The 288,358-nt window shown below is 44.0% G+C and overlaps 4 protein-coding genes across 9 annotated transcripts in view; all 4 read left to right on the plus strand.

Moving 5' to 3' along the window:
- The first annotated feature begins 2,778 nt into the window (after positions 1-2,778).
- On the plus strand, positions 2,779-101,042 carry XPO6 (exportin 6). Of its 2 annotated transcripts, XM_089659983.1 has the most exons (25): positions 2,779-3,010; positions 3,692-3,868; positions 14,788-14,878; positions 22,007-22,119; positions 28,163-28,360; positions 28,562-28,721; positions 31,635-31,712; positions 44,246-44,744; positions 56,180-56,306; positions 59,471-59,580; positions 60,585-60,693; positions 61,746-61,838; positions 63,149-63,218; positions 65,659-65,818; positions 65,905-65,997; positions 69,462-69,606; positions 71,127-71,273; positions 72,390-72,576; positions 75,791-75,946; positions 79,127-79,241; positions 83,853-84,024; positions 86,956-87,117; positions 89,880-89,978; positions 92,429-92,659; positions 100,432-101,042. In XM_089659983.1, the coding sequence occupies exons 2-25, from the start codon at positions 3,866-3,868 to the stop codon at positions 100,531-100,533; spliced, it is 3,420 nt and encodes a 1,139-aa protein (XP_089516109.1). In that variant the 5' UTR covers positions 2,779-3,010; positions 3,692-3,865; the 3' UTR covers positions 100,534-101,042. The 2 variants fall into 2 exon arrangements, with proteins under 2 accessions (XP_089516109.1, XP_089516110.1); XM_089659984.1 differs by lacking the exon at positions 31,635-31,712 and having other exon boundaries at positions 2,779-3,868.
- A 17,141-nt stretch (positions 101,043-118,183) lies between these two features.
- On the plus strand, positions 118,184-148,123 carry LOC149438322 (nucleoside diphosphate kinase A-like). The gene is made up of 5 exons (XM_089659992.1): positions 118,184-118,338; positions 136,005-136,135; positions 137,845-137,946; positions 142,685-142,797; positions 147,785-148,123. The coding sequence occupies exons 1-5, from the start codon at positions 118,263-118,265 to the stop codon at positions 147,903-147,905; spliced, it is 543 nt and encodes a 180-aa protein (XP_089516118.1). The 5' UTR covers positions 118,184-118,262; the 3' UTR covers positions 147,906-148,123.
- Positions 148,124-163,007: 14,884 nt separating this feature from the next.
- DECR2 (2,4-dienoyl-CoA reductase 2) lies at positions 163,008-204,576 on the plus strand. Of its 3 annotated transcripts, none has more exons than XM_089659987.1 (10): positions 163,008-163,127; positions 166,915-167,032; positions 168,522-168,590; positions 168,739-168,790; positions 173,330-173,465; positions 176,291-176,415; positions 181,700-181,793; positions 184,649-184,753; positions 189,137-189,348; positions 202,628-204,576. In XM_089659987.1, exons 2-9 carry the CDS (start codon positions 166,935-166,937, stop codon positions 189,346-189,348), a joined length of 891 nt encoding a protein of 296 aa, XP_089516113.1. In that variant the 5' UTR covers positions 163,008-163,127; positions 166,915-166,934; the 3' UTR covers positions 202,628-204,576. The 3 variants fall into 3 exon arrangements, with proteins under 3 accessions (XP_089516113.1, XP_089516111.1, XP_089516112.1); XM_089659985.1 differs by having other exon boundaries at positions 189,137-189,325; XM_089659986.1 differs by having other exon boundaries at positions 163,043-163,127; positions 166,918-167,032; positions 189,137-189,325.
- Positions 204,577-247,536: 42,960 nt separating this feature from the next.
- The window catches only part of LOC149438324 (uncharacterized), a 145,089-nt gene continuing 104,267 nt past the window's right edge, over positions 247,537-288,358 (plus strand). For 2 of the 3 annotated variants that reach the window (XM_089659990.1, XM_089659989.1), the window contains exon 1: positions 247,537-254,676. In XM_089659990.1, coding sequence (XP_089516116.1) covers positions 247,927-254,676 — 6,750 coding nt within the window. In that variant the 5' untranslated portion in view covers positions 247,537-247,926. The remainder of the gene's footprint in view (positions 254,677-288,358) is intronic. The other variant, XM_089659988.1, reaches the window with a different exon arrangement.

The raw sequence follows: 288,358 nt of genomic DNA on the forward strand, positions 1-288,358 counted from the left end.
ACCAGTGGGGGGGATATGATGGTAATTCTGTGGGAGAATGATGGAGGTCCTGGTGGGGGGGATATGATGTTAATTCTGCGGGAGAATGATGAAAGTACCAGTGAGGGGATATGATGGTAATTCTGTGGGAGAATGATGGAAGTCCTGGTGGGGGGGATATGATGGTAATTCTGTGGGAGAATGATGGAAGTACCGGTGGGGGGGATATGATGGTAATTCTGTGGGAGAATGATGGAAGTACCAGTGGGGGGGATATGATGTTAATTCTGCTGGAGAATGATGGAAGTACCAGTGGGGGTGATATGATGGTAATTCTATGAGAGAATGATGAAAGTACCGGTGGGGGGATATAATGGTAATTCTGTGGGAGAATGATGGAAGTCCTGGTGGGGGGGATATGATGTTAATTCTGCGGGAGAATGATGGAAGTACCAGTGGAGGGGATATGATGGTAATTCTGCGAGAGAATGATGGAAGTACCGTGGGGGGGATATGATGGTAATTCTGCGAGAGAATGATGGAAGTACCGGTGGGGGGATATGATGGTAATTCTGTGGGAGAATGATGGAAGTACCGGTGGGGGGGATATGATGGTAATTCTGCGAGAGAATGATGGAAGTACCGGTGGGGGGATATGATGGTAATTCTGCGAGAGAATGATGGAAGTACCGGTGGGGGGGATATGATGGTAATTCTGCGAGAGAATGATGGAAGTACCGGTGGGGGGATATGATGGTAATTCTGTGGGAGAATGATAGAAGCACCAGTTTGCTTTGAATATTAAAATTAATTGAAATAAGGTTTTTGGTGCTCAGATACAGCGTTGTTCCACATTAGGAACTTGTTTAGGTTTATGGGGCTGCAAAAAGCACTTTCACCTACCCGACCTACACTATGGCAGTAGTCTGTCCCCTGGCGCCCCCATGTCCAATGCAGGACTATGGGCCATGATGTCAGACCCTGCATTCACTATATCTGATCTCCCCGGACCCCGCATTCACTATATCTGGTCTCCCAGGACCCTGCATTCACTATATCTGGTCTCCCAGGACCCTGCATTCACTATATCCGGTCTCCCAGGACCCTGCATTCACTATATCTGGTCTCCTCGTACCCTGCATTCACTATATCCGGTCTCCCAGGACCCTGCCTTCACTATATCCAGACACCCAGGACCCTGCCTTCACTATATCCGGTCTCCCCGGACCCTGCATTCACTATATCCGGTCTCCCCGGACCCTGCATTCACTATATCCGGTCTCCCCGGACCCTGCATTCACTATATCTGGTCTCCCCGGACCCTGCATTCACTATATCTGATCTCCCCGGACCCTGCATTCACTATATCCGGTCTCCCCGGACCCTGCATTCACTATATCCGGTCTCCCTGGAGCCTGCATTCACTATATCTGGTCTCCCTGGACCCTGCATTCACTATATCTGGTCTCCCCGGACCCTGCATTCACTATATCTGGTCTCCCTGGACCCTGCATTCACTATATCTGGTCTCCCCGGACCCTGCATTCACTATATCTGGTCTCCCTGGACCCTGCATTCACTATATCTGGTCTCCCACAGTACACAGAACATGGAAATGCAATTATTTTACTTAATATAAACTGTAAATACCTTTTCTCATCAGCAGTTAGAGCAGTCTTGTGACTTCTATCAGTGTCCAGCTAAGCACTGGTTACAGCTTGGAGGAGGACTTTTCATTTTGCTATAGGAGGATGCAGGACTTTCCAACCTCTGTCTGGACAGTGCTGATTGGCCCTGTGCTGATCACATGCATCCCCCCAAGGGGAAAAAACCCTTTCTAGCAATACACACCAAACTGAGCATGTGCAGAGTGACTTCACATATATTTTATCAGGAGATAAGAGGGGGGCACTGGAAGAAGGGGAGGATCAGAGAAGACAGGATCAAACAGCCTTTTTACACAATGCAGAGGATTAACCCCTTTGGTTCCACAGTGAGTATAACAAGCATGCCATGCTTTACTGCATATACACACTGATTTTACTGTTGTGGATTGTTTCACTCAGTGCCTTATCTGCATGAAATTAGCCTCAGAACCTGTGTATTTAATATGTTTTCAGGTTTAAAGGGATGAAGTGGCAACCCTAGCCGGAGCATAGGGGAGGAGAGGCTGCGGGGGCCTGTGTCACCTCATGTCTCCTACCTCCGCTCTATCCCATCCCCGTAGTCTGCGTCAGAATTTACCACTACCTGGAGTGTCAGATGCTTGTACCCCCGCTGCATACCGTGGTTCGGTCCTCTGACCCCAGGTCACTATAGGACACAGCAGTGATGTAGGGGTCAGAGGATGGAACCGCAGCATGTGACAGGGTGAATAGACATCGGATGCTCCCAGAAATGTTGAATGCTGGCGCCTCAGGTGGAATCTGCAGTGCAGGAGGTAGGAGCTCTACTTTCACAGGAAACTTACTTTTTTTTTTCCCACTCTGACAGGGTTGTTTTAGATCATTTTTATTAAACAGGAATGAGGCACACGCCAGGGATGAGATTTACACCCCTGACACATGCTGTGTGCTTCTCCTTCCAGGAATGAGAATCATTCCAGCAGCAGCACTCAATGACTGAACGCTGTCAGGTGTTCCAGCAAGAGATTCCTCTACCAACATGGCAGCCACAGAGCGCCGCCGGCGGTCACCTGACACAGCAGTGATGGCCGCTTTCCTTCTCCCATTGGCTCCCCAGAAGCGACTTTTCCCCAACCAGCATGGCGGCGACACTCTTCCTCTACGCCGATTGGAGGGCCGGGACCTTCGCCGTTATTTGATTGGCTCCGTGCCCGGGCCGGCCAAGATGACTTCCGGTGGAGCGGGGGAGTACGGCGCTGTCATTTAACGAGGAAGAGGCGACTGAACGAAACGAGCACTCCTCCCCCTTCACTGTGTTCCTTCACACACGGGACCGGAACCGGATGGAAAGAGACCCCCCGGGAGGAGTGGTGCAGGCTGACCTCTGACCTCCATCTCCAGCAAGGGTGTGGCCCCCACCTCCTGTGCCTGGCAGGGGCCTCCAAGGGGCACATGTGCCAATTATCTGCTTGTGGCCTCCCACTGAGCCCCATTCTGATTCCTCCCCCCCATACAAGCTCTGCCCATTCACTGCTGTTCTCTGTAGTGACTATATCCCCCCATATAGATGGATTGACACTGAATCCTACTCCTCCTCTGTGGATGTGGCCCCCCATTCACTCCTATACCCATATTATACCTATAGATCTGACATCCCCCACCCTTACTGCATGCTGCCCCTCCATCCTTCACCCATCAACGCCCCATTTGGGGTAATGCGAGGCCCCGAGAGCTGTAGGGGCCAATAATCTGCCCCTTTTTGTACATTAACCCCCCAATTGCATTTTATTCCTAATCCCATCTATATCTTCATCCCTCTGTATCATCCCCCATCCCATTTTATATATAGATACATTGTATCTACAGATCAGACATTAATAATCCACCTCACCTGCCAATCTCCCCACCAGCACATCGTTCCCCCCTATAGATCAGACATTAGCCATCGATCCTGCATGCCAATCTACCCTCCGGCCCTTTGTACCCCTCTGTAGACCAATGCCCTGTCTGGACTGACACAGGTTGGCCCCCCTCGGGAGGGGGTGGTGTTCACACCAACGTTTTATCAGATTTTGTCTTTGATTCAGATGGGCTAAGTCATCGGACCGCCATTCTCCGCTGCCAGTGCGATTCGTGCCATTTTATCTATTGCTGGTCCAGGAAAGGGGGTGGGGGGGTCACAGCTGGCAGACGGTCTGAAATGAACAGCGGAAGTGACAGCGGCATCAAGTGACCCGGGAGGCGAGACGAGTAGCAAAGCCATGGTAAGTTGGTGGTTTAATGATGATGCGTTTTGGGGGATCTGTATGATTGGATGGGGAGTGATCTGGACCAGAACTGTGGTAGCTGCTTATTACCCCTGGTTCACATCTGTGCGGGTGGTGCCGCTGCGGATTCGCATGAAAATCCGTGCAGCCGCACCACCCTCACAGAATTGCGGACCCGCGGGGGGGGGGGGGGGGGGGTGCCATTAGTTCTAATGGCATGCCGCTTGCAATGGGAAACGCAACCGTACTGGGAACTGAGGTTCCCGTGTGGGCTGCGTTTTCGGAAGAAGTGCAGGGACTTCTCTGTGTGTCACAGGGCACTGGAGTCCTTGCAAATGAATGGGTTGTTATGCCCGCACAAAACGTGGCCCGCACGGTCGCGCATATATATATATAATTATTATACAGTATTTATATAGCGCCAAAAGGTTCGCTCAGCGCTGTACATTGTAGTGGGGGACAGTACATGAGACAATACAGTAACAAAACAATACATGAGGGGTTCGAGGGCCCTGCACTTTCGAGCTTACAATCTAGGAGATGTATGTGAACCGAGGCTAAGAGAACATTGCTAGGACCGGATGAATTTTCCTGGTTGACATTAGTTCTAATGGCACGCCGCCCTCACTGGGAAACGCAACCGTACTGGGAACCGAGGTTCCCGTGCGGGCTGCATTTTGCAAAGTAGTGCAGGGACTTCTTTCCTTGCATGGGAGTCCATTCAAATGAATGGGCTCTCATGCCCGATCAAAACGTGGCCCGCATGACCGCATAGGTGTGAACCTAGGTTTAGGCTCTATGCACACAGGACGTTTTAATAATGCCACTAACGTTAGCTGTGTAAAGTCACGTTGAAAACCTGAGTTTTTCAGCTTTTTTTTTTTTTAGAGGGTTTTTTTGACCAAAACAATTTTTTTTTTTTGTTAAAAAAAGTTCAAAAACTCTGGTTTGCCACGTTTTAGGGCGTTTTTGAGTGTTAGAGCGGTTTTACAGCTAAAAAAACTCTAGAAACCCACTAGTTCTGGGTTTTTTCCCAGCCAAAAAACGCCTCTGCGAAAAAACATTGACTACAGTCTATATGTGCATGGACACACTGGTTGACGTGTTGAGGAGTTTACTGGCTGTAGAAAAAAAAAAGCCAAAAACTGCAGCGTTCAGTGTACATGAGGGCTTAATAACCAGCTGGATTATCTCATTTAAAGGGTTAGTTCACCTGTACAGAAAATTATTTAAAGGTGAATTATTTAACACTGTACAGCCTCCCCACCCCCCTGGTTCCCGCTGTAGTTTCCTCTGGCAATGCCAAGCTGGCAGCACCCTAGCAGCCGGTCCGGGGTTTTGAAATCCCCACTCTTCCTCCTATTCTCTGTGCAGCACTTCCAGGATAGAGCAGATCAATTCTGATTGGTCAGCACTGTCGCAGTGAGCAGAGCGCGGATTTCAAATCCCGTTGACTGCTGAACCAGCTGCTGGGGTGCTGATCACTCTACAATCCAAGAGGTAAGTAGAGCGGAGATCGGGAGGGTATCCAGTGTTCAAATTTACATTTTTTTTTTCTGTAAAGGTGATCTAATCCAGACCCTGTTGCTCACTAATAATGAAGGTAAAAGCACAGAGAATCAAATATTTTGCATGCTCACTTGCATCAATAATTGTTATTGGCTTGCAATGTGCTTGGAACTTGCTAGAAAATTTGACCACCCCACTACTCCCTCCCTCCTTGCACGTCATAACCCCTTTCTGTTTTGGGAGTATCTAATTGCTGTCAGTGCTGGCCCAGCTCCTCCACCCCTCACCTTCCTATATAACTTTTTTATGTAGCTGCTGGGGGAGGAGTGAAGAGGAACACTACAGAGCTTTGGGGTCCAACCTGCAGCCCTAGGGCCACATGCTGCCCTTCAGTACTTCGTATGAAGCACTTTGCAGACCCCAGGAGTCAGTAGTGGAAGAATTCATTTGTAAAGGCGCCATCATGACAATGATCTAGCTATTTTAAAGGGTTGGTTCACCTTTTTACAGAATAAATAAAAAAGTGAAATAACACTGTACTCCGCCCCCACCCCCTAGTCTTTGCTATACTTACCTTTGGTGATGCTGAGCTGCCAGTGCCCACCCAGCCAGTCCAGTGGTTTGGGGATTTCAAATCCCCACTCATCTCCCTTTTCTCTATGCGGCAATCTTGGGATGGACCACAGTGATTCTGATTGGTCTGCGCCTGCACATTGAGTGGGTTTGGACAGAGAAGAGGGAGAAGAGCCTGGATTTTTAAATCCCCAGTACAGCAGGGACCAGTGGGATGGGGAGGGTGTATGGTGTTAGTGCACCTTAACAGAAAATGTGAAAAGGTAAACCAACACCACACCCTCCCCATCTCCCCGGTCCCGGCTGTACTAGGGATTTGAAATCCCAGTTCTTTTCTCTCTTCTCTGTCCAGGATGGATCAAAGCGATTCACTGTGCAGGCGTAGACCAATCAGAATAGTTCTGGTCCATCCCAAGGGCGCTGCACAAAGAAAAGGAGAAGAGTGGGAATTTGAAATTCCCGAAACACTGGACTGGCTGGGTAGGCACTGACCGCTCAGCATTACTGGAGGTAAGTACAGTGAAGATTGGGGGGGGGGGGGGCCCAGATAATGTATGGTGTTAGTTGACCTTTTTACTTTTTTTTTTTTTTTTCTGTAAAGGTGAACTAATCTTTTAAAGAGACTAACTGCAGTGAAGTAACACCGTACACCTTCCCCACCCCTTGTCCGCGTTGTACTTCCGGGGATGCTTGCTGACAGCTGGTCTAGTGGTCTGGGGAGGATTGAAGTCCCTAGTCTTTTCCCTTTTCTTTGTGCGGCGCCCATGGGCTGGGTCAGATCGTTTTTGATCAGTCAGCGCTTGCACAGTGAATCACTTTGGTCCATCCTGGAGGTGCTACAGGGAGAAGAGCGAGGATTTCAAATCCCTGCTACAGTAGAGACAGACGGGGGGGGGGGGGGGGTCGTGTCCGTTCAGCTTAACAGAAAAAATGAAAAGGTGAACAAACACTTTACAGGGATGAGCTCGCTGCAATTTGCTCCACGGATGGCCCTCCTGCCCAACATCCCTTTTTTATAAAAAAATTGAAGGAGCTGGGCAGAAACATGTCAGCCTATCCATCCAATCAGATGTAGCTGCTCTTCAGGTAATTTGCCAGCCAGCAGGACTCGGCATACCATAGCCTCAATGGGAGATTTGTCAATCTCCGCTTTACAGTGTAGATGGAGGAATCTGCAGGCTTAATGAAAAAAAGAAATCAAACCGTGTATGGCCAGCTTTATATAGCATGTCCCCAATCGCTATCTCCTGTAGTGCGTCTTTAGTCTCCATCCGCCCCTGTTGCAGGTCTGCAGTCATCTTTTTAGTATGTCTGAAGTTTCTGTCTTCTGTCATATACTCAATATTATGTACAGCCTTTTGGAGCTGTCAGGGGCCACAGTTGAGGCCTCCTACACTGGTGGATGACCACCGCTAGAGTGTGAATTGAATAGGTCTGCTGAGGCTGCTGATGTCACATTCAAGATGGCGGCACCCAGGAGCAGTCTAAAGGCTCTTGGATAACTATACTAGGGAGGCTTTTATAGGTGAACAACATGCAGAAAATACATCACCGCGCATATCATTTTCGGAAGAGTTTGTTAAAATAAATGATCTGGCAACAGGGTCTCCTTAAACTGTATCTGAACTTTTTTTTTTTTCTTTGGATGGAGTTGGGGGTGGGTTAGAAGGGATTCTACTGCTGTCTGCTTTCCAGATGGGGATATTCACCCTCCCTGTTTGTCCTTTTGACCATTGTCAAAAAGTGATGAGAAATCCATAATTTTACAGCGTCACCAATACAGGAATTTGGTAGAACCTGTGCGGTGGGACCTGTTTTGGTGACAACTGTCCAAAAGGGAATTTCCTTGTGTCTCTGGAACTGGTAGTAAAGAGGTTCTCCATGGTGGGCCATGGACAACAATGAAAACCTGACAGCTGTTTGAGTCGTTCCTTACTCCATCAAAAACAGAAACGTTTTGTCTTCGATATAAAACATCTGATTGGTTGTTTTTGAGTAGCATCTCCATTCTTCCACTATATTTAAAGTGTATTTGTAGTCAAATCTCTTGGTTTTGGATAGATTAGGGAAGGGTTAAAACCCTTGGCAGGTCATTCTGTCTGTGTACCATTGGGTAAATTTCCCTATACTTCCTGTCCAAGAGAAGCAAGAAGATGTTAGAGGAAATCTCCCAATTTGAGGGGGAAGTCCCTTCTTGGACAGCCATTGTCAGAACAGGTGTCCCCTTTGGAAGTTTCCCTCTCTTCACGTCTTGTTCTGGAACAACTTTAAAATTTTGTGTCCCAATATGAGCAGCATGTGAGCTCCCCCACTTGTCTTAATGCTTGGGCCTAAGTGACCAGTTGTCATGTAGTGAAGGGGAGAAGGCCATTATTCCAGTGAAAAAGTCTATCGAGACCAACACAGAACCTAAATTGACAGATTCTCTTTAAAGTGGCTCTAAAGGTAGACTTTTTTTTTTTTTTTACATTAATGCATTCTATAAACCTTCTGGATGCAGCTCCCCTCTCAGCACCCCCCCCCCCCCCCTATACTTACCTGTGCCCCATCTCAATCCAGCAATGTGCATGAGAACATGGTCTCTCCCGGGTCTCTTTCCCCTCATTGTCTTGCACAGCGGTGAGAAGTGGTTAAGGATGCTAGACCCCTTTGTTAAAGTGGTTCTTTAGCCTTAAGGCTTTTCACCTTTGATGCATTCTATGCATTGAGGTGTCAAACCCCCTGTGCTGCAGGATCACCCCCAGCACCCCTTATACTTACCTGAGCGTGATCCGATCCAGCAGTGTTCATAGAGAGCAGTGGCTCTCTCCGCTATCTCCCTCCTTCCTTCGCAGATTGATAGCAGAGGGGGCTGTCAATCAAATGTTATGCTGAGCCAGCATGGGGGGGAGGCAGGGCCTAGCCACCTGCTCCTGTAATAATATATGCCGATAGGGCAGCTCGGGAGCAAGCCTGCACAGGTGCCCCCATGGAAAGCAAATTTCTATTGGGGAATCTGTCAAAGAGGAGGAGCCTGGAGTGCTGTCAGGGACCCCAGAAGAGGAGGATTCGGGCTGCTCTGTGCAGTACCATTGCACAGAGCAGGTAAGTATAACATGTTTGTTACTTTAGTGAAAAAACCCCCCAGAAATAAAGGTTTAATGTCGTTTTAAGCTTTCAGAAAGATACATTAAGGCTCTACCTGTAATTAGACTGACCTACTATACTAGACAGGTCTAATATACTAAAGTCTAAAATTGGTATAAGGGCAAGGAGTATTCAATGGTTTGGAGATGTTGAGAAAGGGGAAGACATCCTTAACCACTTCCTGTCCAGCCGTTGTATATAAACGGCTGGACGGTGGCAGTGCAGGGTCGGGTGGCCGTTTATAAACAGCCGCCCCGCCCCATGCTTGTGCTCGCTCAGTGCCGCGATCCGGTGCCCGCTGTGTCCTCCGGACACAGTGGAACACCGATCGTCGTACGGGACCTCTCTGCGAGGTCCCTATCATGTGATCACTGATTGGCCAGTCAGTGATCACATGCAGAGTAGTAAGCAAGATGTCACTTCTGACATCATTGCTTACGTGTGAAATCTGTGAATGCTCACAGAGGTCACATGGTACAAGGCTATTCACAACAGCCTTGTACTATGTGACAAGCTGTGACCAATCACAACTCACACAGTAGTTATCAATGGCTGCAAGAAGAGGAGAAATGATTGCTTTTACACCCATAAATACTGTAAAAGCAATCAGTGTAAAAAAAAAAAAAAAAAATTCTTCATCACCCCCCCACAAGTAGTACAGTGTCACCATGGTGACACTGTACTGCTAGGGTGACAGTATTTAAAAAAAATAAATAAATACAAATGTAAAAAGAAATGTTTAAAAAATTATAATTTTTGGTTATAAACTAATTTGGGAATACATTTTGGCCAAGATTTATGATGAAATATTTATTTGTAAAATGTTATAAGAAAAACACTTTTTTTTCAAAATTTTTGGACTTTTTCATTTACATAGCAAAATAAAAATAGAAATCCCAGTGGTGAATAAATACCACCAAAATAAAGATTTATCTGTCTCAAAAAAAGCTAAAAAATTCATATAGGTACAGTGTTGCATGACCGTGCAATTGTCATTCAAAGTGCTGAAAGCTGAAAATTTGCCTGGACAGGAAGGGGGTGAAAGTGTCTGGACTGGAAGTGGTTAAGAAAATTTACAAATGCACCTCCATTGGAATGGCTTTCCATTCATTTGTCCTCTTCCAATCACAGGTGGAGCCTTATTACAGGTTTATTTTTTTTTTTTTTTATAGGTACTTCTATAGCGCCGTCAATTTACACAGCACTTTACAGACACACATATATTGTACATTCACATCGGTCCCTAACCCTCAAGGAGTGTACAATCTAAGGTCCCTAACTCACATTCATACATACACATACTAGGGACAATTTAGACAGGAGCCAATTAACCTACCAGCACGTCTTTGGAGTGTGGGAGGAAACCGGAGTACCCGGAAGAAAAACCCACACAGGCAAAGGGAGAACATGCAAACTCCAGGCAGGTGGTGCTGTGGTTGAGATTCGAACCAGCGACCCCCTAGTACTGCTGGGCGAAAGTGTCCACCCACTGACTATCACACATTATATGGTAGAACTAGTATCTGTAAACCCTCTATAATGCCATTTATGCGCAATAACTTTTTTTTTTTAATAATTTACTTTATTGATTTTCAAAAGTTTACAACCAACAGAGTTGCATAAAATCGTGGAATAACTTTTACAAGGAAAGGACTAAGGCTCACCGATGAGACATATAGGTACATACAGTGAATTGGCCATCATTTTCAGACAATTGAGTGAGTAAATCGGAAACGTAAAGATCCAAAGGTTCCCAAACTGCTTCAAAGATGGGGATAGAGTTGGCATGCAAAGCAGCGAGGTACTTCATTCATCTAATTTCTGCTATAACCTTCACCAATTTCGATCGTCTAGGGGGCATAGTAGAAAGCCAATGCATGGGCATAGTTCTCCTGGCCGCTGTTAAAACATAGGAGGATAGTTTCCTGACAGATCTGGAGAGGCCTGAAAAAGGAAGGCCCAGCAAAAGGTGGATGGTCTCAAATTAAATAGGAGCCTGTAAAAGTAGCTGCAAAAGGTTAAGGATCTCTCTCCAGAGACGTGCAATGTGTTGGCAAGTCCAGAAAATTTGAAAGAGAGTGCCAGTTTCCTCGCCACATCGCCAGCCGACGGGGGAAACACTCAGATTACCAGCATGGAGAACATCAGGATGAGCAATAACTTTTTGTTGTTCCCCTTTGTCAGGTATACCATTTAAAGGGCCAGATCACACCGAAATCTGCATCCCGTGTGTTTCCCACACACCGCGTTTAAAGTGTACTGCTACTGCAATCTTCAACACGTGTAAATATTAAGTTAATGACACCCCAAACACGTGCCGCAAACGCAGTGCGTTTACCTGCACTAGATCGCATGGTACAGAAGTATCATGTGATGCGGTTGCACTGAGTTTCCAAAAGTAGCGTATGCACTACGTGCGGTGCAGTTTTAGCCCATTCAGAACAAATGAGCTGAAATCACATCACACAGAACTGCATGTGTATAGTACAGGAATGCAGAGCACGTTCCTGAGCGATTCACTGTGTCAGTTGGTCCAAACTGTACTTTTTTTATGCCTTTTATGGGTAATGTGATGCAACATGTTTGTTGGGTTTGTTTTTTTAATCACTGCAATCAATATGGGGACAATCAGCCAATTTGGTGTTTTATTTTCTAACTTGTGTTAGACAAAGTGTTCCAGACGTTGGTTGAGATGGACAAGACTTACAGCAAGTCATTGATTCAAAATTCCAGAAACCATCTGATTCTATTCTTACAGTCCATTTTTTTTTTCCAGTCAATAAATTGTTACAGTATTGTTTTCAGAGATGTCCTATAAAACGGTATTACAAACATTTATGATTTACTACAGTCAAAACAATTGCTCCGACACGTTATCAAGTATAATTAGACAATGGCGGATAAATAAATTTTCCACAAAAGTAACTTAATGGTTTGTGGCAGGGGACTTACTACATTTTACACAGCTTTTTTTCTTTTCCTTTTTTTCCTTTTCCCTCCTTTTTTTTTTTATTTTTTTTTTTTTTTCCGTTTCACTCCTTTTTTCCCTCCTTTTTTTTCTTTTCTTCTTTCTTTCAGTTTCCCTTCTTTTTTCTTTATTTCCTTTTTTCTTTCCGCTTCCCTCCTTTGTTTTTTTTTCTTTCCGTTTCCCTCCTTTGTTTTTTTTTTCTTTCCGTTTCCCTCCTTTGTTTTTTTTTTCTTTCCGTTTCCCTCCTTTGTTTTTTTTTTCTTTCCGTTTCCCTCCTTTTTCTTTTTCTTTCCGTTTCCCTCCTTTTTTTCCTTTCTGTTTCCCTCCTTTTTTTCCTTTCCGTTTCCCTCCTTTTTTTCCTTTCCGTTTCCCTCCTTTTTTTCCTTTCCGTTTCCCTCCTTTTTTTCCTTTCCGTTTCCCTCCTTTTTTTCCTTTCCGTTTCCCTCCTTTTTTTCCTTTCCGTTTCCCTCCTTTTTTTCCTTTCCGTTTCCCTCCTTTTTTTCCTTTCCGTTTCCCTCCTTTTTTTCCTTTCCGTTTCCCTCCTTTTTTTCCTTTCCGTTTCCCTCCTTTTTTTTCCTTTCCGTTTCCCTCCTTTTTTTCCTTTCCGTTTCCCTCCTTTTTTTTTTTTTTTTTTTTTCCCAACATGGTACTCATAGCGTAGTATAAAAAGTGAAGGATTCTAGGGGCAGGGGTCCAGGCCACCATTATTAGAAAAGTAGAAAGAGTGGGGAAAAAGCCGAACTGTTCGCTTACAATATATCCATCATGGTGCTGCTATGAGTCTGGGAGGGATAGGTTCTCTTTATATTTGTTATTTGAATGGTTGAAAGAGTTGTTACATCCTTCACCATAGATGATTCATGCAGGAAATGAGTAAATACTACAACTTGTTGTAAGCACGATTTGATGTCTACATAGACCATTGGGGGAGCATTTTAGGAGGATGTACCTGCCTACTTATTTATTAGAAATAAGTATTGGGACTGATTCACTAAAGGACTTGAGAATGTTTGCAGAATATATAGTGTGAAGAAAATTCAGTTGAGTTATCCAATGTGAAATGCAAATTTACTTATTTCATCACATGATTGGAAAATTGAATAGTTACAACTGCGTGAACATTCTTAAATCCTTTATTAAATCAGCCTTGATGTCTGTATGAGTTGGAACAAAAAGAGATGCACCCCTGTGTGCTGCCAAAAACACCTATGATTCATGTCCTTTTTTTGTATATTGTACATGGTTTCTGTGCCCTTTTCTATGGCTGCATTCACACATGAGCAATTTGTAGCTAAAAGTTCAAAAAATCAATTCTCTATGGTGCCTGTTCACGCGATTAGGTGTGAACAGACACCATAGAGAACAATTGATTTTTTTTTTTTAAGGTTTTTGTGAATGTAGCCTTACTGCATTGAGTTCTTCATTTGAGATTATCACTGCTTGTTGGGTTTATTGACCCTCTGGCGTCCATTGGTAGAAACTTGGTTCTCTTTTGCCCTTTTTATGTGGTGGGAAAAGGGGCTCCAAAGACGACCTGTATGCAAAAGGTCTTAAAATAAAAAATCCAAGGTCCGAATTTGGGTTTGCCATATAAAATGGCACAACTCCATCCACATTTATTTATTTTTAGTGGACCAGGTTTAGATTGGAACCACTGTGGTTTTTATTTATTTATTTATTTTTTTAAAAAAAAGCTTTCTCTTTCTTTGAGGAGGAGGGGAGATTTCTTCCAATTTCCTGTTCTTGTGAGTAAGATGAAAACTCCCAAATTGGGACACAGCAGTACATTTTGGAAAACATTCTAACGGGGGGAAAAAAGTTTTCGCTAGAGTTGGGCTTCAAGCTGGCCACTGATTTTAGGTGGTTTTCCATTTCTTGGCCTGATGGCAGAATCCACCTTTTGTGTTGTGTGGGTTTTTTTGTTTTTTTTTACCGCAAGGTCTCAACATCTACTTGCTACCAATTGGTGATCTACTGGTAGATCCTAATCAGTGTCTTTTTTTTATTCTTGCTTGTAGACCTTTGAGGACAGTTGGATGTGGTCATAAGACCAACCATCTTTTTTTTGGTCACTACCAATGCCCAGAGTTTTCTTGAACCTAAATATTTTGCTTAGTCAAGAATTTATTATTGACGGAATCCTGTCGTGAGAGAAGTACGTGGGCTGCCATTGCCAACATTACATTCAAAATGCTAGTTGCCTATATCTGGATTCAGTACTTTCAGTCAATTACTGAACAAGCATGTTGTGGGTCCTTGATTCAGAAAGCATTGAAGCCAGTAGATCAGCATGACCGCCAGCCATCTGTCATTCTTAGGAGACAATTGATGGTAACTTTCAGGTAAGGGGAGGGGGAGGTTGACAGCTTTGTTTATAGGTACCAGGGGCGGACTGACCATTTGGAAACTCGGGCACTGCCCGAGGGCCCGGGGTCAGTAGGGGGCCCCATGAGATGCCCCTGGTACCTTTTTCATAGGCTTTTTGAGTTTGGGCAAGGACACAGGGGCCCCATGATCCCCTATTGCCCGGGGGCCCCATGAGTTGTCAGTCTGCCCCTGATAGGTACCATTTAGACACTAGGTCTAATAAAAGCGACATACTTCTATTTTTATTGCATATAATAAAAGAAAAATATAGTTTGCTTCCCATTTTTTTTGGCTTTTTTATTTATTTATTTTTTTAATGCATTCTTTTCATAAGCACATTCATGTTCAAATTGTCCATTGTTTTTGTGTGCAGGCGTCAGAAGAGGCCTCACTGAGAGCCCTGGAGAGTCTTATGACCGAGTTCTTTCACACAAGCACCTCCAATGAGCGCAAGAGAGAAATTGGTAAGAGAATTGGTTGGGAGGGCATGTGAGCATCTGCCACGTTATACAATCCAGATGTATTTTGCTGTGTAAATCAATTCAAAAGTATTTTTCTGGGCATGCATTGGGATTGGGTGTACTTACACTTGGTATGGTGTCTGCTGCTCTTGGTGATGGAGTGCTGCTGAGGTGTCGCAAATTTTTTTTGTAATGTGGACATAGCCCAAGGGCAGGGTGTAAATGAAGAGCAGGCCTAGTCAAGTTGGAGGTTTTAGTTTAGCCACATTGCTAATTATCTCTCTGGTGGTTCAAAACATCTTTCCTCTGATCTGATAATCAAATGTCCAGCTGTCATATTCTAGAGCGAATAGGTATTCATTTTGTGCTGAAAGTGTATATTGATCTTTTTTTCTTTTACAAAGGGTTTTATTAACAGGCCTATACATACAGAGCCAACTAACTGAGATACCAGAAAGATGTATACAATACAGTACAGGATACAGAATCCGATCATGACAAAATAAGAGAAACAACAATGAGCAGGTGGAGATCAAAATAAACTAGACCATAGCATGGAAGTAATGTTCTGGTGCTCATAAAAATAGAACTTAAAGACCAGTAACAACCTAAATGCTAGAGGTGGAACCATAGGGCATCAAACCCCAACATTGAAAGAGATTACACGAAGTTACAGTGCCTGCTCGGCCCTGGAGCCAATGCATTGAACTAATGCATTCGAATGAGTAGCAGAAAAGGAGGATCTTCAAGAAGAAATGGGAGGAAACCAGAAATATGAAAAAAAAGAAGAGAGAAAATCGAGAAACCGTAGGGGAGGGAGGTTCATTGACACCATGGTATAAGGTGTCCGCTATCCTGCACTTGTTCAGAACTTGGCTGAATTAGTCAGGCTCTGCAAACATGCAGAGCAAAGCAGCACAATTGACAATCAGCAAGGCACGCTAGAGAGTTGATCTACATTAATATAATAACAAGTGCCATTTGCGCACCTGTCCAAGTTGTCAATCGCATGGCGCGAACGCTAACCTAAGACCAAAAAGAGACTAGAAATTAAAAAGGGGAAAGTGGTCTCGGAGGGTAATGTGTTCAAGGTATCAATGTTGGTAAGGTATGGTCAAAGCGCAAGGGATAAGCGTATGGATATCTAGGGTTGCCAAACTCGCAGGAACCGGTCGCGAGAGTCCGACAGTATAGATTTCTCTTTATAAGTAAAACAGCGCAAAATAGACCTTCATGCAAATTTAGTAAATCACAAAACATAAATGTCCCATATTCATTGGTGCAAATCTCTGTCAAAAAATCTTCAGGAAAGACACCCCAAAACCACTTGTGATGAAAGCTGAGGATTCCAAATACTTTTAGGAAACTTCCACCTATCACCCGTGCACACCAACATCAAATACACTCACCAGATTTTGGTGAATGAAAAGCCTTTAAGGATTTTTGGGAAATCCTAAACCCTCTTTGCATCAGATCAATAATGGCCTGCCCCACCAGGTTTGGATCTTCTTCCAGGTCCTCACCGTAGTATCCTTGTTTACTCCACCGTATCAGAGAAAAAAACTTATATAGTGTAATATTGCCAGATAGATGTTATAACAGAAGACAGAATGCAGGCCACTCACATTTTTCCAACTTGTAAAAGGCGCATTTATTTAAGCCAACACCAGCCTGATATTAAGAACCAGCAACAGCCACAAAATCCAGGATCCTCACATCAATAAAAGCCAGTAAGAGCAGAGGAAAAGCGGGAGACCAATCTAAATCCCTCAAAATGGCCGCTGGAACACACCGCCCGGTGTGCGCTCCACTCACCGGAAGTGACGTCGGATGTGTGGACCGGAATTGCGTCAACGCGTTTCGCCCCTCCCACATGGCGTTCTCAAGACCTGTTTTATTTATAAATATTATTTGTGTTTTCACATTTTCTGCACAGCAGCAATTTAGAAGAGGGATACACATATTTTGTATTTGGCACTTTTTTGTTGGCGCAGGAATATCTTATTTTATGTTACAGTATAGATTTCTCGTTGCCCATTATATTGTTTATGCGATGTTTCACCGCTTCGGAACTGAGGGCTGAGGTTTTCCAGGCTTATGCTATAGTGAGTTTTGTGCAAGTAAAATGGGACATTGCCAGCTTGTGTTCTGGTTTAAAAAGAAGGGCCTCATGGGTTCCTTTTTATATCTGAATTAAGTATAGTTTGTAGGAGTGCATAAACCCGTATCCATAGTCTCGTCGCCGCAGGGCAAGGCCACCAGATGTGGGTCATTGTCCTTGGCTGGGGGCACCCGCAAAAGCAGGTCGATGGATATTGTGGTAGAATTCTGGTCAGTCAAGCTGGCGTGTAATACCAGCGGTATTTGACCGTATAGGCATGTTCTAAAGTGGTGACATTTCTGGAGCATTTTGAGGGCATTTGAATCATTATCTGCCAGTCCACCGATGTCAGGGTCACTGCCAGTTCACATTCCCAATGCTGTTGGGGCGCAGTGGAGGTTTCTTGGAGGAAATAATAGAGGAGTATACTAAAGAGATTATACCTGTTGAGCGTGGACATGACCTACAGATGCTTTCGAAAGCTGAAAGGAGGGTAGGGTCTGAATGAGGTCTTATCAACTTCTGAATGAAGTGGCGAAGCTGGAGGTTGCGGAAATGTTGACACAATGGTCTCTCATGGGATGAGCGGAGCACAACGAAGGAACAATCCTGGTTGGAGCAAGCAAGGAATGGACATATGAGAACTTGTGTTCCGTCCACCAAGAAAATTGGCCTGGTTGGTCCATTCCAGGAGAAAATAATGGGCAGCAAAGAAGAGGTAAATGAGGCGAAATCAAGCCTGCAGAATATTTGATTAAATCCCAGAGACTGAGAGTATGCGATAGAGAAGAGCCCATGCCCGAAGGTTGGGAGGGAACCATGGCAAAGAAGACAGGGGCGTAGGGTGGGAATCTACCATATCAATTGTAGCCCATAAGGGCAAGAGGCAAGTCTCACGATTTTGGCTGCAAGATAATAAGTTTGAAGCTTAGGAACCGAGAGGCCTCCATGGACTCTGCACATGAACAGTATTAAGACGGGGTCGAGAAGAACCCCAAATGAAGCGGAGAATGTTCTGCTGTTGAATTCTGCATATATGAGGGGGTACCGGAACTGGAAGGACTCAGAATGATGTATCTGCCCAAATTGTTAAACTTCTTCAAACCGCATTAATCCTGCCAAACCAGGATAGTGGAAGATGGCTTTAGGAGTGCAACAGATCCAACAGTGCCTTTAAAAAAGGGGGGAAAATTGTCCTGATATAGGCCTACGTAGGTAGGGGACAGCCGATTACCCAAGCATGGCGGCAAGGCAGGCCATTGAAACGGAAAGGACTGGCGGAGAGCATACAAAATCTGTGGTGCAAGAGACACCGAGAGAGCCTTAGATTTTCTCCGGTTAACATGGAGTCTGGAGAGTGAATCCAAAGAGTCTAAGATCTCCACCCCCCCCCCCCTTTTTTTTAATTTAAGTAATATTTATTTTATTTTTTAAACACATTTATATTTAACATTTATGATCACTTTAAAGAGTAACTACCAGTTTTGTTGAGAAAAAAAACTCCCTCTGGGTGTTCAGTGTACAGTACAAGGATTTTAAAATGAAAAACCACTCTCCTAAAAAATTAATTAAATACAATTCCCCACAGCACTACCAACACCTTCACCCCCAAAGATGTACAAAAATCAAAACACAGAAAATGCTGTACAATAGACCCTCAAAAACTATGTGCAGTCCAAAACCCACAAGTCCAATCTTTAAATCGACTTCTTCTTGTGTTTCAAAAAATTCCTCCGTTAGTGTACCTCAAACAGAAAAAAATATTCACATAGTGCATTATCCTTTTATATATATCCAAATAATAGTGACTTTATTCAAGTGAATACCCAATCACATTAAATCAGTGAAAAAGTGAACAAAAATGAAAAAAACTGTGAAGCCAAAAAGTGAAAAGCCACGTGAATGTGAATCACTCTTCAGTGCTTTCATTCAACCAACACTGTGACACTTCTAGATAAGGAATGCATACCCTTACCAATATTCAGAAAAAAAAGGAAGCTTTTTAATATATCTTTCCCAAAGGAAGGTGGGAGACAATCCTCCTATTGATCTTTACTCCATATAGTCTGCCTTCATATTACCACCAAGATCCACCAGCCTTGGAACTCCTTGGCAATTATCCCACTTTCTGACACCACTGAAAGTAGGTAGGTGGTCTTTTTCCTTTGTTCCTTGGGGGCCCCTTCAAGATACCAACGGTCACACCTGGACACAGCTCCTTCTAAGCCTATTATACAGGCTTAATAAACTTTTGGTTCACATATCCTGGAACCTACTAGAATTGCTGCAGTATATCCATCATATACTGCACTGAAGAGTGATTCACATTCACGTGGCTTTTCACTTTTTGGCTTCACAGTTTTTTTTCATTTTTGTTTACTTTTTCACTGATTTAATGTGATTGGGTATTCACTTGAATAAAGTCACTATTATTTGGATATATATAAAAGGATAATGCACTATGTGAATATTTTTTTCTGTTTGAGGTACACTAACGGAGGCATTTTTTGAAACACAAGAAGAAGTTGATTTAAAGATTGGACTTGTGGGTTTTGGACTGCACATAGTTTGAGGGTCTATTGTACAGCATTTTCTGTGTTTTGAGTACAAGGATTTTAACAAACTTTGTAGCAGAGTCCTACCTGCTTCTGTGTCTAAGCTGTATGTTCTTCAATATCTTTGAGCCCGGGTTCACACTGATGCGGTGCGGAATTTGCAGCGGTTTCTGTGCGAATTCCGCACCGCATCAGAATCGCAGCCCGTTCATGCGAACCGCTGCGGGTGTGTTTAACAACCCCCTGAAACTGGTTTTGCAAAACGCGGTGCGATGCGCAGAATCGGATCACATAGGTATGAATACACATGCGATCCGATTCTGGTGCGGACCAAAAAAAGGGTCCTGCACTATTCTGTTACGAATGCGGTGCGATCTGAGCCATACAAAATGTATGCCTCGAATTGCACCGCACAAAAATCGCATGTTATTTGCGCAGGAATGCGGTCCGAATCACATGCGATGTGCCCTACCACATCAGTGTGAACTCGGGCTGAGTGCCAGTTGACACTGCTGCAAATTCTGTGCGGATCAGATGCGTTCAGAAAAACAGATTCGCATGTAATGTCAAAGCATTATTTCCAATGAGGCCTGTTCACATATATGCAGTGCAAATTTGATCCTTTTCAAAAAAGTCCTGTGCCAGTTTAGTGCGGGTGCAAAATTCATCTCCTGCTATGCCCAGTCCCCTCAGAAATCTCATTCAGTTCACACATGTCACAGCAGAAACCGCACTGCGAAAACCACATCTGGCACGCAAGGCTAATTCATGAATGGGAGTTTCTGCATTGGTTCTGATCAGCTGATATACTTGCAGTCTTCTAATAAGGAAAGTCATAGGGCCTTCATCCCTTTTTAGAAGTAAATCTCCCTTTGGGGACGTTCTCACCAAAAATATAACTATTGCAGAAGATGCCTAAATTTTGACTTGTACCTCAGTGTAGACTTGTGGGAAAAATCAGTAAGCCAATCTCACATGTAGGAAATTACATTTCTGGGAAATTCTGTATACCAACTCTGATCAATTATTTTTTGTGTTTTTATATATAAAATGTATTTATAATTATCTTTAGCGTTGATGAAGGGCGATTGTTGACCTCCCCCAAAAATGTGATTTTGCTATATCGCAGGAAAGACTTAATGACCTATTCAAACAGTTGTGGCGCTCTCTTCCTTCCTACACCCTAGTGTGTCTTTTTAAATGTCTTTTTAGTATTCAGGCAATGTCTTTTTGAAACCAAATAAGATCCTGGTTGGTTCATGTGGTTACAGTTTGCTTTTGTTTCCTTTTTTATCAGCAAATAAAATATTTAGGGCATCAACGAGGAAAGAATGGGCTTGGTCAGTTTTTCTAAAAACAGCCAAGCAGATTTTTCCATTTTCTCCTTATTAACCTCCTTGGAGTTATTCCTGAGTGTAGCTCGGGGTAATGATTTAGCACCACAAGCGGTAACCCTGAGCTACATTCGGGAATATCTTGCGGCATTGCTCCGGGATCCCTTCTGCACTTACCTTGTCCTGCGCTCCCGCGATGTCCCTCCTGCAGTGTCCCCGGCAATGTCCTCCGGTGGACACCGGCATCTGTTTTCCGGGTTCCGTTCCCTGCTAGCGTCGGGACGTACGGGGGACGGAACTGGCGGGAAATAAAAAAAGGCCAAAAAGTGACATTCACTAAGTACACTAAAATCACATAGTATAACATTCCTGTATCAAAGCATTTCACATACATTTTGTCCCGAGTGCTTTGTCCTGTGCCCTGCCTGCATTTTTACTGTTCTTTCTGCCTGGAAACTGAGAAAAGTCCATGGCATCCAAAAAGTGTCCCTTTTTAGGTCAAAAGCAGTTTTAGACCGGCTAGAGAACAGCGTTAGTAAATCAGATCCACTTGCAGAATTGAGTGATAATGATTCGTGGGGAAATTCGTCATCAGACACTGAAAACGATTTTATGACTTTGCTCAGTGATGTGCGAACTTGGCGCTATATTTCAAATTTCAGTGTGTTTGGTTTGATTATATTATTGAATTACATTTATTATTTTTTATGATTATTAAATTATAATTTATGATTTCATGTTTCAAATTTTAACATACCCGGGATGTTTACTAGACTCTTGTTTGGAAAGATTTTAGTGAGTTATTCCTAAGAATTACAGGCCTACAATAAAAAAACTACATATTTCCATGCAAAAAAAGTACCGCTTTGAGTACAGAAATACTGACATAATCAGACCGCTAGGGAGGCTACAAGTTGTTGCAGTCAGCCCAAACCCTTTTTGTGTATTTTATACACCTTTTTATTGAGGCCCATGGTGTGTTCTGAAGCTAAAGGACCCTGTGGTAAGGAATCCTTTTGGCCAAGGCTCCAATAGAGGCACAGTAGATCCACATGAAAAATAAACCGAAAAATTAAATGAAGACTTTGTGTTTTAGAAAATGTAAAGTTGTCTTTCTGACATTTTCAAATTCTCTTTACAGAGGCTTTGCTGAATAATTTTGCTCAGCAGCTTGGAGCCTGGAGGTTCTGCTTCTACTTCCTGTCCAGCTCGCACAATGACTATGTGTTGATGTACAGCCTCAGCGTCTTTGAGGTAAGACCTTAGGATAGTAGATTATGGTCAAATTTGTAATAGAAAAATGTGCAATGCAGCAATCACAGTTACATAACAATGTTGAAATGGTCTGCCTTTAGTTTCTCATCGATGTGCAAAAAGTTCCTGTAGATTGATCATCCACTTCTTTTAATAGGATTACACTACTCTAAGACCACTAGTCAGTTCGGGACAGGGTTGTTACCCTTGTGTAGGGGGTATAGCTATTGCCAAAACCTCCCCCCCCCCCCCCCCCCCCCCCCCCCAAATTATCGATCCCCTCTTGGGTCAATCAGCAGAGGCCTGGCTGCTATCTTTGGCAGTGGTATCTGTTTTTTCAGGTAGCAACTTGCATGTCACAGGGATGTAGACAGAGGTGCTCATCGACTACTCCTCCTGTGGCAAGTGTGTCTCTCACCTACAGAACTCTGGTCAAGTGATAAGGCCAATTAGAAATATTAATTAGAGGCTGTCAGAAAGGAATCCATGCCCCCATCACCATCATCATCACCATTATTACCATACCATTTTCACTGGGTTATTTGCAAAAAGCCTATCCGCATATCAAGTGATCCAATGGTTGCCTGTAGGGATCTAGAATACCCGGTCCTATGTCGCCACCTTCTTCAGTGGTGTCACCAGGAGCTGGCTGTTTCTTCCAGGTTCTTGCAGTCGACCCCCAGTGATACACAAATGAGCCACAGCTTATCATCAAGGGGTTGGCTGCAAGAACAGAGAGACCACCAGCCTCCTGATGACTCACCATGAATGGCTATTGTCAAAGCCCCCCCCCCCAATTATCAATCCCGTTAGGTCAATCAGCAGGGGCCTGGCTGCAATCTTTGGCAGTGGTATCTGTTTTTTCAGGTAGCAACTTGCATATCACAGGGATGTAGACAGAGGTGCTCATCAACTACTCCTCCTGTGGCAAGTGTGTCTCTCACCTACAGAACTCTGGTCAAGTGACAAGGCCAATTAGAAATATTAATTAGAGGCTGTCAGGAATCCCCACCCCCATCACCACCATCATCACCACTATTACCATATCATTTTCACTGGGTTATTTGCAAAAAGCCTATCCGCATATCAAGTGATCCAATGGTTGCCTGTAGGGATCTAGCATACCTGGTCCTATGTCGCCACCTTCTTCAGTGGTGTCACCAGGAGCTGGCTGTTTCTTCCAGGTTCTTGTGGTCGACCCCCAGTGATACACAAATGAGCCACAGCTTATCAAGGGGTTGGCTGCAAGAATAGAGACCACCAGCCTCCTGATGACTCGCCATGAATAGCTATTGGCAAAGCCTCCCCCCAATTATCAAACCCCTGTAGGGTCAATCAGCAGGGGCCTGGCTGCACTCTTTGGCAGTGGTATCTGTTTTTTCAGGTAGCAACTTGCATGTCACAGGGATGTAGACATAGAGGTGCTCATCAACTACTCCTCCTGTGGCTAGTGTGTCCCTAGATCGTTTCATTTGTTGAATAGAAAGTGTAACTCTATCATGCTTTAGCAGGGCTTCTCCGTATCGGGCTTGTCATGTGCGGGGATTTTTTCTGTTTCTATAACTTTGAGCCAGCAGCTCAGTTCAACAGCAAGTTCCACTCTGAGGCCTCCTAACAGGTTCATGTCAGGTGAAGTGTGTAACTTGACCGGCACAGACATCTGTTATCGGTCCCGTGCAGAAGTGAGCGGTGCTTGGCTCCCCGTCCCAGTGCGAACATGTACTAATCCAAAGTGGAAGCAATTCAGAACACAAGAACTACATGATCCAGACCTATACTTGGTGCATTAAATATTCCCTCAAGATTGTTGGTTTCTGCTTTTTAAGGACAACGTTGACTTGTAGGGTCAATAGATGTAGACTTTCTTCCATGCAGCCTTTTTTAGCCTAACTGGCAAAATATTTAATATCTGTGGGGCTCCAGCAGACACGGTCTGTCTGCTGAGACCTGTCAATGTGAGAAGAATAGATATCTGAATATAGTTGAATCGTACATTTTGACTGGTTCTAACATCCCTAACTTTGGATAACTCGATGTGCATTTAAAGTGTTACTAAACCCACAACCGTAAAATCAGTCTGTATATGCAGTAAAGTATGCTTGTTATACTTGCTGTGGAACCTAAGGGGTTAATCCTCTGCATTGTGTAAAAATTATGTTTTCTCTCCTGACTTCTCTGATCTTCACCTTCTTCCAGTGTCTCCTAAGTATCTCCTCATAGAACAGAGGCTTGGGGGGCAAGCTGCACTTTCTCAGTTTGGTGTGTATTGCTATAGGTTTTTTGTTTTTTTTTCCGGGGGGGTCTTGGGAGAGTGCATGTGATCAGCACAGGGCCATGAATGGCCGTTAGGTGAGGGTGGGGTAGGCTTCACTGAATATTTATTAAAATAATTGCATTTCCATGTTATGTGTACTGTGGGAGACTGGATATAGCAAATGCAGGGTCCTGGGTAACACTTGTCAGTTGTTGTTTTTTTTTTTTTTTTTTTTTTTCTTTTGTATTTGAGTCAACTCGCTTCCCTGTTTGTCCTAGGACATCCGTAGATTTTTCTATAGGAAAATATACATATAAAATAAAATATGTCTAGAAGTCCAGTATAAGGTGTGTGTGTGTGTGTGTGTGATTGGCAAGGAAAAGCCTTCTCGTCTTGGGGGTTGTAAAAGTCATCCTTCTCCAGGACTATAAATATATGACTGGTATGATCATTATCAATGTCTGATTTGCAGTACTATTAAAAGAACAAACATGGCTGATGACATTTATTGCATTAGGTATAGATTCAGAAAAAATCTGTATTCTGTAAACAAAAAATACATTTGATAACCTCCGTATGTATAATGCTAAAGTGATATTAAAGGCAATTTTTTAAACTAAAAAATAACACCACATGCTTACCTGCTCTATGCAGTAGTTTTGCACAGAGCAGCCCTGATCCTCCTCTTGTTGGCTCCCCTGCCTGCCTCCTGGCCCCTCCCATCTGCCAAATGCTATGGGGGCACCCAGGTTGGCTCACTCTCAAGCTGCTGCTCTGCGTGTCTATTTACACACACAGCTGCAGCTTGACCCCACCCCTCTCTCTTTACTGGATCACTGGCTGTGATTATCAGTGGGAGCCAATGACTCCCACCGCTGTCTCAGCCAGTGAAGAGGGAGAGTCCCCGGAGAGCTGAGGCACTTGTGCACATCACTGGTAAGTATTGGGGGGGCTGCTGAACACAGTCTTCAGGACCACTTTAAGACCAGAAACACATGAAGTTGGAACAGAGAATCTCATATAGTAAATTCGCATGTTATAATATTTGATATGTGCATATATTTTGGTGTATCAAATCATGTGTGCGCAACTTCCAATTATACTGGAAAATTGTCAATAAACTATATTAAAGACCAAAGTTAAAAATAAATCATTTTTATATATACACAAAACCTATCCATTGCGTCCTAGTGAGTGGTTATCTGAAAAGTATCAAAAGATTGAACTCTGGACCAGACAGTAATATGGGGCAGCACAGTGGCTAAATGGTTAGCACTTACGCCTGGCAGTACTTTGGTTGTTGGTTCGAATCCCAGCAGTCTGCCTGCGTGGGTTTCCTCCGGGTACTCCGGTTTCCTCCCACACTCCAAAGACATGCTGGTAGGTTAATTGGATCCTGTCTAAATTGTCCCTAGTATGTGTATGTATGAATATGAGTTAGGGACCTTAGATTGTACACCCCTTGAGGGTTAGGGACTGATGTGAATGTACAATATATATGTGTAAACGCTGCGTAAAATTGATGGCGCAATAGAGATATCTGAAATAAATAATAAAATATCAGCACAGGTAATCTACTGTATATGATAACAATGTTGCATGGGGTTAAGATGTTTGCTTACTTATGTGGTTGAGAATGTAGCAATGTGTACAAAATGTAACAGGAATGCGGTGCAGTTTCTGTGCGATTCACATGCGGGTTATAGTGTGAACGGGGATGAAGAAGTATTGGACTATCAGTATTAAGTAAGACCGTGCTTCTTATAAGTTGCACATTCAAAGACCTTTCACCAGCACCTTGCTATCCTGCTGGAAGGTCATCCAATCTGGGTTCAGTCAAACAATGCCTTGGTCGTGGCATACATCCACTATTAGGGAGGAACCAGAAGTCTCACCACAGCAAAAGTGGTAGATCGGATCCTGTCCTGGAAAGAACTTCACGTTCCTGCCTTGTCTGCCTTGTATATCTTAGATGTAGTCAATTGTAGACAGTTGAAGATTACCTCAGCTTGGCAGTGTCTGGACTGGGGGGATTGATCCTTGCACCCAAAGGTGTTCAAGGGCCTGTGTCAAAGATGGGGAGCACCAGATGTGGACCTCCTGGCCTTCAGGTTTAATACCAAACTGGGCAGGTCTGTCTGCAGGTACTGGGATCTTCTAGCAGAAGCAGTGGATGTTCTGGGGGCTCTGTGGTATCAGTACACCCTGATCTATGCCTTTCTTCACCTAAAACCTCTTCCCTATCTGCTTTGCAGGTTCAAGATGGAGGTCATTTTGGTGATCATTCTTTCCCTGGACTGGCCCAGGTTGATATAATACGTCTTTTAAGACTTCTGGCAGATGCTCCTGGGGCCTCTGCCAGGTCATTTTGATCTTCTGTCTCAAGGATACATCTGCCATTCTTCTTTATGGTTGCCTGCTTTAACGACATGGCTGTTGAAGTCCAGGTTTTGAGACTAAGACATCTCTGAATCTTTCATTCCTACGATGTTAAAGACCAAGAAGGCTACTTTCTGGAATGTCTATCATCAGACACGGAAGGCACACTTAACTTGGTGTGAATCTTGGGGCTTATACCCTAGTACTTTTCTCTCTGCAATGAGTCCTTCTTTTTTTTTTTTTTTTTTTTTTTTCCTGCGACTAGGTCTGGACCAGCAATTTCCTCTCTGCACTAAAAAAGATCCTGACCATTAGTGTTGTTTAAAAAAAAAACACAAGACTTTATCTAACATGTCATACTTACCTGCTCTGTGCAATGGTTTTGCACGGAGCAGTCCAGTTGCTCCTCTTCTTGGGTCTCCTGCTGGTGCTCCTGGACCCTCCCTCCTGTTGGGTGATCCCACAGCAAGCAGATTGCTCTAGGGGCCCCTGCGCAGGAGTGCTCCTGAGTTGCAGCTCAGCATGTTCATTCACATACACAGTCGCAACTTGGCTCCACCCCCTCCCTCTCCTAATTGGCTTACTGGCTGTGATTGACGGGTTATACTGTGCTGGCTTACAGCACAACATAACCTGTAGGCAGCAGTATAACCTGAAGGTGAGTGACTGCCATGGTTTGTCAGTGGACTCCAAGAAAAGGATTTTGTGGTGAGCACCAAAATCCTATTTTTTTTTTTTTTTTTTTTTTTATTGCTTCAGATTGATTTTTGCATACCCGTACATACCCGTACAACCAGGCCAAATGCAGTTCAGAAGGTGCTCCGCTGCACCTGTCACATTCTAAATGATCTTGGAAGGATCTCAAATGAATGTCAAACTCATGCCATCAAGAAAAGCCCAAAGCCTGACGCACAATTCCTAGCCCAGTTACCCCATAAAAGCAACAGCTTCCCTTGGTGGTACCCACAGAAACTGCTACCAAATAGAAGTTCATAATCTGCTAATTGGTTCACAAGTGGTAAACAGATACTCTGCTGCAATCTATACCCAGAGGCCCAGTTGTTAACCCATTGAGTGTCACCATATTGCCTCTCTTATAGCAAAGAGATGGTAAAGTACAGCTGTCAATTAGAACTCACGTCAGACAACCCTGACCTCCTTATGACAGTCATGTGGCACTTCTGTCTGCGTAATGAAGGCTTAGCTGTTGACCTTCCATGAAAAGAATACATTTTGCATAGCCGTAAAAGTTCTGTTTTGTCTGCCAAAGCTGCAATTTTTAGGAAAATAAATACATTTGACGTGATTAAAGCAAATTATAAAGATAACATAGTTTATTTGCTTGGCGAATAGAAAGATTTACCTACTTTTTTTTTTTTTTTTTTTTTCTTTTTTTTTGGGGATTAATAGAATTTGATCAACAAGATGTGGCTGGGTGTCCCTTCAGAGGAAAAGATGGAGATCCGTAGCTCCTTACCCAAACTTCTACTAACCCAACACAAGACTCTCCCAGGATTCATCTGCAACAAGCTGTGCAAGGTCATAGTGGATATGGGCAGACAGGACTGGCCAATGTTCTACCATGACTTCTTTACCAACATCTTACAGGTGAGAAGAAAAACAATGCAAGGATCTTTTTATTAAGTCACCTATCTAGTTAAAGCAAACTCTCTGAGAAGGCTAACATCTGAAAATTTTAGATGCCTGGTTATAATGCTGGTTCAGTGGCTTCAGTCATTTAGGGCATTAATCCTGAAAAACTGTTCAGATGCTCTTCATGTAATGACATTTCTCTCTCCCCTTCTCTAGCTAATCCAGACCCCCAGCACCACACCGCTGGGGCTCATAATGTTAAAGACGGCATCTGAGGAGTTGGCGTGTCCTAGGGAGGACCTTAGTGTGGCCAGGAAAGAGGAACTTCGCAAGCTGCTGCTAGATCAAGTGCCAACAGTGCTGGGTCTGCTAACAGGTAAGCCTCACTGAATTTTGCTCGGATTCCTGATGATGGCGACAGCTTTACATTCTGTTCATTCACAACTTATTATACAAGATTTATAGTGCCAACAGTTTGCTTAGCGCTTTACAATGGAACGGGAGACAATACAGCAACAATACAGTTCAATACAAGAGGGTTAGGAGGGCCCTGATCCTCTGAGCTTACAATCTACACTCCTAAGGTCCCTATCTTGCTTGCACACGTACATACACACACGTGATGGGGCCAATTAAGACCGTCTACCAGCATGTCTTTGGGGTGTGGGAGAAAACCCAATCAAGCAGCGGCAGAACCTGCAAACCCCGTGCATATAGCATCCTGGACCGTATTCAAACTGAAGACTGCAGTGCTGCAAAACAGAAGTGTACACTACTAAGCTACTGTCCCTTTTTTTTTTTTTTTTTTTTTTTTTTTTTATAAACTTCAATTTTAGTTTTTCTTTCAAGTATAACTGAAAGTAAAACTATGTTGAATATAGTGGAGAGAGCTTAGCACACCTGTCAGGGGTCTATTTCTGTCAGTGTCCCTCTGTGTATTTGTCCTGTAGACAGTTATCAGTGTAGGTGAAAGAAAATCCCAAATTTTAGTGGTCACCAAAAGAGGAATAGAAGAGAAGTCTTCCAATAGGAACAATAGGTCTGGTGACTACCAGGGATTTCCCTGCTTTGGAGGGATTTCCTCTCCCTTTCTGTTGCAGTTTTAGGACAGAAAGTGAATAGAAACATCAGCAATGGGACAAAGATGACCAAAAAAAACTGACACGGGTTATATTTCTCCTTCCTTTTTTTTTTTTTTTTGTCCAAAATGGAAATAAAAATGTTAATTTTTCATGTTTGGTGTGCAGTCCTGGGAGTCCCTGGCCCCAGGGTACTAAGTATGCAAACTTTCACTTTTTGCTCTCGAGATTGGAGCTGTGGCATGCTGCTTTGCATCTGTGTCCGTGGAGTGTTAGCATATTCATCTGTGATATATGTTTCTCATAATGCAAGGCTTTGAGGGATGCATGGAGTTGGAAAGTGCTGGCATGCCCATCTGCAGTGCTCACTTAGGACATGGAATTATAACATGTAGTATTGAATGTATATAGGAAATATTGCAGCGCTGTTATATGAATAAGTAAAGTATAATGAGACAGGCAATACTACAATATAAATACAATATTATTAAGGTACAAAAGGTAGTATTCCACCACAGGTAAGTGGTTCGAAAGGTGAGTCAGTGAGAATAAATCCAAATTGTAGACTTGTAGGTCATATCAGATCTTAATTCTAGGAGTTCAGTTCCTTAAAATCAGGAATGACCGGTGATGTGATGAAAAGATAATAAATAAGTGAATTGCGCACTCACCAGAAGTGCGCTATCAAAACGCATTTGAGATCATAATAGTCTCATCAGGTCAGCCAGAACAATCTCTTCCAGGTATGGTCCGGTTCCTGCGCCTGTGACTTTAAGGACCCCTCAAATGGTATCACTGTCTCAGGACACTTCTAAACTGGCCTCTGTGGATGGTGAAACTCGCAGAGAGCCCAAGAATAATGCCACATAGCGTGATACTGCATTCAGTAGGGTATTTATTCCAACAAAGGTGCAAAACATACAAGGAAAGAACAAACCAAAATACTGACCATGTGTATAAAGATGGCCGCCAACGGCGGCAGGACGTCAGGATGCTGTAGCCCCTTACACTGACGCGTTTCGTGCGAAGCACTTAGTCATAGGGTGCAGGCTGTTGAATGTTTCCTATGCAAGCTTCTCTGTATAGGTCAGTGAGACCTAGCACATCGCATCAAGGGACGCATGAATAAGGAAGGCGATATGACGTCTTTCTGCAGTGCATATCCCTATGTATAGGATAGAGAGATCTCACAAAAAAGTGTTGGGCTATACCTTAGGAAGAAGGGAGATCTGTCGTGTCCTATTGGAGTAAATGTCTCTCTATAAGACTGAGAGCCATTGCACTTGGCATTGAGAGATGCCCGGAGGAGGGAGCTCCGGCATGACTCCTGTTCCTGCATAGGACACAAACCGTGAACTCTGGTTCACACTGTTGCGGTGTGGAATTCACAGCATTTTCTGTGCAAATTCTGCACTGCATCAGAATTGCACCCCGTTCGTGCGAACCACTGCGGGTGTGTATGTTAACACCCCGAAAGTGGTCTGCTAAACGTGGTGCGATGTGCAGAATCAGGTCACATGGGTGTGAATACCCATGCAGAATCAGATCACATAGGTGTGAATACCCATGCAGAATCGGATCACATAGGTGTGAATACCCATGCAGAATCGGATCACATAGGTGTGAATACCCATGTGATCTGATTCTAGTGCGGACCAAAAAAAGGGTCCTGCGCCTTTTTTGGTGCGGGTGCAGTGCAATTAGAGCCATACAAAATGTATGGCTCCAATCGCACCGCACACAAATCGCATGTTATTTGCACAGGAATGCGGTCTGTTCCACATAAGATATACCGCACCGCATATATGTGAACCCAGGCTCAATGGCATTAGGGGATGCCTAGAGTGGAAGGTGATTTTGACATGTTCCTCTGGCGTGCACAATTAGAAAACAGACGGTCATAGCGCATAGCATTGGGGAATGTATTCAAGAAACTAAGGATAAAATCTGGAGCATAGAGGTGCCTGCAAATTCCTAGGTTTAGGTCAGTTGAGCCAATCTTAGAGACAACAGGTTTATCCTAGGAATCCTGCGCTTATGCTGTGGGTCTTATGACCTCAGTCCTACAGAGTCATTGTATGAAAACCTTACCAATGGGCAGTCTTGAGCGAGAACAGTCTGCATTGTTATTGACAGATTTTATTTTTTATTTTTGTTCTGTAATTTTGTAGATTTTAATTGTAGAATTCTTGCCTGGTTTTCACTCCCAGGTGTGCTGGAGAGTATCTGGGATAAGCACAGTGTTACTGCAGCCACGCCTCCCCCTTCTCCCACTGCTTCGGATGCTGGTAAATATGCGTACCAATTTTTCAGTCCTCCTACTTGATCTTCTTTTAGTTTGTTTTACAATGTCTTTCTAAGTATTCTGCACATTCCAGGGCAGTGTCAGCAGTTGAAGCAGTATGTAAAGTGATAGCTCTTTATCTATAAAACACCAATTTATGCAGCTCTTTATTTGTACGTTGACATCAGTCCCTGTCCTGAAGGAGCTTACGATCTAAGGTCCCTATTTCACATACATACGATATATGCGCGTGTGCACACACACACTAGGTTCCGTTTTAATCAGCAGCCAATGAACCTTTCATTGTGTCTTTGGAGGGTGGGAGGAAACTGGAGTAACTGGAGGAAACCCGCACAGGAAGAACATGCAGGTAGTGTCCTAGTTGAGTTATAGAACGAATACCGTATTTTTTGCTCTCTTAAGACGCACCTAAATCTTAGAGGAGGGAAACAAGAAAAATTTGACCGGTACCTGCTCCCACTTCAGCGGAGTTGTCCGATGACCCCTTCCCCCCCCCCCCGTAGTCTTGTGGGATACGTGACAGGTCCCAGAAGACTACGGGGCCATTCACAAAGTGCAGCGCTTCTTGCGCGTGGGCAGTGAAGCCGCAAGCTGTCACAGCCGGGTGCCCACACTGAAGATGCCGGCGCAAAGGAGAGAGGATGGCCAGTGAAAGCAGGACACCAGTGGACTGAGGAGCAGGTTCTTCTGCACAGTAGAGCCGAGTTGCTCTACTGTGCAGAGCCCGGTTTTCTAACGCGGCAGCGGGAATACCAGGCTGGCCGCTCCATAAGACTTTTTTTTTTTTTTTTTTTTTTTTTTTTTGTGGGTGGGGGTAAAAAGTGCATCTTATGGAGCGAACATGTGGTATGCTACTTCCAAGTTACATTTACGGCAGCATCCAAAAGATACAGTTGTGTTCAAAATAATAGCCGTCAGACATCACTATCCGGATCAGTCACTGTTTTTGGTAGAAATGATATTTCCACATGGAAAATTATTTCCTAGCAGGTGTAGTAGAGGAATAGAAATCCAACAGACCCAACAGTCATGACATGCATGCTGCTGATTCTGTGTCATTGAATCACTAATTGACAGGGGCATGTTCAAAATAATAGCAGTGTGGCGTTCTATTAGTGAGGTCATTCATTCTTTGAAAAACAGGTGGCAATTATTGCCCTTATTAAAGGAAGAAAGGCAGCAAATGTACATGCTGGTTACAGTGCATTTCTCTCTGAAATTCTGAGGAAAATGGGTCGTTCCAGACATTGTTCAGAAGAACAGCGTACCTTGATTAAAAAGTTGATTGGAGAGGGGAAAACATATAAAGAAGTGCAGAAAATGATAGGCTGCTCAGCTAAAATGATCGCAAATGCTTTAAAATGGCAATCAAAACCTGAAAGACGTGGAAGAAAGAGAAAAACTACCATTCGAATGGATAGAAGAATAGCCAAAATGGCGCGGACTCAGCCAACAATCAGCTCCAGGAAGATGAAAGAAGGTGTAAAGTTCCCTGTGAGTACTGTTACAATTAGAAGACGCCTATGTGAAGCCAAGCTATCTGCAAGAAGCCCCCGCAAAGTCCCACTGTTGAAAAAAAGACGTGCTGAAGAGGTTACAATTTGCCAAAGAGCACATTGACTGGCCTAAAGAGAAATGGTGCAACATTTTGTGGACTGATGGAAGTAAGATTGTTCTTTTTGGGTCTAGTGGCCGGAGACAGTTTGTCAGACGACCCCCAAACACTGAATTCAAGCCACAGTACACTGTGAAGACAGTGAAGCATGGTGGTGCAAGCATCATGATATGGGGATGTTTCTCATACTATGGTGTTGGGCCTATTTATCGCATACCAGGGATCATGGATCAGTTTGAATACATCAGAATACTTGAAGAGGTCATGCTGCCTTATGCTGAAGAGGAAATGCCCTTGAAATGGGTGTTCCAACAAGACAACGACCCCAAACACACCAGTAAACGTGCAACATCTTGGTTCCAGACCAACAAGATTGACGTTATGGAGTGGCCAGCCCAGTCCCCGGATCTTAATCCAATAGAAAACTTGTGGGGTGACATCAAAAATGCAGTTTCTGAGGCAAAACCAAGAAATAGAGAAGAACTGCGGAATGTAGTCCAATCATCCTGGGCTGGAATACCTGATCACAGGGGCCAGAAGTTGGGTGACTCCATGCAACACAGATGTACAGCAGTTCTCAGAAACAGTGCGACTACAACCAAATATTCATTAAGTGATTCAAAGGAAAGCAAAATCTTCAAACATTTTTCAGTTTATATAGTGAATGTTTGAGTTTGTAAAGAAGAATACAAACACTGCGATTTTTTGAACAGTCTAATATTCACTTTTCTTAAATTTTTTTAGAGGAACAACACAAATTTGATCTATTTTTCTTCATGTTTTGATTTGGAATAGAATGTGTCGTGTTCCCAATGCATTTGTGTGTATGGAAATAAAAGCTATTAGAAGGATTTTGAGCTTTATTCACTTTTTTCAACACACTGCTATTATTTTGAACACAACTGTAGGTATTGACCTTTTGAGTGACTGACTGCCCTCTCTCCCCCCCCCCCCCCCCCCAACCTCCTCCCTTTCTTCCCATTGGGAGTTGCTTGGTTTTTATTTTCCCATAATTTTGATAGTGAAAGATTTAGAGCCCTTGTCAGGTTTTTATTGCGGTCTGTGTCCCCTCTTGTTAGATTCACCTTTCATTTGTGCTGGAGACCCCGGTCCGCAGATCTCTTCTGTTAACTGCGCCTTCAGTTTGTTGTAATTTCTTGTCACAGCCTATTGTGTCTCCAGGACAGGAAATAAAGAGAAATCTCCCCAACGAGTATAGACAGCAAGAGAGAAACTGGCAGGGTTTTAACCTGTTCCTACTCTAACCAAAAGCAAGAAAGCAAAGCTCAGTGTAGTTGTCACCGGTGTGGCAGTAGTCACTATTTAAACCTCCGAACCTGGAGCAATACAGTGTAAGAAAAGTTTTGTCCCCATTACCCCCTTGTATTTATACAGCACAGTAGGAGTTGGTGTCTTGCTTTACAAACATTTTAAGAGGTAAAACAAATTGTATGTAGATCTTTCAGCTTCACATTTAGCAGTTGGGTGTAGTTGGATAAAATTCATGTCTTGTTTGCTTGTGTGATATGTCATTCATTCTTCACGCTCCTTTCGATTTGGTTTTTAGTTTTTCTACGCTTTCCTCCATTCTGTCTTCCGGCGTGTGACATTTCCCCTTGAGATCTTCTAATGTCTGTGTGTGTTGCCTATTTCCTTCCTGTGTACAAAAGTGTCTGTAGTTCCTTGTGTAATATAGACCTGATCTTTACAGCATCAGAGGGGTACTTCCACAGCGCAAAAAGACTTGGGGCATTCAGACTTGGCATGGCAGTTTCTGATATATATATATATATATATATATATATATATATATATATATATATATATATGCACATGTGTAAGAAAACTGTAACATGCTCATTTTAATGAGTTTGTGAATAGAAAGGACTGTGCATTGCCACTTCCACTTGTGGATTTTGTAAGAGGCTCCTTATCAGAAGTGATTCCTGCAATATTTTGTATTCACACACAGTTTTGATAGCAGTGGAGCATATTAGAATTTAAGTTTTCCTAAACCCGCTATATCTGGTGTCCCACGGTACACAGAACATGGAAATGGTAATTATTTTAGTTGTATAAACTGCTAATGAACTTTTCTTATCAGCGGTATGTAGCAGTCTTGTGACTTCTATCCGTTTCTGGCTAAGCACTGGTTAAAACATGTAGGAGGAGTTTTCATCCTCCTCTGACTGTCCTATGAGGCTGCATGACCCCTGATCCTCTGCTTAGTGCTGTTTGGCCTTGTGCCGGTCACATGCACCCTTCCCAAAAAAAATAAAAAAATCTATAGCAATAAACACCAAACTGAGCATGTGCAGAATGCCTCCTAGGGCTTTGTACTATCAGATGGATTGGAGACTAGAAGAAGGGGAGGATCAGAGAGGACAGGATCAAACAGCCTTTTTACACAATGTGGAGGATCAACCCTTGGGTTCCAAAGTGAGTATAACAAGCATGCTTTACTGCATATACAGACTGATTTTACTGTTGTGGATTTAGTAACACTTTAAGACCTCATCCATACAGACGTACTAATCCATACACCCTTGTGAAGAAGCCATCTTCAGCTGTGTAGGATGCACAGGTGTTCTTGAAGACCCATGTAGGCAGCCTGTTCAAATCAATAATAGGCAGCCAGATACATGGACCTGCACGGATCTCCATGTGCATCCCGGAGTGTGCATTCAGGACAGATGCGTTCTGATCCGCGCATTGGACCCACATGGATGCATATTTCAGTATGTGTGTGGAGGTCCATGAATCTCGCCACCTGTTGTTGATTCAAAGAAGCTGCCTACACAGGTCTGCATGTAAAACCTGTGCATCCTACATGGGTGAAGAAGGCCTCTGTATGAATCGGTATGCCCATGTGAATGAGGTCTAAGCAATATACACTGGTCAAGAAAATTAAAGAAACCCTTTTTATTCAGAGTATAGCATCAAGTCAGTTAAACTCCTGGGATATTATGTGGTCAGTTAAGTAGCAGAGGGGGTTGTTAATCAGTTTCAGCTGCTTTGGTGTTAATGACATTAACAGGTGCAATAGATGGGCAACAGGGAGACGACCCCCAAAATAGGAACTGTTTTACAGGTAGAGGCCACTGACCTTTTTTCCCTACTCAAGGAAACCCCTAGCATGAGGCGATACCTGGACCCTACAGAGGTTGCACAGGCAGTCCAACTCCTCCAGGATGGCACATCAATACATGCCATTGCCAGAAGGTTTGTTGTCTCCCAGCACAGTTTCAAGAGCATGGAGGAGATACCAGGAGACAGGCAGTTACTCTAGGAGAGCTGGGCAGGGCCGTAGAAGGTCCGTAACCCATCAGCAGGACCAGTGTCTGCTCCTTTGTGCAAGGAGGAACAGGATGAGCACTGCCAGAGCCCTACAAAATGACCTCCAGCAGGCCACTGGTGTGAATGTCTCTGACCAAACAATCAGAAACAGACTTCATGAGGGTGGCCTGAGGGCCCGATATCCTCTAGTGGGCCCTGTGCTCCCTGCCTGGCACCATAGAGCTCGATTTGCATTTGCCATTGAACACCAGAATTGGCAGGTCCACCACTGGCGCCCTGTGCTTTTCACAGATGAGAGCAGGTTCCCCCTGAGCACATGTGGCAGACGTGAAAGGGTCTGGAGAAGCCGTGGAGAACGTTATGCTGCCTGTGACATCGTTCAGCATGACCGTTTTGGTGGTGGGTCAGTGATGGTCTGGGGAGACATATCCATGGAGAGATGCACAGACCTCTACAGGCTAGACAATGGCACCCTGACTGCCATAAGGTATCGGGATGAAATCCTTGGACCCAATGTCAGACCCTACACTGGTGCAGTGGGTCCTGGGTTCCTCCTGGTGCACAACAATGCTCGGCCTCATGTGGTGAGAGTATGCAGGCAGTTCCTGGAGGATGAAGGAATTGATACCATTAAATGGCTCTCACACTCGCCTGACCTAAATCCGATAGAACACCTCTGGGATATCATGTTTCAGTTCATGCGAATCCACCAAGTTGCACCTCAGACTGTCCAGGAGCTGTGATACCCTGGTTCAGATCTGGGAGGAAATAACCCCAGGACACCATCCATCGTCTCATTAGGAGCATACCCCAATGTTGTCAGGCATGCATACAAGCACGTGGGGGCCATACAAACTACTGAGGACCATTCTGAGTTACTGCAATGAAATTTCAGCAAAATGGACTAGCCTGCTGCATCATTTTTTCACTTTGATTTTCAGGGTGTCTTTGAATTTAGTCCTCTGTAGGTCGATCATTTTCATTTCCATCAAACGATGGGGCATCCTTGTGTTCCTAAAACATTACCCAGTCCATATCAGTATAGATATCTAGCATGATATTTTTCCTCATTGAGATCTGATGTGTTTTCAAAGTGTTCATTTTTAAATGGCATGATTCCAATTTAACCTGACATGGTGCAAAAGCTACAGGCTTTTCCAAGTGCATCAAACGCAAAGCATGCAAAGTCTTCGGCTGAGTTTTTACCTGTGTGCTGCTGAAAGGCATGCATTGTGTGTTGTGGTTCCGTTCATTCCTAATAGCACTCTAACAGGCATTGCTAATGCACATGTGTTTTTTAGTGTACTGTAGTGCACAAGGGTGCTCTGCCTTTCAAAAAAAAAAAAAAAATGTTAAGTTGCCTTTTTAGTGTGGTTTTTAGCGTGCAAGGGAGTCCATTTAAAAGAATTGGCCGCCCTAACACAACACACATTAAGGCAACATGCTTTTGTTAATGCAAGGCAAAGGTGTGAACCTAGCCTTTTAGTTGAATAAAATACCAAAGATAAAGAAGAGGAAACGTGTAAAAATGTCATGTGAAAAGTGACTTTAGGCTAATGTTGGGAAAAAAAAAAAAGCCTCAAGATGTGTTCATGGTAAATGAACTATACCATTTCTATAATGTGCATTTTATAGGCCGTAGCATATGTTCCTAATGAAGGGTGTGCTTTCTAGAAACCGCAAATAAAACTAGGAAGCAAACGCATAAGTGAAAGCAATGGTAGGAAACCTTCCCTGTGCTATGGTAGCTTTTTTATTTTTTTTTATTTAATATTTTATTAAGTTTCAAATTTCAACATTTTTCATATAACAAAAATAAATTGTAATATTACTTTTCAATACAAAAAATTACATTCCCCTCTTTAAACCCTCCCCCATGACACCCACCCCCCTTTCTTTTCCCTTAGCTCCCCATTCCTCAACCTTCTTGGGTGTCCCCAGGATTCCCTTCATCCTCTTCCTAGCTTACATTCTACTTTTAATTATACGGATCCTCTTTTCCTCTGTTTCTCTAATTTCAGCATATTTATTTGATCTCTTAAACTCCATCCCATTTTTTTTTTCCCACGTTTCTCGGAATCTCTCCATTTTATCTTCCTCCTTATGGTAAAGTTCCTCCATTCTATACATATAATCCACCCTTCCTATCCAATCCTTTTTTTTTTATTTTTGATATCTCTTGTTCCCTCCAAAATTTGGGTATCAGTCAGTTTGCTGCATTTTTTAATAACACCAAATTTTTATATTTTTCCACTGTAAGGAATGGGATTTGTATAATGGGATTTCCACTATGGAATAGGCATACCCCTGGTTCTTTCGGAATTCTAACCCCAATTATCTCCTGAATTTGGGGAATTAATGCACAACTGAACTGTCTGCTTATGTTGATTAAATACATTCCAGATGCATAAAAGTAAAAAGTGTACAAAAATCTTGATTTTTGATTATTTATTTTTTTTTGTTTTCTTTAGAAAACAGCCACAACCCAAGGCCGGCCATACATGGGTTGAAATTCGTCCGATTTTTCGTCTGAAAATCGGACCTAAGAATAATCGGCCGATGTTTCGCTCTGTTTAGAGGGTCAATGGCACTTCCCCTTTTCGGTGATCGGGCATATTGGAAATTCGTGAAAAACGACCGATTTTCGACTCAATGATGGTCAAATCGTACGATCGTTTTTCCAAAAAGAATATGCGCATGAGCCATGACCTGAAAGGAACAGAAGTTTCGCCTGTTTCATAGGGTGAACTTTATGACTTGGTCGGCCAATTTTCAAAATCATTGATGGCACCATCGGATTACCGAGTGAACGACGTTTTCGATTTTCGGACAAAAATCGTTCGGAATTTGAACCATTTATGGCCTGCATAAATAGAATGCATGTCCCCCTTCCAGCGTGGTACAGATAAGAAACCTTGCTCTCTGTGTGGAAGCCGTAGTCTCTTTGCTGAGGTGCAACACCTCCCACCCTTCCCCGCTGACTCAGACCTATATGCCTGCAATCAGTATCGTTCGTGTTCCCTGTTGATTTGGAGAGCTCTAGCTCTGACTCAGCATGTCAGAAGTGAGACCTCTGCTCGATACAACATTACATGACCGTTTATAATGCACTCTGTATGCATTGGTAATGCATAGATCTGCTTGGGTACTGTACCGACTCTTATACACCTACAGAAAGTGCATAAAAATATCAAAAAGACACAAATGTCTTTTAAGTGCATATTAGTCCTTGACCTTTGAGCCATTGTTTTAAAGGGAACTTGGAGTACCCTCAACTTTTCTTAAGCCAGGCCATGTATCTTGTCTTTTTAAAGCTGCACCAAGTCTTCACTTAACCCCCGGTATTCCTGAGTGTAGCTCGGGGTAAATTTTCAGTACCAAAAGCGGTAACCCCGAGCTACACTCGGGAATACACTGCAGCGTTGCTCCGGGATTCCCTCCAGCACTTACCTTGTCCTGCGATGTCCCTCCCTGCAGCGTCCCCGGCCATCTCCTCCGGCCGATACCGGCAGCCGTCTTCCGGGTTCCATTCCCTGCGAGCGTTGGGACGTATGGGGGGGACGGAACTGGCGGGAAATTAAAAAATTTTAAAAGTGACTCACTAAATACACTACAATCACATAGTATAACATTACTGCATCAAACCATTTCACATACATTTTGTCCCGAGTGCTTTGTCCGGCGCCCTGCCTGCATTTTTACTGTTCTTTCTGCCTGGAAACTGAGAAACGTCCATGGCGTCCAAAAAGCGTCCCTTTAGGTTAAAAGCGGTTTTAGACCGGCTAGAGAACAGCGATAGTAAATCAGAACCACTTGCAGAATTGAGTGATAATGATTTGTGGGGAAATTAATCATCACACTGAAAACTATTTTGCGACTTTGCTCCGTGATGTGCGAACTTGGCGCTATATTTCAAAATGCAGTGTTTTTGGTTTGATTATATTATTGAGTTAAATTTATTATTTTATTATTTTTTATGATTATTATATTATTTATGATTTCGTGTTTCAAATTTTATCCTCCCCGGAATGTTTACTAGACTCTCGTTCGGACAGATTTCAGTGAGTTATTCCTAAGAATTACAGGCCTACAACAAAAAGACACATTTCCATGCAAAAAAAAAAGTACCGCTTTTGAGCACAGAAATATTGACATAATCAGACCGCTAGGGAGGTTAATGAAAACCCTGCAAAGTCTTGAGTCCTTCTGCGTGTGAAAGTCTAGGAGAGCTCCGGCTGGGTTAGATGGGTCAGCGGCAGCTGTGGGGCAATGTTCGCTGTGCACTAATGACTCGTGTCTTGCTGGAAGCGTCCTTGGGATGGCGGGTGATAATGAAACACGGGCTACATGCGGCTTTATAGGACTGGCGTCAAGGTCAAGGATAGTCAGTGACAAGGCTCAGAATGCTTGGAGCTATGTAATCCTCATCATGCTAATGAGGGAGATTGGAAGGTGCACATTTTTTAAACAGCGGTTTTACATTTTAAAGTGAGAGCCACAGAAACACTTTTTTTTTTTTTTTTTTTTTTCCCATTTTCTGTTGTGAGTAATGAGACAGGGTTTGACTTTTGTGTCTCTGCAGTTTGTGACCCCAGGGGGTATCTCCCTTCTTGCACAGTCTTTGCCAACTCCCTGATCCTTCTGGGAATTGGATCTTCATACATCAGGCGCATCAGATTCTTGGCCCCCTCCAACCTACATTGTGCCCCTAGCTATCATGGTAATGTGACATTATCGGCTGCTTCCTATCTAATGCCTGATTTCCCTTTCAGAACAAGCAAATTCCAGAGGAGAGGTTGCAAAGTGCATTGGCCCGTTGTCACGTCTCTGTGCATATTTCATGTTTTGGGGCGCAGCTAAAGTGTTGCATTTCTCCCCTCTGATATTAAAGGAGAACTCGCTTGTCAGCAGTAGAGGGAAGCACTTTATGCCTCTCTACTGCAGGAGCAACACTGAACAGCCACTACGTGGTTATCCTCCTCTTCGATTCCAGAGTGTGTCAGGCCAGATCGGAAACAGCAGTGGCATGTACACCAGAAGCCAGATGGAGATTCTGACCGACAAATTTCTCCTGCATGCAGTAGGGGCCTGTGTCAACAGGCTTTTGTTCATGGGGTGCATTCCCAGGTGGGTTTTGCATCCCCAAAAGGAGGTCTACTGCAGGTCAGAGGCATCTGTCATTTATAGTGTTACTAAACCCACAACAGTAAAATCAGTCTGTAGATGCAGTAAAGCATGTTTGTTATACTCCCTGCGGATCCTAAGGGGTTAATCCTCTGCATTGTGTAAAAAGGCTGTTTGATCCTTTCTTCTCTGCCCCTCCTCTTGTTATGTCCACCTGATACAGACTGAACCCGTGGTCACATGCACATGCTCAGTTTGGTGTGTATTGCTAGAGGCGTTTTTTTTTTCTTTGGAGGGTACATGTGATCAGCACTGTCCAGACAGAGGTCAGGGGTTTTGCATCCTCATAGTACCGTCAGAGGAGGATGAAAACGCCTCCTACATGTTTTAACCAGTGCTTGGCCAGAAACTGATAGAAGTCACAAGACTGCTACATAGTGCCAATAATAAAAGTTCATTAGCAGTTTATATTTACTAAAATAATTACCATTTCCATGTTCTGTGTACTGTGGGAGACCAGATCTAGCAAATGCGGGGTTTAGGAACACTTAAAATTCTAATCTGATCCTCTGCTATCAAAACTGTGTGTGAATATTGAGCAGAAAGAAAACTACTCCTACAAGCTTTAACCAGTGCTCTGCTGAAGTCACAAGACGGCTCTAACTGCTGATGAGAAAAGGTATTTAGCAGTTTATATTTACTATAAACTGATATAGTGAATGCAGGGTCCTGGGAGACTGGATATAGTGAATGCAGGGTCCGGGGAGACCGGATATAGTGAATGCGGGGTCCGGGGAGACCGGATATAGTGAATGCGGGGTCCGGGGAGACCGGATATAGTGAATGCGGGGTCCGGGGAGACCGGATATAGTGAATGCGGGGTCCGGGGAGACCGGATATAGTGAATGCGGGGTCCGGGGAGACCGGATATAGTGAATGCGGGGTCCGGGGAGACCGGATATAGTGAATGCGGGGTCCGGGGAGACCGGATATAGTGAATGCGGGGTCCGGGGAGACCGGATATAGTGAATGCGGGGTCCGGGGAGACCGGATATAGTGAATGCGGGGTCCGGGGAGACCGGATATAGTGAATGCGGGGTCCGGGGAGACCAGATATAGTGAATGCGGGGTCCGGGGAGACCGCATATAGTGAATGCGGGGTCCGGGGAGACCGCATATAGTGAATGCGGGGTCCGGGGAGACCGGATATAGGGAATGCGGGGTCCGGGGAGACCGGATATAGGGAATGCGGGGTCCGGGGAGACCGGATATAGGGAATGCGGGGTCCGGGGAGAGCGGATACAGGGAATGCGGGGTTCGGGGAGAGCGGATACAGGGAATGCGGGGACCGGGGAGAGCGGATATAGGGAATGCGGGGACCGGGGAGAGCGTTTTTACGGAATGCGGGGTCCGGGGTTTAGTATCACTTCAATTGTGAATGATCTTAGAAGCTTTTCAAATTACCACCGACACTAGCCCAAAGCTTGTCAACCCAGCAGAGGGAGGAGGCATTTGAGGACGAGTTGCTGGTTATTCTGTCCATGTCTTTTCACAGTTTATTGCTATATGGTGGAACAAGAATATCACATTTCTTGAAGGGGTCTATTTTGGAAAGTACAGAACCAAGGATTTTATAGTGATTTATTTTATTTATTTTTTAGCATACGCAGTTGCATAATAAAATAGGTTGAAATAGTAAAGTGTAAGTCCGTAATATGAGGAGTGTATTATGGCTCCCCAGGCCTTTGATGTGTCATCAAAGTGCTGTAGCGTGGATAGTAGCGGCCATACGTGGTAAGCCGTACATGTCTCGATCATTTTGATTGGCTGATTGTTATGCTTAGGTGAGCATAAGGCGAGGTAGCCCTATCAGAACGAGTGATGTTGAGTGAAACTTGCTGTCAGAAGTTCCTATCATGGAAAGAAAAAAATATTCTTTCCAATAAATCAAAAGTAGGGGGGCATGGCCTCTGGTTGTTGCATAACAAAGATCACTGGAACGAGGGGGGATGGGGGAGGGTGCTGTAGGTAGGTAGGTGGGCGGTAAAGTAAAGCCCCAAAATGTAAAGAGTAGCTAAACCCATGACAAGAATGTGATCTCTTACAGCTTACTAGTTTTTAGATTAGGTTTCACTTTTCAGGCTGCTTCCCCTTGTGTTGTCGGATTCAAGGGGTTAAACTCTAGCTTCCAAAATGCTCATGCTTGTCCATACCAGGGGAAATGTGAAATCAAGTTGAAATCGCTAGCTGCTGACAGAGGAGACTCTGCGAAAGGAAATGGTGATTCAGAATTGTTATGTTGGAGTCTCCTTGTTTCAGGAATAGTTGATACTCCCTATGGAAGCAATTTTGACTTGGAAAAAGGGGCAAGGGAAATTTCCAAGGTTCAGTGTGTTGCACGGTTAATAATGCTTTGTTGTGGTTCTCCGTTTCCTCCTTCTTATTCTGGATCCTTCATGATATTTTTTTTTCTCTTGCAGACGACCTCCTCAGTAACCTTGTGCACACCCCTGCCTTGGCTAAGCAACTGAGCCAACCCCCACCGAGCCTGGAGGCAGAGAGTGAGCGCATCTGTGCCCTGGCCCTGGAGTGCCTCTCTCACCTCTTCAGCTGGATCCCTCTTTCCGCCAGCATCACCCCCTCACTCCTCACCACCATCTTTCACTTTGCTCGCCTGGGTTGTGATGCCCGCTCACGAAAGACTCCTATAGTTACCACCACCTCTTCTGCCACTCTAAATGGCCGGAGCAGCAGCCCTCCTCATCCCTTGACACTGCCCAGCTCACAGACTGACCGTGACCGGCTCGGGGTGTTGGCGATGTCTTGTATTAATGAACTCATGTGCAAGAACTGTGTTCCCCTGGAGTTTCAGGAATACCTGTTACGTGTGTGCCAGCAGACCTTCTATCTCCTGCAGAGGATTACACGGGAGACAAATGCTCACAGCGTGCGCAGCCGCCTGGAGGAGCTGGATGAAAGGTAAGAGGCGGGTTTAAAGATGTACACTTGAGGACGCCCAGGAAGAACACAAAATCCACTAATTAAACATTTAACTGGGGCAACTTTATGTATTTGGAGGAAAAGTAAAGCTCCCCAGTTTACAGTCTGGAAGTAGAAACTGGAGCCGCCTCTAGTGCAACCATGGTATACTGAAGAATTATATAAATATATATATATAAATTATAAAAACGAACCATGCTGTATTTACAAGACTTATAATTAGTTACAGTGAGCCCGGGTTCACACTAGGGCGGTATATCGCATGTGATTCGCACAGGAACCGCACCGCATTCCTGCGCAAATCACATGTGATTTGTGTGCCGTGCGAAGGGAGCCATACATTTTGTATGGCTCTAAACGTCCCGCACCCGCACCAGGACAATTTTTTTTGATCCGCACTAGAATCAGATTGCATGGGTATTCATAATACAATTTCCATGTTGGATTTTGCATAGCGTTGGTATCATTGTATTAAATTCTGCTTTAATGCTCTTTAATCAAAACACATCATATAGAGTTCAGTGGTAACGCACCTAAAACACATGTAAAACGCAATATACCTAAAATTCACCGGGCAGATGTAAACCGGTCTCCTCGCCCCCAGTGATCAGACTGCAGTATTCTAACTTTGTAGCAAGTATCGAGATAAAGAAACTGCAGCAGGGACTGATTCTGTGTCAGACATGTGCGAGTTCAGCCAAGAACTGTAACAGGCACCAGGATTCATATGATTGTCATCTCTGAGCTGGCATCTCAGTCCAGGAGGTAGATGATAACCTGGATGAGGCCTGAACAATTATGACTCCATCCTTCTAGAGAGAAGATCAGATGATGGCATTGTCAGGGGGAGTACAGTGATCTCTGTGAGCCTGGGTTCACATATATCATGTGAGGTATATCGCATGTGATTCGCACAGGAACCGCACTGCATTCCTGTGCAAATCACATGCGATTTGTGTGCGGTGCGATTGGAGCCATACATTTTGTATGGCTCTAATCGCACCGCACCAAAAAAGGCAAAGGACCCCTTTTTTGGTCAGCACTAGAATCGGATCGCATGGGTATTCACACCTATGCGATCTGGTTCTGCACATCGCACTGCGTTTTGCGGTCCGCTTTCAGGGTGTTGTTAACATACAGACCCGCAGCGGTTCGCATGAACGGGGTGTAATTCTGATGTGGTGCGGAAATCGCCCAGAAAACGCTGCAAATTCCGCACTGCATCAGTGTGAACCAGGGCTCAAGGATATCCTCATAATCCATACACATCCACTGCACAATAACCCTGTATTCTATTTTTCATGGAATTGTTACATACTTTGTTTTTCTGCCTCCTTGTAACATCCTCCATGAGCTTCTGAGCCTCTCCTTTTCCCCCTAACTTCGTTTATTTGGAACGAGCAATGCATGTTAGTTGCGGTCATGTGCACTGCTCTATGCACACTACACATGCCATAGTCCATCTCCAGAGTGAGCAAGAGCGGGGGGCTGCGTTCCTACATACAGTGAGACCATGGAGAATGAATGTACCCTCCCTCTAACAGGAAGTGTGGATAACAGCAGCAAAAAAACAGGGAATTTTGAGGGGGATGAGCGCAATAGTGTACTTTTTTGAGTTAAATATATATAGTTGAATAGATTTCTTTTTTTTTTTTTTTTTTTTTTTGTGTTCTAAACCAGAATTTACTGTCACTTTAAAGGCGAAGTAGCTTCTGGTGCAAAAAGAGATGCCATGACCCCTATCCTGACTCAAGATCCACTACATACCAAAGAATTTGTCTTTTCCATCCCAGTGGTGACCAGATAGTTAAGGGACAGGACCATGGTAATCCCCTGTGTTTGATATGAGGGCCTGATAACTACCTAAGGGCTGCACGTGATATTTGGTGAGTGTAGGGCTACATTAATCTGTAGGAGATTGCAGGCTTGGAATAGGAGATCATCAGAGACTGCAGAATGCTTCAAGAGGTGGACAGACTGCAGATATGCTACAGAAGGTCACAGACCACGGATGACCAATCGTGCTATAGGAACTGTTAGAAACTGAGGACATTCTTCAGGGGACATGTTACAAACCACTTCTAAAGATTTCTGCTCCATACAAAAGCTGTTTTTTGATATTTAACACCAAAAAAAAAAAATAAAGGATAATGTCAAAGAAAAAAAAATGTAAGATGTGCGAAAGAACAAAAGACATGCTGGTAGGTTAATTGGATCCTGTCTAAATTGGCCCTAGTATGTGTATGTATGAATGTGAGTTAGACCTTAGACTGTACGCCCAGGGGCAGACTGACCATTCGAGCACTCGGGCACTGCCTGAGGGCCCGGGGTCAGTAGGGGGCCCCATGAAATGCCCCTGGTACCTTTTTTTTTTTTTTTTTTTTTTTTTTGAGTGTGGGTGAGGACACGGGCCCCATGATTCCCTATTGTCCGGGGACCCCATGAGTTGTCAGTCTGTCCCTGTGTACGCCCCTTGAGTGTTAGGGACTGATGTGAATGTACTGTGTGTGTGTATATATGTGTGTGTGTGTGTGTGTGTGTGTAAAGCACTGCCTAAATTTGATGGTGCTCTATAAGTACCTGTAATAAATAATTAACTAAACTATTAAATATTTGTATCCAGTCTAAATATTTCTTTCATTGCCTTGGGTAAGCACGTAGATATGGTAAACACATACTATTGCTTGCAAAGGATGTCAAAAAAGCAAAGAGAAGCGAGCGCTCAGACTAACATAAAGCAGCTGGCATAAAGGATGAACCCCTATTTCCTCAAAACTATGAAAAACGTATAATGCAGCGCTGGATACTATTATAAAAATAAAAATTCTACTTAATAAAGTGACATTTCTCAAAGTGAAGGCGCTCAATTTGCGCTACAAGTGAATAATATTGCTAAAGTGTCCCGCAAAATGTCAGTGAGTAAGTGGGCTTTGCAAATATATAAATATAAAGTGACATAAGTGAATAGTCCAATATATATTAAATTGTTGAGACAAAACGGATGAATATTAAAACGTCCCAAAATTCTCCGTGATGAACCGGTGAAAGTGACTTCGTGCTTGAAACCTGCTATATGAATGCATTTACCAGAAGCGCATGTTAAATGTGCATAAAGAAATATCCAGCTCCTCCACAGGTATGGATAACTTCCATCAGGAAAATCATGTTATGGAGACAGGGAAAACACCACTGGTCTGACCGCTTTCAGGGATGACTCCGGCACCACCACTGGCCTTTCATTGCATTACAGGGATGGCGCAGGAAAAACCATGGACAGAACCAGCAGGAATATTGCAATCCACAGCTCCATGACGACTCCAATGCTCCCCACTATTCCGTCTGACTTCCTACGGCTGCCTGCAAAGGCCTTGAGTTCCATATAGCATGTGCCCAAAGGACACAGCTTGGCACCAGGGACTTGGGACCTTCTTGTTGATTCAGCAAGTAAAAAAAAAAAAATAGTTTTGACAGTTGTAAAGTTAGGATATGTGACTATTTAGACATGGGACATCCCTGTTCAACTCAGCGCTTGACAACTTTAACCCTTTTTATGACTGCCTAACATGTTGCAGCCAAGTGTGGGCTTTAATGCCCCCGCACGTCACTGGGTAGCCAATGTTTATGTGCTCCCAGCCAAAAATCGAGCTGTCAAACACCGCTCTCGATCTGAATGAAAGATTGATACCCAGCAGAACTGTCTTCTGATCATGTGACCACTGTGACAGTAGTCATGATTGCCGACCTTCTCATCCCTGGCACGTTCATAACTGTTTAAAGGGACACTGCAGCAGGTGGGAATGGGTTAATGAACTACTGTATCTATTACTTATGTAATTTCAGACAAACTGTTTCATAAAATTGGAGCTCCCAGTCTTTGATATGGATAAGTAGGAAAAAAAAAATTTACGTGTTTGGACCCACTCTCCCCCAAGCTTCACCATGTTTAAAATGACCAAGTTGGGGACAGCATCGTGTGTGTGTGTGTGTGTGTGTGTGTGTGTGTGTGTGTGTGTCAGTCACCGCTCTCTGCTCTAACCCCCCCCCCCCCAGCACTTACTGGAGCGTTGGGCTTTGAAGGGGAGGGGGGGGTGGAGTTGCTGGCTCAGGCTCTCAGCAGCTTGCTAAGGAAGGTACCAGTCCAAGCTCCTGGGTGGATCCCAACCATATGGACTTGACCTTTCCCCAGCCTGGACTGGCTCTGTGACATCCGAAACAGAAACTGGTTACAGGAGTGCAGAACTAACTGCACTCCTGTGATCAACAGGAGAAGTACAGTCAAGTGAGCTTTGGCTGTTCTCCTTTTAAAGCGGAACTATACTCCTCCTAGTTCCAGCTCTGCGGTGTTCCTCTGTTCCCTGCCCAGCCGCTGACCTCTTTGAGCGGCCTGCTTCTAGGTCTCGATCGCTGGCCGCTGTCATGCGTGGGCGTTCAGTCACATTCAGCATTGCCAAATTTGTACAGTGAGCTGCGCATGTGTGGCTCGCTGTACGGGGCGAACGGGCAGGTAAGCAACTTTAATGCAGAAGAGACAAAACCAAGTCTCTTCTGCAGTAAAATTCCTGCTTGTTTGCCCATTTTTCATTATTTTTAGCTATAGTTCCACTTTAAGTGTCTTGATTCAGGGTGTGTTCTTCTGCCCCCTCTGCTGCTGTATTTCTGTTTTTTTTCATGCAAGAGCCCTGAAAACCAGCCCTGGGTAAGCACCAGTTTCTGCAGAGAAAGGAGAGATGGGCACTTCTTCCCCTGAATGGACAAAGTTACAGCCTAATAGAATGCTGGGTAGGTTCAGACACAATATTTTGGCCGTCTGTTTACCGAGTTCAACTAATCTGCATATCAGCAGTGCTCCCAGCTACAAAAAAAGGGCACAAGTAGGTAAATGGGTTATATTTTGGAATCCAAAGAACCCTTTTATTAGAAACTATAGAAACCATTTCTGGGACCAATGTATGTTTCATTTAGCAAGCCTGTGTCGTGTTTAAGGTTACGTTTCAGACCTTACAGATATTGTAGACACTGGGGATCTGGCAGCCTCGTATTGCAGTCACATTGTTTTTCTCTAGCCCCCAGACCTAAAGTAATTGCCTCCTTCAGGCATTCTTTTTGACACTTTTCACATCAAAGAATTTGGTGGTGGTTCTTTCTCATTGACAGAGTGACAAACAGATTTATCTCAAAATACATGACCAACAAGATGACTTTTTCCTTAAAGCAGTATTAAACCCTAAAAGCAAACCTTTATTATATTGCAGCTTACCAGTCCTTAGATGTGGTGGCTGCATTCGTTTTTTTTGTGTTTTTTTTTCGGTTTTTTTTAGGGTTTTTCCCTTCATTTTCACCTGGTGATCCAGGCAGTGACACTGTTTTTTTTTTTTTTTTTTTGAAGTAGTAGTTCTTTCCCAGATGCTTCAGTTTACAGGGAAGAGACAACCATTTATCAGCTTTTCTTTGTATAAAACCTTTATCCCATAAGGAAAAACACTGTTTGCTGTAACTGATTTACAAAGTGTGAGCTGGTATTTGGTCTCCATTTTTTTTCATGTATCTAAATCTACTAGTACATCCTAGCACTTAACTCTCCCCAGACTGACAGTGCTGGTATCCAAATGTGCCCCCCTGTGCTCCTTCATCCAGAGTGGAGGTGCTGTAATAATGGAGGTGTGTTCCTGTCCAAATCATCAGGCGGAAACAGGGGGAGGGAAGCCTAAAAGAAAACTAATGCAGCCATCGCATCTAATGTTTGGTAAGCTGCAGTATATTACATTTTTTGGGTTTAATAACGCTTTCAAGTTTTATATGGAGAGAGTTCATGGATAAGGGGGACCGAGTGGCTTCTGTATGGAGGAGGGTAGTTTGTCCAGTGGACTAAATATAATTGCATATTAAGGAACAAGGCGCAGACCCCTAAGAGATCTATAAGGACCCTCTAGTAAAGTAATGTGGGGCTACCATTGCTGACCCCTCCCTCTGAAAAATACTAGTTGCCTGGTTGCTCCTAAATAAGTATACAGGTGAGTTCTAACTTATACAGTATCTGACTTTTGTGTTTTGCGTGCTTGTTCACTGTACCACCAAGGACATACGGGTGCTCAAGACAACACATTTTAGGAAACCTCCCAAGCAATAAAAAGAAACCGTTTTTATTTATTTTTTTTTTTTGTTTTAGAACCTTTTAAAGCTGAACTCCAGGAATTTAGCCACTTCGTAAAATCTGTAGGCATATATGAGTTAATTTCAATGAGGTGCATACCACCCTGTGCACTTAACTCTTATATTGACATCTGACAGTTTTCTGGAGCTCCAGGAATACAGCTATTGCTACACTTCTGAAGTTCAGACAGGAAAGACGCTTCTTTCTCATACAGCATAAAATTTGCCGACCCCATCCCCCTCTGTACATTCACAGAAAGCTTTGTATTTTGTCAGAGTTGACATAAAACAAAGCGCCATGTGCAGGCAGGAGGAGGGGAAAGAGCGGGCACAGTACCTGCATGCGACTCTGCAGCAGCAATAGCTGAGACTAGAAGGTCCAGCATTGGAACCTCAGAACTAAAGCGATTGCTATTTTCCGGGGCTTAGTAAAAATACAAAATGTAAATTAAAGTTATAAGTCCACAAGGTTGCATGCACCCCCAGTGGACTTAAAGCGGAGCTTCACCCTAAAGTTCAGCTTTATTCCCCATGAGAAATTGGCACCTTTTTGGAGAGCGTATATCCGCTCCCACTTTGGCTGAAATCACCTAGGCTATCGGAAGTGACTCCCTCCCTTCGTAGTCTTCTGGGACATGTGAAAGGTCCCAGAAAACTGAGACTGTGTGTGTGTATTTTGAGACCTATATGTGTGTTTGTGTGTAGGTAGATTTTGAGACCTAAACAGGCTAAATCCCATTCTATGATGTAGGCATACAATGAAGTACCCATGTGTACAGAAAGTTCTAAGAATGAGGACCATATAATCCTCAATCATCTAAATACAAACTGACAGAACCAAAAGGGGGGGGGGGGGATCCTGGGGAAATCCTTCACTAGTAGTGAAGGATAAAGGAATGGAGGGGGGACGGTTTGGGCATGGAGGCATGTCCATGGTCAGGTAAACAGAGGACCCCATGATAGGGGGATATTACTCTGTAATACTTCTAGAATGGGAATCTACATTTTTTTTTTTTTTTAATTCGTGTTCGGTGCTTGCATTTTGTTTTTTTCTTTTTTTTTGGGGGGGGGGGGGGGGGGGAGTTTATAATTACCACTGGCAAACAGCAGGTGGAGCTCTGTGCTATAATAAGTGAGCTGTGAAGGTCTATTTTTCTGCTGGGAAATAGAACTACATAGCAGACACCCCCCTCTCCTTCTCTCCTAGTACAGACTGGTATATTGATTAGTCCAGGCAGACTGCACAGCATGCTATGACTATGAAGTGCCATGGAAGCATCCAATTACAGATTTATTTATTTTTTCCCATCCATTTTTATTTGAGATGTGTTGTTAGAGAAGAAAAGTGTTCTTCGGTTTTTCCAGCTTAGTGGTTACAGAACAAGCCCTTCTCTTGCATTGAAATTACTCACTCTGATTTCACGGTACACTTTTTACCTTTCCTTTTTTTCCCTGCAACTTTGACAATGGGAAATATAAGCAGCTGAGGGGATGGCAGTAAAATGAACATGTTGCCTTGCTATGCATGACCAAAGCACTGGTTCACTTTAAAAATTTGAGTATATAATCCTGTAAATATTGAAAGGAAAAAATACATTTTAAAACTGAACCGAACCGGGGGATAGGGATAGATACCTTGCATTGGTGTGTGCCCCGGTTTTTTTCTTGGGTACAAAAAAAACCGAGGCACACACCAATGCAAGGTATCTATCCCTATCCCCTGGTTCGGTTTAGTTTTAAAAAATTTTTCCTTTCAATATTTATTGCGGGGTGTGCGAGACCTTGTGGCTTTGGGGGGCTGGAGGGGATTGTTGTATCACCATTGTAAGATTTGGTCGCCGGCCTCTAGTAGGTTGCAGCTTCCACACATCCACACCCCCTTGTAGTATAACCTGAACCTCCCTGAATTGCGCACACTCCCTGATTTTAGATTATGGATCAGTAGGGGGATTTTATGTCTTCCAGGTGTTCACCAGTGCGGGTGTCAGATCATTTCAGGACCTCAAAAAAGGGAATATGAACTCCCCAATTTTATGTTTTTTTGGCTCCAGCTCCGCAATGCTCTGTGTGCCCAGTTTGGTGACTCTGTTTTACAATCCAACTCTTAATTGTCTTCTGGATGTGATTTTGGGCAAGGAATCTAAGAAACTTACGTCCACATTCTATAATGCTCTACTTTTACCTTCTACATCATTATTGGCATACCACCTTAAAACCCACTGAGGGGTGGAAGTGGGGGAGCTGGATGATGAAATGTGGGAGGAGGTGTTGTCCTTGACTAAGGTGGTCTCCCCAAAGTTTTCAGACCGCCTCACTCAGCTATATATTCTACATAGAACTTATTTAACACCAATTCGATTGTCTAAATACAGGCCACAATATAGCCCACTTTGCCCTAAATGTGGGTGTGATAATTGTGCACACAGATGACAACCATATTTTGTATCAGACCCTGCAAATACCATTCTCTCTCCCTCCAGTCCCCCTCCCCTTGTGTGTGTGTGTGTGTGTGTGTGTGTGTGTGTGTGTGTGTCACAAGTGCATAAGGCACAGCTGGATAACTTCATGGTTGTAACCCCAATTAGCCTGGTTCCACCATGTCTGATACACCCTTTCACCTGGCCGGGTCGTAAAACTATAACTCAGTCTTTCACTTGACATGAAACCTTATCTCAGAGTGTTTGTAAAACGTACATCCCACTTAAATCACTTTTTCATACAAATTCATAAATCCCGACAGGAACAAGGCCCATTAAAACAAAGCATATATTCAGATAGGTCATTTTAATACGAGTCGCCTGACACCTTACACTCCTATGTGGCACCTACACGAGAGTAGAAAGCAATATGTGTTTATCTGGAACGGTAAGATATGTCATATAATTCTACCAGTGGATAGGATGCTACATGTACCGATGGAAGGTTATTGACCATGGTATAAACTCGTGAGGGATTTGAGTCACAGCCTGGGTCTCCGCCTAACACCCCTCCCCAAATGAGGCAATTGACCCTTGGCTTCAGTAGACACCCCCTGCTGGGGAACTAGAAAACAGGCTGTCCGGCCTGGAGATGAAGATGAAGAGATTCCCCCTTTTAACATAAGGAACCATCTTTGGGAGAAAATGTACCCTTTTGTTCAGAACACTTGAGCTCTGCTTAAGCCAATGACTTCTACAAGTATCCTACCTTCTTAAACTTCTTTCTTTTATCTCTGTTGTGTTATTGCTCTATATATATATATATATATATATATATATATATATATATATATATATATATATATAGGCTACATCTTTTCTGTAAATATTTGTATTGCACCATTTTGACCTTTTTTAGTAATAAATCCTATTTTCTGAAAAGTGTTGAACTGTTTCTAAAGCTCTTTAATGCAAACTAAGAATCCCTGTCTCTGAAGAGTGCTACGGTGTGTTTTAAACCCTCTGCATACATCTGTCTGTGGTGCCAGTCTGTATACAGACGCTTATTCAAACATCATAGTGTTACTGCTAAGATTTGTGAGTTTCCGCCTTCTCTGTAAAAAGGTGGTGGTGGCAGTGTGAAGGGTTAATTGCCTAATTAACCTGACCCAGTAACAATCGTTCTCAGGCGGCTGGCACATAGATTGTGGTCCCGCGAGCTAGAAAATCTTTGTGCAGGGCGCAGCTGAGAGTGGCATTGTTACGCAAGTGACAGCGCGGTCTGAGATCGGCTGGTCCTTCGGTCACAAGTTGGTGAGAAGGGCTGGGGTCTGACGCCACACCCGTCACAGTGGGGACCCTGACAGTACTTTCTTTCATTTACTATGGTCCTGTCCCCTCATTCGGGGTTATTGGTCTCAAGAGGTCCGGTTCCTTCATGACAAAATGGGCTCTCCCCTTACCCTTTTGCCCTAAGCAGTGCCTACTCAGTCTTCTTCCTAGTTCAGAAACCAACAAATTTCAGACTTTTTCTGCAAGAGACTCTTTTAGTGGCTAAATTATTGCTTGCTCGTATGTGGTTGCAGGCGTGGTCGCCTACGTTTTTGCAGTGGGTAGCTGCGGGAAATAGTACTTCACCATATAAGAAGGTCATCTATATACATAGAGGATGTCCTGCTAAATATCATAAAGTTTGGGAGAAATGGCTTGACTCTACGTTTACTTGTGACGTGGAGGAGGAATGATTTTCTGTAAAACTATTATGTTGGCTGTTATTATGCTGGTCTTCCTTTCCTTGCCTACGGCAAAGGCTTTACTATCTGTATACTGTAATATTCGCTTGTCGAATCGACCTGTGTTTGTTTTTATTGAATTTGTGATGTGACTGCATGTCTGTTGCTCTCAATAAAAAGTTTGCTTGATTAAAAAAAAAAAAAAAAAAAAAACTGAACAGAACCCCTAGGTTCCCCTTCGACCTTGTTTACACAGAGCGTTCTGTTCCATACTTCCATGCGAGGCTGTCTTTACCTGCATGAGGATTCACAGGTGATCATGCATCCCATTGATGTCATTTGTGATGGTGACTGCGTGGACAATATGTCATCCGTGTAAATGTGGGTGTGTGTCCCCGAACACAGACAGGGTGATTTTGTGGACACACACCCACACAGATGTCGTATTGGGGCACAGCAGGTAAACGCAGCTCTACACGGGCATATGGTGTAGTGTACTCCTGTGTGAATGAGACATATAAAGCCCATCTCCTAGCTTAAGGCCAGCCATACGTGGGTTGAAAAATGGCTGATTTTTCATCCAAAAATCGGACCTAAGAATAATCAGCCGATTTTTCACTCTGTTAGTGGGTCAATGGCACCGGCCAATTTTCGTGGTTCCTCCCCTTTTTGGTGATCGGGCATGTTGGAAAATTTGTGAAAAACGACTGATTTTCAAATCGTACGATCGTTTTTCCAAAAAGAATATGCGCATGAGCCGTGACCTGAAAGGAACAGAAGTTTTGCCTGTTATATGGGGTGAACTTTGACTTGGTCGGCCGATTTTCTAAATCAATGATGGCACCATCGGATTACCGAGCAAACGTTTCCGATTTTCGGATGAAAAATGATTCGGAATTTGAACCATGTATGGGCCTGCATTAGGACTTCTGTCTTACCCTACCAAAAGTAGAATGAATATTTCAAAAAATTACAATTCCAAGCAGATGTGAGTGTGCAGCTATTTGCTAATTTTTAAAAGAAAGACCTCCTAGTCTAGTTGACGATTTGTTGTTCAATGTATAATATCTACAACTTTGGGTTCTGACCAATGTCTCCTGTATCTGATTTACAGTTACGTTGAAAAGTTTACAGATTTCTTACGGCTTTTTGTCAGTGTCCACCTGCGAAGGATAGAATCGAATTCTCAGTTTCCGGTGGTGGAGTTCCTGGCACTACTGTTCAAATACACCTTTCACCAGGTATTCTCATCTTACCCTTTCTTCAGCCTTCATTTGTTAAAGGGAATGTACACTTTTTTTTTTATTTTTGTGTTTTTTTTTATTTTTCTGTATCCTAGTCAGAGAAATATGATATAATGCACATAAATAATTTGTATTTTAATATACAGTAAAAGTAGGGCCAGCGCTCTTTTGGCCCTATTTCTGGGGATCACAAGAGTGCACTTTGTTCTGCACTTCTCCGGCTCGTATTCAGCCGACAGTAGGCTAAATCCCCCTCCACAGCCGGGCACTCCAGTGAGTGCTGAAGGGACAGAACAGAGAGCAAGTAATTGGCAGTCACTTGTTCTCTAAAGACCAAGAACTGAGTGATCTGTGGTCTTTGATCGCTCAGTTCTTGGTATAGAGGCAGCGGGGTATAGATGCAGAACATTGGTTCGATGCTGCATCCACCTAGGTGAGAAATGTTTTCACACTTCACACTTTTTTTTCCATGCTTGCTTTCATTCCTCTGTTTACAGATCTCAATAGCTTAAGCAGCCCTTTTTTTTTTTTTTTTTTTTTTATATAGATATGTATTCTATATACATCAGTGGTTCATGTAGTGAACTTGGTGTAGAGTTATTCACCTTGAGGTCATCAGAGGACAAGGGGGCACTCTTTACATCTGGAGAAAAAGAAATTTAATCTCCAAACACGGAAAGGTTTCTTCACAGTGAGAGCTGTGAAAATGTGGAATAGACTCCCTCAAGAGTTCTGACCAGCTCAGTGGATTGCTTTAAAAAAAGTCCTGGATTCTTTCTTAGATACACAGAATATAACTGGATACTAACATTTATAGGGAAAGTTGATCCAGGGAATATCAGATTTTGCCTCTCAGTGGATCAGGAAGGAATTTTTTTACCCTGCAGGAGCAAATTGGATCATGCTTTGGTGGGTTTTTTTTTTGCCTTTCTCTGGATCAACGGTGGGTGTAGGATTATAACTTTTTTTTTTTTTTTTTTTAAATGGTTGAACTGGATGGACTTTTGTCTTTTTTTCAGCCAGACTAACTATATATTACATTTTTCATTTGGTTTACAGAGTAGAAAGAGTAGACCCTTGGAAAAGGCATACAAACTAGCATCTAAACAAATTCTGTTCCTCCTACAGATCAGAAATTTTCAAAGATATCACAAGTTATGATGTACATAGCCTAACATGTAAGCCAAAGAGTACATAAATATAGGCTTGACTATGGACCTAAGCAGTTCTGATCAGCAGTTAGTTTAAGGTCTTGTTTACACTTGCTTCAAAATGTAGCATTTGATATGCTTTTTAAAGCACTCTGAATGCCAATCAAAGCACATGTCCCTAAATTAAATGGTAAGATGAGTGAGGTGCAGAGAGAAAGGACTGAGTGGCAGACGATTTGCAGAGCTGGGTGACAGGGCGGGAGAAACTAGCAGATATCACACCTGGTGAGTAGCGTGGGAGTAATATAGAGGGAGGTGAGCGGGGACCAGAGCAAAAGAAGGATCCGCAAACTAGAGGATTAGCAGAGCTGGGGGTTACTACGGAGTGGGGGATTAGTAGAGCTGGGGGTTACTACGGAGTGGGGGATTAGCAGAGCTGGGGGTTACTACGGAGTGGGGGATTAGCAGAGCTGGGGGTTACTACAGAGTGGGGGGATTAGCAGACTGGGGGTTACTACGGAGTGGGGGATTAGCAGAGCTGGGGGTTACTACGGAGTGGGGGATTAGCAGAGCTGGGGGTTACTACGGAGTGGGGGATTAGCAGAGCTGGGGGTTACTACGGAGTGGGGGATTAGCAGAGCTGGGGGTTACTACGGAGCGGGGGATTAGCAGAGCTGGGGGTTACTACGGAGCGGGGGATTAGCAGAGCTGGGGGTTACTACGGAGCGGGGGATTAGCAGAGCTGGGGGTTACTACGGAGCGGGGGATTAGCAGAGCTGGGGGTTACTACGGAGCGGGGGATTAGCAGAGCTGGGGGTTACTACGGAGCGGGGGATTAGCAGAGTTGGGGGTTACTACGGAGTGGGGGATTAGCAGAGCTGGGGGTTACTACGGAGTGGGGGATTAGCAGAGCTGGGGGTTACTACGGAGTGGGGGATTAGCAGAGCTGGGGGTTACTACGGAGTGGGGGATTAGCAGAGCTGGGGGTTACTACGGAGTGGGGGATTAGCAGAGCTAAGGGTTACTACGGAGTGGGGGATCAGCAGAGCTGGGGGTTACTACAGAGTGGGGGATCTAATGAACAAGGGTACTCAGAAGCTGGGGGTTTGCTGAGTGGGGGTACTACTGAGCCAAGGTTCTACTAGGCCCTTTAAAATAAATAGAAAATCAACAAACAGGGAATTTGCAAGCTTCTTTAAAACTTTAAAAAGCATCACCGAAGCATCAAAAACACCTTTTAAAAAGCATGTTGAAGTGGTAGGCTCTGTAATGTGTTGTAAAGTCAAAGCAAGTATAAAAACCTAACAGATAAAAGATTATTCAGGTAAACAAGTCTAGAGAAGAGGCAGAACAGCAGGCCAACAAGGGCAATAATAGCTAGGGTGACTTGATTTTGTATGACAACCCCTATGTTGATATGTTAGTTTTTTCCCTTTTTTTTTTTTTTTTTCCTAAAATGGCATTAACTGTGTTACACTATTGTAAAAAGGTGGGAGGACCAGGAGATTGCCAGCGCTGAGCAATGAGTGTCCGTGCGATAAACAATCACACCAGTAGTAATTACGCTGATGGTGGTACTATATGCTCAGGGAGAATACACAGGAGGGCAATCTTCAAGCAGGCATTTACATACACATGAGTGAAGGAGTTGGGAGAATTGTCCCACCCAGCCATATCTGATGGCTCTGTGTGAAGTTGTTTATTTTTTGTCAGAGGCAGGAAATTACTGTTCTGCTTTCTCTCTAAGTAGGGTTAAGCTGGAATTTTTTATTTTTAAAGTGCTTTTATTTCTGAATATGTCTCCATCTTTTTTGGGAGTGTTTACCTGCTTCCTTTTTGAAGCAAGTCATTTTGGGCTGTAAAAGATTACCAAAATGTCACATTTGGTCCTCCCACCTGAAAAGGCCCCACATGCTCTTTGCTTTGTGAAGAGTTATATATCCCTTTTTTTTAAGCCAGAGGTGGTCAGAACATAAGCTGCAATCTATTGGTTCTGCTTTGTCTCTACAGCCCACCCATGAAGGTTACCTCTCGTGTCTCGATATCTGGGCTCTCTTTCTGGACTATTTGACCAACAAAATCCGAAATCGGTTAGAAGACAGAGAGGCCATCATAAACAGGTGAGTGGGAAGTTCTGTCCTGTATACATCAACACATAGCCAAAAAAAGGCACACCTGAGTTTTCATATACAGGATAGACATGCATTTTTCTGCATTTGCAGAATATGTTCCAAGTAAACTAATGCAGCCGTATGTAATGGCTGGTATACTGCAATATATTAAATTTTTGTTCTTGGGTTTAGGTATACTTAAAAAAAAAAAAAAAAAAAAAAAAAAAAAAGTGCACTTTCAGACCAAGTGTTTTCATTGTTTTTTGTTGCCCTGACCTAAACTGACTCGCCTTTTAAGGCTCCCTCCCCACTACACCCAGAGAGGCATACATGCCTACAGCTGATGGCCATGGCCTCTGATGATTGCTTACATCCATTGTTACAAGACTCGCTCTCCTGGCCGTTCCTGCACTGTACATCCCCATAGACTTCTCTAGAGCTGTGTTCCAAGGCCAGAGATGGTCATAGAACTCTATAGACTGTAATGCACAGGCAAGGCCAGAATGTAATCAATCACTAGAGGTTTCAGCTGTCAGATTGAGTTAAGTATGCCTTTTTGTTGGGTGTGAATGTGGAATTATTTGGTTCGGGGCAAAGGCACAGAAAGGGTAGGTGCATCCTGGTGTACATTTTAAATTGTCACGCTGTGATTTCTGGTAAAAGCTCATTGCAGTGTTTTTCCCAACTTTATTGAAATTTTACAAAAACACTTCAATTCTGTGCATAACAGCATTTTGCAATGTGGTGCAGTTTGTTGTATGCTGCTGTTGTGCATTACAAACTGCATTTTAGTGCAACTTACTTGTATAGAATGCTCAAGGAAGATAAAGAACAATTGTGCTTTCAGTGTCCTTGTGATGAGCCTGCATTTAACTGATCAATGCAGTTCATTGCACCTGGTGCGAACAAGCCCTGAATTGCTCACTATACCCTCCTTTTTTTTTTTTTTTTTTTTTTTCTTGTGAGTTACTGTTTTAATCTTTGTTCTTTGCTAAGTTCTATTATGATTACAGGTACGAAGACGCTCTGGTGCTGCTACTCACGGAGGTCCTGAACCGAATCCAGTTCCGCTACAACCAAACACAGCTGGAGGAGCTAGATGATGAGACCCTGGATGATGATGTAAGAAAATGTTCTGGGATTGGACAGATAGTGAAGAGTCAGGCTGATCCTTTTATGTACAATGTCCTTCAGGTTTTACCAACAAATATGTAGTATGAAGACTACCTGATTGCATAGAAATTTAAAGAATTATTTAGTCATGCCCTTGCACTATATAGGTGCTGTTGGAACTAGAGGAGATAAAATTGTACAGTAGGTCCAAATATGCAAGCTGTTCGTAATGCATGTGCTGAGTTTTAATCTGAACTTTACTGTATTCATAAAGATCTACCAAGGACTATATAGTGCCAAGACCCGCCTTATTGAATGTAATGTTTAGGTGGGTCGGTATAATACATCATTTTGGTAAAGCTAAAGGGGTCTGTACATTTTAGGTGTGTGTGGTGGGCATTAGATTTACCAATGATATCTCCATAAAGACCTACCTACATTATACAAACTGTATCCAGTCAGGCAGGCCCTTGCACTACATAGTTGCTGGTAGATCTAAAGGGTAGATTGTAACATATGTGAGTTTTTTGCTGTTTTTTGGGGGGTTTTTTTTCCTGGTTTCTATTTTTTTTTTTTATTGGGACATCCCTTGCAGCCCGTGCTTTGACCCCTGTCGGATGAATTTTAGAGTAGAACTATTTTTATTTTTTATTTTGGAGGGTTCTAACCCCTGTCACTTTATTTTTTGTCATCTTTGTCCCTTTGGGGAGACATCCCTTCACTTCTTGTCCCATTGCCAAAATGGGAAGTGAGAGGAAATCCCAGCAAATTAAGGACAGGTCACTAGAACTATTGTCCCCGTTGGAAGATTTCGCCTCCTATTACTTTTCTGGGGACAACCCAAAGTTTGGGATTTTCTTCTACCTTCACTTTCAATGATAATGGTAAACAGGACAAATGGAGAGTGAATCTCCCTAACAAAGGGCGCAGACAGCAATAAAAACGGACAGTTGTTCTAATCTTTCTCCACGCTATCTATCTTTAGTTGTACTTTAGGTGATAAGTAGGAAACAGGTCTGTATGAGAGCTCCTTTATACTGACATTCCCTTTCTGTTTACAGCAGCAAACAGAGTGGCAAAGGTATCTGCGGCACAGCCTGGAAGTTGTAGCCAAAATCATGGAGCTGCTCCCTACACATGCCTTCACCACACTGGTAAGGGAATTTATAATGAAATTGGGGTACTGTGTTCCTTTAACCACTTCAAGTCCGGACACTTTTACCCCCTTCCTGTCCAGGCCAGCTTTCAGCGCTATCACACTTTGAATGACAATTGCGCGGTCATGCAACGCTGTACCCATATGAATTTTGTGGCATTTTTTGAGACTGATAAAACTTTATTTTGGTGGTATTTATTCACCACTGGGATTTTAATTTTTTTGCTATATAAATGAAAGTCCAAAAATTTTGAAAAAAGTGTTTTTCTTATAAAATTTTGCAAAGAAATAATCTTCATAAATCTTGGCCAAAATTTATTTGGTTATCTTTTTAGTGAAAAAAAAAAATAACCCAAATTTAGTTTATAACCAAAAATTATAATTTTTCAAAATTGTTTGGTTTTTTTTTTTTTGTCACCCTAGCAGTACAGTGTCACCATAGTGACACTGTACTACTTGTGGGGGGTGATGAAGATTTATTTATTTTTATTTTTTTTACACGGATTGCTTTTACACCCATAAAGGCTGTAAAAGCAATAATTTCTCCTTCTCTGTGACTGCATTCTTGCAGCCATTGAGAAATACTGAGAGCTGTGATTGGTCACAGCTTGTCACATGGTACAAGGCTGTTGTGACTAGCCTTGTACCATGTGATCTATGTGATTATTCACAGATTTCACACGTAGTAAGCAATGTCAGAAGAGACATCTTGCTTACTACTATTCATGTGATCACTGATTGGCCAATCAGTGATCACATGATCGGGACTTCACACAGGTGTCCCGTACAACGATCGGTGTTCCGCTGTGTCCAGTGGAGCGCTCCCAGGGAGCGTGCACAGCCTATAAATGCGGATGCCATTTATGAACGGCAACCCGCTCCTGCAGTGCTCCTGTCTTGCCGTTTTTATGTACATGGGCCGGACGGGAAGTGGTTAAATGTGGCTTCACAAACTTTTATACAGTGATCTGTGCTCTAAAGCTTTGTATATTATTGTTCTGGTTAAAGGTACCAATTAGATGAGCATGACAGTAGGGCACCCAGCCTCTTTGCTTAGTGCTTTGATTTCCATCTAAACACTAATGGCACCCAGCTCTGTTACCTGTGTGTGGTACAGTGATCTCTGTGATGGTTAATTAAACACCTAGAGATGTTACACATCACTTAAAGATACATGTCCTCCTTGCTTGATTCAGACCTCTACATCTGTTCTTTTACTTGCTAAAATAGTATGTATTCCTCCTTCCATCACGCTGGCATTTAAATATATTACTCCTTTTTTTTTTTTTTTTTGGTGTTTTTCTGTAGTTTGCTGCTCTTCAGGAGAACCTTGATGTTTATCTTGGTCTTCAGCAATGTATAGTGACCACTGGACAAGGTAAGTTCTAATGACACATACCACATTATATTTAAAACCAAAGTTCGCTGGTAATTCTACAAAAGTCAACTATGAATATTACATTTAATAAAAAGAATGAGTATTTTATGATAGAGACATAACTGCAATAATCATTTAAAAAAAAAATTACATTTGTTTTTAAATGAAGCCAGTATAAGTACTTGAATTTGCCACAGTATCCTGTAATCCCAAACACACAGCACCGTTAAAGGATAAGTTCACCTTTGGGAACATGTAACATGTTTCACCTGTATCTAGGGTGGAACATGTAACATGTTTCCAATGCTGCAGCTGCTGTCCACAAGCCGATATACTGACAGGTCTGCAGGAGACTTGCATGGCACCCATGATCTGCTGATTGCTGGTGCAACGCTTTACAGGCTTCTGCAGCCAGAAATGATAAATTCATGTGTTTTTTTTTTTTTTGTTTTTTTATCTGCAAAAAAATGTGCGTGTTTTTTTTTTTTTTTTCTTTCTATTATTTTTGTTCAAAAAGTGAACTTATCATTTAAGACAGGGAGAGGGGGAACCTGCAGTGTTGTCAGTCAGTTTATTGCTAGCACAGTTCTGTCAGAGGAGAGAGAAACTAGAAGATGGAACTTTTTAGTGTGCTACTGCTCCTTCGTTGACTTATCAACAGGCTGGAGCAAGGAGGAGACAGGGCTGTAGTTATTAAATCTAAACCGACTATGCAGTGTGGCTGAAGTGTGTGAACCACAAGACACAGAAAATTTGGCCAGTGAAATGGTTTACTTCTATTTATTTTAACTTTTGCAGTTAGTTGTTGACCAGAGGTCCAGTTTTAAAGAGATATGACATTTTTACACGGGAAAGGAGCATGGCTTTACAACAGCATGGGGGTGACCTGAGTAAAAAGTCTCTTGATTCATTTGTGCTGGAGAGCCTAGAGTTACTAAAGCTGACGGTACTGCTGGATAGCAGTGTTCATGTGAATGTGTCTTGGGGCCCTTTATTTATGTCTTTGCCTCTTAGTATTAGCAGTATTGGGAGTCTGGGAGTAAGATGCAGCTCTTTAACCCCTTGCCTACCGGGCATTTTCACCCCCTTCCTGCCCAGGCCAATTTTCTGCTTTCAGCGCTGTCTCACTTTGACAATTGTGCGGTCATGCAACACTGTACCCAAACAAAATTTGTTTATCATTTTTTGGAGACAGATAGAGCTTTCTTTTGGTTGTATTTAATCACCTCTGGGTTTTTGTTTTTTTTTTGCTAAACAAACCAAAAACAACTGAAAATTTGGGGGGAAAAAAAGTTTTTTTTTGTTAGTTTCTGTTATAAAATTTTGTAAATGAGTAATTTTTCTCCTTCACTGATGTGCGCTAATGAGGCTGCAGTGATGGGCACTGATGAGGAGACACTGATGGGTGGCACTGGCGGGCATTGACAGACATCACTGATGGGCACTGAAAGGCAGTACTCACGGCACTGTTAGGTGGCACTGACTGGCAGCACTGACTGGCACTGATAGTTGGCAGTGAAAGGCAGCTCAGATGGGCACGGATATGTGGCATTGATGTGTACTGGTAGGCACTGATGTGGCATTGATGGGCACTGACAGGTGGCATTGATGGGCACTGACAGGTGGCACTGATGGGGCTACACTGATCATCAGGGCACTGATGATCAGTGCCCTGATGATCAGTGTAGATGACCCCTCTGAGGAATGCCGATTATGGGCTCTCCTCTCCCCACGAGCTGTCAGCGTGACAGCTCGTGAGTAGAGAGATGCCAATAACCGTAATTTCCTTATTTACATGCGATCAGATTTGATTGGACACGGCTGATCACATGACCGAGCTGAAGTCATCGGCTCTTTCCGCTGATTGGTGATTCGCTGTGTCCCAGGGACACAGCACACCACTGCGCGCTCCCAGGGGGGCGAACATGCAGTTAGTGGGAGGACGTCATATGACGTCCTTCCAGAATGAGAGGACCACCGGGCTCTTGTCATTTCTTTTATATGGTGTGCAGGAGGCGGTTAAGAAGGCTGTTGATTTCTTACTAACAAGTTTAAAGGAGAAGTATGGGTTAAAAAATAAACAACATACTCTCCTCTATGCTGCAGCATCAGTGTGGTGCTGCAGCTGTCCCATGTTGGCTGCAAGACCAAGAAATTGGCAATCACATGACTGTTGATAGCTCAGCTTTTGGCCAGCTCAGAGCCGAGAGCAGTGACTGTCAGTCACTGCTCTGCTCCTTTAGCACACACTGGAGTGCTGGACAGAAGAAGGGGTGGGCGCAGCTGTCTCTGGCTGTCATTTTTAGTTATTTTGTTTTTTTGTGTTTTAATATGTCATACCCAGTTTTGCATGTTTTCACAAATGTATGCTCTGACTTTGTTTATAGGAACAGTGACCTTTTTAGGGTGCTCAAACTGTTGTATTTTCCCCCCCTCACAGATCAGCGTCTTAATGTGACTGCAGAGAATGACTGCCGGAGGTTACACTGCTCATTGCGGGACCTCAGCTCACTCCTGCAGGCAGTGGGGAGACTTGCAGAGTATTTTATCGGGGATGTGTTTGAGGCTCGCTTCAATGATGCTCTCACTGTTGTGGAAAGGTAATGTGCAGCCTTCATGGCTTCTGTACCTTTTTAGACAATGGAAGTTGATGCTGATATTTAACTCCCCAATTCTTTTCTTATAGGTTGGTCAAGGTTACTTTATATGGTTCCCAGATTAAACTGTACAACATGGAGACTGCAGTGCCATCCGTGCTAAAGCCAGACCTTGTAGATGTGTATGTACCACTGTGCTCTATGTCATTGTTTTCGTGTATGGTCTTGTTGGGGCCTTTTTATATCCAAAAATAAAAAAGGGTGGGTGCCGACTGAGAGCCAGTATTGATTCTGTAGCACGCACAGGTGACTTGAAGCCCAATCCAGTCCAAACTGTTCTAAACCATGTCTGTAGACATAGTGGCTGCATGATTTGTCCTTCTCCAGGATTTTTATTTTTGTCTGATGATCCTGCAAAAAAAACACACTTCTGTTCTACGCTCCCTCACTGTACTGTACCTATGAAGGAGAAGAGTTGTTCAGCCTGGGCTGCTTTCCATGTTTTGGCTACAAACCCCTTCGCCTGGTGGGGGGATGTAGTTCAGACGATAGAGCTGGGAAAGCTGATAACGTTGTTTTGAAGTTTCAATTCAGTGTGCCGGAAAGTACAAGGATATTGGATTTTTATCAGGATATGCAGGATTTTTTCTGTGCCTGAAAGAGAAATAATGCCACCACTACATCTAAGGACTGGTATGGTCTAAAATATTTTTTTGTTCTTGGGTTTAGATATGCTTTAAGCCAGTGTTTCTCAACCTTTTTTCAGTCAAGCAACCCTTTAATGTTATGAACAGTCTTGAGGCACCCCTTCTAAAATGGGGTGCCTCAAGACTGTCCATAATTTTAAAAGGGTGCCCCATTCTAAAATGTGAAAAGCTATTATATTAGTTTTATATAACTCGGCAACATCCACACATGTAGGACACCCAACATTAGAGGCGATTTATTCTTCCAAAGCAAATACACTTTTTGCACAATGGTACTGACTAGTATTCCAATGTTTCTCTTCTCCCTCAGTTTTAATCCATCACTGCGCTAATGTGACAAGAGTGCTGATGGAGAAGGGCAGGGGAGGGTCATACTAGGATGCTGTGCAGGAAGCTGACATCTTCCTTATCAACTGATGGTGTCTTTGGTTGTCAGGACGCTGGCAGCTAGAAGGTCATAATGGTGCACAATGAATACCTGTGGCTTTTTGTAACTAAACGGCAGGCTTGATCCACCTGTTGGCTTGTATACAAGTTTTAGGCAATTTTTAGACATTTTTGCCAAGGCACCCCTGAAGAAACCTCAAAGCACCCCAGGGTGCCTGGGCACACTGGTTGAGAAAGGCTGCTTTAAGCTATAGAAGGGGTTGGAAATCTGTTAAGTTTATTTGTCTTCTATTTTGGAGATCTTCCCTTACTGTGCGGTCACCAGGAAATTCGGTATGCTGAACCTCTTCCAACAGAAATCAATAAATAATAAAAGGGCAAGGATTACAGGAGTGGGGACATTTTTAAAAAAAAAAAACTACTTGTCCAAGGGACTAAATCGGGGAGGGAGCTAGAGAGTGCTGGAGAGAGGGAGGGAGCTGGAGAGAGGGAGGGAGCTGGAGAGAGGGAGGGAGCTGGAGAGAGGGAGGGAGCTGGAGAGAGGGAGGGAGCTGGAGAGAGGGAGGGAGCTGGAGAGAGGGAGGGAGCTGGAGAGAGGGAGGGAGCTGGAGAGAGGGAGGGAGCTGGAGAGAGGGAGGGAGCTGGAGAGGGGGAGGGAGCTGGAGAGGGGGAGGGAGCTGGAGAGGGGGAGGGAGCTGGAGAGAGGGAGGGAACTAGTTAGAGAGGGAGCTAGCTAGAGAGAGAGAGATGGAGTTTTTTGCCAGGATGGAAAATAAGAAGGGTTGATATTTTTTATAAGGCAGAAGTGCTTTTAGGAAAATCTGGAGCTTTTAAAAAGGAAAGGGGTTTTATGGCGACTTAAACTGCTAGAAAATGTCTTAGAACCCCCAAACATTATATCATTGTTTTTTAAAGCGGAGGCCCTAGAGAAGAAATTGGAGGGTTTTGCAATTGTTTGTCACACGGCATCTGTGCAGCGGTTTTTCAAAAGCAATTTCAATGCAAATAAACCACAATCCTAAACCCAATTTTTGGTACATTATAAAAGATGTTACACTGGGTAAAAAGATACCAAACATGTCATGCTTTAAAACTGCACACACGCCCATGCAACAGCAACAATGTAAATTTTACTATCCATAGGCGACACTTCAAAAGCCTTTACAGGTCACCACTTTAGATTTACAAAGGAGGTCTGGTGCTAGAATTACTGGCCATGATCGAACGTTCTCGGTGATGCTTCACGTGTGGGACGATTGCTGCTTGCACACCGACAGCAATCGTCCCACACGTGATGCATCAGCGAGAATGTTCGATCATAGCCAGTAATTCTAGCACCAGACCTCCTTTGTAAATCTAAAGTGTGTGCAGGACCAGTGCTTGTGTTTGCCTTTGCGCGCGGGGATGGGAGTGCTTAAAATTAATTTTTTTCATTCTTTATTATTTTAACAATGTCGCTTTTTAATTTTTTTCTTTTTTGATCACTTTTATTGCTGTCACAAGGAATGCAAACATTCCTTGTGACAGGTGCTTTTTTATCGAGAGATTTGGGGTCAACAAGACCCCAGATCCCTTCTCTGCCATTTTTAAAAGGATTTGATCACACTAAGATGGGTATAATCAAATGCTTTCCATTTTTAAAAATGGCTCCATTTACATCCGGGGAAACCAGAAGTGACGTATGCTCATCGCTTCCTGTTTCTTATATCATAGAGGCGGACAGAGTAGTTCCGGTCTTTGCCTTTTATGATCAGCCGACTGAAGCACCAGATGGCAGATCAGGTGTCCTGGTGCTATGGGACATCCCGCGGAATGGGGGGGGAGGGAATGTCCCTTCCCACTGTTTGTAAAAGCGATCCAGTTGCTAGTTAGCCACTCAAATTGCTTTTGCAAGAGAGCCAACCGTCTGCTCTAAATCCCGCTGCTTGCCTGCAGGGCTAAATTTAAAGAAACAACCTCTTGCCCAGTGCCCACAACTGCATGTCCCAGGTGTCGGGCTATAGGAATTGCACATCCCTGGATTAGAAGCTCTTAATTCCAGGGTGTCAAACTGGCAGCCCTCCAGCTGTTGCCAAACTAGAAGTCCCATGAGGCATTGCAAAGCTGACAGATACAAGCATGACTCCCAAAAGCAGAGGCATGATGGGACTTGTAGTTTTGCAGCAGCTGGAGGGCCGCCAGTTTGATGCCCTTGCTCTAATAAGTCTGTGTTGTCTGTGTACACATAGAGGACGACACTCGTGTCTGTCTGGTCAGGAGGATAAGGAGTGATTGGAAACTGGAGTTGCTTGCTCGAGATTGGCAACTCTAAAAGAACTGATATGAGGATGATATGCCCAGTCCTGCATCTAAAAATGAACTGGCCATGACAGCTTCCCTTTTTTTTTTTTTTTTTTTTTTTTTTTTTTTTTCTTCTGTCTATAACAGGTTTCTGTTAAATAGTTGTACATCTAATGTACTCCTTGGTGTTTCCAATGAAGTCTGTGGATTATGTAGTCTCCAATCCACAGATTACTTGTGGTAAATGATTATTTTTATTTCTTTTTCTGCAGACACGCCCAGTCATTAGCTGCGTTACAAGCTTATTCGCACTGGCTTGCTCGTTTCTACGGCGAGGTCCAGCGTCAAAACCCGGAACAATTTATCTCTATCATCTCCACAGCAATGGAAGCCCTGCCCCCTCTAATCAGCACAAAGGTGAACGGACATGCACACCGGGGTCACCCCTTTCAGAATGCTGAAGTTCTTTAATTGAAGGCGCATAATATTATTATACAGAATTTATATATTATTATACAGAATTTATATAGCGCCAACATTTTACGCAGCGCTTTACAACATAAGGGCAGACAGTACAATTGCAGTACAGATTAATACAGGAGGGATCAAAGGGCCCTGCTCATTAGAGCTTACAATGTAAGAGGGATATGTATGTTATTACCTTTCCTTCCCCTTTTTGAGGATTTTTCACTTTGTCTTTCCTACTTTTGCAAATGTTACTGCTTGTCACTGGTGATATGCAGTCCTAGGGAGCCCCTGTATGTACATATCCAAATGGCCACTGAAATCACAATACCATGATTGTAACTGGTGGCCATGCACAAGTGTACCTTCCAGCAGTTTCAGGAAGAAAGACGTTTATGCAGGAAATTTTCATAACCTTGTGAAAAGAACGCTTTCATTATAGGCTGCCTTTGCTGACTAAATTCTGAAAATGCTAGTTACCTGGTTTTCTCCATTAATACTTTGATACATTAAGTCACTGGCTTGGAAAAAATATGCAGGAAATGAAGTAAAAACGCCGTGTATGCAAATGGTTTATGATCGGTGATTCAAAGTCCAAAGATCAGCCTGATTGCCAGGCAGTTAGCCTTTTCATTACAGAGGTCAGCAAAGGCAGTCTTTCAGTACAGGGTTCAAAACTGTGAAAGGTAAATTGTACATGACTCCTCAATAATGGTTTTATTATATTATAGAAGTGTGATCTTTTTAAAGTGTAGTTCCACCTGAAATAAAAAAAAAAAAAAAAAATGTCAGCAGCTACAAAAACTGTAGCTGCTGACTTTTAAAATACAGCCACTTACCTGTCCCTCGGTCCAGCACTGTCTTCTCCACTGCTGGTTTCACTGGCTGTCTTCTCTCCCTGGCGCCGGCATCTTCAGTGTGGGCACCCGGCTGTGACAGCTTGCTGCTTCACATCCGGGTGCCCACTGCGCAATGGGCGAGAAGCGCTGTGCTTTGTGAATGGCCCCGTAGTCTTCTGGGACCTGTCATGTGTCCTAGAAGACTACGGGGAGGGGGATTAAGGACGACTTCCGCTTCTGATCCGCCTAGGTGATCGCAACGGAAGTGGGAGCGGGTAGCTGTCAAATTCAGGTACCCACTCCCCAAAAGGTGCCAATCCTTAATGGGGAGCGGGGGACAAAGGCTTAAAGCAGAACTTCCCCTTTTTGGGTGGAGCTCCGCTTTAATGTGTACTCCAGCCTGGAGTGACTATACGCTGTTGGCATACCAGAGCTAGGAGGGTGGGGCATGGATAGGTACACTCATTCAGGTGCAGCTGTCATTCAGCAGCACAGAATATCCATACTGAAAATGGTGCTTCTTGCTAGACAGGAGGGGTGGCAGCTGATTTTGTATTGTGGATGCGCCCCATTATATTACTTTCCTTAAATTTATGTTCAGGTAATACTTGACTGACCTGTCTCTTCTCTCAGGTACAAGAGAAGTTGCTGCTGTCCGCATGTCATCTTCTGGTCTCCGTGGCCACCACCGTGCGGCCTGTGTTCCTCATCAACATTCCCGCCGTCCAAAAAGTGTTCAGCCGTGTGACAGATAATGCTGCCCAGAGACTGCCGGAGGAGGTGCGCTGTCCTCTCTGTGTAGAATTCCAGCTTGTATTGCAGCACTGGCTTTGTAACTGTCATTTCTTTTTCTTGTATGGGGACAATCAATGCGGGGACCCCAAGGGCCTTTAATTTAGGAGCTCCAGTGCGAATTGGTTTTCCAGCTTAACTTATTACATTGATCTGTGTGTTTTTTTTTTTTTTTTTTTATATATAGAAGGGGCGGTGTCGTTGTTGTTGTTGTTATTGTTGTTATTATTATACAGGATTTATTATTATTATACAGGATTTATATATTATTATTATTATACAGGATTTATATTATTATTATTATACAGGATTTATTATTATTATACAGGATTTATATTATTATTATTATACAGGATTTAAATTATTATTATTATACAGGATTTATATATTATACAGGATTTATATATTATACAGGATTTATTATTATTATTATTATTATTATTATTATACAGGATTTATATATTATACAGGATTTATTATTATTATTATTATTATTATTATTATACAGGATTTATATATTATACAGGATTTATTATTATACAGGATTTATAGATTATTATTATACAGGATTTATATATTATTATTATAATACAGGATTTATATAGCGCCAACAGTTTGCTCAGCGCTTTACAATATAACGGGAGACAATACAGCAACAATACAGTTCAATACAAGAGGGATAGGAGGGCCCTGATCCTTGGAGCTGTTGTTGCTGTTTATATCCATTGAAATTTTTGTACACATCCTATGTCAGTGGCAAGGTATTTTTGGAACAGGAATTAATGGCACCTACAGACAGCAGAAGGCTTTTCTTTCTTCAGTAGTGTGAAAAAGCTAGAACATTTGAAGCATCTGTCTTTGCCTTGCTGTCCCAAGGTCATCCTTGCCTTTCATTACTTGTCCAGGAGTCACAGGGTAGTGAATGAGGAAAAGGCTCCCCAATGGGGTGGGGAACAGCAATAACAACCTGCCAAAATTTCACAGTCTTGTTTAATACTGGGGAAAAAAAATTTTGGGATCAGTTTGGATGTAAGTGACCCAGAGTGAATAACTGTTCTTTTTTTTTTTTTTTTTTTTTTTTTTGTACCTTTTTCTCATGCACAGGCCCAGGTGCTGCTCTGTCGTGCGCTGTCTAATGTCCTCCTCCTCCCTTGGCCAAACGTCCCCGAGCCTGAACAACAGTGGGGAGAGCGCTCGAATCACCATGCCACCCTACTGAGCGCTCTGACCAGGGACTACCGCGAGCTGAAGGGTTCTGCCCCCCCTCAGAGGAAGGGCCAGCTGGAAACCAGTGAGTAGCACAACTCAAACCAGAGTTCTAGTCAGTTTTTGTATTTTATTAAAAGCCAGCAGCTTCAAAAACTAGCTGCTGATTTTTTAATCAACACACTCACCTGTCTCGGGGTCCAGCGGTGTGCTCACCTGCGCCATCCCTTCTCTCCCCAGAGCCGGCATCACAACTGTGGGCACCAGGCTGTGACAGCTTGCAGCTTCACAGCTGGGTGACTACTCTCGCATGGACGAATCACGCTGCACATTCTGACTGGTCCGGCACCTGTGAAGGTTCCCAGGAGACTGTGGGAGGAAGGAGGGGGGCCGAACTTCTGGCTCACTTGTCCACGTGAATTGAGCCGGAAGTGGGAGCAGGTACCTGTGAAAATTGGGTATCCGTTCCCCCCCCCCAAAAGGTGCAAAATGTGACAGTGGGGGGGGGGGGGGGCAAACAAGCAAAACTTCAAACTTTGGAGCGGAACTTCGCTTTAAGAAAGAACTGCCTTTGTTGCTATAAGCATAGTTGTCCAATATAGTACTAGAGAATCGGTAAATATGATTGCTTTGTATGTACAGGAAGTCTAATTAAATTACCTTCCATCTAACAATGGTAGACATACTTTACCCATTTATGCAGACCATAGACTGTTCGTTTATCGGTCGATTTTTCGTCTGAAAAACAAAACATTGTTCGTTCTGTAAACCGATGTTGCCACCAATGATTGTGAAAATTGTCCGTTTTTCAAGAATTTTCTAGCATGACTGATAAACGAAATGAGGAGGAACCACGAAAATCGGCCGATTTCATTGCCCCACTAACAGTGTGAAAATCGACCCATAAACGAACCATCTATGGCCTGCATTAGAGGGAGTTTATTTCTAAAGCATCAAAGCCTGGCATCCCCTACGTTGCATTTCAGTGAATTTCTTCTTTTTAAAGCTTGACTTGTTGACCAGAAATGCTAGTCCTTTATACATGACACACAGCAGGCCTAATAAATGCTGTTCATGGGTAAGTGTTCGGATTCAGCAAAGCCACTGTGATGCTTTCAAGTAAACCTGTACTATGAAAATAGGTAGGATCCCACTGCTATGCTGTGTGTTTTTTTTGTTTTTTTTTTTTGTTTTTTTTTTAATAATACTCATTGCCTGGCTATTGATTCAAAAGCATCAGCACTTTAATTCACCAATCAAAAACAAGTATGCTTATCAAGGGTTTTGACTACTTTAGCTGCTTACTTCTCTGGACAGCCTTTGTATTTTTCTTAGTATTGATACCCTATAGACAGGCTTTGGTTAGATCATCTGCGTACTGGCATTGCCCAGAAGAACTTTCTCCTACCTGTCTCTGTGCCTGTATGTTGTGTTCCAGTAATGTAATATTATTGTCATGTGTGCTCACACACTACTACTCATTTCTCATTAAAGTTGAACTTCACTCTGAGGCGACATGGACCATTTTTAATCCTTACGCTGCTAGCATTCGTAAATAGGAAAGCATATCATCTTTACTTCCGGTTTTTTTTAAACTTTTTTTTTTTTTTTTTTTTTTACATTTTTTTTTTTTTTAGTTACTACCTGGTTTCCATGCCTAGGCAAATGATATCATACATTTCAGGAGTCTTTAGGAGGGAAGAGAGGGTTCTCAACTCAGCCAGTGCCTGAGCGAAGGGCAGAAAGATTCCAGGAAGTAAATGTTCCATGAATCAAGATGACAACTGTCAGAAATGCCAGGGCCCTTACTCAAGATGGCAAGTGTCAGAAATGCCAGGGCCCTTACTCAAGATGGCAAGTGTCAGAAATGCCAGGGCCCTTACTCAAGATGGCAAGTGTCAGAAATGCCAGGGCCCTTACTCAAGATGGCAAGTGTCAGAAATGCCAGGGCCCTTACTCAAGATGGCAACTGTCAGAAATGCCAGGCCCTTACTCAAGATGACAACTGTCAGAAATACCAGGGCCCTTACTCAAGATGGCAAGTGTCAGAAATGCCAGGGCCCTTACTCAAGATGACAACTGTCAGAAATACCAGGGCCCTTACTCAAGATGGCAAGTGTCAGAAATGCCAGGGCCCTTACTCAAGATGACAAACTGTCAGAAATGCCAGGGCCCTTACTCAAGATGACAACTGTCAGAAATGCCAGGGCCCTTACTCAAGATGACAACTGTCAGAAATGCCAGGGCCCTTACTCAAGATGACAACTGTCAGAAATGCTAGGGGGTGTTTTTCAAAGTTGTTTGTTTGTCAGCAAAATAAAGCATGGAGACATGGCTGGATGAGGGAGTTTGCTTTGCATAATAACAATGAATTAAATAGCATTTCCACTTTAAGGCTGATTCCCCTATTCAGAAAACATTGATATGTAGAAGAAAGTAATGTAAAATAACTTAATATTTATAAATAACATTGATTACCATTTTGCTTCTTTGTGCCTGTATTTGGCTATAAAAATCTGTTGCTCAGATGAAGTTTTAAATTTTCCTTATTGGTATGTAGTCTGTCTACAAATGTATTTAATATTTATTTATTACAGGTACTAAGGCTGTCAATTTTCTCAGCACTGTACATATCTATTGTACATTCATATCAGTCTCTGCCCTCAAGGTCCCTAACTCCCAATCATACATACTAGGGCCAAGTTAGACAGGAGCTGATTAACCTACCAGCATGCCTTTTGGAGGGTGGGAGGAAACCCACGCAGGTAGTGTTGTGGTTGGGAGTTGAACCGACTCTAGTGCTGCTAGACAGAAGTACTAGCCACTGCGCTTTATTGAAGAGTTCTTGGAGGAACACAACATCATAGGCCTCATTCACACAGGAGAAAAAATAAAAAAGAAACAAATTTACAACTGTTTTCTAGTTACAAATCTGAACACAGCTGTATTTTTTTCAAAGGGGTCATTCACAGAGGTGCATAAATATGTGAAGGATTCGTGGCCTTCCTAATGTAAATGTTCCCTTTCTTCTTCCTTTATTCAATAAAATGAGGGTAAGCACCTCTCTCAGGTCATTATTACTGTCTGCGTTTTCCTGACCCAGTGATAACTGCTCCACTTGTTTCTTGTCTTGGTGTCACAGGGACAAAGTGAGAGATTCTCTCCAGTGGGCGTCAGACAGCAATAAACATTTGACTGATTTGTGTAATCATCCCAAGTCTATAATAAATATCTGGCTAGACTGTTTATACAAGTGTTTTGTTCCCTGGTCTTACACGTGTATGTCTTTCTCCTCCTAGCTAAGCGTGTCATCTGTCAGACATTGGGTGTGCTGAGGGATATTGTGGAGAATATCTCCAGTGAGGGCACCAAGTCCCGGCAGATCTGTTACCAGTCCATGCAGGAGGCAGCCCAGCTGTCACTCGCCCTCTTCCCAGCGTACATCCACCAGTCTGGTATGTATCAATCTCTACTTCCATATAACAAATGTCCACTTTTTTTGTACCCGAGTGTTACTGAACCATGGAACCACAGCTTGTAATGTTGGCTTGCTGGTGGAATCTGGTACTGCTGAACCTCTAGCCTGTTCCATACAGTGAGTGTGTTGGCAGACCGGAACAGACTGCAATCCTCTTGAGCAGCTAAATGAGGATCTCCATTTGTGTCTGTATTAGGGGAAGAGGCCAAATGCAGACTAAGGGTTACTGTAAAACTGGAAGTCGTATTTAAATATAAAGTTTCTTTCTGTAAAGAATTTTTGGAGGTAGAAATGTGAGACTGGCAGTTGCAGACTTGTTTTTGCAGCCGTGCTCCTGAGCTGTCCTTATTCTTCACTAAATCCTTGTTCTGGGTCAGTCACCCTGTGTCGGGACAAGGTCCTCTGGCACCCAAGATGAAGATGCTGAAGTGAACCAATACTCCCAGCCTAATCGGCAACATTGGACTGTCAGTTTCAAAGCCCAGTCTTGAAGCGAGTAGGAGAGGCACCCACTCCTGCTGCACCTCCTACCATCACATCTTCTGCTTTGGCATGGTTCTGATCATAAGTGACTTAGTAAAGGCTTTCCAGTGAGAAAGCTACAGGGTGTTGACAGTAAGCCAGCAGAAATTATATTTATAGGCCACTTTTTAAACCAGGTATGGACTGTAAAACAAATAGGTGTGTATATATAGGGCGTTCTAGGCAGATGCACCCTCTGATAATGTGGAAGTCCAAAAATTGTCCAGGGTGTGGCAGAGGATCAGTATACAAGCAGCACTCCATATGAGAGAAGCAAGCTCTGGCAGAAATAAAAGTGCAAAGAAGGCGCTTCTAAGTGCAGTAGTTAAAAAGGCTTTAATATTTCAATGGTTAAAAACACTGGAAACAACGTCCAGCAGGAGGATATCCTATCGCACTCCTGTATGGTGCTTTACCACCTATCAGAGGTGTGGAGCAATGCAGGAAGGACCCCTGGGCTGTGGGAGCCAGCATGGAACGCAAGCTCCCAGATGTTACGTCAAAGAGGGCGGTGATGCTTTTTGAAGCATGTGCAGTAGCTCCTTTTTCATGAGCATCTGATGATGGTCATGAAGAAGGAGCTACTGTATATATGTAAAGCGCTGCGTAAATTAACTGCGCTATATAACTACCTGTAATAAATAAAAAATACTGCACATACTCGGAAACACGTCACCATCCTCTTTGATGGCACATCCGGGTGCTTGCATTCCACGCTGGCCCCCGCAGCACGGTGGTCCTTCCTGCATTTCAGACACATTGCTCTACACCGCTGGTTGGTGGTAAAGCACCATACAGGATTGCCACAGGGGATCCTCTTGCTGGACATTGTTTCAAATTTATTTGAGGAGCCTTGTTACTTCTTATGTCTTGTAAGTGTTTTTTTTTTTTAATTCTTTATTTTGAAGAAATGGCATAACAAATCGTACAGAAAGATCAATAATAACAAGACAGGACGTGGTATAGCAAAGTCCATCCCCAACACACAGAGACTGAACAGATCCCAAGTAGAGAGTCATTAATACAAACCACATCTAAAGCAGGTGAAGATGAACCACGCCATCCACATCTCCAAAAACACCACTCCTTCCTTACATTTTGTCTGTGTACAAAAAACAATAATTAAACATTTAACCCCAGTAGAGTGACGGAAAGAAAGAGGGAGAAAAATTAATGAAAGCGAGAGGAGGGGGGGAGGGTAGGTTGTAAGTGTTTTTAACCGTTGGAATTTTAAAGTCTTTTTAACTACTGCACTTAGAAGCGCCTTCTTTGCTCTGATATTTAAACCAGACCAGATTAATTTCAGTTCTATAGTGATGTGCAGTTAACCCACAACGATTATTTTAGTGCTCACTGTAAAACACTGACCGCATTAAAGAATGAGACTGGTTGCTGCAGCGCAGTGCTCATTGTTTATTAATACTATAAATCTAAATAAAAATGTACCATCCACGCTCATACTAATAAAAAAAAATTAGAACAAGCAGCTGCAAGAATTTGAAGATCATAAACAATCTATATCATAAATGCAGTGCTAAAAAAAAAATCAAAATAAAGTCCATAAATTTATAGTTTTATAAAAAAAAATTCAAGCAAAAGATCCCAGCACCATCTTTGGTGTCAGAGACAATTGGCACACTACCACCGTAAAAGCCAAACTGCCATGACCACCTATTATAGAGTGGTCAAAAGAGCTTATTTAACCACCTCCCGTCCGGCCGTTGTATATAAACGGCCGGATGGTGGCAGTGCAGGGTCAGGTGGCCGTTTATAAACGTCTTTCCCGTCCCCCTGCTTGTGCGTGCGCCCTGGGAGCGCACAGCACCGCGATCCGGTGCCTGCTGTGTCCTCGGACACAGTGAAACACCGATCGTCGGACGGGACCTCTGTGCGAGTTTCCGATCATGTGATCACTGATTAGCCAATCAGCGATCACGTGCAGAGTAGTAAGCAAGATGTCACTTGTGACATCAGTGCTTACTACGTGTGAAATCTGTGAATGATCACAGAGATCACATGGTACAAGGCTATTCACAACAGAAGATCTTAAACAATCTATATCATAAATGCAGTGCTAAAAAAAATCAAAATAAAGTCCATAAAGTATAGTTTTATAAAAAAAAAAAATTCAAGCAAAAGATCCCAGCACCATCTTTGGTGTCAGAGACAATCAGCACACTACCACCGTAAAAGCCAAACTGCCATGACCACCTAATTATAGAGTGATCAAAAGTATCACACTCCTCGTCTCCCTTTTGCTATCTTGGCTCCACCTGGGCACCTCCTTGGGCTTCCAAAGATGAAAATAACCCAGACCTTGAAGTAACCTGCTATGCCTTGAAGGGAAAGCGATAACCCAAGTGTTCAGCTCTTAGACAGGCATCAATCACTCAGTCAGTAAGGGATATAACTAATATAAACGATAGAGGACTTGGTGATGTTAGTGTGCAGGCTGTCGCAGATCTCCCATCTTCATACTGCTGGATGTCCTATGCAAAGCCCTGCTGTCAAACATCAACTGCACTGCAAGGAGGACAATGAGGTGCTTCTAACACTTGGACGTACATTCTCTATGTAATAATATAGAATTTGGCGTAAATTCACAGATAACACACCACTGTCTCCCTCTTTATAGATGTGACAGAGGAAATGCTGAGCTTCTTCTTGGCCTTGTTTCAAGGACTGCGGGTACAAATGGGAGTCCCGTTCACTGAGCAAATTATACAAACCTTCCTCAACATGTTCACCAGGTAATCACAAGCTCTGTCTATTCAGCACGATGGAAATGAGTCCTAAGTAAGAATAGTGCTCACCAAAAGCTGGTTTTTAGCAGTCCTGTAATCTTTAGTGAAGTCACTTCATGTTGTTTCACATTCAGTGCCAAATTAGAAGCTCACTGCTGATCAGGTCCAGTGGGCATTTTCGGGTCTATTGATCCAGGGTTCCGGTTCAGTAAAGCCCTTGTGACTCAGAAACCCTATTAGATACCCAGTTTGTATTTTTACATGGGAATGTTTTGATGCAGAAGCACCCTTCTATGACCCAGTAATACTCACTTTATCCACTTTAACTCCTTCCTCTGTCGTCAAAATAGCCAGTGTCAACTGGTGTTGGAGCCTAGAAAGAGCGAAGACTGCACCCTTCCATCATGTGACCGTGCCTAGGCATAGGGATTGGCTGCTAGACCTGAGTACTGTCACATGTTCACCCATTCCTGGAAGATCAAGATTTTTCACCAGCTAAGGTAGAGGAAGGGATACGGGAGAGGTGTAGTCTTTACACATACACTTACTTTGTCCTGAATTGACCTCTGTACCCTTTTGAGTCAGGAAACAGAAAAGTTAAAGTGGTTCTATAGGTAATCTTCTTTTTTTTTTTTTTTTTTTTTTTTTTTTCACCTTAACCTCCTTAGCGGTAATCCCGAGTGTAGCTCGGGGTAAAATTTCTATACCAAGAGCGGTAACCCCGAGCTACACTCGGGCTTACCATGCGGCGTTGCTCTGGGGGTCCCTGCAGCACTTACCTTGTCCTTCGCTCCCGCGATGTGTCCCCTGCAGCGTCCCCGGCCATCTCCTCCGGCCGATGCCGGCATTCGGCTTCTGTGTTCTGGTACCTGTGACGTCGGGACGTACGGGCGCCAGAACGGGAAATTTGAAATTTTTAAAAAATGTCATTTTTGCTGTCATTGCTGTTTCAATGCATTTCACATATATTTTGTCCCTACTGCTTTGTCCTGTGCCCTGCCTGCATTTTGAATGTTCTTTCTGCCTGGAAACTTAGAAAAGTCCATGGCGTCCAAAAAGTGTCCCTTTACGTCAAAAGCGGTTTTAGAACAGCGATAGTAAATTAGAAGCACTTGCAGAATTGAGTGATAATGATTCGTGGGGAAATTCGTCATCAGACACTGAAAACGATTTTGCGACTTTGCTCAGCGATGTGCGAATTTGCCTCTGTATTTCAAATTTCAGTGTTTTTGGTTTGATTATATTATTGAAGTAAATTTATTATTATTATATTATTATTTTTTATGATTATTTATTAAATTATAATTTATGATTTTGTGTTTCAAATTTTATCATATCTGGAATGTTTAATAGACTCTTGTTCGTACAGATTTCAGTGAGTTATTCCTAAAAATTACAGCCTACAATAAAAAACTACATATTTCCATGCAAAAAAATGGTACCGCTTTCAGCACAAAAAATCGGAAAGAATCATACCGCCAAGGAGGTTAATGCCTTCCCTGCATTAAAGTTTTGCCACTTGCTGTGCCTTTCCCTTCCCTAAATACTTACCTGAGTCCTGTATTGACCCCGTGCTGTGCCTTTCCCTTCCCTAAATACTTACCTGAGTCCTGCAGTGGCCCAGTGCTGTGCCTTTCCCTCTTCCCTAAATACCTACCCGAGTCCTGTATTGACCCAGTGCTGTGCCTTTCCCTTCCCTAAACACTTACCCGAGTCCTGTATTGACCCAGTGCTGTGCCTTTCCCTTCCCTAAATACATACCTGAGTCCTGCAGTGGCCCAGTGCTGTGCCTTTCCCTCTTCCCTAAATACCTACCCGAGTCCTGTATTGACCCAGTGCTGTGCCTTTCCCTTCCCTAAACACTTACCCGAGTCCTGTATTGACCCAGTGCTGTGCCTTTCCCTTCCCTAAATACATACCTGAGTCCTGTATTGACCCAGTGCTGTACCTTTCCCTCTTCCCTAAATACCTACCCGAGTCCTGTATTGACCCAGTGCTGTGCCTTTCCCTTCCCTAAATACATACCTGAGTCCTGTATTGACCCAGTGCTGTACCTTTCCCTCTTCCCTAAATACCTACCCGAGTCCTGTATTGACCCAGTGCTGTACCTTTCCCTCTTCCCTAAATACCTACCCGAGTCCTGTATTGACCCAGTGCTGTGCCTTTTCCTTCCCTAAATACTTACCCGAGTCCTGTATTGACCCAGTGCTGTGCCTTTCCCTCTTCCCTAAATACCTACCCGAGTCCTGTATTGACTCTGCTCTCACAAGTTTGGCTGAGAACAGCGGGAGCCATTGGCTCCTGTTGCTGTCAGTGAAACCCTGAGAGTAGGGGGGTGGGGCTGAGCCTCACTGTGTGTGTGCGTGCGTGCGTGTGTGTGTGTGTGCGTGTGTGTGTGTGCGTGTGTGTGTGTGTGTGTGTCAATGGACTCGCACATCATATACGTTATAAATTGAATCCGTGCCACCCTACCAGTCTGTAAACAAACCACGTGTTGATAACGTAAAGCTAAAACAATCTTCAGTAATCCGTATTAAAGTGAGATAACCTAAAATAAAAAACTAATATTCAAAATAATCACATATACAATCAGGCCCGTTCATATCAAAATGCAGGGCTGGGTGAGTACAATAAAATGTGTTCGTGATTAACCCTTGAGCTACCAGTTCAAATCCAATTCTTGGCACCTATTTTTTTTGCCCCAAAAAGTAAAAATGGATAGAAAAGAACATAAAATGTGTGTTTAGGTTGCTGCATGCATGCAGCTGTATTCACATAAAACTCAAAATAAAAAATTCAAAATAACTACTACATATACAATCGTGCCAGTTCATATAATCAAAAATGAATGGGTGACAGTTCATCAAGTGATGTGAAAGTCGGGCTGGGCAAGTACAATAAATGGGTTTGTGATTAACCCCTGTGCTACCAGTTCAAATCTAATATTTGGCACTTTTTTTTTTTTGCCCCCCAAAAGTGAAAATGGATAGAAAAGAATATAAATTATGTGTGTATATAACACCAAGCTAGATATCATTACACCTGTGCTGTATCCTATCACTAAGGTGAGAGCACTGTGAGCAGAGGTGCACGGAAAGTGGCTATTGCAGCACTGGAACATTTTTTTTCAACAAGGATTTCACATCTTCACTAGATGAACTGTCACCCATTCATTTATGATGATATGAACTGGCATGTATATGTAGTAATTATTTTGAATATTTTTTATTTTGAGTTTTATGTGAATACAGCTGCGTGCATGCAACAACCTAAACACCAGCTTTATGTTCTTTTCTATCAATTTTTTGGGCAAAAAAAAAAATAGGTTCCAAGAATTGGATATGAACTGGTAGCTCAGGGGTTAATCACGAACACATTTATTGTACTCGCCCAGCCCTGCTCAGGATTGAGCCCGTGCAACGCTAATGGGGCAGAGACAGAAGAAGAGCCAAGATCACCGGTGGGGGACCCGAAGAGAAGGTTGGGGGCTGCTCTGTGCAAAACCATTGCACAGAGCAGGTGAGCATAACGTTTTTTATTTATTTTTTTACAAAATTGCCTCTTAAAACAGCTTTAAGGCCCCATGTACACGGGACACTTCTGAACGATGGAAACTGACTGCTGGAAAATGTAGGTTTAAAAACGTCTGTTTAGCCACGCTTGCATACCACGTTTAGCCGCATTTATGCGCGTTTGCGTTTTGAAGCGTTTTTTAAAGATAAGCACAGGAGAACCTCCCAAATGCCCAGAATGCACTGAAAAGTGGTAAATTATTAACTATTTCAGACTGTTTCAGAGAAATACAGAGAGTAGAAGCAGAGACAGCAGTACGTGTTGAGATTAGCTTAGGTGTGAGTTGCTCATTAACATTTCTTTTGTTTCCAAGGGTGGGAAAGGTGTCTGGTGGAGGGAGTCATTAAGGCTACCTGGCAGGGGGTCTTCATGAGGAGTTTGAGGTGTGAATGGTCATTAACATATCTTTTGTTTCCAAGGGTGGGAGAGGTCTGAGGTGTGAATTGGTCATTACAATGTGTGACCAGCTTAGTAGGAACATCCTGTGTTCAGTGTTTTTGTCCATTTGAGTACCTTGAAAAGGCTTTGCATGCATTTTTCATGATGAAAAGGCTCTGGACAGCATCAGGAACTGGAAGAGTTTAAAAAAAAAAAAAAAATTTGAATGCAAACGCTTATAAACGCGATGTGCCACATTTAGCTGCGTTTATATTTTGCATTTGAGACGCTGATAAAAATCGACTGATGAATGCGAGTTTTCTGCGTTCAAAAAAAGACTGTAAACTCAACTGCCTGTAAACGACTGTAAACGAAGATGTGTACATGGACACATAGGAAAACATTAGGGAGAGTTCAGGGGCTGCTGAAAAAAACCGTTGAACAGCTCCTAAATGTGAGTTTATCAGCTGCAGTGTACATGAGCCCTAATAGTCAGAATTCCTTATCTACACAATTGTTCTGGGTTAGGGACTGAAGTAATTTGTATACGGAGAGATTTCCATACGTTTTCCAGGACGTGTTCCTTCTTTCCTCTCTTGTATTTCTGTGAAAAGCAGCTGAAAAACATTTACTGACTGAACCTCTCATTATCTCTCCCCCTGGCAGGCAGCAGCTGGCAGAAAGTATCCTGCAGGAGGGCAGCGCGGGGTGCCATGTGGTGGAGAAGTTTCTAAAGATCCTGCAGGTTGTAGTGCAGGAACCCGGCCAGGCCTTTAAGCCGTTCCTGCCCAGTATACTGTCCCTGTGCATGGAGCAGCTGTACCCCATTATCGCTGAGGTATGTGTTTCATGTGTACTTTGCTGAGCATACTTTGATATAAGCCTTTGCGCATTTTACCCGCCAGCTCTCCAAAGTTTGCAGACTAACTTTGCGCAAGACAAGGCATCGGTCAGGTGATCTCATTCAAAAGGGTGGATCGGTGTTTGGGCCAATTAGCTGTCCCTTCCAGGACATCAGTCCTTTTAATCTCCTTAGCGGTATTCCCGAGTGTAGCTCGGGGTAAAATGTCAGTACCAAAAGCGGTAACCCCGAGCTACACTCGGCCTTACCATGCGGCGTTGCTCAGGGGGTCCCTGCAGCACTTACCTTGTCCTTCGCTCCCGCGATGTGTCCCCTGCAGTGTCCCCGGCCATCTCCTCCGGCCGATGTCGGCATCCGGCTTCCGTGTTCCGGTCCCTGTGACGTCGGGACGTACGGCGGCAAATTTGAAATTTTTAAAAAAATTTCATTTTTTTAAAAATGATTATTACATAGTAAAACATTGCTGTTTCAATGCATTTCACATACATTTTGTCCCTACTGCTTTGTCCGGCGCCCTGCCTGCATTTTGACTGTTCTTTCTGTCTAGAAACTTAGAAAAGTCCATGGCGTCCAAAAAGTGTCCCTTTACATCAAAAGCGGTTTTAGACCGGCTAGAGAACAGCGATAGTAAATTAGAACCACTTGCAGAATTGAGTGATAATGATTCGTGGGGAAATTAGTCATCAGACACTGAAAATGACTTTGCTCAGCGATGTGCGAATTTGCCTCTGTATTTCAAATTTCAGTGTTTTTGGTTTGATTATATTATTGAATTAAATTTATTATATTATATTATTTTTTATGATTATTTATTAAATTATAATTGATGATTTCGTGTTTCAAATTTTATCCTACCCGGGATGTTTAATAGACTCTTGTTCGGACAGATTTCAGTGAGTTATTCCTAAAAATTACAGCCTACAATAACAAACTACATATTTCCATGCAAAAAAATGGTACCGCTTTCAGCACAAAAAAATCGAAAATAATCAGACCGCCGAGGAGGTTAAAGTTCCAACTCCAGGAATACTATGACTTCAAATAGTTTGAACCAAGCTGACCCAAAAGAAATATTTCCCTTTTAGTAATCCATTCTGTGAAGTCCATCCACTCGCCTCTCCACCTCAGCCAATCCGAGGAATCCTTGTATTCGTTCGTAAAAATACAAGGCTTCCTGAGAATGGCTGAGCGGCACTCAGCCCAACTCGATTTTGTTCTGGAAACTGGTAGTCCCTGTACCGCTGCCGGAACACAGAGCTGTATACTGTAGGTAGCTGATGCTGTCTACAGTATTTACAGCACTGACAGCCTCTGCATTGATTCATTTTTTTTTTTTTTTTTAGTGATACTATTCCTGGAATTGGGCTTTAAGCCCTATTTTTTATGTTCTCATGACAGAGGCCTTGGAGATTAATCATGGAGAGCATTGAATTAGTGCGGCAGGAGGGTCCATGTTAGAGGAATGGGAATAGTAAGAAATTACACTATAGGTCTACTTCAAAGTGTTCAGACTAACCATTCTGTTAAAGTGGGAGGATCCAGGGGCCCCACATTGTAGGTACTGTTAGTTTGTACAGTTTTATGATGCAAAAGCTTCACTTTAACCACTTCTGCACTGCTCCCGTCTGGCCGTTTTATGTACATAGGTCGGACGGAAGCAGTGCAGGGTCAGGTGGCCGTTTATAAACGTCCTCCCGCATTCCCTGCCTGTGCGCGCTCCCTGGGAGCGCACGGCACCGCGATCCAGTGCCCGCTGTGTCCTCTGGATCGCTGTACGGGATCTCTGTGTGAGATCCCGATCATGTGATCACTGATTGATTGGCCAATCAGTGATCACATGAATAGTAGTAAGCAAGATGTCACCTCTGACATCATTGCTTACTACGTGTGAAATCTGTGAATGATCACAGAGGTCACATGGTACAAAGCTATTCACAACAGCCTTGTACCATGTGACAAGCTGTGACCAATCACAACTCTCACAGTATTTCTCAATGGCTGCAAGAATGCAGCCAGAGAGAAGGAGAAATTATTGCTTTTGCAGCCTTTATGGGTGTAAAAGCAATCGGTGTAAAAAAAATATTCATCACCCCCCACAAGTAGTACAGTGTCAGAGTGACGGTATGTTAAAAAAAAAATTATAACCAAAAATTTTTCAACAATTTTTATATTAACGGATTTGGGTTTGTTTTTTTGTTTTTTTACTAAAAAGATAGCTGGATACATTTTGGCCAAGATTTATGAAGAAAGACTATTTATTTGCAAACTTTTATAAGAATAACACTTTTTTCAAAATGTTTGGACTTTTTCATTTATATAGCAAAAAAAATAAAAAATCCCAGTGGTCAATAAATACCACCAAAATATGCTAGAAAATTCATATGGGTACAGTGTTGCATGACCGTGCAATTGTCATTCAAAGTGTGATTGCGCTGAAAGCTGAAAATTGGCCTGGACAGGAAGGGGGTGAAAGTGTCCAGACTTGAAGTGGTTAAAATGGGCCTGTAATTGAATCCTAGCATCCTCCCCCCAGAGTATCATTTCAACTTCAGCCAGCCAGGTGATCCTTCCTTTCAACTAAGACCAACTGACCAATGTATCTGCCTTTGGTCATATGACCAACATCCTGTAGCAGCGTTTTTTTTTTCCTCCCCCCAAAAGGGAAGTCTTTTTACTGCCCTCCTACTCTCTATTGGTAAGTGATATCCGGATGGGGAAAGGATATTCCACTGTTAGGTCTACATCAAGAAATTTGTATTAATTATAAAGAAAAGGGAATCTGAATTTTAGCCAGGCCACACTCAAATCTGCTCCCCCCCCCCTTAAAACACAACACGGTAAAGTCACGTGTGATTGCTATGTATTCCTGTCTCACACATGGTGCTAATTTCCTGGTTCCTCCTTCAGCGCCCCTCCCCAGATGTGAAGGCTGAACTGTTCGAACTATTATTCCAGCTTTTACACCACAACTGGAGGTATTTCTATCGCTCTTCTGTCCTGGCCAGCGTGCATCGTGATGGCGGTGATGAGCCAATGGAGAATCAGGCTCAGTTTATTGCAGTGATGCAGGTGAGCACAAAGCTAGAATCATTACATTGGACGAATGTTAACTGCTGTGTTCTCAGTAAGGGCTCGTTCACACTTGACATCTTTTCTAACTCGCCTATAGCGTTTGACAGGCGTTTGGGAAGTGTTTTTATTGCTCCTCAAACTCTCCCCAAACGCCCTATGCGCAGTTTTGAGGCGATCCAAAAGAACAAACGAAACCAGCGCTCAAATATTCATGCAAAAGAAATTCTGAATGCCAAACATTGAGGTGCAGCCCTTCAGAGAATTGGAAATCTAGGTACTGGTGAACAAAAACAAACAAGGGCGCACTCTCATCGTGCATTACCGTGGTACACCACGTATTTATTAAAAACTAGAGATATATATTTACAACCCAAAAGGGAATAAAAACTACGCAGGTGGTCCGTAAAGACAGTCAAATGGATAAATTCTCCCTTGATGGGACAGGCTAATGCTTTTCAGGAGACTAACTCCCTTCTTCAGAGCTCTGAAGAAGGGAGTTAGTCTCTCAACGCGTTAGCCTGTCCCATCTAGGGTGAATTTATCATTTGACTGTCTTTACGGACCACCTGCGCAGTTTTGAGGCGGTTGATAGGCATTTGCCAAGCGTTAAAACGACACCACAAACTCCTATAATTAAGTTAAGTGGTATTAACGCTTCGCAACCGCAAACACCTTCCAGGCATTTGCGGAGCGGCACCATAGACTTGAATGGGAGGCTTCAACTCCTCCTTACTCGACACGAGGCGTCAGTTTTGCCACGACGCTAACGCTGCCGTGTGAACCGCACTGTGTGCTGCCATGTGCAGAATTTTAATAGACGTTTGAGAAGCGTTAAAAACGCTTCCCAAACGCTTGTCTGACGCTTGCTGACAAAGCTAGTGTGACCATGTGAATGATGAACCCTCTGTTGAACACAAGCAGCATGGTAATTGGTTGGTTAGCCTTTCCAGATTGTGTACATGTTTCTGCTCAGTCACTCTGGGCATGGGGTTGATATTATTTTTTAATTATGCATGGAGGGGAAGGAGCAGACCTCTGAAGTTTAATACCTGCCCCTTCCCTTTTGGGGCTCTGCTTCTGCTCTTATTTCTGTGACATTTGAAGACTTTGTTTACTGCTCTATAAATATTTTTAGGTAAGACTTTTAAAAGAAAATGATTTCATTTGTTCCCCTATCCAGTTGGAACTGAACCCTGCTATTCCTTCTGGGCTATCCTTAAAGTCCATCGTTGTTGCCCACCACGGGCAAAGCACAGATTCACTCTAACTTGCCTGTCCCCAGTAAAACATACCTGTTTTATTTTGCTCCCCCACTGCTCCATTCATCCACTTGGAAAAATGCAAATTTAAACCTATCACTAGATTCGTAGATGATGATGATTATTATACAGGATTTATATATTATTATTATACAGGATTAATTATTATACAGGATTTATATATTAATTATACAGGATTGATATATTATTATACAGGATTTATATATTATACAGGATTTATATATTATACAGGATTTATATATTTTTATTCAGGATTTATATATTATTATTATTATACAGGCTTTATATATTATTATTATACAGGATTTATATATTATTATTATTATACAGGATTTATATATTATTATTATTATTATTATTATTATACAGGATTTATTTATTATTATTATTATTATTATACAGGATTTATTTATTATTATACAGGCTTTATTTATTATTATTATTATACAGGATTTATTTATTATTATACAGGATTTATATATTATTATTATTCAGGATTTATATAGCGCCAACAGTTTGCTCAGCGCTTTACAATATAACGGGAGACAATACAGCAACAATACAAGAGGGTTAGGAGGGCCTGATCCTTGGAGCTTACAATCTAGGATTAGCCCAGTGCTGTCACATGCTATGGAAGTGTCAGATATTTTCTCTTGGCTCTGAGCACAGAACTGAGGTTTGGGGGAGAGGAATGAAATCTCTGGGCTTTAGGGCCAGTTCACACCATAGAAACGCAGTCTGGATGTATTTCTGCATGCATGTTTTTGATGCGTTCCAGTGCATTTCACCCCCCCCCCCCCCATTCTTTCTTTCTTTCTTTTTTTTTTTCCCCTTAACCCCTTGACAACAAGCGCACGCAAATATGCGACCTCTCGATGTCTGGGCCTTGATGCCGAGCAGGCGCATATTTGCATGCAATTAGAAAATACATATGTGCTGAGAGCGCACGCTGCCAGCACATATGTCCGTGACCCACGGAAAGGTCCCGATCTCCCCTTTCGATCATTTCCGATCATATGATGGCGAATCACGGCAGTCACGTGACCTTAAAACCCCGCCCTGCCTCCCGGCTTCTGAAATTCTTAAAGGGCTGGGAGGCGCCGGCACAAAGAGGTTAATATGTGCATTTTTGTTGTGCATTTCTGTACAGTTCAGTGGAGAAAAAAAATGCAGCGTGTTCTTTTTTTTTTTTTTTTTCTCCCCTGGAAACTGACCGCGTGTGTGAGCTATGCCAATGGAAACCATAGAATATACTATCCATGCCTTTCTTGATGAAGAAAAAAAACGCAGTGCACTGCATGTGGTGTGAACTGGACCTTACACTGTAAAATCAGTAGCTGTGGTCACCACAGACTTGTCTTCCTTCTATTTGAATAAACCTGGCCTGCTGTCACTTGTACTTCTAGATAAATGGAAGGTTAGAGAAGGCTGCAGATCTACAATGTAAAATGTCATGAAGTATCATTTTTGTTGTTTTAGGCATTTGGACAGTCTTTCCTGCAGCCTGACATACATCTATTTAAACAAAATCTCGGCTATCTGGAGACCCTCAACAGCAAACACAAACTGTACCACAAGGTGAGGTGTAGTCGATTCCATGTGATCAGCATTATATCGGTATTGTGTTTTCTGTGGGTTTTTTTTTTTACATGTCATACAATTTGCTGCTGACAACTTTTAAATTGGTAGTTTTTCTTTTCCACAGTTTTCATGAAATAACCCTGTAGTCTTAGTGGCCATTCTCATTTCTAACTTTTTCTTTAGTTAGTTTACAATCGTTGCTTTTTTTTTTTGTTTTTTAAATGAGGAATTTTGTTTTGTTTTAGTTAACATAAGCAGGATCCTCAGATCAAAGAGGAGACTGCAGAAATATTAAATAATAATCAAAGGAAACACTAATTTGTCAATTTTTCTTCCCCTGTATTTGGTTCATGGTGCCATAGAGGCTACTAGAAAAGGGAAACATTAAAATGCAACTAAAGTCTCCTGGGTGTGACCGCTCAGCAAGCACCAAATCCAGTTACTGCGTGATGCACAAGCCTCATAAAGTAAACAAAAGATTTCCTTTACCTTCCCTGACTGAGCCTAGGCCTTCATTTGTGGCTCCCATGCTCCCCCTGACGGACACTGCAGATCACAGTGGGAGGTTTCAGCAACAGAGGCAATGCTGTCAATTCAGAAAGCAGCGGGCAGGACTAGGTATGGTCAGGTGCATACTAAGGCTGACCATACATTATACAATTTTTTTGAGAATTTTGCTTTAGATTTACCAAAAACTATATAATATGAGGTCAAACCTTAACAATTTCAATTGTATCTAATTAGGCAGGCCCTCGCACTACATAGTTGAAGGTAAATCTAAAGGAAATTGGACAGAAAATTGTATAGTGTATGGCCAGCCTAACCAGCTTGTGGATCAGCACAGTGGCTAAGTGGTTAGCCCTTCCGCCTAGCCTCATTAGGGTTGTCCGTTCAAATCCAAACCATGGCACTACCTGCTTGGAGTTTAGATGTTCTCCCTGTGCCTGCGTGGGTTTCTTTTGGGTGCTCCGGTTTCCTCCCACACTCAAGAGACATGCTGGTAGGTTAATTGGCTCCTGTCTAAATTTGGCTCTAGTATGTGTATGTATGAATGTGAGTTAGAGACCACAGATTATAAGGTCTGACTGATGTGAATGCTCAACATTTGTGTAAAGCGCTGCGTATATTGACAGTGTATCTGTAATATATGTGTGTGTGTGTGTGTATGTGTGTGTGTGTGTATATATGTGTGTATATGTGTGTGTGTGTGTGTGTGTGTGTGTATATGTGTGTGTGTGTGTGTATATGTGTGTGTGTGTGTGTGTGTATAAGCTGTGACAGTGTGACGATCTGTCACCCAGGATTCTCAACAAGGCAGGTTGAGGGGCTCCAGGGTAAGTGTTTGATACGGAGGAAAGTGGCTTTTCACTTTCCTCCTTTGTTTGAAATCTCCAGGCTCCAGATCCCAAAACAGACCTTACAAAGAGATCTGGGAGGGATGAATTCTCCAATCCTGGGACCAGGTTTTTGGAATGGCCAGAAGACTGATTGCACAGGTATGTGCAGGCCTTTTCATAGAGTCAAGACCAGGGTTCTGGGCTCCACCCCGGCAGACGGGAGTCAGGAGGGCTCCACCTGGAAGACAGGAGTCAGGAGGGCTCCACCATGGAGAGGTGGAAGCCAAAAGCGGCAAGGAGCTGCTTGGTAGTAGCTGTGTGCTAGTGGCTAGCTGTGTGCGAGAGCCATGTTTTTGAAAGAGTCTGCAGGAGACAGATGTAAGCCTGAAGAGGAAGGCCAGTGGAAGATTGTGTATATCCGAGAGAGCCAGGAGGCTGAATTTTGTTTATGTTGATGATAGATACCCCTGTGTGGGAAACTTCGGATGTTTTGAACTTTCATTTAAATAAAAGTGGGCTAAAAAGGCCTTAAAAAGCAAGCGAGTTGCTGTGTGCGTTACAGAAGCTCTACCATTTGAAGCGAGTTCCCACAAAATATATATATATATGTATATGTACCTGTAATAAAAAAAATTACCATTGACAATACTAATAGCCACGTCTCCTGCAACATTTTTCATCCCACTGTAGTGCAAGCAGGCACAGCCTGCATGAGGGTGACAGCTATGCTCTTCATTCAGGAGCAGCGCAGCATCCTTTCCACACCATCATAGAAAGCTACACAAAGTGGACTTGCCTGCAGGATCAACAGATATTTAAGGGACTTGGAAGATTGTCTTAGATGGCTGACTCTATAAAATTGTCCTTATGAACTAAAAAAAAAAAAAAAAAAAAGAAAATCCCCTTCCCTCAGAAAGTAAGCACTGATGTATTTCTGCAGATTAGTGTAGCCAAAAACTTTGTGGAAGAGTTCCAGGTTGCTTGTGCAAGATGTTGGATTGTTTGGCTTGTGTTAGGATTTATTTTCTGCCAGACTGCACACAGCACCTATTATTATAATAGCAGCTTGTACCCCTTTGTCAACTAACACTCTCTATCTTCTCCTTGTAGAAGCTCTTCCGGGCCATGATGCTGCCACAGTTTGTCAGTGTTCTGCTCCAGGTTCTCATTCACAAGTCCCATGACCTCCTGCAGGAGGAGATTGGCATAGCGGTCTATAACATGGCATCTGTGGATTTCAGCACTTTCTTCTCCGCCTTCTTACCGGAGTTTCTAGCTGGCTGCCAGGGCTTGGACACCAGCCAGAAGAATGTCCTAGCCCGAAACTTCAAGATGGAACGGGTAAGATCCCCACACAGTACTTCTTACACTTGGCACCTAGGTGGATGGGTCAGTGCATCAAAACCCATCATGGACACTGTTAAATAGGTTGTTCACTTGGAGCATGCTTGATAATGGGTAGTAACAGTAAAGTCACAGGAAGGGAAGGAGGTGTCTTTGGTCACATACTGTATAACCTTTCTATCATGCACTACAGTTGCTCCTTCCTTAAACAGGGTTGCATTATTTCTCCCCCCCCCCCCCTCCCCTTTTTTTTTCTTTTCTTTTTGTTCTTTTTCTTTTCTTTTTTTCTTGTTTTTCTTCTTTTTTTTTCTTCTTTTTTTTTTTCTTTTCTTGTTTTTTCTTTTTTTCTTTTGTTTTTTTCTTTTCTTTTTTTTTTTCTTTTCTTGTTTTTTCTTTTTTTCTTTTGTTTTTTTCTTCTTTTTTTTTTCTCCTTTTTTTCTTTTGTTTTTTTTCTTTTGTTTTCTTTTCTTCTTTTTTTGTTTTCTTTTCTTCTTTTTTCTTTTGTTTTTTTCTTTTCTTTTGTTTTCTTTTCTTCTTTTTTTTGTTTTCTTTTCTTCTTTTTTCTTTTGTTTTTTTCTTTTCTTTTGTTTTTCTTTGTTTTTCTTTTTTTTTCTTTTCTTCTTTTGTTTTTTTCTTTTGTTTTTTTTCTTTTGTTTTTTCTTCTTTGTTTTTTTGTTTTTGTTTTCTTTTGTTTTTTCTTCTTTGTTTTTTTTTTCCTCTTCTTTGTTTTTTTCTTTTTTAGTTGTCTATTCTTTTTTTCTTTTGTTTTTTTTCTTTTTTATACAAAAACCTTTGTGCTATTCTTGCCCCTACATTTCCGTCTTTGTCACCTTAGTGAGAACAACATTGCCTGTGCTGCCTGCAGATCCCAAAGTCGTATATCTCAGATTATTTCCGGCAACTCCGAAAGTGCTGGGTGTGCAGGCTATGCTATGTAAACAATATGATTCCCCAGGCTAGAGTGTTGAGTGCACATGTCATCGTGGAGGGCAGCAAATAATACCAGGATGTAGGGGGACCGATGATTACCCGTCCTTTTACTTCCTGGTAAATGCACTACGAAAAGTGTTGTAAAGTGCTAATGTAGAAATCAATATTTACTGTTTGAATGCAGGCTACGGTTTTCATTCTCTGTGTTTTTTTTTTTTTTTTTGTTTTTGTTTTTTCCAATTCCTCATTTAGAGGTTCACAGCAGAACTCTGCATAGCAATAACTTTCACAATGTAAGCAGAAAGGGTATGTAAGGTAATAGTGACAACAATAGACAAAACATCACTTGGTGTTGAAATTTGTGTTCTATAATACAAGGCAAAGTTTAGTCACTATAAAGCATTAGATCTGCGAGGGCAAAGAAGCAAGTTAAAGGTCAAAGTAAGGAGAAGGAAGTAAGTGTGGTTAGAGGAGGAGGGTTGGATACTGTATAAGGGGATAGTAGGGTAGGGGGAAGGGAAAAAAATGTTGGGGGGGGGGGGGATGCAGAGAGGATGTCCACAGGAGTTTTCTCCAGGAAATATTGTAAGTATTCAGTAGATAACTGGAGCTGTTCCAGGTACATTCATCTGGCTTCAGCTTTTGTCTTTCAGGGTGGAATTAAATTGTTCCATCCATTTGTATACTGTTCACCCCAGCAAACCACTTTGTTACTGTGGGAGAGGTCTGTTGTTTCCGCAGACGTGGTATACAAGCCCATGCTCCATTTAAATGGTGGATAAGTAAAGACTTGTAATAACGCTTTTGAGAAAGCGGTGTTAAGGCGGGAATAAACGATTAGAAAATCGACCGATCGGTCATTCGACGACCGAGAGGCGTTCGTTCGTTGGTCAAAATCGTGGCCCACATTAACCAATCTAAAAAAAATCGTTCGTTTGGCAGTATGTAGTGTTGACGTCTTCCGTACAAGTGGAAGTGATGCGGTGTGCGTGTGACCTTGTAGCCACGCCCTTCCGGGCAGAACGAGCGATATACACAACAATGACCAGCAATGAGTATAATATCGTTTATTACATGACCTATATACATAAATAGTGATACATAAAATATAATCTGCACAATTCTGGTTTCATCATCTCATTAGGCCAATCTACTTTTAACATTTGGATTTTTCGTTTGTGTTTACGAAGGTTCCTTGGACATAAACATCCGGGTCATCTTCTGTTTCCGCTCATGCGTGATAGCGCTTGATAGATTTTTTTCCTACGACCGTCATACCACCGCATAGAAAATTGGTAGTTCGTATGCGAAACGACACAATTTTTCACTGTTGTTCAACCGGATTTTTTCGTTCACAATATCGTTAACGGTTAAAACATCCTGCTCACCAACGAAGAGAAAATCGTTCGATCAGTGGTTCTGCAAAATTTTTCGTACAATTTTCTTATCGTGTGTACGGGGCATTAGGTGTAACAGGACCATGGTGGGGTTATCAAAGGAGCATAGGGGTTGATTTACTAAAACTGGCGAATGCAGAATCTGGTGCAGCTGTGCATGGGAGCCAATCAGCGTCTAACTTCAGCTTGTTCAGTTAAGCTTTGACAATAAAACCTGGAAGCTGATTGGTTTCTATGCAGAGCTGCCCCAGAATTTGCACACTCCAGATTAAGTAAATCTCCCCCATAATGTCCACAAGTTGTACTATATGTAGAACTTGTTGCCAGAACAGGCAGATGGAAGGGCAGTCCCAAAACACATGTAATAGTGTACCCCTATGTGTCTTTCAGCATTAGCAAAGGTGTCTTTGTCTTGGGAACAGTTTAACCATTTGCCCTCTTGAGGATTTACCCCCCCCCCCCCCTTCTTGACCAGGACATTTTTTGCATTACGGCGCTGTGTTACTTTAACTGACAATTGTGCGGTCATGCAACGCTGCACTCAAATAAAATTTCTGTCTTTTTTTTTTTTTTTTTATTTTCCACACAAATTGAGGTTTCTTTCGGTGGTATTTGATCGCCTGTGCATTTTTTATTTCTTGCGTTATAAAAAAGACCAATTTTGAGAAAAACACAATATTTTTGACTTTTTGCTATTAAATATGTCCAGTAAAAAAAATTAAAATCAAATGTTGCCATAAATTTAGGCCAAACTGTATTCTGCTACATTTTTGCTAAAGAAAAAAAAATCCCAATACTTGTAAATTAATTGGTTTACATGAAAGTTATAGCGTTTTGAAATGGCGGTGTGTGTATATATATTCTTAGATACACAGAATATAACTGGATACTAACCTTTTATAGGTAAAGTTGATCCAGGGAATATCTGATTGCCTCTCGGGGGATCAGGAAGGAATTTTTTTCCCCTGCAGGAGCAGGATCATGTTTTGTTGGTTTTCTTTGCCTTCATCTGTGGGTATAGGATCATAACTTTTTTTTTTTTTTCTGTGCTTGAACTGAATGGACTTGTCTTTTTTTTCAGCCAGACTAACTATGTAACCACACACACACTGTTTATTTTTTTTTTTTAAATAGTAATGGCACTGACACTGGGGGGAACTGACTTGTCACTGACATCCCCAGCGACACCAGTACAGTGATCAGTGCTAATAAAAAGCACTGACACTGTACTAATGGCACTGAGCAGGAAGGGGTTAACATGAGGGGCGATCAAAGGGTTAACTGCGTGCTGGGTGTGTTTTACTAGGGGGCGGTGTCAGTTTGCTTCACTGTAATCACACTGCTTTGGATAGCTGTGCTGTGCATAGCCATCCAAAGCAGTGTGCCCAAGCTGACAGGGAGGAGAACTGTTAGTAAACAAAACCATTCTCCTCCCCGTCTGAGATCCTGGGTAATCACTGACCGGGACATGGCGATTGACAGCTGCAGCATGGGTAGGGGGCGCGCCCCTACCCACAAATTCAAAATCACGTATATGTTTGTGTCCCATGCCGCCCTGTAGCAGTATTTCTGCTATAGGGCGGTTGGGAAGCGGTTAACGAGGGTGACCTGAGTCCTGTGCAATATGAGCTTTTTTTTTATCATTTCTTTGTACTTACTGATGGAGGTTTTATGAGCAAAGAATAGAATGCTAACATTTTCACTGTCGGAAAAGGGACCCGAATACCACATTTTCTATTTAGATATGGGGCAATTTTACTGGGTGTGTGCCCCCCCACACCAGTATTTAAGATATGGAAAGAGTCTTTCTTAAGGCGCTTGTACTTTTGGCTGGGCTTGTTTTTTATTATTACTTTTGAGCTCTCTACCATTATTGCAAATCCCTTTTGGATTTTCTGCCTCTGTTGCAAATGGCCACCAGGTTATGACCAGGAAAAATGAAAACTCCATGAAAATATAGCCTGCATTTACCAGTAAATATCTATTATTTATTTATTTTTTTTACATTGTAATTTTACAACATTTCTAATTGTGCTTTTATTTTTTACAAATTGAGTGAAGTTCCTCTTTAAGACACGTTTACTGCGGAAGAAATTGTGCAAGGATTATTATTTGTTTTTCTTTTAAGCAATGCAGCACTGTCGCCTGAACTATCTATACAAACATCATCGACTGTTACCATCAGTAAAAACTATGGCCCCACGGTCTGTTGTGGGTCGCATGAACCTCTTTAATAGATTTGGGCTCCTCAATTGCTGTATATTTTGCACAATTCCCCAACGTGGGTAACACAGAAATGGTTTAAACAAAATGATTCTCTTTATTGAAATTTAATATGGAAGGGGAAACAACCTCGAATCCGCTTTCCCATACTACAGCTGCCTAAGGATGATGGAGGATTGGCGGTCCCATATGCCAAAATGTACAATTGCAGCATCTCTCTGGGTGGGGTGTTCGTAATTTGAAGGATCCCATTCAAAATATATTGTTGCCTGAATCGAACCAATATCACTTAATTGCTCATTTGGAAGTGGGGGGGGGGGGGAGTTTGGAGCTGTCCACAATACCCTACACTGATACTCATGGCTAAGGTCTGGGATGAGATGAGGCATAAATATACCTCCTGTGTTCAGAGGTGAGTTGGGGGTACAGGGTTAAGCAGGGAGTGTGGGGTACAGCTGAGAGCAGGGAGTTTGGGGTATAGAAGTGAGCAGGGAGTTTGGGGTATAGAAGTGAGCAGGGAGTTTGGGGTACAGAGGTGAGCAGAGAGCGCAGAGTTTTGGGGTACAGAGATGATCGGAGAGCATAGTTTGGGTACAGAGATGATCGGAGAGCATAGCTTGGGTACAGAGGTGAGGGGGGGGGGTGGGGATGCAGAAGTGAGTAGAGATGAGAATGTTGAGGTGAGCAGAGAGGGAGTTTGGGGGGGTGTGGAGGTGAGCACCCCAAAGTGGAGGTTCATGTCTGTGTTGCTGCATGTAGGTCAGTTCATTCATTTCAATGGGTTTCCCTACCTGCAAAAACACACAGAAGATTCCTAACGTGTTTTTTAACCACTTCCAGTCCGGACACTTTCACCCCCTTCCTGTCCAGGCCAATTTTCAGCTTTCAGCGCTATCATAATTTGAATGACAATTGCACGGTCATGCAACACTGTACCCGTATGAATTTTTTATCATTTTTTTGAGACAGATAAAACTTTATTTTGGTGGTATTTATTCACCACTGGGATTTTTTTTTTTTTTTTTGCTATATAAATGAAAGGCCAAAAATTTTGAAAAAATGTGTTTTTCTTATAAAATTTTGAAAATAATAATTCATCAATCTTGGCCAAAATGTATTAGGTTATCTTTTTAGTAAAATAAAAAATAACCCAAATTAGTTTATAACCAAAAGTCTGTTTTTTTAAAAAAAATTTTATATGGTTTTATTTTTTTTTTTTTTTTACATACTGTCACCCTAGCAGTACAGTGTCACCATGGTGACACTGTACTACTTGTGGGGGGTGATTATTATTATTTTTTTTTTTTTTACACTGATTGCTTTTACACCCATAAAGGCTGTAAAATCAATCATTTCTCCTTCTCTCTGGCTGCATTCTTGCAGCCATTGAGAAATACTGTGAGTTGTGATTGGTCACAGCTTGTCACATGGTACAAGGCTGTTGTGAATAGCCTTGTACCATGTTACCTCTGTGATCATTCACAGATTTCACTAGTAGTAAGCAATGATGTCACAAGTGACATCTTGCTTACTACTCTGCATGTGATCACTGATTGGCCAATCAGTGATCACATGATCAGGACCTCACACAGATCCCGTATGATGATCGGTGTTCCAATGTGTCCGGAGGACACAGCGGGCACCGGATCGCGGTGCTGCGCGCTCCCAGGGAGCGCGCACAAGCAGGGGACGGGGAGGCCGTTTATAAACGGCCACCCGACCCTGCACTGCCACCGTCCGGCCATTTATATACATGGGCTGGACAGGAAGTGGTTAAATTGTGCTGCACCACAAAAAACACATTGCATTTTGCCTATGTGAGGGGGTACCATTAAGAATTAATGACACCCCTGTGCATCTGCTAAGGAGCAGCATGCTTGTCTGTGTGTCGGAAAGGAGTGCAATTTTGATACGCAGTAGTGTGAACCAAGCCTTCAACAGGGGACTGAAAATACTTTTCAAGGTTGCCTTGACTGGAAAAAGGTTGAGAAGCACTTCAGTAGAGTACTGTTCTGATGCCACTTCTAGCTTTGACCTTACTATATTTATGTGTAAATAAGGATACTAATGTCTTATGTGAGGAATGTACGGCCAATGTGTAGGATGTTTACGATGGTTTGGTTTTGTGGATTGTAAACTGTTGAAAACATCAATAAAAAGGTATTTAGGGAAAAAAAAAAAAACTATGGGTCATACCACAATTACAGAAATGGGAATAAACCCTTACACTGCACAAAAGCTAGGGGAAAAACAAGCTCTTGTGCATTCCCTATTTACTGCCATTTATACTGTTTTATATATTGTGTATTTAGCGTTTCACAATCCAATAAAATATATTTAAAGAGACCCTCCACTGTGGGAAAGGTGGGCAGGTACCTAATGGGTTTACAAACTTGCAGCAGTCTTCCTTTCAGTGCTAAATCTCTGACCGGCTGCGGCCGCCTCTGACCGGCTGCGGCCGCCTCTGACCGGCTGCGGCCGCCTCTGACCGGCTGCGGCCGCCTCTGACCGGCTGCGGCCGCCTCTGACCGGCTGCGGCCGCCTCTGACCGGCTGCAGCCGCCTCTGACCTGCTCTGACATTTAGCCTCGGTTCTCACATGTGCGAATTCAGATGCGTTTTAGAAAGCATTGATTCGCATGACATGTAATGTAACATTTGGTTCTGTTGTGCCCACTCACACATATGCAGTGCACCGCATAAGAGTCCTGTGCGTTTTCTTAGCAGTGCATTGCGGGCCAGTTCATTGACTTCAATGGAAGCACTGCTAAATCTCACATCACCAGTTGTGAATACAATTTTGGGCCTTGCCAACTCACATCAGAACCGCATCTAAATCGCACCTGAACCGCTCAGCAACTACTATGGCAATTCTCACCGAAAACCGCACCACACGTGAACCCGGGCTTAAAGCCCCGACACATCTTGCTGAAGACTGCCTGCCCCTTCCTACCTCCTTACATATTCCTGTTGGTGAGAGCCTGCATGTTTGTGGGGAGCTCCAACCCATGCCAGCAAAGGCAGAGCTCTGCCAGTCAGAACAGCCCAGCATTCCACCCCGATGGGAAGGTGCGGGAGTTTGCTAAACACATCTAGAGGTGCCTGCAAGTCATACCTGCAGCAGTTTCCCCACTTCTCCTAGTGGTCGGGTCTCTTTAAGGAAACCAGATTGTAATCCTTGACTTGAACCTTTTTCTTCATTTTGTATCTCTTCACACAGGATCTGCCATCGTTTACTCAGAGCGTCCATCGCTTGGTCAATGACTTGCGATACTACAGACTGTGCAACGACAGCCTGCCCCCGGGAACTGTGAAGCTGTGACAGACACGAGACCCCCTTCCCGCGCCTGTCTGTCTGCAATGATGGTCTTAACTGCTACAGATGTGAACCCGCTACTCCACTCATCCTCTTATGTTTTTAAACCTCAAATGGTTTTTTAGCACTTTCTCTCCGAGAGATTTCAGTGCCTCCTCCCCCTGTTTACTCCATTTAATCCCTTTGTGTAAAGGGGTGTTATTGATCCCTGTGTTCAGGGGGTTCGGGGAAAGTCCCTGTATTTTAACTGTTCTAATGTTCAATTTCACAAACCTTCAATATCATTCCCTGCTATAGAGAATGCGTTGGGCCGGTCGCCCTCGACAGACTGAATTCTGGATTTAAAAAAAAAACAAAACACCCATTTAGGCCACTTATCTGCACAAGTCAGTTGAAGTACACACACTTTATTATATATTGTTTTATATATTTTTTTTTTTTTCGTGTCTTTTTGTTATCATTCCATTGTGAAATTGCAACATTGCTTATGGCAAATAAAAAGAATGCCTTGTTTAGATCTTTAGTGTGTTCATTTTACAGCACGGGTGTCAAACTGGCGGCCCTCCAGCTGTTGCCAAACTACAAGTCCCATGAGGCATTGCACGATTGACCATTACAAGCATGACTCCCAAAGGCAGAGGCATGATGGGATTTGTAGTTTTGCAACAGTTGGAGGGCTGCCAGTTTTGACACCCCTGATTTACAGGATATTGGTGTTCATTGCTGGAGGGCCACCAGTTTTGACACCCCTGATTTACAGGATATTGGTGTTCATTGCTGTTTAATCACTTTCCACTGGACATGTGCATATGTGCCGCCTTTCGGCAAGTGGGCTTTAACACTGAGCAGCTGCATATATGCATCCCTATGTAAACCAATTACTGTGCTGAGAGCGCGCTTTCAGCACAATAACCGGCAGGTACCAGAAAGCTCCAAATGCATACTAGCAATCAGGATCTTTTCTGATCATGTAAATGCCAATCACAGCAGTCACATGATCGGATTGCTCGCCTCCTGCCCTTTAGAACCTCTTAAAGGGCCGGGTGGGGACGGCAGGATGGGGTTAAAGCTGAACCTTCATGACCGCAATATGCCTTTTTAAATTTGCATAAAATTTGTCCCTTGCTATGTGAACACGAAGTAACCTCTCAGGAGGGAACAAGGAATGTGCAACTGTATGTTTTTAGGCTCGATGTCAAACTGACTATTCGATCATAGAGGTATTGTCAGACTAAGGCTACGTTCACTCTAGCTTTGTCAGACAGACGTTTGGGAAGCGGTTTTAATGAAAATTTTGCACATGGCAGCACATAGTGCTGTTCACATTAAAGCGTTGCGGCAAAACTGACGCCTCGTGTCCAGTCAGGAGGAGTTGAAGCCTCCCATTCAAACCTATGCTACCACTCCTCAAATGCCTGGCAGGCGTTTGCGGTGCGGTTGCAAGGTGGTTTCGGAGCGTTAAAACCGCACCACAAACTTCTATAATGAAGATAAATGGTATTAACGCTTGATAAACGCCATCAACTGCCTCAAAACCGCGCATAGGGCATTTGGAGAGTATTTGAGGAGCGTTAAAAACGCTTCCCAAACTCCTATCAAACGCTATAGGGGCGTTTGGCAAGAGTTAGAAATAAAGTCAACTGTGAACGAGCCCAAACTGATGCTGCTAAACTTGGTATGGGCATCTAAGTGTAAACTATGGACAAGCTAGGGTTTGAAAAAACACCAATGGATGCAGTTATGCGTTAAAAAAAAAAAAATGTATTTTGAATGCAATTATTAAGTATGTCTAAAGCCTTTTTTTATTTTGGATAGAGTAGAAATTGCTTAACCAATGTCAGTATTTTTTTTTTTTTTTCTTGCCATCTGTGTCCCATTGGGGAGATTTCCCTTCACTTCCTGCCCCCTATATGCAACAGAAAGTGAGGGAAAATCCTCCAATGTGAGGAAAACTCAACATTTGTCACTGGAATAAGAGCTCATGTACACGGGGCATTTAGAAAACTCTTCTTAACAATGGAAACTGCTGGAAAATGTAGGTTAAAAACGCCAGTTTAGGCGTGTTTACATACTGCGTTTATGTGCATTTAGAAGCGTTTTTTAAAAGATAGCTTCTTCCCAAATGTCCAGAATGCACTAAAAAACCGTAAAAAATTAACTATTTTAGACATTTTTAAGAAATAGAGAGAGCAGAAGCAGAGAGAGCCGTATTTGTTGAGATGACCTGTCTTTTCTGGTTGTATTCACTATGGATCCCATCATGAGCATAATGCGGCACGTTCTACCATTTTTTTCCTTCACACGAAACCTGGAACTGGTGTACCGGGTCCATTTGAATACATGAAAAATGCTTTGCATGCATTTCTGATGATGAAAAAAGGCTCTGGACAGCATCTGGATATGGAATAGTTAAAAACGCTTCTAAACGCGGTTGACTGCGTTTACAAGCGTTTGAAACGCCGGTAAAATCTCCTGAATGCAAGTTTGGTGCGTTAAAAAAAAAAAAAAAATGAACGTAAACTCAACTGCCTGTAAACGACGATGTGTACATGGACACATAGGAAAACAGTAGGGAGAGTTCAGCGTTTTTTTGGCAGCTCCTGAACGTGAGTTTATCAGCTGCAGTGTACATGAGCCCTAAGCATCCCATTGCAAGATTGCCATTATTCTATTCTAGAGACAACTCGCCATTTTTCATTTTCTCTGGCATTCAGTCACAGTGAGAGTGATCATGAGGACAAAATAGAGAGTAAACCTCCCCAGCAGGGAGACAGACAGCAACAAAAGCATGAAAATGGTTATAACCCTTCACCATTCTATCCAGAACTAAACATTTTGGTTTTAGATCTACAATGTGACTTGACTAGCCTCTTGCTATCCTCAGTAAAGCAGGACACAGCCAGAGAGGTAGTGGCAGTACTTGGAGCCAATCAGGTGTCTTGTATTTCCATGTGCTACAAAGCTGAAAAGAGGAGAAAGCAGATGGATGACCTCCTTAATCTGTAGCTTCTCCCACACTGTCCAGTCACAGTAAGGTGAATGCTAGTTTCTTGGCTGTGATGCTGATTCTTTGATTCACGGTCTTGAAAAACATGCAGATCAAGGGATTTTGCCTGGACTGCCTACATATTTTTTTGAGTTAAGGACAATACTGAAGGCAGAGGAGCAGAATGTCAGCCAGGTAACTAGCTATTTCGAGTCGGCTATGGCAGTCCCCATGGTTTTTCCAAGATGGGATTTGCTTGCTTTCCTGTTTCTTGTGCTGTTTTAGGATTTATGTAGCGTTGACCAAATATAATCTGTCCTTTTGCATCTCTATTTTGAGCAAACAGTCTGTGTAAATCTTTTAAGCCGGCCATACATGGCATAAAATTTGCTTGGTTCAGCAGGGACTGGCCAAAATTCGATCCATGTATGGACAGGATGATTTTACAGAAATCGATCCAGCAATTTGGCTTGGGTACAACCAGCCTGTTGGATTTTTTGACATTCGATTACTGCCAGCCAGGGGCGTATGTACAGGGGTCACAACAGGTCCATGGGGCCCGTGTGGTTCTTCTGCACATCTGGATAGGAGGGGCGGCGGGGGCAGCATATGGAGGAATCCATGCCCTCCATTTTCCTCCTGTAGCCTTTCAGCAGAAGTAGGAGGAAAACGGAGGGGAATCTGTTCCTGTTCGTGCCGTCCCACCTCCCCTTCTATCCACCACCTGCTGTGATCAGGCCCCTGTGTACTACCCCCCCTCATCCCCCACTGTGCTGCTGGGTCCCCCCTCTCCCCCATGTGGGTCCCCCTGTGTTTACTATGCTTTAGTTTGTGAATGAATGGGAAGCTCTGTACAGTTCATGCATTCTGTGCTGCTAAGGCTGAAGACATGGAGATTAAGGGCCCTGTCCTCAATCTCTTTTCTGTCTCAAAGGTGAAACATCAGAGATCCGTTTAGATCCCTGTTATTTCACCAAAGCCCTCCAACGGGGCTCCTAAAAAAATTGTAGGAAATTATAAAATTGCTAAAAAAAATTGTAGGAAATTATAAAATTGCTAAAAAAATAAAAATCAATCCATAAAATTAATAAAATAAACATAAACTGACACCAGTGGCGGAACTACCAGGGTCACAAAAGTTGCACTTTGCGACCAAGCTTTGGCATTCCGCCACCATGGAGGGGGACCCCGAAGATGGCAGGAAGGGGGCCCACTGCAGAATATGTGAACGGGTCCCACGACAGGAGTAAAAGGCCAGGCAGTCGGTCATAAAGGTTGCACTTGCGACCAGGCTTTGGCGCTCCACCACCGTGGTGGGGGACCCCCAAGATGGCAGGAAGGGGGCCCACTGCAGAATATGTAAAAAGGTCCCATGACGGGAGTAAAGTGCCTGGCGGTCAGGGGGTGCTATATGGTTTCTTGCATCAGGGCCCTGAAGGGTCTAGTTACACCTCTCCTGCCAGCGGTTATAGCCGCTAGCAGTAACAATTGTTTTTCTGCCTGTTGGGAGAGCACCCTGTTCCCCTCCCCTGCCTGCAAACCACAATAGTGCTGTGGGAGGCATTGCTTTGTCAACACTGACTACGTTGATGGGAAGGAAAGAGAAAATCGAGTAAGCTTTGGGCTGCGTTAGTCACAGCAGTGGTATTTCTAAGGCTCTTTCGATCTGTATCTACACCAGAAGGTGTGGAGAACCTTGTCCCCTGGTGTCTGAGAGAGCAAAAGGAAGGTAAGATGAAGTCCTGCTTGAGATGGAAGCCCCAAGACCACAAAAAAAGACAGCTGAGGTGGAAGAACCACCTTGTCATCGTGGAGTACCAGAAACCGTGCCTTACAAAGAAGGGCCGCCTGTTCCGAAACCCTACAAGCCAATGTAATGGCAACCAAAATCACAACTTTCTGCATCAGAGGCACTCTGTCAAATAGAGAAGAAAAGATCAAATTGAGATCCCCCACAGTCTAAAGGTGGTAGTAGAGGAACAAGATGTGTGACACCCTGAACCAAGGTATGCACCATGAAATGAGAATCAATTGGCTGCTGGAAATAGACTGTACTTTGGGTCAGATGCATATAGACCCCCATTTGGTCATTTGAGACTGGGAAATATTTGACCTCATGAGGTGTGATGGAGTTAACAGCCAGTGCTAGCCAGGTGCAACTGTGCTTGAAGGAAACGTCATGAAAGAACTAGGGAAACTGCTATTGCTGATGTCTCCTTATAAAAAAGTTTGAGCCTAGCAGTCATGCTGATGGGTTGCTTATCTAAAACAAGTTTTGATATAAGCCTGACATTTGCTAAGGCTTAGTTCACATCTGTGTGGGTGGTGCTGCTACGGGACCCGCACAATACCTGCAGCCGCACCACCCACATAGAGGAATACGGGACCCGCAGACAGGTACCATTAATTCTAATGGCACGCCGCCTGCACTGGAAATCGCAACTGTACTAGGAAACTCTGTTCCTGTATGAGCTGCGATTTCCCAAATAATGCAGGGACTTCTTCCCTGCGTGTCCTGGGGCACGGGGTCCATTCAAGTGAATGGATTCTTGAGCCTGTGCAAAGCGTGGGCCGCACATATGCAAACCTGGCCTAAATCTCTGTTGTTGCATGCTTGTACTGGGTGAGCAACTCAAAAGTACAAAGGCCAGCTCAACCCAGGGTGCTTCGTCTAGCTCAAAGTGTTAATTTAATGAGATCTGTGCTGTTGCAAACAGCATCCATATTCAAATGGCGGCACAGTGGTTAGCACTTCCACCTGGCAGGAGTATGGTCCTTGGTTTGAATCCCAACCACAGCACTACCTGTATGCAGTGCATGTTCTTGTGCGGGTTCCCCCCCCCCCCCCCCCCCCCCAAGTACTCCGGTTCCTTCTACACTCCAAACACATGCTGCTCATCAACACATGCTCCTTGAGGGCAGAAACTGATGTTAATGCACAATATATATGTAAAGTGCTGCTTAAATTGTTGAACCTATTTAAAGCTGAGCTCCATCCCTGGTGGAAAAAAAGTCAGCAGCTACAGATACTGACTTTTAAAGAAACAGCCACTCACCTGTCTTAGGATCCAGTGGTGTCCTCACCACAGCCAGGCTAACTGGCTGTTCTGTGTCCCCAGGACTGGGATTTTCCTGTGGGCACCCAACTGTGACAACTTGATGCGCTTTGTGAATGGTCCTGTAGTGTTCTGGGACCTGGCACGTGTCCTAGAAGACTACAGGGAGGGAGAAGGAGGGCAACTTTCGCTTCCAATTGGCTAGGCGATTGCAGCAGAAGTGGGAATGAGTACCTGCCAAAGTCAGGGACCTGCTCCCCAAAGGAACAAATTCCTCATGGGGAGTGTGGCACCAGCATCTTAAGGGTGTGACAGCTTGCGGCTTCACAGCTGGGTGCCCGCTGCGCATTGTGTATGGTCCTACAGTCCTCTGGGACCTGCCACGTGTCCCAGAAGACTTCAGGGGGAGAGTTTCTGATTGCCTAAGCCAGGGGCCTTCAAACTTTCTAAGCAAAGGGCCAGTGGGAATACAAAAATGATCCCAGCATCAGTAAACATAAGCAATGCACCATCATTGGTTTGAATGGAAGGAATAGTTGCCCCATTGTGGCTATCAATGGAAAGAATTGTGCCCATCAATACTGAGGAATAGTATCCCATTGATGGTGCCATTTTGATGGAATTGTGCCCCAAGGGCCTGGTAAAGGCTAGCTAAGGGCCACATCGGGCCCCAGTTTGGAGACCAATGGCCTAGGCTATCGCAGCAGAAGTGAGAATGGGTACTTGTCAAAATTGGGTACCTGTTCCTCCCCCTGCTTCCCAGGGGTGCCAATCCTTAACGGAGCGTGGGAAGAGACCTTAAAGTGGAACCCTTTCTGGGTGGAGCTCCGCTTTAAGAACCTGTAACAAATAAAACATCCAATCGCTGACATAGGCAGTAATGGGATCGAAGAACTCAATGTACAATAAAGGAATGTGTTGAGTGGGAAAAAAAAAATGGTTTCCACTATGTGGAATTGAGCACTCAACATCCTAACAGAAAAAGAAGCACAAAAAAGTGTTTGTAAATGTTGTTAGCAAATAGTAGGTAAAACCCTCACCCTACCAAGCAAACAATTCTTAAATAGTATTTACCTCGACATCTCCACCTGTCCCATGACTCAGGACTAAAGCTAGCCATACACCAGAAGAACTTTCTTCCAACATTTTTCTTTTTGGGAACATTTGTACAATTTTCTAGATCTTAGTGGGGTGAAATCAACATTTGTTTTCAACTGTAATGATGACAAAATTGAAGGAACTTGATGGAATTTTTTTTTCTCAAAATACATTTCAAACAGTGAATGTGGTTATCATTCATAAAGTTACATTCATTCCAAAATCAAATGTTTAAAAGCAAACAATTTTTTGTAAGCGATGAGTGCCTATTCTCTAATAAGATATGAATGGCAGTTTTGGGGACTGTACTGAAAGGCCAGACCTTAAAATAAAATATATGACCTGTATGTTGCCTACTAAAGGTGTTGGCTCCATCTGCACAGTGAGGGAGGACAAGGAGAGGTGTGGAGGGCTGGCCCTTGTCACTCGCATCTCTTTCTGAGATTTGGGGAGGGTGGGGGTCTGCTGTGGGGGTTGATGGGTGTCCTGGGGGTGGAGGAGGGGGTTATTGTTGGGGTGGAGCTGTGCCTTCTGGAGGGGTTTTCTTTGGGGGTGAGGGCCAGTTTTTGGGCGGGCATGTATGGGATGTGCATTTTCATTTTTTACGTCCAATAAATACATCCTGTTCATTAGCCATTGAGGTGCTGTATCCTTTCTTTCTTGTGGGTTTTTTGTATGTTGGGTGAAATATCTGCATTTTTCACAAAGTTTAAAAAAAAAAAAGGTGTGTGGAGTGTTTGTTGTTGCTTAAGAAGTTCAATAAAGTACTCCCTGTGGACCAGAACGTGTCTTGGAATGTCTTCACCATCCAGCTTGACACAGGAATGCAAACAAGACCTGAATGAACCCTGCTCACCAATTGTCTTCATACAGGTAACACAAGTCAGTCTAAAAATACTTTGAATGTTTCTCCATAGATATCTAAAGACCTCCACCAACATGTTCCGTATTGTGAGAAAGCATTGAAATCATGGGTCTTGTAGTTGGATTGGATTTCGGTGTAGTTCTACTATACTGGCTCAGGTCCTCCCTGGAAACGTCCTGATTTTGTGAACATAAACTGAAGATACAGCTGCGTCTATAGAAGGTCGAGAACCTTTTATATGTATTCTCACAGATGGTTGGGCCAATTTTGCCATACCTTGGATTGTTAGTGCAGTTCCTCTATGGAGAACAATTCTGGTTGGTTGGTATGGATTTCTCATTTTTTTCATCATACCTCCAGTCTGTCCCTCTTGTAGACCCAGATCATCTCTCACCTTTTCCTCCGCAGTTGTCCCCTTTTATGTCAGGCATATGGATCTGTAAAGGTAGGCTGCTTCCAAAAGCTTCTATGCTCTTGAATATTTTGGCATCCAAACTGAAAATTGTCTCAGGTATATGGAAATAGTGAAGAAGGAGCCAATACGCTGTGACGTCACGCCGCCGCAGCCTCGTGAAGGTCCAGAGGCCATCTTGCTAAGTGGACAGTTAGTCCTTACTACTTTGCTGTGATTTATCTGGATATCTTTTACTTGAAATAAAGGACAAGCTTTTGATCCACCATTTAGCCAGCAGAGTGGCTAATTGGTTAGCACTTCTGCCTGGCAATACTAGGGTCATTGGTTTGGATCCCAAACTCGGCACCACCTGCCTGGAGTTTTCATGTTCTCCCTGGGCCTGTGTGGGTTTTCTCCGGGTACTCTGGTTTCCTCCCACATTCCACAGACATGCTGGTAGGAAAATTAGCACCTGTCTAAATTGGCCCTAGTATGTGTATGTATGAATGTGAGTTATGGACCTTAGATTGTACGCCCCTTGAGGGTTAGGGACTGATGTGAATGTACAATATACAGGTGAAACTCAAAAAATTAGTCTCTCATATATTAGTTTCACCTTTTAAGTTGCATTACTGAAATAAATGAACTTTTGCACGATATTCTAATTTTTCGAGTTTCACCTGTATATGTAAAGTGCTGCGTAAATTGACGGCGCTATGTAAGTACCTGAAATAAATAAATAAGAGATGGATGAGGATCCATTCCCCTTCTGTCCGTCGGATCGGATGGCATAGCAGTCGAATGGAAATGGACAGGTGGTCCGTTTCCATCCGACCGCCCATAGAGGACAGCAGGCTGTGGCTGCTCTGCAGCAGTTGAAAGGACATGGACCTGTCATCTGCTTGCTCAGCGGAGAGATCCTGCCCCCCCCACTGAGCAAGCGGATCCACTGACATGTCCACCTCGTGTGAAAGGGGCCAAAGGACTGTTAAGCTGCAATATATTTATTTCAGGTACTTATATAGCGCCATCAATTAACGCAGCACTTTACATATATATATTATACATTCACATCAGTCCCTAACCCTCAAGGGGTGTACAATCTAAGGTCCCTAACTCACATTCATACATACACATACTAGGGACAATTTAGACAGGAGACAATAAACCTCCCACCATGTCTTTGGAGTGTGGGAGGAAACCGGATTACCTGGAGGAAACCCACGCAGGCACAGGGAGAACATGCAAATTCCAGGCAGGTGGGGCTGTGGTTGGGATTCGAACCAACGATCCTAGTGCTGCCAGGCAGAAGTGCTAACTATTTAGCCACTGTGCTGCCCATATATTAGATTTTTTTTTCTTGTATTTAACCACCTCCCGCCCGCCATATAGTAATATGACGGGCGCAAGGTGGTTCTCTCGTTCTGGGAGGTCGTCATATGACGTCCTCCCATTCTCACTGCGCATGCTCGGCTCAGGGAGCACGCGGCGATCGGCGGTGCGCTGTGTCCCTTGGACACAGCGCATCACAGATCACGGAAAGAGCCGAAGATGTCGGCTCGGTCATGTGATCAGCTGTGTCCAATCACAGCTGATCACATGTAAACAGGGAAATGCCGGTTATTGGCATTTCTCTCCTCTCGCTGACAGCTCGTGAGGAGCGGAGAGCCGGTAATCGGCTTTCCGCGGAGGGGACATGTACACTGATCATCACGGCACTGATGATCAGTGTAGCCCCAGCAGTGCCACCTATCAGTGCCACATATCAGTTCCTACCAGTGCACATCAATGCCACATATCAGTGCCCATCTTAGCTGCCTTTCAGTGCCACCTATCAATGGCAATCAGTGCAGCCTAACAGTGCCAGTCATTACCACCTATCGCGCCAGTCGGTGCTGCCTATCAGTGCCATGTATCAGTGCTGCCTTTCAGTGCCAATCAGTGATGCCTGTCAATACACATCAGTGCCACCTATCAGTGTAGCCTATCAGTTCCCATCAGTGCACCCTCATTAGCACACATCAGTGAAGGAGAAAAAAAGCACTTATTTACAAAATTTTATAACAAAAACTAAGAAAAAAAATTTTTTTTCAAAATGTTCAGTGGTTTTTGGTTTGTTTAAGAAAAAAATAAAAAACCCTGAGGTGATTACATACCACCAAAAGAAAGCTCTATCTGTCACAAAAAAAATTATAAAAATTTCATATGGGTACAGTGTTGCATGACCGTGCAATTGTCATTCAAAGTGCCACAGCACTGAAAGCTGGAAATTGGCCTGGGCAGGAAGGGGGTATAAGTGCCCTGTAGGCTTGTGGGTAAATACTTTTAAAGTATTTTGATGCTAAAAGTTGCATTGATAGTAATGTTAGCAGAATCATTTCAGAGCCGGCAGGCTGAAGTACGGGAAAGCCCTCCAGCCAGCAGACCCTGATCCGTTGCTGACATAAACAAAGTCATGTGGTCTGGTGACCTGCCTTGCTATGTGGTCTGAATGGTCCAGCTTGCCCAGTGCTGCTTTCCATTTCCACATATCCTCATTAGCAGTCACATGCCTCAGTCTATGAAGCTTCCTGTAGGAAAGAACATGATGCTAATTATGTCAAATTAAAATAAAATGATTAATTTACTGTGTAATGATGGATGCAGACATAGGCTGATGATTGAAACAAGAAAACAATGAACAAAGATTTTTTTTTTTTTCCCGGGGCCCATTCACACTTTTGTTTCCGTAATACACTGCACTGCCGCAACGCAGGAGAAATCACTTTTTTTTCGCTGTAGCATAGGTGCAGTCTGTAGATGTTTCGGGGTTCCATCCATTCACAGCGAATGACACTGCAACAAACTATTGTGTGCTTGGTGCGTCAGGATGCATTGTGGTCATACACGTTACTGCAACACGGTGGAGTGAACGACCTCACAGACCTGCCCCATCATGGATTGGGAGTGTGAATGCAGAAGGACTCAGAACCAGGGGCGGACTGCCCATTTGGAAACTCGGGCACTGCCTGGGGTCAGTAGGGGGCCTCATGAGATGCCCCTGGTACCTTTTTCATAGGCTTTTTTGAGTTTGGGCAAGGACACAGGGGCCCCATGATCCCCTATTGCCCGGGGGCCCCATGAGTTGTCAGTCCGCCCCTGCTCAGAACAGCACATTTCCTGTAGAAAGCCACTGGGCAAACCATAGGCGATCACCTGAAAATTCCAACCAAATATAACCTATTCCATTAGTGGTGAACAGATAAAACATGAGAGTGATTAAAATGAGCAGAGGAGAACAGAAAGAGGAAAGAGTTAATATGAATTAGGGATAACAAGGGGGAATCAATTCCTAAAACTATCATACCAGGAACAGGATCCTTATTTTTTCAAAAAAATTTGACCATGCCCATTGAGATCAGAAAATGACAGTCACATGGCTGAAAATCTAATAGATATATACATTGCTCAAAAAATTAAAGGAACAATTTTTAATCAGAGTATAGCATCAAGTCAATTAAACGTCTGGGATATTATCTGGTCAGTTAAGTAGCAGAGGGGGTTGTTAATCAGTTTCAGCTGATTTGGTGTTAATTAAATTAACAACAGGTGCACTAGATAGGCAACAATAAGACAACCCCCAAAACAGGAGGAGGCCACTGACATTTTTTTCCTTACTCATCTTTCCTGGCTGTTTTTCACCAGTTTTGCATTTGGCTAGGGTCATTGGCACTACTGGTAGCATGAGGCAATACCTGGACCCTACAGAGGTTGCACAGGCAGTCCAAGGATGGCACATCAATACGTGCCATTGCCAGAAGGTTTGCTATGTCTCCCAGCACAGTCTCAAGAGCATGGAGGAGATTCCAGGAGAGAGGCAGTTACTGTAGGAGAGCTGGACAGGGCCATAGAAGGTCCTTAACCCATCAGCAGGACCAGTATCTGCTCCTTTGTGCAAGGAGGAGCAGGATAAGCACTGCCAGAGTCCTACAAAATGACCTCCAGCAGGCCACTGGTGTGAATGTCTCTGACCAATCAGAAACAGACTTCATGAGGGTGGCCTGAGGGCCCGACGTCCTCTAGTGGGCCCTGTGCTCACTGCCCGGCACCATAGAGCTCGATTGACATTTGTAAGTGAACACCAGAATTGGCAGGTCCACCACTGGCGCCCTGTGCTTTTCACAGATGAGAGCAGGTTCACCCTGAGCGTATGTGACAGACGTGAAAGGGTCTGGAAAAGCCGTGGAGAACGTTCTGCTGCCTGTAACATCGTTCAGTATGACTGTTTTGGTGGTGGGTCAGTGATGGTCTGGGGAGGCATATCCATGGAGGGACGCACAGACCTCTACAGGCTAGACAATGGCACTCTGACAGCCATTAGGTATCGGGATGAAATCCTTGGACCCATTGTCAGACCCTACGCTGGTGCAGTGGGTCCTGGGTTCCTCCTGGTGCAGTAGGTCCTGGGTTCCTCCTGGTGCACAACAATGCCCGGCCTCATGTGGTGAGAGTATGCAGGCAGTTTCTGGAGGATGAAGGATTTGATACCATTGAATGGCCCCCACACTCGCCTGACCTAAATCCAATAGAACACCTCTGGGATGTCATGTTTCGGTCCATCCGACGACACCAGGTTGCACCTCAGACTGTCCAGGAGCTCAGTGATACCCTGGTCCAGATCTGGGAGGAAATCCCCCAGGTCACCATCCATTGTCTCATTAGGAGCATGCCCCGATGTTGTCAGGCATGCATACAAGCACGTGGGGGCCATACAAACTACTGAGAACCATTCTGAGTTGCTGCAATGAAATTTCAGCAAAATGGACTAGCCTGCTGCATCATTTTTTCACTTTGATTTTTGGGGTGTCTTTGAATTTAGTCCTCTGTAGGTCGATCATTTTCATTTCCATCAAACGATGGGGCATCCTTACGTTCCTAACACATTACCCATCCATATCAGTATAGAGATCCAGCAGGAGATTCTTCCCCATTGAGATCTGATGGGTTCTGAAAGTGTTCCTCTAATTTTTTTGAGCTGTGTATTTATATAATATGACCCCACAACTCTATTAAATATATGTTATATATCTGCCTTCAGTTCAGCTTAAGGCCTCATGCACACAGGGAGTTTTTGAAGCCACTTTTAGGGACGTCAGGGAAGAAGAAAAACTTTGCAAGGAACAAACAGACAGTCTTAATAAAAAAATATGACCTAATAATTGTGGTAACTTACCTCCCTACAGCCATTCCCTCCAGGAACACAGCGGTACCAATAGCTGCCTTCTGTTCCTGCAATGATTTCAGTGGAATTAGTCCAGGGGTCAGCAACCATTTCCATATTAAGTGCAATGTTTACAAACATTGAACAAGCGGCATGCCAGTAAACAACAGAGCACTGTAGCTGCATTGTTATTCATTTTTGCACTCATAATTGTACTACAAATGGCAAGTTCAACTCATTAAATATCATTATACAGTATTAATTGGTACACACACAAAAAACACAAAACATATTTATATTTAGACCTCAGATCACCCCAATTCCTGCACCATCAGACCTCTAATTAGCTGAAATTTTTGTACCATCAGACCTCAGATCAGTCCCAATTTCTGCATCATCAGACCTCAGATCAACGAAATTCCTGCACCATCAGACCTCAGATCAGCCCCAGTTTCTGCACCTTCAGATGTGAGATCAGTCCCAATTCCTGCACCATCAGACCTCAGAACAGTCCCAATTCCTGCACCATCAGACCTCAGATCAGTCCCAATTCCTGCACCATCAGACCTCAGATCAGTCCCAATTTCTGCAGCATCAGACCTCAGATCAGTCCCAATTTCTGCAGCATCAGACCTCAGATCAGCCCCAATTTCTGCAGCATCAGACCTCAAATCAGTCCCAATTTCTGCAGCATCAGGCCTCAAATCAGTCCCAATTTCTGCAGCATCAGACCTCAGATCAGCCCCAATTTCTGCATATCAGACCTCAGATTAGGCCCAATTTCTGCACCATCATACCTCAGATCAGCCCAAATGCATCCACTTTCAGACCTTAGATCAGCTCCAAACCCTGCATCTTCAGACCTCAGATCAGTCCCAATTCCTGCACCATCAGACCTCAGGTCAGCACCAAACCTTGTACCTTCAGACCTCAGATCAACCTCAATGCATCCACCTTCAGAACTCAGATCAGCTCTGAACCCTGCACCTTCAGATAACAGATCAATCCCAATATCTGCACCATCAGACTTCAGATCAGCCTCAGTTCCTGCACCTTCACCTACCCAGTTCCTACAGCGTGAGACCTCAGATTAGCCCCAATTCCTGCACCCTTATAAGCACATGTATTTTACATACCAGCTGCGGGGTTTAAGCCAGTGGAGGAAGAGTGTACAGTAGGTGTGTTCCACATATCAACACCCTCAGCTAGCGGTTGAAAATCACTTTGATTGATGTCAGGGAGTTGAATGGACCTTGAATCAACCTTTATAATTGACAGCCGAGTGAGCTGTCAATTTATATCATATTTTTGTGAAAGTTTCCCTTCATCAGCCAAGAAGCACATCTACACAACTACTAATACAGTAAAAAAAAACCCTGTGTGAACTTCATTCCCAGACATTTATCCTGCCATAATATGGATGGCATTAGAGTGGAAGGGTGAGATGTGGGGTGTTGATGCATGACAACCAGACATTTCATCTCATCTCCTGATCTGCATCAGGACAACGACTCCTACAATCAGATTGGCTGCTATGGGCAGCTCTCCGGGGAATAATATTCATAGCTCAGTACTGAGATAGAACATTTATTGTGTCTCAGGTTGGATTAATATGGGAAACCACCAACCTGCCTATGTCCTCTGTATCCTCACTGTGCTCCCCTTCACCAGAAACACTCTCACTTCTGCTCTGCACTTCCACAGCTGCTTTCTAGTTGCAATTGTGACACCCAGCAGCATGGTCGCACAAGGCAAGAGCAAGCGGCGTCCAGAGGCGGGTGCGGCCCGCACCGGGTGACACCAACCACACAGGGTGACACCGGACCCACTCCACGAAAAGGTAAGTTGTAAAGCAAGCCGATGATCCCCGCAGGATGGATCCGATCGTGCAGCGGGTCCGGTGTCACCCCGTATAGGTTGCATGCCAACGATCCCCACACAATGGATAAGACCTTCGGATTGGGGAGCACAATGGATCGGACTCCGATCCATTATGGTAAATCCGCAGATCCAATCCATCCTGTGGGAATTGTCAGCTTCCTTTACAACTTACCTTTTTGTGGAGCGGGTCCGGTGTCACCCCGTATAGGTTGCATGCCGACGATCTCCGCAGGATGGATAAGACCTGCAGATTGATAAGACCTGCGGGGATCGTCGGCATACAACCTATACGGGGTGACACCGGATCTGCTCCACGAGAAGGTAAGTTGTAAAGGAAGCCGACAATCCCCGCAGGATGCATCGGATCTGCAGATTGAGCATAATCGACCGGACTCCGATTCATTATGTTCAATCCGCAGATCCGATGCATCCTGCGGGGATTGTCGGAGAGGGTATCACCAAATGTTACCGCACCGGGTGACACCAACCCTAGGGACGCCCCTGGCCAGAGCCACACTAATAAGGGCTCATTCACACAGGAAGCCAGTGGCAGTATAAACAAGTGGTTGAGCTGTGGTTTTACCAACCCCTGACCATCTACATGAAGAAAGACATGCAGCTGCTCAGGGCTGTGACACACTTTGACAGCAAACCTCTGCTTCGTTGTTCATCCTGTTAGGGGTGAAAACAGGCAGTGAGGAGGATACCTGTTCAACGTGCATAAAGGAAAGAATCGTATGCGCGGCCACAGAGAAAGTACAACTGAAACACAGCTGCAAACACCGAAAAGTGTTCCAGCACTCAAGAGGAAATCAAAACCAATAGATAGTGTTGTGCTATAGGTCCAGCATAAAGCGCAAAGTATTCTAAAAAACAAAATATTCTAACGATCAATACTTTCTTAGATTGTAAGCTCCCAGGATCAGGCCCTCCTATCCCTCTTGTATTGAACTGTATTGTTGCTGTATTGTCTCCCGTTATATTGTAAAGCGCTGAGCAAACTGTTGGCGCTATATAAATCCTGTATAATAATATATAAATCCTGTATAATAATATATAAATCCTGTATAATAATATATAAATCCTGTATAATATATAAATCCTGTATAATAATAATATATAAATCCTGTATAATAATAATATATAAATCCTGAATAATAATAATATATAAATCCTGTATAATAATAATAATATATAAATCCTGTATAATAATAATATATAAATCCTGTATAATAATATATAAATCCTGTATAATAATAATAATATATAAATCCTGTATAACAATAATAATATATAAATCCTGTATAATAATAATATATAAATCCTGTATAATAATAATAATTAATTGAGAAAATTGAAATCCCCACCCAAATAAATCAAAAATAAGAAACAAACAATAAATAGGCAATATATAAAATAACTCAAATATATTAATGAATTGATATAGTGCACACCCAACAGGGTCCCATTGCTTCAGTCATGTGACGCAACGCGTCGGATGGAAGCGTGGCGACAGCATTTCCAGTGCCATGACGGCCACCGCCATCTTTGATACTCCATGTCTGATATGCTAGAAGAGGGTTTCTACCCTTGTGATCTATGTGAGTGCGGTTTTTTTATGCTATAATACGTTTTATACAATACAATTTTGAGAAGCCCCCTTCGTCTTTCTTTCTGAGTACATCCCCAAGCCGGAGATTGGTTGGAGAGGAATTCCATCAGCCCTGACATGTGGAGGAAGTTTGGACATGCATCTGAGCATTTTTTTGACCTGTTACTCATAAGTCACAACCAGGAGGTGAGTGTGCATGCTGGGTGATGGTGATCACAGCAGTGTACTAAGGGGAAGATCACTTTGGATTTCCTGTGTTTGGGACAGGGCGCAGGGATGAGGGCGCAGAGATCAGGGCGTAGGGATCAGGACTCAGGGTGCAGGGATCAGGGCGCAGCGGTCAGGGCGTAGGGATCAGGACTCAGGGATCAGGACTCAGGGATCAAGGTGCAGGGATCAGGGTGCAGAGATCAGGACTCGGGGATCCGCTGCAATCTGGGGGGGGGGCATAGACCACCCCAGCACCCCCCTAGATCCGGCCATGTGGGCGTGCCCTCCCAACCGTACTGTCGGACTCATAGGCGTGGCCTCCCGGACCAGTGAAGTTCAGGATTGGTTGGCGGGCTTGTCTTCTACAGAGCCCCGCCCAGAGATTGCGAGCAGTTCAAACGGCCGGAGAGAGGAGTCTGTAGTAGTAGCCGCGATGTACGTCCTCCTCCGCCGTCTCATCCCGGTACGGAGAGCCCTGCCACTGGCCCCGGGGCTGCGATACTGCTCAGGTGAGCGAGAAGGGGCTTCTCGGGTGATGGGAGGCCAAGTGTACTGACCGAGCCGGGGGGGGCCATGTGATCGGAGCGGATCTTGCTACTGCACCGGACTGGTCCGGGGTTAACCTCTTGTGTGCGGCGGAGTCAGGCGCTCCCCCTTCCAGGGACAATGGGGTGAAGGATGCCTATGGACACCCCCCCTAAAATCAGCTCTGCATCCCAAAAATAGAACTTTATGTATATCTATAGAATATGACGTCACGTGTATCATCGTTATTAATATATAACATTTTGGTACTTGTCTGTTAATTCATCGGATTTATATATATATATATATATATATATTTTTTTGTGATTATTGATAAATGTCTCCGGAGCCACTGACTGCAATACAAAGATCCATTAGGACCAGGGGCGGACTGACCATTTGGAAACTCAGGCACTGTCCTAGGGCCCGGGGTCAGTAGGGGGCCCCATGAGATGCCCCTGGTACCTTTTTCATAGACTTTTTTGAGTTTGGGCAAGGACACAGGGGCCCCATGATCCCCTATTGCCCGGGGGCCCATGAGTTGTCAGTCCGCTCCTGATTAGGACCGACAGGCTCTATAAACATGCCCAACGGGTGGGATGGACTCTTACAGCCCCCATAGGCACGCTGACTGTTGGCCCAACAATGACCAAATATGGAAGTGGTAACCAACCTCAGGTCCCCCCCAATCAGGTTGTGGGTTGGTTTTTTTTTTTTTTTTTTTCTTGGGAAGTTCCCTAAAGTTGGACATTCACTTTTTATAGATTTTTGAATGAACATCCATACAAACCTTTTCATCAATGGCTGGAGGAATATCATTCAAAAGTACTTTAAAAAAGTTGACTTTTACCATTCGGTTTGAAAGAGGATTTTCCTGAACGCAAACCACACGCCGGGTATACACTAGAAGTATGAACGAAAATTAGGAAAATTCATACAAAAGTTTGCTTGGCATTCAATTGTTCAAAAGCAGTTCAAGATTATGCTGGTCGTACATGTATAGATGTGGTTTTTTTTTTGTTTTAAGAACATTCTTTTGATTTTGTAATCGAATTTTGATAATTTTCTACCGCAGTGATGGGAAAATTTGAAGGATCAGGAAGTACAACTTCTCAAACAAATTTTCGGAATATGGTTTTCATTCAGAAATTACAGTCTGTTTATAATTTATTATACATTATTTATATAGCACCAAAAAGTTTGCTCAGCGCTGTACATTATAGTGGGAGACCGTACAATACAATACACGAGGGGTTCGAGGGCCCTGCTCCTTGGAGCTTACAATCTAGGAGGGAGGGGATAGTGGTACAGGAAGAAATGGCTGTGGGGGATGGAGTGGTGGGAGGAGTGGAGGAGATCGGCTGTTAGGTGAGGGCGGGGTAGGCTTCCCTGAAGAGATGGGTTTTCAGGGTGCGCCTAAAGGTGAGGAGGGTAGATAAGTCTGATGGATTGGGGTAGTGAGTTCCAGAGGATGGGGGAAGACCTGGAGAAGTCCTGGAGACGGGCATGGGAGGAGGAGACCAGGGAACTGGAGAGAAGGAGATCTTGTGAGGAGCGAAGAGTTATTATGTTAAAAGTAAACCGATATAGAGAATTAATTATATGTTAAAAGCAAAGTGAAATTTTCATACAACCTTGTACACCACGTACAAAGAATAATCGTACGATTATAGAATTTTTTTTTTTTTTTTAAATGTTAAGTTTAAGAACATTTGATTTTCTAATCGTGGAAACAAGTTGATCATTTTCGACCGCAATTTGAAGGGCTAGGAAAAAAGTTCTCGATCGAACAAATTTTCGGACAGTGTATGTGCTTTTTGTTCACAAATTAGTCTGTTTTATAATTGACGTGTTAAAAGTAAAGTGACATTTTTTTTGAATGACATTGTGCACAACATACAAAGAATAATCGTACGATTTATAGAGGGGTCTTTTGTTTTTTGTTTTTTTTGTTTTTTTCTTCATTTAAGGAATATTTGATTTTCTAATCGTGGAAACAAGTTGGTTCGTTTTCAACCACAGTTTGAAGGGGCAGGAAAAAAGTTCTCGATCAAACACGTTTTCAGACAGTGTATGTTGTTTTTGTTCAGAAATTAGTCTGTTTATAATTGATGTGTTAAAAGTAAAGTGAAATTTTTTTGAATGACATTGTGCACAACATACAAAGAATGTTCATATTACAGAAAATCTATACATGTATGGCCGGCATAAGTGTGCTTTCAACATTTGATTTTGGAACAAAAGGACTTTACTGAACAAAAACCACGCTCACTGTTAAGCCAGGCATACACTCGAAGAATTTTCAACAAAAATGAATGGGAAAATTTGTATGGAAATTCTCATGGCATTCATGTGTTCAAAAGTAGTTCAAGATTATACTGGCTGTACACCTATAAATTATATATATTTTTTTTTATGTTCATTTTAAGAACATTCAAATTTTTAAAGATTATACTGGCTGTACACATACGGATTTTTTTTTTTTTTTTTTTTTTAAATCTTAATTTTAAGAAAGTTCAATTTTCTAATCGTGGGATCACACTGTTTGTTTTTGACCACAATTTGAAGGGGCAGGAAAGAAAACTTTTCTCGATCAAACACGTTTTCAGACAGTGTATGTGGTTTTCGTTCAGAATTTACAGTCCGTTTTTTATAATTGATGTGTTTAAAAGTAAAGTGAAATTTTTGAATGACATTGTGCACAACATACAAAGCATGTTCATACGATTACAGAAAATCTATACATGTATGGCCAGCATAAGTGTGCTTTTAACATTTTCGAACAAATGGATTTTCCTGCATGAAAACCGGATATACACACACAAAGAATTTTCAGAAAATATTTTTTAGGAAAATCCATACGGAAATTCTCAGTATATTCAAATGTTCAAAAGTAGTTCAAGATTATGCTGGTCGTAGATTTTTTTTTTTGTTTTTTTTTTTTGTTTTGTTTTTTTGTTTCCCTGAAGATGTTCGATTTTCTAATTGTGGGGTAAAATTGTTCATTTTTTACTGCAATTTTGAAGGAGCAGGAAGGAAAACCTCTCGATCGCACAAATATTTGACTGGTGTATATGGTTTTCATTCAGAAATTAGTCTGTTTGGAATTTTAAAAGCAAAGTGAAATTTTGAAATCTTGTACACAATGTACAATTACAGAAAATCTTTAAGTGTATGGCCAGCAATAAGTTTGATTTTGGAACAAAGGGACTTTCCTGAATGAAAACCTCACACACTGTCAGAAATTATTTCTAAAAAAATTTTTCATCCTGCTCCTTTCGAATTTCCTCATCACCGCGGTCAAAAACGAACATCGATTTGACCCCAGGAATGATTAGAAAATCAAACGAATGTTCTAACAGCAAAAAAGTCACATGACATTCTACTAGTGAGTACCCAGCTGTAGAAAGTTGTTGGAGAAAACATTTCCATCCTGATCCTTTTGAATTTTCTCGTTCCTGCTCCTGAACACAAATGTCGATTTGACGTGATTTAGAAAATCCAACAAATGTTCCTTAAATGAAAATGTTCAGCTAACAGTCTATAGTGTATGGTCGGCTTTGGATTCAATAGCAGATCCCAAACCATTGGCATAGATTTAAAGCTCCTGTACTTGGTGAAGGAAATCCTGAAAACATGATGTGTTGGGGGTACTTGAGAGCCGAGGTTGGGAACCCCTGGAATATGCCCATATAGGGTCAATGATGTCACCAGCATCTCCACCCCTTTGTTACCTGTAAGGTAGGGAACACCACGGGTGCTGCTAATTGGACCAGCAGCCTGCGATCATGTGACGGATTCCTCCGGGTTCACGCTGAGGTTGGCCCGAACCTTCCCTCATCCTTCGTGACTTACCCTGTGATTGGCCCGAACCTTCGCTCATCCTTCATGACTTACCCTGTGATTGGCCCGAACCTTCCCTCATCCTTCATGACTTACCCTGTGATTGGCCCGAACCTTCGCTCCCCTGTGATTGGCCCGAACCTTCGCTCCCCTGGGATTGGCCCGAACCTTCGCTCCCCTGGGATTGGCCCGAACCTTCGCTCCCCTGGGATTGGCCCGAACCTTCGCTCCCCTGGGATTGGCCCGAACCTTCGCTCCCCTGGGATTGGCCCGAACCTTCGCTCCCCTGGGATTGGCCCGAACCTTCGCTCCCCTGGGATTGGCCCGAACCTTCGCTCCCCTGGGATTGGCCCGAACCTTCGCTCCCCTGGGATTGGCCCGAACCTTCGCTCCCCTGGGATTGGCCCGAACCTTCGCTCATCCTTCATGACTTACCCTGTGATTGGCTATCTGTACTTTGTTATCACTTTTTTTTTTTATTTATTTATTAAATATTCTATATTTTGACTATCGCTTTTCCTGAAGTTGTCCTTTAGTTTCCCCGCCCCTGTGAGTGGCAGCCACATACCCAAATACTTACAGCGCAGCTATACTTCTTAACTGTACCTCCCTGCCCCGAATGGCACAATGTTCACAGAAAATGTTACTGTATAAAATGCTAATTGGTAAGGGCTCAGTCACTTGGGAGGTTAAAGCACGTGGATGAGCCATGATCTTATTACCCCACCATTACTCACCGAAAGAAGGGCGTGCATCCCCTAAGGGGTGTACAGCATGTTGCCTTTGGCAGGTTGTACCCATTTAAGCGTATAGGGCTGTGCCGCAGCTCAGTGCAGTGGTGTAGCATTTACATATCACTTGTGAGCACCTATGAAAAGTGTTTCAGCGTTGGTCACTTTTCAAACTGGTGACCAAGGCTTCCTGGTCAGGAAGCAAAAGGAAGTCTCTCCAAAATGAGAGCAGTTCCCCTTGGATAGTACAATCTCCTTCAGATCTACCAATCGCTTTATAGAGTAAGGGTCTGTCTGCAAGATGAGGACCTACCTGATCCAGCCAATCAAAGATTTGGTAAATGTGAAGATGATTGTACAATTGGATGGCAGTGTATATGGTGACCCTTAGGCCTGATTTACACCCTTTTTTTTTTTTTTTTTTTTTTTTTTTTTAATATATATATTTAATAATTATTGTTGGGCAGATTAAAAAAAAAAAGGTTCAAAGACGCACTACATGCTTTTTTCTGTAGTGTCTCCATTGAAGTCTATCGATCCAAAAATGCACAAAAAAAATCCCTGACCCTTTCTGAAAATGCATGGATGTGAACGTGTCCCGTAGGAAACCATGTTAAATGGACTGTTGTGCGTTTCTGCAAAAAACACATGGGTGTGACCCGGGCTTTAGATGGTTGTCACCAAAACTGTCCTCACCGATGGCCCATAACTTCTTGTTCTGGTGACAACTGTAAAATGTTGGGTTTCCCATCACTTTCTGCCTCTGTGACTGTGGTCACCAGGACAAATGCGGAATGAATCCTCAATAGGGACACAGGCAGCAAGAAAAACATGACGGGGCTTGCAGCCCTTCATCTACTTTATTCCAAATGAAGAAAAATGCGTTTTGGACATAAATTTTGGGGGTCGGTGCACAGCAAAACCTGATGTGGGAAAGGCGCATTCTGTATGACTTTCCCACACCAGGGGTGGACGTGCTGCCTTTGCGATCTGCTTGTGGGTGCCAATTAATTGCTGATGACGGCCCCAATGTATATTGCAAACAGCGCATTTGCAGGCACCAAATCGCACAGTACCATGCAGTTTGATGCAGTGCGTTCTGCAAAAGTAGCGCTTGCACTACTTTTTTGCATTTTGCAGCCCATTCAAAGAACGGGCTGCAAAACCAGACTGCATGGGAAACGCACAGGAACGGTGCTCTGGTGTGAAACGGCCATAAGTGCGCATGTCTTAACATGCATTGTGTATGGCCTATCTGATACACTACAGTGGCGCAAAAATTGCATGTATGGCATTTCTGGCAGCACGCTGCAACCCCCGTTGGTGCATTGCAGGGGTTGTATTTTTCTGCGGTAGGTGCGCCGAGTAGGTGTTTGGGGTGGGGATATGTAGAACAAATGTCGCAGCATCTCAGCATTGTGAGTTCACACAGCAGTTGTGTAACTGGGCCTCTAAAGTGCCCATCAGAACACTTTAGGGCCATTATAACGTGCACTTATTTTTTCATTTTATTTAATATATACACCCCTACCAGCCACTTTATTAGGTACACCTTGTTGGTGCCAAGAAAATATCCCCCGCACCATTACACCACCAGATTTAAAACATAATAAATAGTGTTGTGCTAACTTATATAAACATAATAGTCCATAAACAGATCCCTGACGAAGCCACGTGGTTGGTGGTGTAACGCGTGGGGGCGGAGCCTAGTGACGTCATTGCTGTGTTTTTTTTTGTTTTTTTTCTTTTACATGGAGCGGGCGTTTTAAATTCCAAACCAATCTGTTACTGCTTCTATCATGTGAGTGACACTCTGGAACTTTATGTGAAATTAAAACCCTATTACACTATGGGAGACGTCCTCTGTTCTTTCTATGTGTGGAGCTAAGAAGAGTTCATTGAAGGGGTGCCGGGTCCATTTGAATACATGGAAAATGCTTTGCATGCATTTCTGATGATGAAAAAAGGCTCTGGACAGCATCTGGATATTAAACCATTAAAATCGCTTCTAAATGCGTTTACAGGCGTTTGGCATTTGAAACGCTGAAAAAAAATCTACTCCTGAATGCAAGTTTGGTGTATTTAAAAAGACTGTAAACCCAACTGCCTGTAAATGCCTGTAAAGGACGATGTGTACATGGACACATAGGAAAACAGTAGGGAGAGTTCAGGGGCTGCTGAAATAAAACCAGCTGCAGTGTACATGAGCCCTTCTACTATCATTGAAGGGGTGCCTGTCATCAGCTCTCTGCTGCCATCTAGAGCATCTGTTTGGAATTACCATGCTTGGCTGACCTGTATTAACCATTTGCCTACCGGGCACTTATACCCCCTTCCTGTCCAGACCAATTTCAGTTCTATCGCACTTTGACAATTGCGCCGTCATGTCTCCTAGATTGTAAGCTCTAATGAGCCGGGCTCTCTGTTTCCTCTTGTACCAAATTGTATTGTAACTGTCATGTCTACCTTCATTTTGTAAAGCGCTGAGCAAACTGTTGGCGCTATATAAATCCTGTATAATAACACTGTACCCATATGAATTTTTTTCACGCAAATAGAGCTTTCTTTTGGTGGCATTTACTCGCCACTAGGTTTTTTTTTTTTTTTTTTTTTTTTTTTCCCGCTATAAACAAAGAGCAAAAAATTTAAAATTTTCTTGTTTCTATTATAAAATTTTGCAAACAGGTAATTTTTCTGCTTCACTGATGTGCTTTTGATGAGGTTGCACTGATAGGCAGCACTGATGGGCACCGATCAGCAGTGCCATGACGATCGGTGCCGATTTCCTCCCCCCCCCCCCCCCCCCCCCGTCAACTGCCGATCCTCAGCAGTACTTTCCTCACGCTGTAATAGCAGCCGGTAACCGGCAATTACATTTCCCGGTGATCAGTGTGTCATTGAACACGGCTGATCACCTGGTAAAAGGCCACTGTGCTTATCCTTTTACCATACCACGTGATGGGCTGTGTCCGTAGGACGGGCACACAGGAGAGCGCGTTCTGGGAGGACGTCATGACACCCTCCCAGAAATGGATGGCCACAGTGAAGCAGTCATTTGCCTATCTGCGGTCAGCAAGTGATTAATATATGGGTCCATGGAAGGTGAAGCACTGTTTGTTGTGTGGTTTTTTTTTTTTTTTTTTTTTTTTTTTTAAATGGGCTTCATTTATCCGACGCACATCGTATTGGTTTTTCACCATTCAAGCACTTTATATTTATATTTCATATTTTGATTGAACTATCACTTTTGAATCTGTTTATGGACTTTTATGTGAGTTAATGCAACACTATTTATGTACCGTATTTTTCGCTCCATAAGACGCACCTAAGTTTGAGGCCGAAAACAAGAAAAAAAATATTCTGAACCAATGTACTGTGGACGCAGCACAGGGGATGACCAGAGGCTGCGGACGCAGCACAGGGGATGACCAGAGGCTGCGGACGCAGCACAGGGGATGACCAGAGGCTGCGGACGCAGCACAGGGGATGACCAGAGGCTGCGGACGCAGCACAGGGGATGACCAGAGGCTGCGGACGCAGCACAGGGGATGACCAGAGGCTGCGGACGCAGCACAGGGGATGACCAGAGGCTGCGGACCGTGGAGTCGTCCTCCCGTTAGTGTGGGCATCCGGCTAACAGCCGGGTGCGCATGCGCGAGAAGCGCTGTGCTTTGTGATTGGTCCAGCGTCTTTTGGGACCTATCATATGTCCCAGAAGACGCCATACCATTCACAAAGTGCAGCGGTTCTCGCGCATGCGCACTGGGCACCCGGCTGTCGCAGCCAAGAGCCCATACTAATGAAGCCGGCGCGGGAATACTGTGCAGCGTTGGACCTAGGAACAAGTAAGGTCCTGCTGCACAGAAGAGCTGAGCGGCCGGCCCAGTATTCTGACGCGGCGGTGGAAATACCAGACCGGCCACTCCATAAGACGCACTGACCTTTTCACCCCTTTTTTTGTGGGGGGGGGGGGGGGAGTGCATCTTATGTAGTGAAAAATACGGTACGTTTTTAAGTATTGTTGCAGCGGCTCTATTTTATTAGCTCATTCACTAGTTTGATAGCGCACATTGTTTATTTGATTTATTTATACCACCAGACTGATCCTTTTGATACAAGGCAGGATGGATCCATGCTTTCATGTTGTTTACACCATATTCTGACCCTACCATTTGAATGTCGCAGCAATTTGACAGTCTGCCCATTCTCCCCTGACCGCAACAAGGCATTTTTGTCCACACAGCCACTGCTCACTGGATATTTTTTTTTTTCTGACCATTCTCTGTAAACCGTAGAGATGGTTGTATGTGAAAATCCCAGTAGATCAGCTGTTTTTTTAAATGTCTGGCTCCAACAACCATGCCACGTTCAAAGTCATTTGAATCTCCTTTCTTCTCCATTATGATGCTCTGTATGGACTTCAGTAAGTTGTCTTCACCACATCTAGATGCCTAAATGCATTGAGTTGTTGCCATATGATTGTGTTACCAAGCAATTGAACAGGTGGGTGTACCTAATAAAGTGGTGTGTGTTAAATAATATAACTTATGAAAAGAAAACTTCTAAAAGAAAATTAAACTATTCTGTTGTAGCAATAAGAGAAAAGAAATCTGTCAAAGTTTAATCTATATGTTTTAACAGTGTTTGGGTACCGTTTTTTGTTGTTTTTGTTTGGACCTTTTTGGTAGAATTCTACAGCACCTGTTTTGTACAAGTTCAGCTGTAGCATCTCAGAGATCATGCCACTAAAGTCTTTTTGAGGGGAGTACATCACATTCTTACTGATTGTTCATATTTTCTGCCACTGTAAAGAGTCTTTCTCCTGCTATAAAGGTAAACCTGCCAGGAGGACTTGGCTTGTCCTTGTATTTGCTTGTACCTCGTACAGGCAGATCATCTTTTGGATCTCCAGCAAGGAATGACTTGTAGACCATATGTGGGGTGAAGTCATTGGGTGGAAGGGTAGCATTGTGTAGAACGTGTTGCAAGACGCCGTGTTCTCCTCCTTGCAACACTCTAATGCTGTTTTTTTTCTCAACCTTTTTTCAGTCAAGGCACCCTTTAAAATTATGGGAAATCCAGAGGCACTCCATTCTAAAATGTGAAAAACTATTCTAATCGTTTTATATAACACAGCAACATCCACACATGTAGGACACCCAACATTAGAGGTGATTTATTCTTCCAAAGCAAATACACTTTTGCACAATGGCACTGACTAGTATACCAATGTTTCTCTTCTCCCTCAATTTTTCTCCATCACTGAGCTAATATGACCCCAGCACTGATGAAGAGGGGCAGGGGAGGGTCATACTAGGATGCTGTGCAGACAGCTGACATCCTCATCAACTGATGTCATTGGTTGTCAGGATGCCGGCGGCTAGAGGGTCATAATGGTGCACAATGAATACCTGTGGCTTTGTGTAAATTTTATTTATTTCAGGTACTTGTATAGCGCTGTCAATTTACGCAGAGCTTTACATATATATTGTACATTCACATCAGTCCCTAACCCTCGAGGTGTACAATCTAAGGTCCCTAACTTACATTCATACATACACATACTAGGGACAATTTAGACAAGAGACAATTCACCTACCAGCATGTCTTTGGAGTGTGGGAGGAAACTGGAGCACCCGGAGCAAACCCACGCAGGCACATAAGACAAACTTGTTCCACCCGCTGGTTTGTATACAACTTTTGGGCAATTTCTTGACATTTTGCCAAGGCACCCCCTTAAAGAAACCTCAAGGCACCCCAGGGTGCGTGGGCACCCAGTTTGAGAAAGGCTGCTCTAATTATCATAGTTGCAGGTTTGGTACGGAAGGGGTTGACTGGCCCCAAGTGACATGCTATTGGCCATAACCACTCGCCCCACGTGGACAGACACCCCCTCCTGGGTCACCCTGCTCTCCATTGGAGAAGTTTCTGTAGTCTATCCATCATCTGGATGTTCTATCCACACACAGGGAGCCATTCATTAGGAGAGGCCCCAGGCGGTATCTTCATTATCGATAATTACTTGCAGATGGTTGGACTGAGCCTCCCAATCCAATTATGAATGAAACATGCTAATCGCTGGGAAAGTGACACCCTCTGCGTATGCCGACATGGGAGCCGGGGAGGGGGTCCAGCTAGATGTCAGATTGGAGTTTCTGTGACATCAGAATGGTATTTTACTTGAAGGATTCCCGCCAGAGATCTCAGTAATCCCTCTCCTGCTATGAAGTCTCACTCCTGGTGTAGCAGGGGAGGTCTCACCTTCAATGGTATACAGTAAAAAGATGGCAGGCAGGTGGATGGAGCTGGGAAGTCCGACGTAAAAATCTTTCCACCGCTGTCCAAGTGATCTAGCCATCTAACAGCTCTCCCTATCAGAAATTACACTTGCACTGTACATCCAGCAGACTGTACATTATGCAGATGGATTGTACAATCTCCTTTCGATTTGTGGTTTGAAACGCTCTGATTCGCATGACATGTGAACCAAAAGGCTTTTCTTTGAAACTCGACCACACGTGCGGGCCGCTCGCAGTGCAATTTGAAAAGTTCTGTGCGATGACTTTTTTTTTTTTCCCCTAAAACCAATGGACTGTGGACACAGTACGGGGGGTGGCCAGAGACTGTGGACACAGTACGGGGGGTGGCCAGAGACTGTGGACACAGTACGGGGGGTGGCCAGAGACTGTGGACACAGTACGGGGGGTGGCCAGAGACTGTGGACACAGTACGGGGGGTGGCCAGGGACTGTGGACACAGTACGGGGGGTGGCCAGGGACTGTGGACACAGTACGGGGGGTGGCCAGGGACTGTGGACACAGTACGGGGGGTGGCCAGGGACTGTGGACACAGTACGGGGGGTGGCCAGGGACTGTGGACACAGTACGGGGGGTGGCCAGGGACTGCGGACACCCTACTGTAATCTTGAGACACGTGACAGGTCCCAGAAGACTACGGAGCCATTCATGAAGCGCAGCGCTTCTCGCACATGCTCAGTGGGCACCCAGCTGTGAAGCCGCAAGCTGTCACAGCCGGGTGCCCACATTGAAGATGCCGGTGCCAGGGAGAGAAGACGGCCGATGGAAGCTGGACTAACAGGTAGGACCTAGGAGCGGGATCTTCTGCACAGTAGAGCCGAGCGGCCCGGCCCAGTATTCTAACACTGCAGCGGTGACTGGAGTACCGGGCCGGCATAAGACGCACAGACACTTTCCCCCATTTTTTGAGGGGGAAAAAGTGAGTCTTATGGAGTGAAAAATACAGTACTTCATAAAGCCTGACTGGAATACTCCCTGGAGTTTGCTAAATGAGGCCTAGTCATTGCTGCTCGCCTTCACCGTCACAGGAGTTGATAGCCAGGGCCGCGAATGGCGGCACGGGTAGGCGCGCGCACCCCCTACCTGGAGATACAAAATCACGTGTTATATATTACATGTACACAATGATTTTGCACACCCGTGTCGCCCCGTAGCAGTATTTCTGCTATAGGGCGGTGCAGAACTGGTTAAAGAAATGAAAATATAACTTTGTTATACAGGGTAAACCACGAAATGGAAAACTTTCTAATCATGTGATCTCTGCTACTTTTATTGTTCCTTTGAAAATCAACTTGTAGGTCGTGTTATTATTGGCGCCGTCTGTAACTAACTTCCCGGATGCCTGCCTCATTTCTTCCTAGTTCTCAGATCAGCATTTGAGAACCTTGATTGCAGTGAAGGGTTCTTGCTTGTAATTCCTGATGCACATTTAGGTACTTAAAGTGGAACTTCATCCAGAAGGGGATGTTCTGATTTTCTGCCTTTTCCTGCATTTTCAGAAGAAGTGCAGGGGCTTCTTCTCTGCGTGTCCTGGGGTATGGGCTTTCATGCCCACGCGGCCTGCAGAAACGCACATATGTGAACCAGCGCTATGATATTGCCTTTCAAGGGACTTTTTTTTTTTTTTTTCTGCTTTTTTTTTCTTGGTTTACTACCGCTTAAAGGAAGGGGTGAAAATCTGATTTAAAGGCTAGGTCCACCTTTCTGTGTTTCATATGTAGGATGTAACATGAAACAGTCAGTCTGCAGCCCCCCCCCCCCCCCTTCCCACCTTACTAAATCCAGGCATTCTTCTCTCTGAAGCTCCTCAATGGAGCCCAAGTGTAGTGACATTGCAGCACTTGTAGCCCACTGGTACTTCCTTTTGGTCCTGTAGCCGAAGGCCCATACCTCAGTGTGGACCTGGGCTGGCTGGAGGAATGACCTGCAGGGGTCTGTGCATTGTACCCATGATCCTCTGATTGTGGCTGCAGTGCTTTGCAGGATCCAGTGGTGGGGGGTGGGGGAAATGCACATTTTTCACATTAACGTGGTTTCATTATTTTTGCAAAAAGTAGAACTGACCTTTATTGAACTCAGGCAGATTTAAGACAAGTAGTAATTTAGCTCTGTAATCATTTATACTTAATTGTGTTTTTTGTGCTAGCAATGGAAATACTTTGCTTGGTATTGCTATTGCAATTCGTAGGGACATCGCCACTGCTCAGACTTCCACCCCACCTAGCATCCCTCACATGATAACCCCCTCAACATCCCTCTCCTTCGACCTCGCCACTGTCCAGACCTCCACCCCACCCCACCTAACATTCCTCACACTAAAACCCCATCAACACTCCACTCCTTCAACTTTGCTACCACTGAAGAGGTCACTAAGGTCTTCTCTGAAGCTCGGCCTCACCACATGCCCCCTTGACCCTCTCCCCACACAACTCCTACGATCACCCTCCTCCTCCATCCTACGCTCCCTCACTCACATCTTTAATCTCTCCCTCTTTACTGGTGCATTCCCCTCCCTTCTGAAGCATGAGCACATCACCCCCATACTTAGAAAAAACCCTCCCTGGATCCCACCGACCTGAACAACCTTAGACCCATCTCCCTGCTCCCATTCGCATCCAAACTCCTCGAGTGCTTAGTCCAGCAATGGGCTAACTGCGGGCCGTATATGGCCCGGCGGACCTTTTAATCCGGCCCGCGGAGCGTGGCAAACATCGGCTGTCAGAATGTGTGTAGGCGGGGCAGCGTGAGGAACGTGAGGGGAGCTAGGCTCCTCTCACAGTCCGCCCTGAAGACCGTAACGGCGCGGGAACACGGCGAGAGGAAAGCGCGGAGCAAAGGTAAGTGAATTGACACAGGGGGGACTTGGCTTACTACTTGGGGGGGGGGGGGGGGGAATAGTACTGTGGGGGATGAAATACTATATGAGGGATAAATTAATATGGGGAATGAATTACTATAGGGGGGATGAATTACTATGGGGGATGAATTACTATATGGGGGATTAATTACTATGCTTACTATGGGGGAATATTACTATACTTACTATGGATGACACATACACATCATTCATCTACTCTTGGTCCGGCCCCCGGGTCCAATATATGAACCCATTGCGGCCCTCAAGTCAAAAAGTTTGCCCACCCCTGGCTTAGTCTATAATTGCCTGAGTTCTCACCTCACCGACAACAACCTCCTTGACCCCTTACAGTCTGGATTCTGCCCCCTATACTCCACCGAACCTCCCTTCTCAAACTCCCCAACGACTTGCTAACCACCAAAGCTAATGGCCACTATTCAGTGCTCCTACTCCTCGACCTCTCTGCGGCTTTTGACACGGTAGACCACCCCCTCCTCCTCAAAAAAAAAAAAAACTACACTCTCTTGGCCTCAGACTCCGCTCTCTCCTGGCTCTCTTCCTATCTATCACAATGCTCCTTCAGTGTTGCCTATAATGCTGCCACCTCCCCCTCTCTCCCCCTCTGTTTTGGTCCCCCAAGGTTCTGTCCTTGGGCCCCTTCTCTTCTCCATCTACACCTCCTCCCTTGACCAACTGATACACTCTCACAGCTTCAACTACCATCTCTATGCCGATGACACGCAAATTTCTCTCTCTACCCCTCACTTCACCCTGTCCGTCTCCGCCCAAATCTTTAGCCTACTGAATGACATATCGGATTGGATGTCACTCCACTTCCTCAAATTAAACCTTTTCCAAAACCGAGCTCCTAGTTTTTCCCCCAGCCCGCTCCCCCCCCCCCCCCCCCCCCCAACTTCTCAATCATCAACCAACAACGCCACCATCGGTCCCACCCCACAAGCCAGAGTACTAGGTGTCATCATAGACTTCAATCTGTCCTTCCAGCTCCAGGTCAAATCACTGACAAACTCATGTAGACTTCACCTCCGCAACATCTCCAAAATACGTCCGTCCCTAACCCCAGAAACCACAAAACAACTCATTCATTCCCTTATCATATCACGACTTGACTATTGTAACTCCCTCCTCCTTGGCCTACCTCACCACAGGCTATCCCTGCTTCAGTCTATCCTGAACACTGCGGCCAGACTCATCCACCTTACTAACCGCTCCGTATCCGCCACCCCCCTCTGTCATTCCCTCCACTGGCTTCCGATTGCCCAACGGATAAAGTTCAAAATGCTAACACTGACTTATAAAGCTGTTCATGACACTGCCCCTAACTACATCACTGACCTAATATCCAAATACCACCCAAAACGTACTCTCCGTTCCTCACAAGACCTACTCTCTAGTTCCCTGGTCTCCTCCTCCCATGCCAGTCTCCAGGGCTTCCCCCATCCTCTGGAACACCCTACCCCAATCCATCAGACTATCACCCTCTCTTCTCCTTCAGGCGCACCCTGAAAACCCATCTCTTCAGGGAAGCCTACCCCGCCCTGAGCTAATTGCCGATCTCCCCCACTCTTCCTACCACTCCATCCCCCACAGCTATTTCCTCCTGTACCACTATCCCCTCCCTCCTAGATTGTAAGCTCCAAAGAGCAGGGCCCTCTAACCCCTCATGTATTTGTTACTGTACTGTCTCCCATTGTAATGTACAGCGCTGAGCAAACTGTTGGCGCTATATAAATACTGTATAATAAAAATATAATATTGGTCTGCCTTGGTGTTAATCTACCTCCATCGCTAGCTGAGGGACGTAAGGCGATGGGCCTATTCACTTCTATGGGGCTCTGTTTACACAGGCACAGCCACGAGAAGTCAGACAACTAGCGGCGTGGGATGTAAACAATCCCTGGAGCCCACTGATGCCAGATCTCGGTAAATATGCATCTGTGAAGGGAGTTTCGGTTACGTCAGTTGAGGGGGGCAAATGGGGTGCGTTCACTTTAAGTGAATAAATCTGTAAAGTGAACCTCTTGAAAAACCACATGGAAACTGCCACTGCAGATGACTTCTGCAAATGCTGGCTGTCTTCGTGTTGTGATGACCCGCATGAGCCATTTTGCAGAACAAGTATGTAGATCAGGAAAATCAGAATTCCTTATGTGCATGTTCTGGGGAAGTGACTCAGTTTTGAACCCAGAGGGTCACCAGGACAGCCGGGCAACAAGCATTTACAGAATGAGAAGGCAGCAGTGGCCTTATGTGTTTTTCCCAGAAAAACTTTTTTTTTTTTTTTTACGCACCAAACTTGCGTTCAGGAATAATTTTATCAGCGTTTCAAACGCTTGTAAACACTGCTAACCGCATTTATAAGCGTTTTGCATTTAGAAGCATTTTTTAACTGTTCCATGTCCAGATGCTGCCCAGAGCCTTTTTTCATCATAAGAAATGCATGCAAAGTGTTTTCCATGTATTCCAATGTATACAAATGGACCCGGTACACCAGTGCAGTCAGTACCAGGTTTTGCATGAAGGAAAAAATGGTAGAACGTGCCGCATTCTGCTCATGATGGGATCCATAGTGAATACAACCAGAAAAGACAGGTCATCTCCACACATACTGCTCTTTCTCTCAAAATGTCTGTAAATAGTTAATTTTTTACTGTTTTTCAGTGCATTCTGGGCATTTGGGAAGGTCTCATGAGGTTATCTTTAAAAAAAAAAAAAAAAAAATCTTCCAAATGCAGTATGGAAACGTGGCTAAACAGCCGTTTTTAACCTACGTTTTCCAGCAGTTCGTTTCCATCGTTCAGAAGAGTTTTCCAAACGTTCCGTGTACATGAGCCCTTAGGCCTTCTTCACATGAGTGTAGTGTAGCCTACACCTGTACAAGGGCCATATTTGCCCGCACAGGTGGATGCACAAGTGTTCTATGCATCCCAGTGCAGGCAGTCCCATTCATGTCAATTGAGAGACAATGGCTGCAGACGCTGCTGCTTCCAATTTGACATCCATGGGCACCCATGTAAACTTCATGTCTTTAGGACCCGATGAAGGGCCCCTGAAACATGGTTGCTGTTCTATCTGATATTGCTATGTTTTTTGGACTCTTTTTATCTTTTGTTTTTGTGCTCCTGGTGAATTCCATATGCTTTGGGTCACTTGCGTTTTGTTACCCATTGGAAAGGATCCCTTGTTCTATGTGAGCAATCTTGCTGGAGCCAGTATGTGTAAGGAATAAATACCGAAGTCCCAGCACCACTTGGATAAGTCTCTTTAGGTCTCTGCCAGGCAAGTAACTGCCTTAGAGCAAGCATGTAGCCAGTGAAGTTTATAAAGTCTAACATCATGCACCTTGTTCCAGGTCAGCAACTTGCTTAGTAGTGAAGCCTGGATCATGATTGTATCTCTAGATCAGCCTTTCTCAAGCTTTTCAATGCAGAGGAACCCTTGACATAACTTTCTGGTCTCAGGGAACCCCTGCTGAAAATGACTATATCTACAATTCATGATACATTAGTGTGATGGTCAGAAGAAAGAATGCTCCTTACGGTTACCCCCCTTACAGATTGCTAAAATGTTCAATGGTGTCATTGGGAACTTTCCTGAGAGGCAAAAGTTGCTCAAGGAACCCCTAGTAACCTCTGGAGGAACCCTAGGGTCCCACGGAACCCTGGTTGAGAAACCCTGCTCTAGATCTTGACAAATGTAGCTAATGGCAGCCCCATGTTTCTATCTCCGAAACTTCCATTATTCCCAGCGCTGGTAATTGGCCATGGCTTACTCCCCCTTTTTTTTCTTTTTTTTTTTTTCTTTTTTAATAAAATAAGTGGAGAGTCTGTTTAATCCCCTATGCTTTACTATAAACAAATTTTTTTTCTTTTCATTTCCAGTGGCTCCTGATATACGAGAGAGGACTCTGGTTGCAGTGAAGCCAGATGGAGTACAACGGAGACTGGTTGGTGAGATTGTCAAGCGTTTTGAACAGCGTGGATTCAAACTCGTGGGCATGAAAATGTTGCAGGTATAATTTTTATTTATTTATTTTTTTTTGTTGCTGTGCAGTGTGGTCACAAAGCATTTAAAGCGGAGCTCCACCCAAAAGGGAAGTTCCGATTTATCAACTGCTCCCCATTAAGGATGGCATCTTTTGGGGGTCGGGGGGGGGGGGCGTGGACCCGAATTTGACAGGTACCCGCTCCCACTTACGGTCCGATCGCCTAGGTCAGTGGTGGGCAACCTTTTTTTCTTCAACTGAGCCAAATCTCTCCAAAACCACGATTGAAATTTATTTTGAGAGCCACATTTTTAAAACTGAAAATACATAGGATGGTACACTGTTTTTAGTTTCAATAAGTTTTTATAGTAATTCATCCCCCATATAGTAATTCATCCCCCATAGTAATTCATCCCCCCTATAGTAATTCATCCCTCATATAGTAGTAGTAAGTAAGTAGCAAGTAGTAAGCCAAGTCCCCCCCTGTGTCAATTCACTTACCTTTGCTCCGCGCGTTCCTCTCGCCGTGTTCCCCGCGCCGTTCCGGTCTTCAGGGCGGACTGTGAGAGGAGCCTAGCTCCCCTCATGTTCGTCACGCTGCCCCGCCTACACACATCCTGACAGCCAATCACTAACTATCAGGATGTGAGTGGCAGCGAGACTGGCCAATCATTGCTGGGCTAGCTGCAGAGTCCTCGGCCGCCCGAAAGGAGGGAGGGGAGCGGGCGCCCGGCACACAGAAGAGCCGCATTAAAATGCGTAAAGAGCCGCATGTGGCTCGCGAGCCGCGGCTTGCCGACCACTGGCCTAGGTGACCGTAAGTGTAAGGTGTCCTGCCTGTAGTCTTTTGGGACACGTGACAGGTCCCAGAATACTACAGGACCATTCATGAAGCGTAGTGCTACTCGCGCATGCGCAGTGGGTATCCGGCTTTGAAGCCGCAACTGTCACAACCGGGTGCCCACACTGAAGATGCCGGCGCCTGGAACAGAGGACGGCTGTTTAAACAGGCTGCGGGACACACACCGAGGGACAGGTAAGTGGCTGTTTTTTTAAAAGTCAGCAGCTACAGTTTTTGTAGCTACTGACTTTTATTTTTTGACAGGGTGAGTGGAACTCCGCTTTAAGCTCCATACACATGGTCCAAATATCAGGCGGTATCAGTCAGCCCAATAAAAACTGGCAGACATTCGGCCTTTGTGTACAGAAGCCAGTCTGTGCACCCTGCTATTGCATCGCATTACAAATCACAATAACGACTTGTTGTGATGCATGGTTTCACAAAAAGTAGGCCATGCCCTTCTTTTTTTTTTTTTTTTTTTTTTTTTTGTCCCTTTCTAGCTAGCATTCTACCAAATGAATGAGTTGGCCTAACACAGCACACGTTAATGCAGGAAAGAATGTTCATCAGTGCACATGTTACCGCAGAGCAACAGTGTGAGCATAGGCTTTGTAATGTCTATAATGCTGAGAAAAGCAAAGATGAGAGATGTAGTTCTCCCTTTAACACCAATATTTATTATTCTAATTTATCATTTTGTACATTTTTTTTTTTTTTTCCTTTAATTTTTAAACCTGAGCCTGGCAATTGTATCTGCTGACTTACTTGCATGCACACCTTTTATTGCATTGCCTTTTCATCCACCTGAACTGCAGTGCAATAAGCTGCCATAATATTGTTGGAGTTGACCAGGTCTTGTTGAACAACCCTTCAGATGTACGCTTTCTCTGTCTAGGCCTCAGAAGGAATTCTATCAGAACATTACCACGACCTAAGAAGAAAACCTTTCTATCAATCTCTTTTACGGTACATGGGCTCTGGACCTGTAGTAGCCATGGTAAGTATTCCTTTTACTTATAACCTGACTTTTATGGTTTAGGTTCAAGTCTTTTGTTTTCTGTACATATATCAAATCACAGGTGCATGTTGGGAGTTAAAACTTTAATCCGGTGTGTGAACTGCTGGAAGAGAAACAGTTGAAAGACCCAAGTGTTCCATCGAGTCATTTTTAAATTGTTAATGAGGTCTAAGTGAAGTTCTGTATAGTGGAATTAGAACCTCCCTCTTCCTACTGGTGATCCCTCTACTGATAACTAAAGATCGCTATAGGTGGTATAAGGACCTCTTTCCCTCCTCCTGTTGGTGATCCATCTAGTGCTAACTAAAGATCTATATATTGGGACCTTCTTAACCCTGCTAATGTTTTGGATGCGGTCACTTACCGACCACAGCTGTTGTGATCTACCAGTGAGCCTAATTAATGTGAGAATACGTGCACGTAGAAGTAAGACATTGGCACATAAATGCAGTTTGCCAACTTCCTAAAATTCTGTTTTATTGAGGAACTAACAGTAACATTTATAGGTCTCATGATGCAGGCAAAGCATATACATTGATTGGGTGATCCACTACACTGGTGATCCCTTTAGTGATGGCTAAAGATCTATATATGGGGAAATCAGGACCTCCCTAATGGCGATCCCTCGAATGATAAATAAAGGTCTATACAGTGCCTTGAAAAAGTATTCATATCCCTGGAAATTTTCCACATTTTGTCATGTTACAACAAAAACCATTAATCTATTTTATTGGTTTTATGTGATAGACCAACACAAAGTGGCACATAATTGTGAAGTGGAAGGAAAATGATAAATGTTTTTCAAAATTAAGAGTCCACCTGTGTGTAGTTTTTAATCTCCGTATAAATACAGCTGTTCTTTGAAGCCCTCAGAGGTTAGAGAACATTAATGAACAAACAGCATTATGGAGGCCAAGGAACACACCAAGACAGGTCAGGGATACAATTGTGGAGAAGTTGAAAGCAAGGATAGGTTTAAAAAGGGGGGGAAAAAAATCCCAAGCTTTGAACATCTCACAGAGCACTGTTCATTCCATCATCCGAAAATGGAAAGAGTATGGTACAACTGCAAACCTACCAAGACATGGCCGTCCACCTAAACTGACAGGCCGGGCAAGGAGAGCATTAATTAGAGAAGCAGCCAAGAGGCCCATGGTAACTCTGGAAGAGCTGCAGAGATCCACAGCTCAGGTGGGAGAATCTGTCCACAGGACAACTATTACCGTGTTTCCCTGAAAACAAGACACTGTCTTATATTTTTTTTGGCTCCAAAAAAAAACACATTAGGTCTTATTTTCAGCGTAGGTCTTATTTTTTAAATGTCCAGGTGTGGACAGGGGGTGCAGAGGTGAGCTACAGGCAGTTGTGGATGAGGGTTACTATGGAGAGAGCTGGTTGATGACAGTTGTGAGCTGCAGTTATGTGTTGCAGGGGTGTCTTGACAGGTGAGGTTTCAGACAGGGTGCAGATATGAGCCACAGACAGGGTGAAGAGGGGTGCAGAGCTGAGCTGTGGCCAGGGGGTGCAGAGCTGAGCTGTGGCTGGAGGGTGCAAAGGTGGGTTGCAACTCAGCTCACCTCTGCACCCCACCAGTCGCAGCTCACCTATGCACCCTGTCTGCAACTCACCTGACTCAATTTACCTTCTGCAACACCTGACTGCAGCTCACCTTTGCACATCCCCCCCCCCCCCCCTCCACCTCCACTGCCCTCATATGGTTAGCTAGCTTTGCAAAACACAGCTGTCAGCAGCCGGCCCCTCTCTATAGTAACTCCCGTTTCGGGTCCTATCTTCCCACACAGTGCACCAAGCGCACTTACTCACCGCTCCACCTCTTCCCCACTGGCCGGTGATCACCCCTGGGGCATCAGCTTCCATGCATTGGGTTGCAGGAGGAGATGCCCCACCCCTAAACACACTTCATACTGCACCCGCAGATATCTGTTCCTTCCCTGTCCCACAGTGAGGTAGGGAGGTTCTGTGGGAGCGGATGGGGAGTACAGAGGTAGGGAGGTTCTGTGGGAGCGGATGGTGCTGTCACTTCAGCCGCGCTTCTGTGTTTATAAGAGACAGTAGATATGGGTGTGCGCAGGGCCAGTGGCGGAATGGTGTTCCGCCATGTTCCAGCTGAAAAAAAGCCCAGATCACAACTAGGTCCTATTTTCGGGGTAGGTCTTATACTTTAGCAATTCCCAAAAATAGCACTAGGTCTTATTTTTGGGGTAGGTCTTATTTTAGGGGAAACAGGGTAGTCGTGCACTCCACAAATCTGGCCTTTATGGAAGAGTGGTAAGACGAGAGCCATTGTTGAAAGAGCCATAAGTCGTCCCATTTGCAGTTTAGTGAGAAGCCATGTGGGGGATGCAGCAAATGTGGAAGAAGGGGCTCTGGTTAGATGAGAGCAAAATTAAACTTTGGCCTAAAAGCAAAACTCTGTGTGGTGGAAAACGAACACTGCACATCACCCTGAACAAACAATCCCCACTGTGAAACATGGTGGTGGCAGCATCATGTTGTGGGGATTCTGTTCTTCAGCAGGGACAGTGAAGCTGCTTACAGCTGATGGGAAGATGGATGGAGCCAAATACAGGGCCTATGTGGAAGAAACCCTGTTAGTTTGCAAAAGACCTGAGACTGGGGTGGAGGTTCACCTTCCAGCAGGACAACGACCCAGCCAGAGTTACAATGGAATGGTTTAGATCAAAGCATATTCATGTGTTAGAATGGCCCAGTCAAAGTCAAGATCTAAATCCAATTGAGAATCTGTGGCAAGACTTGAAAATTGCTTTTCAGACACTTTCCATCCAATCTGACAGAGCTGGAGCTATTCTGCAAAGAAGAATGGGCAGAAATGTCCCTCTCTAGATGTGCAAAGCTGGTAGAGACATCCCCAAAAAAGACTTGCAGCGAAAGGTCAATCTACAAAGTATTGACTCCGGGGGGCTGAATACAAATGCACGTCACACTTGTAAAAAATTTTTACAAATAAATATCTGAAAACAATTTATCATTTTCCTTCCACTTCACAATTATGTGCCACTTTGTGTTGGTCTGTCACATCAAATCCCAATAAAATACATTGACGTGTTTTGGTTGTAACATGACAAAATGTGGAAAATTTCAAGGGGTATGAATGCTTTTTCAAGGCACTGTATGTGGGGAATCAGGACCTCCTTCCTCCTATTGGTGACACCTCTAGTGATAACTAAAGATGTATTTATGGAGAATTGGTACCTTCTTCCTCCTGCTGGTGAATCCCTTTAACAATAACGAAAGATTGCTATAGGTGGAAATTCGAACCTCCTTCCTTCTACTGGTGTTCCCTTTTAGTGATTAAAGTTCTATATATGCGGAATCGGGGGCCTCCTTCCTCCTGCTAGTGATCCCTCTAATGATAATTTAACCTCCTTAGCGGTTTTCCCGAGTGTAGCTCGGGGTAAAATTTGAGTACCAAGAGCGGTAACCCCGAGCTACACTCGGGCTTACCATGTGGCGTTGCTCAGGGGGTCCCTGCAGCACTTACCTTGTCCTTCGCTCCCGCGATGTGTCCCCTGCAGCGTCCCCAGCCATCTCCTCCGGCCGATGCCGGCTTCCGTGTTCCGGTCCCTGTGACGTCGGGACGTACGGGCGCCAAAACCGGCGTGAAATTTGAAATTTTTAAAAAAATTCATTTTTGCTGTCATTGCTGTTTCAATGCATTTCACATATATTCTGTCCCTACTGCTTTGTCCTGCGCCCTGCCTGCATTTTGACTGTTCTTTCTGCCTGGAAACTTAGAAAAGTCCATGGCGTCCAAAAAGCGTCCCTTTACGTCAAAAGCGGTTTTAGAACAGCGATAGTAAATCAGAACCACTTGCAGAATTGAGTGATAATTATTTGTGGGGAAATTCGTCATCAGACACTGAAAATGATTTTGCGACTTTGCTCAGTGTTGTGCGAATTTTGCCTCTGTATTTCAAATTTCAGTGTTTTTGGTTTGATTTATATTATTGAATTAAATGTATTATATTAGATTATATTATTTTTTATGATTATTTATTAAATTATAATTTGATTTCGTGTTTCAAGTTTTATCATATCCGGAATGTTTACTAGACTCTTGTTCGGACAGATTTCAGTGAGTTATTCCTAAAAATTTACAGCCTACAATAAAAAACCTACATATTTCCATGCAAAAAAGGTACCGCTTTCAGCACAAAAAATCGGAAAGAATCATACCGCCGAGAAGGTTAAGATCTATTTAGAGGAATTGGGACCTTCTTAAATTATCAGAGGGATCACTAGCAGGAGGAAGGAGGTCCCGATTCCTCTAAATCGATCTTGAATTTTCATTAGAGGGATCACTAGCAAGATGATCTATTTAGAGGAATCGGGACATTCTTCATCCTGCTGGTGATCCCTCTAATGATTTTAAGAAGGTCCCGATTCCTCTAAATATTAAATTATCATTAGAGGGATCACCAGCAGGATGAAGATCTAGAGTAATCGGGACCTTCTTCATCCTGCTGGTGATCCCTCTAATGATAGTTCAAGATCCATATACAGGAATAAGGCCTCCTCCTTCCTGCCGGTGACCCCTTTAGTGATAACTAAATATCTATATAGAGGATTCAGGTCCTCTTTCCTTCTGCTTTGACTCTTCACAGAAATTAGGTGGGAATGGGCAACTGAAAACAATAATGGATGTGGTAATCTAGGCCTAATATTTTCACTACAGGTCTGGGAAGGGTGCAATGTTGTGCAGACTTCCCGCTTCATGGTGGGTGAGACAGATGCTTCACTAGCTAAGCCAGGCACTGTGCGTGGAGACTTCAGCATCCATATCAGCAGGTGAGGACCACGTTATCTCTGGAATATGTAGCACTGGTAATACTTGGCTTGTTGATTCTAGAGTGGTTCCCATTGTTGAATTTCTTTTGAATTGCTTTTATTGTGATTTTTTTACAATGGTTTAGTTATAGAGCCTCATACATATCAATGCAACATATATGCACAGTTAAGGAGGTAACCTCCAACAGGGTCCTGAGATTGAAATGGCTGAAGTTCCAAGGCCCCAGTGGGGTTTCTGCAGCCTTGGAAGTGTAGTGGTTGGTGGGGAAGAGTGCTTGGGGTGAGAACCTTTTTGTAAGCTTTAGAAATAGTAAAAGGGAGATCAAAAAAGGAAGAGAGGGGGAGCCACTGTTTAACTTCTAGACCAGGTTAACCCTTTGAGGACCAAGGAACGTATTTGTCCCACGTTTTTAATTGCTTGTATCATCTGATTAAGAACTTAACTTTTTTTTGTTTTTTTTGTTTGAGTCAACGTATTAGTTCTTATCAACAAACAACAAATGGATCTAGCTTTTTGCCAATTATTTCATGAAATGGCTTAGTTACAGCAACTGAAGTGTACGAACTTTAAAAACAAAAAAATTGATTCTTTTGGCGTTCCAAAATCTTACGGTCCTCAAAGGGTTAAGGTAAATATGTGCTGTGCTTGCCAATCCACAGCAAAGAAACAGGTTTGCTTTAATCTTCAGCATACTCATCCTTTTCTTCATTTCAGAAACCAAAGGAAATGGTTGTTTCACCTATAGAGCAGCATCTAAATCACTCCATGCTGAGCCAGGAGGGGAGCCTAAGGCTGGCCATACATTATACAATTTTTTTTTTTTTTTCTTGAATTTTACTTTAGATTTACCAAAAACCATAGAATATGAGTTCAAAGCTAAACAACACTTTCAGTTGTATCCAAGTAGGCAGACCCTTGCACTGTATAGTTGAAGGTAAATCTAAAGGAAATTGGAGAGAAATTGTATAGTGTATGGCCAGCCTAAGGAAGGTTATAGCACATGTGTATGGTGAGGTCTGTATTAAAATGAACCTGTTGCTTTGCCCTGCCGTCTGCCCCATAAATATTATGCCTTCCAGACGCCCAGCATTTGTAGATGTTCTGACAAGTTTTTATTGTGCTTTTTAAATGCCTTTTTATAATGTCTAATTGGATCTTGGATGCATTAAATTCTATTTCTCAAAACTTGGCTAAACTAACTGTATCTAAAGGCAGATAATCGCTCAGAGTGAATGACACCACTGAAAAGTCATGACATTCATGTATATGCATTTTTTTTGGTTTTTTTTTTTTAGAAATATTTTCTCTAAACCCATATAAACTCAGGTTTGTCAGTGCCAGTGTGGATGAGGCCTAATAATTTAGGATCAATTTTATTTTAATCATATCTTTTAGTGGTGGAATTCCACCCAGCCGACAAATGTTTACACAGTGCAGTGGGATACAGGTCAATTCAAAATGAAAGCAGAGCTAGGCAAAGGGTGTTTGAGCTTGGCTGGTGGAAATGTCAGTCATCTGTATGGAGTGGGACAACTACAAAATATAATCTCCATTCTGTTTTCCTCCCGCCCTCTGCCAACTGCCATTCAGTTCCAGGGCTTAACTTAAAGGGATACTAAACCTAAAAAGTTTTTCTTACTTTCATGCATTGCTTGTAAAAAAAAAAAAAAAAAAAAACCTATTTAGTTTCCCTGTGCTTCCCCCTTCCCTATGTGAAGGGGAAGAGAAGGAAGAAGAGATCAGCGTTCAGCACAGCTGCATCTCTTCTAAACCTTTTCCACATAGGGACTCGAACAGCAGCAGGAGCCATTGGCAGGGCTAAGTTTTGCTGTGTGTCTATGGAGTACGGCACCATAGAGAGAGACAGTTCGAGAGTAAGCATGCAGCATGTGTCCCCATAGCAAATGGCTTGCTATGGGGACACAAAAAGAGGAGTCTGGATCACCAGCTGGGGACTTGAAGAGGAGGATTGGGGCTGCTCTGCGCAATACCACAGCGTGAGGAAAGGACTGCCGATAACCGGCAGTTGTCAGAGGAGGGATCGGCACCGATCATCGGGGCACTGATGACCTGTGCCAATCAATGCCACCCACCTGTGCCAATCAGTGCTGCTTATCAGTGCAGCCTCATCAGCGCACATCAGTGAAGCAGAAAAATTACCTGTTTGCAAAATTTTATAATAAAAAAAGAAAAAAAATTATTTTTTTTTTCAAACTTTTTTCGTTTATAGCACAAGAAATAAAACACCCAGCGGCTATTAAATACCACCAAAAAAGCTTTGTGTGAAAAAAATAAAATTTCATATGGATGCAGTGTTGCATGACTGCGCAATTGTCATTCAAAGTACAACAGCGCTGAAAGATGAAGATTGGCCTGGGCAGGAAGGGGAGGTATAGGTGCCCAGTAGGCAAGTGGTTAGTCCTTCTCAGAAAAACACTCTGCTTTACCTGCTTCTGCATTCAGCTGCTGGTAGCCAAAGGAAATGATCTCCTAGGTTCTTCAAGTATGCAGGAGAATGTGACCTTGCTCCTCTTCCTTCCATGTGATCACATTGGTGCACGGTGATTGGCCCCACTACAAGGGTAGTTTCTTTATCCCTGGAGCTCGGCTTTCACCCTTTTACTGCCACTGCCATACATCTGTGATGGGGCATTTTACACATACTCCTGGCAATCCCTGACTGCCAGCTGTCAGATTGACGTGATCTGCAGCTTTGTAGCTATCCGGTCACTTCCACTCCTCCGTGTGTGGCTTGTAGCATTGCGTTCCATTATCTTCATTGGAGGGCAGGTGAGATCGGTGGTCTTCTGGTGAGAGCAATAATTCTAGGCCCATTATTTACAGTTGACTCTAAACTGCTGACCAGTAGGGGCCTTTAAAGCCTCACGTTTTGAAAAATGTAGGGTTCTAAAGTTTGTTGGCGTTTCATAGATGTAGGTAATTTTAAGGCTTGACATGTTTATCTACTTGGCAGAACCTTGCCTCCAATTTTCCTAAATAATTGGGTAATGCATTTCTGCGACCTAAAATTAACTTCAGGTTTGTGGGGTGTGTTTGTGTTTTTTTTGTTTTGTTTTTTTTACGTTTGTGCTAATATGTGCCAAAAGTTGGACCTACACTTTTATTCTGTAGGGCACATATGTCAAACACAAGGCCTGTGGGCTGAATCCAGCCTACCAGGCTTAGTCATGTGGCTGTTCTACCCAATTTGTGGCAGAACTCCATTCCTCCAGCTCTCATCCTCTGCTGCTGCTCCCTGCTGTCAATTGTAAACACAGAAGCCTACTTTGTTTACAAGGGACAGCTTTGCTTTTTAGAGGCTTCTGGATGTAACAGATCCCTCATGGCGGGGACAGCTTTCCAGAATCTGAGAGTGAGAACCGTCTCCCTGCCAGGCAGCGCTTCCTACACAGAGGGGTATAACCTGAGCCAAATACACAGGTAGTAGTGAGAGTTAGGAGAGAGTAGAGATGCAAGGAAGCTTTGGAGGGGGGGGGGGGGGGTTTGGTGTTGCACAGTGCGCATGGCTTACCCCTGAACGCCGCACTCTATACATGGCTTACCCCTGAACACCTCACTCCTATACATGGTGCACCCCTGAACACCGCACTCAATACACGGCGCACTACCCCCCCCCCCCAAACGCTGCACTCTATACATGGTGCACCCTTGAATGCCACACTCTTGAATAACCCCCTCCAAGCGCCACACTCTACATATGGCGCTCACCCCCCCCCCCCTGAACGCCGCACTCTACACATGGCGCGCACCCCCCCCCCCGAACGCCGCACTCTACACATGGCGCGCCCCCCCCCGAACACCGCACTCTACACATAATGCACTCCTGAATAATAAGAGTAGATACATAGTCTTGCAGATACATCTGGCCCTTTTGAGGGGAACCATACTGCTAATGCTTCCGTTGCTGAGGTTGAGTTTGACAACTCTGCTCGAGGGTGTCTGCTTTCAGGAAACGTATCTCTTTACGCAAAATGGATTAAAGCAAAATTATAAGAGACAAAATACAGATGTTGCCTATTCAAAGTAGATTGAATAAATCCCGTGTCACATCAGAAGAGATAATCAATAACAATATACAATCTGGGCTTGTAGAACAGCAGTCCCAGAGACTGGAGGCATCATGGCATAAGAAGACTACTACGGCATTGGAGATAAAATGGAAACCTGTACAGATAGAGGAATCTACTCACCTATGGAGGTGGGAAGAGTGGCCACTTAACAATGAGCTTACCTGGCTTTATGTGGTCCAGAGTATCATTGAGTTACAGCAACACTTAAAAAATGAATGGTGTATATAGAGAAGAAGAGTGGAAAATATATAGGAACTCATTGCCTCCTTGAATTCTTCAAAACAGTGGTATGGGCCAGGACCAGAGTGCTCAGTCATGGAAGAATCTACATTTACATTGCGAAGTCTGAAGAGTATCTGCGATATGAGAAAGCGGTCCATGAGATCTTAGAAGTCTCTGATTTTGTCATTTTTCCCTGGAGACCAGCTGCTCTAGATGGCAGAGGGAGTCTGGGTACTGAGTCCATATTTCACTGGGCTTGTGAGACAATTTGTTCCAGTTTCTGGATATGATGGTACTGGCCGCTGTAAGAAGTGGTAGAGTAAACTTTTTGTTGTATTTGTAGGAGTCAGGCAATGTGGACAATACAACAGAAGTGGGGGTATTAGGAATCCTATCCCCCACTTTACAAATAATTTTTTTAAATGTAAAAAAAAAAAAGTTTGGCAGCGCAAGGGTTAAAGCATGGATTGCCTAGCTTTTTTGAGAAAACCTATACAAGAAATATGCAGCCTGCGATTGATGAAACATTCAGTGCATGTTAGTTGCCTGACCTTCATTTTGAATCGGAGACAGGAATAGAGGACAGTTTCTCCAGGCTGTAGAGCTAGGCCTTAGTGGAGGACATGTTTGCTGTGACGATATTTTTAAAGGAACCTCTTTATATCCCTTTCAGGAACATCATCCACGCCAGCGATTCTGTAGAAGTAGCCGAGCGGGAAATTACCCTGTGGTTTCACAGTTCGGAACTGATGGAGTGGGAGACGTCCGATCACAATGACTTGTATCAAGTTTAATGCTGCTATGTTGTCTCCTAGGTGCACATGGACTTTTGCACTCCTAAGGAGCCTCTAAACCGTTGCTGACTAACCAATGTGCCTCTCAGAAGGCGTGATGCCAAAGGGACATCCTTTCCGTCCATGCCATAGTTTTGTAAAGTTGGCAGCTCACCAGCTATCTTTGTTACTGTTCAATAAATATTCCATTTTTTTTCTTCTGATGTTATACAAAAATAGCTGTGTGTCCGTGTCCTGTTTATAGTGACTCTAAAGTGTATTCTGAATGTGGGTGTTTTATTTTTTTCCATTGCTTTTCTTCCATGGGAATGTTGTGTGATCTTGCCCTTGCTCTGCCTGTGAAGTGTCTGTTTATCAACCCTCTACTTTACAGCACTTCATCACACAGCTAAAGGGTGGGGAGATTCTGAATCGCTGGTTAGAAAGTGAGGATAATGGGTCCTGTCTGAAAGAACTAGAACAAACCCCCTCTGGCTTATCTAGCAAAGCAGAGAGGATGTATCAAATCTGTTATGTCGCTATAATGAAGTGGTGGGCATTTGTTGTCATTTCCTAAACGCTGGCTATTGCACTTTGCTGCTATAATGCCCAGCTGAACTTTCAGTATGAATTGGCTAAATAATCTTCATGTGCACCAAAGCAAAAGGTATACAAAGTCTTACAGTTCATCTTCTGTAGAAAGTAGCCACATATTGATTAGAAAAGCTTGTTTTCTGCCAGCATGCTGCATTGTGGGACCCTTGCTCGCTTTGGAATTAGTAGTGTGATCAGGGGTGGACTGACAACTCATGGGGCCCCTGTGTTCTCACCAACACCTGAAAAAGCCAATGAAAGGTACCAGAGGCATCTAATGGGCCCTCGGATGGTCAGGCTGCCCCTGAGTGTGGTGCTCCTGAAAAGTTGGAGCTAGAGCCCTGCAATCAGAAGGCTACGTGAACTCAGCAGAGTTGGTGTCAACATTAAGCTGGCCATAAACCGAACTGTATTTGGATTGTTCATCATGGAGAATTCCCCCATGGCCATCAGTGGAAAGAGTGCCCCTATATTAGTGATTAGAATGCTATCCTTACAAATTGCTAAAAAGATCATGGGTGTCATAGTGACTCTGCCAAGTGTTGCTTTTACCTAGAACTATTTAGGTACCATCAGGACAATCAATCACAGCTTAAAGTGGAGCTCTACCCAAAAGGGAAGTTCCTCTTTAAGGACTGCTTTCCTGCTCCCCATTAAGGAGTGGCACCTTTGGGGGCAGCGGGTACCAAAATTTGACAGGTACTCGCTCCCACTTCTAGTCCGATTGCCTACGTGTCCTCCCTCTCTACCTGTAGTCTTTTGGGACATGTGACAGGTCCCAGAAGACTACAGGACCATAATGAAGTGAAGCTGCAAGCTATCACAGTCGAGTGCCCACACTGAAGATGCCGGCCTCCTGGAATACAGGACAGCTGGTGAAACAGGTTGCAGGGGACACACCACGGGACCCAAATATCTCCTTAATATACTGAATTATTTCCTGATAATTTTCTTGTATTTTAGGACTTTCTCACCATATGTCATTATTCCTTCTCCCCCCCCACACAACCTCTCCAACATAGAGGTGAAACCTCTACTTGTTTATATGCCACACTTGGTGTGATATACCATCTCGCCAAACGTTTGTAATTCATTTCAACAGTACTCATATTCATTACCCCATGTGTTAATTTAAATATCTTTTGTTGCTCATTCAATTCTGTTCCCAGCTTCTTTTCCCATCTCTCTAAGAACACGGGAGGATCCGCTCCTAGATCAATCAGGATCTTGTATATCCTAGAAGTAGCATGTTTTTGTGCTATATTAACAATTTTTTCAGAAGGATGCAGATCCTCCTGTGTCCTCAGTGGTTGTGAAAGCATTAAAACAAAATGACCTAGTTGATAGTACTGCCACTTATCTAATGTGACAAATCATTTTTTTTCTCTTTAAATCTACAGAAGAGCATACTTTCCCCTTTTCCATTATATCCTTCAAATGTGCATTGTTATCTTTAATCCATTTCCTGGAAATATTATCTTTCCCTGGAGGGCAATAGTCTGTACCCTCTAGCAGAATTAATATTGAATTATATTTCCATCCCTTTTGCTTGTGTATAGTGTCCCACACTCTCAAAACTTTCCTTGTCAAAAAACTAGTATTCACATCTAATATATGAAAATTTTTGGTACTATCACCATCTTTACCAATTTATGTGACCTGTCCAAGAGGCCCCTCCCTTTAGAAGTCTCCCCAACTCTTCCTTTATTTTGTTTTATTAATGGAATATAAATAGGCTGGTAAATACACTTTTTTTTTTTTCTTCATTGAAGAAGTTAACTTTATTCCCAAATAAGCTAATTCCTGTTCCCTCCATGTAAATGGAAAATCCTTTTTGTAGCGTTTGCTTCTCTGTCTTTGAAACATTGATGTTCAATATCTGACTTTTTGAGGGGTTTATTTTCAGGTTTGATAGATCTCCATACTGTTTTGGTAGTCTCATTAAGTTAGGCAACGTTATTCTAGGATTTATGATATAGAATAACATGTCATCTGCATACGCTGCCACTTTTTGTTCTACTTCACCTAACATTATTCCTGTTATGTCCACACACTTTCTTACCATTGCCAGCAAGGGTTCCAGGGATATAACAAAGGAGAGAGTGGGCATCCCTGTCTAGTGCCATTATACATTGTAAAGAACTATTTACCTTTGAACATTGAAAGGGAACTATTTACCTTTACCGCTGCAGAAGGGTCATTATAAAGCCCTTTTATCCACTTTACCATTTTAGGTCCAATTCCTATGGCTTCTTAACGTATCAAACATAAATCCCCAATCAACCCTGTCAAATGCTTTTTCAGCGTCGATTGACAAGATTGTCGGCAGTTTCACTTTCTTTTCTCTTTGTAAGAGGAACATTGTTCTCAAGCCGTTGTCCTTCCCTTCTCTCCCAGGAACGAATCCCACCTGATCATATGTATCCACTCCGGCATCAGCTCCTTCAGTCTACAGTAGATGCCACTAGCTTAGCATATAGTTTTGTGTCTATATTTAATAAAGCTATGGGCCTATAACTGGCACACTGTACTATCCTTCCCTTCTTTTAGGATAATTGTTATGAATGCTTCCAATGATCTTCTCTCATTCCTGACCCCTCTCCTACCACATTCATATATGTACACATTTTGGGGGTTAAGAGATCTTTAAGTTTCTTGTAGTAACCTACAGTATATAGCCTGTGCTGTTACTGCAGCAAATAGGAGTACAGGAAACAGACAATTATAGAAACATTCATCTCTATGGACAGGGAGATGTAAACTGACTTTTCTCCATTTACACACGCCTACCTCTAGGTCCAATCGGGCCCCAAAAATAAAACTGTTCTGTTTAGGTGAAGGGGATTGGAGGCCCATTGAGCACAATCTATGAGCTCTGATCAGCAAGGGGATCAGCTCCCATATACCCTGCTGATTGCAATGGAATCTTCCCCATGTGAATAGAGTGTATCAGTCACCAGAGTTGCACCTGCTCTGAATAGATTCTACAAGGTTGGGTTTGCACCTGAGCATTCTGGTGCATTGTGTTTTAGAACAAAAAAAGAGACACACCATTTCATTTTTTCAAATATTATTTTCACCATTTATTGTTATATCATTTTTCCAGACACTGTTCAACAGTACTAGATGATTAAAAAAAAAAAAAAAAAAAAAAAATATCTGGCCTCCAACCTCCCCTTATAGCCAGTCCAACACACACCTGCAAGAAAGACTTCCGGCCTCCAACCTCCCCTTATAGCTGGTCCAACACACACCTGCGGGAAAAAAAGTCTACCGGCCTCCAACCTCCCCTTATAGCCGGTCCAACACACACCTGCGGGAAGAAAAGTCTACCGGCCTCCAACCTCCCCTTATAGCCGGTCCAACACACACCTGCGGGAAAAAAAGTCTACCGGCCTCCAACCTCCCCTTATAGCCGGTCCAACACACACCTGCGGGAAAAAAGTCTACCGGCCTCCAACCTCCCCTTATAGCCGGTCCAACACACGCCTGTAAAAATGACACGGTGGCAATCCTGTTTGAAGAGAGCTGGTGGCATTGCTCTCTTGGAGACAGGTGCTGTTTAGACTCCTTCAATTGAGTGACAATGTAGAGATTGCCCCAATGATGATGGTTTGACACGGAGATCCTCTGATGAAGATGTGGTATAGCTGGTCAATGAAAACCCGCAATAAAGCTCCTGATCTTCTGTACATTCAGGCTCCTGTTGTTCTTCAGGAGAAGGTATGATTTCCTCAATTTTTATGTCGGACGTCAGGTCAATTGGAGGGTACTGTGAAGAGAAGAAACAGTTATTGGAATATGTACAATGATGGTCTTTGGATTTGAAATAATTATGTACCCAGGTGCTGCAGAACATTGGTGCACTGCCAAGGACCCATGTGTCTCCTAGATTGTAAGCTCCAAGGAGCAGTTCCCTCGAACCCCTCGTGTATCAGATTGTATTGTTATTGTACTGTTGCATGTACTGTCTCCCATTGTAATGTACAGCGCTGAGCAAACTGTTGGCGCTTTATAAATACTGTATAATAATAATAATGTCTGGTTCTTATACTTACATTCTCCATTGTAAATGGGGGGCTGACTTCCCCAGTCTCCAGTTTCACCCAGTCTACGGTTGTAAAAAATGGGTGGGTTCGCAAATTTTCACAAAGCATGGCTCTCATCTTGGCCCATTCGCATAGGAGCTGTAAAAACATACAAAAAATAGGTTAGCAATGGCAAATAGGCAATAACTCTGCAATTCTACAGTTTCTAATATTCATAGAATAGCCATTTTTTTCTGGCTACAGGTGATGTTTACTTACTGTGTTCCCTATGAGATCCTTGAGATCCATGTTGAAATCCTCGGGGAAAGTTGGACGACTGTTGAGAATGGAGCATGCAAGCATGTTTTTGTCTAGGCCCATGTATGGGTACTTTCCAGTTGACATCATATAAACGATAATGCCCAGGGCAAAATAGTCAACAGGATACCCATATGGCATATCCAAATACATCTCTGGTGCCCTGAATTTCGGAGTGCCGACCGACTCATTCAGGCCCATGCAGAAGCTTGCACCCATTGCTGATAGTCCAAAGTCCGCGATTCTGACATGTCCGGCGCTGTCTAGCAGAATGTTGTCCGGTTTGAGATCTCGATGTACAATCCCCCGCTCATGAAGGAACTGTAGGCCGCAAATGATCTCCGCAGTGAGGAATCTTGAGAGATAGAAAAGATTGATGGTAAGCATAATATATGGTAATCTAAGCCATAAAATAACAACACATTGATCCTAACACTACAATGATCAGGTATAGCCATGTATACTTGCTATAACTAAATCATGTTGAAAGAAAAAATCAGTAACGGCAGAATTTAGCACAATACATAGAAGTGTTTATTAGATATTTGAAATCGCTGATAAGTTTGTACCAAATGCACATTGTCACAAATTGTTTTGTATGACAGTAAAGATGTGCAAATATGATTGAATGTGATTGTGCATTCTCTTTTAAAGTGTATAGTCGGCCATACATTAAGCAATTTTGCAGGACAGAAAACTGCTCAATTTCCCCACCGATAGTCAGTGTTGATGAAACCCTCATGCAGAGCTTTTGTATTCTGTCAACAGGAGGTTTCTCTGCAGTCAGAATACAATGATCACTGCCGGTGGCTAGAAGACAAAAAAAACTCAGCAGGCTGATTGTATAGAAGTCCATCAATAGATTGACTTTAGTACAACCAGCCTGCCCATAGATGGATTGAAATTTTGCCGGGACCTGCTGAACCGGCTGAATTTTGATCCATCTATGGCCGGCTTATGTAAGGCCAAAACAGGAAGCAATAAAAAAAAGCTTCCCCTCTCCATCCAAAAATACAAAAGTTTCAGCTTTACAAACTAAATTGATGAAAAATGATGTTCTACAAGGACCTCTTAGATAGAAATCACATTTTTGTTAGGCCCCATATGATTATTGTTTGCAGATATGAATGTAGATAATCAGATGGAAGGTCGAAGGCTTCCATTGGATTATGAATTGGCCAATAACGGTTGGAGTGGACTATAACCGTATGTATCAGGACACACTACGACATCTGTAGACACACTGGGGTTTATTTACTAAAGCTGGAGAGTCCAAAATCAGATTCCCTTCTGCATAGAAACCAATCAGCTTCCAGGTTTCATTGCCAAAGCTTCATTGAACAAGCTGAGGTTAGAAGCTGATTGGTTTCTATGCAGAAGGGAGTCTGATTTTGGACTCTCCAGCTTTAGTAAACAAACCCCACTGTGACTGATCATTCTCAGAGTAAAATGGATTGTCCAACATCAGTCTAATTAGAGGTTTGCCATGAAATGTCCGGTGCCTGGGATGTCTGCTCAGTGTGTGATTGTATATGTATAGGGAGAGCTTTGACAGATCTATTTAAAGTCCAAGCTTGCCGCCGTAATCTTATATCTAGGACAAGCCTACAGGTTGATGTGATCTATGTACAGTACTATGTTCTACCCCCATCCCTATTATCATGGTACCCTATTGTCTTACCTTGTCGTTTCAATGCTTAATGGTGCCCTTTTATTGATGAAGTTCTGCAGGTTTCCACCACTGTGGTATTCCATGGCGAAAACAACGTTGTCCTGTACAGAGAAAAAAAAGATTGAGGTTATAGAAATGATTTGCTGTGTGAATCCCTATGCAGTCTTGGGTAGATTGTGAGAAAGGTTGGTGTCCCTTACAACAGAATTCTGAGAAGATAACCATTTAACAGGACCCCCTCCCACAAAATTGGTTGAAGGTAGAATCACTTACTTTTGTCTGGAAGGTTCCATATACATGGGTACAGAATGGGCTGGTACGAACTTCCTTCAATATTCTTTTCTCGTTGAGGATCTCATTGATGTAGAAGTTGTCCTTGGTCACGAATTTGAGAGCCAGTAGCTGATCAGTGGAGGTATGTGATGCCAAAACCACCTGGAGGGGACAGAGGGAGAGAGAGTTATAGCTGACAATTCTAGAAGTTCATTCACATTGTTTAACACTTCATTTATGGGTGCAGAGTAATGGCTGGAATCACCAATGTGGCACTTTGTCCATCACAGGATCTACAATGGTGAAACTGCTGAAATTCCTGGATCTTTCCTCGTTTCTGGCTGCAGCCTCACTCCTCCTGGTGCACTGAGATACAAGTGAATGAAGAATCCACCAAGAACGGTGAGACCCTCCCATTCCACTACAACTCATTCTTTCATGAAGAAGCTGTTGTCCTAAGTTTCACCACATTGATTCCTTCTATGTTATGTCATCTAGTTAGATGGCCAATTCAGCTTTCAGTTCTCAGCTAAATTCATTGCAGATGCATGAAAGGAAAATCTGTGCAATATATGTTTCATCGTTTCTTATCATTACAAAGCAGCCACAACCTGAACAGAAAGCCCGCACCCTGCCAGCGTGCTTTAGAACGGGACCTTTTATCTCTGTAGGGAAGCAGTGTGCTCTCTGCAGAGGTTCAGCACACCCCTTTCTGGATCAGAGCCCAGAGCTCAGCCTAGTAAGGAACATAAGCTTTGCTGATTGGAGAGCTCTAGCCTGGACTGGTCAGAGGGGCGTGTCTGACCACTGTGGAGAGACCACTGCTTCCCAACAGAGAGCAGAGAGCCCATGGTGCAGCATGTTAGCAGGGGACAGGCTCTTCTACTTTGGCTTTAGTAGCTTTAGAAAAAAGTAACTGTAAAGCCTTTTCTGTTGAACTGAAATGTATTTAGCTGAGTTAAATGGAGAGATGAATTGGGCCTTAAAGTGTATGTCCAGCTCTGCAGCAGTCAGGCTGCACTCACACTTCAGCGTTTTGTAGCTCGAAGCTCCAAAAAAGCTCAAACTTCAAAAATCAGCTGTTCTCTATGGTGCCTGTTCCCCTAATCAGGTGTGTACAGGCACCATACAAAACGCTCAGGTGTGAATGCCGCTTCACTTTGACGGAAATGAACATACTTTTCCTGGAGTAGGAGTGGAGTAGAGGGAGGAGATTTCTGTCTGTGCCCTTGTTGCAGATTTTCCATTACTTCCTATCTGGTGAAACCATCATCAACAGGACAGGAAGTGAGGGGAAATCTCTAACGGGGGCCCAGATAAAATCTGCAGGGGTTCTAATCCTCCCTTGCTCCATCTGAGCATTTTAAATCAGAGAATAGATCTGACTACTTACCTTTCCGAAACTTCCCTCTCCGAGGAAACGATGGAATCTGAAGCTGTCCAATGTCATTGGGGCGATCTCTCTAGTGCTGGTGGGTGTCTCAATCTCAATGTCACTCTTTTGTTTAGTCCCAATGTGAGCGTCACAATCGGGTTGAGTCTCAATGTGAGCGTCACAATCGGGTAGAGTCTCAATGTGAGCGTCACAATCGGGTAGAGTCTCAACGTGAGCGTCACAATCGGGTAGAGTCTCAACGTGAGCGTCACAATCGGGTAGAGTCTCAATGTGAGCGTCACAATCGGGTAGAGTCTCAATGTGAGCGTCACAATCGGGTAGAGTCTCAATGTGAGCATCACAATCGGGTAGAGTCTCAATGTGAACGTCACATGTTGTTGGAATATCAATGTGAACGTCACATTCGGGTAAAGTCTCAATATGAACGTCACATTGTGATGGAATTTCAATGTGAACGTCACATTCGGGTAGAGTCTCAATGTGGACGTCACATGTTGTTGGAATATCAATGTGAACGTCACATTCGGGTAAAGTCTCAATGTGGACGTCACATTGTGATGGAATTTCAATGTGAACGTCACATTCGGTCTTGCTCATTTGAGCAAGCCTGCCTGATGAGCTGGGTCTGCGGTAAATATCACGCACATCTGCAATAAAAAAGAGAAATTGGATTAGTACCTTCATCTACATTTTGATTCTAGAGAGAAAAGTTGAAAACTCTAGTGCCAGGGATAAGAAATAAACCCGACATGACAGGGACACAGGGGCGGCAATTGTTGGCCTTCATATAAAAATGCTGAGTCGAGGAGGGAAGTCTGTCAGTAGGCTGGAGGGTGTGTGGGGGCATGCTGAGGAGAGATGTCTGTTAGCAGGAGGGTGTCAAGTGGTCACAGACAGGATTAATGTGGGGGGGGGTGATAGAAAGTAGCTAGGAATGATGCCTGTCAGCAGACGGTATGGGGAGGCCTGGGGTATGTATGTATGTATGCTGGGTGGGGGGGATAGGCAAGAAATGATATTGGTCATCTGTGGGTTGGGAAATGGTTGGTCAGTGATATACTGGAAGCTGATTGGTTTCCATGCAGAGCTGCACCAGATTTTGCACCCTCCAGTTTTAGTAAATCTGCCCCAATGGGTCAGTTTGACAGCCTGTGTTAAAAATGCCACAGCTGTGAGCAGATTGTTAGGATTTGGGTGCGGTAAAACCACAGCTCAGCCGCCCCCCTGGCCACTCATGTGAAAGAGCCCCTAGAGGTGGAGGGTATAGAAATGGCTGGGCAGAGATATCTGTCGTGTGAAGGGAGAAGTGTGCTCCCTGGTCCTGGAGCCCCAGCGCTGCAGCAGCATACACAAAGGGAGCGCCTGAAGCCGGCATCAGCAGCTGCACAGCATCCTTGCCTACCTGTCACCTGCAGACTCAGCCAGTATAGGGAATGTGAGCCGTCACACATGGGAACAAAGGATAAAATGAGGGGGTTCAGCCACCATGTATCTATCAATATCCACAATACTTACCCATCCAGTCATCAGTCTTGTGGTTTGGGCCAATTCCAGGAAAGCATCCAGCAGCGGCTCTAATGCTGTCACGTAGGAAAGCCCAAACCCTCTTCATCTTTGTCGTCTTCTTGGTTGGGGGATCTGCAAGCTGTTCAATGATCTCCCCTTCCATATGTGCTCTCCCATTGGTCTGTTTGTCATTGGTGTTATTATGATAAACAGATGTCTTGCGGTAAAATCGATCCATTTTGAAGAATAATGAAGCAGGCTCTAAGTGTGTGAGGATGGAATCACAATGAAATCGATCTGAATGAAATCACAAGAATGGAATCGCAACGAATCAACAGCCAGAGAACAATAGGTCTGCACTGGTCACTGAGCACTCTGCTTCTGACAAGAGTCTGCCCAGAGCTGCCTAAGGGCACAGCGTTTCTAAAAATAGCTCACAGGCCACGCCCCTTTTTTTTTCTTTTTTTTTTTTTTTTTTTTTTTTTTTTCCTAGCTTTGTTATACAGATGTAATACACCAGTACAAGCTTTTTTTGTTGTTTTTTTAAATTTAAGTGACAGTTATTTCCATCTGAGTCTGAGATTTAACCCTTACTGTCCCAGGACTTAACCACTTGATGGCCAAGCATTTTCTGGTACTTGTTTACACGTTTTTTTGCTAGAAAATTAGTTATAACACCCAAACGTAATATTTTTTAGCAAAGACCTTAGAGGATATAATGGCCATGATTTTAATTTTTATGTGACATGGTATTTGCTCAGCGTTTTGTCAAACACAGTTGTTGTTATATAATACACTTTAATCAATTTTAAGAAACCAAAACACAATATATACCTTTTTTTTTGGAAAATAACGGATGATTTTTCCTAAAGGGACCCTGTTTTTTTTTTTTATCTTTGTGAATTCTGCCTGTACACTCAGTATACAGATGTAATACACCAGCACAAGCTTTTGTTTGTTTTTTTTAAATTGAAATGACAGTTATTTCCATCTGAGAGTCTGAGATTTAACCTTTACTGTCCCCGGGCTTAACCACTTGACGGCCAAGCATTTTCTGGCACTTGTTTACAAGTTTTTTGCTAGAAAATTTCTTATAACCCCCAAACATTATATGTTTTTAGCAAAGACTCTAGAGAATGAAATGACGATCATTGAAAAAAACACTGCACACATACCATGGGACCTAAAAAGTTGCAAACGCAATTTAAAAAAAAATTTTAATGAATTTTTAAAAACCAAAACACAATATATACCCTTTTTTGGGAGAATAAATGACAATTTCCCAAAATAGGGTATTGTGTGGTTTTTTTAAAACTAAAAGTCTTTGTTCTTTTTTTCATTAAAGTGACAGTTATTTCCATCTGAGTCTGATTTAACCCTTACTGTCCCATGGCTTAACCACTTGACGGCCAAGCATTTTCTGGCACTTGTTTACAAGTTTTTGCTAGAATATTATTTGAAAACCCCCAAACATTTTTTTTAGTAAAGACCCTAGAGAATAAAATGGTGATCATTGCAATTTTTATGTCACATGGTATTTGCACGGTGGTTTTTCAAACACAATTAAAAAAAAAAAAACTTTCATTTATTAATAAAAAAAACCCACAATATATTCTCTATTTTTTTAAAATTTGAAAGATGATGTTACACCGAGTAAATAGACACCTAACATGTTATGCTTTAAAATTGCGCATACTTGTGAAATGTTGACAAACAAAGGAACTTAAAATTCTCCATAGGTGACGCTTTAAAAATTATTACAAGTTATCTGTTTAGTATATACCAGTACCCCCTGTGCACTCCACTGCCCTCCTGTCCACCCCACTGTCCCTTTGTTCACTTCACTACCCCCATGCAGCCCACTGTCCCTCTGTTCACTTCACTACCCCCCATGCACCCCACTGTCCCTCTGTTCACTTCACTACCCCCCATGCAGCCCACTGTCCCTCTGTTCACTTCACTACCCCCATGCAGCCCATTGTCCCTCTGTTCACTTCACTACCCCCCATGCACCCCACTGTCCGCCTAGTCGTCCCCACTGTCCCCATGCACCCAACTACCCCCCTGTACCTGCCCTGTGCATCCTCCTCTTCCCCAGTCCACCCAATACCCTCCTTTCCACCTCACTGCCCCCTGTGCACCGTACTACCCCCCATATATCACGCTCCTTCTCTTTGCAGAAGACTGCCTCCTTTTCACTCCACTACCCCCCATGCACCCCACTGTCCCTCAGTTCACAGTATACAGATGTAATACACCAGCAGATTTTTTTGGTTTTGGTTTTTAAATTCTAATTAGATTTAACCCTTCCCGTCCTATAGCTTAAATAAAGAGCTTTATTCTTCTGGTAACTTTGTGAATTGAGCTTTATCATTTCATTTAAAGCATTCCTGCAGGTCAAAATATTTTCATTTCTGTCCCACTAATCTTTTATTTGACCATCTTTACCCCAATTACTTAACATTTTATAATTTTTTTCTATTTCCAGTATTTCTTTAGGAGTTTTAAACTCCACCTCCTGACATCAGTCTCCGCCCCTCCTGTACTGTGTGCAGTCTAAACCCGAAACAAACCTACAATAATTACCAACATTGCGTGTAATATGACACTATCCGAGCTGCAGACAGAAGAGGCTGCTGATGTCAAAATTTTTTTTTTTTCTCTGTACTTTCTCCCTCTCTTGCTGACAGTTGGTGCAGGTATTGACAGCCTTCCTGATTTTAACTGTCAGCTGGATTGCAGAGGATGATGGGTACTTTAGTTGACAGTGTATATAGATATAAATGTCTAGTGATAGTGTCCATCTCCACATTCCTCTCCCATCACTCCAGACTCAGCACCAGGTGTTGGGGAGAGGTGTACAGGTGTCAAACTGGAGGCCCTCCAGCTGTTGCCAAACTACAAGTCCCATGAGGCATTGCAAGATTGACAGTTACAAGCATGACTCCCAAAGGTAGAGGCATGATGGGACTTGTAGTTTCGCAACAACTGGAGGGCCGCCAGTTTGACACCCCTGCAGGGGCGGACTGACAGTTTGGAAACTCGGGCACTGCCCGAGGGCCCGGGGTCAGTAGGGGGCCCCATGAGATGCCCCTGGTACCTTTTTCATAGGCTTTTTTGAGTTTGGGCAAGGACACAGGGGCCCCTTGATCCCCTATTGCCCGGGGACCCCATGAGTTGTCAGTTTGCCCCTGCAACCCTGTGCTAGAGGGACTGACACTGGATCACAGTGATGAGGACAAGCTGGAGCTCACCTTCCACACACAGCTTCTGGATTAGCCTGCTCTTCAATCCATGGATGCCATGAATGGTCTCACCAGGGAGGCAATGTTACCAATGGAGGAACCCTGGGGAAGATGGGTTTATGTGTTTGGACCATCTACACTGAGTAACCCCTGGTGGGAAAAAGCGCCAGTTGGACTTCTAAACTACTAGGTCCCATATAATGAAGTGAGATCACAGGTGGCAATTGCTGAGATTGGAGGCAAAGCACAATGGAGCGCACTGGTGAACTTTCAGTTTTTGGTGGTGTCTTGCACAGGATTGAAGATAAAATCTGTGAATCACCGGTGAATATATTGGAACATTGGATATTGACCCCTTTGCACCAGCGCCTCACGGCCCTTTAAGAGGTTTCAGAAGCCAGGGGTTTTAGGGTCATGTGACCGCAGTGAATCGCTGTCACGGTGGTCACATGATCAGAAAAGGTCCCGGTCACAAGGGGAGATCGGGACCTTTCCGTGAGTCACAGACATATGCGCTGGGCGTGCATATGTATTTTCAAATAGTACTCAAATATGCGGTCGCTCGGTGTCAAGGCTCAGACACCGAATATTTGTGTGCGCTCGGCGTCTAGGAGTTAAATTGTTTGATATTTTGTTTATTCACCAGTTTTGGGTGGAGTGGCACATGGGATAGATGATAATCACAGCCTGAATGTGGAGTGCGGACGCCATCATTCCATATTTGTATCTGTATACACTGTAAATTGAATATTGCCATATAAATGATACTGGTGGGGTGTATTGTTTCTGGCAGCTAGAGCTCAAAGATCCGTTCTGTCTGCCCCTATTGTCTATCCTCAGAGGGACATACTATACATTCCCAGCTTCTGGTCACAGCACAGAACCTAGGGGACTGATCTGAAACTCCTTCCACCCAGCAGACCTTGGTTGCTAGGGCCGCCGGTGTCCTAACAACCAATGACTTCATGTGCTTGCCCCACCCCCAGTGAGGAGCAGAGAGTGCAACCCAACCTGAGAATGTGGGAGGAGCCCAGCCAAGGAAGTCTCAGCACTGAGAGCTCTGCATTAGTGGTGAACCGAAATTAAAATTCTAGACTGAAACCAAAACTGAAAATTCCGGACGTTTTTGGCCAAAACTGAAACTGATAGTTTTTTTCAAAGTATATTTTTTTTCATATATAATTTTATTATATTTGACTTTTTAATTAATATCATGAATTTTGAAAGAATATGAATTTATTTTCAGCACCTTTTCGGCCAATAGGCTGCTTTCACACTGAGCAGTTTTTGAAGCACTTTTACATTTAAAAAAAAAAAAAAAGCGTAACAAAATGCATCCCTTTAACTTCCCACTAGTCTGTTGTGCTTCCCGTGCAGTGTTAAAAATCCTGCTTGCTGCATTTTTGGTGCACATTTGGTCAGTTTAAAAAAAAAAACCTTCCTGTTAAAATAAATTGAAACCGCATAAAAAATGCACACATGTTGAATTTTGATGTCTTTTTTTGTCACATGACCTATGAAAAACACACCCTAAACGTGGTAAAATCGCGTCAAAATTGCACGTTTTTCTGCGGCCATTATATGAGCCTTTTTTCCTATCTGCAAAAAGCCGATAGCTCCATTTTCCGAAGCCAATATATTGGTGTATCCCTACTCTGCACACACCCAGAATAGGACATCAGGAGACAGGCATTCATCACCACTGACCACCACTACCCCCCTGTCCACTCCACTACCCCTCTGTGTACCCCACTGTCCCCCCAGTTCACTACACTGCTCTCTTGTGCACCCCCCTGTCCCATGTCCACCCTTATACACCCCTGTGCATCCTCCTGCCCCCAGTACAATCTACTGCCCCCTGATAACCATGCTACACCCCTGTGCACCTGACTACCCCCTGTACATTCCACAACCCCTGTGTGTACCCCACTGTCCCCCTGTTCACTACACTGCTCTTGTGCACCCCACTCCCCCCCCCCCCCCAATGATATCCTGCACTCCCTGTGACTCCAAGGCTGCCCAGGATTTATGGTGTTAAATGCTTTCACAGTCCCTTCAGGCTGGAGCTCGGCGCTCGGCTATTCCCCCTGATGGCTCCTTTGTAGGTCTGCACATGCTCAGAAGCCACAGGGGGTTGTGCAGCTTTTCACGGGATACAGAATCTCATGCTAAGGTTCAGTACAAAGTCCGGGCAAGTCTGCAGGAAGAGGAGTGAGTATAGGGGGGTAATGGGGTGCTGCCTGGTGTATGAGATCATGCAGTGACCTCCCTGTATTGTGTATATCTCTGTATAGATCTATAGGGAACGCCTGGACTGTGCACTCCCTCTGTGCCCGGTGTTCCCCCCCTGTGTGCCCGGTGTTCCCCCCTGTGTGTGCCTGGTGTTCCTATCTGTGTGCCTGGTGTTCCTCTCTGTGTGCCCGGTGTTCCTCTCTGTGTGCCCGGTGTTCCCCTCTGTGTGCCCGGTGTTCCCCTCTGTGTGTGCCCGGTGTTCCCCTCTGTGTGCCCGGTGTTCCCCTCTGTGTGCCCGGTGTTCCCCTCTGTGTGTGCCCGGTGTTCCCATCTGTGTGCCCGGTGTTCCCCCCTGTGTGTGCCCGGTGTTCCCCCCTGTGTGTGCCCGGTGTTCCCCCCCTGTGTGCCCGGTGTTCCCCCTCTGTGTGCCCGGTGTTCCTCTCTGTGTGCCTGGTGTTCCTCTCTGTGTGCCCGGTGTTCCCATCTGTGTGCCCGGTGTTCCCATCTGTGTGCCCGGTGTTCCCATCTGTGTGCCTGGTGTTCCCATCTGTGTGCCTGGTGTTCCCCTCTGTGTGCCCGGTGTTCCCCTCTGTGTGTGCCCGGTGTTCCTCTCTGTGTGCCCGGTGTTCCCATCTGTGTGCCCGGTGTTCCCATCTGTGTGCCCGGTGTTCCCATCTGTGTGCCCGGTGTTCCTCTCTGTGTGCCCGGTGTTCCCATCTGTGTGCCCGGTGTTCCCCTCTGTGTGCCCGGTGTTCCCCTCTCATGATTACTCATTACTACTATTGGAATACAAATATCACTGAATGCACAAAACCTGCACATCAGATTGTTAGTGCATAGGTAATAGCATATGGGGATTCATTCATAGATGATAGTACATGGAGAATGGTTCATATACAATACTGCATGGGTAATAGTACATGGATAATACTTCATATACAATAGTGCATGGGTAATAGTACATGGATAATACTTCATATACAACACTGCATGGGTAATAGTACATGGATAATACTTCATATACAACACTGCATGGGTAATAGTACATGGATAATACTTCATATACAACACTGCATGGGTAATAGTACATGGATAATTCTTCATATACAATACTGCATGGGTAATAGTATGTGGATGTTAAAGAATAAGTTCACCTTTTGGACAAAATTAATAAATGCACTGGTAGGTGCATTTGCAGGTAAAAACAATGTGCATTTATTATTTTGGCCAAAGGAGCCTGGAAAGCATTGCACCAGCCATCAGTAGACCGCTGATGCCATGCAAGTCTCCTGCAGACCTGTCAGAATTTCTGCTTGCTGTATGGGATGTACAGTCAAGCAGATCTTCTGACAGGAAGCTGCAATGCACTACGACAGTGCTCCACAACACCGTGATAGTTCATAGGGCAGCACCGTGGCTAAATGGTTAGCCCTTCTGCCTGGCAGTACTCGGGTCATTGGTTCGAATCCCAACCACAGCACCACCTGCCTGGAGTTTGCATGTTCTCCCTGTGCCTGTGTGGGTTTCCTCCGGGTACTCCGGTTTCCTCCTACCCTCCAAAGACATGCTGTTAGGTTAATTGGCTCCTGTCTAAATTGTCCCTAGTATGTGTATGTATGAATGTGAGTTAGGGACCTTAGATTGTACACCCCTTGAGGGTTAGGGACTGATGTGAATGTACAATATATATGTAAAGCGCTGCGTAAACTGACAACACTATACAAGTACCTGAAATAAATAAAATAAATAAATTGAAAGCTACAAACCGATAGCCGCTAAGGCTGCTGTGACTTGTAGGCACTCATTCACTGAAATCTGTGAATGAGTGATGCAGCCGTGTGGGTGAAGCCCCGCATGGCTGCGCTGTTCTCAAATCTGACAGATAATATGGGGAGAAGTTTCCCCATTCTATCTGTCAGAGAGGGGGGGGGGGCGGGTTCTGCTGCGGCTATGGGAACATGTTCCATTCTAAAAACGGGGAACATGTAACATGTTCCAAAGGTGAACTTATCCTTTAACTAGGATGTTTATTACTTAATTCCCAGGCCATTTCTGACATTTGTATCTAATATGTGTACGATTCTGCTTTTTTTTTTTGTTATAAAATTACTTAACATGGTTAATAGTTCACAGGCGATAGTGCACAGATGATAGTTCACAGGCGATAGTGCACAGGCGATAGTGCACAGGCGATAGTTCACAGGCGATAGTGCACAGGCGATAGTTCACAGGCGATAGTGCACAGGCGATAGTGCACAGGCGATAGTGCACAGGCGATAGTGCACAGGCGATAGTGCACAGGCGATAGTGCACAGGCGATAGTGCACAGGCGATAGTTCACAGATGATAGTTCACAGGCGATAGTGCACAGGCGATAGTTCACAGGCGATAGTTCACAGGCGATAGTTCACAGGCGATAGTGCACAGATGATAGTTCACAGGCGATAGTGCACAGGCGATAGTGCTTAAGTATACAGCATAGATGATAATGCAGGTAATAGTATATGGATGACAGTTTATAGCTGATAGTGCATAGGTAATAATATATAGATAATAATTCATAGACAATACTGAATAGACATTAGTACATGGAGGACAGTGCATAGATCTCTATGGTCTGCAGTTTTTGATACCAGTAATGCAGTCGGAGGACTGAACTCAGAAACCTCTATGCATTTGTTTTGGTGTTTTTTTATATACGTTATTCCACACAATCGGTTTTCATATTTTTGTATTGTTATAATATACATACATATTATATAGAACTGTGCACATAAGGTGCTGAGCAGCTTAACCACTTAAATACCAGCTCATAATACCCCTATCAATCCAAGCCATTTTTCAGTGCTGTGATAGTTTGACTGACAATTACTCAGTCATGCAACACTCCACCCAAATAAATGTTATAATTTTTTTCTAGCCATTTAGAGCTTTCTTTTGGTGGTATTTAAAGCTTTGGTTTCGATATGGCCGTTCTTGCATAGTTACATAGGTCCAGCTGGGACTAATATTACTATTTATATACCAACCCTGGCTGATCCCCTGGAAGCTGGAAATCACGGTAGTAGTCGCTGCTACTATAGTGATCTCCACTAGCCCTAACCCAACCCCCGTATGCCGTGCATACTTGCATATTGTGGTCATTTTATTTACTAGTTTGGCCTTCTCAACCATCAAAAGATCTGAAGTCCTTCTCATCATTCAGTCCACTGCCATTTTTTCTTATGCTTCTTCTGGGCCTTGCTTTTTCCCTCTTTACTTATTGGGTGGCCATTAATGATCCTGGCAGTGGACCTGGTGGGTTGCATGACTGGGATCCATGCATGGATAGAAAATTTTGGATGCCATCCTGCTTTTCCCTCCCATCATCTTTACTGCTTGTCCCAGGGTGCTGTTTCTGCTTGAGGAGACGCAACCATCGCCAATGGTGTGCTGGTTGGAGTTGAGCCTTCTCACACTCTTGTATCTCTAAGGTCATATCTCCTGGTAGTGTAGGCAAGGTAGCTGATCCCTGGACCTTTGATGCCCTGCCTGCCCCTGAGGTACAGAACCTCTTCTACCAAAAGACTCTACCTGCTAACATTCCATGTAGGAATGACCGCAATGGTAATCATAGATGTAAATGAAGCCGGTTATACATGAAGTGGCCAAGCAGTAAGCAATTACCATGTTGACTATACATAGCCCACTCTATACAGCACCACTAAGTCTTGTGACCACCATGTGTAACAAATGATTGCATCACCTATCTCCCTCTTTCTTTCAGCAGTCCTTTGAAGAAGTGCAATGGCCGATCTTCCAAGTTTAGACAAAGCTCCAGAAGATGTGGAGAGCGATGACTGCCTGCCCACCTACACCCATCTCTACAACCCAGTTCTCCTCCAGTAAGAATGCTTTATTCCTGATGATCACATGCTAGCTGCACTTTTCTGCTGTACTGCCATGCAAGATGTCTCTTAAAACAGGCCTGGGTTACTACAGCTCTCTCTGGGATGCAGCTGAAAGAAGTCCTGCATTTTCAGCATCAACAAAATACTGAAATAAGTGTTTTGGGTCAGCTGACGTTTTAGGCCTCGTTCATATGGGGCGTACTATAGCTTATGTCCACGCAAGGGTGTGTTTACCCGCACAGGTGCTCCATACATCCCTGAGCAGGCAGTCCTATTGATGTCAACATGTACGGACACAACCACTGATCCCAATTTGACATCCTCTGGTTGAAGGAACTCACATTGTCTGTTTGGGGACACCCACACATATCAAATTGGGAGCAGGGGCTGTGTCCATGTGACTGTTGTGTCCCAATTGATATCAGTGGGGCTATGGGATGGGTAAAGCGAGCGCTCATAACCTATACGTTTGGCTGATCCATATGCCTGGCCGATTATCTGGATAAATAATTGCATACATGCGCATTTTTAATGCGCGGTCGGTGAGTGCGCATTTTATCTATATGGTTCCAGTCACTTATCTAATGCTGAGGAGGTCTTCACAGCACTCTCGCTTGCAACCACTTTACACTGTATAAGGAACTCTATGAACTTTTATTTACTTATTTCTCTCTATTTGTATATCGGTATTACAGCGCTGCACTATATTATTTATTAGATATCAGTGGGGCTGCCTGCACAGGAATGCATGCAACACCAGTGCATCACCAAGGGGTAAACACAGCCCTCACATGTTCACCCGTGTGAACAAAGCTAGGGCTCATGTATACCAGGCCATAGTGGCGTAGGCAAATTTTCTCTAAATACATTCATGTGTATTCCTCATTGGATCCTGGTGTTCTTTGTGTATTTCTTCCAGAAAGTTTACCGCTGTGGCAAATTTTCTCTAAATACATTCCTCGTGTGTATTCCTCATTGGATCCCTGGTGTTCTTTGATTATTTCCTCGTGAAAATTTACCTCTGTGGCATTTCTTGTAATAACGACCAGTCAGTGCTGCTTTCTCTCCTTGTGCAGGCTGACTGGTCTTGTCTCCGCCCCCTCCTGTAGTTTTCTTCGGGTAGTCTGTATTGGGAGGTGCCTTCTGGTTCCTTCCCACAGCTCTGCTCTCTGCACAGGCTACATACAGCAGCAGTGACCAGTCTTTATTACAGGAAACGGTTCACACTGGATTGCTAAACAGATCTGCATGAAACTCACAAGGCACTCCAGGATTCAAGGAAGAATGCACCCCCCCCCCCTTTGTATTTAGACAGTATTTGCTAATCCCTGGGTGGGTTCAGCTTTAATTATTTCCATCTGATGAAAGGTAGTTTCCGTCTCACAGAACTGGACAAGTGTGAGAAAATCTGTCAGGAAATACTTCTGTGGATGAATGCAGCATTGTCACCTGAGTAGTAACTTGGTTCTTCTCTTCAATCTAGGGGCAGAGTGGCCTTTATCACAGGAGGGGGTTCAGGGATCGGTTTCCGAATTGCTGAAATATTCATGAGGTAGAGTTCTCACTCATTGTGATTTTATTCTCTCCTTGTTCTTCTGTCTTCAGCAATCCTTCCCTTCTCTGTCTGTCACCCCCCCCCTTTCTGCCTCCAATGCTTGCTGCTCTTTGTAACATTGATTGTCCTGTTCCTTGATCCCCAGGCATGGCTGCGACATCGTGATTGTTAGCAGAAACCTGCCAAAGCTGAAAGAGGTAACAGGAGCTCTATTTTGTACGGTTGCATATAATAAATCTTATAGGTAACCAATCAGAAATGATCCCCTTACTGATCTAGCAGAAATCTATTTTACATGGTCATACTTAAGAGTATGCCCATGCAAGGGATGTGTTTGCCCACATGGGGATTCCATGCATCTTCATGCAGACAGTCCCATTCGTATCAGTTAGGACACAGTGGCTGCACAGAGACGGCTGCTTTCCCAATTTGACATCCATGTGCATGCATGCAGATCCCCAAATGCACACTGTTTGTGTATGGGGATCCACACCTGCATGGATGTCAGATTGGGAGTAGCGCCAATGCCCCTGTGTCCAGTGCATCCCAAGTGACATGAATGGGATTGTCTGCACAGAACACCCGTGCATTCCTGTGCTGACAAACATGGCCTTCACACGGATGTACGCTTACGTCTAAATCTACCTACAGACTCCCGGGAACAATCTGCCACCCAGAAATCATACCTATGAGCAGCCAGTTACATAAACATGTATGCTCGTCTCAACCAAGGTTCATATTTATATATTTCAGGTAGTTATATAGCGCCATCAATTTACACAGCTCTTTACATATATATTGTACATTCACATCAGTCCCTAACCCTCAAGGAGCGTACAATCTAAGGTCCCTAACTCACATTCATACATACACATACTAGGGACAATTTAGACAGGAGACAATTAACCTACCAGCTTGTCTTTGGAGTGTGGGAGGAAACCAAGGTACCCGGAGGAAACCCACGCAGGCACAAGGAGAACATGCAAACTCCAGGCAGGTGGTGCCGTGGTTGGGGTTCGAACCAACGACCCTAGTACTGCCAGGCAGACATGCTAACCATTTAGCCACTGTGCTGCCGCGATATATATATATATGAAGGGAAGAGAAGTTAAACTGGAGGAAAGTATAGAAAGAAGGCATGGATTTCTTTTTTTCATCAAGAAAAGATCTATGCTCTTCAATTTTTCAATAGTTTGGTTTACAAAAACATGAAAATCAGCAAGTTCCGAGCAAAGTGGCGTACAGAACATGAATTGCAGCCATTAGCCTGTTGCCGGTCTACATAATGCATATGTGCAAGTGGGATTTAACATCCACACATGTGCGTCACTGGGTGGCCTGGTGTTTCTATGCTGAGAGAGCACTACCAGCACTGGGACTGAGCTGTCAAAGACAACTTTCAGTCCCCACTGACTATCAGCAGCATCTGATCATATGACTACTGTGACAGCCAATCACAGTGGTCACTTCATTGCAGAATCCCTCCCTTCTCTTGGATCTACAGTCCATATTAAATGGTTGCTGGGGCTGGGTGAGAAGGGGGTTAAAGGTAAAAAAAAAATAAACTTGTTTTGGATAGAGTGAAGATGGATTAGAATGCCTGTCAGGTTTTTATTGCTGTCTGTGCCCCCATTAGGGAGATTTGCCCTCTCTATTTGTCCTGTTTACCATTATCACTGAGAGTGAATATGAAAGAAAATCCCAAATCTAGGGTTGTCACCAGAACAGGAATAGAGGGGGAATCTTCCAATGGGGACACTAGTTCTAATGACAACCATGTTTTTCTCTCACTTTGGAGGGATTGTCTCTCACTTCCTGTTGTGGCTATGAGACTGGAAGTGAAGGGAAATCTCGCCAATGGGACACAGATGGCCGTTTTGCCATTCACTTTAAATGTCTTACTGCAAGTCAGGCGTGGATTTTTCCAACATAGTCAGAGCAGAATACAGGTTGGTAAAGTGGCTGGAATGTAATAGTTGTATATAAACAATACATATAATAACAACCTGTTTGAACGTAAAGGAACGGCAGCATGTGTTGTCATTGTTTAACTGAAAGTGAATAGCATTAACCCCTTTGCTGCCACCGACATGAGGGTTACTTCAGCAGCAGCATAGGCTTTTCACACAGTCCTGGCTTCTACAGTGTGTTTTATCAACTGTTAGCTTTCTATTGGAAGTGATTTGGGAGGCTGTAAAGCTGCCTGATCACTTTCACACACCTGAAAGTACTGCATTTCTCTGGCTGACATCCCCATCATGTATTTTAGGCTTCGTTGTCCCACAAGTGGACATGGCGGGTGTTGGTAGGTAGAACAGAGGGAGATCAGCAAACCTCCACTTGCTAATCTCCCCTCTGGTGAATGAACCTGGAAGTGAGGAGAAATTAATCACTTCTATGTTAAGAGCTGTTCTCATCCGGCAGCACTGGCCTGGGATAAAGCTGATCAAGCATGATTTGTACATAATCAGCTTCAGTTGGGTCTAGAGGTGACATTTGGAAATTTAATAGATCCCTGATGTCTCCTTAAAGAGGACCTGTCACCAGCACTATGCTATCACATTGGTGATTGATCAGCCCACATGTGATAACAAGAAAGTTAAAGGATAAGTTCACCTTTGGAACATGTCACATGTTCCACCGGTTTTTAGGGTGGAACATGTAACATATTCCCATAGCCACAGCCATGTCCATCGCCCCCCTTCCCCCTCCCCTCCCTCTGACAGATAGTACAGGGAAACTTCTGTACTATCTGTCAGATTTGAAAACAGCGTGGCCGTGCGGAGCTCCGCCCACACGGCCACATCCTTCATTCACAGACTTCCATGAATGAATGAACTGCAACCTTAGTGACTGTGGGCTTGTAGTTTTCAATGAACTCCTAGATTGTAAGCTCAAAAGAGCAGGGCCCTCGATCCCCTCATGTTTTGCATTGTATTGGTATTGTTCTGTCACATGTTCTGTCCCCCTTTGTAATGTACAGCGCTGAGCGAACTATTGGCGCTTTATAAATACTGTATAATAATAATAATAACTACCACGGTGCTTTGGAGCACTGTGGTAGTTCATTGAAGCTTCCTGTCAGAATATCTGCTTGACCATACACCCTGTATGGCAAGCAGATATTCTGACAGGTCTGCAGGAGTCCTGCATGGCATCAGCAAACTACTGATCACGGGTGCAATGCTTTACAGGCTCCTGCAGACAAAAATAATAAATGCACATATTTTATTTACCTGCAAAATGTGCATTTATTATTTTTTTCCAAAAGGTGAACTTATCCTTTAATGCTGAGCTCCAGGTATAGACTGTTTTGCATAGTTACATTGGTTCAGATTGGACAAATGTCCGATCTGAACCAATTGGTCCAATCTGAATCTGATCAATGTAAGTATGCATGTGCCATACCTATGGTATTCCTTTGGGCACCATTCACAGAACACTTTGTGTTTCTCTCAATGATTGCAGAACGTTCTCTGATTGGATGAAGTGGAGATCAAAATGTCACTTCCCCGTATCGCCACATAATCAGATAGGAGAATGGTTTGCATTTACTGAGAAAAATGCAAGGTGTTCTGTAACAGGCGCACATGCAAAGCAAGCAATCTTCTGTTATTATGTAGCATGGCAGCCGATCAGGACCTGGAAGACAGCAGTGATCACTGTCTGTCCAGGGCCAGTCCATCCGCAGGTAGTCACTGCATAAGTGATTACATGCAAATAGAGGTGAATAGCTGCAGGTCCTGTTAGGCTCCCATTGCTTTCTATGGGGCTTCTGCCCACAGGTAATCACAGGGAACTCCACTGAGTGGCAAGTAATCACATTTGGTGAATAGGGTTTAAGCTGAGTTTAAACTTGTTTTTCCATCCAGACATTGTTGCATTGTACACTCCACTCTATTGCCGAGTGTCAGTCACCTCGTAACTGCTTTAGGCTGAACTCTTTTTAAGGCAGGAGATGTACACTCACTTCTTCACTTCAATCTCCTTGATGCTCTATAAGCCCCGGTTCACATCTATGCGGCCGTGCGGGCTGCGTTTTGCATGGGCACGAGAGCCCGTTCATTTGAATGGACTCTTATGCCCCGTCACACGCAGAGAAAGAAGTCCCTGCACTTCTTCCGAAAACGCAGCCCGCATGGGAACCTCGATTCGCAGTACAGTTGCGTTTTCCAGTGCGGGCGGCGTGCCATTAGAACTAATTTCTCCACATTTCTCTGTGCGGGTGGTGCGGCTGCATGGATTTTTGTGCGGATCCGCAGCGGCACCACCCGCACAGATAAGAACCTAGGCTAAGAGAATCCTCTTGCATCAAAGAGCGATCACTAAGAAAGTTATCACTGCCCCAAGAAAATTTGGATTCTGATCTCATTGGTCATACGTCAAGCTGTGAGAAGCTTGTCAAACACTATACAATCTGATTGTACAATCTCCTTTACATTTACCAAAACTTTGGTACTAGAACGGCAAACATAAACTATCCATTCACTTTATAGCAAATCAGGCAGGCCATTGCACTACATAGTTGATAGTAGATCTGAAGGAGATTGTTCAATCAGATTGTATATTGTATGGTCACCTTTACACAGTGCAGGTTGCATTCAGGAAATAGCTGCCCAGTCCACATGTGATGAGCTGTGTGCCTATGGCTGGAGTTTGTGATTTAACAGAATGAACTGTTTGAACACATTGGTTTTACATTTTGCCCCTTTGAATGCATCTTTTTTTTATTTTAGGCAGCTGAGAAATTACAAGCAGCAACAGGCCGGCGCTGTCTTGCTGTGGCTGGTGATGTCCGTCAGCCTCAGAGCCTGGTGGACGCTGTGGATGAAGCCTTGAGAACTTTCTCCAGAATAGATATCCTTGTAAACAGTGAGTATTCCGGGCAGTTGAGTATTCCCAGGTGGTATTTTCCGTGCTCTTTGGTAAAATCAGTCTGTATTATTATTATTTTATTTTTTTTATTGCATAATAAAAAGTTAGAGGTTAGGTGATCCCCTTCATTGGCTACTTTTATTTTTTATTTTTTTTCTGTTCTGCGGTGCACTGGGCACCCTCCAAACTATACCCCAGGTGCAATAAAAAAAGTGAAGCACACAAAAAAGTTCACAGGGCATACACATGGTCTACCTCCAAAGAGAAAGGAGCCTGGCCCTGATCTCTTGGGACACCAGGTTCTCGATGGGGACTGAGATTTCCATGGTCCACTCAGATGTTACAAGGCAGACCCCATTCTTCAGGGGACCTTCTGAGGCAAGGTCCACCCAAGCACTAGGTGAGGCCTCCCTGAAGGGAGATCCCATGGGATGGGGAGAATCTGACCATATGGCACAAGGACCTACACGCTACTAATCAGAAGTGAGTAAAGTGCATGTGTGCTACACAAAATAAAGTATATGGAGTGCCCAAGTTCAAGACCATGCCTGACCTAAAGACATTTTTTTTTCTTTTAGGCTTGATAGAATGCTGAGGGGTTAGAACCCCTGTCATACCTTTTAATGCTGCCTATGTAACTGTTAGGGAGATTTGCTCTCTCTCTCATTTTTCCAATCACCAATGTGACCACGAATGTGAGAGTAAATCAAAAAAACTCTAGTTGCCACCAGAACAGGAGCAGAGAGGAAATCTTCCAATGGGAACATTTTGTCTCGTGACAACAGAATATTCTTCATGCTGGAAAAATATCCTCTCCCTTCCTGTTGAGTCTACAGGAAGTAATTACCCAACTAAGACATATCTAAGAAAACAGCGTGTATAACCCTCCGCTGTTGTATCTAAACAGTTTTTGCTTTAGATTTGACACTACTGCCATTTATTTATTTATTTCAGGTACTTATATAGCGCCGTTAATTTACACAGCACTTTACATATATATTGTACATTCACATCAGTCCCTAACCCTCAAGGGGCGTACAATCTAAGGTCCCTAACTCACATTCATACATACACATACTAGGGACAATTTAGACAGGATCCAATTAACCTACCAGCATGTCTTTTGGAGTGTGGGAGGAAACCGGAGTACCCGGAAGAAACCCACGCAAGCACAGGGAGAACATGCAAACTCCATGCAGGAGGCGCCACGGTCGGGAATCGAACCCATGACTAATTTACTGCAAGGCAGACGTGCTAACCACTAAGCCACTGTGCCGCCCCACATTTAGAGAATGTCTTGTATTTTGTCAATGAATACAAGGCTTTCTGTGGTTTGAAAGTGTGGCTAAGCAAGGCAGTGACATCACATTCTCCACCTCCAATCAGAGAACGCCTTGCATTCATCATAAAAAAAAAAAAAATATAAGGCTTTCTCTGAATGGTGGCAATGCTGAGCTGTTGTCCCCCTGCGGTTACAATGTAGAATTGCAGCAGCTCGGCACTGGACCCAGAAGACTGCTGCTTTCACTGTAGTAGCAGAAAATTCTACAGTGATTTGCACATGGATCAGTCAGGTATGAGATATACATACTTACATTGGTCAAGCTGGACCTATGTAACTCGAGTCAGTTATGGACCTTTGTAACTATGCAGTAAAATTCCTACTTAGACTTGAGATTTCAAATGTAAGTTCACCTTCAGCAATAGTTTCAGAAAATCCCCTTATTCAAATCCATAACCCCTGAATAGTACATATCAGTGCCATTAAAACCACAGGCCCCTCCATCCTTCTCACAACTGCGTGTCCCCTAATGTCTGCTCCAGGCTGCTCATGCATGGAACTGCATAGGGGGCTTTTACAAAACTGTTGCTGAAGGTGAACATACACTTTATTGCTGATCAGTATGCATGTTCCTTACCCGACCGATCCCTGTGCCAGCTTACAGCTGTGAACTTACACTTTAAAGTGGAGTTCCGCTCCTGCTGTCAAAAAATAAAAGTCAGCAGCTACAAAAACTGTAGCTGCTGACTTTTAAAAAAACAGCCACTTACCTGTCCCTCGTTCCCGTGGTGTGTGTCCCGCAGCCCGTTTCACCGGCCGTCCTGTATTCCAGGAGGCCGGCATCTTCATTGTGGGCACCCGGCTGTGATAGCTTGCGGCTTCACAGCCGGGTACCCACTGCGCATGCGCAAGTAGCGCTGCGTTTCATGAATGGTCCTGTAGTCTTCTGGGACCTGTCACGTGTCCCAAAAGACTACAGGGAGGGAGGGAGGACACCTTCCGCTTCCCATTGCCTAGGCGATCGGACCGGAAGTGGGAGCGGGTACCTGTCAAAGTCGGGTACCCGCTCCCCCCGCCCATTAAAGCTGCCAATCCTTAATGGGGCGCAGTCCTTAAAGTGGAACTTACCCTTTTGGGTGGAGCTCCACTTTAAGCTATTTAGAATACCTTTTTTTTGGCTCTTAGGTCCCTGAAATGGGTCTAAAACCCACATATTTTTTTAATATTGTTTCTTTTTTGGTATGAGAATGCAGTTAACAACAATAAAGACGCCACAACATTTGGCTAATATGTGAAACCCACACATATATACACAAAAGTACAGGCAGTAGCAAGGAAATACAACCATTAGATGGAAAAACAAATATTTTCCTGGACACACTTGAGGAGTAATGGCTATTGTAAAGGGTCAGGATATATAGATAATGATCAGAGCCTAGGAGGGATGAGCTTTTAGCCTAAGCTCCTGAACTGAATAGAAGTTTCTTTGCTTTCTGTGATTTTTGGTGTGGTCATGCTCACTCTTGTCTTTGTGTCACAGATGCGGCTGGGAATTTCCTCTGCCCGGCCAGCAACTTGTCCTTCAACGCTTTTAAGACCGTCTTTGATATTGACACAATGGGCACTTTCAACACCAGCAAGATTGTGTTTGAGCGCTACTTCAGAGTAAGTGCAGCATACAGTATAGGACCATGGCTAAAGCCAAGCTACAAGCGTATTTGTGGTGCTCTTTTAATTACTTTGTATACGCATTCACTACCCTTGGTCACTACATAAAGCAGAATTAAACACTGCTATGCATTTTTTCCTGAAATAGGCCCCAGGACGTCTATGCCATTCTGTGTTAGTATGCACTGCAAATTAGTACATTAGGGCAGGTGTACCTGACAGACGATGCCCTCCAACGCTGCGCTGTCAACTCACCAACTGGTCCCGGGCGCTTTGGCTGCTTGAATGGCTACGCCGCTGTGACATCACTCTCACGCGTTTGCACGGGAGTCACTTCATCAAGACACAGAGTAGTGCCATAAATGTACTCTGAGCTGCTCATGCACGGCTCAATGTACATAAATGCTGACAGTCAAGGAGAAGAGGACACTGGGGTCCAGGGGTCTCTTCTGTCATAAAACCCTTCCTGTCAGTGTTTTTTAAAGACCAAGTTCGCCTTTGGGAACATGTTACATGTTCCACCCATTTTTAGGGTGGAACATGTAACACGTTCCCATCGATGCAGTCAGCTATGAGAACGTGTTTCCCCGTCCTCCCTGTGGGACGGTTTCCCCGTACTGGCTGTGGGACGGTTTCCCCGTACTGGCTGTGGGACGGTTTCCCCGTACTGGCTGTGGGACGGTTTCCCCGTCCTGGCTGTGGGACGGTTTCCCCGTCCTGGCTGTGGGACGGTTTCCCCGTCCTGGCTGTGGGACGGTTTCCCCGTCCTGGCTGTGGGACGGTTTCCCCGTCCTGGCTGTGGGACGGTTTCCCCGTCCTGGCTGTGGGACGGTTTCCCCGTCCTGGCTGTGGGACGGTTTCCCCGTCCTGGCTGTGGGACGGTTTCCCCGTCCTGCCTGTGGGGCGGTTTCCCCCGTCCTGCCTGTGGGGCGGTTTCCCCCGTCCTGCCTGTGGGGCGGTTTCCCCCGCCCTCCCTGTGGGACGGTTTCCCCCGCCCTCCCTGTGGCACGGTTTCCCCCGCCCTCCCTGTGGGACGGTTTCCCCCGCCCTCCCTGTGGGACGGTTTCCCCCGCCCTCCCTGTGGGACGGTTTCCCCGTATTGCCTGTCGGATTTGAAAACAGCGTGGCCGTGCGGGGCTCTGCTCCCACGACTGCGTTACTCATTCACAGAGTTCTGTGAATGAGTGCCTACAAGTCACAGCGGCTATCAGCTTGTAGTTTTCAATAAACTACCACGACGCTGTGTTAGTTCATTGAAGCTTCCTGTCAGAATATCTGCTTGCTCATACATCCGGTACAGCAAGCAGATATTCTGACAGGTCTACAGGAGACCTGCATGGCATCAGTGATATACTGCTGGTGCAATGCTTTCCAGGCTCCTGCAGACAAAAATAATAAATGCACATTTTTTTTTACCTGCAAAAAAATGTGCATTTATTATTTTTGTCAAAAAGGTGAACTTATCCTTTAATTCCCTTTAACACCTTAAAGGTGCAAACTATTTTTTTTCAGCTGACACTAAACAGTTTGTTGACTGCACAAGTATCCAATGTTCAATATTTGGTAGAACCAAGTTTTTGCTGCAATTTCAGTTGTGAGTCTTTTGGAGTAAACTGGCCGAAATTTGGCCGATTCAGCAGGATCAGAAACATTTCAATGCATCTATGGATAGGCTGGTTGTATTAAAGTTGATCTGTCGATCGATTTCAGCATAACCCACTTGTCAAATTTTTGGGGTGGGGGGGTTTTGGGTGCGATCACTGATTGCAGCTACAGCCACCAACAGTGATCATTGTATTCTGCCAGTTCAGAAGGCACCCACACTCCTTGCCAGCAGAACATGATGGTGTTGCGGAAGGGATTCCCCCATTGACACTGACTGTGTTGATGGGGGAATCGAGCAATTTTATTTCCTTCTACCCGTGACTGAAGGAAAGAAAAATAATAATGTTTGGCTAACCTAAAGTTGGGTGCACAGGGGTGGAATATCATCCTAAATCCGCCAATTCAACAGAAACTGTGTGTACAGCTGCTGGTCTCATGACTAGCTTCTGTCAAATGGGCATGCTGGAGAAACGGCATCCAATCAGCACTCGAGGCCAACGGCTGCAAGCGCTGATCAGTGTGTTCTGGCGGTGGGCAGTTCCCCTCTCAGATCACAAAGGCACCTCAGGGGAGATCACTGTACTGACATTGCTTGTGTTCGTACGCAATCTGTTTTTTTGTTTATTTCTTTCAATCTGTTGGGTGGAAGAAAAAAAAAACTTCTTGTGTGTACCAGGCTTAAGTGTCTAAATTGCTCTAGTTGTGTCCAGTTGGATGGGATCCATGGGTAGGCAGTCTTATCACAGAATATACTGAGGTCTGGGCTATGAGGAGCGCCCAGTACAAAAGTTCATGGTACAAAAAGTTCAAATCAAATTGTTTATTGAACAAAGGTATCAGATGAAGCCAACATGTTTCAGTAGCTATGAATGGAGTCCCGATGAGATTCAGCTAGGATTATGTAAGGGTTCGTTCCAAACTGTTATAGCTGGAATTATTGCAAGCTGTGCTCAGAATAAAATGGTGAAATTTCTCCTTTATTCCTGAAATCCCAGCATAGGAATTGCAAGTCTGAAATTATATTAGCAAAAATTGCAGATAATGAAATTATAACTTTTTTTCATAAATGTATCTATTTTTTTAAATAAGAAGTAGAAAAATAGCATGATACACAGATATCACAATAAGACATTGTAAGAAACAGTTTAATAGCATATACCATAAATCTCCAAACTGCAACTCTGGGGCAGTATGCTGCATTTTGCTAGCCCTTGGGGCCCTATTCCATCCACTGACCCCAACAGTGGGGCACATTTCCTCCCCCTGGCACAAATGATGGGGCACAATTTCTTTCATTAACACCAATAGGGCACTTTTTCTACCCATGACACCAACAATTGGGGTACTATTACTGCCACTGACATCAATGAAGGGGGTGCTATTCCTTGCACTGACATCAATGAAGGGGGCATTTTCCTTGCACTGACACCAGTGATGGGGCACTATTCCTCCCACTGACTTCAATGAAGGGGGCACTTTTCCTCGCACTGACACCAGTGAGGGAGGCACTATTCCTCCCACTGACACCAATGATGGGGCACTATTCCTCCCACTGACACCAATGATGGGGCACTATTCCTCCCAGTGATACCAATGATGGGGCACTATTCCTCCCACTCATACCAATGATGGGGCACTATTCCTCCCACTCATACCAATGATGGGGCACTATTCCTCCCACCAATACCAATGATGGGGCACTTTTCCTCCCACTGATACCAATGATGGGGCACTATTCCTCCCACTGACACCAGTGAGGGAGGCACTATTCCTCCCACTGACACCAATGACGGGGCACTATTCCTCCCACTGACACCAATGATGGGGCACTATTCCTCCCAGTGATACCAATGATGGGGCACTATTCCTCCCAGTGATACCAATGATCGGGCACTATTCTTCCCACTGATACCAATGACGGGGCACTATTCCTCCCAGTGATACCAATGATGGGGCACTATTCCTCCCAGTGATACCAATGACGGGGCACTATTCCTCCCACTGACACCAATGATGGGGCACTATTCCTCCCAGTGATACCAATGATGGGGCACTATTCCTCCCAGTGATACCAATGATGGGGCACTATTCCTCCCAGTGATACCAATGATCGGGCACTATTCCTCCCAGTGATACCAATGATCGGGCACTATGCCTCCCAATAACACTAAAAATAGGGCTTGGTTTACTCCCACTGGACACCAGGACATTTTCTACTTCCACTGGCCACAGTTCTGCCCCCCTAAAGTCTGAAGGACAGCAAGGACTGGCTCTTTGCTTAGAAGGGTTGAAGACCCTCCAAATGTTTGAAATGAAGTTCAGTATGGTTTCCTTGCACTCTATGTGGTCAGAAATGTAGTGTGTTTGCATAAATCACTATCTGGAAGTTCTGTTTGTACATTTGAGAGGTGGGGATGGTTGAAGGGGGCAGGCACTCCATAGAGAGATCGTTGTCTAGCGTAGCACCAGGTAAAATATAATGAAAGGTACTATGTGTGCAATTAAATCTCTCACAGGAACGCCTATTAAAAAGGAGGGTGGTTGGGAAATAAAGGCGAGAGACGCTGTAGTGGGAAGAGAGTACAGAGAAAAGGTGAGGGATGATGCTGTGGGATCCCCCCATAAGACCATTAAAGTATGCTAGAGGATAACCATGAGAAGAAGATATATTGTTTTATTTTTTTGAATAAAAAGTTGAGGAGGTGACCAATTTTCGCACTGGAGCCATACATTTACGCACTTACATTATCTTCCTATGCAGTGACTGCCTTCACAGTTGTACACCTATTATATGGCCACTAGAGGTCACTGTAATATGCCGTTCTCCTCTCTGGCTTGTGATAAATTATTATTATTATTATTATTATACAGGATTTATATATTATTATTATACAGGATTTATATATTATTATTATACAGGATTTATATATTATTATTATTATTATTATTATACAGGATTTATATATTATTATTATTATTATTATTATACAGGATTTATATATTATTATTATACAGGATTTATATATTATTATTATTATTATTATTATTATACAGGATTTATATATTATTATTATTATTATTATACAGGATTTATATATTATTATTATTGTACAGCATTTATATATTATTATTATTATACAGGATATATATATTATTATTATACAGCATTTATATATTATTATTATACAGGATTTATATATTATTATACAGGATTTATATATTATTATTATACAGCATTTATATATTATTATTATACAGCATTTATATATTATTATTATACAGGATATATATATTATTATTATTATACAGCATTTATATATTATTATTATACAGCATTTATATATTATTATTATACAGGATTTATATATTATTATTATTATACAGCATTTATTTATTATTATTATTATACAGCATTTATATATTATTATTATTATTATTATTATACAGCATTTATATATTATTATTATACAGGATTTATATAGCGCCAACAGTTTGCTCAGCGCTTTACAATATAACGGGAGACAATACAGCAACAATACAGTTCAATACAAGAGGGATAAGAGGGCCTGATCCTGGGAGCTTACAATCTAAGAGATAGTGGTGTCCATACTGGTCCATAGTGGTGTCCATACTTTGACATTTTATTCATCACTTACTTATGTTTTTTCTTTTATAGGACCATGGCGGTGTCATTATAAATATCACAGCAACATTGAGTTACAAGGGACAGGTCCTGCAGGTGCATGCCGGCAGTGCTAAGGCAGCCATAGGTAAGGGTTGTGTGTGTGTAACCTTTAGGTGTATGTTAACCACTTGCCCTCCAGAGGATTTCCCCCCTTCCTGACCAGGCCATTTGTTGCGATACGGCACTGCGTTACTTTGACAATTGTGCGGTCATGCAGCGCTACACCCAAGTGAAATTTACATCCTTTTTTCCCACAAATAGAGTTTTCTTTCAGTGGTATTTGATCGCCTGTGTGGTTTTTTTTTGTTGTTGTTTTTTTGGGGGGTTTTTTTGCGCTAGAAACAAAAAGACAATTTTGGGGGAAAAAAAACAATATTTTTGACTTTTTGCTATTTAATATCCAGTAAAAAAAGAAAAAAATCAAATTTCGTCATAAATTTCAGCCAAAATGTATTCTGCTACATGGCTTTGCTAAAAAAAAAATCCCAATACGTGTAAATTAGTTGACTAACGTGAAAGTTATAGCGTTTACAAATGGTGGTGTATATATACTGGGATTTTTTATTTTTTTCACTAGTAATGGCGGTGATCAGCAACTTATACCGGGACTGCGGCAGGCATTCTGACACTGGGGGGAAACTGACTTTGTGTCACTGACATCCCCAGTGACACCAGTACAGTGATTAGTGCTAATAAAAAGCACTGACACTGTACTAATGGCACTGGGCAGGAAGGGGTTAACATGTGGGACGATCAAAGGGTTAACTGTGTGATGTTTTACTGTGTGCTGTATGTGTGCTTTACACTGTAAGCACACTGCTTTGTATGGCTCTGCTATGTGGGGAATCACCAACCAGGACCCGGTGATTGACAGTCGAGGCCGTGAATGGCGGCACGGGTAGGGCGCGTGCATCCCCTACCCAGAACTGCAAAATCATGTATACGTGATTTTGCGCACCCGTGCCGCCCTGTAGCAGTATTTCTGCTGTAGGGCGGTGTGTAAGCAATTCATCTAAAATCTGTTTTCCGGTGTGTTTGGAATCATGTCTCACTCAATAGTTTTCTTAAGCAAAGCCTATCAATATCTTAACCCCTTGACGCCGAGTGCACACAAATATGCAGCTTCTCGGTATCTGGGCCTTGACGCCGAGGGCCGCATATTTGCATGCCATTAGAAAATACATATGTGCTGAGAGCTCGTGCCCTGTGTGCTCCCAGCATATATGAAAGGTACTGATCTCCCCTTGCAATTGGGACCTTTTCCGATCATGTGACAGCCATGACAGCGAATCACGGCAGTCACATGACCCTAAAACCCCGCTTGCCTCCCGGCTTCTGAAACTCTTAAAGGGCTGGGAGGCGCCGGGGCAAAGGGGTTAAGCAAAACCTAGTCATACCTATCAGGCTGCCCAACAGCAAAGTGAAGGAGCTTGCACAGTAACTGCTGAGCACGCAGCAGTGGGTAAGTGTTGTCACCCTTCAATAGGAAGTGCTGTTGATGGCAGGATCTATAGGCAAAAAACTTTGCAACAGGTTCACAAAAAAGATTTGCTTAACCACTTCCTGTCCGGACACTTTCCCCCCCTTCCTGTCCAGGGCAATTTTCAGCTTTCAGCGCTATCACACTTTGAATGACAATTGCGCGGTCATGCAATACTGTACCCATATGAATTTTTTACCATTTTTTTGAGACGGATAAAGCTTTATTTTGGTGGTATTTATTCACCGCTGGTATTTTTATTTTTTTTACTATGTAAATGAAAAAGTCTAAAAATTTTGAAAAAAAGTGTTTTTTTTAATAAAATTTTGCAAATAAATAATATTTCATCATAAATCTTGGCCAAAATTTAGTCCGTTATTTTTTTAGTAAAAAAAAAAATCCAAATTAGTACTACTGTACTACTTGTGGGGGATGATGCAGGTTTTTTTTTTTTTTTTTACACTGATTGCTTTTATACCCATATAGGATGTAAAAGCAATCATTTCTCTTTCTCTCTGTCTGCATTCTTGCAGTCATTGAGAAGTACTGAGTGAGCTGTGATTGGTCACAGCTTGTCACATGGTACAAGGCTGTTGTGAATAGCCTTGTACCATGTGACCTCTGTGATCATTCACAGATTTCACACGTAGTAAGCAATGATGTCACAAGTGACATCTTGCTTACTACTTTGCATGTGATCACTGATTGGCCAATCAGTGATCACATGATCGGGACCTCGTACAGAGGTCCCGTCCGACGATCGGTGTTTCACTGTGTCCGGAGGACACAGCGGGCACCGGATCACGGTGGTGCGCACTCCCAGGGAGCGCGCACAGCTAGAAAAGGCGGGTGCCGTTTAGGAACGGCAACCCGCCCCTGGACTGCCACCTCCCTACCGTTTATAAACAGCAGGTGGACGGCAAGAGGTTAAGAAACTTGTATAGTGTGAGACATGATTCCAAACATACTAAAAAATAGATTTAAAGCGGAGCTCTGGTCAAAATGTAAAAAAATAAGTCAGCAGCTACAAAAACTGTAGCTGCTGACTTAAAAAAAACAAAACAAAAAAAAACCGATACTCGTCTTTCCCTCAGTCAAGCGGTGTCCTCATTACAGCCCGTTTCACCGGATGTCCTCCCTCCCTGGCACCGGCATCTTCAGTGTGAGCAGTGTGAAGCCACAAGCTGTCGCGGCCGGGTGAGCAAGTAGCGATGCACTTTGTGAATGGCCCCGTAGTGTTCTGGCACCTGTCGCGTGTCCTAGAAGACTACGGGGGGGCAACTTCTGCTTCCGATCGCTTAGGTGATCACAGCAGAAGTCAGAGTGGGTACCTGTCAAATTGCCATCCAAATCCTCCTCCTAGTGGATCACCACAAAGCTTAGGGTGGCCATACATGGCCCAGCTGTTGTAAAGTCCCAGCAGGTTCAGCATTTTCTGACTCTCGGTCTCTCTACCTTAGATGCCATGACAAAGCACTTGGCAGTGGAGTGGGGTCCTAGTAAAGTGCGAGTGAACAGCTTGGCACCCGGCCCTATTGTTGGCACGGAGGGAATGCGCAGATTGGGTAAGTGTACCGTACGGGGTGCTTTCACTGTACATTAAATGTTTCTAAGTGTGTATTTTGTTCCCTTAATATTTTTAGGTGCTGATCTGCTTTATTATAAAACACAAACCTGGGAAATTGGGACTGAGCTGCCTATATACACTGTATGGAGCAGCACGGCAGTCCTTAGATAGGGTGACAGCATTTAATAACACGCATTCTATCCTAGGATGACTGCTCCCTCACTGTACTGTATGGAGGAGCAGCATTGTCACCATAGGCTAGGATTGTAGTAGGAATACAGACACCTCTCCTCATCTCCATTGCATAGGTTGTAGATTTCTTGTAGTTCACACATACCTCCCAACCGTCCCAGATTCTGTAGGACTGTCCCAAATTTTCAAGTCAGTCCCACAGATCAGTGCTGGAGTTCTGGAACAAGTTCTGGCAGCTGGATTCATTCAGTGGGGGTATTCTCAATGGAATGCATGCTCCCACATGCTACACCCAATGACCATGCCTGCGTTCTCTGTCTGGGGGGGGATTTGGTGAGGAGGGTATTTGTTCTGAAAGGGGGAGAGGATTGGTGCATGCAAGAGGAAATTTGGAGTGGGGGGAGGGTTTTTGCTGGGAGGGGAAATAGGAGTGGAGGGCAGATTGGGGGAAGGGATCGTGTTGGGGGATTTAGGAAGTAATGGGATTTTTACTAGAAGGAGATGGGGAATTTGGAGGGGTGGAAGAGGATTTGGGTGGAGAAATTGTGCTTGGAAGATTGATTGGGATGGAGAAGATCTATGCTAGATGGGAGGAGAGGATTTGTGCTGGAAGAGGTGAGTGTGCAGATTGGAGCTGGATTTTTTTTTTTATGGGGGAGAGAGAGTGCGCATTTTAGCTGAAAAGGTCATTTTGGCTGCACCGCATTGCCTGAGGGGGGATTTTTCAGTTTCCTGACCATTACACGGAACGTCACACACTTTTGCACTTTTTTCATTTTGTTCTCCTCATCCTACTGTGTATTATTCCTGTCCCTGTGCATTCTGTGCAATACGTATTACTGACTTCTACACTCTGTGCATTACATACTCCAGACCCCTGCACTATGTGTATTACACAGCCTGGACCCCTGCACTCTGCATTATGTATTCCTAAACCTGACTGCAGCATTACATACTTCTGATCTTTAACCTCTTCACGCCGGCCGCACGCAAATGTACGGCCTCCCGGTGTCTGGGCCTTGATGCCGAGCGGCCGCACATTTGCATGCAATTAACAAAAACATATGTGCTGAGAGCGCACTCCCAGCACACGTGTCCAGTACTCACGGAAGGGTCCCGATCTCCTCTTTCGATCGGGACCTTCCCCAATCATGTGACGGCGAATCACAGCGGTCACATGACCTTAAAACCCCGCCCCACCTCCCGGCTTCTGAAACCCTTAAAGGGCACACCCCTGACCCCTGCACTCTGCCTTGCATACTCCTGCACTATATACCCTATATTGTACATTACATACTTCTCATCTACAGTAAGTGTTAATTATCTCTACAGTTCCTGGTTGCTGTGCAGTTCCTGACTAATTTAATGAAGTTCTTTTGAAGTTCTGCTCAAACAAAGTATCAGCTTTGTCTATTTTCAGTGTAAGCAAAACCAATAATGGAAGCTTTTTTCTTTTTTTTTTTTTTCTTTTAAAGATTGTCCTGAGGTTTATGTGTCTGAGATTCTTGTGGTACAGAAATCAAAGTATATTTTGTAGGTAGAAGGAAGGTTGGGTTTTGTTTAACGATGCCCCTTAAGTTTGGCCACACCCATTTTTTTTTTGTTAGGTGCACAGAGCTCACCACAGTTTAACTCCACCCTCAAGTGTCCCTCGTTCTCAAGTTCCAAAGTTGGGAGGTCTGGTTCACATACTAATCGTTATGAAGGCTGATAACATTGTTTGAGTACAGTACACAGAAAATGTCAACGACAGAAGATTTCTGACAAGATTAAGCATTTTGTAATTGCAGAATAAAAAAAGAAAACTAATGCAGCAGCCTTATTTAGACAGGTAAGCTGCAATATATTACATTTTTGTTCTTGGGTTTGGATACATTTTATATGGAGTCCCCCCCTCCCCTTCCCCGTCACTTTTCTGCCATAACGACCTCAATTCTTCTGGGAAGGCTTCCCAGAAGATTTTGGAGCGTGTCTATGAGAAATTGTGCCCATACAGCCAACAAAGACATTTGTGAGGTCCAGTACTGGTGTTGGATGAGCTGACTCGCAATCAGTGTTCTAATTAATCCCAAAAGTAGAGTTGGGGTCAGGGCTTTGTGCAGGCCACCTACCAAACTCATCAAGCCTTGTATTTTTGGAGCTGGCTTTGTACACGGGGGCACAATCGTACTGGAACAGGAACGGCCTTTCCTCCCACTGTTACCAAAATATTTGGAGCACATAATTGTCTTTTGTACACTGTAGCATTAACATTGCCCTTCACTAGAATCACCTGAACTCAGTCATTTGGTTTTGGAATAGGATTTCCAGCAAGCTCATATTGGTGTGATGGTCAGGTGTTCACGAATGTTCGGCCATATACTGTATTTTTGAATTTACTGATTATCTGGAATTGTGAAATTTGCTGCAGGTCATCTAATAATAGTTTACTTTTATCATGTTAACCCTCATTTCCCACAATTGTGACATGTTTAACTTAACTTGGCATTCCTTATCTTATTAAAAATTATAATTTTTTTCATATATGAAAATAGACCGCATTGATTTATAAGTAATTCTAAAAGCAAAACATTTTTTATTTTAATACCTTCCCACCTGGCCTATTGCAAAATGACGGCCGGGTGTGATTTTCCTTGTTCTGGGTGGACGTCATATGACATCCTCCTGAAATGTGCCTTCCACTGGACACAGCCGATGACAGATCGCAGTGCCAGCCTGCTGCCAGTAACACGTGATTGCTGTGGCCAATCACAGGAGATCATAGTACAATTCTAAACCATGAATGGCTCGATTCATGCTATTCATTGTGTACAATTGTGTTGCTAGCAGTGATTTTTCAAAGTGATCACATGGTACAAACAGGCCCAATCACAGCTCATCTGTACCATGTGATTAGCTGTGGCCAATCATAGCTAATCACCACAATACATACTAAATGAATCCATTTCATTCAGTGACATTTACTGATATAAGCAATCCTGATGCTTTTTTGCATTGGCATTTGCCTGCACAAATGTGTCTGACAGGTTTCCCAAAAACTTTTGGAAAAACTGCCAGACGCACACGTATGGATAAATGCCAGTGCAAAGAAGCATTCGCATTTCCAAGAGTAAGGCTGCGTGCAGCCATTCACTTGTACTGCAGGCTGTACATAGCACTTGCAGCTCCCGGGGAGCCATAAAACACCTGGAGATTTCTTAAACGATAAAAGAGAATAATTACCACCTCCACTTATCAACCAGCCTGCAAACAAACCAAATTAGCCCCTCTAACAGTATGCGTTAAAAATGGGTTTAGTTAGCACACAATTTCAAATACATACGTAAGCTGCAGAGCCTCTTCACGGCACCACGATATTCTGCAGTTCCTAACTACAAATTTTGAGAGCCCCCATAGGCACATGTATTTAATGGATAGACTGAGGGCAGGTGAACCTGAGAGAGCCCACCCCTCCATAAAAGTACTGGAGCGCACTGGACACCCAGCATCAGGGGCAGACTGACCATTCGAGCACTGCCCGAGGGCCCGGGGTCAGTAGGGGGCCCCATGAGATGCCCCTGGTACCTTTCATAGGCTTTTTTGGGTGTGGTTTGAGTGTGGGCGAGGACACAAGGGCTCCATGATCCCCTATTGCCCGAGAGCCCCATGAGTTGTCAGTCCGCCCCTTCCCGGCATATAGCACAATGGCAGCCAAGGTGTCCAGTGGGCCCCCTCACCAGCAATTCAACAGTACAAGAAATGGCCACTGCCCCAGTCTATAACTGACCTTCACAGCAAGGAGCACATGAAAGGGCAACGCATGTCAAACAATAAAAGAGAAAAATTCCCAGCTCAGTTTACCAACCAGCTTGCAAACAGTATGCATTAAAAACAGAGGTTTAGTTGGCACTCATTTACAAAATCGGGGTGCCATGATGAGGCTCAGCAGCTGCATGTATTTGCAAATGTGTGCTAACTAAACCCCTGTTTTTAAAGCCTACTGTTTGACATGCGTCGCCCTTCCGTGTGCTCCTTGCTGTGAAGGCCAGTTATAGACTGGGGCAGTGGCCATTTCTTGTACCTGGAGGTTTCTGCCTATTTTAGTCCATGTCCATGAACTCTTATATTTGGAGCAGTTTCCATTTTTGTGCATTTGGTTCACACATTGATATATTTGACACTTCAAGGTACTTCTTGCATTTTATTGTAGGTGGAGCAGCCGCAGAAGCAGCCGGTGTATGGAATAATATTCCTCTGCAACGACCAGGCAATAAAACGGAGATTGCACATGGAGCCCTCTTTCTGGCCAGCCCTTTGGCATCCTATGTAACTGGGACAACCCTTGTAATGGATGGTGGATCGTGGATGACCTCGCCTAATTACCTACAAGCAACGCTGGGTACCACTCCTTCTCACCTTTAGGTGATGTTACTTGTAGCATGCAGCTAGGGAGGCAAATGGGCAGGACAGGAGTCCCAGTGCCAGCTGATCAGGAGCTCTGTATCACTAACATACAGTATCCATGGATGTATAGAAAGGAAGAATGCATGAGTAAAGCTTGCAGTCAGTGGGGTATTTAGGTTTTGTGCTGCCCTAGACGCCCCCCCCCTTCACGGCAGAGAGAGAGCTTGACACTGACCAACGCCAGACCCCCAAACACCCCCCCCAGTGACCAACAACACCCGTGCCCCATCCCCACCCGAGAGAGCCTTCCACTAACATCCCCACCCCATGTCGACAGAGACACTCACCTACACAACTCTGGACATCCCCAAGAACAGTTGGGCTCTGCATACACCATCAAACACCCCGCAGCCTCTCTCGGATCCCACCTGGTCCCCATGCTGCATATGTCCCTTCTTCCAAGGGGCAGTGCTGCCCCCCCAAAAAAAATGCTGCCCTAGGCAAATGCCTTGTTTGCCTTGTGGTAAATACGCCCTGCTTGCAGTGCTCATTCATTTTCAGTACTGTATGTTGTAGGCAGGTTCCATTGGATAGAACAGTAACGGTGTTCACACAACTGTTTGGCAAGAACTAGGCCATTTAGGCGGACCAGCAAAAGTGCTGACATTGGAATGCAAAGGCTTTTCTTTTGGCAGAATATCAAAGTCTCCATTTCTTGTTTTTTGTATGACATTGGAGAATGCAAGGGATTATCTAATTGGCTGCAATTTAGAACAGGTAAAGTTCTTTGGGCAAGCTTTTTAGCAAACCTGTCAACTGAAACGAAAAAAAAAAAAAGCAGAGGTCACCCTAAAGTGGAGCTAGCATCAGATATCATGTTAAGGGCATTCATGAGAAGTCATTTGTAAGGCTTGTGTTCATACCATAGTTTGTGTGACGAAGCATGAGCATTGGCAAGGCCATTCATTTCACTGGGTTGCCCTATGCACTGAAAATGCACAAGAGAAGTCCCTGACCTTTTTGCAAAACCTTACCTTGCATTTTGCGCGTTGGCAGATATATGGGGGTGCTATTAGAAATGAATGGTCCCAACTCCCATTTGCTAAAAGCCAGCGTGTATTTATGCATGTTGGGAAAGCGTGTTCCCGACATGTACAGAGTGTGAGCGTAGCCTAACGGTAACAATTAAAAAGTATTTTTTACCTCCTGAAAGAGATCACAGTACTCTCAAAAACAATACTGACCTTTCTCTTTCTAAGGAGGGTGCCATCTTTGTCCAGGCATGATCCAGGACCAACACCTACTTCCTGGACTGAGTTGCTTTTTAGAGATGACAGAATCTTGTAAATACCGATTCACAAATATCTGATACATCCACCTACGGTGCAGCTTCTCATCTTGTGACATTCTGTGAAGTTACAATATTGCAGTCTGATTACTGATGGAGAGGGGACTGAGGAAATGCTTCCTCCTGCCTGCAGCAAGCTGATGACATAGGGTCCGTTTAAACCAGAGGCATTGGCACATACTTTTCAATGTATGCCAAAATAAAAACTTGTGAAAACTAAGGTATTTGAATGGGGGCAATTCACACTGGTACGGTGTTGATTTGTGCTGGAGAAAAAAAAAGAGCAAGCACTACTTTTTTTTTTTTTTTTTCTTTTTTTTCAAGGCAACGCTTGGTTAGCTCATGTCAGTGCGTGCAACACTCAAAGTAAACAGCAAGCTGGCACAAATGTTGGCTCGGCTCCTATGCTGTGCTGGAGACCTTTACATCTTCCAGGAAGTGAGGAGAAAAGTACATGTTAAAATGCACTGCAAATGCATTTACCTGTGCTCAATGTGCACATTGCAGTGTACAGTGCCTTGAAAAAGTATTCATACCCCTTGACATTTTCCACATTTTTTCATGTTACAACCAAAAATGTAAATGTATTTTATTGGGATTTTATGTGATAGACCTGTGGTCTACAAACTGCAGCCCTTTGCTTGCCTTTATCTGGCCCTTGAGGCACTTTTCCTCCCACTGATGCAAGACACTATTTCTCCCACTGACACCAACAATGGGATATAATTCCTGCTAATGACATCAGCAATGGGGTACTATTTCCTCCACTGATACCAACAACAGGGCACTATTCCTCCCACTGACACCAACATTGGGACATAATTCCTGCTAATGACATCATCAATGGGGCACTATTCCTCTCACTAACACCAACAATAGGACACTATTCCTCCCACTGACACCAGAAATGGGGCACTATTCCTCCCCCTAATACCAAAGATGCATTGTTTACTCCCACTGACAGAAATGTCCCTCTCTAGATGTGCAAGGCTGGGAGAGACATCCCCAAAAAGACTTGCAGCTGTAATTGCAGAGAAAAGTGGTCCTACAAAGTATTGACTCCGGGGGGCGAAATACAAATGCACGCCACACTTTTCACATATTTATTTCTAAAAAATTTTGAAACCCATTTATCATTTTCCTTCCACTTCACAATTATGTGCCACTTTGTGTTGGTCTATCACAGGGATCTCCAAACTTCCTACACCAGTGTTTCTCAACCTTTTTTCAGTCTTGAGACTCCCTTTAAAATTATGGAGAGTCCCGAGGCACCCCATTCTAAAATGTGAAAAACTATTCTAATAGTTGTATATAATGCAGCAACATCCACTAGTATTCCACTGTTTCTCCTCTCCCTTAGTTTTTCTCCATCACTGAGCTAAATGTGACCCCAGCACTGATGGAAAGGGGGCGGGGGAGGGGCAAATGAGGATGCTGTGCAGGCAGCTGACATCCTCCTTATCAACTGATGTCATTGGTTGTCAGGACACCGGCGGCTAGAAGGTCATAATGGAAACCTGTGACTTTGTGTAACTAAAAGGCAGGCTTGTTCCACCCACTGGCTTGTATACAAGTTTTGGGCAATTTTTAGACATTTTGCCAAGGCACCCCTGAAGAAACCTAAAGGCACCCTGGTTGAGACAGGCTGAGCTAGACAACTGGGTCAGAGCAACTCCATAATTGCAACTCTTATGGGATGTTCCTGGTCTACAGTGGTCAGGACCTACCAAAAGTGGTCCAAGGAAGGAAAAGTGGCAAACCAGCAACAGAGTCATGGGCAGCCAAGGCTCATTGATTAACGTGGGGAGTGAAGGCTGGCCTGTGTAGCCCAATCATATAGAAGAGATTTTTTTAGCTCAAACTGCTGAATTAGCTAATGTCGGCTCTGATAGAAAGGTGTCAGAACACACAGTTTGTTGTGTATGGGGCTGTGTAGCTGCAGACCAGTTAGGTTGTCCACGCTGACCCATGTCTACAGCCAAAAGCACCTACAATGGGCACGTGAGCATAAGATCTGAATCACAGAGCAATGAAAGAAGGTGGCCCAGTCTGATGAATTCAAGAATGGTTTGAGGAACCCAACGACGAGATAGTGGTGTTGTCTTGGCCTCCAGATTCTCCAGATCTCAATACAATCGAGCATCTGTGGTATGTGTTGGAAAAACAAGCCCACCTTGCAACTTATAGGAATTAAAGGATCTGCTACTGACGGCTTAGTGCCAGATGCCACAACATACCTTCAAAAGGTCTAGTGGAGTCCATGCCTTGATGGGTTATGGTGGGTGGTCATCATGTTATGGCTCGGTTACTAGTTTGGCAGCAGTTCAGCTGTTAGATACCAAAAAAACAGATACAATTGATTCTTCTATTATTTGAGCTTTCCCTGCTATATAGTTGTTAATTGGACTGTCCATTAATTGTGCACTCTTCAGTTGTATACAGATACTTCTCAGCAGTTTCCGAAAAGGATTCTGGACACTGCAGAATTTGCTAATGACCGTGCGTTCCGATAATTAACTATGTAGGTTGAGGGCTGCTTTATCATGGTTCCTTCTTCCAACACTATTAACCTTCTATAATACCAGCACTTTTTATTGTAACAAAGCAGAAGTTATACTAATTTATCTGCTGCAAGCCCAAATGAACTTTCGGATTATGTCAATTACATACATTTCAGGCGTATCAAAACAAAAGGTGTGCAAAGCCGTAGACCGGTGTTTCTCAACATTCTGTCAGTCAAGGCACCCTTTAAAAGTATGTACACTCTCAAGGCACACCATTCTAAAATGTAAAAAACAAAACTAATAGTTTTATATAACAAAGCAACATCCACACGTGTAGGACATCCGTGTGGAGGGGATTTATTCTTTCAAAGTTGATGAATATAGGGATAAACACAGTCCGGTGAGAACAGTGCTCCTTGATTCCCAGTGCAAATGGTAGAAATTCACACTAACCAGAACGCGCATGGGTAATACGCATGTGTATATATATATCCTGAAGATCCCCTCTCCTCTCAGGTCTGGTCAGGGAAACAGCTGGGAAAGGTGGAGATCCTACGCCCTCATGTGGTAAGAAAGTGGTCCAGCAGGTCAGAGCAGTATCAATCTGGATAAGCCTCCAAAGGAGCTGACACGGGGATCACCAGGGCTGCAAGGATGGAAGAAGCTCCTCACAGGAGACATAGGGAAGCACTCATAGTGTAGTAGGTAAAACTTTTATTCCAGAAAGCACCGGTGCATAATGAGTATCACATAGCCAAGTATGAACAAACACACTGACCCTTTAAGAAGTAAAGATGGCCGCCGGGCATCCTCGTGGCACCGACGGCTTAGTATCAACGGCGTCCTGGGTTCCACCTGACGCGTTTCGTGCGCACGCACTTCTTCAGAGGTGGAACATAGGACTGCCGTGACCATCTACTCGTGCCTAAATACCGTATTTCGCGCATGCGCACTGGTACGGCGCCATCTTGCTGGAGTCCGGGCGTCCGCAATAACCCAGTGCGCATGCGCGGGTGCCATTTTACCATGGGCCAGAAGTAAACATGGATCACTGAGGAACGGCTCCATGCGAGTGGAGCCCAGGCGTCCGTATTGCGCAAGAGCGCATGCGCGGGTGCCGTTTCCTGTGTGCATATAATACAATTCATCCAGCACTTACAGGGATGAGATCCCTGGTGTTAAACAACGTTAGTGCTAAAAGGTGTTAGAAAATTGATTGATGCTGTGCTGAAAACCCATCAAGGGGCATCACATACAACAAGGTGCACAAGAGAGGGGAATATAAACAATTTGCACAAATAGTGTAAAATGGCCAGATCAAAGGTTGAACAAAAACCTGGTAAGAATGCTGGTATAAAGAAAATGAGACCATTAACTCCCTAAGCCCCAAAGGGTTGAAGCGGAGTTAATGGTTAAAATCCTAGTCAGTTATAGTATTAAGCTGCATACATAGGGATTGTTCCTATGTGTAGGGCTAAAAGAAACATGGTAAAATGGCATCATAATAGATCTCTAAAATAACGCATGGGAGTTAATCTGGGAAAATCAAAACCCATGTGTAACAATTAAAACCGTAAATGCAGAATACAGAAATAAACGCATATACCAAAATAGCATGAAAGTGATAAATGGAGAAAACGTAGTGCAATAGACACTGGCCCAATGAATACAGACAGGCCTAATGGTGGTCAAGGCTAATATAATGTGAACGCATGTGAGAAATAGCAAATTGTTAATAACATTGTTCCAATGCATACAGAGAACCTGGAAGCATAGTTTAAACCAGTCCTCTTAATCGATTGGATTCACAATTGGAGACAAAACATATTTTTGAACCATGCGCGTTCTGGTTAGTGTGAATTTCTACCATTTGCACTGGGAATCAAGGAGCACTGTTCTCACCGGACTGTGTTTATCACTATATTCATCAATTTTTAAGAGCGCTGCATTTCTTTTATTTATCTATTTTGGGACTTTTTATGTGTTTTCCTTTAATGTTCAGCTGCTTCACATTGTAGATGAGTGCTTACTATATTTTATTATCCTTTATTCTTTCAAAGTAAATACACCTTTTCCACACTGGTTCCAATGTTTCACTTCTTCAGTTCCTCTCCCTCACTCAGCTAATGTGACCCCAGTTCTGACAGGGAGGGGCAACAATAATGCTGTGCAGGCACTTGACATCCTCCTTATCGACTAAAGATTATTTCAGGTACTTATATAGTGCCATCAATTTACGCAGCACTTTACATATATATTGTACATTCACATCAGTCCCTAACCCTCAAGGGGCGTACAATCTAAAGTCCCTAACTCACATTCATACATACACATACTAGGGCCAATTTAGACAGGAGCCAATAACCTACCAGCATGTCTTTTGGTGTGTGGGAGGAAACCGGAGTACCCGGAGGAAACTCACGCAGTCACAGGGAGAACATGCAAACTCCAGGCAGGTGGTGCCATGGTTGGGATTCGAACCAACAACTTTAGTACTGCCAGTGCTAACCATTTAGCCACTGTGCTGCTCATGATGTCATTGCTCATGATGTCATTGCCCATGATGTCATTGGTTATTAGGATGCAGGCAGCTAGAAGGTTAAAAACGCAGGTCTGATCTACCTGTTGGCTTGTATACAATTTATGGGCAATATTTAGGCATTCTGCCAAGGCACCCCTGAAGAAACCTCAAGGCATCCTGGTTGAAAAAGGCTGCCTTAGGCTACATTCACACCAGGGATTAGGGCCGGTGTGAATTGTAGAGAATCAGAGATTCCCTCTGCCTGTCTCGGCGGCCAGGTGCGGCCACTGGCCCCATTCACTATAATGACAGGTCGCCTGTCGCCGCAGCTACTCGCGGCTCTCTGAACCACAGCCAATACCTGCAGCCGCTGGCGACCTGTCGTTCTAGTGAACAGAGCCATGGCAGGAATCTGATTTCTGCAGCTACAATTTGCACCAGCCCTAATCGCTGATATTAATGTAGCCGTATACTTGCCATACCCTGAGTGGAAGAGTCTGTCCCCTGCTAGCATGCTGTAGATAAGGACCCTATGCGAAAGCAGCGGTTTCTGTGCAGAGGTCTGACATTCCCTACGCTCAATTGGCAAAGCTCATGCTCTCTGCTGATTGGTGAAGCTCTCTGCTAGCTCTGATTCTGCAGGGGGGGTGTTGGGCATCTGCAAAAAGGACCGATACTTCTACACAGAGAGGAAGGGTCCTCCTCTGCAACAAGCAGTATTTCTTTTTCATGTGGTGATCCTGCCAGTAATACACTTCCGAGGGTGATGAATGACAATGCTCACTCACTGCACCGTATCTATGGAAGAGCAGTGTTGTCACCCTAGGCTGTTTTCCTGATTGGACCAGAAACCTTTACTATCTCCTCAACCACACTACACAGAGGGAAGGGAAAGTGTTTTCACAGAAGATAAGGAAGGTTGATGGAGATTTCAATTCACTGCACGGGAAGTTACAAGGACACTGGAAGTTTGGCAGGATAAACAGTTAATTCTCTGTAGTTGCAGAATGTACTTTGGTTTGAGAAAAGAAAGTGAATGCAGCCTGGATATGGAAGGAAGGGTAAATGGCGATTTATTACAGTTTTGTTAGGTTTAAATATACTTAAAGCGGAGTTCCACCAAAAGTGGAAGCTCTGCTTGTTTGCTTCCTTCTCCCCTCCACTGCCATATTTGGCACATTTTGGGGGGGGGGGAGCGGATACCTGGTTTTGACAGGTACCCTCTCCCACTTCTGGCTCAGCTCGCCGTGGCAAAGTGAGCCGGAAGTTCGGCCCCCCTCCTTCCTACCACAGTCTTCTGGGAACCTTCACAGGTCCCAGAAAACTACCGGACCAATCAGGATGTGAACCGGCAAACTGTCACAGCCTGGTGCCCACAGTTGAGATTCCAGAGCGAAGGGACAGCGCGGGTGAGCACACCGATGGTCCCCGGGACAGGTAAGTGTGTGTTTATGAAAAGTCAGCAGCTGCAGTTTTTGTAGCTGTTGAATATAAACCATATAGAATGCTGCGCTACATTCAAACTAATTTAAGTGAATGTGGAATCCAATATCTCAAATCAAAATAGTGACAATAATAATAAAAATATATACGTGCTTACTGATATCAAAATTATCAAATAAAACACCCAAAATGATGAAAAACACAAACTTAAATCTATACGCATGTGCATGAGAAATACATATACATATAATTACATCACACGTGCAAAATGTGAAGTGAAATGATGACTAAATAATAAACGCAAACTCAAAGTCCAATATTGGAATGTTGAAGGTGAACAAAACTGTAAACAGTGTTTCCAATAATACTATAAAGTGACCACAGGTGAAACAAATCGTGCAGGTATCTGGGTGTAGATAGAGCTTATGAATCCAACCACCTTCTGGATTAGCCTCTCACCTCATCACTTCGACCCTTGCGGATCAAAGAGCAGTAATGGATCCCTCTCACAGATCCTCCAGGCACCAAAGCACTCCAAAAACGCTTTTCAGGATTTAATATTCCCACTCAAGCTCTTCTCCAGGTATAGGTGAAATATCAATCTCTCAGAACAAAACAGAGGAATCCTCCCATAGTGTAGTATATTTATTATACCATAGGAACATAAAATCTTTGGTAAAATTGAACTTACGTAGCAGCCAGTCCACATTAGACCCTCATGCTCTCAGATGAGGATATATCTATGTTTGTTGGGTGTACAGCTGAATACACAGGTGTACCAAGATGGCCGCCACGCCGGAAATACGTCACCGCGTTACGTCACAATGTCACGTGACTTCATCAGGGCCCTGATGAAGTCACGTGACATTGTGACGTAACGCGTCGGCGTAGCGCGGTGACGTATTTCCGGCGTGGCGGCCATCTTGGTACACCTGTGTATTCAGCTGTACACCCAACAAACATAGATATATCCTCATCTGAGAGCATGAGGGTCTAATGTGGACTGGCTGCTACGTAAGTTCAATTTTACCAAAGATTTTATGTTCCTATGGTATAATAAATATACTACACTATGGGAGGATTCCTCTGTTTTGTTCTGAGAGATTGATATTTCACCTATACCTGGAGAAGAGCTTGAGTGGGAATATTAAATCCTGAAAAGCGTTTTTGGAGTGCTTTGGTGCCTGGAGGATCTGTGAGAGGGATCCATTACTGCTCTTTGATCCGCAAGGGTCGAAGTGATGAGGTGAGAGGCTAATCCAGAAGGTGGTTGGATTCATAAGCTCTATCTACACCCAGATACCTGCACGATTTGTTTCACCTGTGGTCACTTTATAGTATTATTGGAAACACTGTTTACAGTTTTGTTCACCTTCAACATTCCAATATTGGACTTTGAGTTTGCGTTTATTATTTAGTCATCATTTCACTTCACATTTTGCACGTGTGATGTAATTATATGTATATGTATTTCTCATGCACATGCGTATAGATTTAAGTTTGTGTTTTTCATCATTTTGGGTGTTTTATTTGATAATTTTGATATCAGTAAGCACGTATATATTTTTATTATTATTGTCACTATTTTGATTTGAGATATTGGATTCCACATTCACTTAAATTAGTTTGAATGTAGCGCAGCATTCTATATGGTTTATATTCACTTGATCACTGGTATATGATTTAATGCTAGCAGCTGTTTGGGGTTCATACATAAATTTATTTTGTTTAATTGTTTAAACACACATTTGGAGCGCAGGAGGGTCACACCACTTTTGTAGCTGTTGACTTTTTATAAACACAAAAACATTTGGAACTCCGCTTTAAGGCCTGTTACACAAAGGAGTGAAAAATGCAGATTTTTACTGATCTGAAATGAGATGCATTGTTGTCTATGGGACATTGCACACAGCTGAGTAAAGATCTGTAAGACAGAGAGTTCAGTACAGAGCAGCAAAACAAAAACAGAACATTTTTCATTTGAGCGCAGTCATTTGCACGCGATTTACTCGTTTTGACCCCTTGCACACAGGTGTCATAATTATAAATGAGAATATTACAATCCTGGCAATGAAGAATTTTACTCATCTATATGCTTACACACCTTTTACTCTCCTATACTCCACAGTACCAGGGGGAGCGAAAAGGAGATTTTTTTTTTAGTACATAACTGATCCACTGGGGTTTATTTACTAAAGCTGGAGAGTCCAAAATCAGACTCCCTTCTGCATAGAAACCAATCAGCTTCTAACCTCAGCTTGTTCAATGAAGCTTTGGCAATGAAACCTAGAAGCTGATTGGTTTCTATGCAGAAGGGAGTCTGATTTTGGACTCTCCAGCTTTAGTAAATAAACCCCACTGTGTCCTGTAGATATATCACCACCAAAGGCCAATAGAGGCAGTAGCACTGCAAGGAGATAAACAGAATATTTCTGTGACCAATTTTCATCCTTCATAGCTGAGAGTCATTTACAGTTTTATTGCACAATTCCAGCCATGCAAATCCCTCTTTTATTTGTGTTTTTAATGCTGTGTTTAAATCCTGAGTGGGATATTAGTATAATGATGATTAACTAGTAATAACCACACAATTTGTGTTTATTCTTTTTATTTCCCCACTGCTCCAAGTTTGTGTGCGATTTATAGTTTAGTGTTTAGTTTTAAATATGAAAAGTCCTTTTATTTGAAGTTTAAAAAATGAGCACAGTCCAATCACACAAGACTTAGACTACCCAAATTACCAAATTATTGAGTTGAGTTTGTTTTTTTCCAGTGAGAATACTGTTAAAGGATAAAGTTCACCTTTTGTAAAAAGAAATAAATGAATGCACATATTTTTGAAGGTAAAAGTATTGCACCCATGATCAGCAGATTGCAGGTGCAATGCAAGGCTCTTGCATACTGTCAGTATAAAAGGTTTGCTCATACCTCGTATGGGCAGACAATTACACAATGACAGGAAACCTCAATGAACTACCTAGAGCGCTCAACAGCACCCTGATAGTTCACTGAGAACTACAAGCCGACAGCCGCAAAGGCTCTCAGTAGTTGTTCTTCCGTTCACAGAGCTCTGAATGAATGAAGTGGGCAGAGCACCGCGCAGGTGCTTTTTTTTTTTTTTTTGATTGTGGCAAACAAGTGTAGGGAGAATATATTTTTACACATGCTGAGCCTAAGCTGAGAGTAAAAATACAAAAACTTGGCCACAATAATAACTTATAGCACTGGTGTCAATGGATGCAATAAACACACACGCACACTCGTCAGTCACCACAGTAATAACCCCTAGCATTGGTGTCAGTGGCCACAATAAAACACCGTAGCATTCGTGTCAGTTGCTACAATAATAACTCCCATCATTGGTTCTAGTGTCTGTAATAACCACCAACATTTGTGCAAGTGACTGCAAAATAATAACCCCCAGATCTGGTGCCAGCATTCCCCCCCCCCCCCCCGCAATGTTGACAGTGACTGTAAAAATAACCCCTGCGTTGAGGCCAGCAAGCGCAATACTGGGCCCCTGCGTTGAGGCCAGCAAGCGCAATACTGGGCCCCTGCGTTGAGGCCAGCAACCGCAATACTGGGCCCCTGCGTTGGGGCCAGCAACCGCAATACTGGGCCCCTGCGTTGAGGCCAGCAAGCGCAATACTGGGCCCCTGCGTTGGGGCCAGCAACCGCAATACTGGGCCCCTGCGTTGGGGCCAGCAACCGCAATACTGGGCCCCTGCGTTGGGGCCAGCAACCGCAATACTGGGCCCCTGCGTTGAGGCCAGCAACCACAATACTGGGCCCCTGCGTTGAGGCCAGCAACCACAATACTGGGCCCCTGCGTTGGGGCCAGCAACCACAATACTGGGCCCCTGCGTTGGGGCCAGCAACCACATAACTGGGCCCCTTGCGTTGGGGCCAGCAACCACAATACTGGGCCCCTGCGTTGGGGCCAGCAACCGCAATACTGGGCCCCTTGCGTTGGGGCCAGCAACCGCAATACTGGGCCCCTTGCGTTGGGGCCAGCAACCGCAATACTGGGCCCCTGCGTTGAGGCCAGCAACCGCAATACTGGGCCCCTGCGTTGGGGCCAGCAACCACAATACTGGGCCCCTGCATTGGGGCCAGTAACCACAATACTGGGCCCCTGCGTTGGGGCCAGCAACCACAATACCGGGCCCCTGCGTTGAGGCCAGCAACCACAATACCGGGCCCCTGCGTTGAGGCCAGCAACCACAATACCGGGCCCCTGCGTTGAGGCCAGCAAGCACAATACACGGAATTGCTGTTGAAGTCTTTAACCACTTCCAGACCGGACACTTTTACCTCCTTCCTGACCAGGGCAATTTTCAGCTTTTAGCGCAATCACACTTTGAATGACAATTGCGCGGTCATGCAACACTGTATCCAAATGAATTTTTGACCATTTTTTTGAGATAGATAAAGCTTTATTTTGGTGGTAGTTATTCACCGCTGGGATTTGTATTTTTTTTGCTATGTAATTGAAATGTCCAAAAATTTTGAAAAAAAAGTGTTTTTTTTATAAAATTTTGCAAATAAATAATATTTCATCATAAATCTTAGCCAAAATTTATTCCGTTATCTTTTTAATAAAAAAAAAAAAATCCAAATTAGTTTATAAGCAAAAATTATAATTTTTAAACATTTTTTTTTACATTTTTATTTTATTTTTTTATATTATTTTTTTTTTTTTTTTTTTTTTTTTTTTTACATACTGTCATGGTGACACTGTACTACTTGTGAGGAGTGATGAAGATTTTTTTTTTTTTTTTACACTGATTGCTTTTACACCCATATAGGATGTAAAAGCAATCATTTCTCTTTCTCTCTGTGCGCATTCTTGCACTCATTGAGAAGAACTGAGTGAGCTGTGATTGGTCACAGCTTGTCACATGGTACAAGGCTTTTGTGAATAGCCTTGTACCATGTGACCTCTGTGATCATTCACAGATTTCACACATAGTAAGCAATGATGTCAGAAGTGACATCTTGCTTACTACTTTGCATGTGATCACTGATTGGCCAATCAGTGATCACATGATCGGGACCTCATACAGAGGTCCCGTCCGACGATCGGTGTTTCACTGTGTCCGGAGGACACAGCGGGCACCGGATCGCGGTGCTGCGCGCTCCCAGGGAGCGCGCACAAGCAGGGTGCGGGGAGGCCGTTTATAGACGGCCACCCGACCCTGCAGTGCTACCGTCCGGCCGTTTATATACAACGGCCGGTCGGGAAGTGGTTAAGATGGAATTATAGGAGCTGACATTGCTGACTTCTTTTTAAAGATGTGCCTTCACGGCTCTTGTGCCGATTTTCTTCACTATAGTGAGTCACTGACTTGCAATAGTCATGCAGCCAGTAAAGTCTGGAAAGGTTTGACCTCCTACCTTGCATGCTTTTTCTCAGTTGGTGGGATTCTTTCAATGGTTTCTATTCTCTTCCTGATATATCTTTGTGGTTCTCTTTCACAGATGTGTGGAGCACTCAGACGAAGACGAGTAAATGAAGCTGCTGCGGGAATTGGATAATTAGTGCCTGATCAACACTAAGTTTCTGGTTTGACACATTCCGGCTCAATCCCTCCACTAGTGCAGAGTGTTTTTAATTGGAGAACATGCAGGCCATGTATCGTATAGTTGTAACATTGGGAGAAAAGGGAAAAAAATTTAGGGGAAACAACGGCAGTGCTTGTCATCGGCCACCTCCTGGGGAGAATTTTGTGCTGCCCCCCCAGTCCTGACATTGGGTGATGGACAATGTGCAAACAGGATTACTTTTCTTCAAAAAGATGGGTATTTAGCAGTTGTGGTATTGTGATATACCCTCATGTGCTGCTAAAGCAGTACAAGGATAATGAATATGAAAATGAACATAAGAGGTGATATGAGTGTTGGTCCACAGTCACCAGTAAGGTGCATGCCTTCTTTATTCAACCTGCTCCATAACCAGAGCTAAAGTCTCATTGATGGCAACACCATTATGTTCCTAAACCTCAGTTTTCATGGGTGAATCAAATTCAGTAGAGCAGGGCAAAGATGATGAAAAAAAGAAGCAGTTTAGAGCAAAAAGGGGGGTATCTGATTGGCTGCTATACCTAACATAAGATGGAACAAAGGCACGGAATACTGCACACACTGCAGAAATACCAAGTATCTCAAAAGTATGACTCCAGACTTTTTTTTTTGCAACATAAATGGATTTACATAATTGAATAGGAAGGTACAAAAGTGGCCTATAAACATTAGATGAATGTTTTTAGATCTGTCCAGGAAATGATTTTGGGCCCATTCACACCACTTTGCTGCAATTATTGAACCTTACGTGAGTTTGTACACAGTGGTGCCAGTTACTGTTATTGGCGCCCCAGCACTCCGCTCTATATTACTAATGTGTAATACATCGCCATGCATTGCAGGGTGCTCCCCAGGAAAGAGCAGATTCAATTGTTGGTCCATTTGGTGCATTAGGCAGCCTAATCAAATAGATGGGCTGTCTTAACGCAACACATCTTAATGGACCAATGGTGTTGTAAGGTCCAACGTGTTAGCAAGCCTTGTCCCGTTTTGGTTTTTCCTCTTGATATGCCAGTGCCGAGACAGCCTGTGCCCTCCTATGCTGCCCTAAACAGAAATGGTTGTGCATCTAGATCAGTGTTTCCTCAACCTTTTTTCAGTCAAGGAACCCTTTAAAATTATGGACAGTCCCGGAGTCACCCTTTAAAATTATGGAGAGTCTTGAGGCACCCCATTCTAAAATGTGAAAAACTATTCTAATCATTTTGTATAACGCAGCAACATCCACACATGGAGGACACCCAACATTAGAGGTGATTTATTCTTCCAAAGCAAATAAACTTCTGCACACTGGTACTGACTAGTATTCCAGTGTCTCTCCTCTTCCTCAGTTTTTCTCCATCACTGAGCTAATGTGACCCCAGCACTGATGGAGAGGGGCAGGGGAGGGGCAAACTAAGATTCTGTGCAGGCAACCTACATCCTCCTTAGCAACTGATGATGTTATTGGTTGTCAGGACTCCTGCGGCTAGAAGGTTGTAATGGTGCTCAATGAAAACCTGAGGCTTTGTGTAACTAAAAGGCGGGCTTGTTCCACCCGCTGGCTTGTATACAAGTTTTGTTCAATCTTTAGACATTTTGCCAAGGCACCCCAGAAGAAACCTCAAGGCACCCCAGGGTGCCAGGGCACCCTGATTGAGAGAGGCTGCTCTAGACATTTCATCATCTTTGTGAACTGCTGTATGTGCTGTCTTGTTTGTAACATTTTTTTTTAAATTTAATAAAGGGGGAAATACAAGTTTGCACCCTTTTGCTGCTGACACTCTGCATTTTAGTGTGAGGGACAGGAATAATAATATGTATAGAATATGGACAATTATTAATAAATAAAATATATTTTCCATTCACGATTATTGTATGTGTGCCATTTCTTGATGACCGGTATGTGTAATCTCTGTAACGAATTTGGCATGGAAATTGAATTTGATTGCTTTTGCCACATTTGGTTGGCAGTACTTTGTTACCTACTAGCATTACAAGTCCCAGGATGAGTGATCTAGAGATAGACTGGTAGCTGCTGTATACACTCCAGACAAGACCAGAAGTTCAGTCACTGCCACATTGTTAGATTTTCCTCTAAATTCAAAAGGTGTACTGTAAGTGAAAAAAAAAATTATAAATGTGGTGAAATGTCTACAATTTATGAATGAGTTGTAGTGTAAACAATGCGGTGTCCCTCACAGAGCAGATAGAAGTATTTACACTCTGCAATAACTGTCCTAAGACCCCATGTACACGGGACACTTCTGAACGATGGAAACTGACTGCTGGAAAATGTAGGTTAAAAAACATCTGTTTAGCTGCATTTGCATACTGAGTTTATGAGCGTTTGCATTTTAGAAGTGTTTTTAAAGATAAGCACAGGAAAACCTCACAAATGCCCAGAATACACTGAAAAGTGGTAAATTATTAACTATTTCAGACTGTTTCAGAGAAATACAGAGAGTAGAAGCATAGACAGCAGTATGTGTTGAGATTAACTTAGGTGTGAGTTGCTCATTAACATTTCTTTTGTTTCCAAGGGTGGGAAAGGTGTCTGGTGGAGGGAGTCATTAAGGTCACCTGGCAGGGGGTCTTCATGAGGAATTTGAGGTGTGAATGGTCATTAACATATCTTTTGTTTCCAAGGGTGGGAGAGGTCTGAGGGGTGAATTGGTCATTAAAATGTGTGACAAGCTTGGTAGGAACATCCTGTGTTCAGTGTTTTGTCCATTTGAGTACCTTGAAAACGCTTTGCATGCATTTTTAACCACTTCCAGACCGGACACTTTTACCCCCTTCCTGACCAGGGCAATTTTCAGCTTTTAGCGCTATCACACTTTGAATGACAATTGCGCGGTCATGCAACACTGTACCCAAATGAATTTTTTACCATTTTTTTTAGATAGATAAAGCTTTATTTTGGTGGTATTTATTCACCACTGGGATTTGTATTTTTTTTGCTATGTAAATGAAATGTCCAAAAATTTTTTAAAAAAGTGTTTTTTTTATAAAATTTTGCAAATAAATAATATTTCATCATAAATCTTAGCCAAAATTTATTCCGTTATCTTTTTAGTAAAAAAAAAAAAATCCAAATTAGTTTATAAGCAAAAATTATAAATTTTAAACATTTTTTTTTACATTTTTATTTTATTTTTTTATATTATTATTTTTTATTTTTTTTACATACTGTCACCCTAGCAGTACAGTGTCACCATGGTGACACTGTACTACTTGTGAGGGGTGATAAAGATTTTTTTTTTTTTTTTTTTTTACACTGATTGCTTTTACACCCATATAGGATGTAAAAGCAATCATTTCTCTTTCTCTGTGTGCATTCCTGCACTCATTGAGAAATACAGAGTGAGCTGTGATTGGTCACAGCTTGTCACATGGTACAAGGCTTTTGTGAATAGCCTTGTACTATGTGACCTCTGTGATCATTCACAGATTTCACACATAGTAAGCAATGATGTCACAAGTGACATCTTGCTTACTATTTTGCATGTGATCACTGATTGGCCAATCAGTGATCACATGATCGGGACCTCGTACAGAGGTCCCGTCCGACGATCGGTGTTTCACTGTGTCCAGAGGACACAGCGGGCACCGGATCGCGGTGCTGCGCGCTCCCAGGGAGCGCGCACAAGCAGGGTGCGGGGAGGCCGTTTATAGACGGCCACCCGACCCTGCAGTGCCACCGTCCGGCCGTTTATATACAACGGCCGGTCGGGAAGTGGTTAATGATAAAAAAAGGCTCTGGACAGCATTGGGAACTGGAAGAGTTAAAAAAAAAATTGCAAACACATAGAAACCCGATTTGCCACGTTTAGTCACGTTTACAAACATTTTGAGTTTGAAACACTGATAAAATCGACTGCTGAACGCAAGTTTTCTGCGCTCAAAACAACGACTGTAAACTCAAATGCCTGTAAATGTCTGTAAACGAAGATGTGTACATGGACACATAGGAAAACATTAGGGAGAGTTCAGGGGCTGCTGAAAAAAACACTGAACAGCTCCTAAATGTGAGTTTATCAGCTGCAGTGTACATGAGCCCATTAATTGTACCCATAGATGAAATCGTAATAAAACAAAGTGAGCGCTTCCTGATATAGCAGCTGGCACATCAAGGTAACCAGATGAAACCCACAAAGTACAGTGTATATAATAAAGTGCAGCGCTAAATAGTAATATGATCACGGTAAGATTTCAATCAAGATAAGTCTGTAGACAAATGACGTAGTAACATCCAAAGTAATTTTATTATGAATCACAGAATTTGCATAAAACCATAAAGTAAACTGACCCTTATCTAAGAGGGCTGCCGGACCACCTCATGGTTCCAGCGGCATGACGTCACAGCGTGTTGAGCCTCCTGAGGCCTTTTGTGCTAAAAGACGTCTTCAGAGGGGGATCAACGTCAACTATCTTCATGGCAGTGTTGATCCCCCTCTGAAGACGTGCTTTAGCACAAAAGGGCTCAACACGGTGTGACGTCACACCGCCAGAGCCACGAGGTGGTCCAGCGGCCATCTTAGATGAGGGTCAGTTTACTTTATGCTTTTATGCAAATATACTGTGATTCATAATAAAATTACTTTGAAAAAATACTACACTATGGGCACCTTTTCTATGGCTTCTTTACTGAGCCATTAAGTTGCAGAGCCAGTGGATAGTTTGCGGATTGACACAGTACCCAGAGGAAGGGAATCCCTGTAAGCAGGTTGCAGACCCGATCTATCCTAAAGGGGACCTCTGGATTTACAGTCTTCACCCATACACCGCTGTGCTGCCCATACCTTGAAGGAGGACCCTTACCCATCATTCCTCACCCAGAGGAGGATATATCAATGCGCATATCCTATGCGCATCTGGTAAGTGCGCAATTTTACCATTTCTTCTGAGCATCACCATCTTGATCTCTGGCTCATTTGGATGGTACTACGTCATTTCTCTACAGACTTACCTTGCTTGAAATCTTACCGTGATCATATTACTGACTATTTAGCGCTGCACTTTATTATATACACTGTACCCATAGATGGAAAGCACAAACACCACCTGTAATTTTGGTTTTTACTTTTTTTTTTATTATATTTTCTTGTATGGTTTTGCTGCGTACATATACAGTGCAAGGAAAAAATATGGTTTTAAACAGTTAAACATTTCTGCCCACTAGTAGGATTATTGACATTAAACTGATATCATTGACATCTATATATATTTTCTTTTGTGGTTCAAGCTCAAAATGAACTCTCTCCTTAGCCTGTGTATATATACACATGAAAATTATATAGAGGAAGTCACAAGATAGCACAGATAAATAACAATGGCAAGTGGAGAAAGAGGAGATAAGACAAACAGCAGCTAGTATTTATCAAACAAGCCAGATATAATATTTCCTGAGCTATGTGAGGTCTGGGACATGGGGACAATAGCAGACAGAGGTCCACACTACAAATTCTAATAGATATTATGCAGTTGTCGGAAAAGAAGGCAAAACGGGTGTACATTACTTCACCTGGGAACATTTACAGGCTGCATTCTGTACTGAATGAAATACATAGACAGCCTGTTCCTCTATAATAGCTACTAGTCTGTCATGTTCCTCCAATTGCTTTAATACCTTGAGTTTCTGCACATGACTTCACCCTTCTTCCTTTTCCTCCGAAGGTACAGGCTGTCCTTTTCAGAACGGGTTCCTCTACAACCCCATTGAACCTTCCTATATTATTACTGTAAAGCATTTGGGCTTTTGATTTTTATTTTTTTTTTGCTTTTGCTGCACCAAGGGTTAAAATGCCCTGTCCTGCAAGTAGCACCCTGAGGAGCTGAGCCTCTGTTCACCACCGAGCACAAGTCTTCAGAGGCCTGACACCCTCTGCCCCGTGTCGCAGTCAATAGCTCTGCTCCATGAAGCTTCCAGGAGTGAAGGGAGACTGCCATAGGCTACAGTCAGGGTCCATATCTGAACCTGGGACCTCTATGGTGTCTGGCTGTAGCTCTTCTCGCTGTGCTACCCGAGATGCTGAACAGCTCTATGCCTGATTCCTTGGACAAGCTTGCCTTGTATCTTGTTTCTGATGAATCTTGAACTCTGCTCTTCCCATGAACTTCCTGATTTAAAGCGGAACGTCACCCAAAAAGGGAAATTTCATTTTTCTTTATCCTCCCCCTCCTCTGCCATATTTAGAATATATTTCTTTTGGTGGGAGAGGTACCCGCTCCCAGTTCTGCTTTGACTACCTATGCGACTAGAACAAAAGTTGCCCCCCCCTCCCTTTTCCAACCGCAAGGTCTCTCCTGCCCGCAACCTTCTGGGACACATCACAGATCCCAGCAAGCTGTGGGACCATTCACAAGGTGCAGCGCAGCCCACGCAGGCAGCAAGGAGTCACAGGCAGCTTCTCACAGTTATGCCAGCACCGGCGGTGAAGAATCGGCCCGGGTGAGGACGGCCCTAAATCCCTGGACAGGCGAGTGCTAATTCAAAGTCAGCAGCTACAGTTTTTGTAGCTCCTGACTTTGAATTTTTGAAAATCTGACTGAAGTTTCTCTGTAAGCCATGTCTCTATACCTCCTTTCTGCCAGATCATTGTGTTCTGTCCTGCCAACATCTTTGCATACATGCTGCTGTCCTGTTCTTTGCTCCCACTGGTGATCAACCCTTGGCTTGTTCATCTACTAGACTTCTGTCTGATCCCATCCTTCTGCTACTTGTTATTGAGCTTTTGTCTTGTTCATGGACTACGCTGCTGCTTGTTCCTTATCTGCTTCATCAGTTACCTAACCCTCACTTGCTCTTTCCCTGCTGGGCAATCCAGGGGGCCGCAACATTAGCATAAAGTGAAACCCATGCCCACCATCAGGAGCTCTGGTGAAGACTGGCTAGTGCTTAGATGCAGGTCATCTGCTTGGGGATCTGCATGTATATTTCCAGCTGATTACTTGTGAACCTGTCTACTGCTACAGCAACTGGCCTCTGAGCCTGATCCCAGACCGTGACAGCTACCGTGCCCATATGTGACAGTGCTGGGTGCCAGAGTGCATCGATTCTGTAATGTGAGAGTAAGGGGAGTGAGTCACATGATCTGCATACCTGGAAGTACCCAAGAGCCGTAAAGATTAGAAAGGGTGACACCTATGGGAACCTGTTGCATCGGTCCAGTTTGACTCTAAAACAGAATTTCAAGTATTGTCGTTTTTTTTTTTGTTTTTTTTTTATGTTATCCCTTCCACCTCTATGTTCCAAAAATGTACCACTATTTCACCTCTGCATGTTCCAGCACTTCTCTTTACATCAGCCTTTCCCAAGCTTTTCACTCCAGAGGAACCCTTGAAATAATTTTCAGGTCTCAGGGAACCCCTGCTAAAAATGTATTATCTGGGGATCAGTGGGAAGAATGGCCTTTAGGTTGGTGATCATTGAAAGAATGGTCATTACATTGGTGTTCAAAGGGAAAAAACGTCCCTTGCATTGATGATCAGTGAGTAGAATGTCAAAATGCCACTCTTACAGCCGACTAAAAAAGATCATTGGTGTCATTCTACCTGCTCTTGAGAAATGGCATTAGTCCTGAAATTGTGCAGCCACCATCAGGTGGGAGGTCAATCCGCCACAGCTCAAGGAATCCCTAACAACCTCCAGAAGAACCCTGGTTGGGAATGTCTGTTCCACATCCTTCTCCACTCCATTGCCACTGGTTGAAATTCACTTCCAGGTTGAATGAGTGCCAGCTTCATTGAACACTTTCCTGTGCGTCTAGGCTGGAATGGAATGCAAGTGTACAATCCAAATGCACATGTTCCTGCGTTAAAAATGGCGGTGTGTATTAGTGGGTGCTGCAGAGACCATCGGCTGGAACCGAACAGAATGTCAGGGAGAATGTCAGCAGCACACCGAGGATCACCAATATGGGTCCAAAAGTTTTAATGAATGATCACATAGTTACAGCAAGGCAACATTTTGGAGTCTCACAGGACCCCTTCATCAGGCATGTGCGAGACTCCGAAATGGTGCCTTGCTGTAACTATGTGATCATTCATTAAAACTTTTGGACCCATATTGGTGACCCTTGGTCTGCTGGTGACATTCTCCCTAGGTGACATGGACACCACCTGGGTAAGGGTTCTTCATCAAGCCAGGGTGGGAATTCTTCATCAAGCCAGTCTGAACTCTCAGTACTGTATCACTTAAGGGATTCACACCTCATTATGTGGCTGCATTGAGGACTGCTGATGCCAGGCGTTCGAAAAAAACTACGATGTCACTGGAGTGTCCAGAAGAGAGGTGGAATTAAGGTGCATAATTAAGGAGTGTTGCGGGACTTAAGGGAGAAGAGTGGGAGCACTGAGGGGCAGGGGCATAGAGGCTGTAAGTGTCCTTTAAGAATCACACAGCAAGCAGGCACTACACACTAATTGTACAAATATATGCTGTCCTGAGAAAACTCAGACTCCATGACAGTCAGAGCGAAGATACACTGATCAGTTGTAGGTTTATAACCACAGACTGGTTACAGCAGCAGTAAAGTCTCCCTAAAAAATAAAAACTGGCCCCCCTGTAGGTGTAAGGGCTCATGTACACTGCAGCTGCTAAACTGACGTTCAGGAGCTGTTCTGCAGTTTTTTCAGCAGCCCCTGAACTCTCCCTAATGTTTTCCTACGTGTCCATGTACACATCGTCGTTTACAGGCAGTTGAGTTTACAGTCGTTTTATTGAACGCGCCAAACTTGCGTTCAGGAGTAGATTTTACCAGCATTTCAAACGCTTGTAAACGTGCTTGACTGCGTTTAGAAGCGTTTGCGTTTAGAAGTGGTTTTTAACTGTTCCATGTCCAGATGCTGTCCAGAGACTTTTTTCATCATCAGAAATGCATACAAAACATTTTCCATGTATTCAAATGGACCCGGTACACCAGCGCAGTCAGTTCCAGGTTTCGCGTGAAGGAAAAAATGGTAGAACGTGCCGCATTATGCTCATGATGGGATTCATAGTGAATACAACCAGAAAAGACAGGTCACTTCAACACATACTGCTCTCTTTATTTCTCACAATAAGTCTGAAATAGTTATTTACTATTTTTCAGTGCAATCTGGGCATTTGGGAAGGTCTCCTGAGGTTATTTTTTAAAAATGCTTCTAAATGCGGTATGCAAACGCGGCTAAACTAACGTTTATAACCTACGTTTTTTAGCAGTCAGTTTCCATCATTCAGAAGAGTTTTCCAAACGCCCCGTGTACATGAGCCCCAAGTCATAATGTACTATTAGTATACACTGTATACAAGCACATTATGACAGACTTGCATGCAAACGGAACCCTCCAGCGCAGCGCTGTCGCAGCTCCCCGGTGCTTCCATCTTCATCTGGTCTTCCTTCCGTGTTTTGTATCTTCACCTGCTTGAATGGCTGGCAGTGGTGACGCATGCATGCACAAGGGAGTCACATTGCCGCAGCACACCTAGCGGACTGTCATTTGTGGTTTGAGCTGCGCATGCGTTCGCTTAGAACACATTACCACTGACAAGCAGGGGGGATATGTATGATAGAAGAGACCTCTAGGGTCTCTTCTGTTATAAAATCCCTGCCTGTCAGCGTTTTTTGACTTCACCACCTCCTTAAGTGGATAACATTGATTATCCAATTACAATGGCATCTAAGGACTTGAGCACGCTGGATAATTGGAAACGCTGTTTCCCCTGACAGGAGAAAATCGGCGTTCCAAACTAACCTAAGCTGCATTTTTTCAAACCAGTTTAGGCAAGTTTAGCAGCATTTGGTGTTTGGGCGTTTGTTATTGGCCAGAATTTTTATTTATTCTTGCCATTGTAATGAATAAATACTAAAGTGCTAAACTCGCTTTGTCCCCGGTCACCTCAACGCCGATTTTGAAAACGTGCGACTTACAGTGAAGTCACACGATTTCAAAATCGGGTGACCTGCTGATTTCAGTTGCGATTTGCAAGACATCTGACACAGATGTCTATGCAAATCGCAACAAAAGTAGTGCATGCACTACTTTAGAAATCGGTGCGGCTACAACAAAGACGGAACCGCACTGATATGACCGATCTAACAGCGGACAATAGCGTGTGACTTGGTATACGATTTGCAAGTCGTAGGGCATGCCAAGTCGCACCCAATGTGACCGGGGTGTAAGTGTTTAGTCGTGGTTTAGATGCGTTTAATCTTTTGCCACCCGGTCAATGGCCGATTGGTGGCCAGCAAAATCACTCAGCGTTCCGGGCGGACGCCATATGGCTATAAGCAAACTGTGTAAAAAGATTAAAAAAAAATACTGAAACCTTCCCCAAAGTAGTACAATGTTACTATGGTAACATTGTACTACTTTGGTCATAGTGAAATATTAAAAAAAAAAATCTTAAAAAAAGAAAAAAAATTAATAAAAAATTAAAAATAATAAAAAAAATATTTAAAAAATTAAAAAAAATGTATTTGTTTTTTTTCATACTGTCACCAGTCAGTGTCCCTGATCACCACCATGCCAGTTATATGATGACGCTGTACTGCACTGGTGACAGTATGTTAAAAAAAAAATAGTAAAAATAATTTTTTTAATTTATTCATTTTCCGAAAAATTATGACAAAAAAATACAACTTCAGAAAACTCGCCATGCCTCTTATGAAGTACGTCGGACTGTCTACTTTGCAAAAAGGGGTCATTTGGGGGATATCTGTACTGTTCTGACATTCTTAGACCTCAACAAATTAGATTTGCTGTCAGTACTTCAGGATTGATCAATATTCAGATCTATACCATAGTTTGTGAACTCTATAACTTTCCTACAAACTAAAAAATACATCCTAATTTGGGTTATTTTCACCAAAGACATGTAGTAGAATACATCTCGGTCTAAATTTATGAAGAACAATTATTTATTTGCAAACTTTTATAACAGAAACAAAGAAAAACGTGGGGGGTTTTTTTCAAAATTTTTGGTCTTTTTTTTGTTAATTTAGCAAAAAATAAAAACCCCAGCGGTGATTAAATACCACCAAAAGAAAGCTCTAGTTGTGTGAAGAAAATGATAAAATTTTAGTTTGGGTACAATGTTGTATGACTGCGCAATTGTCATTCAAAGTGTGAGAGTGCTGAAACCTGAAAACTGGCCTGGGCAGGAAGGGGGTAAAAGTGCCCGGTATTGAATTGGTTAATCACTTATAGCCAAGTTTGGCAGTTTTTATGCCCAAAAGCTCCTCTTCTGACTGTGATTCTTGTGTGTTCAGAAGAAGGAGCTTTGACTGTCTCTAATCTCTGCTGCTCCTAAACGCCACTAAAAGCCTATATGTGAATGGACACATAGGCCTTTTTTGAGGTGCATTCAGGGGCGTATACAAAAAAACACCAAAAGCCCCAAAAACGTCAGTTTAGGAGCAATAGTGTGCATGAGACCTATAAGTCGTGGAATATATTGGGTAACAAGTAAACGTTGTCCCTGAAGTTAATGTGTTGAAAGCAGAAAACATTGGCATCAGTTTGTTGTGTATAGGGCAGGACAGGCTGCCCACGCTGATCCGTGTCCACAGCCAAAAGTGCCTACAATGGGCATGTGAGCATCAGAACTGGACCACAGAGCAATGGAAAAAGGTGACCAGGTCTAATTAATCACATTTTATATTGCATCATGTGGATGGCTGGGTGAGTGTGCATCACTTACCTGGGGAAGAGATGGTACCAGGATGCACTATAGTAAGAAGGCAAGCCAGTGGAGGCAATGTGATGCTTTGGGCAATGTTGTACTGGGAAACCTTGGGTCATGCCCTTCGTGTGGCTATAACTTGAAACGTACCACCTACCTAAATATTGTTGCTGACCAAGCACACCCCTTCATGAAAATGGTATTCCCTGATAGCAGTGGCCTTTTCAGCAGAATAATGCACCCTTCCACACTGCAAAAATGGTTCAAGAATGGTCTGAGGAACACAACAAGGTGCCGAGGTGTTGACTTGGCCTTTATATTTTCAAGATCTCAACCCATCAAGCATCTAGGGCAGTGGTTCTCAACCTTTCTAACGCCGCGACCCCTTAATACAGTTCCTCATGTTGTGGTGACCCCCAACCATAAAATTATTTTCGTTGCTACTTCATAACTGTAATTTTGCAGTAGGAGGAATAGTGCCACGTCATTGGTGTCAGTGGGAGGAATAGTGCCCCGTCATTGGTATCAGTGGGAGGAATAGTGCCCCGTCATTGGTGTCAGTGGGAGGAATAGTGCCCCCTTCATTGGTGTCAGTGGGAGGAATAGTGCCCCGTCATTGGTGTCAGTGGGAGGAATAGTGCCCCGTCATTGGTGTCAGTGGGAGGAATAGTGCCCCGTCAGTGGGAGGAATAGTGCCCCGTCATTGGTGTCAGTGGGAGGAATAGTGCCCCGTCATTGGTATCAGTGGGAGGAATAGTGCCCCGTCATTGGTGTCAGTGGGAGGAATAGTGCCCCGTCATTGGTGTCAGTGGGAGGAATAGTGCCTCGTCATTGGTGTCAGTGGGAGGAATAGTGCCCCATCATTGGTATCAGTGGGAGGAATAGTGCCCCATCATTGGTGTCAGTGTGAGGAATAGTGTCCCATCATTGGTGTCAGTGGGAGGAATAGTGTCCCATCATTGGTATCAGTGGGAGGAATAGTGTCCCATCATTGGTATCAGTGGGAGGAATAGTGCCCCATCATTGGTGTCAGTGGGAGGAATAGTGCCCCATCATTGGTATCAGTGGGGGGGAATAGTGTCCCATCATTGGTATCAGTGGGAGGAATAGTGCCCCATCATTGGTGTCAGTGGGGGGAGGAATAGTGCCCCATCCTTGGTGTCAGTGGGGGGAGGAATTGTGCCCCATCGTTGGTGTCAGTGGGGGGAGGAATCGTGCCCCATCGTTGGTGTCATTTGGGGGAGGAATCGTGCCTCATCGTTGGTGTCAGTGGGGGGAATAGTGTCCCATCGTTGGTGTCAGTGGGAGGAATACTGCCCCATCGTTGGTGTCAGTGGGAGGAATAGTGTCCCATCGTTGGTGTCAGTGGGAGGAATAGTGCCCCATCGTTGGTGTCAGTGGGAGGAATAGTGTCCCATCGTTGGTGTCAGTGGGAGGAATAGTGCCCCATCATTGGTATTAGTGACACCAATGATGGGGCACTATTCCCACTGACACCAATGATACTTACCTTGCAGACCCCTGCTCCAGCCTGGGCTCGCTCGCTCCCTCCCTCTCCCATGGTACCAACACTTACCTGTCAGATGTCTTCCTTCTCCGGCCGCTCTCCTCCTCTTCACTCGCTCGATCTTCGCGGTGCCGCTCGGCTCCTCCTCTCCAAGCTCCACCTCTTTGCCGGTGATTGGCCGCCTGTGTGCCTCTTCTGAGCTACAGTGCCGGCGGCCAATCACAGGAGAGGATTGATCTCGAGGTGTGTCCAAATGACAGGGGCGGCATGTCATCCCGCCCACACCTGGAGACGGCGGTGGCGGCGGCGAGGAGCGGTGTCTCGGTTCCTAAGACCATCGGAAATATGTGTTTTCCGATGCTCTTAGGCGACCCCTGTGGAAGCGTCGTTCGACCCCCAAAGGGGTCGCGACCCCCAGGTTGAGAACCGCTGATCTAGGGGATGTGCTGGAAAAACAAGTCTGATCCATGGAGCCCCGCCTCGCAACAGGGATGAAGCTTTGATCCCGGTAACAGGTAGTCTCTCGTTGTTGGAGCGTGTGTTGCCAGGACACTGCTGTATACCCTCAATTAAGTACTTTGCTCCACCCTAACCAGTCCTCAGGCTAAGCAGCGCCCGCTTCTTGTGCTTCATTTTGAAAAGATAATATAACTGTGTGGAAATTCGGGAGTGGAACTAAAAACTTTCCCTGCCAGCGGTGAAAACGTTGATTTAGCTCTCATTATTGCTGGGTGTGTTATCACTAATCAAACTGCTGCTCCTCAAAGACAGAAATTAATCTGGATAAGAAATGTTTTTTGCTATATAATAAACAAATTCCTAATAGAAGGGTTTCCTTTTTTCCCCCTAGATCACCAGACTTATGTAAGGGTTCATGCACACAGATATTCAATTTGCTGGGTTCAGATGTGCAATGAGTTGCATGGTGTCGCTGGTAAATGGTCAGCAATTTCCAGTACTAATTGCTAGATAACCTGAGTATAGAAAGTGTTTAAAGTGATTGTAAAGGCTCAGAGAATGCATGAAGGTAAAAAACCTGTGTGCAGCACCTCCAGCCCCCTCAATACTTACCTGAGCCCCATCAAGATCCAGCGATGTGAGTGTTGGCCTCAGCTGCCCCGGGTCTCTGCCACCTCATTGGCTCCCACTGCTGTCAATCACAACCAGTCAGCCAATGAGAAGAGAGAGGGGACGGGGCCAAGCCATGGCAAATGGACACACGGAGCAGCGGGTGCCCCCATAGCAAGCTGCTTGTTGTGGGGGCACCTGACAGGAGAACCTGCGGGGGACCCGAGAAGAGGAGGTTCCAGGCTGCTTTGTGCAAAACCACTGCGCACAGCAGGTAAGTATAGATATGCTTGTTATTTTCCAAAAAAAAGTCAGGTTTCAGTTGACTCCTCTGGGCTTTTTTGCACTTGCAGTCAGATGTTTGAGCTTCATTTTTACACCCCCCCCGGCTGCCCCCTTAAAGTGGTTGTAAAGGCTGCAGGTTTTTTAGAATGCATGAAGGTAAAAAAACCTTCTGTGTGCAGCAGCCCCCCAATACTTAACTGAGCCTCATCGCAATCCAGTGATGTGCGCAAAAGCCTCAGCTGTCCTGGGTCTCTGCCTCCATATTGGTTGAGACAGCAAGCAGGAGCCATTGGCTCCCGCTGCTGTCATTCACAGCCAGTCAGCCAATGAGGAGGGGGGGTGGGGCCAAGTTGCACTCCGTGTGAATGAATACATGGAGCAGTGGGTGCCCCACAGCAAGCTGATTGCTGTGGGGTCACTCAACAGGAGGGAGGGGCCAGGAGAGCCTGCGGGGGACCTGAGAAAAAAGGAGGATCCAGGCTGCTCTGTGAAAAACCACTGCACACAGGAGGCAAGTATAGACATGTTTGTTATTTTCCAAAAGAAAATAACCTTTAGAATCACTTTAAGCTGCAAAAGCAGCTAGATGAGTTGTATATATGCTCCAGTAACAATGCTTTACATAGAAAAAAATGTCCCCCCACCACATGTGGCAGACAGTACCACCACCAAACATGACCCATCATCGCCTGTCAAGTGCCTCTGAAAAGTGATCCACCATGAATTGTTTGTCTTTTTAGATGCAAGGGCTTCCAGTAGTGTAAACTTAGAATGCTAAGGCTTGGTTCATGCCCATACAGGCGTGACCAAGCACACGTTACCTGTACGGCAGCCCTTTAATGTCAATGCGATAAACATGGAAAGGAAGTCCCTGACTTTCCCAAAAATGTGCCACACCAACTTCAAGGTGCTACAGCACCATGTGGTTTGACTTGCATGTTTGCAGACACCTGGGGCACCATTAACAATTATTGGCATCACCACATGTCAGCTAAAGGGGAAGCACGTTCCTCTACATGTCGGAAAAAGCGCAGTTTTGCGTGCATTCCTGACATACAAAGGTCTGAGCCTAGCATTAGAAACTCCCACTGATTGTGTACTTTTAGAGGGTAGGCAGGCTGCCTAGGTTCTCTACACAGAGAGTTATGCAGGCCATAGACGGTTCATTTATTGGCCGATTTTTCGTCCGAAAAACGAAACATCGTTCGTTCTGTAAACTGATGTTGCCACCAATGATTGCGAAAATCGGACGTTTTTCATGAATTTTCCAGCATGACCGATAAACGAAATGAGGAGGAACTGCGAAAATCGGCCAATGCCATTGCCCCACTAACAGTGCGAAAATCGTCCGATTATTCTTTTGGATGAAAAACCAGCCGATAAACGAACCGTCTATGGCCTGCATAAGGCTCTGTGACAGACCCAACCGGGACATGGGCTTTTGGAGGGGACTAGGGGCTAGCCTTCTACCCACTGATTATGGCCTATGAAGGAAACCAGGGATTTTGTCTGCTTCTCCTGGTCAGAGCATGGAAAGGAGCTCCATTCAGCCTCTGATCACATGGAGAGATCGGATCAGTATGTGATGATGGGTAATAATGTGATGAAGGCTGAGAGAGAGGCTTGAATTAATTCTCTAAATCAGTGGTTCTCAACCTGTGGGTCGCGACCCCTTTGGGGGTCGAACGACCCTTTCACAGGGGTCGCCTAAGACCATCAGAAAACACATATTTCCGATGTGTAAAGAGCAGCTACTGTGTAGAAAGCAGCTGCTGTGTTGAAAGCAGCTACTCTGTTAAAAGCAGCTACTGTGTTGAAGGCAGCAGTATTGGAGGTAAAACGACACTCATGAATTATAATTACTGGGTAAATAATTTTATGGTTGGGGGTCACCACAACATGAGGAACTGTATTAAAGGGTTGCGGCATTAGGAAGGTTGAGAATCACTGATCTAGAGCAGTGGTGGGCAACCTTTTTTTTCAACTGAGCCAAATCTCGCCAAAACCACGATTGAAATTTATTTTGAGAGACACATTTTTAAAACTGAAAATACATCCCCCATATAGTAATTCATCCCCCATATAGTAATTCATCCCCCATAGTAATTCATCCCCCATATAGTAATTCATCCCCCATAGTAATTCATCCCCCATATAGTAATTCATCCCCCATAGTAATTCATCCCCCATATAGTAATTCATCCCCCATAGTAATTCATCCCCCATATAGTAATTCATCCCCCATATAGTAATTCATCCCCCATAGTAATTCATCCCCCATATAGTAATTCATCCCCCATAGTAATTCATCCCCCATAGTAATTCATCCCCCATATAGTAATTCATCCCCCATAGTAATTCATCCCCCATATAGTAATTAATCCCCCATATAGTAATTCATCCCCCATATAGTAATTCATCCCCCATAGTAATTCATCCCCCATATAGTAATTCATCCCCCCATAGTAATTCATCCCCCATATAGTAATTCATCCCCCATAGTAATTCATCCCCCATATAGTAATTCATCCCCCATAGTAATTCATCCTCCATAGTAATTCATCCCCCATAGTAATTAATCCCCCATATAGTAATTCATCCCCCATAGTAATTCATCCCCCATAGTAATTCATCCCCCCTATAGTAATTCATCCCCCATATAGTAATTCATCCCCCCTATAGTAATTCATCCCCCTTATAGTAATTCATTCCCCATATTGTGTCAATTCACTTACTTTTGCTCCGCGCGTTCCTCTCGCCGTGTTCCCGTGCCGTTCAGGTCTTCAGGGCGGACTGTGAGAGGAGAGGAGTTCGTCACGCTGCCCCGCCTACATCCTGACAGCCAATGTTTGCCACGCTCCGCGGGCCGGATTAAAAGGTCCGCCGGGCCGTAGTTTGCCCATTGCTGGGCTAGCTGCAGAGTCCTGACTTTTAGGGCGGCCGCCCGAGAGGAGGGAGGGGAGCGGGCGCCCGGCACACAGAAGAGCCGCATTAGAGTGTGTAAAGAGCCGCATGTGGCTCGCGAGCCGCGGCTTGCCGACCACTGGTCTAGAGGAATACTTCACAATAAAGACAATAAAGCTTTCTTTCTGGAGTGGATGGAAAGGTGTAATATTATTCTTGTACAGGTTAATGGTCAGAGGAAATATGGTGGCCCTCCTGCAGATTGGGTTGGAGAAGCGCCTCCACTTGGGACAGAAATATTTATCAACAATCTCCCTCAAATCTAAGAAATTAATTCCAGACTGCTGGAACATTGTATGAGTTTTGTCTTCTGATGATTTTTCTAGTGGACAGATTACACAAGTGAAAGGCAAACACCTGAAACACAGCATGTGTAATGTACTTTGTATATCCAGGGGTGTGGGCTTGTTGCTGGGCTGTCTGGGGTGGGCTCCTGCCTGGCCTGGGTACCTGGCTGTATATTAGATTACTATTTGATTAGATCACTGTTAGATGTTAGCTGTTCATTAGATGTACTGATGATATTACTGATTACAGTTTGCATTGTTTAGGATAATGTGATCAAGCTCTTACCCAGGGGCGAACTAACAACTCATGGGGCCCCTGGGCAATAGGGGATCATGGGGCCCCTGTGTCCTTGCTCAAACTTAAAAAAGCCTATGAAAAAGGTACCAGGGGCATCAAATGGGGCCTCCTTTTGACCCCGGGCCCTCGGGCAGTGCCCGAGTTTCCAAATGGTCAGTCCGCCCCTGCTCTTACCTGATTCTGTGTGGTATAAATCCCCCAGTAGAACGAGATGGATGTCCCTTTTATGACATTTGTGTCCAGTTTTTCTGGTTTTACACACTGAACTTTCTAGACCCATGTTGAATCTTTGGGTGGCCAGATGGTATTCATTTACATCAGACTATCTTTGATCCATCAAGGTTCAGAAAAACAGAAAAGGATACAGACTCAGAAGTAATTGAATAAAACAAGTCCGTTTACATCAGGCTGCCCATAGACTAACATGGAGCTTCCAAAAAGCCGACAAGCTGGCCTGACCACCCCGCCTGTGTAAAAGGGGTTTTATAGGGAATAGGCTAAGATTTCAGTCTATCTGTTGTGAATTTGAAAATTAAGTTCTCCACAAAGCCTATAGCTACAGAGGTTAATGAGGACTTGTTTTAATGTGATTCTACGCAGAATTTGTTCAGAATTTGTAAATACTTAAAGGAGAAGTCTGGCCTAAACCTGTCTAAACTTAAACCTGCTCCCACACCTATTCTAAGCCCTATACTAACTACGCTGTAATGGAAAGATGTGCATACTTACCTAATCTAAGGGCGCTTTGGTCCAGTCATGTGAACAGCTCCCAGCGCCGGCTAGTTTTTGTATCGCCTAAAATAGGGGTGGGAGCAGGTTTACATTGACATAGGTTTAGACCAGACTTATACTTTAAAGTGGAGTTCCACACACCCTGTTTAAAAATAAAAGTCAGCAGCTGACTTTTAAAAAACAGCCACTTACCTGTCCCTCGGTCCCACTGTGTGTCCCCCGCAGCCCGTTTCACCGGCCGTCCTGGATTCCAGGAGGCCGGCATCTTCAGTGTGGGAACCCGGCTATGATAGCTTGTGGCTTCACAGCCGGGTACCCACTGCACATGCGCGAGCAGCACTGTACTTCATAAATGGTCCTGTAGTCTTCTGGGACCTGTCATGTGTCCCAAAGACTACAGGAAGGGAGGGAGGACACCCTCCTTTTCCGATTGCCTAGGCGATTGGACCGGAAATGGGAGTGGGTACCTGTCAAATTACCCTCTCCCTCCCATCCCCCAAAGGTGCCAATCCTTAATGGGGAGCAGGGGAGCAGTCCTTAAAGCGGAACTTCCCCTTTTGGGTGGAGCTCCGCTTTAAGTTCCCATAATCTGGGTACAGGTTTAGGAACATGTAACCTTTTCCATAGCCTAGCCACCGTTTTACAGTGAAAATGACTCCTGCGCCTACGATGTGCTAAAAAATAAAATAAACATGTTTATTGAAAATTAGTGACTGCCATTACGTGCTGCTAACATCAATTGTGTTCCCACAATGCAATATAAATGTTAATAGTGTGTGATGTATCGCTGCTGGCAGGAAATGATACAAACCTGTAAATGATGAAAGCATAAAACATCAATCCATCAAATGCTAAACAGCCAAAGTGAATAAACTCATAACAATGTGCTTGATAATAAAATGATATAAATAAATATAAAGTTCATTCAATTCCAGAAAATGCGTGATCCAACACCATGTGATATAGATCTGTGCTTCTCGTGAATTTCATACATTATAGTGCCACCTCAGTGCTCTCAGAAATCTCACCTCCAATTAGTATTGTACTGTGTGTAGATTAAAATATCTCCATTGTTGGTCTCTATCTCCTCCAACCGCTAGGGACTGTCCACTCCTCTCCTTTACTGGATGTTAGGATAGCTTTACCCCCGGTTCACACATATGCGGGTGTGAGGGCCGCGTTTTGCTCGGGCACAAGAGCCCATTCATTTGAATGGACTTCTGTGCCCGTCACACGCAGGGAAAGAAGTCCCTGCACTTCTTTGGAAAACGCAGCCCACACAGGAACCTCGGTTCCCAGTACGGTTGCGTTTCCCAGTGCGGGCGGCGTGCCATTAGAACTAATGTCACCGACCCACGGGTCCTCATTTCTCTGTGCGGGTGGTGAGGCTGCACGGATTTCTGTGAGGATCCGCAGCGGCACCACCCGCACAGATGTGAACCGGGGGTAAAGGATTCCACCATTTAGGATGATAATAGTTACCTCGCCCCGAAGGAAATACACCTCATATAGTGTAGTAAGTAGATAAAACTTCCGAAATTTATTAAAAAATATTGCACTTATATTTGGAATAAAAACAGAGGATCGCGGCATGTACTTCCTTATTCCATCATTCCTAAGGGCTCATGTACACGGGGCGTTTGGAAGACTCTTCTGAACGATGGAAACTGACTGCTGGAAAACGTAGGTTAAAAAACGTCTGTTTAGCCGTGTTTGCATACCGCGTTTATGAGCGTTTGCGTTTTGAAGCGTTTTTTAAAGATAACCTCAGGAGACCTTCCCAAATGCCCAGAATGCACTGAAAAACAGTAAAAAATTAACTTTTTGCAAGAAATAGAGAGAGCAGAAGCAGAGAGAGCAGTATGTGTTGAGATGACCTGTCTTTTCTGGTTGTATTCACTATGGATCCCATCATGAGCATAATGCGGCACGTTCTACCTTTTTTTTCCTTCACGCGAAACCTGGAACTGACTGCGCTGGTGTACCGGGTCCATTTGAATACATGGAAAACGCTTTGCATGCATTTCTGATGATGAAAAAAGGCTCTGGACAGCATTTGTATATGGAACAGTTAAAAAACGTTTGGCATTTGAAACGCCGGTAAAATCTACTCCTGAACGCAAGTGCAAGGTGCGTTCAAAAAAACGACTGTAAACTCAACTGCCTGTAAACAACTGTAAACAACATAGTGTACATGGACACATAGGAGAACAATAGGGAGAAAAACCGCTGAACAGCTCCTGAACATCAGTTTAGCAGCTGCAGTGTACATGAGCCCTTAGTCATCTGCCTCCACTTCCTCCCGACACGTTGCATCATCGTTGTGACTTCATCAGGGGATGATAAGGGGCAGATACCGTATCCTTAAATAGCTTGTAACAGTGGTTTGATTGGTGGCCATTTTGTTGTAGTTCAATAGACGGTGGCCATTTTGCCTATGGTTTTTAGGAAGATATTATATTGCCATTTTAATCCATACATGCCATTGTATGCAATAGATGTACTCGTACAACAGAGATTATGCCCACTGTTATACTTATCAACATATATAATGAATCACATACAGGGGTGGACTGACCATTTGGAAACTCGGGCACTGCCCGAGGGCCCGGGGTCAGTAGGGGGCCCCATGAGATGCCCCTGGTACCTTTTTCATAGGCTTTTTTGAGTTTGGGCAAGGACACAGGGGCCCCATGATCCCCTATTGCCCGGGGGCCCCATGAGTTGTCAGTCCGCCCCTGATCACATATATATATATATATATATATATATATACACATTAAGATCTGCACTAATTGGAACATTACACAAACAAAACCTCAAGTTCTAGATGAATAGTCAATGTAAATAATAACACAATAAAAAAATAGATAAAAATTAATAAAAAATTACAATAAATAAATTAACAATACTGAATCTTGACTGCAATAAATAAAATAAGTAGAATTCATATGTGGTCTCTAATTCTAATCTTGTAACCTATGAAGTCTACAATGAGATCTAGGTATTGAGATAATAAAAATTTTACTAGATATTTTTGGACCGATTTTAATTGATCCTAAAAGTCATTGATAAAGCAATTTAAATCGAATTCCACGTCGAGGCCACTAGGGGTCAGTGTGTTCATCATAAAAATCCACAGATTCTAACAGACTAATGGCCACAGTTTTACTTTATAGATCTAGATGATTTCCTGATGATGACAAAAATGGCCAGTTGTATCCATTGGACTGTGACAAGCTGACAACATGGGAGACAAAACTGAGCAGGTCACCCTAGAACAAGCAGGATCACCAGTAATTATTTTAATGAAAGCTACAGATTACAAATATTGAAAATGATTTTGAAATATTAACATTTTGAAAAATTGAGATTTAATCATTGGGTTTATACATCTCTTACAGCATATACATGCACTGAAATAAAAAAAAAAAAATCGGTCAGGTATAAAGTATAGGCACATGTATGCCAATCCACTATCTTCAATACCCATTGAGGATTCATTCAGACTTGCAGCAAGGACTGCTGTTTCAATTAAAAGTGATCCATAATCTAAGAAAACCCCTCCTCCAGATGAAAGGAAATGCCCATGAAGAATCCAGGGATGTATGATATTTTGGCCTAGGCCAGAATCCAGGAAGCAACCAAAGAAATGTTAAAAATGTTTAAAACAAGTACATATAATATACCTTCCTGTCCATTTACTAATTTAGGAGTGTAAGGATTAAAAATAGATAAAGCTGCAATAAATAAATAAATAAACCCAAGAGCAAACACTTATTATATTGCTGCTTACTAGCTCTGCAGTAGAATCAGTTACAGGGGTGAGACAAAAAATTCAACACACGGGTGCTTACAATTTATTATTATTATTATACAGTATTTATATAGCGCCAAAGGGTATGCTCAGCACTGTACAGTAGCAAGGGGGACAGAACATGAGACAAGACAGTAACAATACAATACACGAGGGGTTCGAGGGCCCTGCTCTTTCAAGCTTACAATCTAGGAGGGAGGGGAAGGTGGTACAGAAGGAAATGGCTGTGGGGGATGGAGTGGTGGGAGGAGTGGAGGAGATCGGCTGTTAGGTGAGGGTGGGGTAGGCTTCCCTGAAAAGATGGGTTTTCAGGGTGCGCCTGAAGGTGAGGAGGGTAGGTGACAGTCTGATGGATTGGGGTAGGGAGTCCCAGAGGATGGGGAAGTCCTGGAGAAATCCTGTAATCGGGCTTGGGAGGAGGAGATCAGGGAGCTAGAGAGTAGGAGGTCCTGTGAGGAGCAAAGGGCACGGGTAGGGTAGTATGTGGGTATCGGGTCAGATAGGTAGTTTGGGGCGGCGTTATGAATGGCTTTGTAGGTCAGAGTTAGCAGTTTGAATTTGATGCGTTGGGCAATCGGGAGCCAGTGAAGGGATTGGCAGAGGGGGGTGGCAGATGTGCAGCGGAGGGTGAGGTGGATGAGTCTGGCCGCTGAGTTCAGGGTAGACTGGAGTGGGGATAGCGTTCGTTTGGGTAGGCCGGTGAGAAGGGAGTTGCAGTAGTCCAGACGTGAGATGATGAGGGAGTGTACGAGTTGTTTAGTAGTGTCTGGGGTGAGGAATGTACGTATCTTGGAGATGTTGCGGAGGTGGAGCCTGCATGATCTTGATAGTAATAGGACATGGGGTAGGAAGGAGAGGTTTGAGTCCAGGGTGACACCCAGGACTTTGGCATGTGGGGTGGGAGTGATGGTGGCGTTGTTAGTAGTGATGGAGAGGAAAAGGGAAAAAAACTGCTGTAACTGTTTATAAAGTATTAGCTGGAGTTTGGCTTCAATTTGTTACTGTATTTAAATCTGCTAGTACATCTTCCCCCCTTCCCAAATTAACAATGCTGCTGTCCAGATTTTTTTTCCTTTTGGGATAAAGGTTTTACATAAATAAATGAAAGCTGGTCATTGTAAGCACCCCTGTCAGTGTTGAAATGCTTGTCTCATCCTGTAACTGAAACATTCTGCTGCAGAGCTAGTTCTTTTGAAAAAAAAAAACAGATTTACTGGCCAGATCACCAGATGAAAATAGAATAAAGAAAGCCTAAAAAAGAAAATTAATACAGCCATCACATCTAAGAAATGGTAAGCAGCAATATAATAGATGTTTGCTTTTGGGTTTAATGCTGCTTTATATATTTTTAATCCTTGCACTCCTACATTAGTAAATGGATAGGAAGGTATGTTATATGTACTTGTTTAAAACATTTTTAACATTTCTTTAGTTGCTTCCTTGGAGGCACTCTAATACATTAGGTGTGCTGCTGGTCAGATAAAAAGAGGGAGAAAAAGCCCCCCCCCAAAAAAAAACTAATGCAGCCACCACATCTAATAATTATTAAGCTGCAATATATTACAGTTTTGGGTTTAATGCCACATTAATGTTGATTGAGAGAGTTTAGTTCTGTTTTAAGAGTAAGCCATTTTATCTGCATGACAGCCAGGGAACTAGCATTTCAGTGATAGCAGGATATTTATTTCAGGTACTTATACAGCGCCATCAATGTACGCAGAGCTTTACATATATATTGTACATTCACATCAGTCCCTAACCCTCAAGGGGTGTACAATCTAAGGTCCCTAACTCACATTCATACATATACATACTAGGGACAATTTACCCCCTGGTTCACATCTGTGCGGGTGGTGCCGTTGAGGATCCGCATGAAAATCCATGCACCCGCACCACCCGCACAGAGAATTGCAGACCCGCGGGCACTTGCCATTAATTCTAATGACACGCCGCCCGCACTGGGAGACGCAACCGTACTGGAAACCGAGGTTCCTGTGCAGGCTGCGTTTTCCAAAGGAATGGGCTCTCGTGCCCGAGCAAAATGTGGCCCGCACAGGTGTGAACCGGGGGTTAGACAGGATCCAATTAACCTCCCAGCATGTCTTTGGAGTGTGGGAGGAAACTGGAGTACCCAGAGAAAACCCATGCAGGCACAGGGAGAACATGCAAACTCCAGGCAGGTGGTGCTGTGGCTGGGATTTGAACCAACAACCCTAGTACTGCCAGGAGGAAATGCTAACCATTTAGCCACTGTGCTGCCCCAATACATCATTTTCTACAGAAATGTGTCCTTTAAAAGTAAAATGGTCTCTGCTTTTTCTTGATATTTTACAATGCAGTGCAGTGCAGGGATGGGTCCTGTACATACATACATACATACATACATGCATACATAGAGATAGATAGATAGATAGATAGATAGATAGATAGATAGATAATGGATAGATAGATAGATAGATAGATAGATAGATAGATAGATAGATAGATAGATGGGGAGATAGATGGGGAGAGAGAGAGAGAGAGAGATACAGTACATACATAGAGATAGATAGATAGATAGATAGATAGATAGATAGATAGATAGATAGATAGATAGATAGATAGATAGACACAGTCCATCTGTTTATGTCATGCATTGTCCGGACCCCTTTCCATTTCTATATGTGTCAGCTACATTTTTGGCAAGTGAAGAGACCACAAACCCCATGTGCCTGAGCTCTTAGGGGGATAGAATGAACGTCTCACTGTTTCCATTATGTTCTAGTCTTCCCTTAGTGAATAGAAGGCTGGCACTGGTGCATCTGGGAATGACGGCTTTTCATGCCTGCTCAACAGACAGAGACTCCACTCCAGGGAGACAAAGGGCCCTCTCATTAAACAACGAAGCCGCTTTTTAAAAACTACACAGGATAGAAATGTATCTGTGCTACTCCTGGCAACCAAATTCCAGCTGCACTTTCTCCAAGTAATGTAGAAAAAGGTAGCTGCATTCTGATTGGTCGCTTCCAGCCTTACTGAATAAAAATGATTAGTCTTGGAGACTAAAAAAGTATAAATAAAGCTTACTGTTCACTCCAGTTATGGCACACTTGGCACACCAGACTCTGGTTAAAAAAATAAATAAATAAAAATGTAATTCAGGTATGTATTCTTAACTCAAAAAGTCCCTTTTTATATGGCTCTCTCTTTTGCTGCTCTAATCTGACTTCCTGTAAGAAGGTGGCTACATTCATTCTCTGTGGTCCCACTGTACGTAGGAACGTACGTAGCCATCTTTTTCTTGCTTGCTCCAATGATAGACTAGGGCAGGGGTCTACAGACTTTCTAAGCAGTGGGCCAGTTTACTGTCCTGCAGCTTTTAGGGGGGCCAGACTGTGGCAAGTGGGACTAAACTATGCCCCATCATTGGTTTTAATGGGACGTATTATGTCCCATTGTTGGTATCAGTGGGAGGAATGGTGCTCCATCATTGGTGTCAGCTGGAGGAATAGTACCCCACTGTTGGTATTGGTGGGAGGAATAGTGACCCATCAATGGTGGTAGTGGGAGGAATGATGACCCATCTTTGGTGTCAGCTGAAGGAATAGTGCCCCATTGTTGGTGTCAGTGGGAGGAATAGTGACCCATCAATGGTGTTAGTGGTAGGAATGGTGGCCCATCATTGGTGTCAGTTGAAAGCATAGTGCCCCATTGTTGGTGTCAGTGGGAGGAATAGTGACCCATCAATGGTGTTAGTGGGAAGAATGGTGGCCCATCATTGGTGTCAGCTGGATAATTAGTGCCCCATTGTTTGTATTGGTGGAAGGAATAAAGCCCCATCAATGGTGTTAGTGGGAGAAATAGTGGCCCATCATTGATGTCATTTGGAGGAATAGTGCCCTGAGGGCCAGATACAGGCAAGCAAAGGGCCACATCTGGCGACCACTGGACTAGGAGACTGGGAACTATGGGATTTGTAGTGTGCATTGCGTAATGCACACCACAACTAATGTGTGGGGAAAAAAAGAGGTTCAGGAGCTAACAGAGGACATTACAAGGAGGCAAAAAACACAACAGGGTACAATTTTGTGAAATATAGATTACAGGGCCATTAAGGAATGGATGTGCATGGATTATTTTTGGAAAATAAAGATATTGTTCTGTGTCACCTCCAGTGATGACAGGTCCTGACTCTAGTCGCTGCTCCCCCACCCGCTGCCACTGCTTCCAGATCCTATGATGCTCCTTTTTGCCACTGGTGATACATTGTCTATGGCGCTCAGCTCCATTTTCAACATCTTACAAAGGAATAAGACAGGACTTGTAAACTGCATGTTGCATTCACCCACCAGGAATCAGGTGAAGATCTTTTTCTGAGGGTGATATAGGGGGGACAAAAAAACCCCTCTAACCTTTTTTTTTTTTTACAGCAACCAATAAAAATGCATATTTGTCTTCCAGGATTGACCACCACAGGTGCTTCCTTTGACCCCCTAGCCTTTACTAGCCAAATATCATCGAATGCTAGATGATATCTTCATATCGTTTGTCTTGCTTCCAGGAACTTAGGGAGGAGATTATGTCTATGCTTGAAGACTGGCTGGTCTCCTTATCTGACATCTGGGGTGCCATACTTTTTCTATATGTAGTGGTAACCCTGCAGGAACTGCTTGGTTGATTGGGTTCTCTGTACTTTTGCCTCAACTCAATGAACAACCTCAGCCCCTCTGACACACCAGGTTAAACAAATAGATATTGCAATACTGTTGGGAGTCCAAATATAAATACTCTGTACACATCTTTGGTTCAATATCAGGAAGTAAACACCATAATGGTTAGAAATGACGAAATTAAGTATATTGGAACAAATTAAAATAAATGGAAATTTTTATCTATTGAATCAAGAAGAGTGTGAGTTAAACACAGTTCTCTAGACATAAAAGTTACCATATTGTAGCAATTTAGATTAAGGACCTATTTCATTGCATTAATCTATACCGGAGAATTCAACAATGGCTCAGATAATGTTAACAATGGTAATCAGTGCTATAATAACTTTCCTACGACCAGTATACTATACTGCCTAGAATGCACTCTAAATGAATGACTATGTTAAAACTTTATGCTTTACTGCAAAGGTACCCCTGTCTGTACACAGCATGTGAAATTCTTGTAGAACAGGTATCTCAGGAGACAGTCTTTTGCCCTAGTTCTGCAGCTGGCTAGTGCTGGGGCTTAGTTGTTACGGTGGTGCACATAAGTGACCAGTAAATTCTGCACGCCATGGTAAAGGGTGCTAGTCCAATGTCCAGTCCCTATATGCTTGTTCTTGGCTCACAGCAAGAAAACTCTGGTCCACAGCATGGGAAAATACAGCTTTTTCCTCCCCCTTCTACCTGGCTGTCTGGTAATTGTAGTTCAGTAGTCCATAGACTCTCACAGTATGACCCCTCAACTGGACTTCAACCCCTACAGTTCAATGTGGCTGGCATCCAAGTCCCTTAAGCTCCAATGAACCTGAATGGACCTGGGTGTAAATGGATGCACATCCGCTTGCATCCAGCTGCCTATAGAGTTTATCTTTCTGATCATAGCCACAAAGGGACTGACTGAACGCCTATGTCAAAGAGCTGTTGTGCCAACCTGTAGGCCAAATCTGCCCCTCAGAACGTCCTGCACAAATCACCCAGATTTCCACACACCATGGAATCCACCCCAAACACCAACTAGTCAACTGGCTCTGTAAAGAGATTCTGTTACCCCTTTCTACTGCCATTTTCACACAAACCATTTGTCAACATATCTGCAATGAGAACTGTCTATACCTCTCTATAGCAAGTAGATTCTTGTTTTCATTCTCCCAAATGTCAATGTCCAGTTAAGAAAATGAGAAAACACAGGTCTGCCTTCAGACACTTTGACGAATGAGGCAATTCATTATCTAGTATTTCCCTTTTCTTACTTTGCATACATTCCCAACAATAAACAGGGATGGAAAGTGCATGAGATAAAAAATGACTTCCATTCTAATTGGTCATGTTCACATACTGTACACAAGCTGCGAGCTGTGTTTGTGTTAATTATATGCTGCATGGGCAAGTACACTTGAGTGATGGTGCATTTTTGGTTTGTTACCATGGTTTGGCACTCAGTCTATACATAATGGGCTTCCTTAGTGCAATGCATCACAACAAACCAAAAATGTGCAATTTAGCATAAAATGTGATAAGGCATAATGTTCCACTCCGGGACAAAGTCACACAGACAGTGGGCTTTCCTGTACTTGCATCTGACTTTTTTTGGGATGTAGACAGGATACCTATATATTCCCCAGGACTCTTCCTAAATCTTGGCACCCAGAGCACGTGCCCCTTCTATTGAGTAACCCAGATCTCCTTTATAATATGGAGATGATCCAGTCTATGCGTGATGTAGTTTTGGAACATGGTATATTTTATCTGCTTTTCAAACCATCTAATATTTATTTAGTCATCATAATGTAACATTGCATTTTTTAGAATATTTCTTTTATGTTTTCTTAAAAAGATTATATTAGTCCTAGATTTGATCCAAATGGTTATCATGGTATACTACCTGCTCCTCAGCATTTTAATCTGTGTGCCCAAAGGTGCCTCCAGTCTATAAGAACCCTCGAAATTCCTCTGGAATTCCCCATTAATTCTGTTCTTTTTATCCATGCCAAAAAAAATAATTAAAAAATACTGGAGCAAAATTGGAACCCCCATTTAACATCTGTTGCAAGTTTAATAGTTTAAAAAAATATAGCGAAAAATCTATGTGGGGGTAGACTGACCCATTAGCAATAGTCACTGGCCTATAGGCCAGATTTGGAGCTTTGCTTGTGTTTACCTTGCCCTTGGGACACTATTCCTCCTACTTACACATGGCACTGTTTCTCCCACTGATACCATATTTTCTCCCATCGATACCAATGATGGAGCACTATTCCTCCCAATGATGCCAACAATAGCACACTATTCCTCCTACTGATACCAATGATGGGGCACTATTCCTCCTACTGATACCAATGATGGGGCACTATTCCTCCTACTGATACCACTGATGGGGCACTATTCCTCCCACTGATACCAATGATGGGGCACTATTCCTCCCACTGATACCAATGATGGGACACTATTCCTCCCACTGATACCAATGATGGGGCACTATTCCTCCCACTGATACCAATGATGGGGCACTATTCCTCGTACTGATACCAATGATGGGGCACTATTCCTCCTACTGATACCAATGATGGGGCACTATTCCTCCTACTGATACCAATGATGGGGCACTATTCCTCCTACTGATACCACTGATGGGGCACTATTTCTCCCAATGACGCCAACAATAGCACACTATTCCTCCTACTGATACCACTGATGGGGCACTATTCTTCCCACTAATACCAATGATGGGGCACTATTCTTCCCACTAATACCAATGATGGGGCACTATTCCTCCCACTGATACCAATGATGGGGCACTATTCTTCCCACTAATACCAATGATGGGGCACTATTCCTCCCACTGATACCAATGATGGGGCACTATTCCTCCCACTGATACCAATGATGGGGCACTATTCTTCCCACTAATACCAATGATGGGGTACTATTCCTCCCACTAATACCAATGATGGGGGACTATTCCTCCCACTAATACCAATGATGGGGCACTATTCCTCCCACTGATACCAATGATGGGGCACTATTCCTCGTACTGATACCAATGATGGGGCACTATTCCTCCCAATGATACCAACAATAGCACACTATTCCTCCCACTGATATCAGTCATGGGGCATTATTCCATTCACTGGTACCAATAACGGGACTACAACTCCCAATGATACTAACAATAGCACACTATTCCTTCCACCCATACCAATGATGAGCATTGTACCTCTCACAGTCACTGATGGGGTACTATTCCTTACACTGATACCAATGATGGGGCAGAACTCCTCCACACTGACACTAATGATCGAGCACTATTCCTCCCACTGATATCAATGCTGGGGCAATATTCCTTCCACTGACACCAATTATGGAGCCATATTCCTTTCACTGACACCAATTATGGGGCCTATTCATTCCACTGACATCAATGTGAGGGCACTGTACCTCCCACTGACACCAATGATGGGGCAATATTCTTTTCACTAATACCAATGATGGGGCTTTATTCCTTCCACTGACACCAATGATAGGGTACTGTACCTCCCACCGACACCAATGTTGAGGCAGTATTCCTTCCACTGACACCAATGATAGGGCACTATTCCTCCCACTGATGCCAATGATAGGAAACTGTACCTCCCACTGACACCAATGATGAGGCACTATTCCTTCCACTGACACCAATGATAGAGCACTATTCCTCCCACTGACACCAATGATAGAGCACTATTCCTCCCACTGATACCAATGACGGGGCACTATTCCTTCCAGTGACACCAATGATTGGGCACTATTCCTCCCACTGATACCAATGATGGGGCACTATTCCTCTCACTAACCACGGGCATTATGTATAATTTGTTTACTTCCACTGACCAAAATGTCTGAGGCATCGCTTATGCCCACTGACACCAGGACATTTTCTACTCTGGCCGGCCACAGTCTGGCTCCCCTGAAGTCTGAAGGACAGTAAATTGGCCCTTTGTTTATAAAGTTTGGGGACCTCTGTAATAAAGCACATCTCCATGTTTAAAAAAACTCTACAACCTCCCCTCTCATGCTTATTTTTGTAAAATTTACCCTTTAAAAACAGCAGTTTTCTGACATGTCCTGCGACATCACATGGCCTTTCCTCTGCTGCTACTGTGTCTGAGGAAGAGAGGCTTTTGCCTTCTGCCTGCATGCCTGAGCTAAGCTCAGATAGATTCCAGGAAGTAAATGCTACATGAATCATCTTCCTTTATTCAAGATGGCTTCAGCTAGAAATGCCAGGGGGTGTTTATCAAAGTGATTTCTCAACAAAATAAAGCATGGAGATATGGATAGATAAGTGCGTTTGCTTTCAATATTAAAAATGAATTAAATAGTGTTTTCAGTTTGTGGTGCTCAGATACAATTAAGTTCCGCTTTAAGTACCGACACTAATGGGTCAGCATTACAGCCAGGCAAATGGCATGTTATAAGTCAGCAATGGCAGCCTCATATACCTCTAATGAAAGGCTAACTTTACGCAACCAGGCAAGCTAGATGTGTCAGTAATGCTCAGTGTTCATATTTCCATGAGAGTGTGAATATGGTCGGCATCAAACTACTTTCTTACAGAAATAATTTGACCAGATTCCCAGGTCTTGAATAATTTATGTTACATGTTTAAATCGATTAATTCAGCTCAGGTTGCTGTAGCGGTAAAAACTGTGAAAGACTAGATAAGATCTTTATTTAGCTGTGAAATGCTTCACGCTGGATGCTGTGGATGCACAGTTGAGAACTCAGTGGCACTATCGCACAATTCCCAAAGAACAGGAAAGATAGCATGGACTTTAAAGTCAGCATTAATAAATTCCTGACATGTCACAATATACAACAAAGCTGTCATTTTCTATCATTAAATACCAATCCTCTAGCTCCACTCGTGTGACTTTACCTAGGCTGTGCATCATTTTGCTGCAGGCAGGAGGAAGCATCTCCTTAGTCTCATCTACCACATCGTCATTGTGATATGGACCTTCATTTTCACTCGCAGCAGGGAAACACTTAGGCCACTTTCACACTATGCAAGTGTACAATCCAAACGCACACTTTCCTGCATTAAAAATGGTTGTGTGTATAAGTGGGTGCTGCAGCAATCATCGGCTGGAACAGAACAGAATCAGCAAGGGAGAATGTCACCAGCACAGCGAGGATCACCAATATGAGTCCAAAAGTTTTATTAAACTATCACATTACAGCAAGGCAACATTTCGGAGTCTCGCAGGATCCCTTCATCAGGCATGTGACCAGGGGTGTATTTACCACAAGGCAAACAAGGCACTTGCCTAGGGCAGCATTTTTCAGGGGGGCAGCACCTCCCCGCAGAAGAAGAGATGGAAGAAAGGATATGCACGATAGGAACCATGTGGAAACTGAGAGAGGCTGCTTGATGGTGGTCATTCCCAAGGAAGTCCGGGGCTGTGAAGATGAGTTTCTTTCTTTCTTTCTATCTATATATGGGGGGACAAGGGTGTTGTTGGTCAATGTCCAGCTCTCTCTGCAGGAGGGGGAAGGGGGGGTGTTGGTCGGTGTCCGTGGGGCAGACGATTTTTCTGTTGCCTAGGGCAGCACAAAACCTAAATACACCACTACATGTGACCACACATCAGGGGCAGACTGACAACTCATGGGGCCCCCAGGTAATAGGGAATCATGGGGCCCGTGTCCTCACCCACACTCAAACTACACCCAAAAAAGCCTATGAAAGGTACTAGGGGCATCTCATGGGGCCCCCTACTGACCCTGGGCCCTCGGGCAGTGCCCGAGTACCCAAATGGTCAGTCCGCCCCTGCCACACATCACATGCCTGATGAAGGGGTCCTGCAAGACTCCAAAACGTTGCCTTGCTGTAACTATGTGATCGTTTATTAAGACTTTTGGACCCATATTGGTGATCCTCGCTGTGCTGGTGACATTCTCCCTCACTTTTGCACAATGACACGCAGCATGCATGAGATATGGTGCACCATCTTCCACTTTTCCGCGCTACACGCATAGGGCGGCCTGTTCCTTTGTGTATGCTGGACTACGCTCATAATATACAGTAAATTAGCTCTTGCACCTTTTTTGAGCTTCACTTGTTCTTTAAACATGTGCTTTGCCATGTTTGTTGCATGTCTGCTTGCCACATGGCACACGTGGTTTGCTTGTTTAGTAAAGCACAAAACGCTATAGTGTGAATGCACCCTTAGAAGAGCATATTCTTGAAGCCAAGAAATTTGTACTGAAAACTACCAATGCTGAGGCCTCATTCACACCTGAATAATATAAAAAGTGTGATTTTATGCTTCACCAGAAGTGCTTCAATGCTGGATACTAGGATTTCCATAATATTTAGTGGTCCCCATTCACACCTGAGATTAGTGTCACTTGAAGCTCATCACTCAAAAAAGTACATGAGCTTCTTTTGGGGCAGAGTGGTGCATTTTAGCTCCAATAGACTTCAATGGAAATGCCTGAATAAAGTGTAGAAAACACATTTATCTTATGTTTTCTTGTCTGGTAACTAGCTTCCTTTTGGCTGAAATAAATTTTAAAATGTTCAACCCTGAAACATGCACAAAAACATCTGTACCAAAAACAAATGCGCAGAAAAATGACCAAAGAAGTTTAGCTCAACTGTGAATGAGACCTCAGAGCTTACATACCAATTGTGAAGTATTCCTCTAGACCAGTGGTTCTCAACCTTCTTAATGCCGTGACCCTTTAATACAGTACCTCATGTTGTGGTGACCCCCAACCATAAAATTTTTTACCCAGAAATTATAATTCATGAGTGTCGTTTTACCTCCAATACTGCTGCTTTCAACACAGTAGCTGCTTTTAACAGAGTAGCTGCTTTCAACACAGCAGCTGCTTTCTACACAGTAGCTGCTCTTTACACATCGGAAATATGTGTTTTCTGATGGTCTTAGGGGACCCCTGTGAAAGGGTCGTTCGACCCCCAAAGGGGTCACGACCCACAGATTGAGAACCACTGCTCTAGACATTAAAGATTCAGCTCCTGGATTATCTTCGATCTGGAAGCTAATCTTTATAAAGACACATTGAAGTTGATTTACTAAAACTGGAGAGTGCAAAACCTATTGCAGATGTGCATAGTAGCCAATCAGCTTCTAAATCCAGCTTGTTCTATTAAGCTTTTGGCAAAAAAAAAAAAAGCTGATTGGTTTCTATGCAGAGCTCCTCTGACTATTATCTATAGTCTATGGCCAGCTTTCATGTCTATGGCCAGCTTTCATGTCTATGGCCAGCTTTCATGTTCATTTCCTATCCTGCACAGGAAAATGAAACATTCTCATCCATTGCTAGAGGCAACACAAGTCATTTCCTTGCTCTAGTTTATACCACAGCCACAGGGGATTTGATGGTAATATTAAAGAGTTAGGGAGTCGTGCCATTTTCAGATTAAAGCTCATTTGTATAATAGGTGCTACAAACCCAACAGTTTAATCTTTGCCTTTCTCATTTTCTTTACATATCCGGTATAAAACCAGGAAGAACTGGATTGTCACATAAAGAATCATCATTATAATAACATCTGAAAGAAGAGAATGCAAGGTGACAGCCAAGCAGCAAGGATGGCGGCATGAGGAGAAAGAACAGTGCTTAGCATAGACACGGATAGAGATGGAAAAGGATCACGTTAGAGGCTGGGACAGTCCAGTCAAATTACTGGAGCAGAACTAAGACCCTGTTACCTGTTCTCTACACATCCTCTAATAATATATAACTATGACAGCTCCAGGGGCGGACTGACAACTCATGGGGCCCCCGGGCAATAGGGGATCATGGGACCCCTGTGTCCTTGCCCAAACTCAAAAAAGCCTATGGAAAAGGTACCAGGGGCATCTCATGGGGCCCCTACTGACCCCAGGCCCTCGGGCAGTGCCCGAGTTTCCAAATGGTCAGTCCGCCACTGGACCGCTCAGACTGCAAAACCCCAAAATGGACAAGGCCTAGTTTAAGAAAGTGTCCAAGGCATGGGTTGTCTACGTCTTTATTGGTCAGAGAAGAGATCATAATTTAAACTGCGCACCGCTTGTTTGAAATCCACAATAAATTATACAGGATTTTCATGGTAGGGACCCTTTTTAGAAGCTCTCTTAGCCTGTTCATTCATAGGCTGAGAGCATGTAGCTCACAATGTGTGGCCATGCTGAACATGAGAAGATCTACCTTCTGAATTGTTTATCCTTTAAATCCAACATCTGAGAAATAAGAACTGTTGGTTGTCCATGGTACAGGTTTCATGGTTTTCATTATAAAGTCTGCACTGAATAAAATGAGGAAGATGCAGATGTGAGGTCTGTATTGGCAGGCCAGTGATTTACATTTGAATGCCAACCTGACCCAGATCCAGCTCTGGGTGTACACTACTTGGAGACCACATCAGGATCAAAGGTATACACATGTTGCCATCCCTGTAAACGCATAGTTATTCAACAGAGCTTCTGCTTAGAACAAAGGGGTCAAACTGGTGGCCCTCCAGCTGTTGTAAAACTACACACACGCTACCGTGTAACGTCATTCGTGCATGCGCAGTATCCCGGAGCGGCGCGTGGTGCGTAATGCGCATGCGCGACCGCGGGCTTTTTAAACTGGCGTCAATGGGCAGGATTCACCCCTTTGAAAACGAGCTTTAGCTCGAAACATGTTAGGGGATCCACCCTACTGATGCCTTTGCTATTGAGGACCCACTAGCCACCAGGGAACTACCTCACCAGACCTGGATGAGTATATTTGCATTATCACCCATTATATTATATGACTTTATACTCATGGTACCACTAGCCACCAGGGTTTCATCTATTGGACCTGGATTTGTATGCAGTGCATGTTGTATGAACCACTAACCACCAGGGAGCCTATATATTTGGGCCTGGATGTATATTTTGTCGATGTAAGTTCTGGTTGTTCTGCTTACATCTTGTGTTTTTAATAAACGTACTTCACTATTAGCGCTTTCTTGCCTCCCGGCTCGTTTTTTAATGAGCTTATGCAAGGTGGCATTTTGGATTTGAAAGCCAGAGGGGGCCTGGATAGCGGTGTACCTGTGACCCAGATGTTCGGATATGACCAGAGGGTGCCCAGGCTATTGACCAGACCATGATGCCCGGTTGCCGTTGAATTGCATACAATGCTCATATTGTGTGTACTTGTGGTAAGCGCACAACCTCACTATTTTCTCTTATCTCACCGAATGTGATCTGGAGCAGCACTGGATCATCTCCGTTTTGCTTCTGACCGTTATATCTGAATCATTATATGAACTACTGTATGGTTACTTCATATTGTAACAGTCCCCGTGCTTGTCATCTGTTCTCTAGCGCTACATACCCCATTCATAACAAATTATCTAGTGGCATTGTGACCAACTAGTGAATAAAACACATTCAACAGTGACAATGTGAAAAGTCAAATGAAATGAAACAATCATGAAATATAAATCAATCCACTACTGTGAAAATAAAATTCATCATAACATGTGGATGTCACTTCCAATGCTTTAATCTTCCTATTTGCTCAGTATCCCCAAACCAAACTCACCACGTGCTCGTGAAACAGCCTTCCCTTTGGGTATGCACTCACCAGACCCACATCCCTTCCACTCTCATGGTTGGCGTGTATTGCTTGTAAAATCTCCAATTATGGTATCGCCATGTAAAAATTCATAGGTTTCATAAAGCTTACCATCCACCAAGTAGACCTCCTCACACCATGCCATATCTCTTCACGAACTCTCTGCATCCATGGCTTTCTCCTGGCAACGCCATTGCCATTTTAGACATTTGTGCCCTACCAACTTTGTCCTAACAGTTTGGGGGAAGGCCCTTTTCCGTTCCATCATAATTGTGCCCCTGTGCACAAAGCCAACTTCATAAAGATATGGTTTGACAAGTTTGGTGTGGAGAAACTCTAGTGGCCTTCACAGAGCCCTGACTTCAACCCTACTGAATTCTTTTGGGATAAGTTGGAATGGCAATTGTGAGCCAGATCGTCTCGTTAACATCAGTACCTGACTTCACAAATGCTCTTTTGGCTGAATGGGCATACATTTCCACATACACCGTCCACAATCTTGTGGAAACTCTACCTAGAAGGGTAGATCCTGTCATAGCCACAATGCCCATGGTTTTGCAACCATGTCCAGCAAGCTTTGGTGTTATGGTCAGGAGTTCACAGACTTATGGTCATATACTCTATCTGCAGTCTTTAAAACTTCAAGTACAACTACAACAGTCATTTCTTAGAACCTACACAAGGATTCCTATATTGTCTTATAGAAGGGAGAACACAGGGAGGTGATGAGCTTCTAAAGATAGGGGAGGTGAAGTGAACTTGTGGGCTTTAGCCTGTATGAGCAAAACACAGGTTCATATAAAGCTGGCCATACACAGACCAAATTGTGTCCATTTCCTGATGAACCTGCTCGGATTCAAGCTGTGCATGGCTCTGGCAGCATCTTCATGCCTTCATCCTTTGATCTGAAAATAGAAGTCGGCAGGTGGAAAATTGTTGGCCAAACAGTGGCTGCTTCCAATCAAATTCATCCAAGGTTGACATATTCTGACACCTGTGGGTGTCGGCAATGCAAAAGCCAGCAGGAGAGATTTTTTCCTCTATAACGTTGAGCATGGTTGGGGAAATCAGATGGGGGCCGACCAAGGGAAATCTTATAGTATGTGACTAGTTCAGGAGACTGTATTCTAATACACCTTCTGTGTCTCTATACTACCAATAGAGTGTGAGCTCCTAATCCATTATTTCTGTTTCCGGTAGTAGATTGTAAGCTAGTACTGCTTCCCTGTGGATATTTTGTTCAAATGTCTGTAGAAACGTCCCACATTATTTCCCATTGCCCAATGGATAAAATTCAAAACATTAACAATAACATATAAAGCCATTTATAACTCCAAATTATATCACCAATCTTGTCTCTAAATATCACCCAAACCGTACTCTCCGCTCCTCGCACGACCTCCTGCTCTATAGCTCCCTTGTCTCCTCCTCCCATGCTCGTCTCCAGGACTTTTCCAGAGCTTCCCCCATCCTCTGGAATTCTCTACCCCAATTTATCAGACTATCGCCTACTCTACTCACTTTTAGGCGATCTCTGAAAACGTATCTCTTCAGGGAAGCCTATCCTGCCCTCAGCTAATAATGGAATCTTCTACTCCTCCTACTAGTCCATCCCCCACAGTCTTCAGTGTATTTAGGTTTTGTGCTGCCCTAGGCAACACAAAAATCGTCCGCCCCCACGGACACCGACCAACACCAACTCCCCCTTGCCCCTCTCGTGGAGAAAGCCTGACACTGATCAACAACCTGCCCCCAACCTGGAAGAGCCTTCCACTACCCCCCCTCCCCCGCAATAGAGAGAAAGACACTCATCTTCATCTCTGGACTTCCCCGGGAATGAGAGTCAGGCTATATATACATCATTAAGCAGCCCACAGCCTCTCTCGGATCCCACTTGGTTCCCATGGAGCATGTGGCCCTTCTTTCATCCCTTTTTCTGGGGGGAGGTGCTGCCTCCCGGAAAAATGCCACCCTAGACAAGTGCCTTGTTAACTTTGTTGTAAATACGCCCCTGCCCACAGTTACTACCTTTCGTACCACTAGCCCCTTCCTCTTAGATTGTAAGCTCCAAGGTGCAGGGCCCTCCTATCCCTCTTGTATTGAACTGTATTGTTGCTGTATTGTCTCCCGTTATATTGTAAAGCGTGGAACAATCTGTTGGCGCTATATAAATCCTGAATAATAATAATAATTATTATTATTATACAGGATTTATATAGCGCCAACAGTTTTTGCGCAGCACTTTACAATATAACGGGAGACAGTACAATGACAATACATTTCAGTACAGAAGGAATACGAGGGCCTGGCTCGTGGAGCTTACAATCTAAAGGAAGGAGGAGGTGATACAAAAGATACATGTTAGTTTTCATGTATAATCAGCACTTGCCAAAACCTAAAATCTAACTGACTGCTGTGAGCAACACATTATCCCTTGCTAAAAGCTGCAAGCAAGCCTCTGGCTTTCCATCAATATCTGATTGTGTGCACAGACACTGAAAGGTGGTGAGATATGACCATTGCAGGGGGCTCTCGGCAGGTAGGACCTGTTGTGTGTTTGGGAACATCACCTGCTGAGAAGGGAGAAGCAGCTGTATGTACAGCGTGAGATTCCATGACGTCATTCCTCCAGAGAATTGGGTCTACAGTCTGTTAAAATACCTGCGCTGCTGGAGGAGAGCTTACCCAGCTCAGGCCTGCGCTAATGTGACAGCCGTGCCTGCTCTGATCATCCACTAATGTATATTGCATAGGCATCTCTGCACGGGATTGTATAATGCACCGGTGCCAGGAATAGACAGTAATAAATCCTGATATGAAAGTGATGTCACTCCTCTACAATGCAGATGACGCCCAGTTCTGTCTATCAGCTACTTATCTGTCTCCCTCTGTGCTAACAATTAGTTTCAGTTGTCTTTCAGACATCTTTTTAAGGACGTCAGGGAGGTGCCTGAAACTGCAATGAAACTGAGCTACAAGGCCTTCTCTTCTTCGTTTTCCCAATCTCATGCAACCTAAGCCAAATGCAGGCCATACATGGGTCGAATTACGAACGATTTTTCATCCAAAAATCTACGTCGTCGTTCGCTCGGTTCTCCGATGGTGCCATCAATGATTTCGAAAATCGACTGACCAAGTCATAAGGTTCACCCCATATAACAGGTGAAACTTCTGTTCCTTCCAGGTCACGGCTCATGCGCATATTCTTTTTGGAAAAACGATCGTACAATTTGACCATCATTGAGTCGAAAATCGGTCGTTTTTCACAAATTTTCAAACATGCCCGATCACCGAAAAAGGGAGGAACCATGAAAGTCGGCTGGTGCCATTGACCCACTAACAGAGCGATTATTCTTAGGTCTGATTTTAGGATGAAAAATCGATCGAATTTTGACTCATGTATGGCCGGCAAAAGCGGTCGATTATTCTTAGGTCTGATTTTCGGATGAAAAATCGGTTGGATTTCGACCCATGTATGGCAGGCAAAAGATCTCACAGACATTGGATGATAGTCTCTCGATCTGGTTGCAGTAGGTGACGATCCATTGTCTATTAGAGAGTTGCAAAATACTGATTTTAAATTCTCTAAAATCTCAGAAACAATTTGTGAGATTGTGGCAAAATGGATTGGAGTCAATCGAGAAGGGAAATGTTTCACATGTATGTAAACCCTGACAACAAACTTTTCTCATTGGCTCCTGTTTGATCTGTTAAATATACAATTAAAAGCATTTGGCCAGGGGCGGACTGACCATCTGGAATCTCTGGCACTGCCCGAGGGCCCGGGGTCAGTAGGGGGCCCCATGAGATGCCCCTGGTACCTTTTTCATAGGTATTTTTTAGTTTGGGCAAGGACACAGGGGCCCCATGATCCCCTATTGCCCGGGGGCCCCATGAGTTGTCAGTCCGCCCCTGCATTTGGCTATATCTATGCAATAAGTGAGAAAAAAGTTACAACCCATTGATCCTACCAGAAATCTCATTAGCAGACAACATCCTGCGTTTTCTGCCTCTTATAAGTTAAACATGGTCTTTGCCGCCCCCCCTTTTTTTTTCCTTTTCTTGCCCCTCATTTTCTGCAGTTTCTTACTTGCCTCTTGTCCCCTCAGTACCCGCCCACTATATTAATAAAAAAAGAGGAAACATTTTGTCCTATGTATTTATACTGATATGGTTCTCAACCAGGGGCGGACTGACAACTCATGGGGCCCCCGGCAATAGGGGATCATGGGGTTTCACACTACCAGGGCTGTCATCACTACCTGAAGGTTCTTGGGGAAGAGATGAATGAAAGAGATGGGTGCAGGGGATGTCCACCAAACATTTCTCTCCCTTTCCATAATCCAAGGATGCCATTACCGAACCAACATTGGCTACAGAAAACCTGCACGCTTTTATTGGTAGAGCATGTATGGTCGGTAACAGGGGCGGACTGACCATTTGGAAACTCGGGCACTGCCCGAGGGCCCGGGGTCAGTAGGGGGCACCATGAGATGCCACTGGTACCTTTTTCATAGGCTTTTTTGAGTTTGGGCAAAGACACAGGGGCCCCATGATCCCCTATTGCCCAGGGGCCCCATGAGTTGTCCGCCCCTGGTCGGTAATCAGAGGAGAGTCTGCCCCTTCTACTGTTCTTATCTCAGAAAATCAAGATAAAACATCTTACTGGACTGATCAACTATTACCCCAAGCAGTGCTGGGACAAGGCGACCTAGTGCCCAGAGCGAAGGTGCCAAACTGCACCCCTGACCAGACTACAGTGACACTTCTGTCTGCTTGATAGTTGTAAGGTACCCGGTGTGGACTGCACCCCCCTATGTATGCCACTGAGGCAGTCAATGGACCTCACCACCAGAGACATCACTGCTCCTCTGAGCAGACTCCTGTCAGGCAGCAGGGTGGGTTCCCCAGTATGGGACATGTGTGATCCCCCTTCTCCTTACCTTATACCAGTATACGGCCCCCCATGTCTTCTGACCCCCCAGTCTGTGGAATGTGATCTCCCCATCTCTCATCTGACCCCCCAGTCTGTAGAATGTAATCTCCCCATCTCTATGGCTCCCCATTCTGTATAATATCTCACCATCTTTCCTCTGACCCTTCAGTCTGTGGAATGTGAACTTCCCATCTTTGCGCTCACCCAGTCTGTAAAATGTGATATCCCCAACTCTCCTTTGACCCCCCAGTCTGTAGAATGTAATCTCTTCACTGACCCCCCAGTGTGTAGAATGTGATCCCCCCATCTCTCCAGTGACACCCTAATATGTGGAATGTGATCTCCCATCTCTGTGATTCCCCCAGTCTCTAGAATGTGATCTCCCCATCTCTATGACCCCCAACCTGTAGATTATGATCTCCCCATCTCTATGCCCCCCAGTCTGTAGAATGTGATCTCCCCATATTTCCTCTGACATCCCAGTGTGTAGAATGTGATCTCCCCATCTCTATGCCCCCCCCCAGTCTGTAGTATGTGATATCCCCATCTATATGCCCCCCCAGTCTCTAGAATGTGATCTCCCCATCTCTATGCCGCCCCCCAACCTGTAGATTATGATCCCCCCATCTCTATGCCCCCCCAGTGTGTAGAATATGATCTCCCCATATTTCCTCTGACCCCCCAGTCTGTAGAATGTAATCTCCCCATCTCTATGCCCCCCCCCCAGTCTGTAGTATGTGATATCCCCATCTATATGCCCCCCCGTCTGTAGAATGTGATCTCCCCATCTCTATGACCCTGAATGTGATCTCCCCATCTCTATGACCCCCCCCATCTGTAGAATGTGATCCCCCCATCTCTATGACCCCCCCAGTCTGTAGAATGTGATCTCCCCATCTCTATGACCCCCCAGTCTGTAGAATGTGATCTCCCCATCTCTATGACCCCCCAGTCTGTGGCATGTGATCTCCCCATCTCTATGACCCCCCCAGTCTGTAGAATGTGATCCCCCCCATCTCTATGACTCCCCAGTCTATAGAATGAGATCTCCCCATCTCTATGCCTCCCCCAGTGTGAAGAATGTGATCCCCCCATCTCTATGCCCCCCAGTCTGTGAAATGTGATCTCTCCTTCTCTATGACCCCCCAGTCTGTGGAATGAGATCTCCTCATCTCTATGACCCTCCCAGTCTGTAGAATGTGGTCTCCCCAACTCTATGACCCCCCAGTATGTAGAATGTGATCCCCCCATCTCTATGACCCCCCAGTCTGTAGAATGTGATCTCCCCATCTCTATGCACCCCTAGTGTAGAATGTGATCCCCCCATCTCTCTGACCCCCCAGTCTGTAGAATGTGATCTCCCCATCTCTATGACCCCCAGTCTATGGAATGTGATCTCCCCATCTCTATGACCCCCCAGTCTGTGGAATGTGATCTCCCCATCTCTATGACCCCCCCCCCCAGTCTGTAGAATGTGATCCCCCATCTCTCTGACCCCCCAGTCTGTAGAATATGATCTCCCCATCTCTATGCCCCCCCAGTGTGAAGAATGTGATCCCCCCATCTCTATGCCCCCCCAGTCTGTGAAATGTGACCTCCCCATCTCTATGACCCCCCCCCCCAGCCTGTGGAATGAGATCTCCCCATTGCTATGCCCCCCCCCAATCTGTAGAATATAATCTCCCCATCTCTGTGCCCCCCCCCCCAGTGTGTAGAATGTGATCCCCCTATCTCTATGAACCCCCAGTCTGTTGAATGTGACATCCCCATCCCTATGCCCCCCCCAGTGTGTATAATGTGATCCCCCCATCTCTATGACCCCCCAGTCTGTAGAATGTGATCCCCCCATCTTTCTGACCTCCAGTCTGTAGATTGTGATCTTCCCATCTCTATGCCCCCAGTCTGTGATCCCCCATCTCTCTGCCCCCCCCCCCAGTCTGTGATCCCCCCCATCTCTATGTCCCCCCCAGTCTGTAGAATGTGATCTTCCCACCTCTATGCCCCCCCAGTCTGTGATTCCCCCATATCTATCCCCCCCAGTCTGTGATCCCCCCCATCTCTATGACCCCAGTCTGTGATCCCCATCTCTCTGTCCCCCCCAGTCTGTGATCCCCCATCTCTATGTCCCCCCAGTCTCTGATCTCCCCATCTCTATCCCCCCCATCTCTATGCCCCCCCCAGTCTGTGATCTCCCCATCTCTATGTCCCCCCCAGTCTGTGATCTCCCCATCTCTATGTCCCCCCCCCAGTCTGTGATCCCCCCCAGTCTGTGATCCCCCATCTCTATGTGTCCCCCCCAGTCTGTGATCTCCCCATCTATGTCCCCCCCAGTCTGTGATCCCCCATCTCTATGTCCCCCCCAGTCTGTGATCCCCCATCTCTATGTGTCCCCCCCCCCAGTCTGTGATCTCCCCATCTATGTCCCCCCCAGTCTGTGATCCCCCATCTCTATGTCCCCCCCAGTCTGTGATCCCCCCATCTCTATGTCCCCCCCAGTCTGTGATCTCCCCATCTCCATGTCCCCCCGTCTGTGATCCCCCCATCTCTATGTCCCCCCCAGTCTGTGATCTCCCCATCTCCATGTCCCCCCCAGTCTGTGATCCCCCCATCTCTATGCCCCCCCCCCAGTCTGTGATCTCCCCATCTCCATGTCCCCCCGTCTGTGATCCCCCCATCTCTATGCCCCCCCCCCAGTCTGTGATCCCCCCATCTCTATGCCCCCCCGTCTGTGATCCCCCCATCTCTATGCCCCCCCCCAGTCTGTGATCTCCCCATCTCCATGTCCCCCCCAATCTGTGATCCCCCCATCTCTATGTCCCCCCCAGTCTGTGATCCCCCATCTCTATGTCCCCCCCCCCCAGTCTGTGATCTCCCCATCCCTGTATGATGTGCTCAGTGTTCTCCCCACCATCCTCCTCTCCCCCCTCCATCCTCCTCCTCCTCCTCGGTCTCCTCTCCCGGCTCCTCCCCCTTCTCCCAGCCTCCTCTCCCTCTCCCTCTGTCGGTCAGTCTCCTGCAGTCTCTCGGATGTCGGGTGTCGGTTGTCCCGGTTATCTTCCTCCGATCTCCCTCCGAGGCCTACACCCGGCATTGCAGTGATCGCTGTCCCGGCGTTGCCCTCCATCCGCCGGGCGGAGCGATCCCCGGGCTCCGCACGTTCAATGGATCCGTAGCCGGCGGAGGATGAAGCCCCCCAGGACGGAGGGGGCAGGTGAGGGCCGCTGATCGCGGTGGAGGGGACCGGTAGGGTTGGATTTGTATTGGAGTCATGTGTGATGGAGAGCCCGGGCTGAGGACATGATGGCAGCAGAGTAAGGATCCGATCCCTCCAGAGAGCCCGGAGATCCATCCTGCAGGGACCGATGAGGATGGATGGGGACCCTCATGTGACTGGCTGGGGCAGCTTGGAGCCCCTGGGGGGGCAGAGAGACCTGATCCCTCCGCAGGTGGTGGGGGGCTACTTCCTGATGGGGACTGACGAGAAGGGACGCCTATCACCGGAGGAGCAAGGTGGGCCCCAGCCGTGCCAGGGTGAGGAGCCCCTTGGAGTGGTGGTGGGGCGGTTGGCGGGTGGGCACGGAGAGGAGAACACCCTCATCGCCCTCTCTACTCTGGATTCATTCCTGGACTCCGCTCAGAAGCCTGCCTCTTACTGTACGTTTACATTGCCTCCCAAAACGACCCTCACACCCCTTTCCCCAAATCCCCTCAGTCCATGTCCCCATCTGGATGTTGTATCTCCAACCCGAAGAGATGGACCATCAGATGATCTCATAGATGTCCACCAGCTGTCTCTTCCTGGGCCTACTATGCCAACTGATAATGACCCATTACCCCACCATCTGTTTGTTCCTGGGCCCACTTTACCACCTGAAAATGACCCGTTACCCCATTGTCCTCCAGGAGATGTCCACCATCTGTTTGTTCCTGGGCCAGCTTTATCACCTGAAAATGACCCGTTGCCTCATCGTCCTGCAGGAGATGCCAACCAGATACCCAAAGCCGGCAAGGGTTTGTTCGATTTAGATGAGACAATGCAGTTGACTTCCAAAATGCACCAAGATAGTGACTGTAAGACCCTGTCCTTTGATTATTTAACACCCGAGAATGACCAAATTCCTCCAGTTGAATCCTTTCTACCTCGTCTTGATGACCATTCCTTATTGTCCGAAGCCCCTGTAGATCCTTACACAGACCAAGCACTCCAGTCAGATTTCCTCTTGGACCCTGCTGTTGTAGAATCGCCACCATGTGAATCCATCTTAGATTTTGTTGCTGTAGAGTCGCCTCAGTCTAGCTCCCAATTAGAAGAAGTTGATGAACAGTTGACCCAATCTAGCTCCCGGTTAGAAGGTGTTGTACAGTTGCCAATGCCTAGCTCCCATTTAGATGAAGGTGCTGCACAATTGCCCAAGTCTAGCTCCCAGTTAGATGAAGATGCTGCACAGTTGCCTGAGACTAGCTCCCAGTTAGACGAAGAAGATGTACAGTTGCCCCAGTCTAGCTTCCAGTTTGAAGAAGAAGGTGCTGTACGGTTGCTCCTGCCTAGCTCCCTTTTAGATGAAGGTCCTGTACAGTTGCCCCTGCGTGGTTCCCATTTAGATCAAGGTGCTGCACAGTTGCTCGAGTCTAGGTCTCAGTTAGATGAAGATGCCGCACAGTTGCCTGAGTGCAGTTCCCAGTTAGATGAAGATGCCGCACAGTTGCCTGAGTGCAGCTCCCAGTTAGATGAAGATGCCGCACAGTTGCCTGAGTGCAGCTCCCAGTTAGATGAAGATGCCGCACAGTTGCCTGAGTGCAGCTCCCAGTTAGATGAAGATGCCGCACAGTTGCCTGAGTGCAGCTCCCAGTTAGATGAAGATGCCGCACAGTTGCCTGAGTGCAGCTCCCAGTTAGATGAAGATGCCGCACAGTTGCTTGAGTACAGCTCCCAGTTAGATGAAGATGCCGCACAGTTGCCTGAGTGCAGCTCCCAGTTAGATGAAGATGCCGCACAGTTGCCTGAGTGCAGCTCCCAGTTAGATGAAGATGCCGCACAGTTGCCTGAGTGCAGCTCCCAGTTAGATGAAAATGCCGCACAGTTGCCCCAGTCTAGCTCCCAGGTAGATGAAGATGCTGTACAGTTGCCCCAGTCTAGCTCCCAGGTAGATGAAGATGCTGCACAGTTGCCTCAGTGCAGCTCCCAGGTAGATGAAGATGCTGCACAGTTGCCTCAGTGCAGCTCCCAGGTAGATGAAGATGCTGCACAGTTGCCTCAGTGCAGCTCCCAGGTAGATGAAGATGCTGCACAGTTGCCTCAGTGCAGCTCCCAGGTAGATGAAGATGCTGCACAGTTGCCTCAGTGCAGCTCCCAGGTAGATGAAGATGCTGCACAGTTGCCTCAGTGCAGCTCCCAGGTAGATGAAGATGCTGCACAGTTGCCTCAGTGCAGCTCCCAGGTAGATGAAGATGCTGTACAGTTGCCTCAGTGCAGCTCCCAGGTAGATGAAGATCCTGTACAGTTGCCCCAGTCTAGCTCCCAGTTAGATGAAGGTGCTGCACAGTTGCCCGCATCTAGCTGCAGGTTAGATGAAGGTGCTGCACAGTTGCCCTTGTCTATCTCGCAGCTAGATGAACCTGACTCAGTCCAGTTGCCTCATTCCATAATCCATGTGAAATTTGACCCTGACCGCTTGTCCCAGTCCCATTTTTACCCTGCACCATTCTCCCAATCTGAGTGCTGTTTGAATTCTGATGTTGACGAGTTGCCTGAGTCCGAAATCTCTATGGACCTCAATACTGCTGAATTACCTGAAGCAGACTCTTGTGTCATCTCCGATGCTAATGATTTGGCTGAGGCAGAAACTTTTTTGAACCCTGAGGGTGACTGGCCTGAGGCAGAAGCCTGCTTGAACCTCCATGTCAATGAACTGCCTGAATCCGATACCTGTCCAGGTATTGGTGATCTACCGGAAGCTGAATGCTTTGCGGTTCCTGAAGTTAGTGAGCTACCTGAAGCTGAGAACTTTTTGAATGTTGATGACTTGCCGGAAGCTGATTTGAACACTGGCAGTGACTTGACAGAGGCTGAATCAGGCTCTGCCAATGTTACCGATTATTTATTCCATTCTGAATCCTGTTTACACTCTGACGTGGACCAGGTACTCCAATCTGACTCCTCTTTGGATTCTGAACGGTTATCCCTGGCAGAATCCTGTTTACACCTGGACACTAACCAATTTTGCTGTCCTGAATCCTGTTTGGACCCTGACTGTGACTTTTTACCCCTGTCTGAAACCGGTTTCACTAATGATGCTGACCAGTTACCCCAAACAGAATCTCATTTGCACTCTGCTACTGACAAATTAGCCCATCTTAAATCATATGTTGACCACAACATTAAGTATTTGACATCGGGCTCTGAACAGTTTAATGGCACTTTGGATTCAGAAACCAAAAGGCCACACCAGGCAAGGACCAACAGCAACCTGTTAACCCAGTTAGAGTGCAGTTTACACCCTGACTCTAGTCCTTCACCCAAGTCCCATTCCTCTTTGGACCCTGAACCTGACCAGTTACCCCAGTCTGAACCCTTTTGGAACTCTGATGGTGACCAAATTCACCCTTTATCCCTGTCTGAATCCAATTTAGCTTCTGACACAGAATTATTTCCCAGTGGTGAACCATGTTCAACTTCTGAGCTTGAGAAGTCATCCCAGTCTGAGTCTAATTCAGGCCAAAATTCTGCCCATAGTGCCCATTCTGATTGCTGCCTGAATTCTGGAAGTGAGCAGGTTCATCCTGCCTGTTCGGACCATAAAGTTGAAAAGTTAGCCCTCTGTGATTCCAGTTTGAGTCTGAAGGCTGACCAGTGGCCTCGGCCTGACCCCAGTCAGTCACCAGAGTTGGATTGTCTTTTAATCTCAAAGTTTGCCCAGTGCTCCCAGTCTGAACCCTCTTTAGACACTGATAGGCTGTCCCAGTCTAACTCCTATTTGGAACTTGCCAGTGTCCAGTTCTCCCAGTCTGATTTGGCCTTGGTTCCGAGTGCATGTGAGAGTCTCAATTCTGGGTCCTGCCTGATCCCTGTTATTGATAATTTGGCTCAGTCTGGTTTATGTTTGGACTTGGACTTTTTGCCGTTGCCTCTCTCTGAAACTTTTTTGGCTCATGAAAATGACCAGTTAACCTATTCTGCTTCGGAGTCAGGCTCTGGGCTGATGTCTCATTTTCAGACTTCTTCCAACACTGACCAAATGCTTTTATTTTCTGACATTGCAGACAAAGAAATTCCTGGTTCTGAGGCCACTCACTTTGACCATTCGGTAAGTTGTGAGAGTCCCCTGACCAATAACAGTGACCTGTTGCCCGTGTCTGAATCTGACTTGCGTGATGACGCTGAACTCTTCTGTCTGTTTGAAACGTTTTTAGCCTGTGACACTGACCAGATATCTCCACCAGGTCTCCCTGAAACCCCTGATCCTGATCACTTACATATTTCTGAATCTGTTTTGATCCATAATTCTGCCCAGTTGGCTCAATCAGATGTCCCCAAGGATTCTGATATTGACTGCTTGCCTGTCTCTGTTTTGGCCTTTGATGCTTGCAATTTACACCACGGTGAATCTTTTTTGCCTCTAAATGCTTTGCCTTTTACAGGGGCCGCTACCACTGACCATTTAGCTGGATTGCGTAAAGCCTTTCATGACTCAGATAGTGGATACTTGCCAAAGCTTGAATTTAGTTTCAATGACGATAGTGACCAAGTTTCTCTCTTTGCATCACCTGTGGTTCACAACACCCATGAGATGCCCCTTTCTGGTTCCCCCATGCCTTCCCATGTGGACCAGTTGCCATCATCTGAACACCATTTTGCTGTTAAAACTGCTGACCAGTTGCCTGTATGTAATTCTTTTGTGGCCAATACCAGTCACCTGCCTTTGTTCGAGTCCTATTTGGATCTTGATCATGACAACTTGTCCAAGTGCGACTCCAGATTGCATAACCATTTGCCTTTATCTGACTCTGTTGTAGCAGAAAACGCTGACAAGTTCTTTGAATCCTCTGCTGGCAACCTCACCAACCAGTTGCCACAGACTGAATCTTTTCATGATATCAACCTGCTGCATCTTTCAGAATGTCTTTTTTCCCCAAACCTTGATGACTTGAACCTATCTGATTTATGTTTGTCTCCTGACATTGATCGGTTTCCTTTAGATGTGACCTCTGTGGACCCTGACACTGAAATGTCCTTGTTTGATGAGATTTTGACCAGTGATTGCAATCAGTCACTCCTGATTGAATCCAACGTTACCCCTATCAGCAATGAATTGCCCTTGTTTGAATCTTGCTTGTCAAACAATACTGACCACATGTTCCTCGCTAGTATGTCTGTACCTCCTCATGAACACCAGTTGTCCATTTCTGGTCCCAGTGATCTCCTAAAAGAGGCTAATGTACAATTGTGTCAGTCATTGATATCTCCTAACGTTAATCATCCATTGTCTGAATCCTTTGTGGAATCCAGTAATGGCCAACTCCCACAGTCAGTGTCCTATTTGGCCTGTGATGTGGATGAACCTGAATTAGCAGATCAGTCATCTTTGGATTCTGCTTCAGATTTTTCACAGATAAACCCAGCTAACACCAGTTTCTCAAACAGCATTGTTGAAGAATTCCAGATCTCATGGGACTGGTCTTCAGATTTAGACCATCCTCAGTTCACAGGGGTTGGTTTGGACTGTGGCACGGACATTTATTTAAACTTATCTCCAAATGACCCTACCAGCCAGGTTCATGAAATTGATGACTGTTTTCCTTTATTTTGTTTAGATACGCCGCCAGAATCTCCCCTTACATCCCCAGACCCGCTTGCCCTATCAGACGACCTACTGTCCCTTTGTGATGTTTTCTCACATTTACAAGCTAATGATATGACATGCTCAGAAAATAATAGTGAGCTGTGTTGTGCCCTTGATAGTTTATCACTACATCAGACAGATAGTGAGTTGAGAGCTGAGCAGGTACCTATGACCGAAGAAGAAATGTTGTCTCAGGTAAATGACCCTCTGCCACACATACCCTCATCTAATGGCCAAGTTGATTTTATTATTGCAGGTGACCAAACTTTCAGTGGCATTTCAGACAACGACCTTCTTGATCATGACATTGACCAGTTGGATTCTTACTGCCTGGACTTATTGTTTGAACCTAAAATGGTTTCCTCTAAAACTCAGAGCTCCTCCAGTGGTCCTACGGTTGATCCTTGTCACCAGTTTCCCTTTGACCCATCCCTTAGAAGTATGCCCGCTAGTGTAGCCAGTCATTTACTCTGTGATTCAACCAAGCCTTCGCAATCCCATGTTTATGAAACACCATCACTGAAAAGCCTCTGTTTTGGTGATCATTTGTCACCTGCATGTCAGCCAGATTCTCCTTTCCAAAGTATCTCATCAGCTCTGAGCAATTCATATGTGGTTACTGAATTGGGATCGAAATCAGAATTCCTTGATACTGGCCAGCTACCGTTGATATTGGGGAAGGGCCCGTTGGATTTGTTGGATAATTTAACTGAAAACAACCAGGATGTCCTGCTTGCGAAGTCTCGGGAAGCCTTACCACCGGATAAATTGGTTCAGCCAGAAATAGACACCCCTATCCAGGATGGAAAAGCACCTTCTTGTGAACTGAAAGGGCCTGCTTTGCTCAGATCAGAAGAACCAGATTGTAACCAGGTGTCTTCTAGACTTTCAGACTCTGGTGAGCAATATCCTTCAAACGAGTCCACCCAGTCAGAGGCAGATATTGATTTGGAGAGCCCTCCTTTGTCATGTGGTACAATGGAACAAACTGAAAAGCTTGCACTTTCTTGTAGAGCCTCTCCCTTGGAAATTACCCAGGTGCTTCCATGTGATTCCCACCAGCTTGCCGATTCCCAGGATTCAGCCTCTGCTCCCTTCTCATTTGGAGAGGGTGACCCGTTTTTGGCGTTTGCTCTGGATAATGACTCTCCTTGTGTCGGGGACGAGCTGGCCCGTCTCCGAGCTGTATTTGATGCACTGGATCGAGATAAAGATGGTTTTGTGAAGATGGAGGACTTTGTGCAGTTTGCTACTGTTTATGGGGCAGAGCAGGTAAGTTTAGACGCTCAGCATGAATACAGGCCTTGTTTTATCTGGAAAATATGTTTTTATTGGGGAGGTTGCTAAAGGGAACCTATCCTGAGAGAATACAGAGGCGGCCATTACTCAGCTCTCCTTTAGAAAATGCTAGTTGCCTGGCTGGCATGGTAATCCAATATGTCCAGGTGTTCTAAGTTTGTATTCTCTTACCCTAAGCGTTTTCTGCAGAGTTTTGCAGAAACACACTGCAGTCCATTTAACATGATTTCCTATGGGACACATTCACATCTCCGTGTTTTCACCCGCTACATTTTTTGGAAAGGGTCAGGGATCTTTTATAAGTCAAAAAGTTGCGTTTTTGGTTCTATAGACTTTAATGGAAACGCTGCAGAACAGCATGTAGTGCGTTTTGGCCACGTTTGTGATGCGTTTTGCATTTTAAATCTGCCTAGCAACAAGAAAAAAATAATAAAAAAATCTGCAAAACGCATCAAAAACGCTTCACAGAAACGAGTCAAATGCAAACTGCATAGGTGTGAACCTAGCCTTAGACTGCTGTCACACTGATCCGTTTTTGTTCCCCTTTTGCATTAAAAAGAAGAAAAATGCATGACAATGAAATCCTATGGAATTCTTCACACTGACCAGTTGCAGGCCCACTGTGTTTTCCTGCATTTTTTTGGTGTACAAAAAAAATCACACCTCCCCATAGAAATGGTCGGAAACTGCAGAAGAAATGCACCTGCTGTTGTGTTTTTAGTGTGGTTTTTGAGTTACATTTTTTTTTTTTTACAGCTGCAAAAGCACTGGAAACGCAGCAAAAACGCGTGTTTTTACCACGTTTTTATAAGAACGGTGTAAAAGTAGCTTTATTTGCATGCTAGTTCCAGTTCTAAGGCTGCTTTCACACTGATTCGCTTTTTGCGTTACAGTAAAAGAAAAATGTGTGACCAGGTAATCCTCTGAACTCTTCACACTGATCCATTGCGGGTCCACTGCGTTTAGTAAAATCCAAAATCCTGCTCGCTGCATTTTTTTTTTCCCCACTGAAAATGCATTGGAGATGCAGCAAAAAGGCATCATAAACGCACCTGCATGGCATTTTTTTCAGTCCTATGTTCTGTGTAAAACGCACCTATATGCTTTTTTAGCTCGTTTTTGCTACGGATCAGTTTGAAAGGAGCCAAAGCAATAATTGAAGTATAGACAACTAGTATTTTTAGTATTGTCCTTTGAACTCCCCAGTCTTTTGATTCAAGCAAATCATCAATACTGTATGTCCCCTCAGGTGACACCAACATTACCCATTTCAGCTTTGCAGCTTCCTGTGTCACCTAACATTTGTCCAGTGAGAAGACAGATGACGCAGAAAGCTGCAAACCTGAAATAGAAGGCGTTGGTTGCCTGGCTTTTTAGTGAGTCAGAGGTGTGTGGATGACAAGAGTTACTGAACAAAATGAAACATGCTTTGGCAGGTGAAACGGTGCATGTACATGGAAATATTCTGAGTGCGTGGTTAGCTTTTTGCTTCTAAGGGAAAGTATGGTGCATCCTCAGGAAGCATATTGTAGATCTTAATGAGACTTTGACATTCTTTCTACTATATTTTTAATATTGCGTTCTTTAGGTGGGGTGGATGCAAAATATATATATATATAATTTCAGGTACATATATAGCACCGTAATTTACACAGCACTTTACATATATATTGTACATTCACATCAGTCCCTAACCCTCAAGGGGTGTACAATCTAAGGTCCCTAACTCACATTCATACATACACATACTAGGGACAATTTAGACAGGATCCAATTCACCTACCAGCATGTCTTTGGAGTGTGGGAGGAAACCGGAGTACCCGGAGGAAACCCACGCAGGCACAGGGAGAACATGCAAACTCCAGGCAGGTGCCATGGCTGGGATTCAAACCAACGACCCACGTACTGCCAGGTGGAAGTGCTAACCATTTAGCCACTGTGATATATATATGTATGTATATATATATATATATATGTGTGTTATACAGGGATGTTAAATTTGTATCATCCGACGCCCAGGACATGTAGTTCCGGGCGTCGGGCAGGTAGCTTTTTTTTCAACTTGCTGTGGGCAAGCAGCAGGGCTCACCTGTCAGATGGAAGCATTCAGACGGCAGTGCTGCCACCCGGTTGCTTTCACACAGTCCACCATGGTTCCAGCCTCTGCCCCCCCCCCGCGTGTGAAATTCAACCCCTGCCGTTCACCAAGTCACCCGGGCTACGCTTGCCCATCTGCGGGCCTGGCTCAGTGTGTGCCGGCGGCTAGAGGGAAGGGAGCAGAATGAACACGTCCGCTCCCCTCCCCTTTTTGACCTGCCCAGGAAGTGATGTTTGAAGCCACTTCCAGGTCCCCATTCACAGATTCCTGGCCTCAAGAAATGTAATGCAGTGTGATGAATTCATCCTTCTCATTCATTGGCTGAGAGCGCTGATTGGGAGCCGATCAACAGACCGTTTTCGGTCATGCCCCTTCATCAAAAGCCAGAGACCGACCTCTGTCGAAGGCGCATGACCAAAAAAGGTCTGCCGATCGGCTCCTGATCAGCGCTCTCAGCCAATGGTTCAGAGTGCTGACATACACACAGGTCGAATGTCAGCCACTTTCTATTGAACCGGCCGATGCCACCTGACATTCAGCCCAGGCTTTAGGTACTAGGGCTGTAAAGGTGGGAATACAAGATTAGAAAAATCGACCGATCGGTCATCTGATGACCGAGAGGCGTTCGTTCGAAGGTCGAAATCGTGGCCCACATTAACCAATCTAAAAAAATCATTCATCGGGCAATACGTAGTGTTGACGTCTTCCGTACAAGTGGAAGTGATGTGGTGTGCGTGTGACCTTGTAGCCACGCCCTTCCGGGCAGAACGAGCGATATACACAACAATGACCAGCAATGAGTATAATATCGTTTATTACATGACCTATATACATAAATAGTGATACATAAAATATAATCTGCACAATTCTGGTTTCATCATCTCATTAGGCCAATCTACTTTTAACATTTGGATTTTTCGTTCGTGTTTACGAAGATTCCTTGGACATAAACATCCGGGTCATCTTCTGTTTCCGCTCATGCGTGATAGCGCGTGATATTTTTTTTTTTTTTTGTGCGACCGCATAGAAAATCGGTCGTTCGTATGCGAAACAACATTTTTCACTGTTTAACCAGATTTTTTTGTTGACAGTATTGTTATTGGTTAAAACATTCTGCTCATCAACGAAGAGGAATTGTTCGATAAGTGGTTCCGCAAATTTTTCATACGTTTTTCTTATTGTGTGTACGGGGCATTAGTTGATCAATTTTACAATTAACAATACAGCTTTTATTAAAGAATATCTAAACCCAAAAACAACAATGTCATGTATTGCTGCTTAGTAGTCTTTAGATGTTACTGGCTGCCATAGTTTTCATTCTTCAGGCTTGCAAGCACAGAAAAAAAAATACCCGTTGATCCTGCCAGAAATGCAGTGTTCTTGTAACTTCCTTTTGTAGTGAACAAAGATATCAGTCTTCCTAGTTCTATTCTGTGAAATACAGAACACCTATCCCATGTTATGGGAGGAGGTGTTTGCACTCCTAATCTAGGAGTGTAGACTAGGGTGATGATGCTGCTTCCGAGGGAGTGTTGTCACCCTAGGACAGGAAGTGTGTTACTGGAAGGATCACTAGGTGAAAAAAAAAGACTGAATGCAGCCACCACATCTAAGCACTGGTGAGCTGCAGTATATTACATCTTTTGTCTATAAACAGTGACTAAAAAAAGTAGTACACATAAACAGCGCTATGTCAAAAACACGATGTCCAATTGATATAAAAGAGTAAAAGAGAGAAAAAAAAAATATAAAGTAAAATTATAATGTGAGAAGTTCAATTTATTCCAACGGTAAGTGTCTCTTTAAGACCTAATGATCCACCATCCATGTGCTCCTGCAGTGATTAACTCCCCATGGGATTCAGCACTCACCAGAAGCTGGTGAATAACCAGTAGTGGAAAATTAGTAGGAATTAAATCAATCTCCTTAATAATGAATGGTTATGAAATCTCGAACTTGATAATCAGCCAGCAACCCAAAAGGACCTCCAATCAATAGATTATTAGTATCTCATTATTATTATTATACAGGATTTATAATGCGCCAACCGTTAGCTCAGCGCTTTACAATATAACAGGAGACAATACAGCAACAATACAGTTCAATACAAGAGGGTTAGGAGGGCCTGATCCTGGGAGCTTACAATCTAGGAGATCTCCTACTCCGGTCTCCTCATTCAGATTGGGAACTATCAATTCCATATGTGGGCAAAATAAAACACATGGCATGATACCGTAAAAACAATCATTTATTGCCATAGAAAACCCCCCTTAAAGCGAAGTTCCACTCACCCTGTCAAAAAATAAGTCAGCAGCTACAAAAACTGTAGCTGCTGATTTTTAAAATACAGCCACTTACCTGTCCCTCGGTCTCATGGTGTGTCCCCCACAGCCCATTTCACTGGCTGTCCTGTATTCTAGGAGGCCGGCATCTTCAGTGTGGGCCCCCGGCTGTGATAGCTTGTGGCTTTACAGCTGGGTACCCACTGCGCATGCGCGAATAGCGCTGCGTTTTATGAATGGTCCTGTAGTCTTCTGAGACCTGTCGTGTCCGAAATGACTACTGGAGGGAGGACACCTTCCGATCGCCTAGGCCAGGGGTAGGCAACCTGCGGCTCTCTAGCTGTTGTGGAACTACATTTCTCATGAGGCATTGCAAAGATTACAAAACTGACAGTTACAGCTATGACTTGCAGAGGCATGATGGAACTTGTAGTCCTGCGGCTCTCAGGTTGCCTACCCCTGTCCTAGGCAATCGAACCAGAAGTGGGAGCTGGTACCTGTCAAATTCGGGTACCCGCTCCCCCCCGCCCTCCAAAGGTGCCAATCCTTAAAGGGGAGTGGGGGAGCAGTCCTTAAAGCGGAACTTCCCCTTTTGGGTGGAGCTCCGCTTTTAAGAAAAGCACTTGCATTGAGTAACATGGTAATGCACTTTGTATAAATACTTCCAATAAGATGGCTGCCGCTCACAGCAGCTAGTGACAGTCTCATCGCACACTGGTAACTAAGATCTTAAAATGATCATGTGCTCTCACCAAGTGGTCCCAGCATGTGTGCTGACATCACAGATGGTCACGCCCTGACGCGTTTCGACATATCCGACTTCCATCTTTGGTTTGGGGTCTCGATTTACTTTAAGCAACACTGTTGAGCTGTTGGACCTTTATTTAGACAGACAAATGTCTGCAGCATTTAGTTTACACCTCTCGATGCATCCTGTGCTGTGGCCACATACAAGCTGCATAGATAGGCCGCCTTCACACAGGTATACTACAGCGTACGCCCCTGTGAGGGCCGTGTTTGCCTGCATAGGGATGCACAGGTGTTCCATGCATCCCCCTGCAGGCAGTCCCATTCATTAGATTAGATTGTAAGCTCCACGAGCAGGGCCCTCACATTCCTTCTGTACTGAACTGTATTGTTGCTGTATTGTCTCCCGTTATATTGTAAAGCGCTGAGCAAACTGTTGGCGCTATATAAATCCTGTATAATAATAATAATTTCAATTGGTAAGCAGCGGCTGCACGGACACAGCTGCTGCTCCCAATTTGACAGCCGCGTGGGTGCGGGTGCACAGCCCTGCCTGCATTTGATGCTGCGGTTATATTGGGGGCAGCGGCTGTTGACTTGAATGGGACTGCTTGCATGGGGATGCACGGAACAACGTTCACCATGGTACACCCGTGTGAACGAGGTCTTAGCTGCTGCCGGTTGGAATGCAGCCAGAATAGCAATCTCTGCATGCAACTGTCTACATCCAGGACTTGTCAAAGTTCCTAATTGCATGTACCTGCTCGGATGAGCTGGCTATTGATTTGTATAGGATAGAGATCTGACCATGCTATAACTATTCGCACACTGTGCGCATGCTGATCATTTATTTGCTTGCAAGAATCGCAGATTTCCGTTCGCGGCTGCATGTGAATGGGCCCTTATAAAAAGGTTGGTTGACATTGTTAGGGAGATGATTGCAGTTGCTGTAGGGATCTATATACCTTACACCTCCGGGTACACTGATATTTGGCCGGTAGATAAAAATGTTACGGGTGCAAAAGAAATATCTTTTCATAAAAAAATGCATACTCTGCTACCCCTTTTTTTTCTATTCGGGAGTCATTCCAGTGATACCACTGTACGCTTTCCTCCTCCAGGCTCTCAGCCTAGTGTGACCGCTGACTAGCCATTATCCGCCGCGGTAATCCATTATCAACGCTTTCCAAATAATAATTAGTTTGCAATGGATGGCAGAAATCTGGGCAGCTTTTCTCAGCAGAAGATTAATATGTAAATAATTTCAGATAGCATACGGAACTTGGGAGAGATTTGCTAAAGCTCAGGATTTCTGACAGCTTGGCAAATCCAAATTCACCGCCGTCCAGTTTGGGTTGGGGAAGGATCTCTTCTAGCCACACACATTAGGCAACCCATAGACGGGAGACAGAAGCCTTTATGTTGCGTGTTTGCCAGAGAAATTGATCATTGGCGCTGGAGTTTTTTGTCTGTTTTCCATTACTTATTTAAAGTGTTACTAAACCCACAACAGTAAAATCAGTCTGTATATGGAGTAAAGCATGCTTGTTATACTCACTGTGGAACCTAAGGGGTTAATCCTCTGCATTGTGTAAAAAGGCTGTTTGATCCTGTCTTCTCTAATCCTCCCCTTCCACTGTCCCCAATCCATCTGTTGATAGAACAGAGCCTTGGGGGCAAGCTGCACATGCTCAGTTTAGTGCGTATTGCTAGTGAGTTTGTTTTTTTTGGGAGAGTGCATGAAGGTAAAAAAACAACCACTTTAATGTACCCCCTCTTCCCTAGCAGCACGTACCTTTTATTTGTTTCCCTGCTGTTCCATTCTGGTGTAGAAGTGGAAAACCCAGATACTCTTGCACTTGGGGATGGACTCAATGTCATTGGGACCACATAACGGGATTCTTGGGATATGCACACCTTGCTGCCCTCAAAGGACCGGGGAGTCCATATATACTATTTGTTTTTCTCTGCTCCATTCTGGTGTCAGGAGCAAGGTAAAGGAGCCCTGTGTAAGCTCTGGATTGCTCTTGGAGCTTACACAGTACTGTGTTAGAGCTGGGCCAATCACGAAGCACCAGGGCTGTCATGTGCTCCTCCATACCCATTAGTACTAGAAAGGTGGGCAGGTGTTATGTTGACTCTGTTGCTTTGACCCAGCTATGCTTTAAAGGAGGCCTTAACTGTAATATTAATTAAAGCCGATCTCTTTCCTGATCTTAGTAGTCAATGAGACAACATGTTGAGGTTCTCCAGCACTCATTTACTAAACCCACAAGTGATGTGAAGTGTGTCTGTGTGTATTTCAAGCAATATTGTATCAAGTGAGAAAGTCGACTGTTTCCAGGCTCTCTTGCACACAGTTTTCCATCAGCCAGCCTGGCCCTATATCTCAATTCTGAAAAGCCTTTAAAGCGGAGTTCCACTCAACCTATCAAAAAATAAAAGTCAGCAGCTACAAAAACTGTAGCTGCTGACTTTTAAAAAACAGCCACTTACCTGTCCCTCGGCCCCACAATGTGTCCCCTGCAGTCTGTTTCACTGGCCGTCCTGTATTCCAGGAGGCCGGCATCTTCAGTGTGGGCACCCGGCTGTGATAGCTTGCGGCTTCACAGCCGGGTACCCACTGCACATGCGCGAGCAGCGCTGCGATTCGTGAATGGTCCTCTAGTCTTCTGGGGCCTGTCACGTGTCCCAAAAGACTACAGGGAGGGAGGGAGGACACCTTCCGTTTCCGATTGCCGCGGCGATTGGACCGGAAGTGGGAGCAGGTACCTGTCAAATTCGGGTACCCCCTCCCCAAAGGTGCCAATCCTTAATGGGGAGCAGTCCTTAAAGCGGAACTTCCCCTTTTGGGTGGAGCTCCACTTTAAGATCCCTGCAGTCACATACTCATTTAGTCTCAAGTAGAACAAATGCCTCTTACAAAAGTGCAGACCGACCACACCAAATGGTGTTAACTGGCAACAAGTTCTCTTCCAGGCAGATATAAAAGACACAAATCAATACAGCTATGTAATCATTAATACATTATTATCTTTTTTAAATACAAGCAGTGTAAGTACCTGAATTTGACCTGGGATCAGCCCTTTGCAGTCCCTGTACGGCAGAGCGGGAGTGCAAGAGAAGAAGCAGCTCAAGGAGCCAATCCGTTCATGTACTGACATGAAGCATGCTGCTAGGAGGAGTAAGCAGAGTGACGAATGAGCTCATCACTGTGCTAATTCTCCTTTCATTGTCTAATCACAGTCTTAGGCAGGACAACCTGGGCTCAGAAGAAGTGGGTTGAATGATGGTGATAGTATATCTAACAGCAGAAAGATAGTACAGCAGTAGGTTTGGTTTTAGATGTGCATGAGTCATTCATACAGAGGCAGCAAAGAATGTCCTTGGAATGATGCAAGGCCAAGGTCATTTTGCACTACCACGTAGATGGATGGCTCATTCAGGACAACGTGATTATCAACAGTGTTTAGGCGCCAGCAGCGCATGCATAGAATGTAATATGCAATCTCCTCTAATATGAACGTAAGCACATGTATATCCTTCTCATTTGAAATACTGTATGGACCACTTGCTGGTAGCAATATCCTATGTAAATCATATACGGTTGCGTGCAGGGGCGGACTGACAACTCATGGGGCCCCCGGGCAATATGGGATCATGGGACCCCTGTGTCCTTGCCCAAACTCACAAAAGCCTATGAAAAAGGTACCAGGGGCATCTCATGGGGCCCCCTACTGACCCCGGGCCCACGGGCAGTGCCCGAGTTTCCAAATGGTCAGTCCGCCCCTGGTTGCGTGTTTGAAACCCAAACCGTAACATGTTACTCCTTACCAAAGGCTAGGTTCACACCTGCAGGTGGTTTTTCCAAATGGGCTGCCCTACACATGAGAAACGTGGAAAGGAAGTCCCTAACCCTGTGCCAAAAACACGCTGCCTTTGCCACTTGGACCATACAGTTTGGTGTGCACATTAGTAGATGATTGGGAATGTCATCAACAATTAATGGCAACACCAGGCATCTTCTAAAGGGCCGTGCGTCTCTGTTTGTGTTGGGAAAGCCCCTGATTTTACGAGTGTTCCCTGCAATCAGTAGTGTAAACCTAGCCTAACGATCGACTTCTCATGAACCGGAATGGCCATTGATGGATTGAAATTTGTCTGGTCTTTGCTGTACTGTCCAAATTTCAATCCATCTATGGCCAACGTAAGTCATTCAAATGTTCATTCTATTGACGTATAAAGGCTCCATATTGGTTGAATTCTGGACGGCTGTATTTTTCGGCTCTCCACAATTTGCCAGATCACTCTTTTATACATGAAAGATAAATGTTTTTCAAGGAGGAATGTATTCTAAACTGTCTCTGGTCACTTCAAAAAGATCAACCCGCCGATCCTGTTTGTTAATGGCTTTTCTCTAAAACAAAGCTGGATTGTCAACATTGTTTAACCCCCCCACCTCTTCACTGAAAATGCCTCTTTAGTTCATGCGGTCTTTGTCAGTTTGTTGGAAAGGTGCCGACCTTTCAGAATTAGTCTGTGGCAGATCTGAATGACAGATGACAGTGTAGGGGGAGGGGGGTAAAGTACTTTTTTTTTTTTTTTTTTCTCCATTATATAGAGCCGACATGTTCTGTAGCACGTTATGGAAACCACTCCACTGAGCCATTCACATCGGTTTCTGTTCCCAAAAGATTGTTGCAGACCAATATTTCTTACCATGGTCATACACACACAAAGACGAAGTAGGTCCAGTTGGGTGAAACCTTTATGGGTCATAATAGGAATGGAACTCAAGGAGGAAACCTACAAAAACCCAGTGAGAATATACACACTTCATGTGCTTACTGTCCTTGGTGGGGATCAAACCCAAGAGCCCTTCTTTGCCATGTTGGGGTGAGTGCAGTCCCTTATCTTTCAGACCCCTGGAAATCCCTGAAACTAGGGTGCTTAGTATGTTACGTTTGCTTCAAGGTCAAAGCTTGGTCCCCCCTCTCCAGTTCCCTCAGTGGAATGCTCTCAGCCACCTTAACAAATTTAGAGGCTTGTTGGCCGAAACCATTCTGAGCCATAAGAAGATGGGAGCTCATAGATAAAACCTGTAAATGCCCAGTGAGAATATTCAAACTCTATGCAGTTGGTATCATTGGTGGGGATCAAACCCAGGAGCCCTTCCTTGCCATGTCAGTGAGCGTAATCACTCATTTTTCAGACTTCTGGAAATCCCTGAAACTAGGGTGCTTAGTATGCAATTATTGCTTCAAGGTTAAAGCTTGGATCCCCTCTCCAGATCCCTTAAGGAAATGTTTTGAGCCTCCTTAATAAATTTTAGAAACTTGTTGGGTGAATCCTTTGTGGATAATAGAAAAGGAGCTCACAGAGGAAACCTGCAAAAACCCAGTAAGAATATACAAACTCTATGTTAGTGTCCTTGGGGATCAAACTCAGGGTCCTTGAGGATCAAGCTCCCTGTCGGTGAGCGCCGTCATTCATCTTTCAGCCCCCTGGAAATCCCTGAAACTAGGGTGCTTAATATGTTATGGCTGTTTCAAGGTCAAAGTTTGATCTCTCAGTGGAATGCTTTGAGCCTCTGTAACAAATTTAGAGACTTGTTGGCTAAAACCATTGTGGGCCATAAGAATATGGGAACTCATAAAATAAACTTGCAAAAGCCCATCGAGAATATACAAATTCTATGCAGTTAGTATCATTGCTGGGGATTGAACCCAGGAGTCCTTCATCACCATGTTGGTGAGTGCAGTCACTCATCTTTTAGACCTCTAGAAATCCCTGAAACTAAGTTGCTTAGTACTTAATGTTTTCTTCAAGGTCAAAGTTTGGTCCTCCTCTCTAGATACCTCAATGTAAAGCTTTTAGTTTGTAACAAATTTAGAAAATTGTTGGGTGAAACCTTTGGTGGATCATAAAACACAAGCTCACTGAGAAAACTTGCAAAACCCAGCTAGAATATACAAACTCTATGCAGTTGGTATCATTGGTGGGGTTCAAACCCAGGAGAGCTTTGTCTCCACGTCAGTGGGTGCAGTCACTCATTTTTAAGAATCCTGGAACAAGAATTTCTAAAGCTTTGTACACAGGATGAGAAAATGGGACGAAAAATACTGGTTTCAAAGCGATCGTCCGATAATCTGATCATTAGTACACAACTTTCGAGAGCCGACAAGAACAGTTCATTTAATTTTTCGAGGGGAAAAGCACAGAAATTTTTGTTTAATCCCTGCAGTATTCGTCAAAAACAAATTGAGAGACCAAGACCGTGCATGCTCAGAAACAAAAGAATACATTACAATGTAATACTTCCGAAGTTGTATTCTGTTCAAGAATTTTTGTAATTTTTGTAACCTCTTCATTTTTGGTATGAGACTAGCATGCAAAAAAAGACAATCGTTTGTCCAATATTCTCATCGTGTGTACAAGGCTTTAGTATGCGATGGTTGTGCTGATCCTCTGTAGCAATTTAGAAGCTTGGATTGTTAAATGGGGGGCTGGGGAAGTTGGCCAGAACTTTTACTTCAGGGCAGAAGGTGTCAAGGTCCTACCTTTTCCCAGAGGTTATGCTGCTCCATGTGCTGGCATCTATCTTGGGTTTCTGCAAAGCATGGTGGGAGCCTTTTATGCTTTCAGGTCTCTGCGGTCCATCCCCCAGAGGGGTGTGGTTGATCTCATTTAAGCCTGTTGTCTGCACTTGCTCTTTGCATTCGTGTCCTGTATGATAGTGTTGTTGCAAGCTCTTGTTCTACTCTCGTGGCTCTCCTGGAAACTGACTCGGCTTTGTCTAAGACTATTCTCAGCCTTATCCCTTTATCTGACCCGGCTTGTGACCTGTGTATTCTTGTCTACCGTTCTGTACTGTCTGTCCTGCTGTTATCGACCCGGCTTGTCCGACTACGCTATCGTTCTTATCTGATTCCTACCAGCTATACGCCATTGGCGGCGGCCATTACCGCAGCTGGGGTTTCTCGGGGGCCGCGACCTGGTCCCTGGCTGCGTCAAGTCCATCCCCGCCTTCAGGGGCCCTGGTGAAGGGAAGCCTGGGGCTTAGACTCCGCGCCCTGAGGAACTCCGGTCTGTGGGTGGTGGTTGTCATCAGTCGGTGCGTGACCCTGCCATTAGGCCTGCCTGTCCATTCCACAGCTCCTGCCCTGACATTAGGTCAACAGTTTGCTTTTTTGAATATACATGTGTGTATATAATGAGGTGTATGTTTTAATATAGAAAATAATTTCTGTTTGTGAAAACACCAAAGGATTGGCTGCAAGTCTGCTGAACGACTTGTTTAATGTCAACTGGTAGCCTGCAGAGGTCTATTGGGGCTGGATGACATTATCTCACGTCTGCTGTTTTTGGGTAATGACCTCATATTTGGTAAGCTATCTGCAGAGAATCATCCAGTAGTTGTCAAGGGGAATGGCAACTGGTTAAGAATCGATCTGTTGCCATTAGCTTTCCCCCACTGAAGTTGACTGTAACGTGTTTGCAACCTAATGTACATATTCGTCTTAAAGCGGAACTCCGCTCTACAGAAAAAAACTCATTCCCAAACCACAACCTCACCTTTTGCCCAAAAGTGTCCTTTGCCAAAAGTTGCAGCATTGTCTATGAAAATGACCCCAAAACTTGTGCATCAGAAAAGGTCTGGGGAGCTGTTTCAGCTTCTGATTACTGATTGATGCTGCAGAGCATCCAGTCTTGTTACCGCCCCCTTGTAGTCCAGGTAAAGAGCAATTGTCTATCTATTAGTTGGTCGAGGGGGTGTATCATTGGACAAACATTGTCCCTTTAAGTTTTAAAGAGACCACAATGTCATACCTATATTTTTAGCAACATAAGATAATATATGTATGTGCATTTAATGAATTCACACATTATTTCTGTGAAACACAGCCAAAAAGCATGTGACTGCTGCTGGGTGCCACCATCTTGAATGTGATGTCAGCAGCCCTCCTTGAATGTGATGTTTTTCCATTATGATTAATGGGAAAAAAAAACACTGCAAGTAAGAATTTAAAATGTTTCCTGTGCCTAATTACCTGCAATGTTTTAAGTTGGTGACAGGGTCTCTTTAATCTCTTTCTATCCATGTAATGCATATGTGCGAGGCAAGGAGGGTGAGCCCTAAAGCGGAACAATACTCACCTTGACTCCAGCGATGAAACACCCTTGAGCTCTCTGCTGGCTGCTGACACCTTGAGGTGGCCAGCTTCCAGCTATCAAATGCCGTCCAGGTCCATTGGCTGGGTGGGAATGACGTCACTCCAGCTCAAGTGCGGGAGTTCTGTTGGCTTTGGCATTGCCGAATTTCTACGCTGTAAAGGGGCAAACAAGCAGGTAGGTAATTTTAATGCAGACAAGACAAAGCATGTCTATTCTGCATTAAAAATCCTGTCTGCCCATTTTTATTACCTAAAGTTTCACTTTAATGCCCATATGTTGCACATATGCATCCCCAGCAGCTGAAAGTGCACTTACTGCTTGCTCCCAGTACAGTGACCGAACTGCTACACTCTCTATTTACAATTGGGAGCCAGCGGGACAGGCGCCCGATCACGTGACCACTGTGATAGCCATTCAAATTGGTCACATGATTGGGAAGTTCATCTTCTCCCACCTTAGTACCCAGTTGTAGGACTGCGGCTAAGTGGTTAAGGTTTGGAAGCAGGTGGATCATATCTGCTCATTTAACCACCCTCCCATTCTTAGTGTCCATGATGGCTTTATTTTTCACCTACGGTTGTCATAATCTGTAAACAAGCATTTCATCAGTAGATATCCAGGGGAATGAGGTAGTGACGTTTTGTGATGGATTCTGGTAATTAAGCACTTGTATAATAGGAAAGTAACGCAACGCCTTGAGAGATGTGAGCGTTCAGAGAGCACTTTGAGTCTGCAGGCTACAGAGCAGTGTGAAGATCGGCTAATTATAGGTTCTGTTTTCCTTCAACTAGGAAAAGGGTGTATTTCCTCTGGGAGCACAGAGTTTGCTTGTAAGATCTGAGATTTACCTGCACAGAAAACGCACTGTATGTGGATGCTGGGACTTGTAGTTCTGATACAGCTTGTTAGATTGGATGCCCCATAGTGGCCATAGATTTTTTTACTGGGTCACTGAACATTAGTTGCCAAATTTGTGTGAACTGATGTATGCAAACTTTTTTTGTTTTTTTTTGTTTTTTTTTAAGCATGCTTGAGTGAAAATATGTGAACTTTTATTTAAAGTGATATTAAAGGTTCAGTTTTTATTTTTCTAAAATAATAAACTTGTCATATTTTCCTGCTCTGTGTAATGGTTTTGCACAGCGCAGCCCCTATCCTCCTCTTCTCAGGTCCCCCACCGATGCTTTTAGCTCCTTCTTTTCAAATGCCTCCCCAGCAAGTCGCTTTCTGGGAGGGGGGGGGGGGTATTTGTGCAGGTTCAATCCCAAGTCGCACTGTAAGTGTGTCTGTTTGGCCCATCACTAAAAATGATTGACAGCAGAAGGAGCCATTGGATCCTGCTGCTCTCACTGTGTCCAGTGAGGAGGGAGGCAGAGCAGCAGCACTGGCCCGAGAACAGGCTCTGGTAAGTACTGGGGGGTGGCTGCATCTAAAGGGTTTTTTACCTTAATGCAAACACTGTATAGAGGTAAAAAACCTTTAAATTGTTACCAAACCCCAGGGCACGGCATCCACTATATCTGGTCTCCCACAATAATGCAATTATTTTAGTAAATATACACTGCTAAATACCTTTTTGCCATCAGCAGTTAGAGCAGTCTTGTGACTTCTATCAGTGTCCAGCCCAGCACTAGCTAAAGCTTGTAGGAGGAGTTTTCTTTCTGCTCTAGGAGGATGCAAAACCCCTGACCTCTGAACAGTGCGGATTAACCCTGTGCTGATCACATGCACTCTCCCAAGAAAAAAAAAAAACCTCTCTAGCAATACACACCAAACTGAGCATGTGCAAATGCCTACAGTTCAGTCTGTCTTATCAGGAGATAAGAGGTGGTCGCTTGAAAAAGGGGAGGAACAGAGATGAAAGGATCAAACAGCCTTTATACACAATGCAGAGGTTCCTTTTAGGTTCCACAGTGAGTATGACAAGCATGCTTTACTGCATATACAGACTGATTGTACTGTTGTGGGTTTAGTAACCCTTTAACCTTCCACTTTTAATTGCAACAGCAGATATTTAGGGCCTGCTCACACCAAATTTGTTGCGATGCAGTGGGCAGCCTTTCCCAAAGCATACGCAAGGCAAGAAACCTTGCCTTCCCATCATATCAGTTTACTACCACGCCGCACGTTGTCACCTGCTTATTGGGTCACTGTATACAATGTGTATGTGAGAGATTTCAAACCATTTTAAATGCAGACATTTATTAAAAAAGAAGTATGGCATAAAGTAAAAAAAAAAGCAAACATTATATTTAGGTGTCCCCAGCCTGTTATACACTGAGAACTGAGTGATCAAAGACTGATCAGTCAGTTTTCCCCTCCGCTCTGAGCAGAGAGCCATGACTGTCAGCCATTGGCTGTGTCTGCACTGCCCCTCCAGCGCTCACTGGGGCGCCGGGCTGTGCAGAGAAGGAAGTGGCAGGCTCGGTCGCCCAGCGGAGAGACTGAGCTAGCTGCCGGTCTAGGTTTTTCAGAGTCTGCATCAGCTCTGTGAGGTCAGCCGACCGCTGCTTTTAGCTCTCTGTCAGCTGAAAACAGGCTACAGGAGTGCAGAACGAACTGCACTCCTGTGATCCATAGGAGACGTAGGACCAAAAATGCTTCTTCTTTAAGAAATGATTTCCAACTTGTTCCTTCAACAGAAGCTGATTGACTGTTGAGCAATCAGGACACATGATGATCCAAATTTGTCTGGTGCCTGCTGAACCTGCTAAGTTTCAATCAGTGGTTTGCCAACTTAAGTAAAACTATAGGCAAAAATTATTTTTTTTTCATTTTTAATAGAATAAGGGGAGAATTATAACACCTGTAAGGTTTATTTTTGCCATATTTGTGCCATTGGGGAGATTTACCTTTACTTCCTGTCCCATAGCCAAAGCAGGAAGTGAGAGGAAATTCCTGCAAATTTAAGGGAATCTCTTGGGGACCCCAGGTCACCAGAACTAGTGTTCCAATTGGAAGATTTTGTTACTTTTCTGGGATAACCAAAAGTTTGCGGATTTCATTTTACTTTCACTTGATAACTGTATATAGGACAAATAGGGCAAATCTCCCTAATGGGCACACACCGCATTAAAAACTTGACAGGGGTTCTAATCCCTCGCTACTTTGTTAAAAAAAAAAAAAAAAAATCCTTTAATTTTACTTTAAGTTCACCTATTTTTAGGCCAATTATTGGGCATCAGAATGTTCCTCAGCACAACTGATAGAAATCGCATATAATCCCAATCATCAAGACTGTAATTTGGTTTTCCTGTCTTCTGATTGATGCCTGCAGCTGCAGAGTTTGGGGGTCAGTAGTGAGGAGCACTAAAGTTTTTGGGGTCAGTATTAAGGAATGCAGAGTTTGGGGGTCAGTAGTAAGGAATGCAGAGTTTGGGGGTCAGTAGTAAGGAATGCAGAGTTTGGGGGTCAGTAGTAAGGAATATAAAGTTTGGGGATCAGTAGTAAGGAGCGCAGAGTGTGGGGCTCGCTGGTAGGGAGCGCAGAGTGTGGGGCTCGCTGGTAGGGAGCGCAGAGTGTGGGGCTCGCTGGTAGGGAGCGCAGAGTGTGGGGCTCGCTGGTAGGGAGCGCAGAGTGTGGGGCTCGCTGGTAGGGAGCGCAGAGTGTGGGGCTCGCTGGTAGGGAGCGCAGAGTGTGGGGCTCGCTGGTAGGGAGCGCAGAGTGTGGGGCTCGCTGGTAGGGAGCGCAGAGTGTGGGGCTCGCTGGTAGGGAGCGCAGAGTGTGGGGCTCGCTGGTAGGGAGCGCAGAGTGTGGGGCTCGCTGGTAGGGAGCGCAGAGTGTGGGGCTCGCTGGTAGGGAGCGCAGAGTGTGGGGCTCGCTGGTAGGGAGCGCAGAGTGTGGGGCTCGCTGGTAGGGAGCGCAGAGTGTGGAATTCAGTAGTAAGGAGAGCTAAGGTTGGGGGTCAGTAGTAGTTTGTAATAGTAAAAAATGTATGTGGATCATGCTTTGCTGGGTTTTTTTGCCTTCCTCTGGATCAACTGTGGGTACAGGATTATAACTTTTTTTTTCTTATGGTTGAACTGGATAGATTTTTGTCTTTTTTTCATCCAGCCTAGCTATGTAAGTATATGTATGGCTCAAATTGCATGGCATGAACTCCATGCGGTTGCAATGCAGTGCGGGAAACGCACAGGATTCACATCAGTTCCCGCAACACATCAGTGTGAACCCGGTCTAAGGGTGTGAATATGGTTCAGGAGGGCAGTAGTTTCAAAAGTTCAGACCTTTGCTTGTTGGAAATGCGTGCAAAATTGTGCACTTTGACATGCAGAGAAATGCATTTACTCCGTGTATCTGCAAAATGCACACACTCAACCATGTGTTCCCATGCTGCACATTTTTGGAGAAGAGTAGGTGATGTATTTTCTGCATTTCTTGTGCATAGGGCAGCCCATTGACATAAATAGGCTGCCCTACATATGACGCACAGAAGCGTATTTGCGCTTGGTTGCACCTCTAGGTGTGAACCAAGCATACGCAAATTTTAAAATGCTTGGTACAAACATAGATCATTTGGTCTTTTTCTGCCGTCACTGTTCTCTGTTTCTAAAATGTCAATTCGATAAAAAGAGACAATCCTGATAATCATGTATTTTGTTCTGACCTCAGTATAGGCGCTATATATACATTGTAATGATTCCGCGTGACAACTTTATTTGTGAGTTTGTTGTTTGGCTGCAGACAATGGTGCAGGTATTATGCGATCTACACAGGTGAATTGGTCTCAATGACTCGCACACAAAGCGCTCAGCCCTCATAAAATAGATTATTTTTCTTGGTTTAACATTTCCCCATGCAGTCAGACGAAGGGCCGCACCAGCAGTGAAATACTGGAATGTCAGCCGAGTTCTGCAGCGCGCCGTCTTCCTGTTCTGCTTTCAATATTTACAATGGGGGTGTGATGTCATTGTTTAGTCTGTGATGGGATGCGGCTGTATTGTGCGCCGTGCATTCATGTGTAAGCACATTTTTTGTGTTTGATCCTTGGGCGTTGGTTGACCCTTAACACAAATATTAATATGGCGGTATCAGTTAAAGTGGAAGTAAAGGCAAAACCCAAAATAACACATGGTGCAGTCTATCAGTAGTATTTAAAGTGTCTGTACAGGCAAAATTGATCTTGGGCTCTTGCAAGCTTTCCATAAGATATGCATAGTGACATTGTGATAATTTTTTACAGTGAAGGAAATAAGTATTTGATCCCCTGCTGATTTTGAATGTTTGCCCACTCATAAAGAAATGATCAGTCGAAATATCGAATGTTCGGTGTATTGTAACACTGAGAGACAAAATAGCAACAAAAAATTTAAAAGAAATGCATGTCTAACAAAAGATGCACTGATCTGCATGTTCATGAGGGAAATAAGTATTTGATCCCCTTCACAAAACATGGCTTAGTACTTGGTGGCAAATCCCTTGTTGGCAATCAGAGGTCAGACGTTTCCTGTAGTTGGCCGTCAGGTTTGCACACATCTCAGGAGGGATTTTGGCCCACTCCTCTTGTCAGATCCTCTCCAAGTCATTAAGGTTTGGTGGCTAAAGTTTGGCAACTCGAGCTTTCAGCTCCCTCCACAGATTTTCAGTTTGTGAGTGGGCAAACATTCAACATCAGCAGGGGATCAAATACTTCTTTCCTTCACTGTACCTGGTGAACCTACCTTTCTCCAGATTCTGACTTGGACTTCCTTTCCAGGGCCAACAACGCTCTTCAACAAATCTTCCCAACCCGGCGTTGACTTCCACCCCCAGCGTTCCAAAAGATAAACACATGTGACCAGTGCTCCAGTCTTCATACAACCAAGAAGATGCCAAAATGCCAACCGAAGAGGTGCAGCCCTTCTAAGATCGGGAAATCTGAGCACTAGTGAAAAAGAACAGACAAGGGCGCACTCTCATCGTGCATTACCGTGGTAAAACACGTGTTTATTGAAAAAGAAGATATATACTCACAAACCAGCGTGATTAAAAGCAGTATATGTGGTCCACAAACACAGTCACAGTACATCTGTGTCTATCGATGCGAATGGCTGACGCGTTTCGGGAGCTAAACCCCCCCCCCCCCGAGCTCTGAGGAAGGGGGTTTAGCTCCCGAAACGCGTCACCTCATTCGCATCGATACACAGATGTACTGTGACTGTGTTTGTGGACCACATATACTGCTTTTAATCATGCTGGTTTGTGAGTATATATCTTCTTTTTTTGAATAAACACGTGTTTTACCACGGTAATGCACGATGAGAGTGCGCCCTTGCCTGTTCTTTTCCCCCCAGCGTTGTTGGCACCTGGAGGTAGCACTGTTTCTTTGGTGTGCTTCCTCAAGTGTGCGTTTTCTGGCATTAGAAAACGATTAGAAACACCAGAATCAACCAGGAGCAGTGTCGTATGGAGTGATGGCATCACTTCCAGAATTAATGTCAGTCCTCCACTTGCCCCAAGTTCAGGGAAGACTGAGAAAACTAGGTACCCGCTCTGCCCCCCCCCCCAAAAGAAAAAATGACATGCCAAACATGGGAAGGGAGGAGGACTTAAGCCTAGTTAACACGATGAGAATATCGGAAGTGTGATCTTGCTCTTCTGATTTTTTTTTTTTTCTTTTTTTTTTTTTCAGTGGAATACTGTACTAATTAAAAGAAAACGATCCGGTATCATATGAAAAAAAATTCATGTTCACCCCTAATTTCGAATGAAAGCTGTATTTTAACGATCAGAGTATCGCACGATCACTTCAAAAGTGATATTTTTTTTGTCCGACTTTCTGACCATGTGTAGTAGGCTTTAAAACAGAACTTCCCCTTTGGGGTAGCGTTCCGCTTTAAAGAATTGCTCCGATCCAGTCATCTAGCCCTTACAATTTGGCTCTTGTCAAAGTCACTCAGGTCCTTACACTTTTCCATATTTTTTTTTTTCTTTATATATCTATCCCACTCTCAGGTGCCGTTGTAACAAGTTAACCTCTTGACGCCGTCGTAACACAAATATGCAGCCTCACAGAACTGGGCTTTTTTTTCTGTGGGGACTCATATTTGCGTACCTGTCTTTCTGCTGGGAGCGCAGCGCACTCCCAGCACAAAGACCGCGGTGTCACTGAGCGCACCGGGTCCCGTTCTAACGATCGGGAGCCAGGACTCCCGATTCCGGGTCACATGATCACTGTGATAACCTCTGATTTGCTATCACAGTGATCAGTCACTGTACAGCCTGGCCCCTTGTTTTTTTTCTCTCTATGAGTGAAGAAGAGAGATACATTGTATCTCTCTAACTCAGTGGTTCTCAACCTGTGGGTCGCGACCCCTTTGGTGGTCGAACGACCCTTTCACAGGGGTCCCCTAAGATCATCAGAAAACACATATTTCTGATGTGTAAAGAGCAGCTACTGTGTAGAAAGCAGCTACTGTGTTAAAAGCAGCTACTGTGTTGAAAGCAGCTACTGTGTTGAAAGCAGCTACTGTGTTGAAAGCAGCAGTATTGAAGGTAAAACGACACTCATGAATTATAATTACTGGGTAAATAATTTTATGGTTGGGGGTCACCACAACATGAGGAACTGTATTAAAGGGTCACGGCATTAGGAAGGTTGAGAACCACTGCTCTAACTCCTGGCTTAGAGGGGGGAAAAAATGTTTGTAAAAAATAAAAACGATAAATAAATATTAAAGAAGAAAAAAAAAAAAGAAAGAGAAAATCCCTAGATCAAGGTTTGATCTAGCTCAGTGCCAGGGTAAGTGTTTGGGTCAAAGTCAGGGTCAAATGTCAAGGTCAAAGGTCAGGATTAAAAAAACCCATTTGGTGTCAGTGAGTTTTAGGTAAAACAAAAACAAAATGCGCACTATTGTTTCTGGGCTGTACTACGGGTACAAACAACAAATAACATACACATATATGGTATCGCTGCGATTGTCAAGAGCTGGAGAATTTTTTTGGGTTGTTCTTTGGTGGTAGGTTATGGTAGTAACAAAAAACACAGCTAAATAAAAAAAAAATATTTTTTTTTTTATTATTTTGGGCCAGTTTTCCTTTGATAATATGAAAAAAAAAGTCAGTGGATATCCATTACCATTTACCACCAAACGAAAGCCCAATTTGTCCTGAAAAAAACGCGGTATAATCCACCTGGATGTAAAAAGTAGATGCTATGTACGGTTTTACCAACACATGTCAACGTTGCAAAATTGTGCTTAGGCATTAGGATTTGTTTTACCCTTAGGCGTGAAGGGGTTAACCAGTGTTATTCGCTTTACCTGTCAGTGGTCATATTGTTTTGATAATTACCAATACTGTACTTTAGTTTTTTTTATTAATTTTCTGGGTGATAAAATTGCATAGGAGCCACTTACTATAAAAACATTGGAAAATAAGATTGTAACGTGCGTGGGCAGAATGATGCAATGAGATTGGTTTCTATGGAATGACATGAATCGGTGGAATGCGTGCACCTGCTGTGTGTTTGCATGAAAGCATCGTTGTCCCAGCTGTCGCTTTGATCTCCAGGGAGTCAGGTAAATCACTACCTTTTTCCGCCGAGTATCAATGTTGTGTTAGTAACGTCCAAAAGGATTATGGGAGGTAATGAGAGCCCGGTGGGAGAGGGTTTGGTTACTGTGCTATTGTGTGCACGCCACTGTCATGCGACCCAGCGCCGCATTGCCAGAGGGAGCAGGTCATGTGACCATTCTAGGTTCTGTTAGTGGTACCATTATGGTGACCCGTCCCTTGTTATTGAGGAGAGTCACACTGAGCCGTGACCTCTGCATAAAGCACAGCAGTCGCCTTTAATGTGTATTGAGCTTGTGCGCTTTGTTGCCTATTGACACCCAAAGCTATTGTTTAGTAAAGCTGCCATACATTCACAGTAGCAGGGAGAAGTCCTTGTTAAAGGAAAACTACAGTGAGCACATATTTTGTATTGCAGTGATTACAGAAGGTGGCTTTCCAGTTTTTACATGCTTACTGTACTATATATTTTAAAACCACTTTCTGCACTCTCAAAATATAAAACTTTGGAGTATGGTCATAGTGGCTCAGGGGGGCCAAGCTGCACTGTGTGTGTCTATGGACATACACAGCCCGGCTCGGGAGCGCTCACACAGATGTTCCCCAATAGCACACAGCTTGCTATGGGGGCACACTCAGAAGAGGAGGAGTGGAGAGCGCTGGTGGGGGACCCTAGAAGAGGGGCCACTCTGTGCAGTATCCTTTCACAGTACAGGTAAGTATAAACCTCCTTTTTCGTTTTTGAATAAAACAGCCTTTAGTATCAATTTAAGTGTGGGTCAAGGCAAAAAGGAAATAAACAAACATTTATACGTCTCTTCAATACATGTACCTATCCCCATTTTTATCTCTTAAAGCAAGCTGAAGTGCCTTCCTCTTTGACATGACAACACCGTGTGTTTTTGGCTCTGAATTTCTAAGTATGTGGTGTCAGCCCTGCCTACCTCTAATGGATTATAAAGAACACAGACCTCCCCTTATCTCCATGGAACTCGTTGTCTCCTCCCCTCTCATCTCCATAACCCCTCCTAGTGCACAGTTAGGGAGCACAGGAAGTTATCGGCTCACAAGATTTCTGGTAGGATCAACAGGTATTGTTTTGCACGTATTGATCAGACGCTATTTCAGTAGTATATTTTTTTTAACAGACCAAAGGGGAGTAAATAAGAGAAGTTCATTCTTAGGGTTTTCATTTTCCAGGTATGCATATTTTATACATAGTTACATTGATCCATTCTTTCACAAATGTTTGTAGAAGCAGTCTGCATGCCTAGGTGATGATTTTATACACCTGTGGCCATGGAGGTGATTGGAACCCCTGAATCCAATTATTTGGAGGGCTGGCCCAATATAGTGTGTATGTATATGTATATGTATGTGTGTGTGTACACTGGCTTCCGATTGCCCAACAGATCAAATTCAAACTGCTAACATTGATGTACAAAGCTGTCCATAATTCTGCCCCAAACTACATCACCGACCTAATATCCAAATATCACCCAAAACGCACTGTTCACAAGACCTCCTTCTCTCTAGTTCCCTGATCTCCTCCTCCCATGCCCGCCTCCAGGACTTCTCCAGGGCATCACCCATTCTCTGGAACTCCCTACCCCAATCCATCAGACTATCACCCACTCTCCTCTCCTTTAGGCGTACCCTGAAAACCCACCTCTTCAGGGAAGCCTACCCCACCTTCTGCTAACTGCCGATCTCCTCCACTCTTCCTACCACTCCATCCCCCACAACTTTTTCTCCCGTACCACTATCCCCTCCCTCCTAGATTGTAAGCTCCAAGGAGCAGGGCTCTCGAACCCCTCGTCTATCGCACTGTAATGTTATTGTACTGTCTCATGTATTGTCCCCCATTGTAATGTACAGCGCTGAGGGGTTGAACGTAAATATCAAGTACAAATTTTAGGAACTTCAACCATTTATGTACACAGTCCCTCCATTTTCAGGGGCTCAAATGTCATTGGACAGATTAATGTAATCATAAATAAAATGTTCATTTTCAATATTTTGTTGAGAATCCTTTACTGGCAATGACTGCCTGAAGTCTGGAACCCATGGACATTACCAAAGACTGGGTTTCCTCCTTTCTGATCCTTTGCCAGGCTCTAACGCAGCTGTCTTCAGTTGTTCTTTGTTTGTGGGTCTTTCTGCCTTTAGTTTTGCCTTCAGCAAGCAAAATTCATGCTCAATTGGGTTGAGATCAGGTGATTGACTCAGCCATTGCAGAATATTCCACTTCTTTTCCTTCAAAAGCTCCTGGGTTGCTTTTGCAGTGTGTTTTGGATCATTGTCCATCTGTACTGTGAAGCGCCGTCCAATCACCTTTGCTGCGTTTGGCTGAATCTGGGCTGACAGTATATCTCTAAACACAGCAGAATTAATTCGGCTGCTTTTGTCTTCTGTCACATCATCAATAAACACCAATGACCCAGTGCCACTGGAAGCCATGCATGCCCATGCCATCACACTGCCTCCACCATGTTTTACAGATGACGTGTACTTTGGATCATGAGCTGTTCCAAACCTTCTCCACACTTTTTTATTCCAGTCATTCTGGTACAGATTAATCTTAGTTTCATCCGTCCAAAGAATGCTTTTCCAGAACTGGTTTGGCTTTTTTAGATGTTTTTTGGCAAAGTCTAATCTGGCTTTTCTTGTCTTCAGGCTTATGAATGGTTTGCACCTTTTTGTGAACCCTCTGTATTTGCTCTCGTGAAGTCTTCTCTTGATTTGTAGATTTTGGAGACTCCTGGAGAGTGTCCTTCACATGTCTGAATGTTGCGAATGGATTTTTCTTTACCATAGAGAGGATCCTGCGATCATCCACCACTGTTGTATTACATGGACGTCCATGCCTTTTTATATTGCTGATCTCACCAGTGCGTTCTTCTTTCCTCAGAATGGACCAAACTGTTGATTTGGCCACTCCTAATGTTGCTGCTATCTCTGTGATGGATTTGTTTAGCTTTTGAAGCCATAAAAACGAAACAAATCCAGCGCCTTTGAACGCATGATGTAGGTTCACAGCAATAGATTCCAAATGCAAATACCACACTTAAAGTCAACTCCAGACCAGGGGCGGACTGACAACTCATGGGGCCCCCGGGCAATAGGGGATCACGGGGCCCCTTTGTCTTTGCCTAAACTCAAAAAAGCCTATGAAAAAGGTACCAGGGGCATCTCTTGGAGCCCCCTACCAACTCCGGGCCCTCGGGCAGTTCCCGAGTTTCCAAATGTTCAGTCCGCCCCTGCTCCAGACCTTTTATCTGCTTAATTGATGACGAAATAGCAGAGTAGCCCACACCTGGCCATGAAACCACTTTTGATTCAATTGTCCAATTACTTTTGGTCCCTTGAAAAAAGGGGGTTGGCTACTCTTAAGAGCTGTAATTCCTAAACCCTTCCTCCAATTTGGATGTACATACCCTCAAATTATATAACTATAGCTTCAATATGTTTTGGTAAATGCCTGAAAAAAACGAAAATTGTGCCTGTGCCCCAATACATATGGACCTAACTGTATATATTTTAAATAGGAGAATGCTGGATCAGCAAGTGCTGGATAAATTATTTCGGTATGGGTGAAAGCTGGGATTACGGCACCATGCGAGGGATTGCAAGGAAGCATCTTACAGCCTCTTTAGACGGGGGAGTCGTTAATAAGCATGGATGGATTTCACTGGCACCAATCTTGTGTTTCCGCACAGCTAGTCCTGATTAAACATCCGTGGTAATCTGTGTGATTTGGCCTGACGCTTGTTTCTGTATGATAGCTGAACCAAAGTATGGCGAGGGATGTCCGCAGCCACCAGGATCACTAAAAACATCAACTAAGTTGCCCCAGGCAATGCATCCTTCAGATCCCTGGAGTTGTGGTTGGTGTTTACTTCAGTGATTTCCAGCTTCTAGGGACATCAGCTAGGTGGCATATACTGTACATAGTTACATTGGTCCAAGCTGGACCGATATTCATATGTATAAAAAAATCTATACCTGAAATTTTGGTGGAATTCCAGCTTACACCATTTACTAGTTTTAAAACTGTCCCTTCTCCCCTCCTAACACCTATACAAACTATAGGGGAGAGAAGAGAGTGCCAAAAGGGCTGGGCCATGGGACCCTATGGGTGACGTCCCCACTCCAGGCTTTATCAGATGTTGTCACTCTCTCCTCTCCCCTGCAGCAGGTGCTGGCCAAGACAGGAGATCACGTTACCGGACCGAAGCGGGCTGAAAATAGGCAAGCATGTATGTCTTTCTTACACAGGTTAATAGGTAAAGATATTGGGATAGGAGGGGGCAGCTAGGGTGTGTAGCTGGAATTATTATTATTATTTTACAGTATTTATATAGCGCCAACAGTTTGCTCAGCACTGTACATTATAATGGGAGACAATACATGAGACAGTACAGTAACAATACAGTGCAATACACGAGGGGTTCGAGGGCCCTGCTCCTTGGAGCTTACAATCTAGGAGGGAGGGGATAGTGGTACAGGAGGAAAAGCTGTGGGGGATGGAGTGGTAGGAAGAGTGGAGGATATCGATAATTAGCTGAGGGTGGGGTAGGCTTCCCTGAAGAGGTGGGTTTTCAGGGTGTGCCTAAAGGAGAGGAGAGTAGGTGATAGTCTGATGGATTGGGGTAGGGAGTTCCAGAGGATGGGGGAAGTCCTGGAGATGGGCATGGGAGGAGGAGACCAGGGAACTAGAGAGAAGGAGGTCTTGTGCGGAGCGGAGAGTACGTTTTGGGTGGTATTTGGATATCAGGTCAGTGATGTAGTTTGGGGCAGTATTATGAACCGCTTTGTACGTCAATGTTAGCATTTTGAATTTTATCCGTTGGGCAATCGGAAGCCAGTGGAGGGATTGGCAGAGGGGGGTGGTGGAAACGGAGCGGTTAGTAAGGTGGATGAGTCTGGCTGCAGAATACAGGATAGACTGAAGCGGGGATAGCCTGTGGTGAGGTAAGCCAGTGAGGAGGGAGTTACAATAGTCAAGTCGTGAAATGATGAGGGAGTGGATGAGTTGCTTAGTAGTTTCCGGGGTTAGGAACGGACGTATTACACTTTAACCTCCCTAGCGGTCTGATTATGTCAGTATTTCTGTGCTCAAAGCGGTACATTTTTTTTGCATGGAAATATGTATTTTTTTTTTATTGTAGGCCTGTAATTTTTAGGAATAACTCACTGAAATCTGTCCGAACAAGAGTCTAGTAAACATCCCGGGTATGATAAAATTTGAAACACGAAATCATAAATTATAATTTAATAAATAATCATAAAAAATAATATAATAATACATTTATTCAATAATATAATCAAACCAAAAACACTGAAATTTGAAATATAGCGCCAAGTTCGCACATCACTGAGCAAAGTCATAAAATCGTTTTCAGTGTCTGATGACGAATTTCCCCACGAATAATTATCACTCAATTCTGCAAGTGGTTCTGATTTACTATCGCTGTTCTCTAGCCGGTCTAAAACTGCTTTTGACCTAAAGGGACGCTTTTTGGACGTCATGGATGTTTCTCAGTTTCCAGGCAGAAAGAACAGTAAAAATGCAGGCAGGGCACAGGACAAAGCACTCGGGACAAAATGTATGTGAAATGGTTTGATACAGTAATGGAATACTATGTGATTTTAGTGTATTTAGTGAATGTCACTTTTTGACATTTTTAAATTTCCCGCTGTTCCATCCCCCGTATGTCCCGACGTCACAGGGAACGGGACCCAGAAGACAGATGCCGGCATCGGCTGGAGGTCATTACAGGGGACATTGCAGGAGGGACATTGCGGGAGCGCAGGACAAGGTAAGTGGAGAAGGGATCCTGGAGCAACGCTGCAGGGTATTCCCGAGTGTAGCTCAGGGTTACCGCTTGTGGTGCTGAAACTTTACCCCGAGCTACACTCGGGAATACCTCCAGGGGGGTTAATGATCATAGAGCTACATTCATTTGTGTCTGTTCTATCTGCCCGGAGTTTACCCAGCTTTAGGTTGGTACTCCTGGGGTGCCCGTTTTTCAGTCTCAGCCTCACGCTGCAGGTTTTCATTTTAACATGGGTAAGCCTGCTGGCTGCCTGATCATGGGACTTTTAGCTCAGCGGGGTATTGATCTGGGCATTGATTTTCTGTATGTATTACACATATTTTAGTTGTGTTTGTTGAAGCTTAGCATTGAATTCATGGTGCTTGCTGGGGCTTTTTATTCTGGATACATAATGATTCAAGTAAAGGGAACCCTGTTCACTAATAGGTTTATCTCCACTGAAAAGATATTTTTGTTCACTGCAAAGTTGAATGATTTTTATCCGGAGGGAATTCTCAGGTTTTCCCAGGTGAACCTTTTACATGGCCTAAAGATGGCATATTAAGCTGGTCATACATGTCTCAAAACTCGGCTGGTTCAGCAAGTTTTGATGCATTTATTGGCAAAGAGGTTGTACAGAAGATAGTCTACCGATCAACTTCTGTACAACCAGCCTATTGGATTTTCCCCACTCGTTTAGCGCAGCCGGCTGTAGCTGGTAACACTAATCTGTGTACTCCAATGGTGGGGAACATTCCTGGGCATCAGAATACAATAGCTCAGTGGGGAGAATTCCCCCATCCACATCCATTGAGTAGATGGGGGAATCAAAGTCATTTTTTTTTTCCAAAGGTTGAAACCAGTGGGTTTAACCAAAAAAAAAAAAAAAAAATCTATTCTATGAGATGCTTTGCCTGTTTAACAAGTCAACAACTACATTGTTGACTTGTTAAAGGGGCAGAGACATGAATTCCAAGGGGGTGGATTCCTCTGGAGCCTCCGAGATACAAGAAGGCAGAGGCTGCTTTACATGTCCACCAAAAACTGGATCCATTTTAAATGCTATGGTATAATGATGTAAAGCCCCCCCCCCCACCCCATCCTTGTCCGCAGCTTGGTAAGGATCTGAAATGGTCACCTATCAATTGTTCAGTCCACCCCAACCACCCACTCACTTTTCTCATGGACCTCAACAGCGTGAGGGGCTTTCCTTTCTTTCTACTTAAACACTTGGGTGAGGAGGGAGGATTGCCCAGTGTAGGAGGCTGCGTCTGCATCACCACAAGCCGGTACTCTACCAATCCACGGTTCAAAATTGAGAAACCACTTGGAGCCCACTCCCATCCATAAGCATGCACTAACAGCCCTGAAAAAGGAGGAAGCAATTCCCCGAAACGCATTGGCTCAATTTATATGTTTAAACTGTCAATAAACGTACTTAATCCTACATCAAGAGTTGCACTCTTGGACACTGGGCACTTCTACCTCCTCATCCAAGTACTTCTTGCTGAAACAACCACATTGTTGTACCAGAAAGATGGCAGCCCAAGGGGGTCCATCATCACCACCCATCGTTGGGTTCAACCCACTGGAAGTGATCCCTTCCTCACTCCACATGGAGCCACCTACCAACCAAGAGTGACAGATCAAATCAGTCCAGCACAGTCACCAGCCCAAGGCTTGTTCTTAAAGCAGTACTAAACCAAATTGGATTGCCCCCCCCAGCAATGTTCTGTGTTGCCATTTTTGAAAAACCCGCCACGTGCAGATGCACTGCTGGTCTTTTCTAGGCATTTGGGAGCGGAAAGAGACCGGCATATCTGTGCACACCCAGTGGACTTCTGTGCATCCACACAAACACTGCCAGCTTCTGGTGGATGGTCAACTTGGAGTCCAGCAGTATCTGTGCGTGGAAATCTGCCACATGTACACAGATGTACTGCTTAGTAACCCACTGCCTCCTGGGAAAGCTGTGATATAGCAATTCAAGGAGGCAGCGGGGCCCTAGGCCAGAAATCTGGAAGTGATGCCTTGCAGTTCGAAAAGAAGAAAATCTGTTAAAAAAAAAAAAAAAATAGAATAAAAATTTTTGGCATTTTTGTAAGAGAGAATTTCATCTGATTCCTATTGAATCAGTCATAATTTGGGTCATCTGTGGCCCTGCAAGCACCACCTGGCTTGACTGTCTTGAGCTGGGTAGAAAATTAATTGGCCAAACAGTGACTTAGTCTTATTAGATGCAGTCACTGTTCAGGTACTCGGGCAACCACAACTGCCATGGCTGTCTGAATACAATAGCCAGCAATGAAGATTCCCCTCTCCATGTTGCTTATCATGGATAGGGAAACCAATGGATTTTTTCGCATTTAGCCCACGGGGTAGAAAATGCAGCAGGGGGAGTAGGACTTCCTGTAGGGCTCGAGGGGGTAGAGACTATGCTAGTTTGGTGGTTGTTCATAGTTTAGAGCTCCTGTGGCAAGATCTCTGCACCCAATTCCCAACTCCATCCCATCTGTTGCAGCTATTGCAGGAAGGTCCCGATCACATGTTGGCTTTTCCTGCATTATGCACTACAGAGAATGTAGGCTGTGTGGCATGGTGTAAGTCCCCCTACCAGTGTTTTAAGTGGATTTTTCCTTTAAGTCAGTCTATCTTTTGTTTTTCACACCGGCTGTACCTCCACTCGTAGCCATTCACATGATTTGTATTCCAACGCATAAACTACACTTAAAGTTGAACTTCAAGCCAACACTTGTAACAGGTCCTCTTCTATGATGAATTACTCACAATTCTTTTCACCCCCGCAATAGAACACTTTGAATCTCTTTGTTTCCTGCATTGCTGTTGCCACGTCTCACAGCTATTGGCTTTCTCTGCCATCAATCATTTTTTACCTAGCATTATATGAACACATCCCCTGCATTTCTTTAGACGTGGGAGCTGCAGACTTCAGCTGTGCAATCTGCTGATCAGTTGCTTGATTACAAATCAAGCAGCTGATCAGCAGATTGCACAGCTAAAGTCTGCAAGGAGCAGCATGCATATCTAAAGGCATCCTGTGGATGTATTTTTTCATATAACGCTCTTGACAGAAGACCCAAAGCAGGGCGCTGTGATGTTTACAAGTCCCTGCCAGTCTCTTCCACCAAACGTAAAGGAGAGACCAGCAGAAAGACCCAGTTGTGGCATCCCTGGGTCTTTAGGTACAGTATTTCTTAAACAAAATTATTTGATTGAAACATTATAATTGCATGTTAAACATTACACTTAACATCTGGTATGTGATTAGATGCTGTGGGTCACACCTCCAGCGTTGTATATGTGAAGCCCATAAAGAGCTCTGTGTATAATCATGGACCACCTGCAGATTTGCTAACAATAATACTGTACAATGTGACTGCAAGGAAATCTGTGAATCCATCATTTTTCATGCTTCACAGAATCCCACATAGTCGGGCTGATAATGAGACAATATCTGATCTTCCCCTTTCTCTGGTAACAGCTCTGCTTCCTCTTCAGGCAGAGGATACCTATTCATTGTCACATCAGAATGGCTCTTCCATCGAAATGTCATTATGACTGCTGCCTGTCTTGTGCTATAAAAGCTCCAGTTATATAGAAAACCTTTATTCAACCCGTAGGAGAATTTGCCAGGAAATTTGCATTTTTACTGTAATTTGCACACCAGCTGAAATTTCAGATCATGCTGACACATGGCCTGCAGTGGCTGCATAAAGGAAGAATAAGCTGACACGTGCACGGTCAAATTCAATAAAAAATATTGTCGGTGGTAAGCCAAGGTAACTGCATTTGTATGATCCCCTCTGACTTCCTTGTTAGGCTTTCTGGAGGAGGTAAGGACATGGCCATGACTGTGTTTTTTTACCGCCTGTGTGAACAGGGGTCTTAAAGTGGACTTGTCCTCTAGTGTATATTTTTGTATTCTATGCATTTATGCTCAGTAATGTCACTGTAACCATTCCAGGTATTTATTACCTTTCACAGTAGTCCCCCTGACAAAGCTATCATCCGCTATTCCTCCAGGAGGTTGGAGCCATCTTTGTTCAGGTATCATTCAGGGTCACCATCTGGTTCCTAGATTGAGATGCGGGCTCAGGGATCACCATGCAAATCCTGGTGCCTGTGCAGTTCTTGGCTGTAATTACAAAGGCGGACACAGATCAAACCCTGCAGCTGTCTCTCTCCATGTGACTTGGTACAAAATTACAATGTATAGTCTCATCAGTGTAGAGGAATGAAGAGTGAGGAAATGTTTCCTTTCGCCTGCAGAAGACTGATGGTCTGACGATACATCTCAACCTGGGCAAAATTAATTTTTTTGAAGAAGTGTACCATTGCCAAATATTTTGCCGTATCAACATTTTTAATTATAAGGACTTGTAAAGCTAAGGCCCCATGTACACGGGACACTTCTGAACGATGGAAACTGACTGCTGGAAAACGTAGGTTAAAAAATGTCTGTTTAGCCGTGTTTGCATAATGCGTTTAGAAGCGTTTTTTAAAGATACGCACAGGAGAGCCTCCCAAATGCCCAGAATGCACTGAAAAGTGGTAAATTAACTATTTCAGACTGTTTCAGAGAAATACAGAGAGTAGAAGCAGAGACAGCAGTATGTGCTGAGATTAGCTTAGGTGTGCGTTGTTCATTAACGTTTCTTTTGTTTCCAAGGGTGGGAAAGGTGTCTGGTGGAGGGAGTCATTAAGGTCACCTGGCAGGGGGTCTTCCTGAGGAATTTGAGGTGTGAATGGTCATTAACATATCTTTTGTTCCCAAGGGTGGGAGAGGTCTGAGGTGTGAATTGGTCATTACAATGTGTGAGGAGCTTGGTAGGAACATCCTGTGTTCAGTGTTTTGTCCAATTGAGTAACTTGAAAATGCTTTGCATGCGTTTTTCATAATGAAAAAAGGCTCTGGACAGCATCAGGAACTGGAAGAGTTAATAAAAAATTGCAAACGCTTATAAAAGTGATTTACTGCATTTACAAGCATTTTGCGTTTGAAACGCTGATAAAATCTACTCCTAAACACAAGTTTTCTGCGTTCAAAAAAACGACTGTAAATTCAAATGCCTGTAAACGACTGTAAATGAAAATGTGTACATGGACACATAGGAAAACATTAGGGAGAGTTCAGGGGCTGCTGAAAAAATGCTGAACAGTTCCTAAACGTGAGTTTATCAGCTGCAGTGTACATGAGCCCTGAAGTATAACTAGAGGTAAAACCTTTTCATGGTTTTGGATAGAGTGGAGAGGGATTAGAACCCCTGTCAGGTTTTCATTGCTGTCTGTGTCCCCGTTAGGGAGATTCCCCCGCTCTATTTGTCCTGTTTTACCATTATAATGTGATAGAGTGAAAATATTTTACATTTTATATTCACTTAGAGTGAAATATTTTATATTCACTTAGAGTGAAAATAAAAGGAAATGCAAGATTTTGGGTGGTGACCACCAGGGATTTCCTCCTCCTGTACTGGCTATGGGACAGGAAGTGAAGGAAACTCTTCCCAATGAGACACATTGCTCTCTCCAAAATTAAAAAAAATGTTTTGCGTTTAGTTCTACTTGATTGATAGGTTCACTTAACTGTATAATGGAACATTATTTACAGATTTAAAGGCCATTTCGCACGAGTGGCAATGGGGCAGTAAACACAGGTGGTTTCTCCACATGTTTACTGCCCCACATGATCTTAAAACTCCATTGACACATTGTGATTTGGAATCACATGCAGAATCACCATGATTCTAAATAATGTGGCATTTTTTTTTAAACATACCGTCACCCTAGCAGTACAGTGTCACCATAGTGAGGAGGTGATGAAGATTTTTTTTTTTTACGCTGATTGCTTTTGCACCCATAAAGGCTGTAAAAGCAATCATTTCTCCTTCTCTCTGGCTGCATTCTTGCAGCCATTGAGAAATACTGTGAGAGCTGTGATTGGGCACAGGTTGTCACATGGTACAAGGCTGTTGTGAATAGCCTTGTACCATGTGACCTCTGTGATCATTCACAGATTTCAC

Source organism: Staurois parvus, unplaced genomic scaffold (genome assembly GCF_062004578.1).
Source record: "Staurois parvus isolate SC_StPar_1 unplaced genomic scaffold, SC_StPar_1.0 ptg001193l, whole genome shotgun sequence".
Lineage (NCBI taxonomy): Eukaryota > Metazoa > Chordata > Amphibia > Anura > Ranidae > Staurois > Staurois parvus.

Coding starts and splice junctions, on each gene's coding strand:
- LOC149438322 (XM_089659992.1), top strand. CDS start 118,263: ATGTACGTCCTCCTCCGCCGTCTCATCCCGGTACGGAGAGCCCTGCCA. Junction 118,339..136,004: donor GGGGCTGCGATACTGCTCAG/GTGAGCGAGAAG, acceptor TTTCATTTCCAG/TGGCTCCTGATATACGAGAG. Junction 136,136..137,844: donor TGGGCATGAAAATGTTGCAG/GTATAATTTTTA, acceptor TTCTCTGTCTAG/GCCTCAGAAGGAATTCTATC.
- DECR2 (XM_089659985.1), top strand. CDS start 166,935: ATGGCCGATCTTCCAAGTTTAGACAAAGCTCCAGAAGATGTGGAGAGC. Junction 168,791..173,329: donor ACCTGCCAAAGCTGAAAGAG/GTAACAGGAGCT, acceptor TTTTTATTTTAG/GCAGCTGAGAAATTACAAGC. Junction 176,416..181,699: donor TGTTTGAGCGCTACTTCAGA/GTAAGTGCAGCA, acceptor TTTCTTTTATAG/GACCATGGCGGTGTCATTAT.
- XPO6 (XM_089659983.1), top strand. Junction 44,745..56,179: donor CTGGAGGAGCTGGATGAAAG/GTAAGAGGCGGG, acceptor TCTGATTTACAG/TTACGTTGAAAAGTTTACAG. Junction 92,660..100,431: donor GAAACTTCAAGATGGAACGG/GTAAGATCCCCA, acceptor CTCTTCACACAG/GATCTGCCATCGTTTACTCA.